The sequence below is a fragment of the Anastrepha ludens genome, chromosome 6 (assembly GCF_028408465.1).
Source record: "Anastrepha ludens isolate Willacy chromosome 6, idAnaLude1.1, whole genome shotgun sequence".
Classification (NCBI taxonomy): Eukaryota; Metazoa; Arthropoda; class Insecta; order Diptera; family Tephritidae; genus Anastrepha; species Anastrepha ludens.
In genome coordinates this window covers 67905167-68128882 of record NC_071502.1, presented here as the reverse complement: position 1 = coordinate 68128882, position 223716 = coordinate 67905167, and the positions used below count along the sequence as shown (strand labels likewise).

The 223716-nt window shown below is 34.7% G+C and overlaps 1 protein-coding gene across 6 annotated transcripts; it reads right to left on the bottom strand.

Moving 5' to 3' along the window:
* Positions 1 to 2454: 2454 nt before the first annotated feature.
* Positions 2455 to 178683, bottom strand: LOC128865776 (uncharacterized). 6 transcript variants are annotated; one of them, XM_054106116.1, is made up of 11 exons: positions 178394 to 178683; positions 173313 to 173614; positions 107534 to 107654; positions 70149 to 70306; positions 27547 to 27619; positions 21410 to 21577; positions 19074 to 19272; positions 16234 to 16583; positions 10259 to 10343; positions 9693 to 10100; positions 2455 to 3439 (listed from the first exon to the last, which is right to left on the bottom strand). In XM_054106116.1, exons 3-11 carry the CDS (start codon positions 107648 to 107650, stop codon positions 3330 to 3332), a joined length of 1668 nt encoding a protein of 555 aa, XP_053962091.1. In that variant the 5' UTR covers positions 107651 to 107654; positions 173313 to 173614; positions 178394 to 178683; the 3' UTR covers positions 2455 to 3329. The 6 variants fall into 6 exon arrangements, with proteins under 6 accessions (XP_053962091.1, XP_053962092.1, XP_053962090.1 ...); XM_054106117.1 differs by having other exon boundaries at positions 173313 to 173609; XM_054106115.1 differs by having other exon boundaries at positions 178438 to 178683.
* Positions 178684 to 223716: the final 45033 nt, after the last annotated feature.

Here is a 223716-nt window from a genome sequence, read left to right as displayed (position 1 = left end):
TCTCAAGAAATTTTCAGGAAGGGAGCGTGTATTACTTTTAACAGTTGAAATTGAAATAAATTAAGAAGTAATTTTTTGTTCTCCATGTAATATTTTAAATTAAAACTTAATCCTGATTCAATTAAAAAACCAAAATAACAAAAATCTCTTTAAAAAAAATTTAAAAATTTTATAAGATTGCCAGTGAGATATTGTAGTTTATGAGTAGCTCTATGGCTCTTTTGATTGCTTTGAGGGTACATCTAAGGCTCTGTTTGGAAGCCTTAAAGTGTTCTGCTTGCACACCAACCCAATTAAAGGGACACGACAAGAAGAGTTGAATTTCTAAGCGCCCACTCTGTGCGCGAAATACAAAACTAATCGTCCCATCGAAAGATTTATAATTTTTGAAAATGACGTCATATATAGATAGTATTTGGCACTTGTGAACTAAACAGCTGCAGTATACAATCAATGGAGCAAATGGACAAGCAAACTCGTTTTTCATTTCATCAAAAACTTATTATTTAAAAACAAAATTGGATTATTAATTTTGCTAATTGACGCAAAATGACAAAATGATGCTATTTTTCTCACTTCCATCTGCACAATTGTACAAGTGGCTTTTGTATAAGAAGAAGTTGGCTAGTTTGTTAGTGAAAAAAATCTGCAAGTATTTTCAGAAATAATTTTGTTAAGGCAGTTACCGAAAAAGTATCTCTTTTGTTGTTCTGCGTTCTCCGGCGTGAAATTTCGCGGCAACATCATTTTCTTTCAAGTGAACAGAGCTGCAGAGCTTTTTATAAAAAATAAACAAGTCAAAATAAAAAATCAAAACGGTAAAATTTAAAATATAAAAAAATGTCATTATTGAAAGAAGTGCCTCTATACAAGGGGAATTTTTGCTTGAGTTTATTGCCTCAACCAACTCTTTCCTCTTATTTAAGTTTCGGATATTTCCATATTCCACTAATAAAGCAAAGAATAGCGGTGATAAAATAAAGAAAATTTTCATATTTCAAACAGATTTACTTTTTCGGCAAATTCTTACAATTTGAACACAATTTTTAATCCGACGAACAGGCGCTTTTCACAAAATTATAAAAGTAAATACAACTTAAGTAGCGGTGAAAAAATGTTGCTAGCAACATGTTGCGAGCTTTGTCACAGCTTGAATAGACTACAACTTTGTCGGTCTTAGATGTTTCACGGCCAATAATTTATAGGGATTTTGACAGCTCATTTCAGGTGAAACGTGAACAGATTTCTATGCCTTACATGGAAGGTAAAAAGCATTGTTTACTTTCCGCTTAAAAATTACAAACATAAAACATATAATTTTTCATTCAAATATAATAAACAAATTTTAATTGCACATTTCTAGTAAAAAGGGATTATTAGTAGTGCAGAAAATCAAGTTTTTAGTTATAAAATAATTGGAAAAAGGAATAATTATAAGCCATATATAGTAGATTTGTGGTAAGCAGCTCGACTTTAAATGAAAAACTGCGCCTAAAATTAACTATTCAAATTTATTTGAATACATTGAACTACATAACATATGTATGTAACGTCTGGCCTTAAATTATTATTTTGTTTAATGGAGAAGATTTTTTATAAATTTTATGTAATATAGAGAAAAAAATAATATTAAAAAAAAGTTCTTGACGCGGTACGTTTGTTAAGTGCTGAAATCAAATAAATGTCTGTTGGAAATGAAAAGATGCTTGAGTCTAGTTATATCGATCAGAATATATAATTACTAAATTTGAATTTGTTTATTTTAATGGGTTTCGTTTTAGTTTATTATTTAATTTAATTTTATGTTATTTTTTTAAATTTAATTTTGGTTTTTTTACTGTAATTTAATTTGATTTTATGTAATTTAATTTAATTGAAATTAATTTTATTTGGTTTTATTTTATTTATTTCACGTTATTTTATTTATTTATTTTATTTTATTTATTTATTAAAAGGAGTAAAAATTATAAATAATTATTCCATTTAAAAATGAGGAAAAAAGAACAGGCACTGGCTCCTTAAGACCTATTTTAATTTTATTTTAAATAATGTTATTTCATTTTATTTTTATTTGTTTATTTTAATTAATTCTATTTTATTTTGTGTTTTATCACATTAGTTTATTTTCAACTTGATTTACCTTATTTTGTTCTATTGTATGTAATAATATTTTATTTCATTTAATTTTATTTCGAGTTATTTCATTTCAGTAATTATTTGCTATTTTATTTTAGTTCTATTTTAGTTTGATTTTTAACGCTTTATTATATTTATCTTAATTTACTTAATTTTTCTATATAATTTAATTTTATTTGGATTTATTAGTTATATTGCATATTACGTCATTTTATTTTTTTTTACTTTTATCTCACTTTATTGCATGCTATATCATTTTAATTCATTGTCTTTATTCTATTATATTTACTTTATGTTATCTGATTTTATATCATATAATTTTTTTCATTTTATTTTATGTTTTTATTATGCTATGTTATTTTATTGGGTTTTATTTCTTTTTTATCTTTTTTTACTTCATTTCTTGTTATTTCATGTTATACTTGCTTTCATTTTTATTTTTAATTCACCTTTATTTTATTACATTTCGAGCTCCTTTATTCTATTTCTTTTAACTTCTCTTTCTTTTATTTATTTTTCAACTTTTTTATTTTTTGTTTTTCGTTTTATAAATATTTTTTTTTAGTTTCATTTTATTTTGTTTTTTCTATGCTTCTTTATATCGCTTTACTTATTTTCATCTTATTTCATTTTACTTATTTTTATCTTATTTCATTTTACCTTATTTTGCTATATTTTATTTTGTTATATTGCATTGATATTTAACCCTTCCAATTGAAATAAAACGCTTAAATAGGGTAACCGTAAATTTCTCTTGCCGAAATTTCCTGAAAAATCATACAAAATATTTAACAAAGTTTCTCTTAAATCAACTTAAGCACTTTTTCATTTCAACCACACACAAATAATATATTGTTTGCAACGAACTTAAGTACATATTTATAGTATACTACTTCGCGTATCGCTGGACCCATATTTTTCAAGCATCTCCTTTATACTGAACGTATGTAAGTATGTGCTTATATACTAAATTTTCTTTAAATTGCGCAAGTACTATACTTACATACTCAATTGCTTATGTAATAATGTGCACTTATAAATAGTTAATAATATTGCATAAAGCATATTCTAATACATAGATAGATAGAGCGTACTTATATAAAATGAAGTATACAGCATAGTCATATAGCTGGATATGTAGCAATGTGCAGTTTTCTCTTTAAATTATTTTTGCTCAGTGTATCCTTTTCCCATCAATCCCATTCACCGATGTACATGGTGCGGGGTGTGGGCACATAACCGCGCGTCGGCAGCGGTAAACGACCGTAGATGTGATTATATGGTGATTCAATCAAATCGGCATCTGAAAAAGAGGGTGAATAGAGTAAATTTTTATATACCAACATAAACTTTCATAGGCATAACATTGCATGTATGTATGTACATATGTATGTATATAACATAACATAACGGTAATTGGGAATGGGTAAGTGTGGCATAGCAGTTTTATTACGCGTTTTTGTTTCAAGGAATGTCTAACTACAAATGTCCAGGTCCCGGTCCAGGTCCGCAAAACAACCGTTTACGTGTATTTATAAATTGTTTATAATTATAATAGATTACCTAAAAAGCAAATAATTTTACACAGGCGCAAAAAGATGTATGTATGTATAAATATTATGCTTGTTTTTCTGCCTTAAATATATTTACAATTGAACACGTACATAAATATTTATTAGCTGACTTTTCGTAGAACAATTGCGAGGAGCAATTAATTGTCTTGAAATATAAATTTCGTATTTTTATTAAACTGAAGGAAAATTTTTTTGAAACTTCCTATATGGTATAAGATAGTTCAATCAAAAGTCCAGATAAATATGTACGTATGTATATTCTTATGCATATATGACTATTATATACACGCAAGCTTTCTCTGGACATTTTTCAGCGTTTGTAGCACCTACTCATAACGTTAATGGTATTCAACAAAAACCTTTTACCTTATCGAGTTAATCTGAAGTTAACTTTAATCTAACGGTACCTAACCGATGAACGGCTTCTACTTATATATTAAACTGCATTATGCAGGCCACAAACAGAAAACAAATCCAAACAATCGGTTGAAATTTAAACAGATTGACGCGAGTGTGGTGCAGTTGGCAAACCGATCGAAAATTGATGCGCGTGTGTGACGCGAAGTTCACAATTTTTCTCATTTCTTTTGAAATTTTGAAGTGTGCACATAAGCGGACAAATGACAACATTAAGCAAATCATTTATTGAGACAGACCCACAGTCTTATCTACTAGTGACTTTCGTAATGTAATATAATTATAATTATATGAAAATATAATTATATGAATATAATAATTATGTACATATAATTATTCATATATTTCTAATAAATATCTAACTAATTTATGGGAGAGCTCAAAGATTTGTCCAAAAGCCGGCCGGTCATTGTGGAAAAATGATTGAATATAAAGACAGAAATATAAAATTAAATTCGTGGCAAAAAAGTCTCCCCTCTTCTTTTCAAGCACAAATAAATACCATACATGATAATCATTTTTTCGAGTTCGATGTTCACTCAGCAGCGCACAGCGTGGAACTAAAATCGTCAAGTTATCCACACGTGTGTGGTAAAATGAGTTTCAACCGATTGTTTCGATTTGTTTTCCATTTGTGGCCTGCATTAGTTGACACTTATACACTCATTGAAACATAAAAATTAAAAAAGCAAAATAACTAACAAAAGGCGATTAACTAATTTTTCCTTAAGAGAAATAGAAAACTTTTCGAAGATTGTTAAGAAAAAACCTGATACAGTGTAAAAAAACGTACTGTATTAGCAATGAAGTTAATAGGAAGTGCTGGGGCAAGTTAATCAATGATTTCAATTTCGAATAAAAAGGAATATTCAGTATCACTCATTTTCTATTACTGAACACGTACGAGACGAATAATTTCATATTTTAATTGCTGAAAGTGTCTTAATTTCAACAAGTATCAATCAAGGGCGGTCGCTGTGGTCGAATGCGTTGGTGCGTGACTGTCATTCGAAAGTGCCCAGACTCGGACCTTCGGGCCTGAAACATTAAATGGTAGAACAAGGTTTTTCTAATAGGTCGCTCCTCGGCAGACAATTAGGAGGTCTAAATGAATTTATGGTCTGAGATTGAAAATCGACATGCACTTGCTTACCGAACGTGAGTTACTTGCTTCTGTGAAAAGGAGTAAAAATCAAGATATAACTCTAAGGACGGGCTGGGCTAAGCTAGAGTGGTAAGTGAGTGGACGGTCACCAGGTTTAAGATTATTATATCAAATGCATCGCTTGAGACTCAGAGACTCAAACCAAGATTCGCTAATGTTGAGTGAGAGTTCTAGTTAGTTTTCAAAAATAAAAAACACCTTTAAATGTCTATTCTAAAATCTTTTTATAAAATTATCTGCCAATCGAAGGCGGCATAAGATATTAAAATTAAGTGGAAGTCTGAAACTATCGCTCACACATTCGTGATTATCAGCGACTTTTAACTATCGGAAAACTTTTTATTTTAGTATAAATGTGAAACTCTGTTTATTGGCACCGCTTTTGTATATTTAATTAACACGACGGCAACCTTGATAATGCCACATTTAATGTGATAATACATAGTTGCGAAGGAAAAGATAAGAGATAATAGAAAGCAAAAATATTTCAGATAGAAATTTAAGTTAAAGTTAAAAAAATGTAATAATATTTTTATATATATATATAATTGGTGCGTACACCCTTTTTGGGTGTTTGGCCGAGCTTCTCCTCCTATTTGTGGTGTGCGTCTTGATGTTGTTCCACAAATGGAGCGATCTACAGTTTCAAGTCGACTCCGAACGGCAAATATCTTTATGAGGAGCTTTTTCATGGCAGAAATACACTCGGAGGTTTGCCATTGCCTGCCAAGGGGCGACCGCTATTAGAAAAATCTTTTTCTTAATTTTGGTGTTTCACCGAGATTCGAACCGACGTACTCTTTGTGAATTCCGAATGGTAGTTACGCACCAACCCATGCCATCAACATCAGTGGAATCCAAAAAGATGCATCGTAGATCTAATTTACGACCAGAATGTGTAAAAAAATCAGTAAGGCAGGGTACATTTCGTATAATTGTAATTCTTAACTTTATAGAAAGATTGTACATACACCTACATTCATATCTAGGTATGATCGGTCATTTGTAGTAAGCGAAACTTTCCAAATAAACAAAAATTCCTTAGAGCTTAAAGAGGGAGAAGGGCCTCACACATTTTTTTGATGTAACATATTTATATTCATATGTGTGATTTCTAAAAGGTTTTCCAGAGAGATTTTATCAAAATCGAAAATCTCATTCGCGTTCAAATAAACTTTTTTGATTGTGTACTCCTCGAGACTGAATTTGAATTGTTGTCAACTGAGTGTTTTTTTCTTTCTATTAAATGTTCAAAATCTACCAAAACCCATAAAACAATACCATAACCCTAAAATAAAAATATTGGTAACAATTCGTAGGCGAATGAAGTCAAACCTATTTGGAAATCTGTGTTTTCTTATTTTCAGTTTTGTATGCGATTCTCGGTTGGTTGGCTGTAGGCTGTCAGGTCGCAGTGCAGTGCAGTGCGGTTGTCAATATTTTCAAGTAGTACAAGTTAGCTGTAATTTTTGCTGTGGTTGTAGTTGATTTTTAACTAGGCATTACTGTTACAGCACCAAATTGTTCAAAATTCTTAGTTGTTGTGGCATTTGTTTAGAACTAAGTCTGCTCTCTTGCTCTTTATTTAATAATCCATCATCAATAATCAAGTATTTGGATTTTTTTGAGGCTTAGACTGCGCGGCTTGCGTGGTTTTAAGTAGCCATAAATGGACTCCATGTCACTAACATCCAAACGACTAGCAGCGCGGCTGGGTCGACCTTGTTGTTGGTGTCGAACTTGTTGTTCTTCTATGGGTTCATACTTTGCAATGGCAGGCATTTGAAGGTGCGTACTAGAGTTGGCACTTGTTATTGTTGTTGTTGGTGTAGCATTTGTCTTATTACCAACATTGCTATTGTTTTTGATGTTGTTATTGTTGGTGTCGGTGTTGTTTTTGCGTTTACTATTATACAAAAAGAAATTTTTGTTATTATTGCTGTTGCTGTTGTTTTTATTGTTTCTTTCTATATCTTTATCTATGTTTCCTACACTAATCTTGCCGTTATTCTTTTCGTTTGTAACGCGTTGAGGTTTCACCACATCCTTTGACATTTTCACCACCTTCTCGCAGTTATTTAAATGTTGTTGATGCTTTTGCTGTTTTTGTTGTTGCTTTTGTTTTTGCATTTGCTTTAGTTCAGCTTGTTGTATTGACTTCTCCTGCTGCTTTTGGCGTTTCTGATTGTGCAGTTTCATTTCAAATGCCGCCGTCGCAGCAGCTACAACGCTGCCACTCAGCTGCTTAATGGGTGTTGAAGTGGCTAGCGGTGTGTCATTAGTCGCCGTTGTTGTTGCTGTTGTTGAGGTTACCTCTGCAGCTTTTGTTGCAACTGTTGTGTCATCACTAACATATAGTTCATTACTGCAATTACTGCCTTTTCTGCGCCGCCAACAAGGCGGCGGTACCTCTGGCTCTTCCATCAATGCAGCTGGCAATGACGATTCACTTGTTGTTATTTTTCTTGGAGCTGCAATATTTATGTTCTTCTGTTTGGACATTTGCATGCCCAGTTTGTATCGCTGAAAGTGGAGGAGTTCACTTTCCTGCATATTTCTCAATCGCGCTTTTTCGTTACCGTCGCTGTTGTTGAATTTTCTGTTATCACTTGATGTGAGCGGCCATCTCATATCCACTGTGTTCAGCGGCGGATGCTCTCCGCGCAAGCGATCGTAAAGATTTGTAGTAGATGGTGACCTGATAACCCGTTTTCGACCGCCATACATATAGAGCGAACCCTCTTCATTTGGTTGCTCGAAGAAACTTTCGATTGAAATTGATTTTTGACGCAGTAGTGCGGGTGAGTGCACGAAACCCTCTCTATTTGCCGCATTTAACCGAACTTCGGACTTAGAATCATCTGCGTTATTCTTTTCGGATGGCGGCTGTGGTGGTGATGGCGAACGCAGTTCTTGCATTCTGTTTGTGTGACGGTCCAAATGTGGCGCGTTCCAGTCCGTGTTGTCGGTGTACAAGCAGCCGCCGTGTGGTCGCGTTTGCATTGCATGTTCGTTATATCTTTTAGTTTTATTGCTTGAGTGATTATTATTTTCGTCTACCCTTGTGGGTGGTGCTTTGCGCGCGCTACATTGCGGCACATTGTCATTGCAATCATTGAAGTCAAAGTCATTGGCGTAATGCGGCGTGCTTTCGCTTTCAAGTGTATAAAGACACTCATTGCTAAGCGTGCCACTAACGCGACAGAGTTCGTCCGCATCGCCATCAGTCTCACCTAAACCTTCGTCGTAAGTGTAAGTCTCGCTTGGCGCTACATAGCGGTTGCGTCGCTGATTTAGCAGCGATACGTCGCTTTCGCTACACCATTTTATCAGATTCGATTCGCCCTGCCCGCCCAATGCGTTGGCTCGTTTAAGGCCAGCACCCTTCACACTTCTATTGCTTCTACCGCGTCTGTCGCTGTTTCTTGCATTCTCGCCTACGGTGCTGGCGTTATGTGTGGAATGCATTAAAGCCGACGGTAAGGGGGGCGGTGGTGGCGGGGGCGGTATATTCGCCAAACTGCCGCTTAATTGTTGATGTAAACGCAATTGCTGTTGGCTGAGACTACGTGGCGGTCGCGCTGGTTGCACAACGCCGAATAGTGGCGCTAGTGTATAGCAGCTGACGCAATTACAGTTACTGCCTACAACACTGCTTGTGTCGCGTCGCGAGCGACTCGTTCGCAAGCGGTGAGGTGAAAGCGTTTCCTGCAATTCACGGCTGATACGACGGAAGCGTGAACGGCTAAGGCGCCCATTGTTAGACGTAACCGGTGACTGAGCGTCTGTATTATATAAGTCAGGGTCGGGGTAGTCTGAGTCGGTGAGGTTATATTTGGAAGAGGTGGGCGGCGCGTAATGGGCGGGCATAATTGTTGGCAGTTGACGTCGCGAGCAATTGCGACTGTGATGCCGATGATTCTGGCGGCTGGAGTTGTGGCTATGGTTGTGATCGTGCTGCTGTTCATGATTGTTGTGGTGATGGTGGTGCTGGTGCATTTGCTGCAAAGTCTGTAATTGGTGATGCTGATGCTGGCGTTGCTGTTGTCGTTGCTGCTCTATATTAAATTGTATGTTACTGTTATGTGGTTTGTTGCTGTGGTTGTTGTTGTTGTTAAGTATGTGTTCGTGTCCGTCCACGCCATGAGCCATGTCCACCGGCCCGCGCAACGGTGCAGCGGCGGACAACAGCTGTGGCAGTGCATTGTGCAGTTGTTGTTGTTTTTGTTGTTGTGCCTGTACTTGTACTTGTGGTTGTGCTTGTGCTTGTAATGTAGTTGATTGTGCTTGATGCATTTGGTTCTTATTGTTGTTATTGTTGCTATGATGACCCATTAGAAAATTCGCAGTCGCCGCGTTCAACTGCTGCTGACAACCATTATTACTAATACTATAAATACCTATGCCGCTCTCGAAGCTACGCGCCTGCCACATGGGATGCTGTGGCAGATGATGTTGGTGATGTGCGGCCGCAGTCGCTGCTGGATGGTGATGATGCACTGCATGTGCTGCAGCGGCGGCCATCAATTGCTGCTGCTGTATGTGATGTGGATGCATGTGGGGTGGTGGCGGGGGAGCCACGTGCATTGCGTGCTGCAAATTTGGCGCCGTCATCGACATGTGTAGCATAGAAGTCTTTTTCTGGCTGAGTGTGTTCATGTTGCTGCCGTTGGTGTTGCCATTACTGTTGCTAACGCTACCGTTAGAAACGCTGCCATTAGTGGCGTGTTCCTTGTGCTCCTTGGAGGATTTTGATGATTTCACAAAGTTCGGCACACGTGCACGCAAACCGCAATAGTAGGGATCATCTGAAATAAGAATCAGATAAGTGGGGGAGTAGTTAAGTAGAAAATTGGTGAGCATATACGATTCGAGGAACCATTCCTGAAATACTTGTAATGGAAAATGAAGATTATTGTTTTCTTTTATTTCAAACATCGATGCAATAATTTTTTGAATCACTTACCATATTTCTTGTTGTCTTTGCCTTTGTCTGATTTGCCCCGTGACAACTTGATTCTGGTATCCACTTCGATATCATCGTAGTCAGGCTAAAAGTGAGAAAATTATTATTAGTGTCTCTACATATATACAATATATAATATATATCTATATATATATAGGGTTTTCCAATAACAGGTGTCATTTTGAATAGGACTGCGCTATCGAGAGATGATCAACGATTTTTTATGGCCCGAATTGGATGGTATTGTCCGTTTATTTTCAACAAGACGGCGCTACGTGCCTTACAAGCAACGAAAGGTGGTCACAATTGGCCACCGAGATCTTGTGATTTAACACCTTGTGACTTTTTTCTTTGAGGCCACGTGAAAGAGAAGGTCTACGCCAACAGTCCAGGGTCCATTCAAGACTTCAAAGATGGAATTCGTGAGGCTATCGAGGACATGGGGCAGCCATTTTGCAATTCGGTTATGGAAAATTTCATGAAAAGGATATTGTCCTGTAAGCGTGGTCGTGGTGGCTATTTGCCTGATGTTATTTTCCACTATTAACGGTACACCTTCCTCTTTATAATGAAAAAAACATCCGATCATTTATATTAAAAAATACCATTTTTCTTTAAATATCAAAAAAACACCTCTTATTGGAAAACCCTTTATATAGGACAGGAATAAAGAATTTTTCGAAAAATAGCCTTATTGTTTATAACATTAAATATACAACCAAAAATGGAAGCTGATTTGAAAAAAATAGAAAGAATTTTTGAGCAAGCCGCGATATTTATTTTATTGTTTTCTTTGCTTAGCAGAAGAGTTGCAATTCGCAACAGACTTATGAGATAATTTATAGACAAACGGGTGTTTGAAAACAGTAATAGTGTAATTGGTGGCCGCCGTAGCCGAATGGGTTGGTGCGTAACTACCATTCGGAATTCAAAGAGAACGTAGGTTCGAATCTCGGTGGAAGATCAAAATAAAGAAAGCGTTTTTTCTGGTCGCCCCTCGGCAGGCAATGGTATGCCTCCCAATGTAGTTCTGCCATGAATAAGCTCCTGAAAAAAAAAATATCTGCCATTCGGAGTCGGCTTGAAACTGTAGGTCCCTCCATTTGTGGAACAACATCAAGACGCACACCACAAATAGGAGCTCGGCGAAACCCCCAAAACGGGTGTACGCGCCAATTATATCATATATATATGTACATATATATATATAATAGTGTAATTACTCCAAGCTTAAACGTAAATTAGAGCTAATTTACACGATGACTTTTCACCTCGGACGGAAAAGAAGTCAAGAAGAAGTGGGTAGGTATGCACGTACGGTCAGCGAAATCTAGGAGTTTTTTACATTTCGTTTTCGAACTTTGGTCTCGCATCCTCAATGACCATATTGGCCATAGTTTTCAACGAATGAATGAGCAAAGAAAATTAAACGAACGTCAAAAACAAGCAAGGAAAGACACAAAAAAGTCCCAAAAGAGAATGTGCAAAAAAACTCAGGTTGAAAAGACATCGTGTAAATTGGCTCTTAACAAACTTAATAGCCAGAAGTCACTCAAAACTAACTAAGGCAAACTCAGTGGTTTTGAGTCATATGGGCCAAGTATTTTACCAAATTGTCGTGAGCAAAGAATGCAGTGAACACAAAAGTTGCCTCACTACCAATTTGCCTTTATGCAAAACAAATAAAATAACTATTTTTGGAACCGATAAGCCCACGAAGTTTAAATTCGAAAGTCATCTGTGTATTTGATCAATGTGCATATACACCTCTTTGCCTATAAAGGAATCCATATAGTTGCCACTTCAGGGCGTATGGAACAGAGCCATAAGTACAACACCGATGACCGTAAAAAGTGAATTCTTGAGACTATTAACATAGCAGTGTCCCGACTTGAAACCTCACAGCTGCATACGAGCTTTAAACTCATACTTAGATGACTGTGCATAATTTATTTTCATCTCATAAGTTAAGTTTCTTCATTCAAGTTAAGTTTACGTCTAGAGTAATTACACTATCTGCCTGGTCCTACCATATACTGCATATGTGGGTTTTAAAGATGGCACTTGAAATAAATGTACGGAAAACATGAATATCACTTACGAATTTTCGAAGGCTTATTGAATTAAAAAAGTTAATCATGTCGTAGTATAATGCCCTAATCAATTTAGCTCTGTTTCTTAAGGTTGGAATAATCATTTATACATTCTTCCCATTCCGTAGGTCGCTCTTAACTACAAAGATCACATCGAGGATACCATGCGAAGTCCATTGAAGAGGCTCGACATAAGCCGGTGCATGAACTGAGTACCTTCTCTGAAATTGGGCTTAGTAACTTTTTGAGAGTCGGAAAAAATTAATAAATGTAGATCATCACTTTGAAGGGGGCGACAACGAATTGCAAGAATAAATAAATATTGTAAAAGCTGTAGTATATCATATAAGCGCGAGTTGTTTCTACTAATTCCGCTGAGATAATAGTTCAAGGGCATAAATTCGCATTAGATGAGCCCAAAAAAGTTCTAAATCACGTTCCTCTAGACCTAGTAAGTACTTCTAAGATTATGGTGGCAATGCAAATATTTGAGAGAAGTGCGCTTTATCACTGGCGAAAGCCACACGCATTTCTATTGGATGACTTTTGGGTGACTTCTTCACTCGAATGAACCTCAATTTCATCTGGGGTTTGTCTACATGGACCAGACAGAGCTTTTACATAGAGAAAATACCCAAGTCAATGAATGTCGCTGCGACGCTCTAGGACTCGTTTAAATAAGCTTACACGAAATTATATTTCTCACATAGTGCCAACGATTGCATATGAAAAAATAATAAACTTGGCAATATCACTTGAACTGTTTATGTAATTTAGTTTCAGAGTTAGAGCGTTTTTCATGAAAGACCTAAAGGACTATATTCAAAAATACTTAGTCCTAAATTTATTATATAATTTAAACTTAAGCATATCAGAATAAGACTTTAACTATAGCCTGAACACGTTTGACAAGAAGTTTCACTGGAGGTCAGAAAAGACGGACTTCCATTTTAAATATTAAATATTATCAAGCACTATAAAAATATAACCGAAAATGTTTGCTAATATCAGCCTACTCTAAAAACATAAAAAATTCTATGCAGTGTCGCATGAAATCCCAGGATAAGGTCTAATATGAAACAAATTCCGTCGTACGCTTTCTTGCGACGTGGCGCTCTTGTGCTGTGGTACTAAACGTGTTAAGAGCGTTTTCAGTGCTCAGAAGTATTTTTATGGCGTAAGCCTGTATGATTTAATATATAGCTCAAGCTAGCTACACAGGTAAGGAGTATATTTCATATTGCACATGAAAATTCGTTGAATTCCTGCAAACCACTGAATCGCTTCAAGCGAAGAAGGGCACCACGAATCGATCAACTGCGAAATAAAATACCTTAAATCCAAACTATATACTCGTACAAATATGATCGCAATCCACTTTGCAACACCAGCCCAATGCCCAACATGTAATGTAAAACTCGTTCTTTATATTCAAATCAAGTATGTGTAAGTATGTATGTATGTATGCAGGTAACTTAATTTATGTGCATAAAAATATACAAATAAATATATTGAGTTGGCAGTATGTCAAAATAACTGCATTTGCCCCTTGATATCGCGTGTAATTAATATGCGAAGAATGTTGTATTTGTTGCGCATGCGCTTGCAACAACCAATCTCACAAGGCTACACAGTCAGTGGATATGCACATATACTCAGTTTTAGTCGGAGTTTTCATTGCAGCTACTGATTATGCGCATTGTTATTGCAATTGCTAGTACTTACAAACTATGCCATCTAGCAACATCAGTTGTAATAGCAAAATAATAAAAAAATAATTTTAATCGTATTTTGAGCCTCGCCCATCGACATACTCCAATTGCGAAATCAGAGGCCAAGAGACAAGTTTGTCACCTCAGATGGTTTGTTATTAAGAGCTTTTTCATGGGAAAAACACACTCGGATGTTTGTCATTACGTGTCGAGCTGAGACCGATATTAGAAAAAACGCATTTTACGATTTTATATTTCATGCCCGGGGCTTCGAACCAGAGCATTACCAAATGGTAGTTACGCACCAACACATTCGGCTTTGGTGTTCCTTGGATATCTAGTTCAGAAATACCTTATGGTGAGGCAATTGACATTAGCTAGAATGGGACAGAATTAATGGCGAATACTAATTTTTGAATTTGAAAGACGTTGTTTGAGTGTCGACTAATTACTAATAGTATCCTAATTTAGAGTCCCATTGATCAAAGCAAGGCCTTCTCCCTCTACACTCCTTCGAGGAAGAAACAGGCTTTAAAATTTGGAAGCAGTGCCCGGTTAGAGTTACAGCAGTTACCAAAAATATTGGTTAGCAGATAGCTCGAATGTGGGAGGAAAGATTGATGAAAGAGCGTTCTGTGAGGAACTCACAATTTTTTTTTAAATTAAGCTTCCGGATAGCGATCATGCAGTGATTCTCAAGTCTACGAAATGGAGTGCCAAAAAGTAGTCCGTGAAGTAGGAAAAATTAAGCATTTTCCCTACCGGTTACACCTAAATATTTCGATATCAAGCCTCAAATCACATTGCGGCATTGAAGAAAATTGCATATCTGGTAAACTGGCTAGTCAGGAAATACGTGAAGTGGTTTTCGTTCTGTAACTACTCTTGGCGGGTGACCCCGTGTAAACTCAGCAAACGCCCAACATGCAAGGTTGCCCGGTCTTTCAGACCATGTACCGAGCGAGCTTCTTAGGTTTATAAAGCCGATGCCCTCGGTAGTGGTAGGTGCCTTAATCGGGCTTCCGTGCTACACTCCTCTGGCGCAAAATCGATGACGAGGAATCATCTCAGCATCTAATATTTATCGGGAGGCTAAGGTTCAAGTAAGTATCTGAGGAACTATCGAGTTCGGATATTAAACGGCTGCAGAATTTTCGAGTTTTTTCATCCGTAATTTCTAATCATTATTGCTGAAATATGTTTGCTATCCCTGTGTCATTACGAACCAATTTTTTCATGGCACCATAAATATGGATGATGGTCACCATCCAAGTGAACTCTTCTCCTACGGGAATAACTATGCAATTTAGACCCCGCTGGACGGGCTGTTAGAGTTCTTATACATTTAAAGATCAAATGGAAATGCTTCTAAAATATGAACAAAACAAAAAAATTGCAAAATGTGAAGTTAATATTTGTATTCCTAGAAAATCACTAAATATGTATAGGGGGTTTCAGTAAGAGCGCTTCAACTTTTGAACTTTTTTGAATAAAACACAAACGGTTTGACTTTTTTAACTCTTTTTTTTATTATCGAGCTTGAACATATACATTTAAGTATGAAATTCGATTTCTTTTGCATGACCACCGCGTGCACGTTTTACGAAGTCCAATCGTTGAACCCAATTTTCGACCACTCTTTTGCATAAATCGGCCGAAATTCCAGCAATTTCGCGTTCAATATTGGCTCTGAGCTCACAAATCGTCGCCGGCTTGTTACTGTAGACCAATGACTTCACATAACCCCAAAACGGGACGGCTTGTTAAATGGACCGTAAAATGGCCGTAATGCTCTTAAAGTAGCAGCAACAGAACGATTATTTTCATAAAAAATTTGCACGATTTGCAATCGTTGCTCAAGTGTGTAGCGTTACATGATGAAATGTATACTAATGAAGTTTACAAATGACAAGCGAAAAATAAAAAATATTGCGTCGTTCGCCGTCCCTATCGGAAAAAAGTTGAAGCGCACCTATTGAACAACCCTATACTAATAGGCCCAATATTTTTAAAGGGAATTTGGCAAAAAAAATGTTGGTAAATTTATTCTTCCACAATATGTCCTGTTTAGTTGAATATTACATCAAAATCTTTATCAGAACAAAAGTCTTACCAGTTTTCTTCACAGAATATTTTCGTAATTTGTTTAAATTATTTTTCCAAAACTCACCTTCGGTATGATGTCATGTGCGTAGATATTATCGCGTGGTGGCAATTTTGGCGGTTTTTCGCTGCGCCTATGTGCCAATTGTTGTGTCTGTAACAGCAACTGCTCACGTGTGGCAGCCACATGACCAGCGGCAGCTGCCCCACCATTGATACCGCCAGCGCCATTCATGCTGTGCAAGGCAGCTGCTGCCTGTTGTTGTTGTTGTTGCTGATGATGGCTCGAATTGCTGCCAGCACCAAAACCAGAGCTGCCCGAGCTACCGCCACTGCCATTGCCGGCCACACTGTAAGGATCCTCATCGGGTATAGGAATTCTAGGGCGATTCTTAATGTCCACCACTGGGCGTTGCACTGTGGTTAAAGAAGGAGGGTGAGTGGGATGAGAGAGATATATGTAAAATGGTATAAGAAAAATAAAATAGAGGAAAAATATAGAATTTTTTCAATGTTATATGCTTTTTTGGAAAACACAAATCATTTATTGCTGCCAATTGTTTGTTTGAGCAATTTTTTTTTTAACTTTTTCTTTCAGCCAATATGCAAATTTTTGCAAAGCTCTTATTGGTTATTGCTGCTATTTTGCTATCATTGTTATTGTTTCATTTCAATTGATTATTCAGCATGCGTTGACATTGGTTCGATGCGTAGATGCCTTTGCACACATACACATCCACACGCATCCGTACACATACCAATATAGTATAGAAATATTTTTGATTTATGAGCCAAACGCTTTGAGACAATAGCGCAGCGGTGCGTGTGGCGTGCATGCGTTCTTTTATTGCCGCCCTTTATCTCGGCCTGAACAGAGGCCAATAGTTGACACTTTGACATTTTAAAGGCGAAATGAAAATATTGTCCGTTGGCATTTGAAATTTACCGCAAAAATTTACTTATGCATTCTTACATGCACACATCTGTACACACAATATATTATATAAGTATGTACATTACATACTTGTACGAGTATATGTATGTGTTTTTAGCTGTGCAAAAGCGAAAGGCCAACAGCAGCCGCTGCATTGGTGCCACAAACGGCACACCAAAGCGCTTGTTAGTGGTAGCAACCTTGAACTGCTTGTCGAACAAATGGGGAGTGAAACGCAAAAAGCATAAACAAGAAACAAAAATAGAAAACAAAAATGAAAAATAGAAAAATCGCATTCAAAGTTGCATTAAAAGGTATGCACATTTGCAACTTTTGCTATGGCGGTGCTGTAAAAATGAGATCTTCGTGCGGATGTATGAGATCTATGCATGCACTTTCAACCTCAGCCAGCTACATACGAGTCGGTATGACTTACTAGTATATATGTAATCAGCTCGCTTCAATGGTGAAGCACCAGCGAAGCCCAACCTAATAAATTACAAATATTTTTTAGCACCTCAAATGAATAGTTAAATGAGCGGCGCAAATGGCTGGTAATAAGTTCACAGTGAATTGCCATCTTAAAACAAATAAAAAATAAAATAAATAAATATGAATGCACTAATACATATCTAACTTCTGGATTGGTACATCTGTCGGTTGTGAGCCGCAAAAGGATAGTAGACAAAATTGGTGTCTCACTTAGATCGATACCGAGCGTTATGCACGAGACGTATTCAGCGATAGATGAAACGAGTTGACACGCAGTTTGTGCCGATAGTGCTGAATGTCTTGCGAAAATGGCATCAAATGTTTTCTTTGGCCCAAAGTATTATCGAAGGCATCATTAGCAGTGGCGAGGCATGCATCTATGAACATGATAATAAAACGAGAAAGCAATCATCGAAATACGATTCAAACTCAAGATTTAGTTGACTTCTTTTATGTTGGGACCATTTCAAATTATATTCTCCGGACCAAAGAGTAAGTAAAAATTCGTATGTGAATGCATTGAAGCGTTTGAGAGACAATGTTCGTCGTAAGGGCCCGAATTGTTGAGAAATAACTCATGGTTTGGAGAATCCGTTATAGTGAAAAACCAAATTATGCAAGCAACTTTGGCTGCCACATCACCGGCTAATTATTATTCACACTTTCGTCCAACAGTCGTTGATCAGAGGGCAACGAAGTAGAATGAACGAAGGCTACGTTGATTTTTTCGCACATCACCAACACATTCTAAGCTTTTCGTAAACAAGCCGTTGCCATAACTCCGGTGACGTCAGCCACTCAGCTGATTCTTTCGCTGAAAGCCGGTTAACGAGCTGATCTTGGCCACACCTACTGAGTTCTTTTCACCAGTTAACAGTTCAGGGTGTACGCGACTCTTTGACCAAAACGAATATTAATACCACTCCGAAAACTATGTATTCCATTAACCTGGTGGTGCTTGACTTTTTTCCCACCCCACGAAGTTATTACGTCTGGGAAAGCGTTTCTGGACAAAAGAGAGGCGATGAACAGTGTTTTGTAAATTGGCGGAAGTGTTGGAATACAAGCATCGGCTGCCAAGGAGATTACTTTGAAGTGAATAAATCTAATCGGCATTTAATGCCATCTAAAAGAGGGTTGATATTGAATTATCAATACCCTCATTTCAGTGCACGCTTGAATTATTTTATTCTGAGTTAGCAAGAAGTTCGTTACTTAGTCTGTAAGATTTAGACTCAGTTATTAATAATTCTTTGATCTACACGTAGTCTGTAAGATTTATTTCATCATAATAAAGTTGATATGAAATTAAATGAATTTAATAATTGAACAATCTCCCCGTTGTTTTCAAAATTTCATATACTTTCTGAACAAAAGTTACATTGTCATCTAGTCATTCTACGTAACCATTTATTTATGTTTTCTTCTGTTTTGAAATTTTTTTAATTTTCTTATTTATTTTTGTTTTCCACTGTACTTACCTGGTGGCAATTTACTTTTGAGCATATCCATTGCGACCACATTCACAATGAGCACCCAAATAGGACATTCTAATATATCATTCTCCGATTTGACAAATGCCAAAACAGATAGGCACTGTGTCTCCAGGCGTCGACGGTCGGGATAAGCACGCCGGAGCTCACGATTTACATTTGATTGAAATTTTTTCATATCGAATAACTAGCGGGGTGAAATAAAGAGAGAATATATATAAGTATGCAATAAAGTAAACAAAAATATATATGAAAATAAATATAACTAATTGTAACATGTATTTTTGCTAGGCTGTAGTCACTATTTGTGATCACTAATTGCTGGAGTAACTGCTCACTAAGAGATAAATATTTTTAGATCACACAAATTTTTTAAAGACATGTTTTTAATAATTTAGTGATACAAAATTATGTATCAAGGATATTAAATATTACTCTTCATTTCTCTTCTCTTTCTCTTACACTTTAAACCTTAAACTTAATAATATTTAGTATTTTTTTCGCAAATATTTATGGTTTCCGAGGTTCAGATGACTGTCATTTTGTACGATAGTTTCTGATAATCATTAATAGTTCAATAATAGTTACTAGCGACTGCTGTCTGAATATCGGCATTTATGCAGAGAAGATCTGTTCGATGCTAAGTTTCAGGTATACTTCTCGATTGCCTTTTCTTGAGGTTTCCTTAACAGTAGGTATTTCAGCATTTCTGTGAACGATTGAGTTTCCTTATATAACAAGGCGCTGCTCTTAGTATACATACATATGTACGGACAAGGAAACTTCACCACAGGTCACTCCGAGGAGGCCTAATCGATTGATGTTTTTTTGTATCAAAAGTTAATCGAAAATTGGTTTTGTAGCTAAAATAATGAATATTCAATACATAGGACATTTTTTTTTCTAACAACGTTCGTCCTTCGACAGTCAATGGCAAATGCCGCACTGCATTTCTGTCGTGAACATTTTTTATAAAAACTTTAGAACTACAGGAGCGTTGAAACTGCGTATAACAACATCAGGACGGGCATCACCAATTGGAGGAACAACTCGGTCAGTTAGCTAAGATTATTTATTTACAATTTCATATAGTTATATTATATATTTTTGGTCAGTAAAAGCCCTATTTTTTTAGTTTAATTGTGCTTTTTTGACCAGGAATTGAATTTTCTAAGTAAGACGCCTGCCTAAAAGCAATCCAAGTAGTGCATTTATAAAGCATGCATCGCTTTTCTCGCTACTTCGTATATTATATCGGAGCTCGATTTCATAGAGCAAATGCTGCTGTAAAGTCTATACCCACATAAACTTTAAAAATCGGGTTTTTGTGGTCATCCTATCATGTTTGTTAAAGCATGACATTCGTGAGTGCTATGACTACTGGGCATATAAACTATCAGAAAAAAATTCAAATCACGTGCTGTAGTGTTCGACTCTCGGCAGGCAATGACTTCCGAGTGAGTACTTTCGTCATCTGACGTCAAGTGACGAGTGTATTTCTGTCATAAAAGACTACCTACCGATTTAAAATTGTTGGAGTCTCTGCTTAAATTTTAGCAGAAATTTATTAAATCAAACACCTTTTAAGATATAATATTTACAAAAAGTGGTTACTGATATTTATGCCAGAAAGCTGGGCACATCTTCCCATTAATGACGGTATAATTTGTATTTACGAAGGCGTAGAGTTACTCATATACAGGTGCCTATAAAGAACTAGCAGATGCCTAGAAAGAAAAGCAACGGTTGTAGGTTTTGTGCTGGGTGGTTAAAGTGGTTATTCAACCAGAATCCTACTAGTACTTCTGCACCATTTTGTTTCCACGTCCTCGCTACCAACTTGTTTCACGTTTATTTTACAGTCTGTCCGTATCCAGTCTGTGCGGTTTAAGAACCTTATTAGGCTGTTCACGAGTAAGCCTGGCAGTTGTTCGAGACTATTGAACAGTGGTTTGCCAAGGGTTGACATTATCTCGTTCCATAAGGCAGGGCTTTCACAGAAATGATCTCATCTATAAGCAGAGGAATGCTGTATTGAGGATCCTAATATTGGGACCAATCATATAAATATCGTGTGTATACCCCAACGAATATCTAAAGAGTCATAAAAAAGGATTGTCTAGGACTTATTCACTATCTTTATAATATCCTTGTGTTTGCGTCACTTTATTTACCTTTTAATGTAGTGAGATTCAGGAAGACTGACAATTTTTATATTAACATTGCTTACATGTACATACATGCAAACAAATTGAAATAAGTCTACGTCTTAGGGACAGAATCGACCTCTGCATGCTGAAAATATAAAATCTCTCAATACTCACTTTGACTATTTTTTCGCTTTCCAAAGCTTGATTTGGCAATTTGAGTATGTCGGCACCAATGGATGTCTCCTCGTTGGAGCTGCTCGCTGTGCTCTTAATGTAGACATTACTTTTGGCATAGCGACGAACGAGTATATTACCGGCGTCATCCATTTTGATTTTAACACCCTGAAAAATTGAACAGATGAAGAGCATAGATGTAAAAGATGTAAGATAACAATAAATTTATTAAAAATAAAAAAAATATTTGATTAGATGTGGGGGAAAATAACAAAAATAGTAAAACAGGCAGAAACTGTGGATATCAGATTTCAAGGATCGATTTGGCCATTTCTTCGACGGGCAAGATCATTTGATCGGTAGCGTTGAGTGTGACCAAAATTGTCGAAGATATCTACTATACTTTCCAATCACTTCGACATTGCCTATCTGTACTAAGTCCCAGTATATTGCGTGTTTGATTATAGCAATGATGAGAAATGGGTCTGAGATAAGACTCGGGCAGTCGAGATCAAGTATTAAATACCCTCCGGGTTCGATTTTGTCACAAGCTGATGAAAATGTTAGAGCAGAAATACTAACTCTTCTTAGACTAATCAGTACAATTACCGAGTATTGCGATCAATCAATGTATTATTGTTTGATGAACGAAGAATACGGGATTTCCCGAAACAAAAAGCGCTTATCATTGGAATACTTATGCGGCATTGAAGTAGTGGCAATATGGCTGCAGGATTCGAGGCTTCGCATAAAGACATTTGTAAGAGCTGTAGAGATGAGCATTAGGTGTAGTTCATTAAACTCTCTTGTGCGAATGCTCCGCACTTTGAGATGACCTCTTCGGGACAGTTTTGGGAAAGCTTTGCTAGACGATTTGATGGGATTCGTTGATGGTTGGTTTACAGTATGTAGGAATATGAGTGAAGAAATCTTTTTTGGGAACTTAGTGTGTTTGTGTGAACACAGTATAGTATCAAAACCTTATATATATATTAAACGCTGGGCAAGCGTTGCTAGCTAAAGGCTTATCATAAAAAGCAACAAGTTTTTGGTGAAGGTAGAAAGCAAAATCAACAGGAGCAGCACAACCTAAGCTTCTGAAAAATTATGTATTTGTGTAATTTTGCATAATAGAGATAAAACGGTCCTTTTGTTAGTTTGCTTATATTGATGCAGAAACGTGAAAATGGGTCTCTGGAAATCTATCTACGTTATTTTATATTTTTATGTAACTAATCGTCGTTTTTTGCATTAAATATAAGCATATCGTTATAAAACACCCAAATTGTTGCCACAATACAAAACATTTCGTAAGCCCCTCATTAACTCTAAATCCATAGAAAACATAAGGCGCAATAGCGGATCTAACGCACGCACAAATCATTCCATCAGCCTCAAGCAATGGCTGCAGAGTTGTTATTATTGTTGTGTTAAAGTTTTATATTTGTATTTGTGTTCACTACCATGTTTGTTTTGGGGCGTTTTGTAAACAATCAGTGTTTTGTAATAACATTACTGAATTTATTTTAGCTCTGAATAAACCTCCTAAAAAGAATTAAAAAAAATTATTCTCGGCTTAAATTTTTTATACCTATTATCAGGTTAAGTGGGACCTTTGTGCTGAATAACAATAGTTCAATAAATATTATAGTCAGCGAAGTGATTTTGTGTAATGGGCATTACTTGTTCCTTAAAGTGAGCATTTGTGCCCGAATTTATGCGGCTTCTTGTATCTAAACTCTGTTTTTCTTTTCATTTTTAATTTTTCTTCATACACGTATTCTTTTCTATTCTTCTTTTTCTACCTTTTACACTCAAGCGTCATGCTACAAATATTTCATATTTATTTGCTAACCACCCTCTGATTAATGTTCTATTGTAGCAGCACAATTGAGCTCATTAATTCTTGCCAACTACTTGACCCAATCATTTTTTATTTTTTATGCCAATTGCTGATTGGATTGCGTTTGTACGAGTATATCTTGACTTGTTTTTTTCTATATTGCAAAAGGTACTTAGCAGAATTTAAAAACAATATTACATTGATCTGAGTTTGCGGACTGTTGCACCGAAATGGAATTCAATATACATAAATGAGCTAAATAAAATATTGTACGTAGTATTATTTGCATTTTCGTTTATATTTTGAAATCAATTTTTATAAACTATGAAATGTGAATTAATGTATCATATTCAGGTGCTATAATAAAGCAAAAAAAAAAAAAAAAACAAAAAAAGTAAACAGAAATGATATTTTTGATGAGTTAAGATAAGAGGTAAGTTAATATATTTAAACCCCTTTTTTGGAAGCTAGGGAACTGAAACTTGGTACAAATGCAAAAGTTCCAATTAGGAGTAGTATTTATTGCAAATAAAAGTAAAATATAAACAATTCTGATAATTACTTATTTTAGTATTAAGAAAAAGAAATAAAAATGTACAATAATTTAACGACAACGGCATGAGCCGTCTGTCGAATTACTTTTCGTGCAAAACAATTATTTGGTATTGTGGCTCTGAGATTGAGGCTATTTTACTTTATTGCAAAAAAATACATTTTCCAATTGCTGTCAAGAATTGAATAAATCTAATTTTATTAATTTTTAATTTTATTATTGGCTGTTTTAAATATTATTATAAAGTTACATTGTACAGTTGAATTCAAATAGGATAAAACCTACTAATTGCAGTGAGAATTGTTATTGGTCAAATGTTCGAGCGCGGGCGATACTAGTATGATATTTAATAACTAGTTAATAACTATTGTAATTCCCTCCACCTTACAAGTAAATAGTAAAGTATTTATCCTTACAAGAACAGCTAGTGTTGGGCTCTTGTTTTCACCTTTATTAAAGCCAAGTGTGAAAAATTATACAGAGTTCAGAATAAACCAGAGGATAATGAAACTGTTATAAGAAATATCTATACAAATTGAGCCATAATTGTTATATTGCAGAAATTTTACTTAACTTAGCCAGAGGATAATAAAACTGTTATAAGAAATATCTATACAAATTGAGTAATAATTGTTATATTGCAGAAATTTTACTTAACTTATAGCACTGTACGATAAAATCAAGCTTAATAGAAATTTCAGAAAACAGTTTTGTTCGTCCAACAGGTGCTCTAACATCTTAAAAATTACATATTTCAAAGATGAAGGTGCAAAATTACTTAATACTTCTATTTTGAAATTTTTCGCAGCTCCTGTCAGCTCGTTTACCGTAAATCGAAAAGTGCGGGTTCATCTAAAGGTTTCATCGAATTAATTTTCTTTCATATCAAATTCAAAAAACAAAAAACCATGTGTAGTAGATGTTTAAGTAGATTCATGAATATTTTTCAGAACTTTGATATATTTCCGCAGATAAACATTTGCAAAATTAAGTATATTTTGCATTTATTTATTGGGAGGTTGAATTAGTTTTAAAGGTGACACACAGATGGCGCTATTTATCACTTTATCGCGTTGGCAATACTGAATATATATTCATGACAAAGCCTCATTCCTTTGTTTATCAGTATCTGTCATTTCGCTGAAGTATAAACAACGCAGTGTTTTCGTGCTCCGAGTATGTCAACTTTCGTGCCGTCGAAACGCAATTTGCGGGAAGCTTTGCTTTTCTGCTTCAATTTGAAAAAAAATACAGCCCAAGCCCGTGAATTGCTGCAGGAGGCCTACCCAGACCGTACTCCGTCGATTTCAACATGTGAGTACTGGTTTCGACGATTCAAAAGTGGTGATTTTCACACCGAAGACAAGGAGCGTCTTGGCCAGCCCAAAAAGTTCGAGGACGCGGAATTGGGGGAATTGGTAAACGAGGACTCGTGCCAAACCCAAGAAGAGCTTGCTGAATCATTGGGCGTTGATAAATCAACCGTTTGCAAGCGTCTAAAAGCGATGGGAATGATCCAAAAGCAAGGACATTGGGTCCCGTACGAGTTGAAGCTGCGCGACGTCGAACGGCGATTTTTTACGTGCGAATTGCTGATCGAGCGACAAAATCGGAAGGGTTTTTTGCATCGGGTGGTGACTGGCGACGAAAAATGGATCCACTACGATAACCCAAAACGCAAAAAATCATGGGGTTTGCCCGGCCACGCATCAACGTCGACGGCCAAGCAGAATATTCACGGCAAGAAAATCATGCTCTGCATTTGGTGGGATCAGGTCGGCGTCGTATATTTTGAGCTGCTCCAACCAGGCGAAACAATCACGGGGGATCGTTACCGACTGCAATTGATGCGTTTAAGCCGGGCATTGAAAGAAAAACGGCCGGAAACGGTAAAAAGGCACGACAAGGTTATTTTGCAACATGACAACGCTCTGCCGCATGTTGCTCAACCTGTCAAAAAATACCTTGGAACGCTTGGCTGGGAAGTGTTACCCCACCCGCCGTATAGTCCAGACATAGCTCCCTCCGATTATCATTTGTTCCGGCATATGAGTCTCGATTTGGCGGACCAGCGGTTCTCCTCGTACGAGGCTACCAAAATATGGGTTGAGTCATGGATAGCCAAGCAGCGGCCAGAATTTTGGAGAAACGGCATCCGGAAATTGCCCGAAAGATGGGTGAAAGTTGTAGCTAGCGATGGCCAATACTTCAAATAAAATATTTTGTACCGTTTTTTCACAATAAAGCCCCAAATCTTCGAAAAAAACCTTTAAAACTAATTCAACCTCCCAATATTTTTTTTCTTTACAGTGGCTTATCCCTTACGTTTTCTTTCAAACTCAAAAGTGCAAAATTTCGCCATTTCAATATTAAGTTGCTCGTTCTATATATGACACATCAAATTTATAGGAAAGCCTGAAGTTTAATCATCTGAAATATTTGCCAGCTTCTATTAAGAGAGCGCATTTGATAATTTTCTGTTGTCAAATATATCCCCCACATGACCGTAAACATCTTTAGTATTGAACAGAAGTGAGTGCCTTCGGTAATCTGATGACAAGCTAATCTGGTTGACGTACGTATAATGATTACTTTAAGGTACCAAATTTCCCATTTCAGTGGGCTATAAAATCGCATATCCAAAAATTCTGTTTAAAATGTGTGGAATTTATTTATTTTTTGTTTTTTAATTTTCATAAAATTTAAAACTCGGATTTATGTGGGATTTATAGGATCATGAACTACATTTTCTTAAAAAAATATTAAAACGAAATGAATAAATTGTCAAAACTTGTCAATACGTTCCAGGGCTACAGTTATTTAACGCAGTGTAGTCATACGAAATTTTATTTAAGGTAGGAAAAAAAATCTGATCACAAATTCAACTTTTTGCAATATGACTATGGTAGCCTCATACAGCGTAAATTAAAATTACAAAGCCAAAACAAACATACAGACTAAAAGTTTGAAAAGGCCTTTTTATGTTTTAACTACATAAGAAAAATTAGCCGAGTTTAAAAAACATTTATCTGCACATCGAAAGCAGGTTTTATTTATATGGTAGAAATAAATATATTTGTAAAAAGTTCATACTTCAAATATGTATGGATAGTCTTTGTTTAATACAGTTGCACCCAAATTGAACTCTCTCAAATAAATACTCGGGTAATCACTGTAACTCTTTTAATGGTTTTATAATTGTACAAGTATAATATAGTTATTTATCGCATACTCAATTTTTTTACTTCACATTTCGTGCGCACTGTATAAGTAGCTTCCCAGAGTTCGTAAGAAGATGCCTTTATGAGATCACAAGAAGGCTGCGAAGATTCGAACAATATTAACTAAAACCAAAATTAGGCAGTCTTTTTAGCCGAAACGTAATACAGGGTTTAATTCAGCCCTTCATATTAAGCAGGTTTGGCAGTAATCAGTTAATGGGGCTAGGTCAAGTTAGGTTAGACTGGTTGATTTTAAAAAAGAATTGGCTGAAGAAAGATTTCCCCAATCCAAATTTTATAGACCTCGAAGAAGTGATTCTGCAGAGCACTGAAGCATAGTGCTCGAAGCGCTGAGTGAACTCTGCTAACTCTGATACAAAGTCTAGTGTATTCGATTCCTATGTTGATAATTCTTTTAATATATTCCATATTTCGTATACAGTTTTAGGCTAGCAAGCGTCAGCTTTTGCTTAGTTACATAAAACAAATTATTACACTAACAATATACATTTACACTCACCTGCCCAATGTGCCTTTTAAACTCCTCGGTCTTTTGATCGCGCATTGGATTATCAAACCCACATAAGCCGATGCTGAAAATAAAAAAGTAACAATATAGAAATTTACAGTAATCAAAAATTAGTTGTTAGAATTAAATTTGTACGAGTTTTTGCATAAAATAAAAAAGAACTATAAAAATGTTAAAAATATTATAGATATCTAAAGATAAGGAAGATATTTCACTTTAAGAAACTCTGTACTAAAATTTTCAACATTGAATAAATCACAAAATTGTTACATTATTTCAGTTTACTTCTTATTATACTGAAATCTTAGAAGAATTGACGACAATGTCCAAAATACAAAATACTAGTCTCTCGTGGCATAGAACCGTCCGAATCAAAAAACGTCCCTAAATTGTGAGCTTCATTTAGATAGCGTTCTTGATGTGAATTTTTGTTCATAAGAGAATAATTTCAGAAATTGGCTGCTAAGTGAACTTTTTTGAAATTACTTATGCATGACAACCGGTATTACCGGCTTTGATGCGAGTATATGTATAAAAATCTAATCTTCCTCCTGCTTTCTTGTTTAATATATTTTTCCTAAAGGAAATATTTTTTTATTATAATTTAAGCAATGGATCTATTAGAATGGCCAACTATGTATTTAAATTCTTGTCATATTTTTGCCTAGCTAAGATTTCATTTTCTTTCCAATATGTACATACATATGTACATATCATGCACGCAGTGCCGTTTTCTCTGTGCCTAACTCGATAAATTACTCATACGCCCTGCTGGCGTGCAATAACCACTTTATTTTCGAACACACGAACTATGAACTGTGTCTCTGCAATGTCGGCTGTCAAATATGTCTATGCTCAATTATCTGACACACACACATGCATGTATGTGTATGTCAGCATATCCCTTCACTATGACTCATTATGCTATGACCAAAAAAATAGATAAACAATTCGAAACACCCCAGAAACCCTGCCACCATTTGTAACTAATTGGCGGACAGAATGCGCATGCGCCAACTAACTATGCGACAACCTGCAAATACTGAAGCAGAATGTAACGCTGAAAAGTGTTACAGTTTTAACACGCCCTCAACAACAAACCAAGCAACGAGTCAATTGCAATTAACGGATTTCATATGTGCAATAAATTAAATAAACGCGCCCACTGTGCTACGAGAAGAACGCTCCAACTTCTTGTGCACCTTTTTATTCCTTTTACTTTATTGTTTTTGTTTTATACATGTATAAGCCGCATTGCACGTGCAAACCTTTGACTTGCAAGGAAGCAAGATAACACATACATACACACACATACTTGTATATCACACATAATGGACATATATGCAGGCATGACAATATTGCACTCGCCCGTAGTTTTGAGTAAGACAAAACAAAATCAAATAAAAAATATTATAACAAAAATTATAAAACTCTGAGTGAGTGTCGCCTCCGTTCGCCATTTTGTGCCGACGCCGCATTAATCATTCACACCACGTAAAGTCGCCCGCAGCAGTCGGTGGCGGTGGCACTCAATCAACGCTTATATGCAAATTTTGTGGCAAGCCGAACTCAGCTTATCTTGAAATGAAATTTGGCATATTTGGTTTTATTTAATTATTTTTGTTTTTGTAACCATTTTGTACCATTTAGTACAGCGCACCGCATTCCAATTGGTTGCTTTGTGCAAAAGCCGCAACATGTTGCAACACATGAAATGGAAGGCTATGTGCAACTTGCCAAGTGGTAAATGCACAAGTGTTGTCGCACCATTTGGCCTGCCTTGGCTTGGCTTGGCGTTGGTGGCAGCTGCAATATAATTTTGCCCGTTTGGCTAAGTCAATTTTGAAAGTCTCTTTGATGGACTATTTTATAGTTTGATTTTAAATTGCAGTTCTTTTTTTGGGTTTTGTCTTGGTTTCATAAATGTTTATTCATTTCTATTGAAAATGAAACTTTTTGATGATTTCTTGAAACAAAATATGCTGTATGAGTCATTGGTGGCCGCCGCAGCTGAATGGGCGTATTGTATGTGATTACACTAGCATACAGCAAAGAGAACCCAAGAATTTTGAGAAAATGTTGCAAGCTCGGCTTGCAAGCCCTATACTTGTATTATTGCTGTACTTGAAATATTTTCTACAATTGTTGGCAATATGCAGTTTTATGTTTCGAATATATTGCCCTAAGTAATTTGTTACTAGGAAAGCCAACTAACGATATTAAGAAATCTATTCCGTGTTGACAACTAATTAAACTTTATATAAGAAAGATCCATGGAAAAATGAGCATTCTTATTCTCATGCGGCTAACTTTTATATATTTATTTGAGGTTTCCTTTCACTTATAGCTTAAATTTTATGTAGGCCTTAGATTTTAGATTTAAGACACGAGTAATGTATTTTTTCGGAAATTCATTTCTTATATAGTATATTTAGACAAATTTTTATATACAGACAATTCTTAAATTTTTGCAAACAAATACAAATGTTTTTATCTGTGTAAATACTATACCTTGAAACTGTTTAATTTATATAAATTAAAACACAGCTGAAAGATGGCAAATTACTTTACCATTAATTTAATAATTAAATTTTATTGATCAGCTAATAGATTTCCCAGGTATCATAAATTCTAATCTACCTTTTTTCTTTAATCCAAATCCGTAATTTAGCTATACTCGAAAGCTATATTACATAACATAAGAAAATATAGCTTTTGAATTCAGAGACTGAGTTTATGTAGGAATTGGAATTGGTCTGGTTCTTGGATAAAAAATCTTTAACCCTATGTAAGCCTGTGCCATATTATATGTTAGTCATATCCATAAATCGATAGAAAATTAAATTTTAGAAAGCTACCTGGAAGCTCAAGTCGTTAGCTATAATAGAAATATATTAAATTCACGGAGGGTTAAGTTCGAAGCCCAGTGTGGACAAGAAACTTCAATTTTATGAGTATTTTTTCTGAATAGCAGCCGCCACTTGGCAGGTGAGTGTAAATGCCTCCGCTTGCATTTTGGCTGGAAAATATTTCTTCCATTTGTAGTAGAAATCAAGCGTCTCAGAAATTGGAGCAGGAGCATGACCAAATAGGTAACAAAGGAGTTTTGCACACACTGATTACGCATGCATTTATGTATATACGTACTTTAGGGTGCTACATTTTTCATAAAAAAATATTGTTTTTACACCGGAATTTTAAAATCTATTATATTTTAAGACTACTGTTAAAATATTTGAGGAAAATATTAAATTATAAGTGAGCTGGACTGAATTGAAAATATCTTTAAAAAACGGGTAAATTTAAAAATATTTTTTCCAAAAAATAAACTCAAACACAATAATATAAGAATTTTGAAAAAAAAATATTAACAGAATTATACAGGGCCCGCCATCTATCGTTACGGATTTGAACTAGGTATTAGTTTTATTCTTCCGCTGAACGAAAATGGTTGTGTATACGCTCAAAGAACCGACCCCCCAATGCGTTTTCGCTTCGCTTCATGGGCTTGGGATCGACTTGAAGAAGATGAAGACTTTTACCGATTTCTTTTTTATAGCATTTTTAATTCCGTAAAGTTATATGGCGGACCCTTTAATAACGACATTTGTGTAAAAAAATATTTGGGTCGTGAATGGGTTAACTCTCCATAAAATGAAATGGGTGAGAAATGTCCTTAGAAGTCAAAGCGGGGGCTGTTCTAGAGAAAGAACTGGCAGTTAAAGAAACTTTCACTCTCTGTGTGCTCTGTTAGCCACCTCTTTAGCTCAGTAGCCTTCTGCAAAGTCTCTTTCTGGATCAACTCAAACTACTTAGAAGTGATTTTATGACAAATGTTTACTTTTCACAAACTCAGCTCTTAACCTCGTTCCGGTAAGCAGCTTTACTTCACTAAAAATTTAGCATCTTACGGGCCATTTAAAATTTTTACTTTTTCTATTTTTGTACAAATTAGTTTCCAATTGCAATTGCCAGTTCTTTTTCAAATCGTTTTATTTTCAGTCAATTGTCCTTCTGCGCGCTATGCTAATTTTGTTAATTAAGCGTTTACGAGTTTGCTTGTTTTCGCTTTTATTTTTATTTTCTCTTCTGCCACAATCTTTATGCCGCTGGCAATGCCACTGATGCGACTACAAACGTGGCTACTGTATGAAAGTACTTAGCTTTGTATCTCTCAGTTAGTGTTGTTGTGATTTCAGCTGCCAATTTGCTATTGCTGGTTGTTGGATCTTTTTTGTGTTTCCATTTGTTGGCTTCTACAATTCTTTAACAACTATTTAACTGTTTATAAAAATGTTATTGTTCACTGCATTTGCATCTACCTTCCTCCATGCCTGAACGCAGCTTGATTTATTGGCTAAACACAATTCTAGCGCGGCCACAGCGCGCGTCATCACTTTAATGGTCTGCTGTTGTTATTATTATTGTTGTTGCTAGTTGTAGACGAAGTTAATAGTAGTAGATTTTAATATTGCAGCCATTATAACATTACCGTTGTATTGTTCTACTCGCTGCGCTGTTGCTGCCAGTGCTGCTGCCTTGCTATTTGGCTGGCAATTACCATTGTTGAACCGGGTGGCAAGTGGCGAATGGCGAGTGGCAAGTGGCAGCCAAAACACTGAAGAAGAGGTGCGCTCGAAACTGTGTCAAAGTTGTTGCTGATTTAACATTTGTTTTTTAAGTTTTATTTGATGCTTTGCATTTTCAATGCTCTTCTTATCGTTCTGTTTTTTATTGGCGTAGTTTTAGATTTGGCTTAAATCACTTTGAAGTCTTTTGCTTAAAAAATAAAGCTTTGTTTCAAATGATTGCTTTCAAGGTCTGGTTTGAGCACCTAAGAATACCGAATAAACGCTGAAGTCTATACACTAAAATATGTACATATATTTGTGTGTAGGTAGCAGTCATTTGGCTCACTAATATGGGCCAGTGGTGCTCACATTCCTGATAGATTTTTAAAATTTTTATTTTATTAATAACATTTTTTTTAATATTTTTGTTTTCATTAACATTTTTGCATTTATTTATTTCTAATGATATTTTTAACATTACAAATAAACGAGGAAAGGAACAGAAATATTCATCATATAATTTGCATAAGGAAAAGGCATCTCTAAGTACCAGCCCAGATCGATTTTTATAGAAGTGGAAAACAACCGACTTGTTTTGGAGTCTACCTGTCATGCTTTGTACTGTAAGAAAGTTGACTTATTTTCTCTCTTTCCGAAGAAAAAACTCAGTAAGAGCATGCAACATTGCCAATTCGAGCCTTATGCAATTTTTACTTGCAAAGTGTTGTTTTTGTTGGGCAACGTGTGCTTTTCGTTGAAAGGTGAGAGACGATTGGTAAAGCGAGCTTTAATTTTTAATTTGAAAAATAAAACGCAAACTTCCAATGTTTTAGACTCTTTATAACGAGTTGAGCTCAAAGAAAAACTTAAAGAAGTAGCAGAAAAATTTTCAACTCACTTAAGCTTAAATAAAATAAATAAGTAATATTCCAAACCTATTCATTTTTCATTTTTACACCTATACTGCCGCTATCCCGATTTGGCCAATTGGCAACACCGATACTTCCATAAGTAAGTACTTTATTAAATGCTTAGCAAACCTAAATTAAAATATTCACACATTTTTACGCTTTATAAAATCGACTCGATGGTCCGATTTTTATGGAAGATAAAAAACAAAGTGGCTGCTTTGATACATTTCATCTATAGTGACAGTCATCACAACATTACCCACTTTTCAAGCTAAAATCTAATTCTTCATTTTCTTTCAATGTAAGCGCCAGTTTCCAGTTGCTCTTCTGCAGTGTTCATTGCCTTTGCTCCTTGCATTTACTCGTATGCATACACATAACTACATTCGTATATCGTTAAATTTCGTTCAACGCAGTATCAGTAATTCATCCAGCCTAGTATCCACTTCCCTCGCGGTAAGAACAGCAGGCCGTGTATAAGTAAAAAACCAATTTTGTCAAGATATAAATTTTAGTGAAACAAATTGTTGTTTTTGGCTGCCTTCAGCAGCGTTTTTTAATTAATACGCTAATAAAATGACGATATAAAAATTCTGAAAATCTGTACGAAAGGTAAAAAAAAGTGTTTAGTGCAATTTTAAGAATGCCTGCTATTGTGCACAAATACATATTTTCGAATCGCATTTTTATTGTATTGTACATTTTCGAAAATTTAGCACAGCTGACCGTTTATGGTCGATCAAGATAATATTTTATGTGAAGTGCTAATTAGTTTGTATAAATAACAACGATTAAAGCACCTTTTTGCTACAAATGTGTTCGTTGGTATTTTACAGTTGGGTAGCTGATACCGTTTTGATAAAGGATTTACAAAAACAAAAATCTGAAAAGCATTGCATGTTAATAAACATTTAAGTTGTGTGCTAAAGAAGAAGAGAAGATGCATCGGACTCGTTGTAGAGAATACTCATTGGATAAGAGAACTGGCATGCAGTTTGAGCAGCAGTGATACAGTGTGAGCATCAAATCACACATTTAATCTTATTCTACTTCTTGATAGGCGCGATAATAGCTTTACCCATTTTAATCGAGTTTAATAAAGCCAGTTGGTCACACGAAGTGAAGCCAAGTCCTTCTGCACCTGATCTTTCCAACGCAGAGCAGGCTCTGACAGCATCAGCTTGCACGACGTTGACTTTGGAGTTTTTGAACGGTTGATGGAGATATTAATACGTTTATCCATATAAGGATTTATTGATGTTCCATTGATTTAATTTTTAGAGCAGAAATTTGAGAGAAAAATTATAATCTAGTCATTAAATGATATCATGTGGCATGACGTTTTAAAAAAGTCGCAAGCTATTATTCCTCGACCAAAACAACTTTTACTTTTAAAACTGCAAAAAATTAAAAAAAGCGACGCACTTGAGTTGAAGCAGCAAATTTGTGGAGGTAATTGCACGAAACCTGCAAAATGCAAAGCTAAGCTATACCAATAGAAGAAGAAGAAGCAGAGGCAGCTGCGAAGAGTGCATGAAATACATAAAAAAGAGGGGGAAAAAACTCAAATGAGAACATCAACGAAGCGTGAACATGGCCCAAAAGTAAAACACCACAAGCAGCTTTTGGTGTTGCTTCGCTGGCGGCTAGCGGCCATTAGTTGGCGGTTAGCGGCTAGCGGTTTGAGGCTTTACGCTCTTAGCTGTTGACTGATGCTTGACGTCTTGCACCAGCCGGTTACAAAAACAAAACTGCATAATACTTGCTAACAGCTACAACAACAGTTGTAGTGCTCACTAGCTATAAGCTTGCTGTAAACGACCCAACCGTGCCTTAGTTCGATAGAGTTACTAAGAAATGGTCACAGATGCGGGTATACATACTCATACAAACGCGCATACTCATATTCATTAGCATAGCAGAATGAACTATGTTGCTTGTCTTACATATGTGTAAATGACTGTGCGGTCTGTGGATCGGCCAGCAGCAGCAAACAGAAAAATGTATTCCTACATGAACTATCTTAGTCGACCGGACGGACCAGTGAATTGTATAAGTAGTTGTACAAAAACGTCATGGATTCGTTGCAAGGTCGTCCGGTGTTAAATGGGCGCGAGCGAGCACGCGTACAAGCCATATACATACATATGAGTACTTCTACCTATAAAAATATACTTAAACGCGACGAGGAGTTGGCACAGCTGATATAGGTAGGTGATTTGATAGGAATGGTAAGCAAGCGCAGTTAGTGGAACGAACGATCGCGAAACAGCAATGAAGCAGCTGACTGCCAGCGTGCAACCTGAGCGTTGCCGTCGTAATAAAATGTGAACTGCTGGACTGGCAGCGGCGAGTGACAAGTTGCGGGGAAATATTTATATACATACTTGGATAAATACGTATTTTATTGTAGGTACGCGAACGCTTTTTGGATATTAATAATGAAAAGCACTGAAACTTGTTCTTGGCGCGCCTAAATGGTTGGTTTGCTATTTTTTTTTTTTTATATATTTTCTTAAAATAAATGTGCAAAATGTGAAGTTTTTTTTTTGGTACAAAACCGAAGTAACATGAAGCTGAATTTTCCTTTTAAAAATTTCATTACTTTTATTTTTTGTAGACTTAAAATAATATTTTTTCTCTTTAGAAAAAATTAAATAGTATTTACAGTAGTAGTTTGCTGTAGATTGTCTTAATAAAAATATTGTTATGCCAAGTAAATGTGAAAGGAAATGCCTTATTTGACCGCAAAATATGTATGTATTTTTTATACAATACACGTACAGAAATAAATATATAAATTGTAACTTGAGTTGCTTTTCACATAGTTCTTGTAAAGTACAGTTAATTGGTTTCTAAAAAAAATTATCAGTGTTCTAAAGTGAAGTTTTCTGAATAGAACGCAAACTCAACGGCTAGTGACTGTGTTTGCTGATTTACTAATACCAAATAAGGCTCAATCGATAACACCAAAATTTTAGGATCGTTTAGCCAAGGCACGTTATGACCAGAGCGGAGTAATGATAGTGGACAGTTGAATGGGAGTCCTAACCTCTTAACGAGTATAACCAGCCGATACTGTTCTGTTAATGTGCTGATTATCAAGCTGACGAAAAACCAATTAAGATGCAATAGCGCTTTCGATTCTTTTCCATCGACTCTAGGCCAAAAATTTATGATTTAAAAAAAAAAACATCATTAGAATCAGTTTAAAGGCAATAGTTTTTTTTTAAGAATAAAATATTGCAGAAAGCTAGGAACGAATTAAAACCTAGAAACGAGATCTATCAGATGCACATTCCGAGCGTAAACGATGTTAGGCCTTCAGAGATAGACCTGGGTGGAAATATAAAGCAAGACAGGGAGAGAAGAAGAGGAACTACTTTGGCAAGTAGGATTAAATTGGCGAAGAAATATTAAATTCTGAATTCCTTAGCTCTAGCTCAGAATGATCAGTAGCATTGTTTTGTGCTATGCGTTGATGTATGAGTTTCTCTTCAAAGAAACCAGAAAAGGTTCGCTTTGTTTCTTCACAAGCACAAATAACATTCCAAACACACACACACACATTTTCACGCGCAATATTTTTCTTATTTCGCCTTCAGCAACAAACATTCTCACTTCCTATTTTCCCATGACCACATCATCATTATTTCACAGCCGATCGATCGATTGCCTCATTTCAAGGCGAATTTCCAACTCAACTCACCACGCACCTCACCTCTTCGCTTTTAAGCAAACTTTATCTAGTACTAATGTTGACTTTGATGTGCCGCAACACTTAGACGCTTAGCGGGGCATTCAGTTGTGGCAAGTTGTCGAATTTGATTTATTTAATTGTAAATGAACGAATGTGGAACATGCAATGTTGCGAATGGCAAATGCTAATTGACGACGGCACACCGGAAATGTGACGCGCTGAAGCAGCAATGCGCAGAATTGATGCGAGTCAGAGAAGCGAGTAAATGAATGACGCGTTCGGAATATAATTTACTTGGAAAGCTGCGAGCAATGGGTGTGCGATGATGTTGATGATGTGATGGCATTGTAATGAAATATTAGTAGATAGAAATGGCAATATTTTTGTAAGAATTGCCTTGAAGTGTTGAAGGTGTGTAGAGCGATGGTTATAATTGCTTCATTTTGAATTGAGATTTCTCTTTGGCAAGAGTTTACGAGCTCGTAACAGTTTAAAATATTTTTAAATTTTCTAATTGGGAGTTTTAAAAATTGTACTTCGATTCATTTGATTTTGTTTATTTTGGAAGTCTCACTGAATTTTAAAATTAAATTTAAAATTTTTTGCTTTAATCAGTTCCATCATTTATACTAAAGTCCTTGAGCTCATATTTATTAGGTGGATTGGCTCCTTACAAAAAATTGTGTTACTGTGCTCTTAAGAGATTGGACCAAGGTAAGTCTTCATGGGGTACAATTGAATATTAATTTTGTAGTCCCAAACTAATCTTTTACGGGTGAAATTGAAGATTGGCTGGTATAGTGAAATTATGTACTGACTAGTTCTCAACTAATCCCTTACGGGTACATCTGGCTATTAATTAGTCGGCCGTAGGTGTATAGGGGTAGGTTTTAGGTCATACCTACTAGCGATACACTGCTTAGTGATATATGCTTTATTTATTTATTTGCTGATATTTGAGGGTATGAGCAAGGGATAGTTTGAGCTACCTTATATATTACTATGTCGGAAAGACTATTTAATAAATTATTAACTTTTGTAAACAAAAATAAGAAGTTAGGTTAGGTTAAGTTAACTTTGGGAGGTAATAGAAATGTTTGTGAAGAAATATCTAAAAGGTGAATAGCGGCATCCGCGATTTGCGCAGCATTCTGTATTCTATCGATCGTGCGAAAGTCGGGTGGATAAATTCCCCAAGACATTGGAGGCTTTCTTAACCCTTTACTCTAATTGAAGTACCGTTTCCGCCTATTATCCCCAACCTCTCCAAGGCATTTCATAGATGCTTTGCAATGTTTGCCATGGTATAGGTGATGCTAACGGTGCTGATATAATTGTAAAACTGAGTCCTTATTTTTCTTCTTATTGATTGGCAGAAGAAGACCAATCCTCATAAAATCCGATTTCTTGCTTTACAAAACCTGTACTAACTTCCTTGTATTGCCTTACATCCAAACGTGTACGTATGTAGTATATTGTATAATAATATTTTCAGCACTAAGATTCTGCTATTAAATTCAATTTAAAACCATTCGAAACAGTTAACTGTTGTATTATGTTGCATGTTAATAGGCAATAAATTCTAGTGGCCTGCTCTTAGTTTGGAAAAAATTTAAGACAGCATAAGTGAGTTATATTTTTGTGCCCAATGTTTTAAAAGGGTGGGCCAAATATTAGCATCATTTAAAAATGAATTGAAATTTAAGCACACAATTTGTTTTAAATCATTATTATACAATATATATCATACTAGAAAGAAACAATTGCTTTATTTATGGAAAATGACTTCATTCATGTGATGGCTTTTGCTGACTTTGAAGTAGCGAAACTTGTCAACCTGGCAGTAGGTACTAAATCGGCTGATAACGCAATTATTAAATTTCGTTAGCAAAACGTCGATGGAAAACGATAGAGTCTATGTTTCTCCTTTCAGCCTACATAAAGTCAATAATCGTAGCTCTGCAGCATCAATTCTTGACTTGACCAAAATGGTATTTCCATAGCACTAACGACCCCATCGCTTCATATTTCTCACAGAACTATTGGCAGATAACCAATCTCGACAATCATGAGTGAGGTCGCAAAGTTCAAAATTCATTTAATAAATTTCATTTAAGGCCGCGCTATTTTTATTTTCATTGTGGAAACTACCTTATAACTACGACAAATTCTCGGAAATAAATCTGCAATATTTTCCAATTCCAATTGCAAAGCATAATAGCGGATAGTTTGATATTGATTGACTTGACACTTAAGGTTTTGAGCGGAGAAAACTCTTAGAGAATTCGAAAATGAGGGAACTCCATTGTCCCAGAGAGTTCAAGATTATTTGGTAAATACTTTCATGGCAATGCTTCAACGCAATTTTTTAATGGTATATATGTACGTATGTGTAAATTCGCGTTAGTGTTCACATAAGATTTTTTTAGGTTAAAGTATGTCGGCATAGATGCAAAAAAAGGGCTTTAACGGAAGGTCTTACTTTTCTTCTTCAATTTGAAAAAAGTGATCCAGAAAATCGCCGAAAGTTGTCGGAACATACTCTTAAAACCATGCGCATTCCGGTTTTGATGCTTCAAAAGTTATAATTTTGATACAGGAGGTAAAGAATGGCTGGCCAAAAAAAATATATACATATTTAAAATGCTTGAAGACGAAAATTAGAGGACATTATTCAATGTATTATTGAGACTTTTGCCAATTTAAGAAGAGTTGGCAGAAATGTTGGTAGTGATCCAACCAGTAAGTTTTTAACCCCTGAAAGTATTGGGATTATTGTGATTTATACAAAGACAAGGGAAATGGGCACTAAAGAGTTGAGATTTAGTATTTTAGAAATGTTTCTTCAACACCAAGGAAAAGTAATTTCTGCGCCGAGTATTACTTGCGGACAAAAAATTAATACGCAAATGGAGGTAATTAAATATAAAGTCTCTAGATCGCTTCTGGTCCCTTCTGATTTTCTTTTGTTTCGGTCAATGCAGAATGCTCTTTCAGGAATAGAAGTTTCTTCATGTGAAGGCTTAAAAAATTGTTTTCAAGGTTTCAACAGATCGAGAGTATTGGCCAGGTTTCCATAAATTACCAGAGATATAGCAAAGGTTAGAGAGTACTTTGAGTAATATGTTTATTTATGCCTTATTGAAATAAAGTAAAATTTGCACCAAAAATACCCCATTTCCGAATTATAATATACCAATATTCGAACCTCCCTGTATATGGCAAATATGAATGTAAACAATGCATAAGTAGCAATAATGTTAAGCTTGACAAGCCTCCGGTAAAAGCGGCGCCCAACTTATCCGCTTCACTTTTTGCTTTGCATTTTATCACATTGCGCATTTTGCGACAGTTTCAGTTAAATCTCAGTTATCTGCATCGACTAGATAAGGCTTTGTCGCCGCCATAGTTATAATGATCAAATTTACAACTACAATTTGACCGCAGGCAGCAGTGAATGGCAACGCGGTAACTGTGTCACAGGCATTGCTGCCAAGTAAAACACAAATCTTTAGCGGTGTACTTGTATGTGTGTATGTGGCGTGCCGTTTTGGGAGCGCTGTTTGATTTATGACTTTGCAGTTCGCAGCCGTGTGACGCCCACGGCAACACCGGACGGACTCCGAACGGACTCTTTGACTGACGTTAGAAAATTGCAAATTGCGTAAATATTGGTTTAGCCAAAGTAAATATGGTAGCACTGCTCAAGCCACCCCCACTACTAATAAACATACATATAATTTACATATAAGTATACAGTCTGTTTTATTTTTATGCGAAAATGTCAATTTCCTTCACCAAACAATAATTTAGGCAGGCGCCAGTGGCATTTAAAACGAGTTGATTGATTGGCAGAATATTAGTTTTGCAATGAGAAATCGTTTATGAAATAGAAAAATTAATAAGCCACAAAAATCGGGCAACATTTAATATATAAAGGCGCATATGATATTTCTAACAACGCTGCAAATATAACAAAAAACCTAAGCGCCGTACTCGCAACGAACATTTCTCATATCACAAATTAATGGCCGTACCATGTGGAATTGCAAAACATTTAATCAAATCAAATGGCAAAAACAATACGAAAAAGTTGCAAACAGCAATAAACGCAACAACAGTTCTGCAAATAATTTTCAGACAAGCTCTCAATTGTCAATTGTTTGCTGCTGAAGCTAAAGAGTAGCGTGTGGCAGCGGTCAACACACCAGCCAACGACAATTGGACAAGACATGACATGTGTGCTGTTTGTAGACGCGACAGTGCTTTTATATTTGTTGTCGCTGTTGTTCTTGTTACTACTGTTGTTTTAAAGCTTGTTGCTTTTGTCAATATTCTTTGTTGTTGTACAGCTGTTGCTAGCACTATTCCTGCTGTCGAAGTTTTTGTTGTTGTTGACAAATGTCGTTGGTGTGAGGTCTGCGCATATATTAAAACAACACTTCCATTTCGCTTCGTTTCGTTTCGTCTTACCTCGTCTAGTTTCTGTTCGTGTATGTGTTTGCTCATTTGGTTTTACTGTTTGACTCGATTTGTCTGGAGGCGTTTAAAGTATTAAAACATACAAAATGGCAGCGCTATGAGCAAACATGCAATTACAAACAAGCAAATTAATGTTGAAGTATATTCAGCACGCGATGGCAGGATATGCAGTAATATTGACAACAAAAAATGGGAGGAAATCATTAATGAATTACGACGTATATTTTGCAAGGTTTTTTTACATGGGTACAGAAGCAGGTGAAACAAACTCGACTAAATTTTTAATTAAAGAGACTAAAACTTTGTTGCTATCCAAAAGTGAAACAAAATTGTGCGAATTATTCTTAAAAGTCACATAAATATTAAAAAATCAGCTGTCAGGACAGAGTGAAGGATAAAATCAAACTGTACTTTTTGGCTTTATAGGTTACATATTTCTGTAGATGAATTGAGAAATAATTAAGTTGGGAACATTTCAAAGACCAAAATTTAGGGTTTTTATGTATTTACCTTTTTATGTTTCATAAAATTCTGTATGAAATTTGAGATAAAGTTTTGAACAAAAAACTATAAAACTAAGAAAACTATGAATTTTAATAAAGTAAGTGGAAATATATTTAAAAGTAGCTAATTTAAAATTTTGGTTTTTTTTCTGTTGCTAAAAACTCCTTTTTGGAATAAAAGTTTGCTCTACTTCTAATAAGAATGGAAAAATGGACGCCATTTTTACTTCTTTTGGCACAAATTTTTAACCCGTTTGCAAAAATATCAAAACTTCATATTTTATGATACTGTCCGTCATGTATCATACTTGCACAAACTATACATAAACATCATTGAAGCCGATTTGTCGAAAGAGAACATAAGTTAAAGATTCAGGATATTTCATTAGCATAGTAGTTAAGATTAGCAAGAAGATTCACCAAGCCACCTGGCTGTCTCCTGATCGAAAAACACGAAACGAGATCGATCATGTTGTGATAGATGGAAGACACGCTTCTAGTGTATTAGATGTACGTACGATCCGAGGGCCCAACATCGACTCGGATCACTACCTTGTTGCAGCCAAACTGCGCACACGCCTCTGTGCAGCAAAAAACGTGCATCTACCTACGCAAAGAATGTTCGACATCGAAAAGCTGCAATCACAACAGACAGCCAGAAGATTCGCCACTCGACTCTCACTCCTGCTCTCAGAGAGTACTGCCCAACAAACCGGCATCCACGAACAATGGAGCAACATTTCTCGTTCTCTACGTACCGCCGCCGAAGAAGAAATCGGATTCCGGCGAGCCCGAAAAAACAATTGGTACGACGAGGAATGTCATGCTGCCGCAGAAAGAAAGGATGCCGCCTATAGAGCCACGCTGCGATCGGGCGCAACGCGAGCCATGTGGGATCGCTACAGAGAGCTGAAAAAGGAAGAGAGACGTATTATCCGAAAGAAGAAACGAGAGGCCGAAATACGTGAGTGCGAAGAGCTTGAGATGCTGGCCAACAGGAACAACGCCCGAAAATTCTACCAGAAAGTTCGGCGGCTTACAGAAGGTTTTAAGACCGGGGCGTTTTCCTGTAAGAACAAAGACGGCGAACTGGTGACTGACGTACAGAGCAATCTTAAATTATGGAGGGAACACTTCTCGAACTTATTAAACAGTGACAGCTGCGCATGTCACCGAGAAAGTGAAGATCCCGATACCCCAATCGTTGACGACGGAATTGTCGTTCCGCTGCCCGATCATGACGAGGTGAGAATAGCGATAACGCGGCTAAAGAACAACAAAGCCGCGGGCGCCGACGGACTGCCGGGTGAGCTATTCAAACATGGCGGCGAGGAGCTGGTAAGGTGCATGCATCAGCTTCTATGCAAAATATGGTCGGATGAAAGCATGCCTGCCGATTGGAATTTAAGTGTGCTCTGCCCAATCCATAAGAAGGGCGATCCTGCAATTTGTGCCAATTACCGCGGGATTAGTCTTCTAAATATCGCCTATAAGGTTCTAGCGAGCGTATTGTGTGAAAGGCTGAAGCCCACCGTCAACCAACTGATTGGACCTTATCAGTGTGGCTTCAGACCTGGAAAGTCTACCATCGACCAAATATTCTCAATACGCCAAATCTTGGAAAAGACCCATGAAAGGAGAATCGACACACACCATCTTTTCGTCGACTTCAAAGCTGCATTCGACAGTACGGAAAGGAGTTACCTGTATGCCGCGATGTCTGAATTTGGTATCCCCGCAAAACTAATACGGCTATGTAAGATGACGTTGCTCAACACCAGCAGCGCCGTCAGAATTGGGAAGGACCTCTCCGAGCCGTTTGATACCAAAAGAGGTTTCAGACAGGGTGACTCGCTGTCGTGTGACTTCTTTAACCTGATGTTGGAGAGCATCGTACGAGCCGCAGAACTTAATCGCTCAGGCACAATATTTTATAAGAGCGTACAATTGTTGGCGTATGCCGATGATATTGACATCATCGGCCTTAACAACCGCGCTGTTAGTTCTGCCTTCTCCAAACTGGATAAAGAGGCAAAGCGAATGGGTCTGGTGGTGAACGAGGACAAAACGAAGTACCTCCTGTCTTCAAACAAACAGTCGGCGCACTCGCGTATCGGCACTCACGTCACTGTAGACAGTTATAATTTCGAGGTTGTAAAAGACTTCGTCTATTTAGGAACCAGCATTAACACCGATAACAATGTCAGCCTTGAAATCCAACGTAGAATCTCTCTTGCCAACAAGTGCTACTTTGGACTAAGTAGGCAACTGAGCAGTAAAGTCCTCTCTCGACGAACAAAACTAACACTCTACAAGACTCTCATCATGCCCGTCCTAACGTATGGCGCAGAAGCTTGGACGATCACAACATCCGATGAAGCGACGGTTGGAGTGTTCGAGAGAAAGATTCTGCGTAAGATTTTTGGACCTTTGCACGTTGGCAACGGCGAATATCGCAGACGATGGAACGATGAGCTGTATGAGCTTTACGACGACATAGACATAGCGCAGCGAATAAAGATTCAGCGGCTTCGTTGGCTGGGTCATGTCGTCCGAATGGATACAAACGCTCCGGCTTTGAAAGTATTCGATGCGGTACCAGCTGGTGGTAGCAGAGGAAGAGGGCGGCCTCCTCTGCGTTGGAAAGATCAGGTGGAGAAGGACTTGGCTTCACTTGGTGTGTCCAACTGGCGCCGGTTAGTACGAGAAAGAAACGACTGGCGCGCTTTGCTAAACTCGGCCAAAATCGCTTAAGCGGTTATAGCGCCAATTAAGAAGAAGTAGTTAATAGCCACGGGCGGAGTCTAAGTGGAAAATAAAATGAATATATCTAATTAGAAACTTGATATCTTCAACTCTCGCTAAAATCTCAACTAAAATAGATTGAACTCCACTAAGGGTTGGCTCAAATACTATTCTTATTTTCGATGGATATGTAGAAATGACTACCACAAGGTCTCTTTTGTGCTATGTAAAATATTCAAGTCCATTCTGTTAGCAGCATCTCACTAAATGAAAACATGTAAATTTAAAGAATTGAATCTATTTTTCTCGACATTGTGGTTGTTTTTGAATTACGACACTGTTGCAGTAAATGAGCGATATATAGAATGAAGTATTTCATTTGGACTTGTAAATAAATAATTGATTGGAAGCTGTTTAAGCTGAGTAAATATACCATATTTTACCCATATAAATTAACCTTTCTAACTTTGTACAAAATTCAACAAATTTTTAGTACATTTTTTTTAACTTTTTAATCCGATTTTTTGGAAAAACTTCGAGTATGCAGTTTAATGCCCATTTAGCATAATAAAGTGTAAGTTTTAAGCAGCTAAAGAATTGAGTTAATTTCTTTTGGAAATTGCTCTTGCATATTTGCTTTACTTTAATGTGGAATGAAGTGCAAAACACTATCAGAAAAACAAATTATTAAAAATCCAAACCACTTAAAACTTAAACTGATTTTACTAAATTTTCATGAGCTTTGTTATTGCGTACCCAAAAATTTTCATAATGTGAAAAATTTAAATAAAAACTTGTTGAAATTTTCTTAATATTGCATAAAGTTTGAAAGTTTGATTTATAGGGATTTGGTTAAAGAATGAACAATGCACACCCTTTTTGGGTGTTTGGCCGAGCTCCTCCTCGTATTTGTGGTGTGCGTCTTGATGTTGTTCCACAAATGGAGGGACCTACAGTTTTAAGCCGACTCCGAACGGCAGACAGTTTTTATAAGTAGCTTTTTCATGGCCTGTTGAGTGACGACCGCAGAAGGTTTTGGTATTAATTTACATTAATTTGAAGCCTGTTTCTTCAAATTAATTGATTTTTTTTTTTTTTGTATTTTTATCTTCACAGTAAATGTTACCTGCAACTAAATACTTTCTGCATTTTTATCTGATTTTATTGTTTCTTAATTTGCATGACAAAAGGACTTAAGCTACGTTTCATACTATTTTGTTTATGTTATTGTGATTTTATAGTTTCGTTTTTGTTGTTCTATGATACAAGTGCCACTAATTAAATTACATGGCCAATGTGTGCACTTCGTATTGTTAGTCGCCAGATGAGCTACGCATTCAGAATGCCATTAGAATGAATAAACGACGATGAATTAAGATTAACATTGATTTGCTTTACGGTGCAAATGATGTTAAGGTTTGGCTGAGAAATGAACTGTAACTTGTTTCCCAGCGTGGTGGGGGAAAACGAATACTCAATAACCTTGATCAAAATTTAGTGTTTCGGCTAAGCCTACTAAAAAACTGAAATTAAAGCAAAAACTAAAAGAAAAATAGGCAACACTGAAAAGCGTCAAAATAAAAGTAAAAAAAAAAACACAAAATTCGATGTGAAGCAAAATTTGCTTTGAAGTCCATACGTACCTGTGCATAATTGTAAAAGGGTGTGGCTCATAGAATTTATGAAGAGTCTAGCTCTTGAGGGGTACATATGAGTATAAATGAAAACAAACAAAATATTAGCCCATAAAGGCTCAGTTATGCGAAAACGTATAGTCTTTCTTCGGTTTTTTTGAGGCTAAAAAGTCAAAGAGCTGCTATTAATATATTTCCAAACATATTAGATTCTAAACTACTTTCATAGTGGGAGCATGGTGAAAAATTCATGGGAAAATTTGCTACTTGTTTTTCAGTTTTGTAATATTTTTGAATTTTTTTGAAAATTTATGGAAATAGCAAATGAATCATGTGTTGAATTGTTTTTTTTTATTTAAAATAATTTCCATGTGCGCACGAGTTCCTGCCATTGTCTTCAACAATGAGCCTACTGCTTTTAGTGGTTTAATAAAGTTGCAATAATTCTGAGAGTAAACTTTTTGTTTAGTGAAAGTGGTCTATCTAAGTGGGCATCTAAAACCAAATTACAAACGGCCCGTCATATATAAGTCTGCGTTCGAAATGACTTCTTGGACCACAACATAATGAGAGAAACGCTGTATATACTCTGTTAAAAAAATATATGGAATTGTTAATTTAAAAAGCGCGCATTACACGTGGGTCTCCATTTTTTTTTTGCTGGAATGTTAGTACAACGGTCCTCTATAGTGTCGCAGACAGATCACCAATTAGCTTGTTTTGGCGTTTAGTTATATCAGTCACTCGCAGGAGTGCTCTGCGATTTACACTATGGATAAAAATATCGAACAAAGAATTTGTTTTAAAAATTGTGTTTTGAACGGGATTTCGTGTGCCGAATCTTTGAAAATGTTGCAGAAAGCCTATGGCGATTCTGCTTTATCAAAAACACGGGTCTATGAGAGGTATAAGGATTTTGCAGAGGGCCGAGAAGTTGTGGAAGATTTGCCCCGATCTGGTCGCCCATCAACGTCTTCAACGGATGAAAATGTCGGCAAAGTTAAGGAAATGGAAGGAGGTAGCTCGTGATCTTAGGTGTCTTACAAATCCGTTCGCAACATTTTACACCATCAATTGGGCATGAGACGTGTGGCTGCTCTACCCGTTTGAAGAGAGTTAATTTTTTTTTTAAACATCAGACGAAGGTGGCTGAAGACATGCTTGAGCAAGTGAATTCGGACCCAACGTTTATCTAGCGCATCTTAACAGGTGATGAGATGGGGGTATATGAGTTTGACATGCAAACCAGTCAACAGGCGGCTGAATGGCGCTATCCACGAATTGAGCCGAAACCCAAAAAACCCTGTCAAAGTCGGTTAAAAGTGAAATTCATGCTACTCGTTTTCTTTGATTTGGTGTTGTGCACTCGAAATTCGTTCAAGATGGTTCTACGGTAAATAAAGAATATTATTTGGAAGTTATGCGACGTGTGAGAGAGAATGTGCGTAGGAAACAGCCCAAAGAAAACTCATGGATCTTGTACCATGACAACGCACCGTCTCACAAGGCTAATATTGTGAACACTTTTTTGACCAAAAACTCGACAAATATCATCGAACAACAACCGTATTCACCAGCTTTAGCCTCCTGAGACTTTTTCCTTTTCCCAAAACTTAAACCACTCCGCGGACGCCGCTTTGAGTCGATAGAGGCCATTAAGGAGAATTCGCTGAAGGAGCTGAAGAAGACTCTTCAAACGCTGTCATATGTGTATTGCTTTGAATGGAGTTTATTTTCAAGTCGATAAAATAAATTTTGATGATTAAGGAATTATTTTGTGTTTTATATAACAATTCCCGGTACTTTTTTCACAGAATGTATAGCGATACAGAGCTCATTCGATATATGTACGCGTGCTCTGAATGAAAAAAATCATATCATAGCAATACATGGTTTGTTTTCTTATATGCCCTTCCATTTGAATTTTCCGTTTACTTGAGTTTATATAATTCTCTACGGTTATATTGAAATATTTTTATTACTTTGTAAGTGGAATATTACCTGTTACTCTTTTAAATAAATAAATAAAAAAAAACACATTTTTTGTTGGTACGTTCATTTCGCATACCCCAAGGACTGTTCCTCTTTGGGTTACCCATTGGAATGGAAGTTGCGGGAAATAATTTTTCCCCTTAATTTTATCACTGGAATTTTTTATTTACTTATTAGATTAAAGTTTTTATTTAAATATATTACTTTTTCAGTGAGTCGGCTGTAAATATGGTCGATTTTTAATGGGTTAAGCAAACCCCGCAAATTTCTATTGAGAATTGCATACTTACAGGCGAGAATAATATGCGCAAATAACTGAGAATTCCATGGTGAAACCCAGCTTACATCAAAGTATTTTAGTAGGAAGTGGATATCTTTGTGACAGGCCTTAAACCACATACATACATACATAAATAATTGGCGCGTACACTTCTGTTAGGTGTTTGGCCGAGCTCCTCCTCCTATTTGTGGTGTGCGTCTTGATGTTGTTCCACAAATGGAGGGACCTACAGTTTCAAGCCGACTCCGAACGGCAGATATTTTTATGAGGAGCTTTTTCATGGCAGAAATACACTCGGAGGTTTTTCATTGCCTGCCGAGGGGCGACCGCTATTAGAAAAATGTTTTTCTCAATTTGATGTTTCACCGAGATTCGAACCTACGTTCTCCCTGTGAATTCCGAATGGTAGTCACGCACCAACCTATTCGGCTACGGTGGCCGCTTAAATTACTCAGGAATAATATCCTAGAAAGCATAGCCTTCTAGTGAGACCGAACCTCTCCCTTGGTAATGGTGGTGTTTCCTCACTGACCTGGAGTTCTCAAAGGCACACATTTCGTAGTTAAATTAGTATGAAAATGTCGTAAAAGTTCACACCAACTAAAAACCAATCAGCTCTATAATTGTCTGTTAAATTTGTGGGAGTTATAATCGCTTTGATCTCACTATGTCGAATCTGAAAATATGTTAGACGGGATGCCGTATTGGTGGCTCTACTGAGTTGACGTAACTTTTGGTATATTTATTGCCAATGTACTTATAAACCCTCAGTAATATTTTTTGAGTTCACATGTGTCTCTTACTTTACATTATCTCTCAAGCATTCAAATAATAATCTCCAACGAACTCGCCTTCATTAACATTTGTGAAGCCACAAAGAGTGATAATTTTGATTTTTCTTAACTTTCAAATGTATACCACTTCTCATGTCATGTCTTCTATGGCATAAATCAGGGAAACAGTTGTCATAATTAAGTAGTAATCATTTTCCTCACCACATAAAAATAGCAAAAGTGCCATCGTGGCCCTCAGACGCGTGTTGCATTTGGTCTGCTTATTATTTCACCTTCTGGGCCCATCTTTCATCTCGCCTCAAAAAAAGGAAAGAAGAGAAATAAACAAAGACCAAAACTATTAGGCCATTACATCGCCTGAAAACCACACAATTTCTAAATTTACTGAATTTATCAAACGTGTGCCAATCAATAATATTTTTTTGCTACCAACTAAACGCAATCTAAGTCGTGATGGCTTTTACTTTCTTTAATTTTTCGATTTTTTAGGAAATTACGAAATTTATTGCCATAGCGAGTGGTTTTATTACACCGATTGGGAGGAGAAAAAATCACAGGTATCTGCGAAAAAGTGAAAAAAACTAGATGTGGTGATGCGCTTTTATGAAAACGAGGTTTATATGTTTATGACTTTTTATTGGAGCCGTAAAGTTTTTTATCGCGATTTTCATTAGTGTAGCTTAATTTGTGAATGTATTTGTGCTAAAGCTTTTTTAATGTTTTTAAATTTATCTTCATCACCTATTATTATAATTTTACACCAGTAGAGATGGGTGATGCGTTGCTTCTGCAGGAGAATAAACTCGTTTTTCTGGTCACAAATTATCTAGTCAATTAATCTAGTGAAAAGTTTATTACAGCTGCTATATAATTAATTTTCAAATAATTTTGGTATCATTTGAATCGCACTCTTACCCATAAGAGCAGGTTTCTTATCGAGAGTCACCGAGTCGCAAAGTTAAATAAATTTGAGAAATGCAGTGCAGTGTCGCCAGAGAAATGTTTTAAACAAATGTTTAGGTGAAAATAAAGCCTTCAAAACAAACAAACAAAAATGTTCTTTGCAAACACCTCTTTGGAAGATTTTATAACATAAATTCTATTTATTTTAAAATTCGTTTAACATATTTTGCCTCGGGGCCCTCCGGAATTTAGTTTTAACTGCTATATTTTTTATATTAAGAAACAAATATTTTCGATTAACAACTCTCCTGTTTTTAAAGTCTAATGTAGAAATACACTTTTTAAAATTTTAATTAAAAAGACATATTCGTTTATGTTATCTTTTATTTTTCCATCTTCCACTCATCTCTTACTCTTCAGCAGCGATCACAATGCCATTGTAAGAATTAGGATGGTTCAAACAAATTTTTTTCTTGATGTCCCTCTGTTGTTCTATGGCCAAAAAATAATGAGAGATCTTTTGTATATACTTTTATTAAATATTTACCCATATGAATTTCCAAGAAAAAATTGTTATTTAATCTTTTTTTTTCATAGGTGTTCAATAAATGATACCCTATTCCTATTAAGAAAAAATCTAAAATATTTACTTTTCATAGGAATCCTGAAAATACGTATACAAATTTTAACCGTTTCAAAATATTTTCTTATTAATTCTTATTAAATTTTGGCAACTTTGGAAAAAATGTGTGCTATTTGTGGTGCAGCAATACTATAGAATAAAATAAATGTTGGCTCAAAATAAGCTTTAAACTGTGGAAAATATGAACAAAAGTATGGTCTAATGGCGGCCGCCGTAGTCGAATGGGTTGGTGCGTGATTACCATTCGGTCGTTGGTTCGAATCTCGGTGAAAGCAAAATTAATAAAAACATTTTTCTAATAGCGGTCGCCCCTCGGCAGGCAATGGCAATCCTCCGAGTGTATTTCTGCCATGAAAAAGCTCCTCATAAAAATATCTGCCGTTCGGAGTCGGCTTGAAACTGTAGGTCCCTCCATTTGTGGAACAACATCAAGACGCACACCACAAATAGGAGGAGGAGCTCGGCCAAACACCTAACAGAAGTGTACGCGCCAATTATTTACTTATTTTTTTTATGGTCTAGTCGAAAGAAAATTTTTTTCGGTGGCATTTGGAGCTCTTCCATTTGTTTTTTCTTTCTGTTCGGGTCTGCAATATACAAGATTTAAAAACCTAAACTTTTTTTTTCGATACGGCAAGAAGTATTGTATAAAATCAACAGTTTTCAATCATGTCATATCAAAATTCAACCACAATTCGAAATAACGTTTGAGAATGAAAGATGATCTGCTACGTGTTTTATTCGTTTTCTTTAAATAACTTTTGTAATTAGCTACTGCCCTTGAATTTGCTAACTGTTTAACGATTTAACCAATTACACAAAAATCAATATTCTTTGTCCATGTAGATTACAGATTACAGGTTGCAGAATTCTTTTTCCAGATTCAAGTTGGCATCAATCATAGTATGTTGCACAGATCACCCAAAATTCAGCATACCTTTTCTAACACTTTGCCATAATTATTTACTTCTATTACGTTTAAGATTTTGCTCTATAACTTCTTTAAGTATTGTTTTTTTAACACCTTTACTCAAAAAAAGTTGCTTAAAATGCTTCTGTTAGACGATTTCAGTGATGGTAGCTCTAAAGCGTTTTTAGTTTATTAACATTGACACTTCTGTAAAATATTTGCGATAAATAAATTTAATATAAAATACTATATGTAAGAAATATGAATATTATGTTAAAATCATGGAATAAAAACCATACACTAATTACCATAAGCGTCGCTGAAACGTAAACAAAATTACACTGCATATCCAATTCATTGGGTTCGTCTCTTAAGTCTTTCGATTTGGATGTCTCTTAATTGGTTGATATATGTAAGTAAATGTATGTCCCTCGAAGCAACGTTAAACTATTTTTAACCCTCTAATTGCGCATTTATGTATGCTGATACTTCTAAGAAACGTACATACACACACTCTATCTGTCATACATACATGCACTTGCAGTCAATTATGCTCATAAATGGTTTATTATTTATACCTATACTCGCACATATATTTCTATTAAATGCAACCTAAGGGCTATCTAGCCCATATTTACTGCTACCACATCCTTTAATAGACAAAACGTGCCACAATGGTCTTCCACTTATACTCTTATTTTTGAATACTATTAAAAATTTTTTGCATAGACTTAACTGAGCGCTGTGCGTTTTTGTCTAAATTCTAAGAAGTGCCACGTTTCTCACTTATCAGATGCTAAATTGTCCTTTTACGTATTTACATATGCAGCTTGGCCGGTGGGCGGTGAGCCGTGAGCAGCATTTGGCTAGAATACTTCGCCTACGCTTTTCCAATTTTGTGATTAGCATTTGTGGGCATGAGCACGCAATTTTTTTCCACTCGCCAATATAAATAAATGTAATGAAAGGTTTCATTGCAGTCAAGGATGTCTGCAGGTTGCTCTTATTCTATTATTTTTACCTTAGATAAACAAAGGATGATCATTAAAAGTGGTTCGTCAACTCTTGAAATTTAATATATTTAGTTTTCATTTGTGAAGAGGGTTCCAATGGGGACACAACCATTTGGTATTCAAATATTAAAGTTATTATGTATGGAATTGATATTTAGGCGTCTTCTCCAATACTTCGTTCTATGAACTTTGCGAATAAATTTTTTTTTCATAGAAAAATTCCCACAATTTCGAAGCATTATTTTGGCGTTAAGCGCTTAACGAGGACTTGCCAAACCTTACTGAACAGAACCATTATCAGATGTCAAACCATAGTTATCAATATCTATTGTTCTTATGCAGCTAATGAATTTTTGTTAGCTCCTATTTACAGATTAGTTAGGACAAAGACTGGGAAGCGGGCGCAGGTATATTTTTATGACCAAACTTTTTATCGCGATGTGCGCCTTTTTCAGCTTGAAATTTTGACAAACTCCGCCTTCGCCAACAAAAACTAAGGTTTCCTTTGAGTACATTTATTATCATATTATTAGTAGCATTTTGAGACTCTCGCTCATTTGGCAAAATATAGTACTGTAGATTGCAGGAAATGAGGTCGCAGATGAGTTGGCATGAGAAGGTTTGTTGTTATTCTTCAAACAGCTTAAAATAGTCCCACACAATTTTGGAAAACGCTGCTGATGTGCAGTTTTTGGTTACTAGCGGTCGGAGGTACGTGGTTTTAATGGGTAAAAGACCTTTTATGCCCCTGCATACTCAGGTTAAAAAAGAAATAAATAATTGGCGCGTATACTTCTGTTAGGTGTTTTGCCGAACTCCTCCTATTTGTGGCGTGCGTTTTATGGTTGTTCCACGAATGGAGGGACCTACAGTTGTACGCCACCTCCGAACAAAATATTGTTTTTTAGGAAACTTTTTTATGACAGAAATACATTCGGAGGTTTGCCATTGCCTGCCGTGGGGCGATTAGAAAACAATTTTCCAATAATTTTGCATTTCATCACGGAGATTCGAATATACGCACTCCCGAATGCTGTTCATACGTCAACCCATTCGGCTACAGAGGCCACTCAGGTTGGCCAATGCATTAATCTGTTTATAATCTAACTAATACTCGTATACGGCAGTACTCCTTCAAAAAGAAATCGTCAGAGAGATCTTATTAAAGCTTTATTAATATTAATTCTTTCTAAATTAAAATTACATGAGCGAGTCCATTAACGACCAACTTAAAATGGGGCTGGCGACGCGAATATATAGACTACCCCTTCCAAATGTCAGCCTCACGTGGTACGTATTGCTTACAACGCACGTCCGATTAGAGACCTTAAAAACTTGCGCAGAGGAAATGGTGTAGCCACCCAGGCAACTAGACTCCTGTCTAGAGGATAAGCTGGCAGTCCCGGCGCCAGAATCGGATGCGATAGGCCAATCACCTACTAATTTTAAAATAACCTGATTACAGAAACCGCAAGCGGCCCTTTGCTTTTTCCTGGAACCATAGGTAATAATATAATAATAATAAAAATGATTACGTCACTGATAGTTCGCTGAATTCTCTTTGAATACATTTAAAGGGAAAGCGTTGATTGCAAAAATAGGAACTTATCGCATGTTTCAGTTGAATAATAGGTATACACAAGTTTTAATAAAAATAAAGTTTTAGCTGGCGTCGCCACCTATTTTTTCGAAAATTAAATTGATTACAAAAATATATTAATTATAAAAAAATAGATATAAATTGTATCAATATGAAGGTAAATAAAGCTTGATTTCAGTAATGTTCATGGCAATACCACATCTAATCTTAGAGAAAAATTCAAATTAATACCAAAATTTAATTAAAGATTAGAATGTGGATGTCAAATAAAATGTGTTCGAAAAAAAAAAGTTTAAATGAATGTAGAAATTTTCGCCTTTCCCTTTCAAAAATTTTACATTAATAAGTGTTGAATGCATTCATTAAAATAAAAATTGCCCCTTACAAAAATAATTTAGTACTCCAAAATGCAAAGTATGTAGTATAATACATATTACAGGTTGAAAAAAAATTGTAAATTTACACACTTTTCGTGATTAAATAAATCTACCGTAAAAATGAAATTTCAGTGTACTTCATATGGCTTGACTTGAAAAAAATGCAATACACAAGAAACTACTATAAATAAAAGTAAATTAAAGTTTGTAATAACGCAGTCTGCCATTGCTACGAAAATTAGTAGCTTCAGCTCATCTTCCGTTCCTCACACTTCTGCTGCCTTTTTGCCTGCTGCCGATTGCTTTACATTGTGGCGGTGCGAGCGCACCTTAAGGCCAAGCCTTGGCGTATAAATAATTTTCAATTAAGAACAACATATATCTGAGCAACAAATTTGTTGTTTTTATTTTTATTCTACCAAAGCACTAATCACAAAATTGCAATCGGAACAATCTGCCGCACAGTTACTTGCAAACAGTAGTGTACAAAAGAGGAATAGCAGCGACAACCACAAATGCCAAGCTTGCCATGTTTAGTTGCCACAAACGACAAGTAGCAGACGAGAGTAGCGAACATGCTTGCGCATGAAGTACAAGCACATGAATATGCTAAATATGTGTGCAAGTTCATGTGTTTGTACTACATAGACGCATGCCACATAAAAGCGCATCACAGTGTCGAAATGTCAATACAGTCAAACAGACGATGTGCCATTATGATTCCAAACAAATGATTTTTGTGCTAAATATTTAGTACATATGTATGTAAGTATATGTGCATATATAAATAAAAAAAAGTACTTCTATGAATTATAACTAACAAGCTTGCTGCTTGACTGACTGACTGACTGCCTTACCCACCTACCCAATTTCCATGCGAAAGGTTTGATGTTCTACGAAGTTTCTTTCGTTGGATTTACGCTTCAATTGTGTCACCAGGATGCGCTCGCATACATAAACACATACATACATACACATGTGTCCATATGCACTCTGGTTTTTGCCTACCACTTACTTGCTAGCTGTCATGCCACTTAGCCATAAAGTGCACGAGTTATTTTGCATATTCCACAGCCAGCTGGAGCGCATCTTCAACTTGCCACTATTTGTTGCATCTTCTTCATCTGTATCTTTTGCATTTTGTCCGCTTCATCTTTTACTTCTTCCTCTTATATGCTGCTTGTCGTTAGCTTTGTTAGCATTACAACTATCAATAGAAAAAAATCGAAAGTCACGCGGACGTTGATGAGGTCAGAGAGGTAGAGTAGAGCAGTGGTTTACTAGTAAGCTGCAGTTAGCTTTAAAACGTTTCCAATGCCTTTGCAGTTATGTATAAGTACATACTTTGATGAAAATGATGATTTGTGTATTTTTTTACGTTTATTATTTTTGTTTTATTTTTTATATGCAAGTATTTCTCCTTTTAATTCAAATTGTCTATTGTTTTTATGCAACGTTTGTTAGGTAGACAGGTAGCCAGTGGCTGTCATTGCTACTTGTGGCACGATTGCTATGTGACAGACGGAAGTCTTTGAAGTTTGTAAAGTCTTTAATTTTTATGTCAGTGGAGTTGTATTTCTTTTTCTTGAACTTTTTTAGGAATGTTCATGTAACAGGTGAACTTTGAGAGTTTCCTTCGGTGATAGACTTTATGTGTGGAAAGAAATATATAGGTAGGTATATAGCATGCATACTAAAAAAGTGGCCGACAAATAAGAGCTAAGTTAAAATAAGATGTGAACGAGAGGCATGCACTTCAACCTTAAGGCTTACTGTAACCTCTACTCCTCCCTTTATCTGAACAAGATCCAGTTCTTGGGCACTGGGCTGAGCTGCCTTTAGATCATTGGGGGCTGATGTTTACTTCAGCTTCTCTACATTCGAGAAAGAAGTGCGATTATGTGTTATGAGACAAATCGTGGAATCAATGAGTCGAATGAGAATTCTCAATTCTTAGAAAGGTTTAAAGTTCGCTTAGTAAGGAAGTTGCTTGACATAGTTCCGCTTAGGTCCTGTAACTTTTGCTTTCCTCTCTGAGTCGTTCTTTGACATTGCAGCGTCAAGTCAGAGTTTCTAAAATTTATTTATTAATTACTAGCAACCCGCCCAGCTTCGCACGGGTATAAAATATATACCCTATGTCACTCACTGAAAAAATGATTAAAATCGATCCAGTAGTTTTGGCTTATTCATTATTGCCCGTGGCCCGCACGCGTTAAATTTGGAGTAAAACAATTCTCCTTTCTTTATAGCATGAAGATTTCCTGCTATCTTTGGGATATCTAAATTCATACCCTACATTTTTGCATATTAACTTTTTGCATTTTTACATATGTATTTATTTTATTTTTACAACAATTACTATATTACAGAATGTCTTTATATACAACGTTCATAGCCTTCTTGTCATTAGACAATACAAACATGTTTTCTCTAGAGGTTACTCTTGAAAGAGCGACATACAGTTGGCCATGTGAAAAACAGTCAACACTCAAATCTAAGCCTGCAACGTTGAAGGTTTGACCCTGAGATTTATTAATGGTCATTGCAAAAGATGTCTTTACCGGAAATTGTAAGCGTTTAAATTGGAATGGTAGATCCGATGGTATCAGAGGGATTCGGGGAATCAATACATCTTCTCCGGTACCACATCCTGTGAGTATTGTGCACTCTATTATGAAAGTTTTCAGTGATTTTACCATCAAACGCGTGCCATTGCAAAGCTTAGGTGGACTTAGGTTTCTTAATAAAATAACAGGACAACTTATTTTCAGCTCCATTTTGTGAGGAGGGAGTCCAGACGGTTTCAAAGAATTTAGAAATTCTGTAGGAAATTGAACAGCTTCTTCCAAATCGAGAACAGTATCGACCGAGTAGTATATTTTCGTCGGCGCATCAATCTTTGAAATAATCAAGTTATTTACTTTATCTACTTGTTCGTTAGTTGGTGACAGAATAGCTCTTTCTTTAAACCAAGATATTGTCTTATAACTTATGTTATCAATGTCTGGATAGACATTGTTGACTAACTCTTGGATGTTGTCTATCAAAACACAAAGGTTTTCTAGGTTAATCCTTCCCTCACTTTATGTTAATTCTCCATGGCCAACTTTTAGTAGCATCTCTGGAAATAGCCTGTTCTCACGTGAATATGACGAAATCCTCATATTAGTTTTAAGCTCTAATTTATTGACATACGACTAAAGGTGGGATCTTTTTAGCGAAGCATTTATTTCGTCAGCACGTGTTCCTCGAGTCACAACTGGTAGGATTTGACGGAAATCTCCTGAGAACAGAATTGTACATCCACCCATAGGTGCATTTTTGTTGCGCAAATCGCGCATTGTCCTATCCAGTGCTTCCACAGACGTCTTGTTTGACATGATAGCTTCGTCCCAGACTATTAATGAGCAGTCACGCATCAATTTTCCTGTATTGCTCTGTCTAGAAACACTACAGACGCTGTTATCATCATCGGTGGCGATTTTCAGCGGGTGCTTCATTGTAGAGTGTGTGGTTCGGCCTCTTTCCAAAAGAGTAGAGGCAATGCCGGATGACGCAACAGCTAACGCAATTTTTCCGGTAGATCTCAATTACTAATTACTGTTGTAATATCTTGAAAAGTATTGTTTTTAATTATATGCTGTAAAGAGCCATATACATAGATCTATATGAAAACAACAATGTATTTAAGGTATTTAATTGGATAAGGATTAATGTTGTACCCATTTGTTGAAATCGCTTCGAAAATAAGCTATTAGTTGTCGTAAAAGTAAATGACAAAAAATGTTATTGTATGGAATTGATAGCAAACTAAACGCGCTCCGAATCAATAAAAACTATTCAAAAACTGTATTTTAATTATGTGCGATTTACTAATATAGAACGTGAAAATAGCGTTTTATTTCGCTGTAAAATTGTATGTACATATAATTACATGGAATTCAGTACATACATAGATACATATGTACATATGTCCGAAATGAAATAATGCGAGCGATTTGTAAATACATACATACATACGTCACCATACGATGTAATTAAACATTAATGAGGTGTGGTGAGATTATCGCTTAACGCCTGTTGCTTCATTCGGTTGACAGCCAACACACACACAAACAGCTTTTTTTGGAAAAAGAGCTGCTTTTGTTTAAACAATTTTGGTTAAATATATTAACAAATAAATCAATTATTTTTTTTGATGCAGAACGAAAGTAAATATTTCAAAGTTAAACTTCAAGAAAGTTTCATTTTAATTGGTTGATTCGTTTATGATTTATGGCCGTGAAAACAAAAAAATTATGTTTTTTTGCCACATTTTGACCGATTGCCACGCCTCCTTTATATATTTCTTCACATTATATAGATATAAACCTTCCTCTTCAATCAATCTATCTTTAAAAAAAAACCGGATCAAAATCCGTTGCGTAGTTTTAAAGATTTAAGCGTATAAGGGGACATAGGGACAGAAAAAGCGACTTTGTTTTATAATATGTAGGATTATAGTACCTACACTGTGCGACAGTAGCATAATTGTTATGCAAGAAAACTTTTATATGCATGTAAAACTATAGTACTTATAAAACTGCAGCACTGTTATGTGAAAGCTATAGTTTAACAACAAATTTTAACTTTTTTCACACCGTGATTTACTAGAATTTATTATTCTAAATGTAGGAGTTCTTAAGTTTTTTTGAAGTTATTGCGAATTTATAATAAACAGTCTTCTATGGTTTTAGGATTGTTGTATGATATATTCTAATATTTTCTTTTGAATCCAATCTTTAGTCTACTATTAGAGAATTTATAAATAATTAAATCTCGAAAATTGGAAATTTCAATAATAGTAACAAAAGTCAACGATTGCTTTAATCTTTTTGCAGCAGTTTTATCAAAGTGGAAACCATTTTTAACAAACTAAATTTTTGCCATTATTATCATTTAGTTCTTTATATGCCGGTCTTTTTCACTTCTGACAAACTCGTAGAAATAAATCCTCTGCTAAAACTCAACCTAATAAAACAAGTTGAAAAAGTTTCCCAAATATAATTACACGATTTAGTGTAATTAAATATAAATGATAGCATTTAACTCCAGCTTAAGTATTCGTAGCAGTGGCTCTTTAAATTTCGTACGTTGAAATCTGATTTTTGTGGAGTGGTCATTCACAAAATTTATCGCAAATGTTTATATGTAGGTATGTACTGTATGTAGTGCCTGAAATTAAAGTAATCACAATTATCGGAGATGATAAGCTATTTATTGTGTGGCATTTCAAGGGAATTACCTACACCGCGCGACTAGTTATAACCATCTCAGATTATCTACTATAATTTACTAATCTTGTGGAGGCTATCGACGTTATATTATTTGTATTAATTATAATTACTAAACTGCTTCATTTGTACAAATAAAAGAAATATAAACCCCTACATAAATTTTGTATTAAATTAGACATATTTGAAAAAAAGATTGAATTTTAAGCAGTAAATCACAAATGAGTGTAAAAGAAAATATATAGGGGAATAAATAAATTATCCATACTAGTAAGGGTCAACAGCCGCTCTCCCTAAATGAGAGAGCAACATCTATAGCTGTAGAGCTACTTATTGGAAAATAGAGTAAGAGTACGTATCAGAAGTTGCTATGACGAATAAGAGAAAACAACTGACAGGCTTATACTTCTTTGAACTGAGTAAGACCAGACAAACATTTTTGAAAGCAGGGTTCTTAAGTGAACTTATTGCAATTATAGAGGATATAGTGATAACACATAAATATTTGGGCAAGTTTCGATTATTTTTTTAAAAGTTCGTTACTTGTTTTAATAAAATTGTAATAAGTTATTGTCTAGCAAAAGTTGTATAAATCTTGTTTTCAAATTTTATGCAAAAATTAGAAAAAGTCTACAAACTTTCCAACCCAGTCTGCCGGGTTTTAATTAGAGTTACTAGAAAGATTTTTGGTATGTTATTTTAATCCTTATTAAATTTTAGTAGGATAAAGGTCAAGCTTGAAGCTGCACTTTTTCCCTGACGGTGTTGGCAATTTTCTTCTCTAATAAATGCATACAATTTTATCGGATATATATAGTTTTCGATAGGCAATGAGCTATACTTTTTAAAGAAGTAATGAACATTAAAAAAACAGATCATGGGCTTGTATGAAGAGGAATGTTATCAAAAAGGACCCAGTTCTAGGCTCATGAGTACTGCCGAAATTGTCAGCAGCCATCTGAGCCTAGCCTAAGTTGAGTTGAATTCTTCAATTTTTAGAGCTATTGCGGATTTTCTTCTTCTTATATAAACTGCAGTAAACCTCCTCCAAAGTCGCAAATGGTGCTAGTTTCTCGTAAAATTTGTCGCGTGCTTTTTTATTTAATTTTTATAAGAAGAATTTTTTTATAAGAAGCTTTTTCTTATAAAGAATATACTTGGAGTTGTGCCGGTGCTAATCATTATTGATGAGAACTATTCACGAGAATGAGACACCAAATATAAAATAAAAAAAAAGGTAGAAGAGGTGGTGTTAAGCCTCGAGTCAGTTCAGTGAGTGTTTGGCGAGAATATTTACATGAAATGTAAATGGTTGCAGTGGATCGTTGATGATCGGAAGTGATTCTAAAACTAACAAACTTCAACTTTCTTTCCAGGTGGGTCCTTAATCGGACTCTTTCTGATGCGGAGAATTTTAAAATAACTCTTCCTTCTTCTTCTTAGTTTTTTCTGCAGTAGCTGTAGTGACTGTAGCGGCCGCCGTAGCCGAATGGGTTAGTGCGTGACTACCATTCGAAATTCACAGAGAGAGAACGTAGGTTCGAATCTCGGTGAAAGCAAAATTAATAAAAACATTTTTCTAATAGCGGTCGCCCCTCGGCAGGCAATGGCAAACCTCCGAGTGTATTTCTGCCATGAAAAAGCTCCTCATAAAAATATCTGCCGTTCGGAGTCGGCTTGAAACTGTAGGTCCCTCCATTTGTGGAACAACATCAACACGCACACCACAAATAGGAGGAGGAGCTCGGCCAAACACCTAACAGAAGTGATAATGTGAAATCGTTGAACTCCTCGAATCTTGCAAAATTAAGATTTAGACTTCTCGGATGTCACTTTATCCATATGTCATAAAAGTTATTGGTGATGGTTTATACTCCCCTGAAGAACTTTTTCATAAACATTCAGCGATTTCTTATCGTTCAAATGTTTCCTCCTTGCTTTTATCCCTACCTTTCCTTGGAAATCTCACTTACTTAATGCATTAGAAATAGCTTGAAGTAATGGAAGTGTCCGACAGTAGCAAACATTTTGTGTAATATTCATCAGTCGCTGGCAAAAAATATCAATTTGACTTAATATCAAAAAATGTAAATTGAATATAATAATAAAAAACGGAAAGGTTAGAGAAGTCTGTATATTAACAGAATAAAAAAATCAAAATACATTGAAAAATAAATAAAAATTAAAAAAATTTGTATTTTGCTTCAAATTTTTCATAAATAATTGAAGTGATGTTGACACAAAGGACTGATGCGTAGTGGGCATATCGGTCATGTCCGATCGACTGTCGCAAACCCTTCTGTCATTAAGCAGAGTGGAGTGCAGACGGCTGGTTGGACTGATGACGGGCCACTTTCTGTGGGCGAAGTACATGGAAAGGTTGGGCATCTCAGACAGTGTACTCTGCCCAGCTTGTGAAGAGGAGGATGAGACGACGGAACACTTCCTGTGTGTCTGCCCCGCCTTTGCTCGAATTAGGTTTGAGGTCTTTCGCACTGATGTGTTAAGAAGCGACCATCTTGGCCCCTTGGCACCACAAGATCTAATCAGATTTCTTCGGAGATCGGGTAGATTTAAAGAAAATTAAAAGGGAATCCAAGTGTAGTACAATGGACTTAATTAATGTCTTGCTAGTTGTCCCGACAAACAAACAAAAAAAAAACAAAAAAAAAAAAAAGTGGGTATGAGAAATCTTGTTCTTAGTACAGATGCTAGATAGACTTGGTATTTAATACAGGTTCAAACTCTAAAAAAATAAATACTGTCCTTTTTTGTGTATGGCGCATTCTACTTAATTATGAAATGATTTTTGCAATAAAAGTTATACATCTAGTGTAAATATACAAGGTGGTGCAAAATTAATCATCCTATAGGAAGATTTATCAATTTTGTGAATGGCGTCGTGCGTCAATCATATTGTGAGCTAGACAAAATTTATTCCAAAGCTAATTTGGATAAGAAATCCATCTTAGGGAGACCCAGAAAATTAAAAAATTTCAAATTCTGTTTTAGTTGATCATGGATTTTCCAAAAATAACACTCTCAGAGTATTCTCCAAATATGAAGAAAACGAGATGTGTACAATTGGATTTTGATTGGCGTAATTGACAAAAAGCCCACATGGGTGATCAAAAATATAAAAATTATGCAGAAACCGTCGAAGAAAGAAAAAATACGAATATCTTTTAAAAAAATGAATACAGAAATGTTTGAATAGCAGATATACAGAACTGTACTCGAATGTTTGCATGTTTCTCCAACAATGGCCATTAATTACACATTACATTAGACAAAATTTCATTAAAATTTTATTAATTATAATTATAATTTTCTTGTACCATAAAGGCAAATGATTTGCATTTGTAAAGGGTCTCTTGTGCGAGCTTCAAAGACCTTTAATGCATCTATGCACATGATGGATAAAATGTAGTGATTTTTTAAGTAGATGTAGTTAATTAATAGAAATATTAAGAAATATGAGAAGCAAAAAAAAAAAAAAAACAACAAAATTACAAAACTTACGGATAGAAAAAGGTGTTTTTTTGTTCAACCTAAAAAACCAACTGTAAAATGAATCCCTTGTTCGAGGCTAACATTTGTCACTGAGCAGCTAGTGTTTAGCGCACGTTTGCACTTTTTGTTGTTGCTGCCCATCTGCGGTTATTCTATTTCCATGCGCGCACTGTTGACGGAGCATCAATCAAGCGAATGATGAATTGCCGGCAATGCAGTCATTGGCTGCCCATTGACCACGTCCAGTATGCACCTAGCGATTGACGATAAGCAACGCTCAAACGTGTGAGTGTGTGTGAGTGTAAAGTGTCGATTAGAGCTTACAACTAATGGTGGCCATTTAAGAGCAAACATTACAGATATGCAAGCAAACACTCCGCACACGCACACACACACTTGACTTGCATATTTAATGGCTCCAGAAAATTCAAATGAAACCATAAATAGGAGATTAAAAAGACATGAAATGATGAAACGAATAAATACAAGTAGCAATAAACATTCAGAATTAAGGGAAACCTCAATCGGCAAATTACAGCTGCCCATTTGCAGTTTGATATTTCATTTCAAACTTTTTTATTTTCGTTCGGTGTACTACTTGTAGGTCAAGGGCGATAAAGCTGTTTAGTGGTTTTTTAATGTTTTACCATCTCCATATTTGTAATTTGTTTTTAGCTTTTTTTTTTTGTTTTTTTAATAATTTTTTAAATAAATTTTACTGAGTGTATTTTGGTGTGGACAGAAGCGGCGATGGATGCTTACTATTTCATTTTTTGTTTTTTAATGAATTGCGAACTGTGCATAGATGGACATCGGTAAAATTTTGGTAAAACTATCTCCCTGAATTCAGCGCCTTTTGTTGTTAAATAGATAAATGGTGATCTTCTTCATTGCATTCAATATTTTATTTCCAATATTCCTGCATGAGATTTCAGAAGTTAAGTTTGCAATAGATAGAAAGTACAGAGTTTGTCTAGTTTAACTTCCTTCTGAGTTTCATTACTTTTGACAGCTGTCAGAGTTCGTTTGCGCCTTTTGGCAGATTATAAGTACAATACCAAATATAACATTTCGGTTTCATAGGAGAACTGTAAAAATATTTGAAATTCATCACATTATGCTTTAGTGGAAAAAATCATCTTCACGCACGAATCTGACTTCCATTTGAGCGGTTGCCTGGGAAAACTAATTTTTCGTAGGGGAAAATACACCAAAAATTGCTGAGAAGTGTTCAGAATCCTCTCATAGTGCTGGCCTGGAACTATTATTTTTGGTGTCATGGAACTATTTCTCCTTCAGAGAAATAATTAAAAATTTGCTTACTGTTAATGGATTGCGATTTTATTTTCAACGATTTCCTATTCTATTGTCGATCTGTGTGGGTATTGGAGCAGCTGGAAAATATCGTCGGTTTTGTCCAAAGAACTATTTTTTTCAATGTTAGCGCTTACGGAAGCAGACCAAATTGCCACATTTGGAGTTCGGAAAAACCACGAATAGTTATAGAGTAACCTATGCAGTCTGAGTATGTGATGGTTTGGTATAATTTTTGGAGCAGATATGTAAATAATATATAACTTATAGTATATAATATATATAGATATAGACATGTATAATTGGCACTTACACCTTTTATTTGGTATTTGGCGGGACCTGCAAGTGGATGTACCTACAGTTTTAAGCTGACACCGAACGCTCATGGTTTTTATGAGAAGCTTTTTCATGTCAGAAATACACTTGGATATTTGCCATTACCTGCCGAGGGGTGGCCGCTATTAGAAAAAACTTGTTCTATCATTTGGTGTTTCATGCCTATTGTTTTGAATCCGTGCACTTCCAATTTGTAGCCAACACTTGCGGCTAGAGCGGTCGCAGCAGTGACAATATTGGACTATTTTAGGACTATTTTGGTATTACAACACGAATTTGCTTGCTCGCCCAAGCGGGCTCTCCTCGGGCAACCATTTGGCCTAACCTAACCTCACTCGAATATGAAAGTGAAGAGCTTTAAATGACAAATCTAACTATTTTTTGGTTTTTTGACAGTGAATTATAGAATTGGTTGGGTGCGAGTTCTCAATTTATCAATTTCAGCGACATAACAAAATGCCAGTTACCATCCAACCATCGGTATTTCGTGCATAAAGTTAGACAATCGCGTAATCAGTAGTTTTGGGGCTACAAGTTGGTCTCTACGGAGCTAGAATTCAGAAACGATTAAGACACTTAAACACAATATATTTTGGCATTGCTGGAAAAGGAGCCAAAACTATCAGAAATATTGGGTTGGTAGAATGGGCAACCACAAGGTTTGCCGACAAAGCCCTTTCAATTATGTTAATGAGAAGCTATATTTTTCGAATAAAGTAAAAACTAGTGAAACGCTATTTATGGCCTTTTAAAAACAAACTTTTAGCTTAAGTTATTTTGATGTCAAGTATGAATTCCTCAACCATATTTTCCATAGATATGTGATACAAGTTTGGTATTTGGATATTCGGTACATACGTATGCATGTATGTAAATATATGTATCTGTAATGTATGCAGTATATCAATATTTACTGGTACGTAAATATAAGCACGCGTGTATGCTTAAATGTTGTACAAGTTATTTGCATTGACGTCAACTTCATATGACTGCCATGACTTGTTTAGTTGGTATTATGAAATCGAATCCGAAAACCAGTCTAGCAAGTACTTAAAATTTACTAACAGATGTTTTTTTGCTTTCAAAAAAGCAGAATAAACTAATTCGAATGTATAACATAAGAGCACAATTGTATACGTGTATAAATACACAATATGCACATAATTAGCATTAAAAATTAATTAATAAATAATATCTATAGCGAAATATGAAAAGTGTCTAGAAGCAAGGCTCCAAATTCAATTTGGCTTATTAGGAAACTCGGGGAAATTAGGGATTATAGCTAGAAGTATACGCCTCTGAAATAATTGTGCGAATCAGAAGATACTGGTTTTGATGAGGCATTAGCATTATGTCATATGAATATAGATATGGGTATGTCTACCTAGGAGAGCGCACAGTGCGGCCGATTCCCGAAAAGCTGGCCAAAACTCAAAAAATTTAGTAATTAATTCAAAATTTCTTACTCGGGGGTTGTCGGGGTCGCTGATTACGAATTTGATCTTAAAATTTTGAAAATCCCCCCCTTCCACCCCTATTGGCCACCCCGTCACGTGAAATAGCGTATATTCTAGAACATAATCAAGATGCATGTTAATTTATATGTTTTCGGGGTCGCTGATTACGAATTTGATCTTAAAATTTTGAAAATCCATCCCCTTCCACCCCTATTGGCCACCCCCTCACGTGAAATAGCGTATATTCAAGAACATAATCAAGATGCATGTAAATTTATATGTTTTCGGGGACGCAAGGTAGCAAGTGGTAGCAGCTGAATTTTGTTTTATTCAGTAACCATTACTTTTTTGAGTAACCTTTAATAGGTTTCAAAGCAGCATATGACGGCGTTGTATTACTATACAGTTTGAAAACTCAAATTTTATAAAAAAAATTGCAAAAAATGTATCTACGTATTGCTGCAGCTAAAAATTTTGTGTCGAGGTATTGATATGTACTAAAGATTTCTCGTATTTTACTAACCTTCCGAAGATGATTCCATTTGGTTTTGTTCAATTTACTCCATTACAAAATCTTTCAAATGTGTACAACTTTCACTATTCATCGACAGTAATACGATGCTCAAACGAAGGCCACGTTGCGACTGAAAATACAGAGGATACTTAGGGTACAGGACGTTGCTATGAACGGTTTTCACTACTCAAGGCATTACTGTAGCCAACTCAAAGACAAAAAAACTCTATCTAGAAACTTTTTTTTTCGACTTCTGGCCAGCTTTTTGGGAATCGGCCGCACTGTGGAGCGCGGTGTTACGCGAAGGTGAGATTCCCTTAGGGGCCTCATCATAATTAATGAATGGTGGCGGGAGACAATTATATCTTATCTGGTAGGCCGCAAACTTTTGGCAAAATAAATTTTTATTTGGGCTAACCAAAAAATCAACAACAAACAAATTGTTGCATTTACTGCATTGAATTTTGGTATTCGAACAATGTTCGTTTGGTCCAGAAATATAAAGCATTGGAAACAATTAAATATAAGCTCTTCCCCTCAATTCCCAAACACATAAGTAAGCAGTCATGATTGGTTTTAGATGAGCGAATATCGCGGGAAAATGATTACAAAGTATGATGACCAAAAGTATCGGAGCTGATCAAAAATTCGTCCACATATGATCACGTTCATTAGAAGTATATATATGTATATATCTGCAAACTTGTGCATACATTTCTATTTCCATAAATTAGCTTACTAGAAATTACCATTCTTCAAATGCTCATATTCAACACCTTTTCCTTCTAGACTTTATATTCTAGTTAGAATCAGTTAGTATGATCATCATCGAAATATTTGTAAAAACTATTACACTCATTGTGCCTTTGCTTGCTTTTAAATTCACCAGTTCTATCTTTTACGATTATTAAATCATAATTAATTCTCTCAAAACTCACACAGTCTCTTTCATTTATTGAAAGCTAATAAAATCTGGTCGAATTAGCATAGTGATCAAGTTTGCTTAGAGTCGAATTATACCGCAGCAGAATTTAATCACTTCGAGCTTATTTTGTTGCAGAAAACATATTAATTTTCTTGGTAGAGGTTAAATAAAGGTGGTTTCTTCCATTTCACAATTCATTTTGACTTTTTTGTTTTTATTAATGGAATATTTCTCAGTTCCTTAGAAATAAGAAATTGTAATCACAATGAAAGGGGTCTTTCAAAAGACGCGCCGAGATGTTGTTTGAAAATAAAGTATGTAAAATTTTAGATTATTTTAGGTTTCACTATTTTTACTCAAAATATGGCTCTTAACAATTATATGTGAAAATTGCCAAACAGTTGATTCACGAATGCCTAATTGAAGTTTGTTCAGAAACACTTTGCGCTACAGCAGCAATATTCTTAACAGATCGTCCAGTTTTTGGTCTGCTAGACTAGTCCTCTTTCTATCCTCTACAGAACCAGTTTCCTGAAAATTTTCACCAACGCTTGAATTTTCGACTCATTCGAACGATTATTTTCACCAAAAACCCGAAATTTTGCGATTTGTTGTTCTTAAAGACCTACCAGTTTCATAAAAATTTTCAATAATTTTAATTTTAATTTAATAATTTTTCTACTTGACAATTGCGAAAGGGTGACATACAAACGCATCGCCTAGGAATTATTTACTACTGATATCTGGGCCTCACTTTTGAAAGACCCTTTATGTGTAAATAACTTCTTTGACAACTGAAGTGAAAACTGGTGAACCCTAGGTATTTACATTTTTTTTAATAGTTTTTTTAATTACATATTCATAAACTCGAGTCGATCGGAGTAAAATTGACGAAGTTATGAGTATTGAACGTCTGTTGCTCCAGACCGAGTTTCTATACGTGCTAGACATTAAAGAGTTTCTTGAAAATCTACTGAACCAACCGTTTTGATATTTTAGACAGTGTTTCTGCACATAATTCACTAAGTGGTTTTTCGATTGTATACTAATTATTAGGCTTACATTAACAAATCAGCCTCTTTATTTTTAGCGTAAATCAGTTTATTTGTTTCAGGTGATTAAAATAAGGATTAAAAGGGGATAAATCTATCCACACAGATACACCTCATGAAGCGTACCTAATGAACCGTATTTCAGATGATCCAGTTGCGAGTTATGATGTGCACGGCAAGACAGCTTTTATTTCGAGACGCCTGCAAAGATTCGCTGTCTCTTGCTGAATTTTTAATATACATAGGTATATGTACTGATTATATTGTTCAAATGTTGCTTTATTATATAGAAATTTGCTCTATAAACTAACACTATCCGCATGGAAGCACAAAAATCCCAAAAGCATACATTTTCAAATAATCTTATTTTCTCAACCAGTGAAAAGCTAACATAAAAATCGGCTATGTTTTTAATTGTTTTTAATTGCGTTTTGTGTTCTGTAGTTTTTTTTTTGTTTCTTGGTTATTTCATTTGTATTTTAATTGAATATATTTTAAATTGAATTCTAATGTTTTTAGAAAAGCAGTCCAAAATGTAATATGTTTGAACACATTCTTTTTTCACGCATTCTAGCTGATGAAAAAAAAAAAAAAAAGATCTGAGCTATATTTTGTGAAGTAAACTATATTCTATGCATGTTTACAATAAATTAATATTTCGTGTTCAGACTGCGAGAAAAAAATATGGACGCGGTTTCTTAGCGACTTCAAATTTATACTTTAATATTCCAAAACTCAATGGGCTTAAAATTTGCACGCTCGAATTTTTTTTTAAATTCTATTTAAAACTTAGATTTGTACAATTTTTGATAGAGAATAAATTATATTTGCATTTAAAAAATTAAATAAGAAGCGAATAAATTATCAAATTATCATAAAATTTAAAAGTATATCTTAAGGGTTGTAAGAATTTCAGAAGTATTTTTGGAGCATATGCCATATTTAGGATTTAATGGAATATTTTAAGCGGTCAAAATAGATTTTTAGGTGGCTCTGGTTATCGGTTAATTGAGAAAACTTAAAACATGCTATTTGCTACCAACGTGTTGAATAATCGATGTATTTTTAAAAACTTTCGTGAATCACGCTTTTTAAAAAAATATACAATGTAGTTCAAAAATATCTTCAAAATAGCTTCTTCCACTTACCGCATTCCATCAAAACCATCATCGGAGCCATTTATGGTGAGCACTGGTGCTCTCGCGTACGCTTTCGCCACACGACGATTGCGTTCGAAGACAATTACTTTGGCCCAAATCTCATCATCGATTTGTGTCCATTTGTCTAGAACTTCTTGTATATGCTCCTGAAAAGGTGAAGAAGAATTTAAAATTAAAAAATTTAATAACAATAGTCAAACTTAACCAACCAACATAAAATAAGGGGCTAACAACCGCTAAGGAGAAAAAAATCATATCTCAACAGTTTGTATAATCTATCGCGTTCAATCATGCAAAAAAGAAACGCACTTTCATTTTCAATTGCCTGCTGTAGTCAAAAACCATAAGAAATACAAAAACAGAAGATAGAAAAATAAACTTCACCAGTCCAGTGCCAACGCGGGCTAGATGTAAAGCAACAAAGCCACTCCTTAGGCTGGAATACTGAACATTGCGTTTACAGCGCTTGGCCGCTCTTCACTGTTGTTGTTGTTTTCGTTTTTGTTGTTGCAGTGAACGGCCTTGTGTGGAAGTTAACTTTTACTCAGGCACACAAAAAAATCTAGTTCGTTTAAATTGTAGCATAACGACTACATTAACAACAAAAAAGTGCCGCTGTCTGCAGTCGTCGTCGCAAACGAGATCAAACGCCATTGCATGCCAAAATGCTCCAACTTGCACTATTTTGCCATTTTATTTTTTATGTTGGCACTTTGCATGTTTTTTTGGTTTGTTTTATGTATTCGCTTGTGCTGTCGTTATTACCAACTGATAATCGTCCACCAGCCCATTCGTTTGGCTTAGCTGAGGCAGCGCCTACAGCTGTTCAATGTTTGCAACACTATTCCTGCTGTTGTTATGATATTTGCTGTTGTTGTTGTCGTCGTCTTGCTGCACAATTCACTTTGCGTATCTGGAAAATTTTCTTTTATTTTATTTTCGCAACGATTGCAGCAGCAGCCGGTAACGGCATTAGTTTCAACAATATTTTAAGTGGAAAAATAAAAAATATATGTAGGATACACTATGCATGTATGTGTGCACACAGGGGTATGTATTTGCAGCAGCAAAATACGAACATTCATTTTAGCTCTTGGTGTTTGCGCTTGCGTCATGCTCAGCTGCACTGATTTCATTTCAGTTCCATTTCTTTTTTCTCTTGTTACCTTTTTCTCTTAGTAGAGTCGATCAGGTTGAACTGTTTTTCTTTTTGTTTCTGTTTCTGTTTTCGTTTTGAATTTTCAATTATTTCTGTTTCGCTAATTCTTTGTTGTTATTAGTTATCGACTACGAAATGCTATATAAGTAATTGGAACTAATTTTCACTATTCGATATGTAAAATTTTCAACTGTTAAGTGACTTATCTTCTAGAGCTTCTCTGCCTAAAACGGATGACTTAAGCACCGAACCTTAATAGTGTCGTTTATCCAATTGCGAATAAATTTGTTTGGGCTATTGTGAGAATGTTCGCGAGGGTTTGTGAGTCTGTATTTCGCTCCAAGGTGGATTTATATGGATGGAGTCGAGAGCTACTCAGATATTACTAATTTCAACAATATTCTTGCTTTGAAAATATATGTAAAATTATAATACGAGTGCTTTTGCATATTTTAACTATTTATTCATCACAATTTAAATTCCATACTACATTTAAGTGCAAAAGATTATAGGGAAATTCGCCTACTTCACCACTATTGACAAATCTACTTCTAGCAGCCTCACCTGCGCTACAAGCGGCAAGTGGATAAAAACTACACCTAGGCTTAGCCTCGTGAATGAGAAGAAACTGTGAAGCCTTCTCCAGTTAGTTAAAAAAATAAAAAATGCACTGCCTCCACAAATAAATAATAAACCTAGAAACCGAATAAAAAGCCAAATAAAAAATGTTAGCGCAGAATGTTTAACAGAGTCTGATTTACGTTGGTGATGACTTGTCTCACATTTGTGCACTTTTTGTTCACCTCGGTCTGCATTTACCATAGTTCCACTTTAGCAAAGCACCAAATGAAGCATATCTGAGCAAGAAGATTTTCTAGGTGCAGCAGGCGCATGCTTTTTGCGAACGCGCCTAGAAACATATTACGCGAGCACATTTTTGGCAGAAATATTTGCCATTAATTTTTCTTGATTTTATTACACTAGCAGTAGCGCGCAAGAGTAATACAATTTTTTTCACATAATGGTTGCTTGGAATAGACTTAGGCAATTGATGCACACATAAACTTATGTAGTACATAAATATAGAAAAATGTTCAGAGTGTTGAGAATAATCCATTTAGCCAGATCAAAAGCCGTAGGAAAAATAATATTAATTGGCGCGTACCCTTTTGTTAGGTGTTTGGCCGAGCTCCTCCTCTTATTTGTGGCTTGCGTCTTGATGTTTTCCACACATGGAGGGACCTACTGTTTTAAGTTGACTCCGAGCAGCAAATGGTTTTTTACGAGGGTCTTTTTCATGACAGATTACACCCGGAGGTTTGCCATTGCTTGCAATTTGCTGTAATTTTGCTGTTTTATGCACAGAGATTCGAATCTACTCACTCACGAATGATTGACTCCTTGGTACAAATTAGAGTTGTAAATTTCCGAATTTTACTGATCTCGAAATTTCCGGGATCTTATTTTGTTACCCCAGAATCCCGAAAATGACCCGAAATCAAGCGAAGTATAATTTTTTTTGTATTTCATTCAGGTATGTGCTGCAAATCTTTTTCGCATGAAATTGTCATGTACTGAATTTCAGCGTGCGAAATCGCCATTTTTTCCCAATTTTGAAATCGTGAAGAACTTATTACGTGAAACTAGTATTGCAGAAAACATTTGAATTCCTAATATTTGGCGCCGCCGTTTTTTAGCACACTTGATTAGGACGGAAGTTTGCTTGGACCTAGCGGGTACCGCTGGAGATATTTACAAAACTCATATTATGTTAGTAGTTCGACTTATTTAGTTAATACTTGTAACTTGTACTTAACTATCTGAAAAGAAATTTATTTGAAAAAACCCACTATGGGACGCTGTGGCCAATGCACTGGCTTTACTCGGAATATCGCTTAACTGTTAGAATTTAGTGGATTTTAAATGAAAGTGGTTTGGGTCAAAATGTTCCGGAGAAGTCACTAATCGCATCGTTCTCGAAATAAGGGTTTTCTTCACCTCACATCAGCGACGTCTAGCGGGGAAAAATATATATTTGTTTTCTTTTCTTTATCTTTGACGCAGTAGAAGCATAGTTCAATACTATTGTGAAACATATCAGAAAATACCCGGCGTTAGTCCATATGGATAATATCCACATACAGCAGCGGGCACTGAAATACGCACATTCAAAAATCCATAAAAATTGTATTTTTGACACCTGAATTTATGTCGATATTTATTTTAGGAATGAATATATATACGTACATATGCTTTGGCTGTTTTGGTATAAAATTGCAAAAAAATATAAATAATTTATTTATTAAGTGAGTTCTGAAGATTTTGAATGTACTCAATTAGAGTATTTTTTGAAACAATATTTTTTTTCTGCTTGGAAGTTGAATTTACTTTGAAAAAAATTTATAACTTGACTAAACCTAACTTTACCACTAATTTCGCGAAATCTGTAGTTTTACGACGTAAATTTAAAATTTTAGTTTGATCACGTTCTGGATTCCTATTAGATTTTGTAAAAATTCAACTGTAATTGGCTGCTGCAGCAGTGTTCGGTTTTCAGTGTCCGCTACTGTATGTTTTTGTTCCAGAAAATTCCATCGCATTTTGTTGCCTGATAATAACTTTAAAGTGTTACACCGGCAGTCATGAACACTTTTGTACTGTTTCTGTCCATACACTTCATACAATATCTACAATATCTAGGTTTATTCCACAGTTAAGGCTTGTAAGCTGTTGCCAAGTTGCTAGCATTGTACAACAACCAATCCGCTTTAATATCATAATTCAGCAGTTAAATAGTATAATTGATCTGAGCTCATAAACATAAGTATCAGTAGCTGTAGCGGGCTCCTGGCTTGTAAGTCTGGCTAATATGTACATACATACATACATATGCAATATAAGTACCGCCATCGTTCTCAGCAATCATCAGCGCCAGCGTAGCACTTGCTCTGCTCGCCTTTACTATTTGATTATCTACATATTCATTTGGCAGTTTGAACGTTTTTATTTTGTTTCTCATACTCTACTACCCTCCTTGCCTCATTGGTGTTGTATCGGTATTTTTTGTGGCATAGCAACATTCGTTGTTAAGTTATGAGGAATGCTAATAAATCAACTGAAAAAACTTGTTAACCTTTTCAAATAATTTTGTATCAACAGAAGTAGAGAAAAAAATATGCTTAATGTGGTTGCTTATAATATTAAACGAATTATTTTTTTTAATAAAAATTTAGATTTTTCAATTTTTTTTTCTTTTCGTTTTGTCTATTAGACATAAAGACATGGATTAAATTTCATTTTATTAGAAAAAATCTTACTGTGCGACGCAACTAAACAAGTGTTGTTGCTCGTGTAAGCACAGGTCGCCACCAACATTCACATCAACACCAAACATTAAAGAAATAATAATCTTGCAATCTGCTACTGCTATTGTTTTTGTTTTTGCTTTGGGTTCAGCTATTTGTTAGCGAAACTTGAAATCGAAAACAAAACCACTTTTGATTTTTATGAACTGAAGATGAGCCATGAGCCAGCAACAGCGTTTCTAGTAAAGTAAAGCCCAACCAAGCGATTTTGAGCTGCAGCTAGCCGCCTTCGAAGAGCCTTCTATGGAAATATGCCGTTTTTCTTGTTATGACCGCTTTTTTCTCGAATGTTTTTTTTGTTTTGTGGTTTTTAACTTCTTATTGTTGTGATTCTGTAAGCTGTTGTTATTCTTATTAGTTTGTTGTGTTCATTGTAAAAGCAGCAGCAGGTTTCTGCGGATTTTCATTTTCGTTTGACGCTGCCTTTTTTACTCATAACATTTGCTTCGCGCTGAAAGCAACAGTAAAACTTGTACTATAAAAATATAAGTGCTTTTTTCGTGCACTGGTATGTGTTTGTACTATATATAGAGGTATGTATGCGCTTCTGTACACACTTCTTATGTAGCTGTTGATTTGGTTGTTGTGAGTCTTTTGCTGCTTCTTGGTTTTCTACTGCCCGCTTTAGGCCTGCTTAAAAATTTCAATTTCGATTTCATTTTTCATTTTTTCTGCTTGAACGCCTGAACCTGCTGACCTTCTTTTCCAGTATTTTTACTTACTTAGTAGTTGAGTTAAATATTTTGTTTCTGTTTTGCAGTTTAAGCGCTTGTTTGTCCTCTTGAGTGTCTTAACCGCACTTCCGTTGCCCTCAACAACAGTAATCATTTGGGTATTATTTTTGGCTTTTGTTTGGTTTTTTTTTCTACTTAGTAACTACATATTAAGTACAAGCTGCGCATAAACAATTTTATATGTAGTATTTGGATGTACTTCGTGGCTTTCAGTTCTTTAATTGTCTGCATGCTGTTAGTGTAGAAATCAATTTGGCGCCTGTTGAGCGGTTCCATCGATGACATTTATTGTCATGTTGCCTTCAACACCGCTGTTGTTTGTTTATTTTATTTTTGCTTTTATGCAAATTCTAGTTTTAAACTAATCCTAACTTTATGCCATTCGCACTGTGGCTCGTCTCATATTGCATTTAATTTTTTGCTTTTTTGCCATTCTTCATTTGTTGCTAATGATGCTGTTTTCTTAAAATTCGCTGTAAGCTGTTGCAATAAGTGTCTAAGTAATTTTCATTTGTAATATATAACTGTTTTATGACTGCATTTTATGTTTTTTAATTTTTTTAAGTATTTGTAGGCGATAGCTTTTGAATTTAAGCTTTTGAAACGGGTAAATAGAGAATACGCAAGTCAGATATGGTAATGTGAATGTCTCCAAAACATCCCTACACTTAGATAAAAAAGAAGGCGAGCAGAAATGTGCTTAGCTTGAACCAACGACGATTTTATAGCTCCTACAACTTCATTAGTGACTCTAGCATGGTGTCTTCGCAGACAATCCCTCGCCAAAGCTCCCACGACATATGGTTTGTTTATTTTCAAGTAGTGCAAGCTTTATGGCTGTTGGAAAAGTTATTGAAAAAACGACCTAGATTTCTGAAATTTTTAAAATTAAATTATTAAGATCCCTACTGAAATGAAATTTGTATGTATCTGTGATCCACCAAAATAATGAGGCAGAATCTGTGCTATATAAGTAGATAGAGCCCGGCGAAGGCTTTCGCAACTCTAGAATTCACCCTCTAACAATACACTGCAACTTTGCTTTGAATTCGCGTACATCTCTTCCAAAAAGCTTTTGCTGTTCAAAAAGTTCACAAAATGTATGTGTGAAAGAAGGGAGAGTGCACTTTTTTTAATCAGCGCTATTTGGCGATCCAATAAGAATCCATTTTCAGTTGAATGAGGTATCGCTAGATAAACGAGTACGTTTGTAGAATAGTGTGGTTCAGAAAGGAGCAACCCCGAGAAAATAGTAAGTATACTTTGTTAAAGCACTGAGTACTTTTTATGCTCGAATCCTTCTCGCACGTATTCAGATGGGTACCGAGAATTCGTACTTGATTTTCGTTCATAATTTTGGTTTTAAAATTGCATGAATCATAATGCAGTGGTTAGGCAGTACTTGTACATCGGAGCTAGAAAAACGATTTGGCCAATTATAGTTTTGTAAAACCATTGATATTGTTATAACTTTAAACCATATATCGAAACATGTTCCCTTCAGGGTTCCCGTTGTTCATTGAAAAGCATTCCAAATGATTAAAAAGATTGCTACACGACTAAAAAAAAAACAAAAAACATCTTGACGAATTCTCGTGATATATCTTATTGAAGCAGCAATTTCAGTCTTTAAGAGTAACCTACCAGAAAAATATAAGATCTTAAGCGCATGTTTTTATATTTAAAAGCATATAGCAAAGCAAAGAGTCCTAAGAATTTTAGAATGCGTAATTATCGAGTACTTTTCTCCGATTTTTTTGTAGCATCCATAATTATTTTTGAGACTTTCAATGAATACATATATAGAGTAAGTGTACATATCGGAACAGCACTACTGAAGGAAAACTATTTATAAAATTTAGTTTAATTAATGGTTGAGTGCCACACTAAGCAATGAAACAAATCACACATACTTCTTAAAGAAATGCCGTCTGTTTACGTGAATTCTTGCCCAGGAAATAAATGATCTATCTTATATTCAAATGAATACAATTACCGGTCAGATCTGCTGATTGAGATCACGTCTTCAAATGCGAAAAATTTGTTCAAGAAGGAGTATGTTTGAAGAAGAAGAATATGTCGCAAACGTCTTCTCTGACCATCTTGATATGAGGGAACAGGAACTGAAATAATTTTTAGACCGAAATGTTACTGAAGTCAAAATATGCGCAGTGACATAAAAAAAGGTGGAGGCTAACCTAAGAAATTTAAGGGGCCATATTATACTGGAAAGATGGTGGTCAATTTTAGGCTAGATGTTTAGAAACCCCTTATGGAAGGGGTATTCTTCTGTTGTACCATGAATCAACCGTCCACAAGGCTCACGTTGGGAGGGTTGCCGCAGCTAAATGTGACTTTGAAGCACTTAACCATCATTCCTATAGTTGAGATTTAGCTGCCTAATAGTATTATTTATTTGCAAAACAGTAAAAAAGCTTCAAATCAAAAATTTACTGCTTATGATGAATTGAAGTCGGCTGTATTTTTAAATTAAAGTCTATGATTAACCATTCCTCATTCCACTACCATTTTGACCTCCCTTTGTAGTTAATATATAATGATGTGGCCCTCTTTAAGGTAGTCTAGAAACTACTTTTAAACTTTATTTCGGAGCTTCCGCTTACAATTGGCATTATAACTTTCAGGACCCTTCAGGGAATAGTGGAACCGGGACGATGTAAGTCCGGGTGAGTCCATCCTTGCATTTATCTGGGAATCTCTTTTAATATTCTGCTTCTCGATTACTACGGTGTCTTTCAGGCTGAACTGATGGCAATAAGAAAAATTGTGACACTGGTGAATGTGATGCCATACCTGAAGATGATATCTACATTTTCACTGATATTCAGTCGGCGATAAAATCCGACATGGTAACATGGATTTCTGGCCATTGCGATATTGAGGGGATCTAATTGCAAGGCCAATTAACTATCAAGACTTGACATCAAGTTGACTGAAGACAACTACATAGGTAAGCTATTCACTTTTGAGAGAATTATAAGAGCAGCAAATGAAAGTAAAGAATCGGCGGACAATTGTGACCGACTCGCAAAGCTAAACGCACAGAATCTCTGCTAAGCCCATTTGGAAGATCTCAGTACTGTAGAAATCAGTGATCTTTTAAAATTTTTGAAAAGTTCACACTGATTTTATAGAGATATGGAGAAGTTCCCCACGGAGCATCACAACGGCCTATGGGCCTGCTTGTGTCCCATAGCAATCTTATATTTATGTGAATATTTGGTGAAGTAGTTTTATAGGTAAATATAATCAAACAATGTTGTTTAGTTGCTAGTATTTCTTCATAGTTTGCTCATTTCCCTGGAAGAAATGTGTGAATATTTTAATCTTTAAATAATAACTATGCTATGCACTGAAATGAGTGTTTTGAAAACTTTCATAATATCTGAGAACCGCATTTTTCCCAAAAAAATAAAATAAAATAAAATAAAATAACTTACATCCGGTGCGTGTTAATAAAATTAGACATTTGCATCGGTCGAGGTGGCTTAAGTCTAATTTTAATATTCTGCACTTTCAAACAATCAAACATGATTCGTTTAAGGGGTAAATAAAATTATGTAAAATAGAAAGTTGCACTAAGTCAAAAAATCTGTAAGCTTTTCACTTCCCTATAGATTACCTTGATTAACTAGATCACAGGGACTTATTAATAAGTATTGAAAATTTATTTGTTATTTAACGATTTGTGGGACATTGCTTGTAATTGAATGTACGCACTGTACAACGCGTTGATACAACAATCGCAGCGTGTGTGCTGGTCGTAGGGATTGTTGATACAAAAAGGCAGCGTGTATACGTTGCTTTAGTATTTTTGTTCCTCGCGTTCGTGCAGGTTGATAGAATTAGTGGAAGTTTGATTGTGTTCGATAGCAGTTGGTTGTTTGGTTGGTGCTATTTATCGTTCACAGCTAAAAGAGACATTTCTATCATTTTATTAATATTTGATTGTGTAATAAATATTTGCATGTACATACACTTAAAATTTGCCTATAATTGTAAATAAAAATATTCATTGGAAAAATCCAAAGATATTTTATGAAAATAAAGTTCATACTACCACATGTTTTCTTTCATATAAAAAAATTCCGAGCAAAGTCAATATCTCAAAAAGCATATTCCCGCATATTTCCAGACACAAATTGAAAAACATTAATTAGCTTACACGCCATTTACATAATATCAGCTTAACTCTCCCTTTTATATTTTTAGCAAGTTTTTATTTTTATTGTCTTTTTAACCCTGACTACATTTTTTGCACGTAATACCTGGTCGCTCATTTTTCTTTATAAATTGAAATAAAATCAAAAGAAACGAACAAAGAAAAAAAGAAAACAAATCAAACATGCAAACAAGTTTTGAACGTTCACGCTTCTACGGAGTGACATTCTTGTAGAATTTTTAGACGTTCAATTTCATTAAATGTTCCCTTCATTTCATCACCTGCTGTTGCCCTCACCTCCATGCAATTCAAATAGGAACTTGTTTGTGAAACTTGTTGTGGTAACGGGCACTTATTTGTACTGTATTAATGATTCCGAAAAAAATCACCTAGTATTTACCGTTATGCATCTATTATACTAAATTTAGCATGTAGATAAAGGTTGCTTAGAGTTTAAGCGCATATGCAATAGGTGATGATAGATGGAATTTTGCATATAGCAGTAAATATTAAGAATTGCAAAGAGGAAAGCAGAACTTGGAGAAGCACGAGAATCGAAAGTAATTTGAAATCTATATCGCAAATTTAGTGTAGTAATTAAAAAAAAATTGTATTTGTACTTATAATCTAAGCTTAAGTGTTAGCCGCTTTGGCTGTGTCTCCCCAATCACGATTTTCTTGAATTGCTTGTTTTTTGTTTGACCAAATTTGAAGACGCGTGACGGTCAGCAATTCCACTGGAAGAATTGAACCATCTTTTTTAAGGGATTGAAGAAGTTCAGTGAGCGTACTGGCGCACGACTTCCACATGGCCTTTGCGAATCTGCAGCTGTCCGTTAAGTGCCATGCCTTATCTGCTTGTTGGTGTAGTTGGTGGGACATTATAATTATCTGTTAGGCGCTTGGCACTTCAATACTTCAGTTAGGTTCAGCTGGTTTTCCAGCTCTTTCACTAACTTTTCTTTTACCTATGTTCGCGAGTCTAATAAAGGTGTATGATTCTAGGCATAACCAACTAACCGTTTTTGGGTTAACAATCAGCAAGAAAACCCAGAATCCGGGCAAGTATCCAGACAAGAACGTGGCATATCAGTGATGAAATAGGGAGAGTTGTAGAATATTGGATCAACTTCTGTTTTGTTCGTAAATGTCACAACGTTTTTTTAAAGTGGTTTGAAGGCTTCCTAATTTGAAATAATATCGTATAAAGTTACACTTGACATTAATATTGTCTTCAAGGGTCTCTAATAAAATTTAATATCTTATATTTTTGTGGAATACTTGACCCCAATATTCCTTACACGTGTGGATCTTTTTGAGCATTATTTTTAACAATCTGAAAAATATGAAGTTTGTTGCGTGGGTTCACTACTAACTAAAGAGCTGACATACATACTCATATAGTTACAAAGATGTTTCAAACATGCTAAAATGTATCGTTATCATAGGAAGCTCAGAAGTTGTATTGGTAAAGTGAGTAAGAAATAGAATAAACAAAAATAAATAAATTAAGTGTTCAGCTTATTTAGTTTCAAAATGCATATTTCATCCACACAATGGCTTTCGAGTTCGCCAGACGCAAATTCGATGGAATATTCCATCTGGTCCATTTTGGAGAGCAAGGTGAGGACTAAAAAATATGCCAGTGTGGATGCGCTGAAAAAAGCGATTATACGAGAATGGACCAAAATACCTCAAGATCTCATTCGTACAGCATGCAACTCAGTTTTTTACCGTTTGAAAGCTATGGTCAAGGCAGAAGGTGGTCATATCGAGCTAAAGTGAATATATGTTAAAATTGTAATCAATTTTGAACAAGTTTGTTTTTGAAATCAATAAAAACTAATTTCACACAAAAAAGTTATGGTGTTTTGAATAGGTAACACTTCATATCGTTCAGTATATAGACTGTGTATAAGACTGGTTCGAGTTTAAATCTTACATTGCTCCATTTCCCAGTGAATTAGTCTTCGTGACGTTTATACTTAGTTTTCTAATTAACTCAGGATAACCCAGGCATTAACCCTTTCATTACTGTTCTATAAGCAGCTAGTTTAAACTGATTTTTGTATTCGCAACAATTTCGCCTTCCCCTCATAAAGTAGGCATCAGGTAAATGGTAAGTTTTCTGACATGTCACTATTACTTAAATTACCATCTCTCAAAAATTTACATTGGGAATGAATCTGCCTGGAGGATAATGAAACTAGAGAGTATATCTTTAGCAACTGTATTGGCTTGGTAAAGATACGACTGCACGACTTTCATCGAGATCAAACAAATCCGAAAGAAATTAAGAATATTCCTGTGGATGGTTTTCTTATTTAAATTAAATGTGAATTGTATTTTTGACAATTTTTGAAGTGAAAATGGCGAGTAAAATTTCAAGGCCATGCAACGTTTTGAGCATTTTCTTTCCGCGAGATAGAAAAAAGATATAACGTAGAGGAAAAGGAGAGAGAGAGCTATACATATATCTTAGATACACTTTAGCCTATTTCCTGAGTTTTCCTTGTGGTTTTCTAATTTCTAGTGAGAAATAACACTGCCTACTTTTTGGCGCTTGTTTATTTGTGCAAACTTGTAGGAAATATATTTCTAGTGCCTATTTTTTGGCGTTATATTTTCTTGGTGCCTACTGTTTGAGGTGTTTTTTTGGGTCTTTTTTTTGGTGCCTACTTTTTTGCGCTTATTTCCGTTTCCTGGCTAGTGCTTGTGCGTACTATAAAGAGCTATCCATTCCGGCGTCGGATTTATTGGTATTGCCTTGCGGTAATTTGTACCGTTGCTGCGGTCTTAGAATCGCGGCGGTTGCGCGGATGATAAACGCTCGGAGTAGTGCGCGTTGTTGTCATGGTTTGTATCCGGCGTTTACCTACCCCGGTCGACCCTTCTCCGTTTTTTGTAAATTTTGTCTATTTGTATTCTCTGCAAATGTTGCGAATTCATTTAGATATATATTCTTTCTCTCTCTCTCTCTCATTTTCTCTCGGGTCTCTCCCTCATTCTTTGTCTGCCTTGAAAGTTTCACTTCTGTTATGTGTACTACGCTACACGCACTTTGTTTTAATTTTCCATGTGACGTATGCTCCCAATGGTAGAGAAAGGGTTAGCGATTGAGTGAAGGGAGAGCTGAGTGTTGAAAGGTATATACCGTTTATTACGACGGAAACGCCTTCCGCTGTCTTCCGCTTTCATCACTTCAGCTTCTTAAGTAGTATAAGTATACAGCAGAGGTGCCATCACCCTAAATAGAATATCTCAATTTAAACACAATCTGTGAATCGAAAGTAATCAATCCGTAATTAAAACTTCTTTTATAACGGTTGAGCAATGACAATAAAAATGCAACAATGAAAACAAAAGTGGCATTCTTAAACCACCATTCTCCACTTCAGCGCCTGCTGCTGCCCAACGCCGGATAGCGCAGGCGCCTACACGAAATTTGAGCGGCCGCTAATGATGAGCAGATGCCATTAATATCTAATCAAATGCAATTAATTACAAATATTTACTACAATCATTTAGCTTTTTGTTTACTTTTGAATATTTGTGCTCAATCGGAATATGTATATATGTATGTAAACATGTATATGCAGCAACATATGTAAGTGTGTGGGCTTAACTTAAAGCACTGTAATTGACACCATTCGCGAGGTGAACGTGCAAGTGTGCACTTGTGTGCAGTTAGTTGTACTTGCTTGCATAAATTAAATGAAGTTTATATGAAATTTCGTTCGTTGCTGCCCCACGAGTCATCACTAGTCGCACAGCAGTCAAACGTTAGTATGCGACGTGTGGCATACCATATGTATGTGAGTGGCACGTGTAAATTTCAAATGTTGTTGCACTCAAATACCAGATTTTCTCACAATTAGCCAATAATTTTTTATTGCTGTTTTTAGTATATTTGCCTCTATTGCTGCATATACTCGTACACAATTATGCCACTCGTGATAGCTAAGTGCGTGCAAATGTTGAAATGTGAAAAGCACAACAGCCGCACAGAAATTTTATATGACGCGTGCAACTCGTACGCGATATTCAGTGAGGTGGGGTAGGGGTAACAGCAATTGTCATTTTTATAATGGCGCAGATATTTTATAGTTCATTGATTTTAAAAATTTGTTATAGCAAATGTTTTGTTTTAGATATCTTAAAATGTATATGTGAAAGTGAAATTGAAAGTTCAAGCAGAAATATTCACGTACTATTTTCCAATTTAATTATTTGAATTTTTAAGAGAAGTGAATAAAAAAGTGTCTAAGTTTAAACGAAATCATACGGTTGGACATACCTGGCGTATCAGTGAAATGTGACAGTCACTGTCTTATAAAGAGAAAAAATGTATTAATCGGGTTAATGCATGTACCAACTGTACGGATGTATAGAAATCAGAGGTTTTTTTATGTGAGGTATGCCTCATAATTTTTAAATCATTCTTTGATAAAACTAAATGCTATGCAGCTGTAAAGTTCGAGGTACTAGTTTTTGAATTAAATGCATATACCTGAAGGTGAGTGATGCCAAGTGCGCTGTCCAAACACTTTATATGCACACATTTTCTTCTTTGAGAACATTCCCTATACCAATTTTATTACAAATAGTATAATCTAGGTTGGTAATGTGAAATTTTATAGTTTTGTTTAATTTGAAGATTAATTTCGCCCTATTTAGGCATCAAGACCTATTTTGCTGAAGATAAGATATAAAATAAATTCTGTCAAGGAATCCACAAATTTAATTGGTGTCGATGAAGAACTTTCATGAACACACATATTTACTTGTCACCCTCTTTTTCCAAATCTTTTTTTTATCGCTTGAAGTTTAATTTTTTATTTATTTATTTATTTTTCAAGTTTTTGAATACAAGTATTCTTACACACCACCACCACTAAAGTAGTTTGGAAAAGATTTGACGTAAATAGTTAAGATTCCATAAACGGAAATTGAACAACTTTAGTTCTCGAATTGCTATAATATCATATAATTTGGTTTTAAATGAGTACCTTTATAGGGAAATTGAGCATGATTAGTGCCCTTTATTTATAATTTCTAAACCCACTTACCTTGAGCTAAGGGCAAGATCTGTACCAAGTTTAGTTCAGATATTAACCATTCGAGTTGATGTGGGTGCGGAGAGACAGTTGGATTAGCGGACGATTGATCTCGTAATTCTGAATACTTTCTTAACGCCAATGAAGTTCTCATATAGGATTAGACGAAAACCTTATAAATTCAATGTTTGTGCCAATCTTTCTATATATATAACTTTTCATTTAATCCCTTCGGTCCCGACTTTTTGCATTGACTGTAAATCCTTTATTCACTTGAAATCGTATTACCTATATTTATTCAAAATCTCTGCACAAAATTGGGAGTCGCCCGTATTTCTCCGAACTTCGAACAGATCTCTCTATCCGCAAACTAGAGTTTGAGGGCCGTGCTAGGGCAATCTTTCCAAATAGGCAGGATTAGATCGAGGGGAAAATCTGCACCGAAGCTTGTGCCTCTGTCTTCACTGACGGTTCCAAGATGGAATCGGGAGTCGGAGCAGGGTTTTCTCTAAATCAGCCAATTTATCTAACTCCTTTAAACTGCCGAACACTGCTAGTGCTTTTCAAGCAGAAGTCTTTGCGATCCTGCAGGCAGATGCAAAATGCTTAGGAAATGCGGGAGCGAGGGAGATATTAACATTTTCTCCGATAGTCAAGCCGCGATCAATGCTCTGACGACGCCATGGTGCAGAACCAAACTAGTAAACTGCTTTAAGGAGAAGATCAAATCTCTTAGGTGTGCAGGTAATATTTCTCTGATCTGGGTTCCAGGACATAGGAACATAGAAGAAAATGAAATGGCTGATGAGCTTGCCAGGAAGGGGACTGAATTGGCCTCAATATACGAAGGACTCAGAAAGTCCTTTGGACTCCTCGTCATTCAATTTCCAAACTCGTAGCTGTGTTTACCAGTCACTGGATGACTGGCACATACGCGGAAAAGCTAGGGTTAGCATATCACCCCCATTGCAGAAGCTGTGGGGCCCCTTCAGAGAAAGAGACTGTTGAGCACTTTCTCTGTAAATGTCCGGGTGTGGCAACTAGACGACTAAAGTCACTGGGTGCTCCTTTCTTCGACAGCCTGGGTCACTGCGCCATCCTAAATCCCATCAATCTTCTCCATTATATCAACAGCTCTGGCTGGTTGTAGATATCTACCTATTCGAGGTCTCATAATGGTATCAAAACGGCGCTTCAGTGCTACTTGAGGAGTGCCAGACTGCACTTCAACTATTTCACCTACATACCTATCTAGGGGTACAGCACACATTATTTCACTAAATGCTGACGTCAAGATTCGCCCTGTTAAATTTTTTCAAAGGAGCAATCTTTCAGTAAAGAATATATAGTATAGCCACATTTGGTAGTACTGATAGATCACACTACAAATAGGAGGGGGAGCTTAGTTTAAAATTATTTTTTTAATTTAATTTTTTTTTTTTTGAGAATTCGTTTATTTTTAGATTGACTTCCATAGTTGACATGGTGTGAGTAGCAGCAGCTTAATTTTTTTTTGGTGAGATAACAACGCACGCTATCCATTATTTTCGGCAGGTATTTATTATCACCATGAGAAGCAGGGAGTAAGTTAATCAAGCTGGAACTCTCAACACGAATAGAATCAGTCGAAACACACATAGATGCCAAGATAATTGTTGTTTATTGCTGATATCAATTGATGTTTCAGTCGGCTTCACAAGAGTAGGAGATTTTGTTTTTGTTGGAATACAAGATATTGGCTTGGCTCTACAACAGTGGGTGGAGGTTTTTATAAGTTCTTGAAACATTTATCGTGGACAAAAATCGGGATTTCATTGTGAGCATTTGCGATTATTTCCTAGAAAGTACTTTGAAAAAAATAGGAACGACATTTTGAATTATAAATATTTATGTTTATTTATCTGACTCAAAATTTCAGTGGCAACCCTCGTTATTCGCTGATTCACTCATTTATTTTATTTATTTATCACTATTTTTTCATCTTTTGTACGCAAATTTCTTGTCGTCACGAGTTTACTGTCTTTCCATAATTTTAAAGAGTTTATTTAGCTGCCACAAAATCAGTAAGAATTACAAAGATGACAGAAGATTTACCGGTATGTATTGCTGCAGCAACTATTACAATTTTTTTTTGGTTTTTCGTTTGGTAGTATTTTCCTATTGTGAGGCTTTGGCAGTTCCAAGTGATTTGACATTTTATGGCATAAAGGGAGTGGCACGAATCCAAAGTGGCCGCGAGTAGGACGATTTACTCGTAATAAAGTTTTGTTTTTTGTTTTTCTTAGTTGAAGTTAGGCATCCAAATTTGGTATGCGAAGCCATTTTTGGTGCTCTATTTGGTGTTTTATTTATTTATTTTTTGTCAACTATGTACTCGTGTATATGTATGTAGTATTTGAGAGTGAAAATATTTGAAGATACAAAATATTATATATTTATAAAATTGCAATATTTCCTCTCTTTCCTGGTTGGTTTTTGGCATAAAATAATCCTCTACTTGAGCAAATTCGCGCTGTAAAACGCGCTAATTTCCCAGAACCGAGCTGTTTCACGTTCGAACAAAACCGTAACTAATACGGCTGTTTAATGGCACAGCACCAATTACGATTTGTGTGCATACACATATACATATAAAAGTAAGCACCAACAAGCTTCACATTAGTTGTAGCAAATGTTGCAACTTTCGCTGGCTGTTGTTTGCAACACTTTTGCTCTCAGAAAAGCGCTAGCGTGACAAGTAGCAGCGGCAGAAAAAGTTTTGCTTTAACAACTGCACTGGACTACATTGCAAAGTACTTAGTTGTAAGAAGAGTTGAGGCTATAACAGAAAAAAGAAAAAAGCGAACAACAACAATAATTGTAGCCATTTACGCCACATTAGTCTCTAATTTCATGCGTTAAATCAGCTGCTGCCGTCACCAAACGACGCGTCCACTTGTTAGCGAACGTTTTCCCTGCTGCTGCTACTGCTTCCGTGTTTTTCATGCCATCTGCGTATATGTGTGTGTATGTGTGTAATTACTTCTGTATCTGAATTGAATTGCACACAGTGTAGCAAATTGTACTCACTACTGTAACTAAGGTAAAACAAATTTTAACTGGTTGCAAAACACCTAAAGCTGATTACTTACTGTAACTTCTGTTCGAAAAGTACCCCGAAATTATAATTTCATTTTGAGTTAAATGTAGAACTCTATTTTTTCAGCACTTTCGACAGCAATCTGTTATTGTAATTGTGATTCCCAGACGAGCCACAAACTCAATAAATCACAACAAGGTCTATCGAAAATCAAGGGTTTATTGTTATTTTGGGGACCTGTAAACAATAAGTATTCCATTTGTGGAACAACATCACGACACACGCCACAAATAGGAGAAGTACTTCGCCAAACACCGGAAGAGGGTGTATGAGCCAATTATGTATATATATATTTATAAACAATAAGTATAATGTGTGCGTACTAAGCATTTGAAGCAATAAAAAAGAGTATCAGCCCAACCCTTTGTCAATTTGAGTAAGGCCGTAGAGTTTCTTACTGTAAGTTGAATTCTTCACTAATCACTAACAAAGGTTTATGTTTAGCAATAACAATAACGCGTTGGAGGGTGAAAAAATAAGTTACGGAAATTAATGCTGTCTAAGTGAGCCTAAAATGGTTCTTTTAAGGTCATTAATCCACTTGTTTATTTAAAAAACCTATTTTTCATAAAATATATGTCAACACGTACTGTGTAAGACGTAAGTAAAGGTATTTTCCATATTTTTGTAAATTTATATGAAATAGTCTTTGCTTTATAAGCCCTTGTTGAACTAGAATAGTAAACATTTGTTTTTGTTTTCATAAGAAAATAGTAATAAAAATATCCAAATAGTTCGTAAGAAAAATCTCAATAACGTGCAATAAAATTAAGTTATCAACATTTTGAGAGAAGAAGTTTAATTAGACAACTTGTGTCTTCATTGACGCAAAAGCTTTTTGCTCATTTGATCTCATAGGATTTGAACTTTCGCTATCATGACAGATGACTTGGGGTCGAAAAATATTATGAGTATTTAAAGCACAATTTTATGCTTAGTATCTAAATAGATGAAAAGTTTAAGAGTTGTTTAAGTTTTATTATTTTCAGTTTTTTAGAAATTCCAATTAAAAACTGCTTTCACACGGTCTGATAACCCTTTAAAGATAGTTTTTTCGTCCTCCTATTAAGAACCAGTATTTAGATAATTCTGCGTAAGATTTTTGGACCTTTGCACGTTGGCAACGGCGAATATCGCAGACGATGGAACGATAAGGTGTATGAGCTTTATGACGACATAGACATAGCGCAGCGAATAAAGATCCAGCGGCTACGTTGGCTGGGTCATGTCGTCCGAATGGATACAAACGCTCCGGCTTTGAAAGTATTCGATGCGGTACCAGCTGGTGGTAGCAGAGGAAGAGGAAGGCCTCCTCTGCGTTGGAAAGATCAGGTGGAGAAGGACTTGGCTTCACTTGGTGTGTCCAATTGGCGCCGGTTAGCTCGAGAAAGAAACGACTGGCGCGCTCGGCCAAAATCGCGTAAGCGGCTATCGCGCCAATTAAGAATTTAGATAATTATTTATTATTAATTATTATTTATTTCCCGTTATAATTAGTAAACAAAAGTAAAGTATCTCACAGACCAATTCAGATATTACCAGAATAATATTTTAATGAATAAGAAATACGTCATTGAACCGTTATTGGGGATACCATATTCAAGAGCATCAGAGAGATATTATAAGAAATGCCGCATTACATTTTAGTTCTATTATTAAGGACATCCTGGGAAAACATCTTTTCTTTGCTTGTTGATCATTTATGAATACTACATAACTCGAAATATATGCCTAGACTTATTGCTGATGAAATTTTTCTCATTTAACTATACTCCATGGAAATTTTTACTGGACCGCTCCGAATATTTATTTGTTTTTTAAATTTGCGTTTCATTTTACACTTATTCTAACGCTCTTCCTATCAGTCATTGTTCAGGTGGCAACGAAATAAAATGAGTAGTGGCTGCGTTAATTTTTTTATATCACTTATCAATGTCAGTTTTTCGTAAACAAACTACTGACATATCCCTTGTTACGTCATCAAATCAGAAATTTATTTTATATACAATATATTTTCTGAAATTGTGTGAACTCTCATTATTGTTGGTAAAATACTTATCACCAACTTCGTGTTCCACGCATAATAATTTTGGTGGAAGAGAAGCAAAATATTTGATTCAAGTTCATTTCGACCAAACATTGATAAAATTGGACGCAACTTGATTCGGTGTTAAGACACGTTTTATAAATGATATTGTTTCTTTCAAATTTTATTTTTACTTTTATTTAATTTGTTCAATTTAAATAATAAATTATAAAAATTAAATTTTTTAATTAATTTAATTTAAATTTCTTAATTAATTTAATTTTTATTTAATGTTAATTAAATTTAAATATTGTGCAATAAATTTTAATTTAATTAAAAATAAATTTTAATTAAATTTAATTAAAATTTAAATTTAAAAAAATAAATACAATTAAAATTTAATTATTTTGATACTAAAAAGTTGTGGGGTAATTTTGTTCCAAAATAGATAATATTCCTTTTACAATTATTGTTTTAAATTCTTTTATTACTGATCTCGAACTTATATTTCAGTATTACATGAATTCTTACCTAAGCTAGTTTTAGTTTGACTAAGTATCATAAATTCGATAAACAAGAGTAGTTTCAGCTTTACTAAGTAAACTTTCAAAGATGCAATCATGATGGTTTTCATTTCATAAGTAATAATAAACTTTATTTATTTATTCAAATATTATTAAAATTATACATTAATCTAATGTATTCACGCTAGCTTTTCGGGCTCTCGGATTTCCTAAGTTTAAATTTCATATTTTTTTACTGCGGCATAGCTTGAAACTAATTATTCATGCATTTAATTGTTATCATAATTACTATAAAGAGTTTGAAGTTTATATAAAGAAATACAAAGAAAAAAAATCAAAAATCCAACAAATGCCAAGCAAATTGGTTTGCCATGATTTCTGTACTAATATCGTTGTTTACGCGCCCTAATCTGAGCATGAATGTGTAAGTGTGAGTGTGGTTGTAATTTTAACAGCATGTTGCATCTCATGAAGCCACTCTGCCGCGTCGTGTCACCTCTAATTCCATATACGAGTACTAAACGTTGCCGCCACTGCATACAGATTATGTCACTCGATTTCAATTTTCAATTCTGCATGCAAGCACGAGCGCTATGCTTTTGTAATGTTATGGTTTTGCTTCTTCTCCATCCACACGTAATAGGACCTTAGCAAACGAATTTTTGCTTCTTTTTCTCAGCGCTTTCCTGCCTCTGCTTTGTGCCGCTTTCCGAGTGCCTTGTGTTTCTGCTTGCCATTGCCGTTAGTCAGCTAGCTTGTACTGTATTTTTCTGACTTCTTCGCTGATTTCCTTTATTGTTATTGCGCTTACTGGTCGCATTTCCACAGCCGATGTGGCACCAACTCTACAACTCGAATTGACAACAGTTGACTTAAAAAGCTTTCTATTTGTGTGGGTGTGTGTCTCTGTGTGTTGCCTAGCTCACTGCTTTGTTTTCTATCTATCGCCATTCGCTATCTATGTTTATTTGTAGTTGTAACTATTACATTCTCTATGGTGTTAGTTGTTTTATTTTTTTAGGTTTTGTGTCTTGTTTTGCTTGCCCTTTTTATTCCCATCGTAAACTGTTGCGCCTGAGAACTGTGTCTCAGTTTGTCTGGAAAATTTGCAGCCCTCCAGCTGTTGTCTTCCCTGTGCGCTGCTATCGTCTAATGCCAGTTGCTTTTGTTGTTGCTACTATTCTGCTTTTATTTTTTATTTAATTTTTTTTGTTTTTTATGTGGAGGAAAGTGGCGCCATTTAATGTCACCCAAGCATTTGGCGATTGAGTAATTTCGCTACGCCGGCTGCTTTGTTTTCGTTTCAGATTCTGCTTTGTTCTTGCTTTTGTTATTGTGCATCACATAAAGCTTTAGCTTGGATTTCAGTTTTCTCGCACATTTTTTATGCTTAGCTTTTGTTCACTTTTCTAAGCTTTTTCCCACTTATTTCACTTAAAAGGTTGCTTTACTGACTTTGTGAATTGCTGTTATTTTTTATTTAGTACTTTAGCTTTGATAATGGGAAAAAAGATTTGAAAAAATCGGCGTAAAAAGTTAGCTTGAATTAGTTGTGTGTGAAAACGTAAATTTGTAGAGCTGAAACCAAAGCACAAAAACAGTGAATGGATTCAAGCAACAAAAAATAGGTTACCAACCCATTGTTGCCTCATACAATAACACCAATAACAGCTATTAAAGAACAATAACATTTCACGTAATATAATACACATATATATACATACATATGTATATGCACATAATATTTATGAGTGCACGCCTACCAGCAACTTCCACTTTTGGCTGGGTTTTGTACCCTCAAGCTCTCTTCAACTCACTCACACCTTCCTACGTGCCTATAGCGAAGAGTTAAGCGACAAACTTTGTTTTAGATCTTGTTTCACTTTAAGTATTTATTCTTTGTTTTTTTTGTAATAAAAGTCACTGCGGCATTTTAAATTTATGTCTTTTGTCGTAAAGTTTGCAAATTTATGACAATTGTCTGTGATTGGTGCTACCGTTGTTACACATAACTGGTGTTGTTGTTGTTCTTGTTCTTCCCCATTCCTACTGCTGCAGTTGCAGTTGTGAGGCAACTATTAAGTTGATTGAATATGACCAAGTTTTTAGTTGCTGTCGCGCAACTTGATATGAAAATGAATGTTGTTTTTGTCAAAGCAACGAAACGAATATGAAATATAAAAATTTACTAAGTGCAATCAACTGCAGCCAACTATAGAAGTATGTACATAGTAAACTGGTGGTTATTTCTATAAACTTTAATAGAGGTTAGGCCACTGTAGCCGGGGAAGAAAAGGCGAACGCTCGGATTTTCTTGAAATAAATTAAAATTCTAAAAAAAGCCCTTGTTGTACATGCCATACACTGTGAATATAAAAGTTGAGTTTTTTTTTCCAAAGCAATATAAATGAAAATGACACTTTTATCAGTCGATGACAAAAGTGACATGTGCCAAATACAATTTTTAACTCTCTAGCACTCTGATAAGTTCTACCGCTGAAACCTGACGGGCTACAACCTTTATTATAATCCTCGCTACGTTCATGAATGATAACCTCCGAAGTGTAATGTTTTCTCTTATGAAGGTTAATTGTTTTTATTTAGATTTAATCAGAATCTGACTTTTTTCCTTTTCAAAAACCAAAAAGTTAAAATGCAGCTGCTTCTAGCATTTGGCTGCATATACGCAGTTCAGATCGAAGCAGCCGAACAAATGCAGATAATTTGAAAGACGGAATAGATGGAGATAAGTCAAGATGGCAATGAAGATACGCTATGCCCGAGAAGTTATGGACACTATGGTAAACTGTCAGATATTACATTCTCAGCTATTAATAAAAAAAAATCTGAGATGGTATTTTTCAAAAACACAAATTCTTACCCAAAAAATTTGAAAAGTTTTATTTTTGAATATTATTTCAAACCAAAAAAAAAAAATATGAAAATGTAAGGAAAGAATGGAAATTATTTCACTTGTTTTCAAAAATTTCTTCAGTTTAATTTATATTCGAACCTTCAACCAAACCAATATTCAGAGAAATTTACGACTATGTCCAAAATACTTGGATCACTTTGCATAGACTCGTTCCTTTGAAACAAAACTTGGTAAGAATATTAAGAGCGTACAAATGATTAATTAATAGCAAAACACATTGAATTTTTCATGAAAACATTGCTTATACAGTACCGACAACTACAATTTGGATAAAAAATTCAGTGTCTTTTAAATCATAAATTTCGCATAACGTTTTATGAATTTCTGTTTTTTTGTTTTCTATTATTGTCTTCCCATTATTCCATAAGTCTCTACTTTAAACTTGAATTGAGTCATTGTAATATAGTTGACGTAAATGAAAGTAAAAGTATAATGAAAATAAAAGTGAATATCAACAGTGTTAATTTACGCGTTGACGTGCACACATACAGAAGCTCAAGTAAACAACGGGTAGCATCAGCAGTTTTCATTCACACAATTAACACAATATAGAGATATATGTAAATATGTATATATATTTTTCAATGTTAATACTTTATAGCAGCATCACGGCTCATATTTTCATTAGCATTTCATCATTTTCAAGTTAGTCATTCACTCATTCCAATTCATTCAGACTCAACTGCTTGTCTGCCTGAGAGGCGCATTGCACAATTCACGCTCTTAATTTTCGCGCTGTCCGTTTCGTTGATTTTGATTGATTTAAAATTGTGGTCTGGTCGTTGAATTTTTCTGCAATTACTGCCTTCTGCTATATGAATTCAAAAGTTTGTGTACAGTTTTAAATCATATATGTATTGTAGTATGTATGAAATTTTCCCTACCGCATCACCTTTGAGCGAAAATTGTGAGTTATGAAAATCATTAAGATGCATTTATGATGTGCTGCATTTTATGTTGCATTGAGTTTGAAGTGGCAGAGTGACGGTTAATTGCAGCTGCAAAACCTTTCATGAAGCGACTTGATTTAGTGCTTTTACGAGCACGTGCTCTAGTGTGTGTGAGGATAGGTGGGTGAAAAGTTGCAAAGGCCAGCAAATTCATTACATTACATAATAAATATGCAAAGGTGCTTATTTGTATGTGTTTGTAAGTATGTATGTATATACGTATGTGTGTAAATATGTATTTGTACGACTTGGTGAACTTTTAGCGCCTTCGTTGAGTTTTGGCCAACCTCAAAGTGCTACCTGGAGTTTCATAACTTCATTTGATGTTGGGTCAAAATGTCAACGAGTAGCGATTTATTTGCGTAAGCGGGAAAACCAGCCATCAAATATATCGCGGCGCCACCAAACCACATAGTGTATTTGTAAAATGAACGAACGGTCCAGTATGTGTGAGTTTTTTATCAACTCATCTCTTGCTTATGCTTAACGGCAAAATATTTTTGCATAAATAAGGAAAGATGGCTAAATTTGCAGACTGTTGATGTTTTTTGGCTTTGGCGGTTTTAATTTGTCAAATGGCAATCTGGCTACAATATTTTTACTATGAGGCTTATAAGGTAAATCAAAATAAAAAAATAACAAATTTTTTTGAAACACTAACGGTATCGGGATGTCGGCAAAAGACTTGCCACAAGTAAACATAAGTGTGGTAGGCTAATATTTATTTCTTTTGATGTAACGAATTCATCATTCACCTAACGGAGAAGGAAAAAAAAATTTTTGGGCGTATTGATTTATTTATAATATATAAAAAAGGAAAAGAAAAAAATGCTATATAAAATGATTAGTACCTTATATTACTCCACTCTTTCTTGGAAAATTTATAATTGACTTTGCATGAACTTCTCTATTTTTAATTTACTCAAATGAAAATCCTTAATTATTTCGAAAACAAGAAATGTATGACTTAGACCATTTTATGGGCAAATATACGAAATATGCCAGTGAATCTCTCTATCACTAGCGTTAAACTCATCCAAGTTCAAAGAGAAAAAGAATAGTGTTTAATGTCATAGGGAAATGTATTTCTTGCCAACAAAGCCTTTTCCTTGAAAGATAAAGTTGATATATTTACTTTGATAATTCTGTCTTAAATGAGTCGCTATCACTACTGTAGCCTATTACCCCTGAAATCCGACTGAGGAATAAATGACTCCAAAAATTGGAGTACAAGTACAAATTAACTTTTCGTAATTGATTTACAATTTTGGTTTTTGTATTTTCACTTAAAACTTTTTCCTGTATTTATATGATGAGGTTTCTGAAAATGTACTTCTTGCGGCAACACTAGTTGGTTGATTGGTTTAAGTGGTGATTCCTCCAGAATCCAACTAACGCTTCCGCACCTTTTTGTTGCCACATCCTCGTTACCAACTTGTTTACCAGTTATTTACAGCATGACTATATCCAGTCTGTGCGGTGCAGGAACCTAATTAGATTGTTGACATCTAAGCCAGACAGCTGTTCCAGACTCTCGAATAGCGGTTTATCCAGCGTTAACATTCTGTCCTTCCAAAGGGCAGGGCATTCGCAGAGGAAATGGAAGATTGTTCCTTTTTTCTCCGGTTGTTTACAACTGTGACAGTATGTGTTGTGAAGGATGCCCATTTTGGCTGCTTGTTCTCCCACAGACCAAAAGCCAGTTATGAGTGCCGTTAGTCTCCAGGCGTCCTGTCGTTTCATGTTTATCGTTGACGATTGCTTAAGGTGAGCCATAACGTTCTGCTAATTTTGCATTTTGTCTGGTCTCCCCATCTACAATCTGCGATTCGGAGGTATTTTGGGGAAATTGCACTCTTGGCGGCACCTAGTGGTGTGAATACCGATTCTGCAAGAACGATATTTATGGCAGATCCTCTTCTTGCCAGTTCGTCCACGTTTTCATTACCTTCGATGCTCCGATGTCCCGTGACCCAGATGAAGGTAACTTTATGGTTTTCGCTAAAGGTTGTGAGGTTATTCCTGCTTTGCTCCACTACTTTAGAGGCTGTTGTAGCTGAAACCAGTGCCTGGATTGCAGCTTGGCTATCCGAAAGAATAGCGATATTGCCCTTAAAAGAGGGATCTGCAATTAGTAGCCTATAAGCTTCCCCAATTGCCAGTACTTCCGCCTGAAAGACACTGCAAGCATTAGGGAGACGCACAGATCTTTCAATTTTAAGTCAATCCATTTTCCTTCTTATTCCATTCTTTTTGATGTTTTTGCTCTGCTGCTCCGATCTGTTCAATGTGCCTTGGTTCATATCAAAAAAATTGTGTTCCAAGCGAATTTGCTAAGCGCAGGGATCAATCGGCCTTTACAGAGTGTACAAAAATTAGTAAAAATACCATCTCTTTCATATTCAACTTTTTTCGCCAGATCCGCTTCTAGGTGATGATACTTCTGTAATTCAAGAAACGGGTTCATTCTGCTCCATAAAATGTCAGAGGCTTTACAATGCTTTGGTTACACTAAGGCAAGGAAGCAACATATCTAAAATGAAATGGTATGCGATGAAGTCTTCACGCGAAGATTATCTTTTAAGTTGATTGTTTAGTATACGGGAAAACTGACAATTCGTACGGAATTGGCGATCGCTGGTATAGATGTAAAGTCACTTATCTAAATAGAGATGGATTTTATCGTTTTTTTATTTTCAAGTAAAAATATGTAACTGCGTAAATGTTAATTAATCTCTTCGCCAAATTTCTCAAAATTTCAAGCTGGTTCCGAAAACATTAATTAATTAATTACTAATAGAACCATTTTTTTGGCTTAAATTTCACATATCAGCTAACTATAATTCGTTAGCTAAAAATTAAAATATACATATTTTCACTCAGCTACTTAACCAGCTAGAGCGTTCCGTTTCAGTCCAAATCTCTTTAGCTGCCTATTCGCTTCGCATCGCTGATATAAACCACTTAAGTCAGATTAATTGTATTGCCTTAGCATTTTATTACATGCAATTAAAGCAAATAGCTAACATAAAAGACAGTAAAAAGTAGAAAAAAAGGCAAAAAAAAGAAAAAAATTGGAAAAAATTAAAAGTCATCATCAAATCGGATTTTTCCGAACAAACTAGACTAAGCAGTTAGCTTGAAGAGAGAATTGCAAAAAAAGAAAGTTGTCGCAAAAACCATAAATACAAAGCAACTACAATAAACTTGATTTTTTTCTATAAACTGTATGAAAAAATAAATAAGTAAATGAATTATAAAACCGAAAGAAAATCAGTTAAGCCACTACTACTAGTTAGGCGGGTTGAGAAACTGAGCACACGCTAACAAGCTCAAAGGCGAAGGAGACAAATTGCGATTGATGAGACGAAAAGCGACATTACATAAATATGGAGAGTGAGCTGGGAGCATAAGTCAGTCTTGAAGGAGTGAAGTAATTGTTATCACACAATGACAACAGTGGCTCTGTGATCAAACGTTTGAGCAAATAAGCGAAGAGTCAACTGAGTGCTTGAGTGATCGGGTGGTTAATACAAGAAATCAGTGCAATAAATCTGCAAATGAGTGGAGGAGTAAAGCAAAAAGTCTCTTCGACGCTCGATGACCAAAGTGAAATTACGTAAGAAATGCTTGCTGGCGTCTCTCACTACAATCTCTACTAGCCTTGCATTGACGGCTCATACTCTTACCAACAATCGCGCTATACACAAACACACACACAATGAACATCCACAACAAAAAATTTTAAATTTCGCTTGAGGCAAAGCACGTTCGCAAACGAAATACTATAATAAGCATAAATACATACCAACGAACTTGCGTGCCCATGTGTTTGTACGCGTATGTCCGTGCTCATAAGTGCACAACAGCAAGCAACAACAGTTATGCTGCACATATTGACTTTGATGATGATGATTGTGGTGATGATACTTTCGTACGTATTAAATACAGTATTTATTGACAGGTGAAATGACGGCATGCGCTGTGAATGCAAACCCAACGGACTTAGATATCATACATGCACACAAATACTGTACACACTAACATTCGTGCAGAAATACTGGCAACACTTGTTTGCTTGCTTCGTATTTTACCACTTCTACCTCTTCTCCTTCTTTTCTTTCCTACTTCTCTTTTGCTGTTTTATACTTAATTTGCCAGTGAATTTGTGTGAAATCTTCGTATGCCCACACTTTCGTATGCTAATAAATGCCAAATTAAGGCGTGATAATATTAGTTTGACGATGCGTAATGAATGCAAGTGAAGAATAGCCAAACATAGCGTACACGAAAAATTTGAATTATAATACTTAATGTTGAAGAAAAAATGTGCAAATATCTTTTAAGTAAATAAATAAATAAATTACTCTTGTTTTTATATTTTCAGCTTTAAACTTTACATTTTTAAGAGTTGTATTCTTCACATGTTATGCCTCACGGAAGTGGAACTTAGCGAGTTGATTATACATTTTTATAAACTTTTCTTCCTTAATGCTCTTTTATTTAATTTTAAAATGTTGCAAATAGCAAATTTACTTTCTCTCGGTGCATAAGTGGTAAATTCAATGCATTTGTGAATAAAATATTAATAGGAATTTTATCGTTAGGTAGAGATTGGCATGGTTGTATGGCTTTGTTGTTGTACCATGATTGGTGTCGAATTTATGGCCTGTCTATGTATATCTCTAATTACCTATAATGTATTTGGTTAGATTTAAAAATATTTATGAACTTTTTGGAAACTTCAAAGTTTCTGTATTGAGACTCTCAAAAATTGTATTAAAAAGCAAGGAAAATTTGTATGATTAGTCTTTACAGCAGAGGAAGTTATGAAATGAAGCAGGGGGAGTACATATTCACAAGAAGAATATTGGGTGTTTGGATGTTTTTCAAAAATAGATAAAACCATTTCCAATGAAATTAAAAAAAAAAAACAATTTTAATCGCTAGCTAAAGAGTTTCGATTTTGCATGCATTTGGTTGCTAAATAATTACAAAACAGAACACAAAATTAGGGTTGCTGTACCCACCGAACAGTCAGGTAACCGCCGAAGTCATACTAACCGTTTGGAATAAGAAGCTAAGTATTTTGGCTGGGTGGATTATTTTTATATTCCCTTCTCTAGTTCATTCACCTAACTTCGTATATTTTTCTGCCATATAAACGAGACGAATGTGAGATAAATTTACTTCTTTTTTATTTACTCGATTTTTGAAAGGTTGAAATCAACGTTTTTCATATTACAACAGTAAACAACGACTGTTTTGGAAGAACAGTACACAGATATTTAATCGTACTGAGAAATCGTTTACAAGAATTTGAATCTCCTAAAAATTATATTCTTAATGAGTACTCTAAGAAATTTTATTTTATCTCGGAATTTGCAATCTCACAATTACAAAGATATTAAGTGTTTGAAAATTATAACGCAAGCTCTAAATTCAATATCATTTTATACACGGATGTACTCCGTGTAATAGAATAATGACCATCGTAATTTAGAAACTATTTGACTCATTCCAACAAACTGTATTTTATGGGCTTATACTCGTAATATATACTCATTATATGCAATATATTCAATAAAATATATAGTCTAAAATAATATAGCTAATCGTGGTTAGCTATAATGGCTTCACATCTTCGAGTCATAGTTTGCACAAGTTGCTCCAAATCAGCCAAATTTGATCTCCAGATTTGTTTTCTTTTGAGTTCTTGCTGAATCATTGTCTAGAAATTTTCAATAGGGTTGGCACCAGGCGATCTACACATCCGCGGCTTCGATGCTTGGGATCGTTGTCTACGTGTAAACATCTTTGCATCTTTGTAAATTTTATTGATCAAAACTACATTCAAATTGGCGGTATACACAAACAAATCCTTTTGCGGAGAAGCAGACCCAAATGTAAACATTACCTGGATGCTTAAGAGTTCGTAGAAATTATCGATTATCAGCAGTGCACCAAGGCGGACGAAGGCCGGAAGGTTCATACTTGAACGTTTCCTGTGCCCATTTTAGCTCTTGATTTGCCTTAGCCCAGCAAATTTTTTTTCAATGCGTGGTAATGAGAGCAGCGTTTTTTTCAATGTACTCCGGAATTTGAGGACTTTTTTACGTACAAATCCTGGATTTGTGCCTTCGGATACATTAACACCACTTTTCAATGTACTCCGGAATTTGAGGTATTCTTTACGTAAACATCCTGGAATCGTGCCTTTGGAGACATTAACACCACTTCTCCATAAAACTGCTTCAGCTTTATGCAACGATAAGTTCGGCTTTGTCACAAACTAATCAAAGACCTTCTGATCCTGCTTTGGATAGGTATATTTTTTGGACCTGGTCTGATGAAGTCGTCAACGTTTTTAACTTCGGTATACCTTTTATACCCATTTACATATGTATAAATGTCAGCGACCTCTTAAAAGATTTTACTGCAGATGCTGTTGACATTTTTGGACCTTTAGACTTTTAGGATTCAAATCGTTTTTCATGCGTAGAACTCATTTTGTAAAAACAAAATGCGACGTAAATTTATCACAAAACTTTCTAAATTTATCACAAAATTAACAAATTGCACAATGCAAAATGCGAAAAGCATACACCTAATGAGCAGCATTTAAATTTTTTTATAACGAGCTCTAATTGTGAATTTTGCCGGTCTGACTGTGAGTGCTGAATGAAGCGTATTTATAATTTAAAACTACTTCTTATGTTTTGCCAACATTTTTTTTATAAAGTTGTGAATCTACTGAATAACAATAAAGAAAACAAATTTTCTTTAATTTTTTGGCTTCTTCTTTGATAACCAGCGTTTATTATGATTACACCGGCACACAAAAAAAAAAAAGTGGGGAGTACTTTTGACTAGACCCATATATCCCTATGTATTTTGACGCGCTGAATCCGAATTCGGTGTCCGTTTTGCCCGTACACCCCCAAAATTTTAAGTAAATAGCGAAAAACCGTGAAACCCCATGAAAAATCGCTGAAAATCGCATTTATAGACGTTTGTCAATTTTAAAAACGTTTCTTATGAGTGTATTATACCTGATTTCAGTGTATTTTGGCGCACTGAATCCGAATCCGGGGTTTGTTTTGCCCGTACACCCCCAAAATTTTAATTAAATAGGCTAAAACCGTGAAAAACCGTGAAAACCGTGAAAAACCGTGAGAAATCGCTGAAAATCGCCTTTTTATACGTTGGTAAATGTTAAAAAGTTTTCTTACGAGTGTATTATACCTGATTTCAGTGTGTTTTGACGCACTGAATCCGAATCCGGTGTTTGTTTTGCCCGTACACCCCCAAAGATTTGATTAAATAGCGAAAAACCGCGAAAACCCGTGAAAAATTGCTGAAAATCGCATTTGTAGACATTGGTAAATGTTCGAAAGTTTTCTTGTGAGTGTATTATACATGATTTTGGTTCATTTTAATCTTCATCCTCACTACATAGGTCGACATATATGGATCCAGAAGCCTCTGTTTTGTCTGAGTGTATCATTCTTTCTGGTTTTACTACTGAAGAAACGTTGGCATATGAAATTGAAGCTTTGGTGGCAGCCGTAAAACCACTGGTCTTCGTCATGCAAAAATAGCAATCTTCTCGAGACGCTGGTGTAGACCACATCATGGGTTTCGAAAATAGTAAATGCTTCCGTTCATTGGATTTTTCCCACTTCCATAGCATTGTGGTGCAACGACCACAAACTTTGTTAGGCATACACCCTTCGCCTTGTTTCGTAATATTTATACCAAAGCATTTGCTGTAAACAGATTTCAACTTTTCAGTTAAAGGTTTGCGATATTTTGCAAGTTCAAATTCGCCACAGATGTAACAGAATGAATCTCGATCTTTGTTACAAGTATGTATCTGATTTCTTGTAGCATTATACTCTAGAGAAGCCAAGTTACCCACTAATGTAGAGCTGCGGTCGCTGGATGACGACGACTGCGGGCCCGCTTTCTCACCCTGACCAGTCGCCGATACTGGGGTATCCCTCCCCTGCATCGTAAAGCACTTGCTTGTACTTGCCATGACGGCACGATAGCCGTTAACCCAGGGCTCCGCCAGATTGCTCTGTTGCCCACCGTCACCTCGTGGAGGTGCCCTGGTCGCAAGTACAAGCAAAAGAATAGATTCATATGCCAAGGTTTCTTCAGTAGTAAAACTATCCATGAACTAGCCTATTTAATCAAAATTTTGGGGGTGTACGGGCAAAACAAACACCGGATTCGGATTCAGTGCGTCAAAACACACTGAAATCAGGTATAATACACTCGTAAGAAAACTTTTTAACATTTACCAACGTATAAAAAGGCGATTTTCAGCGATTTCTCACGGTTTTTCACGGTTTTCACGGTTTTTCACGGTTTTAGCCTATTTAATCAAAATTTTGGGGGTGTACGGGCAAAACAAACCCCGGATTCGGATTCAGTGCGTCAAAATACACTGAAATCAGGTATAATACACTCATAAGAAAAGTTTTTAAAATTGACAAACGTCTATAAATGCGATTTTCAGCGATTTTTCATGGGGTTTCACGGTTTTTCGCTATTTACTTAAAATTTTGGGGGTGTACGGGCAAAACGGACACCGAATTCGGATTCAGCGCGTCAAAATACATAGGGATATATGGGTCTAGTCAAAAGTACTCCCCACTTTTTTTTTTTTGTGTGCCGGTGTTATTGATTATTTTTACAATATTCACAATGATTTTTGCGTTAAATATGTTTCATAGTCTCTCTTTCTAATATAGTTCATTCAATAACAAATAGCCATATAGATTTAAGTTTAAGCATATTCAACGATTTAAAAAAAAAATTATCAAAATTTTATGAAGATTTTTTTATTCAATTTTTTTAATCAGATTCTCTATAAACTCTAGAAGTATGTTGTAGAATAAAATTCAAGCAGTTGAAAATTCGTATGGATTTTTGGTAATTTTTTCCGCTGCGTGGGTCTTTTTTTATTATGCCAAGTTCCGAAAATTGTATGCACACACATGTTCTTTAAATCGGTGGTTGTTACAGTCACTTATTTTTTGTTAATTCAATATACGGTGCTAGCCCAGTTTCAAAGCTGAAATATTTATGCCACATTAGCACAAATGTGGCAACAACAGATTTACAATGGAACAGAAACCAAAAAAGCAACAAAAAGGAATACAGATATAGAACGGAATAAAAAATAAGCAGTAATGCCAGAAATAAAGTACAAAAAATTCTTTGAGTACTTTCAGGTAATTTTGAGAGTTCGCTGTTCTAAGAGCAAACAAATACATTTGAATATTTTTTTAAGTAAATGCATGTCCCAAATACCTAAAATCATTTTCAAATAAGCAAATAAATGTTTATCTATCATGTGGATAGAAACTTACGGCTCTGAGATTATTTTAGGAGATAATGTTATATTTTTTTAATAATAATTCTTTACCACCTTGCGAAAAGCCTCATCCATGCATCCAAACCTTGTAAATGCCTTACATGAAAGTTGTCTTGCTTAACAACAATTAAGCCGAAGTATTGACCAATTGATTTTTGTATTTGTTTTTGGTTTTGTTTCCATTTGTCATATCACCATCAATTCTTAAATTGTGTCTTTGGCTTTTTCATTTTGGGACGTGCCGTTTTGGTAATGAGGTCAATACAGTGGGCGACGACGTCAATGTGACCGCTTTATTTTGTATACAGCCGGCAAAATATTACGTATGTAGACACACGCGATTGCATGCATGTAAGCACACACATATTTTTAAGCTATGTAGACATATATGAAAATACCTACAAATATACAATTTTATACACCTACTATTTGCTTTGAATAATTATGTCTCCGCAGTGGTTTTTCTTGTACATTTTTTAAAAATATATATAGCAATTAAGATTGCTATTTTTAAAGAATTAGCTTTTATTGCAACAGAAAATTATTTTTTAATATTAATATATGATTTTCAAGCTTTTCTATATTAATATGGTTAATACTCGTATCTAGTGTACACGGGGCGTATGAGTAACTCACTTTTATTAGGGAAGCCAATTTTTGGGATTTTATTGATTCCGAGATTTTCGGGATCTTTTTTTGTAATTCTGGGTTCCGGAGACTGTCCCGAAATAAGACGTTTTTAATTTCTTGAAACTTTAATGTTAAAAATGTGTAAGACGTATGTAACGGAAATTACAAAATAATAATAAATTCAACTTAAGTTAAATACATTTACATTAAAATTTATAACTACGGAGTAAGTGTGGAATAATCGGATGCCTCTAGATATCGGCTCGTGATATGCATAATTAGGTTTATTTAAAATGACCGTAAAAATTCTAACCTACCTCACAATTTTGATGAAGGTTTAGCAAATCGTAATTTCCATTTAGAAAATTGTATATAAACTTTACTGAAAAGTAACTCTTTCTATCAGATAAGTTCTGTAAGCCTAATAGTTTATGCCTACCCAAATAATTGGGATAACCATTTGGCCAATACAGTTTCGATAAAGCAAAGTTAGTAAAAATTCTTTGCACTCTTTCTATTTTATTTTTATAAGTTTCGTAGTAAAGTATCAGAACATTGAAGGTAACGAGAAAGTAGATGTACCGGCAAGGGAGGGATCTGCCATGAACAACATTTTTGCAGAATCGATACTCGTACTACTGAGTGAAATCAAGAATACAATTTCCTCAAAATACCTCCGAATCGCGGATTGTAGATGGAGAGACCAGACGAAATGCAAAATTAGCAGGTCGTTATGGCCTACCTACAACCTCAAGCTATCGTCAACATTGCTAAACATGAAACCACGGGACGCCTGTAGACTAACGGCAGTCATAACTATTTTTTGGTCTGTGGGAGAACAAGCTACCAAAATGGGCATCCCTCAAAACACATGGTCATAGTTGTAAACAACCGGAGAAAAAAGAAACAATCTTCCATTCCCTATGTGAATACCCTGCCCTATGGAATGACAGAATGTTAAACTTGGCCAAACCGAACAACTGTATGGCTTAGACGTCAACAGCCTAATAAGGTTCCTAGTCCGTACGGAATGGATATAGTCTTGCTGTTAATAACTGTTAAACAAGTTGGTAACGAGGATGTGCCAACAAAATGGTGCAAAAGATCTAGTTGGACTCTTCAAATAACCAACCAATGGTTCCAAATTAGGCAAGAATAATCTCCAGTGCTTTAAAGTCATTGGATCAGGGACCCAACGAATAAACCCAATTATTGAAAATACTTTAGACACAATATGATCTACATGCCCCAGAAAATGTTGCATATTGAGATGTAATTTATTCACTGCACACTGCGTGTAAAAATTTTCAAGGCCAATTTGAAGATTACTGCATTCAGTCATATTACGGATTTTCAAAAACAACTTCACATCATTCTCAAACTCTAAAAATTTCGCATTAATAAATTGATAAACAATAGTGGACCCCAGTGTGCCCCCTGAGTTATAGCAGACCACGCGTTTACTATTACGGACGATTCTACTGCACACATTTTTACAAAAAGCTTCCTATCAGCTAAAAAAGCCCTCCTATCTACTGAAAAATTTTGAAATACTGAATTTTCTTTTTATTTAGCATAAAAGTTGTTTAAAAGAAAAATGGTTATTTTTGCGTCACCTTGTATAATAGTTGCACTTTTAAAATGCTTGAATATTCGCATTGATTTTTTGATAATTTTCTTCGATGGCCCGATTTTTTTTTATAAAGGGATTTTATTTTTTATATATCCAACGAAAGCGTCTAAGGGCCAAGTAAAGAAGTGGCACAGTGGGAAGATTGGCAATTTGATCGGTAGTTGGCAAAATCGGTCCTTTGACAATTGACATTCGCGTCTAAGTTTAAGTTTAAAATATCAAAAAAATGAAGGATAAAAAAGAACGTAAGTGGTTGTTGTAGAAAAAATAGATATTTCAAGGGTTTTCTCCTCTTCCGAACTGCCTATTAACAAACCGCCAAAGTAACGTAATTGAATTGAGAAAATGTACATGACAAACCAACAAAAAATTATCAAAAATTCACAGGATATTTTATCCACATCGAAGCTCAACGGGGCATAAAACTGCATGCTTCAAATATGTCTACAAAGTTTCATAAAATTTTTAGAATACTTCATGTTTTGTACAAGGATTTAAACTCTAAGTTATATAGTTTTTGGCGTGGTATGGACTACATTTTTATAAAAAAATTAAAGAATAGTAAAACTTATTCACTATGGCGCACTGCTATTATTGCGAACACAGATGTACATATCGTAAGACTTGCTAAATATGCTATGTGTCTCAGTAATTTTTGGGGCTACTTTTTCGCACTCTTAAAACACAATGCTTTTTCAAATATAAGCTCAGCTGGTTTATAAAAAACCAGTCCTGCAAGCGCTTAAAGCTCACAAAAATAAATAAATAATTAGCCCGTACACTTCGGTTATGTGTTTGGCTGAGCTCCTGCTCCTATTTGTGGCGGTTTTCTTGATCTTTTTCCACAAATTAAAGGACCTACTGTTTTAAGTCGATTCTGAACGACAAATGGTTTTTATGAGGAAATACACTAGGAGGTTTGCCATTACCTGCCGAATGGGGCTCGCTATTAGAAAAATCTTTTTCTATCATCCATTCTAACAATTCATTTCGGCTACGGCGGTCGCTTCAACTATTGTTGCAAATAAAGGTTTTATTTGCTCAAAAAAGCGCGATTTTTGTCATGAAAATTTTACTTACAGCTCCTGATGTGAATAAATTTGATTCGACAGTCCAGGCATTTCCGAAATTAAACAAAGGCCGAGATGCTGAATGATCCGAATTGGCATCCGTACCCTGTACAAAAATACATAAGTATGCGCACACATCTATGTGGATACATGACCCATATTGGAAATATTGAAAATTTATGAATACCTGAGGAATAAGAAACCTCATTCCCATGAACATTATTCATGTTATTAGCAATCGGAGTGGGTTCTGATTATTTTCGATAATATATCCCAACTAGATTCAATGTATTATAATAATTGTAATATATTTATTCGCCATAAACGTAGACTAGTTAATAACATTTGGAAAATTTGACAAATTTTCTGGAGCAGTATGGGAAAAATGGTCTGTAGGTTTTACATATATGTTATAAGTATGTATAATAGTCATTGGGGGTCCTGCAGTCTTAAAAAAAATTAATAAATTCGAATGAATCAGCTCAACACATATGAACACATGAATTTGGAATGTTATATCCTTTGGAGGGCTTCGAATCCTTTTCTCTGTTTACATAATATTGTACTTTTTTTCACTTACCTTGTATAGTTTATCCTTTTGATACCATACATCCTCCTCCTCTTCCTGTGGACTAAAAGTCTGATCCAAATTCAGATCATCTCTAGAACGTGAAAGAATTTTGCGGCGAGACACCATGATGCTGCAAAAGAAATGAAGGAAATAAGAGATTATAAATTAAAAAATATTGAAGCAATTTAAAAATAACCTCAATTTCCAAGAGAGAACCCATGAATATAATTTAAGTAAAATTACTGGTGTGCCAAATTTCTTGTATGTACATTTTTTACAATAATAAAAATAATACTTTATGTAAGGTAATGAACAACAAAGGCGCAATTCTTAATGATGCGGCAGTTTTTAAGTATTTTGCAGATGCAAATTTAGAATGAGAATAACATTTTTGGATGGATTAATAAATTAAGAAATGACCAAAGAAAGACGATCACCAGCAGGGCAACATGAAAAAAGAAAAAAAGTTATATTAATATAGGCATTTCGTAAAAGTTGGCATTTGCGTGGTATGTTTTGTTTTGTTTTTGCTGCACACACCAGGAACGACATTAAAAAAGGATTTGCACAAAGACTAAATTAATGAATACCTGTCCTGCTTTGTTTGTTTGTCATTTTTCAATGCACGGTTTTATTTTGTTTTGGGTACACATGAGTACACATTTGCTTGTCCAGTATTCAAAAGTAATAAATATTTATATTTATTTGTTGAAGAGTGTGTGGTGTTGAGTATTTGCCTCTTTGAGTTAGCAGCACAGTGTAAGAGGTGAAAGACCTTTTTAGTCCATGCACCAGGAAGTGCAACATGGTGACACTGTCCAGCTGCATTTTTGTGGAAATCATCAAAGTCAATGCCGCCAGTTATGATGATTGACTGTCGACTAGAGTGTGCCGCAGAAGTCTCAATGACAGTTTGAGTTTGTTTTGCAAAAGGGTTTGTTCTTTGTGTTTTGTGCTTGTTTTAAGTGTTTGGAGGTTCTTTTGTTTTATTATACCTACGGCAGCATAAGTCAGTCGTTGACGTTGGCAAATGAAGATCAAAACCTATGGTCACGCATATATGTAAATATACGTGGGAGCGTGTGTGAACTGTTTGCGTTTGTGCGGTCGATTGAGTGGGTGTTAAGAGAACAGTAGGATGTATAATTGATGTGACCATTTGATCTTCTTATAGTAATAAAGCCAACGGTTTCTCTGCTCCTTAAAGGTATTCGAATAAGAGATAAAGCCTTGGTGTATGCATCGAGATGATGAAGCGGGACAATCTAAATAAAGTGGGTTCTATTTTGTGAGGCACTCAGAATGTCTATTTTGGTCCAAGTCTGTTTTTAAGAATATATCAGCAAAAAAACTTCTGCTCAGAGTGAAATCTTTTGTATAAGAGTTGGTTTACCACCAAACAAATACCACAAATGAAAAATTAGAAACATTCTTGAATGAATGTTATTAATATTTACTTAATTGGCTTCATAAAAAAGAGCTTCGAAGTCTTCAAGGAACGCTAATTTTAATATATGTCTTTATGTATCGTTAGCAAGCAGCTGGCTTCAATGTTATTCAATCTGTACTCCTCGCATTCAGTAAACTCTGAATAGATTTCAAACAATTTTTTTTCTTTGACGCACTTTTAGACTGAAGTTCATTTCATTCGTCTTTGAATTTAATATCGTTATTAAATATATATTGTACATTTCTTCAGTTAGATACTTATTTATCTGAAATTTTTAAAGAAACTATTTGTTTTATATATTGAAGGCATAGTTCTTTTTAGAATACACTGCTATCTTTAAGTTTTAAGATAATGGTTTTTGAGGCCCTAAAGTCTTTTTAAGAAAATCATTATTTAAATAGCGGTCGCCACTCGGCAAATAATCGCAAAACTCCGAGTGTATTTCTGTCATGAAAAAGATTCTCATAAAAAACTATCTGCGGTTCGGAGTGGACTTAAATCTGTAGGTTCCTCCATTTGTGGAACGACATCAAGACGCACGACACAAATAGGAAGAGCTCGGCCAAACACCCAAAAAGGGTGCAAGCGCCAATATTACAATATATGTATATATAGTTTTTTTACCAGGTGACAAACAATTGGCCCATTTTGAAAAGTGAGGTTTACAGTGAGATGCTTAAAGTTAGAAAATTTTAACTAATGTAACATTTTAACTCATATTCTGCACGTCGAAGAAAAAAATAACGATTTAGCCAAATCATCTCAAACTTTAATTTGTTATTCAGCACACCAGTAGCATAACTAGCCAGCATCTCCAAAAACTTTTAATTGCATAATTAAAAGTTTTTTTACATACAAAACTGATGGAAAGTAATCTGATCTTGATATACAATGTTCAATGACGCTTTTTTCAACCAGCAACATTGACTTTCATAATTTCTTTGTTTCTATCTTTGTTCATTTTTTTTCTTATTTTCCAGGTAAATGAATGAGTGAAAATTTCACCCATCACCCAAGTATGATTTTCAGGTATTATAAAATGTGTATAAATATATGTTAGTTTGAGCCAATTTGTGTAGCACGATTTTTTTCGACATCGGATACTACATGAAATTCTGACAAAAAAGTCTGCAAGAGCATAGCTCTAAAGTTAATTTCGCACCAACTCATTCATTCATTTAAAAAAAATCTGTAAATTCGTAAATTTAAGGCCTATCACTATTAACTACTAATTTCACCAAGAGAAAATGACTAGATAAATAAATAAGATAAAGGAATTTTAATTAACTACCAAACTGATAGCTAAGGGCTATGAATGTGTTTAAAATATGGTAATAAATATAAATGAGTTAGATGAGGAGAGTGAAATTCAAACTTAATAGGTCAATAGTACCTAAGGGGCCACTGTAATGGTGAACATTATTTTATTACCAAAATACGTACTATGAACTAGAAAAGCGAGCAAGATTTTTTATATGCTGTTAAAAGTGGCTGCTATTATCACTGCATCGAGGAGGGAAAACATGCATACTTATCGGGGTCTGACAATATTTTACTTCCAGTTTCTAATCTACTGAGACCTATCAACTGATTACGTTTTGCTACCATCCTCTACCTGCTTGCCTCAATTCAAGTGCTTAGTTCCAATTTCATTACGGTTTAAAGCAAAATCACTCCTAGGGAACGATAATGCTCTCGAAGTACGTCCATAGCTTTTAATAATACAAAAAGAGAATCCAATTACAGTTATCTTCTATGTCGCAATGGCCTATGACATGACTTTCAGCTATCTTGAAAGGTTTAGGAGGACGAGAAATAATATGGCAAGCCAAATAGATTGCATATCCAGGCTAGTAGTACCCAACTAAGTTGTCGCACAACTGGAGTCCGTGAAATAATAGCTGCTTATTGGTGGTAGAGGATGGCTGCATACTCATAAGCTTATTTATTCTAACTGGATTTAACAGACAAAAAGAAATACTTAGTCTTAATTTTAATGTTTATACAAAATAGATTTTCTGTTACAGATATCAATTTTCAGCTATTTGAAAGTTATCTAAATATTCTTCGTAAAATCCAGAATTCCAGTGTTGAACTAAATACAAATCTGAGCTGAGTTCTCATTTTTTCCTTGAGCTGCCAGGTCATTCACTGATTCATTTAATACAACAAAAGCGAGCAAGCATTCAATGAAAAAAAGCAGTAAAAATACCTATTCGGTGTGAAACACCTGTGAATGCGGTGAAAGTTGGCCGACAGCCATAAGCGCTATACAATTTTTTAACCAAAATACGAGTATATCGTACCTATAAACCACCCACCTGCGTAAAGCAAGTGCAAGTATGTAGAATTCGTATAAAGAATAATTGTAAAAGACATACAGAAAAGCGTACAGACGATATACAGATGTTAAAAAATTCTTTTTATTACCCAGTACATGGCAGGTACTTTGTAATGAACCACAACACGCCCATTCTGGTGACAAAAAGTAACAAGGCACGGCAAAGCGCAGCGAAACGGCCAACAGCAGAAGGCAATAAATCACGAGACACGCACAAGACGACTGACGACTGATGACCGAGTGTTATGACGAATTCTGTATACCAAAATGTGTGTATGGATGTGTGTATGGCGGTATTCTAAACAATTAATAGGAGAAGCAAAAGACTTAAGAGACGAACCCGTGCACGTAGGTAAAACTTATACGCGAGTCGAAAAGTAATGAAAAATAATTTAAAAAAAATCTACGCGATGATAACAACAGCAAAAATAGCAGGAAGAGATATTTACGTGAAAAGTCGTAAGAAAAAGAACGTATTTGTATGTAAAATCGAAATGGCACAGACGGCGCAGATGGCACTTGCTACTTTCTCATGCTTTGTACGCTAACTGCGTTCACAGGAAATTACAAAAAAAATTACACACATATGCGCACAAACAAACACTGTAGATACGTTTAGTTGTAAAATTATGCACTTGCAATATTTTCTTCAAAGTAATATTTTCACATTAAGAATTCTTAGTGGCGACGACAATAGCGGTCAGAGCAATTTCTTCGGGGAAAAGGTAAGTTTTCGATGAATTTTTGTTTGTTTTTTTTTTCTTTTAATTAATTTCCGATGCGTTACAGCGCTTATTGCGTATCGTTTAGTGCGTTACTTCTTTTCCAACTGACAGTCAATGAGTTGTGTGTGGCTTTTGTTCCATAAATACATTAAAAATTGAGCGACGTTTTGGCCGTTTGCCGAAAAGGTGCGCGCCTAAAAAGCAGAAGGCGGCAAAGTGGAAGAAGAAGAGGATGGAGAAAAAAAGCGGGGTGTCTCACCGCCTAAATGAGTGCTGACGACCAACCTTCAATCAATTTGTCGTACGGAATGCAAAAAACGCTCATATATACGAACGCATATATGAAGCGATACACTATAAGTAAACACACTTTATAAGTACGTGAGTACTCGTCCAATACATTTGCAGACTGCAATGCCCACCCGCGCGTTTTTCTTTGTAAGAAACGCCTCTGTGATGCACTCGCAATAGTGAGCGCAGTGAAAGATAGCACAGCACACCATGGCGACAGCGCAAAAGTACTCGTACACAAGAGAAAAGATGAATTGAGTGAACTTCAAAAGAATTATTTCCAATTGTGAGAAAACAGGTGAGTAGCACTGTGGCGGTCATCGTCGGCGTCGCTTCAATTTGAGCCGCGAAACACCTGTGTTGCAAAGTTTCAAATTTCCGAAGAATATTCATATGCTTAGTACAAACATGCAGTGAGTGTCACAGAAAATCGTACGCCCAGTTTTTTTATATTCTTTAGCTGTAATGTTAAGTTATTACGAATTCATATCCTAACAAAAACAATACAAATAGAAACAACAAAATTAAAAAAAAATATTGATAAAAATTTCAGAAATATCAGACCTTTCAATTTGTTTTTAGACTATGTAAATGGAAAAACTGTTAATTTTTTTTTAATTTTTTTATTAATTTACCATGCTAATATGGTTCATTGATATGTACATATATTTATATAAAATGCCAAATCCAAAAAAAAAATTGGCTTTATACAATTTTTGTGAGTATGTAGTTTTTACAACAACGAATTAACAACTTTAGCAATGTAGGAGTTATATGGCATATCGCTAAGCTTCTTCCCTATGATCTTCATATAAAGTATTATGGTAATTGTGTTTTTATTGAGAAAATACATAAGGCTTTCACCTCAAAATTTTATAACTTCTATATTGACAATATTGACCACTTTGGAATTGCATTCACATATACAAAATAAAATTAAATGATTTATAAAATTATATACCTGTCAAAATTAAAAAAAAAAAACCATCGAAAGAGCTTGCAATTTCCGCAGTATTTTAAGAAGTTTCACACTTTCCTTTTTATGTATTCTAGTACTTCCTTATTATGTAAACTATACTGTACAATAATTAAACAAATTGAACTTAAATAATACATTAAACAAAACATGAGTATTGTTAACTTTGTCTGTAGATCGCTGTACGATTTTCAGTAGCACTCACTGTACATACCAACCTATATTTTAGTGACTGTGACTGCCTACTAACACATCGTTATATTCACTCTGCGCTTTACGGTTGTTGATGGTGTTGCTATTGTTTTTGTTTTTACTACCATGAGTACTGTTTGCTGGCGCAGATTTTGTTGTTTGTGTCAAGAGACAACAGCAAAGTAAAGACATGAATTGCATAATAAATAGCTTTTTTTGAATTCAAGCAGGCGCGCCTTAAAATTGGCGAAATTAGCTGATGTTAAAAAATAAAAATTTCATATCTAACACCACCTGGGACATTTAAAAATTTAATCGGCACTTGGATGAATATTTTAAAATATTAATTGATTTTTCTGTATCAAATTGATACAATTTATAGTTTTAAGTAAATGCAGCTTGAAAAATATTTTCTTACACAGCTTGGTAAAAATATTTATTTATTAACTTAATCTGTCTAATCCACAAGATTAGGTGGCTAGATAAATGTTTGGAAAGACGAATTATATGATACTTAAGTAGTCGGCGGCCGCCGTAGCTGAATGGGTTGATGCCTGATTACCATTCGGAATTCACAGAGAGAACGTTGGTTCGAATCTCGGTAAAACCAAAATTAATAAAAACATTTTTCTAATAGCGGTCGCCCCTCGGCAGGCAATGGCAAACCTACGAGTGTATTTCTGAAATGAAAAAGCTCCTCATAAAAATATCTGCCCTTCGGAGTCGGCTTGAAACTATAGGTCCCTCCATTTGTGGAACAACATCAAGGCGCACACCACAAATAGGAGAAGGAGCTCGGCCAAACACCCAAAAAGGGTGTACGCGCCAATTATATATAGATATATATAGTTGAATGTATACTTGATAAATTATTGACGATCTAAGTTTTATTAAGACTATGAATTTTTTTGAAGCTGAACAGTTTTGAAATTTTAGCCTTTCTTGACCTGACGCCAAAAAAAAATTATTTATTTATTGAGTAAAATGATAGTTATTAATAAAAGTATTTCTTATGAAAAGACTTCCGTATAAAAGACTTCCGAACATGTGCTTTATAGGGAATGAAATTCTCAATATCTTAAAAAACTTGTTAGAAATCAGCGCGACTTTTGAACGATTTCTAGCTTAGACTTTACTATACCAAAATTTAATGGGCAATAATCTTCATATCCGGAAGTTTTCTAGAGATTCTGATTAAAATGTTGAAAATGTATGATTTTCAACTTTTTCATTTTTATGAATTTTATAGAAAGTTTAGAGCTTTGAACTATATATTTATAGAAACACTACGAAAAAAAGTTCAGCTTGAAAGATTTTTTATGTTTTATTTACCTTTTATTTTATATTCTGTCTATTTATATATAGTTATCATTCATAGAAGAACAAATGTTTGAATTTATTTGAAATAGACATTTATTTAAGTATGAAAGATATACGTATTTCCTTTGAAATAAACAAATCAAAATTTTTAGGTAGCCCTTAGATAAGCTGGATCGGTGTTTTTCTTTTCTGTATCAGATCCAACTCAGATTCCAATTCAGGTAAGGACTTACATAATTCTTTGAAAGTAGTATCAAGTGGAAGGCTTGCAATTGACGCAGGTAATAGTAATTGATCTTATAGATAGATATAGATATTCATAAATTATCTTAATCAAAAGATACATAAACTGCACAGACTAGATGCTGCAAGAGAACCGCTGTTCATATCTCTTGGTCAATCCATCACTTCCATTTACCATTATATTTCCAATCCACTCCATAGAGCAGACAGGTAATTCGGTTTGCGAACTCGCGTTGATAAGCACCGACATAAGAGAGTAGATGTGAATCATATAGTAAGGAGGAATAAGTGTTTGTATTCGCTATCTAGGAAGCCCCTACACTTAAACCGAATATATTTGGCGCGTCTCGCTTAGCAAGTTGCATGAATTCACTCAAAGATGGCTTATGAAGCATTCTGCTGAAAAATTAATGTAATGAGTTTGAATTTAAATGTTATTGATTGTGAGTGAATTTATATGCAGAAATCAGTGCCGTCCAAACAAACATGCAAACAATGTTGAAACAAATATAATTGAAAGAAAATAAAGTCGGTTTTTATGAATCTTGAAACTACTTTTGTATTTTTGGTACAGTGAAATCGCTTATCAATTATAATTGTATCAATAATAATTTTATTAAGTATATGAAAAAAAACATTGCTAAAGTATTCAATCATTTTTAATATAAATACATATGCACATACTTATATTTATGATTCCATATGTGAATACGGAAACATTATTTTCGTTGCGTTATATGGGTTAATAGGAATAGAATAACGTTTTCGTGTTATACGATATCATGGTTGGTGAGCTCTATAATTTAAAAAGTTCCATGAAATTAAGGAAATTAAAATGCATATTAGTTAAGCTTACATTTGTATGTGTATGTACTTAGATTTTCCACAAAACTTTATACTTTATTATTTGTTCAGAGCAAAGCACAAAACATGTCACCAGTTCTATCGCAGTTTTTTAAGGAAAGCATTTTGAATAAAGTAAATCAAAACATCAACATCACTAAAGATAAACTGGTTTGAAGTACATCAACAATTCAGTAAATAATAAACAAAATTTCACTGCCTTGGGATCATAAATAAAATAAAATGAGTTTCAAAATTAGTGCCAGTAGTAAAATAAGAAGAAATTAAAGAAAAGAATCCCAAAAGAGGGCGTACTTCAGTCTTTCAATAACAACTTGAAGAAATTTCATTTGGTCGAGCAATTTCAAATAATAAAAACAATACGATTGGGAGTGACACAGGAAGCTAAAACAGTAAAAAGAAAAAAATACGAAACCCCAGAAGTGGATTTTAAGTGTTTTGGGTGTGTGATGACTTTATTTTAGGCAATTCTCAATACAAAATGAAGCTTTATGGAGAGTGTATAACCACGTAGCGTACTTCTGTTTTAAACTTGAGCTGCCGTAAAATATAGCGCAGCCTAAAAAGTTTGATAAAGCTCGATGAGAAAGTTAAAACAAATTTTTATGTTTTACATATCTTTTTTTTAAGTATAATTTTTTAATGAGTTGTTAGCGTTGTTATTTCGATAGTGTAGAATTGCGGAGTTTTCTGAGCGACAAAATAGTTGTAATATATGTATTTTTACAGGCGCTTTTCGGGTTTAACTTTACTCCGTTAAAATAGTTTCTCAGCAACAGAAAAAGGTGTTGGTACTAAGGTGCCAGGTTACGGTTAAGATATGTGCCTGTTGGAATGCTTCCTATAACAATTCGCTCAGTTTCCGCAAGGCCATCAAAATTGTAAGAGGTATGGCCGTGCTATAGTGAAGCGTGGTGCTATTTCTGCAGCTCAATTCAGGATGTTTCAAATCAATATCCTGCTTTAATTTCGTTAATTTTTTGTTGGGACGGTAGCAGCTTACCAAACTTATAACGCCAAACACCAATTTCTTGGTATCAATCATTGCTTTCCCATCTTGTAATTTATTCGTTCATCAAATTTTTTTTAATATTTTTATCTTTATACCAGTATTAATTTGTTCCAATAATGACCCGATTTTATTCCCCTTCATTCATTTATATATGCATTAATTCATTATACAGTTTTTTTTTCAGAACTACTGGCTAAATATTTGGTTTTTCATAGGAATTTCGGAAATTAGTTTGTCTAGAACAAAGGAGTTAAGTGAGAAATTAAATGTTTAAAAATATCTCGTACTGGCTTGACAGCGCAATTTTGCAATCGAATAGTTTTAATTTCAAATTACCAACTGAAATACTTAAAGTTTTCATAGTTTCATTAAATACCTTTTAATCTCTTTACAATAAACTGACACCGTTATTTTTATGAAATGAAGAAATTTTACATAAAATATGCCAACCAATATTTGCATTTCAATTAAGAGCAGGAAAGCACTTTTAGTAACCAAATATGCAATATTTACAAAAGCAAACGAATTCAAAAACCGAAGAATAAAAGTGAAGGCACCACTTCAAAAGAGTTCCTTGAATTCATTTATTCTGACATGCCATGGACAAATGCATCACTTCTTGATGCACACGTCTGCATATATACATGTGTATATGTATATGTACATAAAAGTATGCAGCAGTGCTGAGTGATTTAGCTTATTTATGTAGCCCACTTTGAGGCTCAAGAACAATAAAAACCCAAGAGCCCTCATAAAGAGGTGACTTCAAGTGCCAAAAGCCACAAATTGTTGGATGGATGGCAAAAAATTAAGTTATCAAAAGCATTTATTTGCTTGCACTTCTGCATACATTTGGTAGGAGCTACACAGTGAACAGACAAAGAACACTTCGAAGGTAGACTACAGTAAAATTTGTGTATTTATGACTCAAAGCAGTTGCCATTTTAGTTATGCATTTGCTGTTGCTGATATTTTTTGTTATTTTTACATAGTTACTTTTTTTCATAGGTAGTAAAGTTTGTCATCTTGAAAAAGCGGCAATTTTTATGATTAAATGCATTCGAATTACTTTTTTGTTGTGGTTTTTCCGTGAATCTTCATATGCAAGTGTTAAACTTCTTCTTCCTCACTAATCTATAAAAATGGCCTAAAGGTTTATTTAATTTTGAATTTTTTTTCTCATGAAGAGAAAACTGTCCATGTTGTTTTTTTAGTTTTAACTTGTTAAGGCTGTATCACCACAAAATTTGTGACTCTTCATTTTAGTATATTGCAAGGCTGCTTCATGTACACTCACTCCTTTGTTGATAATTAATGAAATGCCATTTGTCTGTACAAATTTATCAAATTTTATTACAATACACTTTAACACGAAGGAAGCTAAACCAGCCGCTGCAAAGTGGCGTTAAAGTTTAAAGTTTGAAGAAGATGCAACGTAAATTGTGCGTTGAAAGATTAATTACTAAAAGTTCTTTATTAAAACCCTGGAATTTATGAGAGTAAATAATAATAGGTCTATTTATAAGTTCGTGCGGTTTTACAACAGATGGCGTAACTTGATTATTATTCCATCGATCCACATTTCCAAACATTCATTGGAGAGCTACTGTCGTAAGGCACAAACGTCAGTATAAGTTTTTTATTTGAAGCGTAAACAACAATATTTTTACCGCACTTGAAAATGTCGAATTTCGTGCCAAATAATGTGTTTTTGCGGGGAATTCTTCTTCATTATTTTAATATGAAGAAAAAAGCAGCCGAAAGTCATCGTATCTTGGTGGAAGTTTATGGTGAGCATGCTCTATCTGAGCGAACGTGCCAGAAGTGGTTTGCACGCTTTAAAAGTGGTGATTTTGGCTTGGAAGACGAAGAACGCGAGGGTGCGCCGCCAAAGTTCATGGATACCGAATTGGAGGAATTGCTCGATCAAGATCCGGCTCAAACGCAAGAAGAGGTTGCAAAAACTTTGGGAGTTGATCAATCAACCATTTCCAAACGTTTAAAAGCCATGGGAATGATCCGAAAGGTAGGCCATTGGGTGCCGTATGAATTGAAGCCAAGAGACGTTGAACGCCGTTTTATAGCATGCGAACAACTGCTTCAACGGCACAAAAGAAAGGGTTTTTTGCATCGAATTGTGACTGGCGATGAAAAGTGGGTCCATTACGACAATCCAAAACGTCGGGCAACGTATGGATACCCTGGCCATGCTTCAACATCGACGTCGGCGCAGAATATTCATGGCCTGAAGGTTATGCTGTGTATCTGGTGGGACCAACTGGGTGTTGTGTATTATGAGCTACTGAAACCGAATGAAACGATTACGGGGGATGTCTACCGACGACAATTGATGCGTTTGAGCCGAGCACTGCGAGAAAAACGGCCGCAATACGCCGATAGACACGACAAAGTTATTTTGCAACATGACAATGCTCGGCCACATGTTGCACAAGTGGTCAAAACATACCTAGAAACGCTCAAATGGGATGTCCTACCCCACCCGCCGTATAGTCCAGACCTTGCGCCATCCGATTACTATCTCTTCCGATCGATGCAACATGGCCTGGCTGACCAGCACTTCCGTAATTACGATGATGTCAAAAAATGGATCGATTCGTGGATTGCGGCAAAACCGACCGAATTTTTCACAAAGGGAATCCGTGAATTGCCAGAAAGATTGGAAAAAGTAGTAGTAAGCGATGGACAATATTTTGAATATTAAATTTGTAACCATTTTACGTCAATAAAGTTTCAAATTTCGAAAAAAAACCGCACGAACTTATTCATAGTCCTATTATATGTGAGAGATGAGGAAGAAAATCGCCGAAGGAAGAATTGTATATTTTTTTGTATATAATGAGTACATAAAATTTACCTTGTGCAACAAAACAAAAACACACAAGCCATGCTTTGGCTAAAGCCATGCTTTGTAAAGCTAAAGCATGGTAGATGCAAGATTTTAAAAATGTATATCTGAATTTTTTTGGAAGGTGTACAAATTTATAAGTTCCTTATATTTGAGATATAATACAATACTATTTGAAATAAAATAAAAAAATATTTATTTTTTAATGCTAATTGCTTAGCTAATTTATTTATTGCAATTTTTTTGGATTGTTTTGTGAACTTTTTTCGTGCTTTTTCATGTATTTATATTTCCTAAGTGAAACTTTTTTGTGCGATCCCTCTTCAACGCACATAAAATATTTTCTTTATAAGTTTGTACAAATTATCGTTTATAGCTGTTTTTGAAAAAATTGATTGTGCGGTTTTTTTGTGTGATCCTTATAAATGGCACAAAATCAGGTTTGACTGTGTATGCAACTCTACAGAAACATGATTATAATCAATTAAATTGATTTCTTATAAACTAAGAAGCTTTTTCGAAGTTTTTTTTCTGGTATTTGTAAGTGGTAATTAAAACTTTTAATATGCGCAATATGTTTTGTACCTTCAATCATTGAAATTTTGCTCCTATTTTCAACATCAACTTTTCCATGTAATTATACATATTAATTATAAAAAATTAATATTTGTGATTTAGGTTTGATTTATTTATTTATACAAATTAATGGGTTATTGCATCCATACGGACTAATATTACAAATAAAAGTAAAATAGAACTTTCAATGACTAGCTTTGATATAACTCTCATTTGAGAAAGGATCTGTGTAATGAAATATCAAAATGATTATATTTTAACTGCTTATTGAATTCTGAAAACGATCTAGCATATTTGGTTCATTGTAAATTATAAAAGACAAATTATTATTTCACAAATACTTGGAAAATTTTTAAAATTCACCATTCAAGGGAACGCAAGTCCATTAATAAACAACACTATACCTGTAAGAAGGCATGGGGTGAGCAAAGTGAAAATAATGTAAAGCGAAGTGTACAAATTTCGTTTAAGTGCGCGTCACGTGAGAGAGCTCTCAGGGCACTCGAAAAGGCTCCAAATCAAAGAGGCGTATTCAAGGCTTAAGCGAACAAACATAACAAAAATAAGTTTCTGAGTCAGTGATCAGTAAATTCCTTGTCATTACCTTAAAAAGTTAAGTTAAGTTTATATTAAGTATCTAATGAATGTGAAAAGGGACTCAGGGACTCGAGGATTTCATCAATGCTGAATAAAACAAAGATTTCAAAATGGCACGAATATAAAAATTAAGATTAAATATCGAAAATGTTATTATAGAGCATTTTTAAAATTAAGGTGTAACTCACTAACAATAAAGTTTATCAAAGTATGTCTGTAAGCGCAGCATATCAGTTGTATCGACTTTTAAGGCAGCTCCTCCAGACAAAGAGTTGTTCAATCATTTTTTGGGCAAAATTGAGAGTATTTATTATTTATTATCTTAAACAAATTACATATTACAATAATATTCATGCCTAAATGAATATACAAAAACTTTTTTGAAAAAAAAAAAAATTGCCGCGCTACAGCTACTCAAACGTGGGCCCTTTAATTGAGCCTCTTGTAATCAAGTGAAATCAACCAGACAAAAATGTTTCATTAAATTAAATTATTCCGCTTTGCACTTACCTAATTTTTAACAAAAAACAAAAAAAAAAATGAAAATTTGATGTGTAAAAGAAAAAAATTACACTGTTTTTATAAACAAATTGATTAAAACAATATTTTTAGTGATAATTAATATAAAGTTTGAGGTATAGGTAAAAGCCAATATGTCAAAGATTATCTCTGTAAAATTTTAAGTTGTTATATTTATTACTTTTTCAGTTATATTCGACAGCGCGGCAAAAAAACGCATTTCGAGAAAACCACGAATAAAGTTTTCATTCTTACTCATCTTTCGTTCGACGTTCATCACTTCACTGACTTTATAGGGACTTTTTAGACTTTCTATTAAGCTTAAAACATTTAAAATATATTCTTTAGATTGTATTTTTAAAGCTGCCCTCCTTAAGTTTTCTTCTTAATTGGCGCGATAACCGCTTACTCGATTTTGAGTTTAAACCCTTGCGATGACCTTTAAGTCATCGGTGAATAAAAAATATTTTGCATTTATAAAGCATTGTGAAAAATCATTAATAAGCAAAACAAGCAGTAATACCCAGGAATACTTCCTTAAGTAACACCTGACGATGCGACGAATGGATCGAATTTACCATATCTACAACCAATAACTAATATCGGTTATTAAGGTAAGATTTAAGTAAATCAATAAAATGCGTTGGAAAAGTTTGTGTAGTATCCACTTGATTTTATAAGGTAGAACGAAAGAGCGGCTGGATTAGTAAGAGTAGGCAGACAAGCAACGAATCCATGATGAAAAGGGCGAATTATACTTTTGCTTGCAAAATTTAGTTTATCCTTGATAGCTAATTCATCAAGTTTTGATATTTTAGTAAGTTTAAAGATTGACCTATAATTTGAAATGTTCTTTTTGTTCTCGCTTTAATGTATATTGGTAATAACCGAATTTTTGAATTGCTTTTTAAACACACCCATTTATAAGGTGTAAGTTTCATTTGGCGGTCATCAGCTCACATATGTACGTAGGTGTGTAAGTTTTGTCGAAGCAACATATTTCCGTTGAAACGATGTTAACAAAAAACAATACAAAAAATTCAAAATGTGGCATAATTAAATCAAAACATGCACTAAAATTCTACTCATTCTAGAGCAAAGCAACGCCAAAGAAACAAAATACTTCAGCTACGAACTTACACAGTATGGGTAAATGTATATATGTATGTATATATAGAGTAGTGTAATATTTATATGCATAGTGCATTTTAAAATCACCTCAGCGCTTTGCAAGCAAAAGCATGAAAAAATATCAAAATGCATGTGACTGCCTATGTAAGTTTGTAGTGCGAAGGCGAATTGAAACAGAAGGCTACAAACCGCTATCACAGCCAATCAGCATAGCAACTAGTCAAGCAGAGGAGTAGCCGACTGAGCAACTATTTAGAATGCAATGAAACACCTACGCGGCACTGTAGAAACAATTTATACGCTTGCAACTAAGTACGAATATCTGTGTATATGAGTGCATGAAAATGAAACAAAAATGTAATGCATACAATGTCAACAAATTTCATGGCATTCGAGCATACAAATGAGGCAAAATCTTGCCAAGGGTAGTGAGTGAACTATATACTTACAAGTATGTGCATATGTATTCCTTTTTATATAATATTTAACAGTACGTACATGTCTTATTCATGATCTAGAACTGCAGTTGCTGACAAGGCATTTGCATATCTGCATTTAGTTGTCTCGATCAACCGTTGAAATGGTTTAAGTTGGATACAAAATAAAACTTCTGAAAAGGATTCTTCAAGTGCAAGAAACACTTGAATAAGTAAACAAGTATCAGAAAAAAAAGATGCACTTACTTATGATAAGTAGTTTCTGGACAGTCGTCAGTTGAATTTTAAGAGATGCATTGTACGACCTAAGAAACCGTAATATTTTGCGAATATATTTCTATCCAAGACTATAATTTACCTAATAATAACCCCACTGGTTACAGGAATATTTTCGAGGCCAGTGAAAGCGAGCTAAAAGATGTTTGGCACATATAATTTAGTAAATAAAACATATAATTTACAATCGAAATAGTTTACTAAGTTTAGACCCAGAAAAAAGGCATGTTAATAAATAGGGTGCTTTTTTAGTCGCATGAGAACTATTCATATCGATTACAAAGGTTTTAGGGCTGAGAATGGCAAACTGTGTTGACATTTCTGTTAAGGAAAGTTTGGCAAGTCATCATAAATCGTTAGAAACAGAACAACGCTTCCAAATTACAGAAATTTACTTTGAAAGAAAAAATATAATAAATAAATTTGTTCGCGAAGTTCATAGAGCAAAGTGTTGGAGAAGACACCGAAATGTCGATTCGTTGTTGTTCTGAACTTGTGGTCCGTCGACTATATGGAAAATGTTACTTAAGGATCTTGGCCTTCATGCCTATAAAATTCCACTCGTACAAGAATTGAAGTCAAATACCATTCTTTGCGTTGCATTTTTGCTGAATCCAATCAGCATTTAGATTTATTATTCAGATTTATTGGAATAACTAGTCAAAAACGGGACTGATCAAATGAACCATGTAACGTAGCCGAGGCGGACATAAAATTATCTACCAGATTATCATAAAAAAAAATCATTGCAAAAATATTTCTGTTTTGTATTATTATTTTAAGTTCTCAAGTTCTTCACTTCCCTTTATCTACTCTTAACCACAGGCCTGCTGCAGTTTCTGAAGGATGTGTTTTTGAAGCTACAACCTACTGAAATTTAAAGGTCTATTGCATTTAATTTTCTTCGAAATATTTTGAGTAGCGGCATTAAAATTTTATATCACCGTAAGAAAGGATATGATTTCTGAATGTAAACCCATTATTCAACACAAGCCTGAGTTCAAAAAAATCTTGTACTGAGCTATGTTGATGAATAAAATCCTCCTGAATCCTTCTTCTTAATTATCCAGACACAAAAAATCTTCATTGTCATCAGCATTAAATAGCTCTGCATCGCTATTCACTAAAAGCTATTTGAGTTCATTGTCATGAATATTTATACAAAGACAACCTCTTTAAAACTGCCCCAAAAATAGCTCAAACAATGTTAATTTAAGCCCGATGTCAATATATTGTTCGCTTACTAGAAGTATTTTATAATCAAAGTTATTTAAGAAGGATGCAGAAATCACCATGAGTTCTTCCTTCATGCTACGTAAAAGACAGCAGTATATGATTGGAAAAAAGAACGCGTTCCTACCTTTATTTAAGGTAACTATGATAATTAAAAATTATTTTCTTGATTTGACTCTGAAGAAACGATTTAAATTAAAAACAAAATTCAAACGAAAATTTACTCCTTCTTAGAATAAAAGGCATATGAGGTATACAAGGTATAAAATATTCTGCACATTTTTTTCTAGAATGCTCAGTCCCTCATGCTTTTCACATATTTGACTTAAGGTTGTAAGAAACCGAAAACAATTAGTTCAACATTTTAACTGTCAAGAGCGACATGCTCGCTCTCGTTCACCACATTTCTATTAATTGCGATTTTTTGTTCAGTTAAATAAAGGAAGATTTAAGAGTGCGAAGTTTAAGATAACAGATTAAGGCAATATCATTAGGGCTATTCATTGAAGGAGCTCACTTGGCGTCGATATGGGGTACTTGTGGTGTTCAAGAAAGATTTATCTAGTTCTATTCCTTTATACAATTGGGCGTTTGCAAACTTTTGGTGAATTAAGTCAGCCCCTCCAACGGGAATTGTCCAAATCCTCGAAAAATGTGTTCGCCAAAAATCTTTAGCGCGTTTTTTGCAGTGCACTTTTTCTATATCTTCTTTTACATATTCTAAGGGACTCATTATGCGAGATCATGAATTATTATGCGGATAAAGGCGGCCATATGAAGAACGATCGCTTTTTAGATACGACACATGTTCGGTAAACGCTATATTCTATAAATTTGAAGATTAGTCAACTTCAACCACAGTAAGACTATTATACAGTTCCGTCATAAAGCCAATATCGATGTGGTGGATAGGGGACCTGTTCCACACCGATATTATATCATACAAGGGTTAAAATGCAATATCAGGAAAATATAAGCAGGGTATGGTACTTAAAAAAAACGAAAAAGCAAAGAGAATTTCAAATCCTGGTGATTTATAATGAAATCTAAAATAGCAAATAAAAAAATCTCAAAAATTTGAAAGAAAAATATGAAAAGAACATACCGCGCTAGATGCAGATAAGCTAATTAAAAACAGTTTATTCAGCTGGCTAACAAACCGTTAAGTTTACTTTTAAGTGTTCTAGTAAATAAAACATGTATTAAAAACTCTTTTGAAAACTGGAAATTCACAGGGTGGCGTTTATGTTTCTTCTGTCGCGTACTGGCCTGCTTTCACATTTTGCCAATATGATTCATACATTCACACACAAATAATTGAAATGAAGTTAGAAGTGTTTAATTTCTTTTTCATTTAATTAAATTAATTTTTAAAATTTTTTAATATTTTTCCAAACTAGCGACAACTATCCCTTACTTGTACGAAATCAGGCTCCTATTTCATAACACATTATTATTTTTCTTATTTACCTGCCACCATATTACCTTTTCTCATTGTTTTAATAACTGTAGTGAGCGGCAGAGTGTCAATAAGAATAATAAAGTAATAAAAATGCCGAAACGTCATGTCAATAATTTGACACCTGCGGTCACTACACCTAACGGTAACACCGTAACACCATAGCTTGCCTACAACCGAAAGGCAAATAATAAATACCAAATACAAATAACGAATAACAAATAATAAATAATGAATGACAAAAGGCTCGTACTTATGAATCTTCACACTTTGCATATTACCTGTCAGCATTCTCACATTTGTGTACTGAGTGTATATATTTACATTTACATTCACACAGTAGTTGTTGTTGGTTGTTGCGTAAATTTAAACTTTTTATTATTATTTCTTTTGTATAGACATAAATATTGTTTATTATGGCTATTTGCGAAGACGCTTTGTGCTGCTTGTGAAATTCGCACTTTACAAAGTGAAATAAAAAAACAAAAAGAAAACAAATGGAGGGCGGTTGACAGTTGGATATAGCAGTTATTTGGACTTGAGGGCGAATACACGCACCAGTGTTGACATTGTAAGGCCGACCGTTGACAACGATGGGGATTGGTGAAGATGTCAGTGATGTTACCTAACAAAGAGTGGGTAACGTTATTTTGGGTTGAACTGATGTGGCCGTTGTAAGAGTTTGGATTGTAGTCCACCTTTATAGAGTAGAAGGTAAGTTTAATGCCAGAAAAGTAATTTCAGACTCCCTCCTTAGTAAGCATACAATTTTAATTAAGGAAATGAAAAATTCTTTATAAAATCACTTAATTGAAATGGTTTAGAAACCTATAATATAATATAATTTATAATTTCAAAGGTCACCTGTGATTGTGAAAAATTATGTTTGTATGTGTTAATACATTTGAGTAGCAGTATGCACTTTTCTACTCACAAATATTCGTTTAAACTCCAATTTGGGGTAGTACCATCAATAAAAATAACAACGATAATTTTAATCAAATGGTCATATTTTGTTATATGATAACAAAAAGTCTCAAATACATATCAAATTGTGATCGAGAGAAATATATTCCGAAATAGTAAAAGGAATATTGGTAGCAAAGGCAAAGTATTGAAAGAAGAAAATAATTTAAGTAGGATTATAAAATAACTGTTCAACAAATTGAAAAGTATGGTTACTAAACTAATCAAAAGAAAAAAGAACGAATATATATTGTCATCCAGTTGAGATCCACCGAAGCTAGTACTGTATTAATTTTAGCTTATAAAAGATGTCACAAAATTATTCATTCATCTTTGTTTTTGAATAATTTCTTTTCTAAAAAATATTATTTTGAGTGATGGAAATCTTTATTTTGACCTCCACTGTTTGTCCGTACGTACGACGCTACTTGCAAAGGTTATAAATCTTCCACTGAGTTATTACCTTGTCACCTTGTGCAATAATTTTATCGCTATGTAAGCTTTTATAAAATACAAAAAAATTGTAATCATTCAATGAAATCATTTATTAACCAATTTAGAGAACTAATAGTAATAAAAAAAAATTGTTCAACTTTTCGAATAATTTTTAAGCGAAAAATAGTAAGTGCAATATTAAACATTAATAATAAATAGGTCAGAATTCTGTTTTGTCTTTGAAATTAATAGAGTGCCGCCGTAGCCGAATGGGTTGGTGCGTGATTACCATTCGGAATTCACAGAGGGATCGTTGGTTCGAATCTCGGTGAAAGCAAAATTAATAAAAACATTTTTCTAATAGCAGTCGCCCCTCGGCAGGCAATGGCAAACCTCCGAGTGTATTTCTCCTCATAAAAATATCAGCCGTTCGGAGTCGGCTTGAAACTGTAGGTCCCTCCATTTGTGGAACAACGTCAAGACGCACACCACAAATAGGAGGAGGAGCTCGGCCAAACACCTAACAGAAGTGTACGCGCCAATTATTTATTTATTTATTTTTTTTTTTTATTAAATTAGAAGTGGTTTGCAAAAAAGTTAATATTTTTCGTGAACTTGCTTGATAGAAATGTAGTGTTACCAACACTTAAAAAAATTCAGTAATTAACTTTTTATTGTTGATTTTATTTCACTTTAAGAAAGCAACAACAGAAAAAACGATAAGTATTTGCAACTGTTAAAATATATGTTCCTAATGCCTTTCAAAAGTGACACGTAGATGTCAGTAGCCAATAATTCTCAGACGGTCCCTTTTTTATATCATATTTGAGATTTGCCAGTAGAGAGATGCACAATATTACCCAATAGAACATCACGTTAAAATTATTGAAATATGTATATTATGGAAATCGTATAAAAAATGCTTAATTTTTAAAACTATAAAATTTATGTTTGCTAAATTAAAAGTTTTAAATTAACATTTTTAGTTAAAATTTCCGTTTGAAATTAAAAATCAGCTGCAAAACCAAATCAAAATTTTGGCCAAAAAATTGGTCAAATGAAAGTTATAGGTTTAAAATTTTGTCTAAAATTAAGTTTAGAACTTCAATCTATACCACTTTTGTAGGAACAAGAACCATGCCTTAATCTGAAATAAAACATTCCACTCACTTACTGACACTCACTGTACATGTATCTGAAAATGACGCTGATACAAATTAAACCATCGCTTCACACAGGCTTCGTAAACTATTCAGCGTTTAAAGTAAAATCATATAAAGTGGGAATAGTGCGAATTTTGAGAAGAAGTACCGATTTCAGAACGTTTGGTAATATATATTTCGAGTTATGGCGCGCATGAAATTAAAAAATATCAAGTTCAAAAAACCGCTTTAAACCCGGCCTGGAGCAACGGGCGGTCCAATATTCGAAGCTTCAATTTTTCTTCAATCGACTTAATTTTGACATAACATTCTTGAAATATTACGAATTCATTCACAAAATATGATATAACAAAATGCAGAACACTATTAAATCAGTTATTTTGCTTTTGCTGTTCACTGGACGTGTGGCTGTTAGCTGACTTTTGCAGTTTTTTTTTGACTTAGAGAAGCTAATGCTGCTGCAGTAAAATGGGTGCAACATGCGCAACATTTTCAGTAACAAACATTTATTTTGATAATAAAGTGTTCGCACGTTCTATTAAATCGTGTAGCTTGTCATGGTGTTATGATGAAATAACAAATAACTGATGCCACAGCCTCTCAATACCAACCCGTCCTTATTCGAAAACTCCGTGTTTTTTCATTTTAGTTGAGCACTTGAGTGGGCGTTTGAAGGCAGAAATACCAAATTATTGACATACTGAATGCTGAGTGATAAGTAACATAAAAGATTTTTATAGCAATGAAAACAAGTTGCATCAAATATTATGTTATTTAGCACCTAGGGTCGGTAGTTATTAGCACCAATAAAAAGTAAGCGAACATAAACAAATATGTCACTAACAAGTAAAAAGAAACATGGCACTTAAGTCTTGTAACTCTAAAATTTATATCATTTATAATCACCCACATCATTAAAAAGCTATGATTTATGTATGTGTATGTTTAAAATTTCTTGTCATTTTCATAAAAAATTGTGTTACACCATAAAAAGAAAAAATCCATTTTAATGTGGCACTTTAATTGTAAAGTCATAATGTTTCACAAGATGTTTGATTGCTTGAGAGCATTTTTGATTTGAAAGCAACTACTTATGCGCATTTAATTGCAAACATGTATGTGCATAAATCTATGCCAAATAGGTAAGTGATTGAGTAAATATTTTTTCGTACTCGTTTTTCCACTTTTACTTTCTTCTCATTGTTGGGTGCAGTCATTACAAAATCCAATACTCATTTTATAATATGGCCTGGGAAATTATTTGATTAAAAACAGGGATGAGCGTTTATACTTACATATATGAATGTATATGTGTGTAAATGGCAGCAGTGCAGCTCAAACAGTGTGCCGTAGTTTCATAAAAAATTATAATTCATTTACTTCAAATAGTGTTATATTACGGCTTAAAAATTAGTCACCTTTATTTTATTTTTTTTTTTTTTGTTCAAACTCATTTTTTTTTTCTTTACAAATGTCCAAAAAATGATATAAAAAACCCGGCTTTTATAATATTATATTTTATTCCTTAATTTTGGGTATGTTTAAAGTCTCTATAAGAATATATTTAATTTTGTTTATTTCATAAGGTATCAATTTTGGAATGTTTGTGAGGGGAAATTAATAGGAATTGAATGGTAATTTTCTAAGTGTTGGCAGCATGAGTAAATATTCAACAAGAAAAAATAAAACTATAGGTGATTCCTGTTTGTGGTCATAGAACAAATTTAAGTGGTAGCACACAAACAAAATATAAGCATTTGGCTTTCTACCTACTTACATTCTACTTTTTCTATATTGTATTTAAATATATAAATATGTTAAAAGGTCAATATTACAATTACAAAATAACGGGTGGGCCATATAGCGTTTGCTTTTTGAACCACCTATTTTTTTGATTATGGTAACACAAATGACATATCAAATGTGTTCATAATTTACTTAAGGGTTTGACATTTACGAAATGGGACGTTATACGTTTGAACAAAATTGGGAAATATTGAAAACCTATTTCAAAAGTGGTGAGTCTTCTTCTTCTTCCGCGGTTACAGTAAATGGCGAACGTTACCGTGACATGCTCAATGAGTTTTTGTTTTCAAATATTGAAGAGGACGACATGGACGAAATTTGGTTTCAATAGGACGATGCAACTTGTCACACTGCCAAAGTTACACTCGAACTTTTGGCTACCGTTTTTTAAAACCGAATAATCAGCCGAAATTCCGATATCAATTGGCCGCCTCGGAGCTGTGATTTAAGCCCGTTGGACTATTTTTTGTGGGGAGCCGTTAAGGACAAATGCTATGCGAACCATCCAGAGACGATTGAAGCTTTAAAACACGAAATCGAATTTGCCATTCATGAAATTGGAGTCCAAACAATCGAAAATGTGCTAAAAAAATTGGGTTGATCGAATGGTCTACTGTAAAGCCAGTTGTGGCAGTCATTTGAACGATATTATTTTTCGTTCATAAATGACAATCAATTCATAAAAATCATTCATAAAAGTCGATTCAATCCTCAAAATAAAAAAAAAGTTTGAAAAAATATTGATTAGTTTTTTCAAAAAGCAAATTTTACATGGTCCACCCTATACTACCGAAAATATAAAAACATATAATTGATAAAGTATTGATAAAAATTGTATTTGCACAAAGTTGTTGTTTATTGTTTTATACTTAATTCTAAATTGTTTGATTCACAAGATAACATAACTGTAACATTGTCATAATATTGTCAATTGTATAAGGGCTTAAAAATATTTGTAGGTGATTCATACCAACCAAAATTTTAAGCGTTTGAAAATTGATGACTAAATGACAATACGGCAGTTATGAGTACAACACATTATGAGTCCCACAAATAGTGAATCCCCCTTTTTTGATAGTACATCTGGTTATGGAGAAATGAAGAATAAAATTACAAAATATACCAGTTTTCAAACGAAATTTCTTTCTGTACAAAAGTAAGTCTAATAAAATATACTTCACAAAAAAATTTTGGCTTTCATTCATATCGGTAGATAGTCGGCTGACTGTTTGTTAAATATTATAAACATATATAATATATGCATATACATACATACATACACAAACGTATTCACTCCACCTAGATTTTTTGAGAGTTGTTATACAATTGGTAAAATTCAATTTTTTTTAGTTTGTTGATTTGAGAACTACGCAAAATACTAGCTTTGTACTTTCAATACTCAATATGCAAAAACATTTTTGTTATGCGCTCTTAACACTTCCCCTCTTTTTTACAAACTTTTACTGACTGTCTCATTGATTTTAATTTAATATAAAATGGAAGCATGTATTTCCACTTCAGTGAAACATTTATCTCACTCTTTCTTCACGGAACAAACGCCCCTCTCTAACGCCATTTCTCATTATTAACACCCTGTAACTCACAACTCAATGGAACATCCAATAGTAGCAAACGAATTTTTTAGTGTAAAAAGTCACCTTGACTACGAGCAAAAACTTTACATTTTTTGATCAATAATTTATGAGATATCGATCAGTACAGCCATATACCCAGAAAATAATGGATATCTTTTTCCCGAAACTACTAGAATGCTTAGATTCAGCGATGTTATTCCGTAAGCGTATAAAAGAGTGATGTTACCTATAAATAATAACCTTAAATTATAACCTTTGACAGCGCAGTGTCTTGGGTTGAAAAGTCTTGAAACAGTGTAAAAACAGGGTATGCAAGATCATTATATGTACTTAGAATTCTCTTGAAGAATACATAGTAGAGGTTGCTAGTATGTACGTGAAAATATGTGTATGTATTGAGCAACGTATTAAGAGAAGTAAAAATTCTGAGCATTTTCTGATAAAAGCCATATCACATAAAATGTATAATTTTACAGAAATAGAAAGAAACAATTAATGTCGGCAACACAAAAAGATAAATGTAGTGGATATGTCAGTGACAGTTGCATGAAAATTTACATTCCAGGGGGTACTTTGTGCTGAAAAGCTTGAGCTACTAGATAGAAAGTGATGCAGTTGCGAAACCACTTAAGTCAAGTTAGTAGGAAACTGTTAAATAATCTTATCTATGTTATTTTTCCCGAAAGCTGCTGATATAAACAATTGCTAGAATGGCTGCATTAATTATTGTGCCATGTAATTTAATAAAATTATGGAACTTATTTTTTTCTCAATCCCAAATATTACCGGCAAGAAGAATTTATTTTTGATATCTATATTTTATTTAAAGCAGGTTATGATGAATTATATGTAATTTTTTAATAATTTTAGATGAAAAGTGACTGTATGATTTTTTTACTTGTATATGTCAATCAAAATGGAACTTGCAGCAAATCCAAAAATAATTAAATGTTACGAAATTTCAAATTGATTTACATTTTTTTTTTTAAATAATTTTTTTGAACGTATTTATAATTATTTTGTTTTCAGAACCGTTTCACTTACAACAAGAGGTACTAATTGAAGATTGCTTCTTTTAAAACTTGGGGGGGCCAAAACTAAAGTTAGTGCTTCCATGTAAATTCACTCTGCCTAATAAACATATATTTAAGGTTCTTTAAAATTTTGCACTTACCCACCAACCGCTTAAATAGGAAATAATGTCTAAAATATAGCAGTTACCTGTAAAAAAAAGGAAGAAAAATGTTAGGCTATTTCATTAGAAAAAATGTATGAATAAATGAAATACTTGTTTTGCTATTTCTATAAAATTATCTCAACTGGTGATATTGCAGTCTGATTTTTCATTTCTATTTGTTTTTTTCTTTTCGCATTTTCTGTGCCATTTCAGCTAAATTTCAACTCATTTTTCGTACTTTTGCACTACAGTGCTTTTCGCAGCCTACACACGCAAGCACACTCACTCATGCATATACACACTGATGCTCTTACATATATGCCGTTTTTGTGCCAATTACAGCAGCTAATCGCATTGTTGACATTTTGTCAACAATCGCTAAATCACACAACAACAACAGCTGCAACAACCACCATACAGTGACAGTGACAGCGACAGCAATAAACCCAAACCCACATTAAACAGAACAACTAAAAAACAAAAGCAAATAAAACAAGAAACGATAACGGGGTAATCGTAATAATGGTGCGACGATTACAAGACAACAAAGCACGATTTGCTAGCAGCTTATAATGTGGGAGCGTTGTATGTTGTTGCTAAAATTGAACGCTTGCCAAATATTCGCTGGAGCTCGCGTGAATCGCGTATTTGTATTGCATTAATTTTTCAGCGCTTCTTGCTTGAATTTCAAATTTTATCGATTTTTATCTGCCAAAAGCTGATATTTCTAACTACAGAAATCAAAGCTACACACATAGTTGCTAAATACGTGCATGTGTGTATGTACTTATTGCTCTGCCATGACTGCTCAACTGAAATAGAAAGTACTCACAATGTGACGTCTGCAAGTGACGACAACGAAGATGCGCTTATCGAACGCACAGATCATAGTCATCTGTCGTTGTCAATCGGCTTTCGATTGCTTAAGAAATCGTGATGCATGATTTCTATTTCGTTTTGTTTTCAGTTTACTATTGCCTATAAACTTTGTGTCTGCAGTTTTTCGATTTGTGAATGGCTTAAAATAAGTTTTTGTCTCTGTTTGTTCATATTTATAAAAAGTGAGACAGCTTTAAATGCCAGCAAATTTTATTTTAGTAGCTGGATTTACAAAAAAAAATGTGGGGTTATACTGATTTTTCAAAAGACTTAAGCAACGAACTTGAAATCCATAGAATTTATAGCATTCCTTTGTTAGCTTTGTTTGCTGTGAGACTTTCACGCCACCGATTGTGCTAGAAGCTCGCAACTACTTTCGGTATTCTATCTACATGTAGTGCGAAATTTTTTATGAATGAATATTGAACGTAAATTGTTGATAAATAATGTTTATTATTGTACAAGGCGCTGAGCGCGAGCTAAGCACTACATGCCACAGAAGCCACTTTTGGCTTTGTTGATGCATATATTTTTGTTTTTGTAACGCACTTATGTGACTAGTAGACTATGCTAGTTGAATATATAATTAAGTGGCTATTCTTTCGGACTAGCAACATTTCAAAAATAAAAATTTCTGCCAGTTTGCCATCGACCATGAATGAAAGGCCAGCAACATAGTTTTAAATGTGGTGGAATTTTTTTATGTCAATAATTTCTTTTTGAATTTTTCTTTTGCAGACAACACATTTGAAAAGTAGTTTGTCGGCAATGTGATTTTTTCTACGTGCAGCTGTATTATCAGCGGCTATTCAAGCATGTAAATACAAGTATATGTATGTATAATCATGCATACTTATGAGTATAAATGTAGGTTTATATGTATGCTTAAATATAAAAAGAAATGATTACTATTCGTTTATTTTCTGGTTTTGTTGTTTTCGTTTTTTTATACTCACTTATTTTATTGTTATTTTATTATTGCATGGTTATTATTGTTGTTTTAATAAGGTGGTAATATATTCAGTTGCCGATGTATATCAACGCCTGTGCCATTCATTGATGCAGCAGTCATTGTTGTTGTTATTTTTCTGCGTTGCAAATACATGCGCAAGTTAAGCGGCCAATCACCTATACAGAAGCACATGTATGTATGTACTAGTTTGTATATATTTAGGTATAGCTTTCTGTGTGCGATTAGGCCGTTGTGCGCTTTCTAAGGAAGGCACTTTCATAAGAAGTATACACACTGATGGGTCCATACTTCATGTTGGCAGGAGTTTATAGCTATAAAAATGTATATATGCATGTGTGTGTGTGCTGGTATGCGTCATTTCATGCTTAAATTGTTGCTTTTATTACATTTTTTATTGCTGCTACTTACTTTTCTTCTCGCTACAATTTATGATTTGCACGTGTTTTTTTGAAGAATGATATGTATCTGAAACTGCATGTAGTAGTGTGTACGCAGATTATTTCTATCTTTAAGTGTTGAAAATATGTAGTTAAGTAAAGTATTGAATATTAAACATTTATGCTTTAATACTTTAAGCTCATTTTTATTACTATATGTGGCATATTTGTCTATTTAATCGTAGCCGCGTTTACTTTATGGTCTCCTTGAAATTTTGATGCCTCAAAGCAAGTGTACTTGAAGAACACTATATAGGTATGAGGAAACTGTACACAAAAATATTTGTATTAATATTTATAAAAAACAGATTTGTTGAATGTCTTAACAGATGCAATGAATACTCCTCCAATGTTTATCGGGCAGTATGTTTTATAATTTGTCCTATATTGTGGACCTACAGTTATAGTTGTATATCTGAAAAAGCTTGGTACTTCATTTACTTAATCGACTTTCAATAACTCTTGTAAATAACACGGAAATCGAATTTGTTGTTTGAGTCGTTCGTCTTAAGTTGTCAGGACAACGTTTTCACTCCATATTTTGCATTTTAAGCAGAGCTCGAAAATATCTATTAGCATTTTCAAAACTTTTTAAATTAACGAAAATTCTAAAGGAAATATTCGAGAATTTTAAAGGAAATTTTCTGGGAGTAAAGGGTCATCTGATTTGACAGAAAATTAGTTTTATTCTTCCGCTGAACGAAAATGGTTGTGTATACGCTCAAAGAACGCTGGGATATATTGCGACATTACTTTGAAAATCATGGTAATGTTGCAGAATGTGTACGAAAATTACGTACGCCAATGGGAAGAAGAAAAGCACCGAATGAAGCGTATGTGCGTTACTTTGCGTAAAAAGTAAGAGAAACTGGGTTGCTTATTGACAAACCAACGCGTGACCGACCAAAAACCGTGCGTACACCCGAAAATATTGCTGCTGTGGCCGAGAATGTTCGTGAATCACCACGAACATCAGTTTACCGTCGTTCTCAACAATTGGACATTTTGGAGACATCATTGAGACGAATTTTGCGTAAAGACCTTGGTATGGTAGCCGAGGCAGCCATATGAAAGAAGTTGTGTTCCATCATTAACCGGAAGAATTGTACATCAAAATAAAAAAACAGTTTGGAAAAATATTGAGTAGTTTCTTTTTTATAGCATTTTTAATTCCGTAAAGTTATATGGCGGACCCTATATTTTTATTTTAAATTTTTTTGTTTGCCTTATATTTTAAAAAACCAAATTTCATTAGTAAAAAGTGTTTTTTTTATTTCTGCCACTAAAATTTTTAAGTGAAAAAGCTTGAAACCTTTTGAAATATAGAGCAGCATTTGAATTTTCACCTGCCTAGCTCGTTTTGTATTTATTTGAATTTCGATCATTTAGTGAGCTTATTTGGGGCATTTTTGCATTTTTTTAATGCATACCGGCAAATGCTTAACCAAATGCAAGAGCTTAAGTAATGCGTGTTGGCATGTAGCTATGTGTGTATGTCAAATAAGGAAAACGCATAAATGCATAAGCCACGCATGCGCCAATTGTCATATTTGTTGCATTGCTGCATGTAGGCGTTGCACGCTCCAAACTTTTCAAGCGATTTGAACCTCTTGAACGAACGATTTTCCTACAGCTATTATTACCATATTATGATAACTAAGCTAAACAATACGCATAAAAATAATTCAGAAATATATCTAAGCTCCTATAGTCGATAGCGCTGACATATGTCAATTTTTATGGCAGACAAATGCAACTTTATGCTTTTTAGGAGCAGCAGCAAAAATGCAGGCGCCTACTACTTTTCACGAAAAAGCAAATCGCCCACATATGAGTGCTAAAATTCATGTATGTTCATATATGTTTACATGTTGGATGTTTTATCTCAACTTCTGTATGCTTGCATAGTTTTTTTTAACAAAAAAACTGTTAAGCCAGGTATGAGGAAATTCGTTCGAAGTAAAATCCAAATTGCATTCCTCAGCATTCATGGATTCAAAGTTATCTTTTTTGAGCTATGTGCACACTCTATTTAGCTTACGCAAGTAAAATATCTAGTTTGATCCACCGCTTTTCATAGCTTAGATTTTTATATATGCAGATATAAATAATTTTTCTTTGTTTGTGTGCTTGCCTAATGTTTGACATGCTTTGTCACTCAATACAATAACCTCACACTTATTTTTTATCATATCCACGCATTCATACTCGTGGGTGTATAACTACTTGTGTAAGTGAGTACTTAGGAAAATTTACATGCTCAGCTCATGCTCAGGAATTGAACAAATTGTCAGCGAAATTGTACAAAATTATGATGCAAATTGCATGAAAAGATAAATCATGCTTCAAAGCGACAAACAATCCAACGACTGAGTATTTTACAACCCACTCAACCATATGTGTAGCCGTAATGAGAAATGGGAAATATGGAAGAAAGATAACTAGAATGCGAAAATAGTTGCTGATTTGTAGGCAATGCCTGTGATGACACGGTTTATTGGTGTTTTATAAAAGTAGGAAATTAGGGAACTCCTCAGCAAAATAGAGGTGGCAAAATGAAAACTTAATCATTTTTTCTTGCGGCCGCCGTAACCAAATGTGTTTATGCTGATTAACATTGAGTGGATTTCGGGTTCAAAATACTGCTGCAGCAAAAAAGTAAAGAAGTGACTCAGGGAAATGGACTACTCTAGTGTCGCCACAAGAACATGCAACTGTAAGCTACCACTTCCCTAGAGCGGAATTTATGACTGAGTATTTGTTCATATTTGACTCATGAATAAAGTTTTAGGGATCCAATTATATAACTTGCATGGATTACTGAACATAGTCTAAGCTACTAGCAAAAAAATAAGAAAAAAATATCAGTGGGGGTATTTTTAAAATATGACAACAAAACAAATTTTCTTGCAAAAATTTTAAACACACAAAAAACAACATACCTTTCCAGCTCCACTGTCACTATATCTCGATCAACGGTTTCGCAAGAATGCCTCAGAAGAGGAATTTTACAGTACTCACGTATTTTAGACATCGACTATGTCCTTGTTATTGCCAAATGAAGGGGAGATACAGACGAATGTGTTTTTCTAAACACCGACTATTAGAATATTAGATTGTTTGTTTCGAACTATGGGTCTAATTGATCATATACAATATTTTCTATTAATTAATTTGTCGTAAACAGGTAACGAGTTAATCCGTTTTTGTTGTGAAGATTTCACTTTTTGAATTGGTGCATGCACTAAATGCCTCCAACACTCAAGGGTTATCCCTGTTTGCAATGACGGAATGTTACCTTTAGCCCAAATTTACGTGGAATACCAAGTAAAAATGTATGTGAACCGCGCTTCACCATTTGAAGAAGAAAGCCGAGAGCGAGAAAGAAAATTACACACGCCTCACCATACGCACATCGCCAGCGTTTAATGAGAGAAAATGTGACTTGTGCGCAGTGAGAGCAGATATTTGCGTCTTTTGTGCGCTTGTGTTGCATGCCACATGACATCATATAACGTCATACAACATATACGCACATTAACGGAACTTTTTTTTATCTTTTAGAGAGTCACCTCAATTGGTTTTTACAGCCATTTGAGGACAATTTATTTACTTTTTCTATTTCCTATTTAATATTAACATTTTTTCAACTCACATTTGTGGTAATTCAAGAGTATTTTCCAACTGTTTTCACTTCTACACGAAGTTAGTTATGTATAGATAGCATCTGCAGTTCACAAATTCAATGCATTGTGTGGGCGTCAATTTGGGAGTGTATGCGTATGTGTAGAAATAAGGAAAAGTGATGATGTTGCAGAAAAAAATGCAGCTCTTACGATTGAAAAGTTAAATGTAGCATCTCCTATGAATATATTTTGTGAAGTAACAGATTTTAATGGATCATCTGTTCATAAATGGAGGAGTCCAATATTCACTATTCGATAAAGAAAGCCTATGATTGGTTGCTTTTTATTTCTGCTGATAGTATTTATCCTCTCAAAATCTTGTCTTTTCAGCTAATATCATACCCTCGCGGCTCAAAATTAACCACTTGAAGCTTGAGCAGCCTAGTAATCCCTTTGAAAAGAGCTAGACGTCAATTATTATTAAATAAGTATTGTACTAGGCAAACACGTATTTTCATGTCTGCTAGCAATTTAAATTGACCCACCGGCAGTTATTCAAAGCCACAAGGAAATACAGTTTGTTGTTAATTTCGAAGTGGTAACATCATTGGCCCATTGGTAAAGTATCTTCGGCTGCAGACCAATGTTTACCTAATTCTCGCAATAATCTTTTAAAGGAGGTGATCTTAAATTCTGCTTTACAATATTCTGTTGGGTAAATATTATGGAAAAAAGTCAAATAAATTCTAAACAGCCTAAATTTTGCTGGGTCATAATTCTTTTAATTTCAAAATTTTGTAAACAGTAAAGAATTATTATACTATCTTAGTTAAAAAAATCTGTAATATTTATTTTGGGTCGAAATTCTATATTTTTAAATCACTTTAAATATACAAAATTTATGTTATGTGAGCTATGAAAAAAATTGTATTTATTAAAAACTCGAAAAGAAGTAAATACAATTATTAACTCGACAATATTTATACTGATTCTCATCCTAATTTTGGTTCCGATACGCTTACTTCCGAAAATTCTTACTGCCACTGTACAGACCGATGTGAATGGTGCCTTGGCTGAGCTATTGAAAAACTGGCCGACTCTTTTTCGGCTCCTCAAAGTTATTTTTAATAAGTTTCTAACTGTAGGGAAGTTTATAAAGGAGTGTAAAACCACTTTCATTACTCCAATTCTCAAGAGAGGTAAAAAAATTATGTATGAATTATCACTGAGCTTTCAACTATTTTCAAACTCTTCGTTTGTGTTGTCTATGAAAAATTGTATTTTGCCGTTAAATCATAATATCAATCTTAATCAATCTTAATCTTAATTGTATGCCATAGGTCGACAGTTTGGAACCTATTTGTACTGCATTGCTGCCTTCTCTACTGACTATACAGACTTTCGAAAAGTATTTTACACTGTGTCACATAAAATTCTTATTTGTATACGACTTCTTTCCAGTATAGGATTTCATATGTACTTTTTGGATTGGATTCAGCCATATTTCACTAATAGACACTGTGTGGTCACAGAAGATAATGTACCTTCTGATCCCTTTACCGCTACGTCAGGTATCCCCCCAAGGGTGCGTTTCTGGTCCACTGCTATTTGTGTTTTCATAAACTACATAACTGGCTATTTTCTCATGCCGACTTTTTACTGTACGCGGAGGATCTGAATTGTATGCAATAATGACACGCGAGCTCACATGTGGTTTTCTTTCTTCTCATGCCGACTTTTTACTGTACGCGGAGGATCTGAATTGTATGCAATAATGACACGCGAGCTCACATGTGGTTTTCCGCTGCTGAATATAACCCGTATACTATTTTCAGAGATAAACTCCAAGTTAGCCCTATGGCTTTCTGGCATATGTGAAGTGCTGTTGAAGCTATCCTTACCCTGTCTTCTTCATTTAAATTCCAATTCAGTTTTCTATCTAAAATCACGTCTGGGTAGCGAGCACTTTTGCTGAACGACAAAGTGATTTCATCCAATGTTGGGGTTTAACATCCGGTAAATGATTTTTCTTATTAAATAATACCAGTTCAGTCTTGATATTGTTTAGGCCTAGTCCACATGATCTACCTCATTTAATAAGCTCTGGAAATTTTCCTCTTACAGCTAAAGCAAAATCATCCGCATAAGCAACAATAATTTATTCATTGCCAAAACGAGGCGAAGAAGAGTGAAGAAAGTACGCCGCCTTGAAGGGTACCTCTGCTGGCCTGTATTAAAGCAGATCTTACAATCAATTTCCTATAGCAATAATAGAACTGTACCATATAAGCATATGTATTAAGGGGTTATTTTTTTTAATTTTTTTTCTTAAGGTACATATATTTAAGAATACACACAGAAAATTTAATACCATTCCAGTGAATGTTTTCGAAATTACACGCAAATTTGAAAAAAAAATTGTATCCTATGTAAAGTGTTTTTCAAACCTTAAACGCGTTTTTCTCAAAATGGTGTTTTCAAAGTCGGTGACCAACATTAATCGAAAACGGCTAAACCGATTAGTCTAAAATTTTTACACGAGCTTCTTAAATATATTTTTTATTAATCAATCGAAGATTTTTTTTCATCGATAAATATTTTCTTATGAACAATTTAAGGCTGAAATTTTGGTAAAAAATCGATTTTTTTTTTTGAGAAGCCGCCATTTTGTCAATTAAGTTTATTTTGCTTATTGCTTCGATTAATTACTAGATTTAACAGTACTTTAACTAAATCTGTTTGGTTCTTTAATTTCAGAGGATCCAGTTCAGAGACATAGTGGTCACCGCAAAACGTTTGTTTTGAGAGGAGCTCCCGGAGATCAGCTGCAGCTCCTTTCCAAATAAATATTTTTACTAATGTTATGTCTTGAAACACAGTTACATAACATAATATGTGTACAAATCTTTAGATCAATAAATTTAAAAGTTTTCTCAGAAAATTTTTTGGAAAATTCGTTTTCTTTCTGACTGTATATAACCCCTTAAATGAGATGTTAGAATTGTTGGCTGTATTGGTACATATTTCTACCTGTAAATAAAGAATATAAAATGTTGTAATTGTTGGAGATGATAATGTTAGGTAAGCATATGTAATAAGCCTAATAAATTAGGTACAAAAATTAACTTTGATTACAGGTAAAACTTTGTAATCATATGAAACCGAAACCTAGTTGTGCTTTTGTAAACTGCATCCTCTTCTGCATAAATTCAATTTGGACCATATCTGAAATTCACACTAGTTATTTTAATAATATTAATTAAATATTGAACTTTGCAAAGAATACTTTTGGAAATACATTGTTTCTCAATAAATTATTTTATCAGAACTTTAAATAAAGAATATTGTGTCATAGAAATGTTTTAGCCAACCTCATATCAGATAATCAGTAGCAACAGCCACCAACTAAAGGAGCAGCCCATAAATTTCAAATAAAAGACGAAAACATTGCATCGCATTTTAAAATAAATAATTTGTGATTTAGCATTTTATTGTGAAATAAAACTTTTTTTGTTTAAGTTAGAAATATTTTCAGAATATATCACTCTTCTGCCTAGTGCTTGCATGATATGTAGTTGCAAGTAAGGTGGCAAGCAGCAGTATCACCTTTCTCATTGACTGCGATTCATAGCTTTGCGCTCACTAATACAAAAAAGTCACAAATTACAACTACAACTACATCAACAAAATGTATTTGTTATTGCAATGAAATTGTTAACTGCTGCATAAACAGTAAAGTCCAAGTGCTATTAATGGCCAACGGCCTCAGTCAAAGCTTTGGCAATCGATCGAATGCTGTTGCTTTCACACAAAAGTTTCGCTTGGCTTCAATAGTTGTACGCAGTGGTCAGTCTTTTGTATGTATTGTAACAATTTCAAATATATCATATTTTTAATTTCTTCATAAAACTTAGTTGCAGTCAGCGGATGGCAGTATGACGAATTTATTTTTACAGGTTGGTGAACATGGTGCGACCAAGAATATATATACATTAGGGTGGAGAAATTTGTATGGAACGCTGTTTTTCGACAGCTTCGGAGTCTATATAAGCTTAAAAGAAAAAGAGGAGCACATGGCTCTAAAGACTATTTCCAGCTCCTCAAAAGAAGCTTTGTTTAATTAATACGAAGTTAATATAAAGACCCCTTCAGAATTAAAACTGGAGTAAGACAAGGGGATACGCTCTCATCAACAATCTTCAACCTTATGCTATGCTGTGCCATCGATGAAGTAAGTGACGCAAAAAGGACTGGGCATATTTTAAACAGAACCACCCAATTATTCGCATACGCAGATGACATAGCAATTGTCAGCAAAAATATCCACGCCCTAACCAAAACCTTCGCTGATATTGAAATTGCTGCTAATAAAATTGGTCTTAAAATCAACGAAGATAAGACGAAATATATGGTGACAGACAAAATAAACCAACATCAGGCAAACTGAAAATTTGCGATTTTTCTTTTGAAATCGTTGAATCCTTTACCTATTTAGGCTTCAAACTGAGTAGAGACAATTCAATGAGCCTCACCATCGATGAGAGAATTCTAGCAGCGAACAGATCGTATGCGTCGTTAACGAAACTCTTCAAATCAAAACTACTAAACAGACATTGCAAATTGACTCTGTATAAAACCATCATAACACCAGTATTATGCTATGCAGCTGAATCGTGGACGCTAATTGAAGCAGATAAAACAAAACTGCAAGCCTTTGAACGTAAAGTACTCAGAAGAATTTTCGGAGCAATCAAAGATCACGGCGAGTGGCGGATAAGTTGGAACGACGAGCTAGATCAACTGATAAAGGGCGAAAATGTTATACGTTTCGTCCAAGCGCAGCAGTTAAGATGGCTGGGTCACATTACAAGAATGGACGGTACGAGGGCGCAGAAGAAAATCGTAGAAGCCAGAGCGTTCAACACTAGAGCAAGAAGAAGGCCGAGAACAAGATGGACCGACGAACTAGAGGACGACATCAAGAAACTTAGGATAACGAACTGGAAAAAAGTCGCAAGCGTTCGAGACGTATGGAGGTCCCACGTGCAGCAGGCCAAAGCTCACAAAGAGCTGTAGAGCCAAAATATGATGATGAATATGAAGATTAATACTGACCAAGGTATTATGAATACAATTTTTTATTAATTATTATACTTGAACAATATTTGTTACTTTTAATTTATTACTATTATTATTATATACAGTTGATTTAAAAAAAAAATTCCATACAAATTGGCGCGCCCTAATATTATATATAAATACTTGCATGGTTACATATTGATATATGTTTATATTGATATTTATATATATATAAATACCCCTAATTAGTGTACGATGATGAAGCTTACTTTCTTCACCTAGAAGAAATTGGAAAGTAAATGTAAAAGTTTGAAGTATAAATTATTTTATAAAATTTAACAATTGTGTCTTTGCAAGAGAACTTCATTGTTTACAAATTAAAATATGTAGCCACTTCCAAATATACATATGTGTGTTAATTCAGATAGATGTAACCACGCCTCAGTACAAATATACCAAAAATGTGCAAGTAAGGTGCACAAAACATTCAAACGGGCGCCGACTACGTAAATACAAACTGCACCGCCATCAACGGCAATTCAAGTATATTAAAAAGCTGCAACATTTTCGAACTCAACTAAAAAGTGAAAAACGCTGCATCACTATGCCTTCCAATAGTTTACATTAGCTCACATGACAAGCCAGACGACTGCCTAATAGCCGCTCAGCTAGTCAGCTTGCTTCACATTAATGCAACTCATTTTACTTGCTCGCTTGCTGCTGTTCAAAAGCTGGTCCCAATACTTACCATCAACTGCTTTTCGCAGATATGATATTTTGTTATAACCAACTATGTTTTTCTTTTCGTTTTCGCTGTAAATTTTATACATTAGATTACAGGAATATATGTTGTTACTGTTGTAAGTTGCTCGAAATCGAAAAACGCGCGCACAATTGCTTCGCTGGTAGCTCATCTACTACTTACATACTTGCATACTTACACACATGTACATGCATACATGTATGTATGTACCCATACATATGTGGTAATGGCTTGAAAATGTAGCAGCTATGCGGAAACGAGACATGTGTGCATGTGAATATATAATTCACTTACGTATCGTATGCGTGTGCGCTATACTGAGGCGGAGATTGTGGTGCAAAAATGTGAAGCTTTTATCAATCAAGCTGAAAGGCAAGTAAATTAAACAGTTGCAATTTCTGTTCAGTAATTTGCTACCTTGCTCAAACCTGGTGAAAGATTTCAAATATTTCAAAACATAAGTAAAAATCCAAATCTTTAACTTAAAGTAAACGAAAAAAAAAAATTAATTTTGAGACTTATTCAATGTTGAAAATTTTGATATAGTGTTATTTAAGCAATACTTGGTCTTATTAACTATTTTATTATTCTTTTTTTTTTAATTTTTAAACAAAATAATCATTAAAAACAAAAAAATCTGTTCATCTTAATTTTTGGAGAAAAAATTGTTTCTGTCATATTTGAAGAAATGTTTTTCCATTCAAGTCTAATTTGTTCTAAAAATTTAAAATAAAAATTACAAAGATTTTTAATACAACCTTAAAGATTTTACCTGAAGGATTAAAATTTTCGATATTAAATAAATCTTAAATTTATGAATTTTTTTGAAATTCTTTTCAATTAACTTCTTATTATACTGAAATCTACAAATAAACTGGTTTCTTGAAGAATTTATAACAGTGTTCAATGTAGGTGCTCCACCTACAGGATATGGGAACGCTTTTATAAAAAAAATTAATTGACTTTAAGGGGGTAGTATGGTTAATTCGGTGTAAAACAAGCATATTTTTCGAAATTTTTTTTGTCGACACAGTTGATTTATTCAAAATTTTAAAATTACTTCATTATAAAGTCATATTTAAAGAATATTGTGTGAAATTTTCATTGATTTTTATGAAGAAATGAGTTGGTGGCAGCGAATCTTCGCGGACGTCTCATAAAAAAGTTTTATTGCGGTGTCCCTCAGAACTCATTACTGGATCAACTAAAATCAAAAAACCAAATTGATTTCATCAGCTAATAAAGTTTCGCAGGTAACAACGTCGATTTTTTTTTTTTTTTTTTTTTTTTTAAATTTTTTAAAGCGCTTTGAAGTCAAAACACCGATTTTTCATAAAAAAGACTTGAAAACTTTGTTGTTTTAAAATATGACAAAATTAAAAAAAAAAAAAACTCGACGTCATTACCTCGTGAATAAAGTAAAGAAACAAAAAAACCAAATTTGAAAAGAATCGGTGCAGGAGATATGAATCTACAGTGGACACCGACCGTAAAAAAGGCAAGTGTGAGAAAAACGCGTTTAAAGATTTGTGAAGATTTTTACAGCGTGAAATCCGGTTGGAGAGGTAGATACTTAATCCTTTGTGTCTTTGTCAATTTTACTCTAATGCACTTCAAACTTTCACACAATAATCTTAAGATGTTATAGAATAATTTAAAAAAAAAAAAAAAAAAAATGAAAAAAAAAAATACCATACTACCCCCTTAAAACTGAATACCAAACATTTTTTGAGAAATTCTTATTAAAACACTTAAAATGCCAATGAATAGCTAGTTAATTTTTTAATTTTTAGGTACAATTTGCAATTTTTGAATATTTGAATTTGACTATGAACGGTATTTTTAATATATATAAAATCATTTTAATCAAAATTTTGTAGTGTAGGTTCGAAGTTGGTCAAAAATCGAGTTGACTTATGACAATTTTTTTCTCTCTGAAATTGAATAGACTATAAAACTGCAATTTTGATAAAAATTTCAAAATATTGATTTACACGTCCTTTATATTAAACACTATATTTTGTATAATATAAAAATATTGTAAATATGTAAAAGTGAATACCAATAAGTTTAAATAATATATATGAGGGCGCTTAATGTGACCACAAGTGTTAGTATATACTTGTATTGTTTGAAATATTGTCCTGCATTCATATTTATAAACTCCGCAAATATACTCATTATGAGTTGGTAATGCATTTTTTTCTCGAAAATTTTCAAATGAGGGACTGAGAATCTTCGGCAGTCCCTCAACATTATTTATTATTTTACAGAGAGCCTCACTAGACAGTGGTAGAGCCTATTTATAGAGGAACCCAAAAGGGTAAAAGTTTTCCGCCTGCAACTATTTATCCACAAATGAGTTTATAACGTTAAACAGCGGATTCCTATTTGCAACCCTAACAATAAAAAAGCTCTACATCACTTTAAATAGCCTCTCGAGTTAACCAATCGAAGCATTTGTTGCTTGTATGTTTGTAACTCTACATTCATTTCATTTCAAATTTCTGTTTCTAAAAATATTTGTTCCTTCTAGAAATTGCTGTTTAATCAAAGAGAAAATGTCTGACAGATCCTGCCTCTTCTTACTCATGGCTGATCCTACAAAACCCGGGACACTTAAGCATCCTACTTACCTTCATATTTAGAGTGAGTAGTTCTGGCGATTTCACTATGTCATGTAAATGTTGTGTGTGCCCTTTTTTATTTATTCATTTATAACCATTTGTACAGTAGTTAATTACAACATGAAATAAACAAGTGACACAAGCTACCTTCTTTCTAGCTAGGTTCTTCTGCAGGATGCGTACCACATACCTAACATTACCCTTTCTTACAAGTCCGCCTGTGTTCTCGTTACCTGTTATGTTACAATGCTACAACTCTAAATTGAGAGCAACGAAGTCAAGTCCTACAGAGCAGTATGACTGTCTATATAGACATAAAATCTATATGGGGTTTATTGTTCACTTGTGCATGTCGAGGGAAGTGAATTAACTGCTTCGTAGTTCTTTACATGAAGATGTTGATCTTCGAAAAAAATGGCTTTTAGGAGCATTTATGGTAACACATGCATACACAATATATATTACATCAAAATACCTGAGTTTGTTTATTTTTGCAAGACATTCCAAGACTTAGTATAACTCGTGCTAAATAACTTTCCGAAAATGTGATAAAATACTGTAAGCGCACGCATAGAGGTTATCAATTTTATACGCATATGCATGAGTATGCATTTTAGATTGGTTTGTGAAGATACATATGTTTGTCCATAAGTTAATGGGCATGAGTTGCCCGACTGGGTAGTCAGTGGGCTGGTTTACTAAATACTTTCTTTATAATGACGGAATATTTGTAAGTTCAAGCCTAAATGACAAAGCTTTTTGGTAGTCTCTAAAGCAACCGTAATAATAGGCGGAACAGTGGAAATGATTTTTATAAAGATTAGACTATTTTTTTAAGCAGATATTTGATTACATACAGGGTAAACGATATGAAGTGTTACCTATTCAAAACACCATAACTTTTTTGTGTGAAATTAGTTTTTATTGATTTGAAAAACTTTGACAAACTTGTTCAAAAATGATTACAATTTTAACATATATTCACTTTAGCTCGATATGATCACCTTCTGCCTTGACCATAGCCTTCAAACGGTAAAAAAATGAGTTGCATGCTCCACGAATGAGATCTTGAGGTATTTCGGCCCATTCTCGTATAATCGCTTTTTTCAGCGCATCCATAGTGGCATATTTTTTAGTCCTCATCTTACTCTTCAAAATGGACCAGATGGAACAGTCCATCGGGTTGGCGTTTGGCGAATTCGAAAGCCATCGTATGGACGAAATAGAGTGTGTGGAACATGATTTTTTAACCATTCTTGGTTCACACGAGCTCCAACGAACTTTTTTTGCTGGAGTGAAAGATCGTGTGCTTTTTGGAACTTGTAAGCCTTAACCTTGACCTCATTTTTTAATTTGCGTCGAATGTTGCCTTGCGATATTTTCAGTTCTTTGGCCATTTTTCTTCCATTTCGACGTGGATTTCGTTCAAGTCGAGCCTTCCGAACCATTTCTGGCGTTGTTGCGGTTTTTTTTGGTCCACCTCCATAGCGTTTTGCAATGCTACCAGTATCATTGTAACGTTTTATAGTGCGATACACAAACATTTTATTCACTTTGAGGGGACTGAGCTCACGAACAATGGCTGGTTGTGATTTTCCTGCCAAATATAAGGCAATCACACTGTTACGTTTGAATTCCATCACAGAAAAAAAAAATCCACAAAACTGCGACGCAAATGCCTTTGATGGCTTATAAACAATTTATTGAAATGTCATTAGAACAATTTTGACGTTGATGTCATGAGCTGTTTTACAGATACAAGCAGTGTGAAGTTGTTAACACTTCATATGGTTCACCCTGTAGAGAGAAACGCTTATACCTACTAATAATACCCTTGCATAATCGTCTATAGTCCACAGAAAAATATTTGAAAAAGTCCATAAACTATGCGTATGATGCGCAACGGATGCGCAATGCTAATAACAGCAACAAATGGGTGCTGTGCATAACAAATATACAAATGGCCGTCACAACAAACCAAAGACTTAAGCGAGCAACTCGTTTTACAACAATTAATTAACTGCTATTAAAATGCCTGTCCCTGTCCACAAGGCAAATTTTTTCTAAAACATAACGGTGTAGAAAACGGTTCATGTAGGAATGCATAAACAGCAAAAGACTGTAAATTTAAAAAACAAAAACAATAAGATCTGACCAATTATTTACAACGGGTGAACACCTACGGAATAAAAGTTGGCTATTTTCAGTGTAGATATTACGAACAGAAATTATCCAAAATGTCTTTAATGTAAAAAATATGTAAGAACATATACAACATGAAAATTTCAATGCTTTAAAAAAATACTTTTTTAACTAAAAAGTATGTATGACTGTTTACCACACGTCATAAGAGATGGGTACTTTTGTAACAAAATTATAAAAAAAAGTTTAATGTAAAAAATATTTTTGAATGTCTACAACATGAAAGTTAGGTAATTTTAGTGCTTCAAAAATATCACTTAATTGTTTATGTAAAACATATTTCCGAAGGCTAATGCTACAAATATTTATGAGTTCCTACAACATCAAAGTTGTTTTTATTGTAACAAATTAAAAAAAAAAAATCTTTAATATACAAAATATTTATCTAAGTGCACGAAATAAAAGTTGGTCAGTTTTTGTACAATGTCGTTCAGTATCTCTTTAAGCAAGGATCTCATTATGAAAGAGATTCCTTGTCTCAAGATATCAAAAGCTAAAATCGTCGCATTTTTTTATCATTTTTCAATTTGATAGGGTATACCTATTTACGCTATTAAAACAACAAATAGAAAAAATAATGGGCATGATACAATTAAATAACAAATTAAAGTATCCGCTGAAAAAATAGAAAGAAAAAAGTAAAAAGTTGAACAATTTCTTTACTTTCTCACATTAAGTAAAGTATTATCTCTATTTATTTCTATTTCAAGTAAACCAGAGGATTTAGAACAAGGAAAGGCAGTGATAGAAATGTATTTGCTATCCCAGAGGTAGTAGTCAAATTATTTCTTTCCGCAAAATGTTTTGCCAAAAGCTCATTCAGCAATTGAAACAGTTTGCCACCCAAAAGTTTTCTATTTTGCCTGCGCTTCGTCTCCACACATTCTTCTATCTCGTATTATTAGTTCAGTAAGAAGCATCAAAACCCTCAAATCTATAGCAATACATTTTTCAATCCTCTGAAGTAAAGGTTCGGATTGAACAAATAAATAGGTAACATACAACTGTACCTTATAGCTTTGAAAACTCCAAGAACTACTTTGAAATTTCTTTATTTCTTTATTTAAATCAATGGTAACAATCAATATCTGAATATCTTGAAACAACAGCACCCTCAAACAACCAACAAATTTTCATATTTTTTTCTTTAAGGATATTTTAAGTTTCACCCTACCCAACTAAGAATAAAGTAATCAGAAAACAAATTGTTGGAGTCACTGATTATCACAACTTATTAAATGGTGTTAATTCTGGCTGAATCTGTTGAACCTCCCATTGTGTGCTCAAGAACGATATGACAAAAAATTATCAGAAAACAGATTTCAAAATGAGGGTGACACAGTTGAATGTGATGCTAAGGGTAAGGTTGTTAGTCTCTTCAGATTATTATTTATTTACGAAAGCGAAAAAAAGTTTCGAAAAAGAATATTTTGTGAGCTTGTAAACAGAATTCAACTATGCCTACTCTGAGGATATCGACGAAACATTTCTTAGGTTGGTGGTATAAGAGAACTTTGTGAAAGTGCTGAGAAATAAAAGGGAATGTAGTAAAATGATAAACATATTTAATATCACACCATCCCACGAACCCTCTTTTGAACCCCCTTCATACACATATATGTACATATATAAAATTTCTTTTATATAAAAATGATTTATGTTTAAAAAAATAAACTTTTTTACAAGAAAATTTATGAGCTTCCCGTTTCTATGTTTAACATTTAACAGATGTTGTGAATGTAGTCTTTTTCCACCGGTCTTTTGGTTTGTCGAGAGCAGAAATATGTAATACTTAAAATTTTATGGTGCCGTAAAGCAGCCGGTATAAATATTATGTATTCGTATGCATGTCAGAGTATTAAGACATATACGTACCTACGTAAAAATGTGCAAATATAAATGTTTATGTTATTCAAATATGTTACATCTTCGGGTGTAAAACACTTTCACGTTTCAGTTATGCAAATCAACTCCATGAAATTGTATGTAAACAAAGGTTAGCAAAGGCTGCTGTTTGTAAGTCAGCGCAGTAAGATGACCATGGCTTAAGGGAGAAGATAGAAGAGCCAATCATATGTACACATACATGGTTGCTAGCGAAAAACCGCAACGGAAAGCAAAACTCCTGCCAATGGCAATGACCGTGATGGGCAATAAGCTACTTTTTCATATCTAACAACAAAATGTTTTCCCCAAAATTTTCAGACACCATAATTTTGCCAACAAACATGCATTATAGTAAATTACGGCGTAAAGTAGAGGATTACTCGGTGCGTGTATGTGTGGGTAAGTGTGTGCTGTGTGTGAGCTGACGAGCAGACTATTTTTCGATTGCAATCGCAGACAAGAAAAATGGCAGTAAAGTGGCAGCCACTTTGGCGGGCACTCATCGGTGAAACTTCTTCCCAAAGTCAGCTGGAGAAATGTTTGGATATTTTGAACGCATGTACCCATCCTAACGGACAAGGCAAAGTAATGGGTGCAGTTTTTGTTTGTTATAATATTTTCGCTTTTATTTCTTTGAAAAATTTTTAAAATGAAGGCACTTAAAAAAAGCGGTGTAGACAAGCGTTAAGTGTTAATTGCTGGTATAAAGCGCAACATGGCATAGCGTGGCAAACGAGACTAGAAATTTCGCAAATTACGCGCTCGGAAATATTTAATACAATCAATCAGTAGCATACTTGTATATATACAAACAAAGACTTGCCAAAAACATATGCAACAAAAATGGCTGCGCAATAATATTTGGTTTTATGTATTAAATATATTATAAATTATTTTCCCAGTTTATATTTATCATATTTCACACTCATTATGTATACAAATTATATTTATATATGTAGTTGTCTAGAGTGTAGATATGTTTGTAATTGACTAGTCAAAAATTTCTCTTCCTTTTTTCATATTTCTTCATAGCTGCTTGATTTCGACGTTTGCCGCTTACTGCACTCATTTCGAAATGCGGTAAGATAAATTAACATAAAGACCCAACAACAGGTAACTGACACCAATATTGTGCAATAGACCGTAGCAAATTTTTTCTCTTCCACTACTGGGTGTGCGCTTACTATAAAATAAAAGTATTGCTTTCCAAGTTGTGGCATTTTTTCGATGAGTTGCATTATATGCACCAATATATTATATTTCAGTGTTTGATGATAAGCGCAATCTAACTATGAAATATATGCAAAATGAAAACGAAACTGAATTTTATAAATTTAAAATTTTTTAAAATATATTTTAAAATTACCGTTATTAAACCTGTTATTATTATTATTATTCCCACGCCACTGTGCCCCCCGCATACCGTGAGGTGGGGTCCATTTTCACCAAACACGACGGCACATTCGGGACGCAAGACGTGTCGGTACTATTTGTTTTTTGTAATATATTATTTTATTGTTATTTATGTCAAAGTACTTTCGTTTTTTAAAGAACCTAACTAACTTAACTTCGCGTTTAAAAAGAACCTAACTATATTGTATGTTTTTATTATCACTGCTTTTTGAATATTACCGTGTATTTTTTTGTCAATGTTTATTAATTTTAAATTTTCTATAAAAGTTGTATGTATGCAGTAGTCCTGTATTTGAGATTATGAGCAATATGATACTCACTTCGTTTTGTTTCCATATCTGTGTTATTTGTTCTGCTAAATCTGTGTATTTTTCTATTTTTCAATGTATTTGCTGTGTCTATTATGGCTGGCGTGTATTTATAGTATGGCAGAGTTTTTTCTTGAATATTTAGATTTTTAAGTAAGTCTTTGTGAATAATTTTAGCTACTATGTTATGCCGCTCCATGTATTTTGTTGCAGCCGTTTTAGCAAGTCGTTTAGGCACTGTTTTATTGTTGGTTTAAAAATTTTCGCGTTATGTTGCATGTTTTTAAAATAATAGCTTTTTGAATTTTGTGATGTATATCGACTTTAATGTTCAAAATGAGACTAACTTTGTCAATCTTTTGTGAACTATCCCAGTTGCAGACATAATAAAAGGTAAGGTTTTTACTGTATTTTGTTTCCAGATTCTTTTGACTTCTATTGTTAAATCATTGCATTTCTCTAATTTTCCGCTATATTTTCTATTATATTAATGAAAATTTTGGTTTTTGTTCGTTTGTTTATTAGCGTTATATCCGGTCTATTGTGGGTGATTGTTCTGTCTGTTTTTATGGCGATGTCCCAATATAACGTGTATTCCTCATTTTCCAATATACATATTCTCGGGGTTGCATTATAATAGGGTGAAGTATTTGTACTTAAGCTCAGATTGTTCGCTATTTCTTGGTGTAGTATTTTTGCTACATTGTTATGTCTTTCCGTGTATTCACTTCCTTCCAAAAGGCGACATCTATGTTTTCTGTATTTATTTGGCATTTGCGAAATGTGTCATCAATAATCCTTGTATCTTTTAAAATATACTTTTCGTAGTTTTTTGTCAATAGAACTTGATCTTCAATCGAAATTAGAAACCCGTTTGTTTCAGGATACAACTGGCCTTTTTTCAACCATGTATAGCTGCATGTCTTATCTACATTAGCATCGTTCATTATATGAATGTGTCTTCCATGACCATATTGCTTTTTTTTCTTCAGTTGTTACAAGGGGGAATGTTCCTTGTGTGCTATGTAGAATTAATGGTGAATGATTTTTGTCTGCTAGGGCTATTGCTTTGTGCAAACTGTATGTGTGTGTGTGGAAGAATTTAGGTAGTGCTATTGTTTGATTATTGTGTTGTTGTGAATATCTATGATCCCTCTACCTCCTTCTATTCTGGGTAGGGTTATTCTTTGTATGCATGAGTTAAGATGTAATTTTCTATGTCTTGTTAGGTGCTTTCGCTTTTGTATAACTCGTATGCTTCCATGCTTTCTAACGTTTCCTCGTTCAGCATTTCAGTTGGCATTTCTACCCATTTTCCTTTTTCTATGTGTTGTGACTTGCCCTTGTTCATTCCGAATTGCATTTTTAAGTCTGCAGTTATTGTCTCAGTTATATTAAGGAGTCCTCTCAACTGTGTCTGAGTGACGGCAAATAATTTAATGTCATCCATATATAGGAAATGATTTATTTTGTGTTTTGTGACCTTTTCGCTTTTGATGTTGTATCCATAGCTTGTTTCATTTGCGGAATTTGACAAGGGGTTTATTCAACCTATTAAGGGGAGCCTGGTTTATGAGGTCTAAAAATTGCATCTCTTTGCGATTTTTTTTTTTAAGGAAAAAATTAATTTAGCACTGTAAAGTGTTTCCTATCTTTTAATGAACATTTAAAAAGTATAAAAAATTTTTGTACTGGTTAAAATAAGTTGAAAAAAATGTTTAACATAGAAATTAGTAGAGCGCTGCACCGCTGGAATTTCCAACTGGCGTACAAGATACAGCTCGTAATTATTATCTAAAGCAAAAAATTCAAATGGATTTCTAATTACGAGTATCATGATTTTTTATTCTAGATGAACTAAGAAAACTGAGAGAAATTCCAAAATTTCAACTTTTAGGAGGTTTTAAAGAAAAAAATGCCTTTCTATAAAAAAAAAAATTCACTTCAACTTGGTATAAAAATCTTGAAAATTTTTTTTAATCTATTTTGTTAGTTCAAATAGAATAGAATTTAATACTGAAGGGAACAAGCTATGATTCATTTCAAAAGGTTCATTAGTTTCAAGTCAATGAAAAGTCGAAAAAAGAAGATAAAGTTTGTACTATAGCTGTCCGGTCACAGCGTAACTACCTAACGTTCGCCTACCTTTGGCTTTGTATCTACGGAAATATTGGGAATTAGGCTCTGTAACTTTGTGTGAATATTCTGAAATATATTAGGAATCGCTTAAAACGAAAAAAAAAAATTGATTTTTTTGACCTTATAAACCAGGCTTCCCCCTTAAGCTCACGGAGCTCATACCTAAATTCTTCTCTTCAAAAATACGCGAATCTGTCAATGAAACGTGAACACTTCAATTACAGCAGCTGACACAATTTTTTGGTTTAGCACCTGACTGTTAAATTTTGGTTTCTTTTTCTCGATCAAAGTTTGATCTTGTAGATACCGGAGCATTTTTTCGAACTTTTAATGAAAATTACTGATTTTTGATCATTTTATTATAGACTAAAAACCAATATTTGACGAATATCGGAGTCTTTTTAGTTCAAGAATAAAGATTAATAATAGCATAAAAGTCGAAACTAATAAAAAATTCAGTGTAAAAGCGAATATTTTTAGTGATTTTCTTATGATTGTATGGCCTTTCTCTTACACAATCAAAAACAAGCTTTAGAAACCGAAAATTAATAATTTCGTGATTTTCGATGCCTAGCAACAGAATTATAGCAGTAAAACAGAAAACCGGAAAAAACGTTTTTTTTGTTTTTGCGTCATTAGTATTTATTTCAACACAATCAACATATTACCAAATAAAAATATTCCAAAATTGTTTCCATCATTAAAAACATTTTTCTAGGCTAGAATAACTACTATCCGTACTTTGACCAATCAAGTTACCGGTAAAGTATCCAATGCTTGTTTAGTAAATAAAGGGAGAACGAGTAACTCATTAATCCTCCGGAAAAATAAAATATACGGCTCCTCATGTAACACTGTATTGTTTGTATTGTTGGTTATATTACAGTCAAGTAGGCTTTCACTTCGAGTAATGCGGGAACCCGTTTTTGAGGGTCTGTCAAGTTTATATTCAGTCTCCCTGAAGATTAGATGCCTTAAAAAACATTTGTTTAATAATAACTTCGAGCCTTTCTAATCTACTTTAATAAATATTTACTCGCTTGATATATGCACTTCTTTCCACTTCAAGCATATCGAATTCTAAAACACATAGGTACATTAATACATCTAAGTTACTAGCATGATTATTGGCTCTGAATGTTTGCATGTATTTATACACATTGGTGTAGGTTGAGTCATATTGATTACCACAAGAATTGTTTCAGTTCACTGCCACCATGTGCTCAATTTGTCCACAAGAATTCTAAGAATCACTCAATGTTTGGTGGTCTGCGTCCATCAAATGGGAACTGCTGAAAGGCGATGATGTAGCGCGACAAGTATCTAGAACAGCAAGCGGAAAAAGAAGATTTGGAAAAGAGGAGAAAATCAAATTTTACCAGCTCAGTACGAAAGCTCTTACTTGAATCTAGGCATTTGGTGTGTATTTATTTATTTTTTTCAAATGAGAATCGGCTTAAATGACTATTAGTTGGCTTTGGAGTGACAAGCGATAATTTGGTATAATTTGTGAACTTGGCGAACCACAAATCAAAAACAAGTGGAAGGCCTTCAAAGGTGAAAGATGGAGATGAAGAGCAATGCAGACCGGAAAGCAAAAGTGTAATGACTTTTAAAATTAATAGTCTTGCGATGAAAAAAAGTAATAGGTGTGTAAATCATTTATTTGAAGTATTCCATGTCTGGAAGTATCATACATAAAGGAACCTTCTGGAAATGCTAAAGAAAGTTAAAAAGTAGCAGATAATTTAAAGAAACCAGAAAATGTGTGAGTAAGAATTGAGCATGGAGATTAAATATAGAATTGTGAAAAGGTGAGGTAAGAATGGGCAAAGATCAAGGAATCTAGCACTATAGGGGGCCTTAGGCTAGCAGAAACCATTTCGAATACTTTCAGAGCTGGATTGTGGGTACCCTTTCGGATGACACAAGCTAATCAGGGAAGGCATTTCCAGCATTTTATCTATGTCGCCGTGAAGCTTTTGCAGCTTATTGTTTCACTGTTTGCGATATTAGCTGCCGCTAACGTGCAAAGTTAGATCAATTTTCCTAACACACCTTCCAAGGTGCGTCTCATTAGATGTTATCATGGCCCAAGCTACTGCGTCGTACAATAGGACGGGTATGATGAAAGAATTGTAAAGTGTGATTTTTGTTGAACGTAAGAGAATTTTACACTTAACTTCCTACCTGGTCCAAAGTAGCACATTTTGGCAAGAGAGTTTCTCCATTGGATTTCAAGGCTGGTATCAGCTTTGCTTAGAGTAAAACGAAAACATATGCACTAGAGCATTCACGTGAATAGATCTTGACGCATTTCATACGCCAAAAAAAGATAATAAGAAGAAATAAAACTAAGAAAGTGTGAAAAAGATGATACCTGTTTTGTTTCATTCGCTTTAATAAGACATTCTTTGGGATTATTTCTGTAGAAGTTTATGTGCGGAGAGGCGGACCGTATAAAACCTTTTCTGTCACTGTCCGTTGCTATCGGTTCGAACGGCTCGCAATGCTTTTGAAGGACCTTGGAAGTCTATGAATAATATAAGATGAAACATAACGAAACTAAAATCTAGTACGCTTTCGTCCAAGGGCGCGGATGTAATTGTAAGCCTCCTACGACATTACTAAGGCCATAGAGAAATCTCATGGTGATATGATCGTACTGCGTACGGATGATCAGCCTAACCTAAGTAATCATAGATGCTAACGTGAGTGGGCAAATTAAACTATTTACTCTGATAGCCGAGGTGCCAAAAAAGCACTGCGAAACCTTTAATATATTTAGATAGGATCCAGATATTTGTTGTATGGACATGTGGATAATAAATTAATTGTCAATGAAAGGAGTTTACAGCGGTCATTATAGAATTCCCTTGCAAAGCACTATGAACAGGTATAGACAAGAAGAACTTTCGACCTGTTTGACAACATTCCTTCGTAACAAGATACGATCGCGATCGTGCCGTTCACGGTCTGATGCCAACATTAGTTTCTCCGCAAACGGCAAATTTTTATCAAAGTTGTCATTTAGACAAGGAACTTTAAAGCTAACTGCCACTGCTTTAATGAGCGTACGTTGGACCCACTTTCTTTGAACTTCTTTAGATAAATGTTCATGCATGATGTACAATTTTCATATATTACTGTACCATTACTTTGCCCTAACCCTGGTTTTAAAACTGCAGTAAATAATTTTATATAAAACAGTCATTGCCAATTTGGGCATAAGGCATAGAAATCTGGGGAACTGCAAGTATAACTAACATCAAAATTATTCAACGACTACAATCGAAAACACTTAGAACAATAACCAATGCTTCTTGGTACGTCCCAAATACAGATATCCATCGCAGCCTCAATATCGATACAGTAGCATAAATCATCCGCAAACGCAGAACAAATCATATTCTTAGGTTAACGAATCACACGACATACTGACATGCGACAACTCCCATTAACAGAAGCGCAAACTCCAGGTGGGTCAAATGACCGAGACCAACTCAGCTGATAACTAGAAATATTTAAAGTTATGTTCATACTATGCAGTGCAAACTCACCCAAATTCTCAACCGAAATGTACAATAACATTGATAATGATTAATATTATGAAATGCAAGCTGTAAAGAGAATTACTTAGTGTCATAAGACTGGTATAGTTATAAATGAAGCAAAAAAATGTAAACACACGAAAAAACAACATTCTCGCAAAACTATAGCACAAATATAGTAAAACTGAGCTTTTAGGCAGGCAATGGCAAACCTCCGAATGTATTTCTGCTCCTTATAAAAAATATCTGCCGTACGGAGTCGGCTTAAAACCGTAGGTTCCTCGATTTGTGGAACAACATCAAAACGCACGCCAAAAAAGGGTTTACACGCCAATTATATATATATGTATATCCAAATACCCTATTGCGAACTAAGGTTTCACTGCTCTTTTTAAAGTGTTTAATTAATTAACAGTTATTAAATACATTAGTAAATATTATGCAATAAAAAGCTCTGAGTATTTTGTTTTGCACTCTTCAAAACAAACAAAAACAATTCAAACTTACATAATTGCTCTTTCTTAACAGCAAAACTTTCTAGTTTCTCTAAGATAGTGCGAAATTTCCATAACAATTAAAGAAACAAAGTCAGAAACAATAAAGCAAAAAATATAAGCCGAAGCAGCTGGAAAATAGTTAAGCACACAACAACAAATAGAAATATAGTCGAAAATAAACACAGTTGATGACCTTTGCTGTGTATGAGTATATATTTTTGTTGCTGTTGGCACTATAATTTAACAGCTTTTGCATTTATCCTTTTTAATGACGTTTGCCAAATTAAAAAAATTACTGAAGTTTGTAATTTTAACTATAATAATTGCTTTTGTTTTTAGTCTGTTATAATACTGAGCTGCAGTGCTTTTGCTGTATCTTTTATTTTTCACTGTTGTGTGCCTATTTTAACTATTGTAAGAAATTTATTTATGTATTCCATACACGGCTATCCCTGTGCGCCTTCCACTTCTGACCCCTACAAAAGACTTAAGAGCCGTACCTGATTGCAGAGTGCCTGTGTTTAGGGTCTATTTATCACTACCTACCTACCTCAGCAGCAAAGTCGATTCGCAAAAATGTACTCTTACCCATTTTTCGGTTTCATTCGCTTTTTCAACGCTTTGTTTTATTTCGCTGATTGCATTTACTGCTTTTTGTTTTTGTTTTTAGTGTTTGCTTTTTAGCTTTTAAACATTTTTTCGGACATTTCGCATTAATGACGACGGAAATTCCCAACATAAATTGCAAAGACGTTGCCTAATATAGCGTCAGCAGTTAAAAATGCAAATTTTGTGAGTCTAACAAAGCAAGCAGAGAAGAATAGACAAAAAAATTTACTGAAAATATGTAAAATAACAACAACACCAGAAAATACATTAATTTAACAGTCCAATTTAAAGTGACACCAAAATGTCACTAGCTTAACTGAAAAACGTATAACGTATTATACAACAAAAAAACTATAATAACACAAACAAAAAAGAATGTCTACACACTCCTTCTAACCACAATGTCTGTAAAATTTGTGTAAAAAGTGGCAACGAGCAAGTATAAAAATAATGCTGTCATGCAGCCATAAATTCCAAGTCTTGCATTTGATTGACCCAATTCCAGGCGCGCACACGCACTCCACGCCTTCATTTCAGTGTAAAAATACATACATGCGTACCTAAAAGCATACTAGCAAATATATTCTATCAATTTTGTTGTAATTTAAACTGTACAAAGTCAATATATCGGAGAATCGCCACCGTTTCACGCTGTCGACGGATTTCTGATGCTCCGCCATAGCAATTCTGTCTATATAGAAATATTTAAATTTTTTTGTTTTTTCATAAAAGCAGTGTGTAGAAAAATATACAAATACACACTCTATACCATCAGCAAGATGAACGGCACATTAGCTAATCAATAATGCTAAGCACACACCGACTCAACACCACAACGACCACTCGCCTGATTATGGCGCGGCCACTCAGTCAATCAAATATCCAGCTAACCAACCAACCAGCAAACCAAACGTCAGCCAGTCATTAACACGACTCAATTCAAGTTAAGTCAATTCGTTTCAACTTAAAATGAGCCATTCCTTGCCAACGGCGACAAATGACAAAACTCGCGAAGCAGCAGTAAAATAGAATAATAAATACCGGTTGAAGATATACGAGTAAATATATTAGTTATATATAAGTCGTAATAGAAGTAGTATAATGTTTCATAGGAAGAACAATCACGACTTAATATGTATGTACGTAGGTGTGTCCATAGCTGCAGAGAAATGGCAACACAGCCAAGCGGCTGGCAGAGGTGGGCTGCCAATAATTGGCAATGACGCAAAGTGTCAGCAAACAAATTGACTAGAATTTCAGCAACAGAAAGCAATGTATTTCACTTATATTCACCAAATACACAGCTAACAGGAGTAGAGCTCAAAAGAGCGCAACTGAGATTTACATCATCACATTTGTAGTCATGCTGTGTGCTATGTGCTGCCGATTGCTGGCTGCTATTGAATCGAAAAAAGTGTAACAAAAAATTGGCTTCAGTTACACCTGTTATTCGTTTTGCGTTGATACGAAGAATATAAAGGAGCTGCGGAAAGAGGTTAATGTGTGCAATGTGTGGTATACTTGGCTTCCAAAGTGGTTCAGTTAAGAACCATTCTCAGTCGAAAAATACTACAAATATCTGCTGGCAAATTACGGTATTAGGTAATAATATATTTTGAAACCTCGACCTTAATTTTCTTCAACCATTTTTGTTCTTTCGTATTAAGTATCTTTTAAAATAACACAAGCAAATTTTCTGACTGATATAATAATAATTTTGTTTTTGACTGCCACCTGAAACAGGCGTCAGGGAGCGTGCTTTTTTAATGAAAAAAATTAATATTGTGCGCTCATTAAACAGAATTTCTGAAGCTAGAACAGTATTATGAGATTCTTTGTATATATAACAGGCACTCGCGCCTTTTATTGGGTGTTTGGTCGAGCTCCTCTTACAATTTATGGTGTGCAAATGTCGGGACATACAACTTTAAGCCGGCTCCGAACGGCAGATGGATTTCATCGAGGAGCTTTTCATGGCAGAAATGCATGCCGCGGGGCTACCGCTATTAAAAACAACTTTTTCTATTATTTGATGTTCATGCACGGAAATTCGGATCTTTGCATTACCGAATAGTAGTCACGCACCAAGCCATTCGGATACGGCGGAGATTCTTTACCAGCGATTCAAATCATACCCCACACGATTACTGAACTCTGGGCGGCTTTCTCAGCACAAGTAACTTCGAACATTCTTGTCCTCCTGTATCCGCTATCTGAAGCATTGGAGCAATCCTTTTAAAGGGTTTTGTCACAGTCGAAAGAGGGGACTTTTCGTGTTGAGTGCAAGTCGATGAGGTCCAAATTTGGTCATATCGATCATTTTGCGAAATCCGTGAGGTGACATTCACATGGATTGTACTGTACATCAACAGTGTTTTAAATGTTTTCTAAAATACTTTATTTCTCTAAAGACTTTCCAAACATATTTTTTGAGAGATTTCTTGAGGAAAGGGACAAATCGACATATTTAAATGGAAACTAATTCGCTAACTATTCATCAATCCGCATTTGTAAGTATATGGGGCCAAGGACTGTCACTCACTCAGCAACCTGCCCCAAAATTTTTGGAGAAACTTTTATGTAATTATAGTAATATTAATAACCACGCAGATCTATAAGATAGATTCCACGATAATAAGAGAATGCCTATTCACATTTCTGGCCTTGGGCAAAACTAGTGTTGCCAGCCACCATGTGACGTTCCCATTGAAAAGTTTGATATATTTAGTGGAAATAAATGTGTCTTCCACCGAGAAACACCAGAATTAAGGGTCGAGTGATAAGTCATTCGATAAATCGTATATTTTTTAGTTTAAATTGCAGTATTAGCCTTATAAGTTCCCCTAGACGTTCGCCACATACTTGAAGAAACCTTTCGTGGGTACCTTGCAAAACTGTTTTATCACCTCTATAACTTCCTGCAATATCACCCTGTTGGTATGTAAGTTTAATAAGAACATATTCAACAGATCTGAAAAACTAAAATACAAGCCTTTTTATAGCGAAAACCTTTTTGCCTGAAATGTGCTTTAGTTTTCTGGAATTTTAATTATAAGACTAATGACGTTTTTCTAGCAATATATGAGTGCAACCTCTCAAGGTTTTACATGCTATTTCGAAATAAGTTCCTTCTAAGGTTAAATATGATATGATGGCCCAAGCGCATATCTATAAGTCCAGGCTGATTTAAATTCGAAGTTTCTTGAATTTTTGAATGATCATAATAGAGTCAAAATCTTATTAGTTTTATTATTATTTTTATTTTTCTTCTCTGTATATTTTAATTTTTTAAATTCAGCAAAATAATTTCAGTATGAAAGAAATTATACTTTCGCGCATTTATTGACATTCTTTTTAAAGACACTTTTAAATTTTAATTTTTTCCTCAAGTTTTGCATGTACTATGTCATATTACTTTTCATACAGACCAATAGCCTCAGATGCTACTTGCCTTACTACTGTAATGCAAGTATTTATAATTATATTTCATATAAATAAGTAAATAAAAAAATTGTATAATTAAAGTAGTTTCTTTATTGCGCTAAAATTCAAATATTAAAAACAAAACAAATTTCAGAATCTCTTACTAGTGCCGAATTACGCTTCAGGTTTGATTTGTTTAGTCTCTTGAGAAGTGAGTGCAAAAGCAATAACAGTCATTTTTCTTCTAACAGCACACAAATTTCTGACCTTTACGCGCTAACTATAGATTATTGCTTACGTCTTTTGTTCTCTTTAATTAAGCCGCAATTAATTGAAGGACTTGCCATAATTATGTGATAAATCGAATTGAACGTGTTCAAAAAGTTTTCCTAAAGTTCCCTTTACACAACTTACATTTTACTGAACATTTATAGCTCGTACAGCTCTCGCTTACTATTAATAAATGTAAAGTCTTTGGAAGCAAGAAGGTTTGTGCCCTCTTTGTCTCTAATTTTTAATATTATTAATGGGACTACAGATTTCCCCATTAAAAAAAAATAAATGAATAAATAAATGGCGCGTACACTTCTGTTAGGTGTTAGGCCGAGCTCCTCCTCCTATTTGTGGTGTGCGTCTTGATGTTGTTCCACAAATGGAGGGACCTACAGTTTCAAGCCGACTCCAAACGGCAGATATTTTTATGAGGAGCTTTTTCATGGCAGAAATACACTCGGAGGTTTGCCATTGCCTGCAGAGGGGCGACCGCTATTAGAAAAAACTTTTTCTTAACTTTGGTGTTTCACCGAGATTCGAACCGACGATCTCTCTGTGAATTCCGAATGGTAATCACGCACCGACCCATTTGGCTACGGCGACCGCCCCATTATATTAGAGAAAATTAACTTCAATATTCCCCAGTGTAACTTATGGAATCTTTTCCATTTGATTTGGACAATTACAACACTGAATATGCTTTCAACGCCCCTATCGCACGCGCTACTAATGAATTCAGTACTATCTCAAAAAATATGTTATAAAAATTGATTTTACTTGCTCGATAAATGTTTTCAAAAATCTTTTGTACCCAATTTTATAGATTTTATCTTTGCTAATTAGAAATTATGTTGAGTTTTCGTAACTAGTCTCTTAGAAGCTTTATTTGTCCCAAAACTCAATAAATAAATAAAAAGTGGTGCCTTCCGTAAGAGTTGCAGCCTCCACGCCTCCATGATATAATTGTTGTAAACCATAATGGCAAGCAGTGAGATTCGCATACCTAGTCATCTCATCCACCACTACGGTTGTGATCCTCTCTGTTGAAGTTGGCTGGTTGCTGCATGATTACTCTTCAAGCGGCTTCTTGTTTCTTGCGGTTATTGTACCTGTAACGGGGTAAAAACTAAACCACTGGCAGCAGATTATAGTTGTGATTACTATTTTTTACTGATTTTACAACTTTTTTTCGCACTAGCAACGCATTGTCTGCATACTTTCCCCACTGCAGCTGGCTACAGCGTAAGGCCAGGAGCATTTTTTGCTCATTTTGTTCGCATATTTATTTGTATGTTTTACGTCTGCATTTGTGTTGCTATTTTCTCTTCTTTTCATACGCATTCTCTGTCAATTATTGCATAACATGAAACTCATTCACATGCCAGCCAACTTCACCAGCAGTTAAATAGCGCGGTTTTACTTTGCATTTTGTGTTTTTGTGTGTTTGCAATGTGTTTTTTCTGACTTGCTGTTTTGCTATTTTCTGTGTTTTGTGTATTTGAATAATTTACACATTTGCTGCAACTATTGGTAAACAATAATATTTTAAGTAATGCACTCGCATTAGCTGACATTGTAGGAGAGGAGCGACTTTTGATTGGCTCAAAATTATCAAATAGAATTTTCTAAACTGAAAATAAAAACAGCGGCTTTGAGACAGCACCACTGGCTTAAAATTATCAAATAGATTTTTCGAAACTGAAAATAAAAACAGCGGCTTTGCGACTGCACCACTGAACTTGCAAAAAGTATTTCGAGGGAATGATGCTAATTGAAAGTACAAGCATTTGATAATTTTTGCTCATATTTGGAAGCTTAAGCCCACATATGATGAGTTCAGTGGGCGCGATGCGAAAGCGTTGGCTTTTTAAAGGTGGGGCTAATGTCTGTACCTAGTCAAGTTAGCTGATTGGCATTGAAAAATATTAAACTTTTTTAGTCATCACGGTTGACATTCAACTCCGGAAGTATTAAGAATTTTATTAGTATTCTGTTATAATTCCAATTAATGCAAATTAACGACGAATATTAAATCCAAGTGCACAGAAAGTTTCTGACAGGAAAAAAATTAGTGTCACATCTAGTTGGTCAAAGCAGAAAAGCATATGAAAGCAATGAAGATTATGAATGAAGATCCAGGGTTTTCTTACTAGGCCAATCTTTTTGAAATTTAGCACAGAACTGTTCCCATATCTCACTAGGTATAATATAAGTTATTATTTTTTTAATAATTATTAATCTTACGATAAGAAATTTTCCCATATTTTATTCAGATAATCCATTTTTATGCTTTAAAGTTTAAAGTCTAAAAATCGGTAAAAATAATTCGCCCAGGTGTACCTTGAAAAAAATGTATTTTAATAATAATAATTTCAACTTTTTTACCTCAGATAATTCTGTTGCGAGTTATAATGTACACCGCAAACAATTTTTTTTTTCGAGATGCTTTCGGGTATTCACTGTCAATTGCTCAATTTTGAATATTCTACAATGAAAATTTAGGAAATTATTTTCCAAATTTTGCATTATTATATGGAAATAGACTTAATAAACTAAGACTGACGATTAGCATTTCCAATAAAAAATGTCTCAAAAACGAGTAGCTTCTCCACCGAAGGGACCTATCGCGCCCTCCCTTAACCATTTCAGTCTCTGATGCAATAATTGTGTAGGTTGGTTTATATTATTATATATTCTTCTGTATGTAATATATTATAAGACTGGATTCGCTGAAAGCCCAGTGTCATTGTCACTGAGGGAAAATAGGTCACTGAAAAAGTATCAAAGATAAGCACATCAATTACCCTTATAATATGGTCGTAAGACACATGTAGGCTTTTCTGCGGCTTGGCATTTGGGTGCTGCTCACCCTGACAAAAAGAGGCGGAAACTCATAGAGAATTACACTGAGATTTAAGGAATCGTGGTCTTTTCTAAGAACAACCTAAGAATTATTATAGATATTCAGTAAATTACATTCTGAAATAAACCAGGACTCCTTTATTGAAGTGATATCTGCATATTATGTAGAGCAGAAAACGAAACTGTTCTGCACTAATACAAAGCCGCAAAAGTATTACGTGAGCTCATCTAATAGCAGAGCATACGATGGATCCCGAGTGCTTTATTTTTCGAAGCAGGATTAAAGGGCATTCTCTAAATTTTGTAAGACAGTACATAGAAGCTATGGTCACAGTGCCTATTCCCAACTATAATAACATCGCAGGAAAGGGACAAATTGGGCCTTTCATTTGCTATGTATCTTGAAACGATCGTTAAAATTACACCACTAAAAAATTGTTGTCACTCTAGCGGCTATTTTACCATCTATGAAAAGGTGAAAGTAAGTTGCTTCAGCCGGTTTGCTTTCCCAGTTTAACTTGAATAGAATTACTGACTTAAAAATCCCAAAGAAAATAAGCATTCAAATTCTGCTGAATTTAGTTATTAAACGAAAAAAGTTCAGCCAAATTTTAACTGTAATGCTTTGAAATAATGTCTGAGTGTTGTTTGCATACAAAGAAAGCACATTTGAAATTTCAATGCCCCAAAGTCAATATTTCACCTTCCTTTTATTACATTCCGCTGCACTTCCGTCTCTTCGCCAATCACGACACTATCAAATAAATTACAATTACCTTCACCAACAATGAAGCAAAATGCTGTACAGTTAATTGCCGCCCACGCACGAAAAACCGACAATGTAGACAATGCACTGATGAGTGTCTGCAGCAGCAAATGAGGCAATAAAAATTAATCACCATAAGAAAAAAATAAAAAATGCAGAAAACCAGCATCCAGTCTCAACAATGTCTGTATAGTTAAACTACCTCCAGTCAACCAGCGCATTGCCAACAAAACCATCACCAGTGAGCAACATTTAACGCTTCTGCTGCTGCTTCTGCAAAGAGTGGCAGCATCGCTGAGTGTCGCCTCAACATGTGTGCAGCATACATAATTATTAGCGGATTTCGCCTCCGTTACTGTTTTCATGTATGCGTATAGTACCGTAAGACGCAACACTTGCAGCATAGCGCTGAGTGCCGCTAAAAAACTGGAACTGAGGCAGAAAAATAGCAGTAATTGTTCATGCCTTTGGTGCTCTTAATGATGAGCGTTATGCATTGGGTTGAGGTTCAAGATATTATGGGCATATCTATATGCACACTGTGAAGACCCATTATATGGACATGTGAGATTTGATTTTATTTATGTTAAAATTATGATGTGGGGGAATTGTTTACCATATACATGGAGTGAGTGTCATAGTGATAAGGTCACCACATAATTATAAGATTTGACTATATATATTTTTTAGTTAATTTAAAATTAATTTAATTATTAATTTTAATTTTAGTATAAAAAAGTTGCTAAAAAGGCTCCCTGGTTTTCATAAATTTTTCTTACTTTTGATTAATAGTTGTTTCAAGTTCGACAAAGTTTGAAGTTTGGATTGATTTGGTCCTTTCTACAAAAGTGAATTATATTTTTATGAAAAAAACATTAATTATTAAAAAAAACTAAATATAGTCAAAACTTATAAATATGTAGTATCCTTATTTACATATTTTGTTTAATTTGTGATTGTTTTGAATTTTAGTTGAAGCTATTTGATCCATATTTTGAGTTTCTATTTTATTAAAAACTGTATGTTTTTCGCTTTTTGTTTTCTTTTCTTGTTTTCTTTTTTTGTATGTTGTTTTTAATTAATTTCAATAATCTTTTACTGTTTTGAATCGTTTGTTTCAAATTTTGTCCACTAACAGGTCCAAGGCGCACTCCGTTGGATATAAGTTCATCTTTAGACTGAACTACTCTGATTTCACAAACTCTCAAATCACAATGGCTCAATTATGGCTTCCAGATTTTACCTGCAGCCACAGAGCTTAACTTTTTGACCGACAAAAATTTCAAGCTTACCATAAAGGTAAAATAAATGTTTTTGATTATTAGGTTTGGTCCGAAACGCGACTAAAAGAAGATATAAAATTTTAAAGAAACTTTTTAAAGAGGAAAAATAATACACCGTTATTAAACGATACATGGGATAGAAGAAAGATTTATTGATTAAAAGTTTGACAACAATCGCGCACGGCAATACAAATATGTGGATCAACTTTTAGGCCACTGCTGCCTAAATAGTTAAAATTTGCTTCATCAATAAGATGTGTTGATTTAAATGAAAGTCTAGTACTATTATTTTATGCAAATTCATCTAACTTATAACGTAGATGATGGCCACTTCTCTGTGAAAGCTGGATCTTGAAATCGTTCAAATTAATATACTTAAATTTTTATAAAATCGTACATCAGAAATTGTAGAAATAATACAGCAAATTGCCAAGTGACTGAAAAGCAATGGGACACAGTCGAATGCGACTTTCTCAACAACATTTATAGTGTTTTCGAAAGGATGGAGTTTGTGCATCGATTCATCACTACACATGAGACTATGGTCTATCACCGTGATACCAAATCAAAACAAGAGGCTAAAGTGTGGTATGAACTTGGATCTTCGACTCCGAAACAAGTTTGTATCCAGAAATCGTCCAAGAAGGTGTTAACATCAGTTTTTTTAAAATGCTAAAGGAATTTAACTTATTGATTTCTTGCAAACAAGTAAAACAATAAAATCTGAATATTAATGTAACCTTTTAGGCCAACTGAAGGAACATTTTCGCAAAGAGACACCTAGCTTGAAAAAGAAAGGAATTATTTTACATCAGGACAATGCATCGTGTCAAAAGAATATTTTGACAATGGCTAAACTCCATGAAGTAAAGTTCGAATTCTCGGATTATCCACCATATTCACCAGATTTGGCCCCTAGTGACTTCCATCTGTTTCCAGACCTAAAAAAAAAATTATGCGTGGGAAGCGTTTTTCATCAAATGTAAAAGCGTATTTTGCAGCCCTTTCAGATTCTAACTTCAGAGATGGCATTCATAAATAGAAATCTCATTGGAACAAGTTTTTTAATCTTCAGGGAGACTATACTGAATAATAAAGTGTATTTTGAACCATAAAACTGTCTTATCGAAGCGCAAAATTTAGTGAATAACAGTACTGTCGTTTTGTCGTAGAGTACATACTCCCCACTCCCTTCTTAAATTAGGGCCAAATTAATTCACTTGCATAAGCAGTAAAGTTCAAATGAATTATGTTGAATATGAAATCATTTCCTAAATAACAACAATAAATAATTATACCCCTTACACATGTCAGTATATCATTAGTGGCTCATGGCGTTGTAGTAAGATTTAGTGAGAATTCACAAATCCGGCAGTTATTATTCAATTCGTATTGAAATGTTACAGTAACAAAAACAACAAAACCGCAGGGGCAGCAAAAGCAACAGCGAATGCCACAACAGGCCAATGACATGCCATGTGAAGTATGAGAAAACGAAAGACTTCAGCACCAAACTTCATGCATAACTACTATGCATACAATGCGCGAATAGGTATCAGTATATGAACCAATGTATGGTAATATGGGTGTTAAAGCAAGTAACACGTACCATCAAACGTTGCACAGAAATGAGCGCAGTTCAGGCAGTGGAGGAAGTAAACGCTGAGAAGCATACACAAATAGCTGCAGCAAATGTACTTATACGCGTACATAAACATACAATGCGGGGTGGAGTAGCATTTGAATTTTACTTTCTGTATTTGCTTCATTGTAAACAAGTAGAAAATTAGCTACTTAGATAGCAGATAGATGAGGGGCGTGTGTGTTCGTACTCTACGTGGATGCAGCGCACCGCAAAAGCCTACCACGTCTCGAAGTTGAGTTAGTTGAGCAAAAGATGGGCAAAACGAAAACACCATCAGACATGAATTTGTATTATTCACCTGTAGCAGCGCAACCACAAATGGTGACAACGACCTTGAGTCACAGCCTCAACGACATAGCTGCGAGTTGAAACAGCAAAGCTATGGCTTGTATAAATTAATGTTATGTATGCGTGCTTATAATTTTTTACTTATTTAAACCTTTTAAATTTTCCCTCGGAATACGTTCGAAATGAAAAAATAAAAAAGGCGGCAAACAATCAAAACAATATCGCGTCATAATCAAGCCGGAAGTACCGACTGAACAAATAGATTTATTTTTTGTCTAAACAGTTCAAAAAATATATAAATATATTTCTCAAGCACAATGTTTACAAATTGTATGGATTCTATTAATGAATGTACTAAAATTATCTCAAAAGATCACGCAAGTATGTTATTTGGTACTTAAAAAAAGGCGGAAAGTATGTGATACCAAGAATGCGAGCACCGTCAAACAAAAGAATCGCGCATACGCCTTGTTGGCCAAGATACTTGCGCAAGAGAATGGAGAGGTCATTGCGTGTATGCCAGAAAAGCAAAACAAAAAACACAACATTTATTTAGTCCACTTTAAACTTCATATTTTGCATGCACATACATATCTGCCTACTCAGAAGGAGGTGTAGCTACATTGTTCAATATCACCTTTGTCTGTACTTATGTACGTAAGTATGAATTTATATGCAAAACAGGCAGAACCGCAACTATGCAAACACTCGAAAACTACTTAAGTTGAGGACTGTTTGCTTGTCCAAACTTGCATATGCGTGCTTTTTTTATTGTTTCTATTTTTTTCATTAGAAGAATATGGTGAATAGTAATAGTCGTAAGATAAAAGACATTTTAGTTAAATCCAAAGCGGGTTTTTCGTTTTAGTCAAAGATATGATTAAAACAACTTTTAGCTAAAAGAGAGAATCCTGAATACCAGAAATACATATTTGGGAATTGATCAGCTTAAGGTAAGTAGAATGCAAGTATTTGTCTATCAAATTCTAGACATATGCTCCGAAAATGATTTTAAAATCTCTATAAATCTGAAGACATAATTTGACATATGTTGACAATTTATTTGCCTGTTATTTAATTTTAATATTTTTTATGAAAATATTTTTCATTCTCCTATAAAAACCATTCACTTATAAATCGATGTTTCAAACGTTATACAAAGTAAAACGAAAATCAACAAATCTTCGTCAAAGTTTTAAGCTTTTTAATCAAAATATTTGGTAAAATTTCGGGAATGTCAGTTCCACTAAATTTGAGTGTAATAAAATGCTAATTATTCGAAAATCGCGTCGATTTTTCAAATTTTTTTCTGCCAATCGAAAATGTATTTTAAGTACTAATTTGGTATATCAATCAGCCAATACTGATAAAGAACACGTTTTTCCCTTTTCTAATTGAGCAGGTAATGGCAAACCTCCGAGTATATTTCTGCCATGAAAAAGCTCTTCATAAAAATATATGCCGTTCGGAGTCGGCTTGAAACTGTAGGTCCCTCCATTTGTGGAACAACATCAAGACGCACACCACAAATAGGAGGAGGAGCTCGGCCAAACATCCAAAAAGGGTGTACGCGCCAATTATATATATATATACCTACTTGTTTACATTTGCCATAATTTGAACGTAGATACCAATCTTTATTAATTTTGTTATAAGGCTTGCGTATCATATTTTGTGTTGGGTAATGCGGAACTTAAATAAATTATGTCTTAGCAGAAAATTTAAAAGTGAGCAAATGTGGCAGCATTTGACCTTGGCTTTAAAGTGCTATAGAATTTAGATCGTCCGCTTTGTCATAAGATAAATGTGAGTTACTCGTATTATGTGAAGCAAATTTTGGGTGGTACGAAATCGGCAGCCAATTATTTAGTACATCAATTCTATACGGTAATCGCACATTACTTGTCAAAAATTGAGGGGAAAATTCAAACGGATAACTCTTAATAATTTACTTTAAAAAACTCACGAAGCATTTTAAACAATTTTAAATCCTAGTGCTCTAATTGTAAACAACATAGAGAATTCATAAATTTATTTTTTTTCTAACACCTCATGGCAAAAAACATAGAAGTTCGATTTCGATATCGAGTTTACTTTACTTTGCTCTTTGTGAGCACATCGAAAGCCTGGAGTGTGACTTTTGCATAGGTATTACCACAAGCAAACCAACTGGCATGAAATATAGACGAAATGGCTTTTTGGTAAATTTATGGTCTTTATCATTTAAATGGCAAGTACTATAACTGACTTAGTGCTAATACAGGCTTGTTCAAATTAATAAATAAAATAACTAAGAGTAAAATTCTACTTCTTCACTAAATTGATTTCTAGTACCTCATAGCTTTAACCATTTGAGCAAATTATATATTTCCTATTTCATAAATAAAATATAAAAAAATTATTTTAAAAAGTAATTCACACTTTTCTACTATTTTTCATATACATATATCATAGGTATGCATTTATTGTACTACTTTTTGTTTCTTCTTTTGAATTATATTTCATGCTGTTTATTTGGTCTGCGCAGTAATAAGGTTTTATATCGAAATTTTTGTACTTTAGAAATACTTATCATTATTTGCCATAATTTCTAGCGTGTGAAACTTACCTTTTCTGTATATTTTTGCTAAAGGCGCAAAATTTGTTATGTTGCTTCGGTTGATTTGTTTGTATTTCTACTGCTTTGGAATTTATTTTTCCTCACTGTTGTGCTTCTTTTTGTTTTGATTATTTTTTCCTTCTTTATCTCTATTTTTAATTTTTTCTTTAACTTTTATAGTTATTACGCAAAATACTTCATCGGTATGTGCAAATACTGTTCTTGGCACTTCGGAACAGCCTCTCAACGTATACTGGTTACTCATACGCCGGGGTGAGCGGGTTTTAAATTTTGTTTATTATGTTACTAAGCTGCGCAAAAAAAGTAAATATTTAGTAAATGAAAACAATATCTATTTTAAGACACGTGCGCTTGAAATGTATGCTGTAGTGCTTATGTATCATTAAAACTTCTTTTTTTGTGTGTTATTAATATTTATTTTTTCAATAATTTATTTAAAAATTTATAATTTTTTATAATGAAAAAAATTAATAAAAACCTTTACTGCCTTTACAGTTATTATTAAAATTGCAACATTAATCATTAACTTATCAAGTGAACGCATTTGCAGTTTCGACAATATTTTACAAAGGTTCTTTTGATTTTGGACAGTTTTCCGATTTTCTATAACTTCTCGTTTTCAAATCGTCTAAATTTGTGTACAAAATAAGAACCCTCAAAGGTATTCAAACTTCATAATTATATCAAACACCCTAATTGAGTATAGAGCTGGTCCTCATTGAAAGAAAGTGTATGTCGGCAAGGGCCTTTGATAAGTTTTACTTTCTTTTTCGTTTAATGCTCATTATTTTTTATTTTAATAAAACTCATAGCTCATTGCTTAACAAAAACAATATCCAAAACAGTATACAAAAATTAGGAAAATTCTACAATTGGCAAATATACAAATATACAATCGCATGCAGTTATATCGCTTTTAGTACAACAAATTGCAAGTTGGAGTTGCTAAACATTTGATCTTTTCAAATTTTACCCGCTGGCGGTGTTGCAAATTTTATGAACATAAAAAATTGTCGGGATTTGTTATACGGGAAAAATGCGCAACACCGCTAGGGAAAAATAGCAAAAAATCAGCCAGAATTTAGATCTACTTCAAACTTGGACTTTAAATTTTAGTGGGCTATAAAATCACGTTTCCCAATTTTTAATTAAAAATTCTTTTCAAAAATTTGAAACTTTGACAGAAATTATCTGCTGACTTAATCATTAAGTCACTAACTTTATCGGGTTAAGTTTAGACTGAACTCAAACTCATTTTTCTTTTTTAAAGCTAGTGAGTCAAAAACAAGCCCAAATAGTATCTGCTTGCTTAAGATACAAACTTTTCATTTGGCGGTTAATGAAATACGACCATAGCTCGCTATACGACCTCACTATGCCTAAGGATACAACGTTATTTCGAAAAGCGAATAAACATCCTTCTTAAAAATGATCCCAACGACGAAGGGAGCAATAAGGTATTCTGAGAAGTAAACTTACGCTTAGCTGTTACAAAAAATTGGAAGGAGAAAGAAGGGCCAAGCATATAAAGTTGGACGAATATTTTAAGTCCAATCAATCAACAACAACAGGAATTTTTTATTCTTGGAATTTTTATTCTTGGTTGGTGCGTTCTTTTATTTTCATATGAGCATTTTTATAGAAAATAAAAATAATAAAATGCCTGGTAAACTTAACACTTTTATAGTATTTTGTTTTTTTTTTTTAATTGAAAGCGATCTGATTTGATTAACTCGCTTACGACAAAGTTTTCGTGAACATATCTAGGTCGTTAAGTGAGGTATGAGTATATATACCACTTTTGCTTTTTGAAACATAAAAAAAATGAAAAATTTAGTCTTTACAGCAAAATAAATCGGCTCCTTATACTTTTTTATCCTACATTTCGAAATTTGTTGGATACCTTTATTAACATGTAAAATTTTGTTAAAATCTGCACATTCAAAATCTCGTCTTGTATACTTTGCTTATTCATATTTGTTAAGATGTATTTAATGAAATTTGTGTATTTATAGCAATGTACTTCATTAAATTTTTTTCAGTTTTGTCCTTCATATACGCTTTTTTTATACAATTAATCTCGATTTTACTCAACGTCTCTCCAATATGTTCAAAAATGATTTATTTAAAAGTATTATTTTTATTCTTCACAGGCTCGAATAGTGCCTTTGCGCATTCATTTATATCTTAGTTGTCTGTATTTTTAATAGTTACATTTTATGCGGTATATTTTATAATTATTTACATCGTTTTTCCTTGCACGCACTCAAGCCAACAGCTGGTAAACTAAAATTTACTGATACGTTTTTCTTGAATAATTCTATGCATGTTTATGCCTGTGTATGTGTATGGGACTCAAAACTGTTGCTTAGTTTGCGTATTGCAATTTTTTTAAATGTTTGGTTGCTGCATGCAGCCACAATTAATTTCTCTTTTTTTTCCTTGAAAGCAAAACTACAATTTGCGCGTGCTGGTTATTGCTGTAAATTGTTGTAGTTGTTCGCTATTTGTTGTTTGCAGTTACTGATGTTGGTGTTTAAGTTTGTTATTATTATTATTATTATTTATTCTTGTTGGAGTAGTTGTTGTTTTCGTTTACCTGCTCGCATTTACTTGCTTTGTTGTAATTATGTGGTGGTTGTTAAATTTTTTCTTTCCTTGGTTTTTTACTTGCGGTTGCTAAAGCTCTGTTTGTTGTTTTTGTGCCACCAACTGGTTTCTCAACTAAAAGTTTTTATTTTACTTAATTTTATTTTACCTGGCGCTACTTTTGTTGAAATGTTGCACAGAAAAATGTTAACGGAAATTTCGCAAAACCCAAATAGTTTTATTGAATATTTTTTCTTGAAGAATTTTTCATTCGCAAAATGTACATTCAAATTTATAGTACCTATTTACAATATTTATGAGTAATATCATTTTTATTATTTTGTTTAGTTTATTGCAAATTTAACTTGAATTTGAATATTTCCTTAAAAGTTTTGTATAGTTGGCCGTTTAAGCATTCAGAATGCAAATAGATATAGAAGGACTTGCAAGAGCATTCAAATAACCAGACCCGATAACACCATCCGCTGCTTCATTGGCAAGCCAATATTACCAAAATTTAGTTACTAGCATCAGAGAATTGTTTTGAAAATTCAATAATAAGAGACCCCAAAAACCACATACCCTGAATTGAATTAGTTAAGATTTGTTATTTCTGGAGTTAATTTGTTCTTCTAAGAGTAAGAGCCACGATCCCCACGCAATTCACGATTAGACGTGATCGATGCGGTGTCTCACTGGGCCACGAAAATTTAATATATTGAACGCCTTACCGTGACCAGCAATTCAAAATTTCGCTAACAATTAATTTTTACTAATTCTTAATGGTTGGTGTTAATTTAACTTCAGTATGATTTTAATGGATGGCATTGTGAGATCATAAAAAGGATTTAAAGTTCGTATTACGTTAATATTTAATTGTTCTATAAATATTATATATTTAATTGGCATCCTTTATTATCTGTTTGGTCGGTCTCCTCCTTAAATTTATGGTGTGCGCCTTAATGTTGCTCCACAAATCCAGGAACCTACCGGCTTATGCCCCCAAATGGTTTTTTTAAAAGAGCTTTTTTCAAGACAGAGGTTTAAGGAAATTTTTTTCCATTTTTAGTGTTTAATGGCCGGATATTCGAACGCGGACACCGGCCGCCCAACCGAAGGTTTTAAAAAAGGTGTCCACTGAAGGGTTAAGTAGATTATTATTATTTTCCTATTTGTCTGCTTCTGGTGAGCAGTTCTCTATGTACTTTTGAACTCTTTCATCGATCTTAATGGTATTTATACCACGTAAGCTTTATATAAACGCGAATGTCAATTGCTATATAGAATTAGGCTGCAGTTAGAAGTAATGACAACTTCTCTAGGCAAGATTTTTTTTATTAAGCTCTAACTTTAGTAAAAAAATCACAGAGCAGTTATATTTGCTATGCAGGATTAGTTAGGATTATAAATTTATGTATTCATTTTATTTACTTTTGAAAACTTTGCGTTAGCTTGGTTGATCATCACTGATCTCAGATATGTCAAAAATCGTCCCTCTTGTTTTTATTATTTTATTTTATTTTATTTTATTTTATTAATAAAGTTAACTTATTTCCATTTTTTTAATTGAGGATTCTGAATTTATTGATGAGTTTTAGATATTTAATTTCATTTACATATTAAATTTTTTCTTTATTTTATATATTTTGTTCCTTTGTTTTTCTGGTTTTCTCTTTCTTAGCTTATCTTGCCTTTTATTTCCCTGTAATTATTATACATTTAAATATGTAGCTATTTTTTTGTTTGTTTTGTAATTAAACTTTTTCACTGCAATTAAGCTTTTTTCATGTAAGTTGCTTATTGCACGCTATTCATTTCTCAATCATTTCACTTTTCTTCATCTATTATTGTTGTTGCTTTGTTTTCTTTTTATTTTTGTTTTTATTGTTGTTGGCATCAATGACACTGAACACATGCAACTTTCACAGCGCCACTCGCAACAACTGGAATGGTCACTCTAAAGTGTATTGGACAATACCGAATTGTTTAGGAGCAATGAAATTTGCAAAGCGGTGCATAAATTTCAAATTGCTTGAAAGAAAAACCAAAGCTTCTTTCTGGCATTGAATTTTTTCACAATTTTTCGTCATCACAAACTACTATTTTTATTATCAAGTAGTATTTTTTTAAAAACTGATTCAAGATCATTTTAGTTTTCTCCCATTATTTATTAAAATATTACAATTTTTTAGGGAGGTGTCAAAAATTTGCAAATCGTAGCAGCAGCTATTATTTTGCTGTCACTCCACAACTTATAACGCACCTGTTGTTGCAACAGTATCAAAAATTTCATACAAAATTCACTATTTTTCTTCTTCGTTCATTGTCAACACTCAATACCAGCGCTATGACCAATATATTTTTGTCATTTTCTCTACTAATTTTCTAGCGAGTTTCGAAAATTTTCCGTATTTCATATTCAACACACAAACACCGTGGAATAAATATTTCCAATACGTGTAACAAACGAAAAAACCAACCACACTTGTTGCACACAAAATACACTGCAAACATACGTGCGTACTATATAAATATAAACGTGTATGCTGTTGTTGTTATTGCAATGATTTCATATTGCATACGCTCTGCTCTACTGCGGCAATGGTGATGAGAAGCCGAAGTTGAAGAAGTAAACTAACTAAGAAGTAAATAACTAATATAAAATAGTTAAAAACTCGGGACGGTAACGGTAACGGCAGCCGAAAACCTCACTCAGCAAACGCACTCGACGACTTTCGCGACTCAACTGTTAGCCAGGCGCTGCAGCAAGTGGCCACTCACCACCATTCACCAGGCACCAGCAGCCGTCAGCCGCAAGCCTCCGCCAGCCAGTAAAACCAGCAAACCAACGCCGAAAAACGTCAATAACCACAACAACAAAATACAACTAATGAGCAAAATCAAAAGCACAAGCAGCAGTGGTAGAAAAAAACAACAACAACAATATGGCTACTAAGCAATCGTACAACATACATTATTACATACTAAGCAGCATTGCTGTTACCGTTGGCAAATGCTTGCACGCTTGTGTGTGTGTGTTTCTTTAGCTCACATACTAGGCCACGTTCGTTGCTTAAGTCATTCGTTTTCTGGCTATCAGCCATAGAGAGCTTTCGGCTTTTAGCTGGGCGACTTCGCCTCCATTCCAAGTTTTTGGATTGCTAGCATTTTTGCTGTTTCTTTTTATTATTTATTTTTACCTGCTGTAGCCAGCTGAACAGCTGTCTGAGCTGTGCTAAGCTTGTTGTTTCTTCGAGGTGTTTTTCTCTTTACACCATTGGGCAGCGCTGCTCTGAGCTGCACTGATTACATAGTACGTTGCTACGCTTCGTTTCGTTTGTGGATTGTTGCCGAGCGCTGGTAACTAAATATCGTTACTTACTCTCATATCACTCATTTCAATCCTCCCTTCCCGTGCGCAACCACAAATTTCCTGTGTGCTTTAATTTTGTTTATGTTTATTTTCGTATTTAGAAAAGCTTTGAACGCAATTTGTGTAAAAGAGATGATGAAGAGAAAGGAGATGAAGAAGACGAAGAATAAGAAGTACACTGCGAAGGCTAAAGAAGTGGATTGACTTGCTTGGGCGAAAGAGTTTTTGCTCTTAATAAATTTAAGCTGAAGCTCAAAAATCTGTCAGTAACTTAAGAGTATATGCCTGCGTCAAATTCTCTTACCTGTAGTAATTTAGCCAACGCAAAATTTTAAAAATTTGAAATAATTCAAAATCAAACGAGTATTTATCTAAATTATACTAAAACCTGAAATTTTGCATCACAATTACCGTCACACTAATTATATTTTTGACTATCAGCATACTCACTTCTTGCAAAAAAACACTTATCAGCCAACTGGACTGCCTCTCAAACATATACACACATGCATATATGTGTATATATGCGCTAAATATTATAAAATATGCTTTACTATATACACCATTTTTCGGCAGTATTGCAAAAAATATTTCATATCGCACTTAATCTACCTTTAAAACTGTTCATTATGACTATCATTAACACCGAATGCGATATTTTATTTTATTGCTTTTGTTTTTGAATGTTTTGTGGTATACAATTTTATTAAGTCAAGCTAATATTTTTAGTTCAGAACATTCAGCTTCGTCACTCCAACAGTTTTGTTTTTATTTTTAGTACGTTAAGTACAAAAAATAAAAAATCAACTAAAGTGTTGTTACTAAAAACCTTAGTGCTCTTAAGTGCAATTAGCAAATTTTTATCTTACCTGTTTTTTTTCAACTTAATTAAAACACAGTGCAGCAAAATTTGGCATTAAACTTAACGATCTAGTACCTCCTATTTTCGAGGTACATACATATATTCAACACCACTGAATTGCGCCAATGTATTTACTAAAGTATGGGCACAGCAAAAAACTTCAAAACACAAATTATCAAGGGCTGAAAGGGAAAAGATTTTCTGAGTACGTATCAATCCAAACGTACGATTTTCAAGCATTATTTTAGACAGCAGGAAACATTTGAATGTTTTTCAGGTGTCAATGCTGCACCAATGGCTCACATGAGTTTTATTATTTTTATTAATTATTATTTCATTTATCACTGAAACCCCGGCTGGCTCCGTTACATATGGTGCTAGATGCTCCGAAGGACCACAATTCGCATTCAGTTAAGCCTGAACTTACATCCCGTGACTCTTTTTGGAGAGTTTTGAACAGCTTATTCAAGCTTTAGGGCAGCTTCACTATCTGCTACTTTAAGGGGGTATTCTAGTATATAAATTTGAAAAAATCGAATTTTTTTTTCAAAATTCTATAGTTTAAGTATTCAAAAATATCTCCCTAAAAGGATTTTTAAAAATTCGAATTATTTTCGAAGTTACAACTATTTTAGTGGCGCGACAGCTAAACTGCTTGGAGCGGACGGCTGTAACAATAGGCAGGTAACGTAAAACTTTAAACGTGTTTTTCTCGAAACTACTTCTTTTGACACGGCACGATACCTCAAGTTCTAATCAACCGATTTGCCTGAAGTTTATTATGAATATTCTTTAAATATGTCTCTATCGCATGACGCACGAAAAACTGGAAATTACAATTTTTAATATGTGTAAACAATTCGAGAAAGCTTAGGGAAAAGTCGACCTTAATTTTTGAGTAGCCGCCATTTTATGAAAAAAAAAGATTTTCCCCTTTTTTCTGCGTCATACGATAATGATATTCATGACGACGAGGACACTGTCTTTTGTTTTCCCCGTCCACTTCAAGGACGCATAATTCCATGAAATTTTTTTTTCTTTAATTCATTTTGTGTGCTCTTAATACATAAATAAATAAATGATAAAAAAATGGATAGTAAAAATATCAATAGCTTTTTTTTTTACTCACCGTCAAAAAATGCTCGAAGTTCGGGCCTCTAGACTAGAATACCCCCTTAAGTACTGCAAAGACTTTCTATTGAAAGGTGATTCATTTGATGCTCTACCCCCACAATGGGTTTCACGTATCCGTAGTCCCGCACGCCTATGGCGACCACACTTTATTATACGATAAATTTAAAGTACATTCCCAAATTTGTTCCAAAAAGTTTTAAAGAAAATAATTAAAATTTTGGTGGTCATTTGTTGAATTCTCATAATTATTCTTCAATTTTTCAATTTAGACTGGCATAGTTTTTACAGACAATAAATATAATTGGCGTTCACAAAAAAAAAACATCGAAACACACCATCTTTTTGTCGACTTCAAAGCTGCATTCGACAGTACGGAAAGGAGTTACCTTTATGCCGCGATGTCTGAATTTGGTATCCTCGCAAAGCTAATACGGCTATGTAAGATGACGTTGCTCAACACCAGCAGCGCCGTCAGAATTGGAAAGGACCTCTCCGAGCCGTTTGATACTAAACGAGGTTACAGACAGGGTGACTCGCTGTCGTGTGACTTCTTTAACCTGATGTTGGAAAGCATCGTACGAGCCGCAGAACTTAATCGCTCAGGCACAATATTTTATAAGGGCGTACAATTGTTGGCGTATGCCGACGATATTGACGTTATCGGCCTTAACAACCGCGCTGTTAGTTCTGCCTTCTCCAAACTGGATAAAGAGGCAAAGCGAATGGGTCTGGTGGTGAACGAGGACAAAACGAAGTACCTCCTGTCATCAAACAAACAGTCGGCGCACTCGCGTATCGGCACCCACGTCCCTGTTGACAGTTATAATTTTGAGGTTGTAAAAGACTTCGTCTATTTAGGAACCAGCATTAACACCGATAACAATGTCAGCCTTGAAATCCAACGTAGAATCTCTCTTGCCAACAAGTGCTACTTTGGACTAAGTAGGCAATTGAGTAGTAAAGTCCTCTCTCGACGAACAAAACTAACACTCTACAAGACTCTCATCATGCCCGTCCTAACTTATGGCGCAGAAGCTTGAACGATGACAACATCCGATGAAGCGACGCTTGGAGTGTTCGAGAGAAAGATTCTGCGTAAGATTGTTGGACCTGTGCACGTTGGCAGCGGCGAATATTGCAGACGATGGAACGATGAGCTGTATGAGCTTTACGACGACATAGACATAGCGCAGCGAATAAAGATCCAGCGGCTTCGTTGGCTGGGTAATGTCGTCCGAATGGATACAAACGCTCCGGCTTTGAAAGTATTCTATGCGGTACCAGCTGGTGGTAGCAGAGAAAGAGGAAGGCCTCCTCTGCGTTGGAAAAATCAGGTGGAGGAGGACTTGGTGTGTCCAACTGGCGCCGGTTAGCACGAGAAAGAAACGACTGGCGCGCTTTGTTAAACTCGGCCAAAATCGCGTAAGCGGTCACAGCGCCAATTAAGAAGAAGAAGAAGAAGAAATGAATATACACAAATTTTTTTGAAATAAAAAAACAAAATGGCCGCGCTACAGCTGCTCAAACGTGGCTCCTTTAATTTTCGCCGTGGAATGTACAGCCTCTTATAATCAACTGAAATCAACCAGACAAAAATTTTTATTTAAAAGAAGTTATTCCGCTTTCCTAGCTTTTAACAAAAAAAACATGAAAATTTGAAGTGAAAATGAAAAAAAAACACTTTTGTTTTTATAAACAAATTGCTCAAAACAATATTTTTAGTGCTAGTTAATATAAAGTTTGAGGTGCATGCAAAGGACAATATGTCAAAGATTATCCCTGTAAAATTTAAGTTGATATCTTTATTACTTTTTGAGTTATACTCGATAGCGCATTTCGAGAAAACCACTATTAAAGTTTTGGTTCTTTCTTATCTTTCGTTCGACGCTCATCACTTCACTGACTTTATAGGGACTTTTTGAGCTTCTATTATACTTAAAACAAGGAAAACATATTATTTATATTGTAAATGAATTTTTAAAGCAAAAAAAGTGCTGGAGGAGCTGCTCGTTAATCAATAACTCTGACACTTATCGGAATGGCATAATTCGAGTATTTTTCTAATCATAATTCTCTAACCTGATTTTCGTTTCGAGAAACATTAGAGAACTATGTACATTAGAATTTAAATGTAAGATATTGTTTATCTAACGTTAGAGACTTTGTTTGCTGTGTCAAGCCGCAGAACTGCCCCAACACATCAGGAGCCACGGAAGTAGTTTACAATGCATACAATGGATCCAGTTTTCCTGCAAGCAATTTTTGAGGACCAGTTTCGTGGAGAATCTAAATCAAAAACTTCTCAAAGAAACAATGAAAGAAACTATAAATAAAAAATATTGGCCTAAGTTTATACGAAATAAAAAAACAGTTTTAACTACAGCTTTTGTTGAAATATGTATAATAATTTAAATTTTTGGCACGGGAAGTGACAATAGCCATCTCTCCTTGAACGGGACTAAAAATTCATAAACAGTTGCGTTCTCAGAAAATGCAAACAAATAGGATACATTTGTTATCCGTTTTTCATATAAATCCCGAATAGAAGCTAGCTTAAACACCTACAGCTTTGTCGTCAAAGCAGGGAACACTGCTCATTTAAGTAAAAGGAATGCATTTTGTCCCAAAGACTACACAAGTTTTCTCCATGAAATCGTTGCGTGCCTTCATAAAATAGTTAAGAATAAAATGTAATTTTATATTTATTTATTATTAAATTTATTTTTCCTTTATCAATACACCTAAATATATATAAACGCGACAAACTCTATTTAATTGATTTACTTCTCAGCATTTCTTTTAATATCTTCCATGTCAATTCCACCATCTGCGTTTTATAGGTCAAATGAATATTTGGTAGGAGAGGAGGACTACACCAAATCTTTATCTTCAGAAAAGTATGATGCCGCTACATTAACGCATCACGGGGCTGAAACAGGTTAGCTCGATTCGCGGTGCTTCCGTTGCTTCAAGGGTTACCTTACTTGTACGTACATTTAATTAGCGCTACAATCGCGGCATTCTGCTGTCCATTGGATGACCTTAAATGTAGAATTTGAAAATTTTCAATTAATTTTTATTTGACAAAAAAATCATAGTATTTAGGATATGGTAAAAATATATCTTAATAATGCGGCGGCCGCCGTAGCCGAATGGGTTGGTGCGTGATTACCATTCGGAATTCACCGAGAGGTCGTTAGTTCGAATCTCGGTGAAGGCAAAATTAATAAAAACATTTTTCTAATAGCGGTCGCCCCTCGGCAGGCAATGGCAAACCTCCGAGTGTATTTCTGCCATGAAAAAGCTCCTCATAAAAATATCTGCCGTTCGGAGTCGGCTTGAAACTGTAGGTCCCTCCATTTGTGGAACAACATCAAGACGCACACCACAAATAGGAGGAGGAGCTCGGCCAAACACCTAACAGAAGTGTACGCGCCAATTATTTATTTATTTATTTAATGCTTGCTGTTTTGAAAATGCATGTCACTTTATATTAAAAAGGTCATAGAATGACCCTGACGGCACAAAAGGCTTAAAATTTAGTATTTGGAATTAGTATAAAAAATTATAATAAAATAATAAAAATTTTATTTTTTAACACGGCGTTTAAATCAATATATCGTAACAAATAAATATAGCTTTTAGCAATCCATATTTATATTTATTAAGGGAGGGGTAAGGGATAAACGCTAAAAAACACTTTTTTCATGAATTTATTGTAGCGAAACGGTTCAAGCCAGTTTATTAAAAGTTGTTGCATATTATAAAGTAAGATTTCAAGAATATTTGATAAAATTTTCATTTAAAAGTATTGCAAAATGAGCGAATGAGAGCACATTTACTTAGACGTCTTTTCAAAAATACATTTTGCAGTAGTCAGCATATCTCAGCGTAGAATCATCTGAAATCAAAAAAATCGAATAATTTAGTTAAAGTATGAGTTAATCTTCCCCCCAACGTTTATTTTGACGATTTATTTTCATTTTCAGCCATTTGGTAGTCGTTTGAAGTAAAAAGAGATTTTTGACAAAAAAATGGCGCCATTTTGTAGGTGTAAAACCACCTTAATATAAAAAAAATGGCGAAAAAAAACGTTGGGGGGAGGTTTTTTATATGTAAAATATGTGTGCAAAATTTCAAAAGGATTGGTTTAGTAGTTTTCAAATGCCAATGACTACGCACTTTAAAAAAAAAGGTTCGAGAAAACCGCGTTTAAAGTTTTAAGTTATACGTTTGTATCGGACTACGCGCGCAACTGCTGCGTCTCGGCAGATGTTTGAGGCGGCTCGGCTTTATGCTCTATAACTTAAAAAGTTTTGCTCGGATTGACTTAAAATTTTAACACGGTATTTTTGAAATATTTTACTACAATAACATGCAAAAAAAAAAAATCGATTTTTATCCCTTACCCCCCGCCCCCCCTAAGCTTATTTATATACAAGAAACATAAAACTACAAATTTAAGACTTCAGTATTTTATAACAAAATTTTTGTACCAACGTTCAAATGAGTATTTTTAATACAACAGCAATTGCCTATATCAAATTATTTAAAATCTCTACCACATTTAAGACCGATATTAGATATCTTTTGTTCTAAAGCAACTAAATGTAATAAAAAGTTTATGAAAAACTTAGCACATCACTTAATGTCCGTTGCCAGAAATTAAAAGAAGTATAAAGTTTGTCATATTTAAAATTTATTCGCGATTAATTTTTGAGATAATATTACTATTTGTTTTGATAAAAGTAAGACCTTAAAAAAACTGGAAGCATTGCTTCAACAATAGTTGACTCAGTGTTTAGTGTCCAGCGAGGCAAATTAAAAAAAAATAGTAGGAAATCGTATGTAAACGTTATTATGAATCATAACACATATCTGTGCACACATTTTAAATCAACTGCTTCAGGAGTGAACTATGCCCTCATGCAGTTCCAGAAAAACTGCATAAAATAGCAAAGTAAAGAAGTCAGTTGTATTAAAAAAATTCAATTACTACTTAAACTTACATCCGAAATCATATAATAAAATATGTTCAATCATTATTGAAGTTGTGGATGGATTTTTTTACTTCGGTAGCCAAATAACAAAAGATGGTTGCGCAGTGTCTGATGTGGCAGCTCGCGTTTATAAACTACTTACTGCGTTCCACACAGTAAACCGACTGTGGCACTCCCGCATCTGGTCACTCAGAACAAAACTTGGAATTTTCAAAACCAGCGCAAAGTCGGTGCTCCTAATAAATCTGAAACATGACTAATCTATGAGCACATAAGCAGACACTTTCAAGCGTTTATCGATAAATGCCTTAGAATTATATGCCACATATGCTCCAATGCTGAACTTCTTTCGCTCACTGATAGCTGTCCAATCAATCATGAAATTAAAAGACGAAAATTATTTAGATCTTCTTTAGATCTTCTTAAAAATGTCATCTAATAGAACACATTATCAAGTAATACAAAAAAATAACAAAAAAACACTTTCAATATAGAAAAAAACTTAGAAGATGCTACTGAGTGAAGGATACTATTGATCATGAATTTGGGTTTAAATTTACACAAAAAAGCCATACACATTGCTTCATGTATTAATTTTCAAAAAATCTTCTCGTTGATGGCTGGTTTAGTGTATATTTTGCTCTAAAGCTAAAAAGTGAACGAAGCTGAAAAGCTCCAAAAGATGAACAAAATGTAGTACATTTAAATAAATGAATATTCACACATTCAAAATAAATAATTCATGAAATTTACTAGTTCTCGTGTACTCAAGTGAATCGAATTAATTCGGACACACGGCGATCTGTTTTTTACTATGAGCTTCAAAAATTTGTTCGATTAAGAGTAAGCTGAAAATGAGGGTGTCAATCAACATGAACGAGAGACATACCAATAAGAGAGAGCGGTGTTCTACTGTTTGGAAAGGAAGAAGAAGCTGAGCTCTAATAATACTTCTTATGAATGTAAGATGAATTTTATTATTCATTTAGTAAATCGAGAAATACAACGTTTCTTATAGACTACATAGAACTAACAGTTTTTGTAAGAATTATATATAAGTATACATATACATGTTTCGTTACAATTCAAATAATTCATTGAGTGATATTTTGAACTTATATTTAGATAACGCTAAATCAAAAGCCAAAGAACTTGAAATCTGGTTAAACTCATTCAATGTTCTAATCAATGGTGCATTCGAAGCATAAACACTTCTAACCCGCTCTAGGAAGAAAAGATCATTACTCTGAAGATTTTTTCGCGGCATAAGAATATGAACGAGCTCTAAGAGTAGAGGTGAGTCAACTGTTTCATTTATAACATCGAAAACAAAGCATATTGGTTTAAAATGACCACATTTTAATAAATATATTTATATTTTTAGCTCTATTTCAATAAATTTATTACATTTTTTTCGCAATTGTAACTTTCATTTTAAAATGCATAATGCTAATAAAATTAGTTCACATTATCGAACGTACTCTATATTTCTGTTATTTTGTGTTATTTTTATTACTAATTGCGTTATTCTATTATAGTATTTTCGACAGTCTTTTAACTCGTTGCTGTCTTTAGAGGTACCAAGTTTTGTCGCCTGATTTTTAGCCAGTAGGCTAATTCTGTGAGCTTGAAAAAGTTACTTAAAATTAAAATTTTTTAATTAACAGTTATTTGTGATGACTAAAGGAGCAATTAAATGCATTTCATATTTTTTTTAATATGAGATAATTTTATTAAATTTTTTGTTCGTCGTTGCAAACAAATAATATTAGCGAATATTGTTGTTGGCAGTAATGTAATGTTGGCAACAGCAGGAAGCAAACCGACTTTTGTCATTTTAAATAAATGTAGTATGGAGATTAGTACTAACACATGTACTCTTTCGCTTTTTCTTTTTATCTCATTTTAATAATTCTTTTTTATCAACCTCCAATAGTAAACGCTTAAAGCTGACCAACAAGTTTCATATTCAGTGGACACTGCACACTTTGACGACAACGACAACAATCAACATTTGAGCTTTACTTATATGCTCTGTTGTCTACGCGCATGCGTCAATGTCAGCCGCTAGTGTTTATCTGAAAAGAGTGATTTTTTTTTTTGTTATACACTTGCATATATTTATGATTGTACCTGTTTCATGTGTTGATGCGATTTGATTTAATGATCAATCAGCTGCTGTTTTGATGAAGTTTCAATGAAGATGTCATTGAATTATGTACCATCGATTGGAAAAAATCAAGAAAATAAGAGCTGTGTTTATGTAGAAATATACACACATGCATACATATGTGTATGTAAGTATTTATCTGCATATATGAGGGTACCCATAGATGAGTATATATTCCATTATCTACATTTGTATTAGGGGTGCTGATCCCGGAGTACCGGTATCTCGGTGTGTTTCAGGTCCTGCGAGTCTCGAAATCAGCTTTTATTAATAGCGGGATCCCGAAATACGAGGAGTGTTCAAAAAGTATCGCGATTTTTTTTTTTGTTTTTTTCAAAATTTTTTATTTATTCATTAATATCTATTTTGCCCCCTTCAAAGTAATCCCCATGAGATATTATGCCCTTGTGCAAACGTTTTTTCTAATCTTCAAAAAATCTTTTTTATCTCGTTCAGCTCCTCCTTCGATGCCGTCTTTATCTCGTCAATCGTGGCGTAGCATCGTCCTTTCATGGGCCTCTTCAGTTTCGGAAGCAAGAAAAAGTCACAGGGGACCAGATCTGGGAAATACGGTGGCTGTGGCATCATTAGCATGTTGTTTTTGCCCAAAAAATCGCGCACAAGTAACGATGTGTGAGCAAGGGCGTTATCGTGATGAAAAGGCAATTTTTGTTCTTCCACAAATTCCAGATTGCTTTGCGCAAATTGCGCATAACTTGCAGGTAATATTCCTTATTGGCCGTTTCACCCTGTGGCAAGAACTCATGATGCACAACGCCCCTGCAATCGAAGAAAACGGTAAGCAAAACTTTTACATTCTACCGAACTTGGCGCGCTTTTTTCGGTCTTGGTTCGTGCGGCAACTTCCATTGAGATGATTGAGCTTTGGTTTCCACGTCATAACCATAAACCCACGATTCGTCAACAGTTATGACCCTCTGCACCAAATTTGGGTCGTCGCGGACAGAGCCCAACATCTCATTTGCAATGTTCATGCGATGCTGCTTTGGTCGAAATTGAGCAGTTTTAGTACGAATTTTGCGGCGACCCATCTCATGCCCAAATCATTGAAAAAAAAACGAATGGCACGAGCCAATCGATATGTCTAGGTTTTCAGCAACTTCTCTAACGGTGATTCGATGGTTGGCCAATACCATTTTCTTCACTTCATAAATTTTTTCGTCTGTTGTTGAAGTGCTTGGATGTCTTCTGAGAACATTTTGTACCACCGATAAACGTTGCTTTGGTCCAAAGTATCTTCTCCGTATGATACAGCCAACATTCGGAATGCATGCGCACACTTAATTTCGTTTTTCACACAAAATTTGATACAGGTTCTTTGATCCATCTTTTTATACAGGTAAAAATCGAAGACGAGCCTAAACATGTGCAAGCAAAGCAGCTGTTAACAGCAGCAGCAACAATTAACTGAACATACAAAATTACCGAACTCGTCGGCATGAGTGAGAGACATGAGTACCAGCATATTGCCACAAAAAAAAATTGAAATTCGAATATACGTAACTTGCGAAAATTTCAAAATTCGCGATACTTTTTGAACACACCTCGTAGATTAAATATCGGATTGAAATAAGAGCTTGTTTATTGCAAAATTTGGTTACATATTTTTTTTTTTAAATATGACTTTGATATACATACAATTACTTCCGTGAGTTTAATGGAGTAGAATAAATGTGTTTCAGGATATTTGATGAATTGGATTTGAATAAATTAAACAGTATTTTTATACCTTTTATTTACCTTTTTATTTAGAATTTTTTTAGTCTTGTTTAACCGAAATTTGTTATGAATATGAAAATTTGTGTGATTTTTATACAAAAGTGGGGTTTTTAAAGTTGGAATTGGCTTAGATCATTTTCAACTGAAAGTCCTAAAAATGACTTAAAGTAATAAATAGCTATAAGCTTTATTTGAAATAATAACTTAATGATATACAGGGTGGGGAATATAGCGTTTGATTTTTGAACCACCTATTTTTTTGGGAATGGTAACACAAATGACATGTGAAATGTGTTCATAATTTGCTTAAAGGTTTGACATTTACGAAATGGGACGCTATACGCTTGAACAAAATTGGGAAATATTGAAAACCTATTTCAAAAGTGGTGAGTCTTTTTCTTCTTTTCTGATTTTCACATCGATGGCTATGTCGATAAGCAAAATTGTCGGATTTGGGGCTCAAAAATCCACACGTTACTGTAGAGAAGCAAATGCATCCACAACGAGTCACTGTTTGGTGCGGTTTTTGATCTGGCGGCATCATTGGGCCATTTTTCTTCGAAAATGAGCGAGGAGCCGCCGTTACAGTAAATGGCGAGCGTTACCGTGGCATGCTCAACGAGTTGTTTCCAAAAATTGAAGAGGATGACATGGACGACATTTGGTTTCAACAGGACGGTGCAACTTGTCACACTGCCAAAGTTACACTTGAACTTTTGGCTACCGTTTTTGAAAACCGAATACTCAGCCGAAATTCCGATATCATTTGGCCGCCTCGGAGCTGTGATTTAAGCCCGTTGGACTATTTTTTGGCGAGAGCCGTTAAGGACAAATGCTATGCGAACCATCCAGAGACGATTGATGCTTTAAAACACGAAATCGAAGTTGCCATTCATGAAATTGGAGTCCAATGATGAGAACGACACTTCTAACTTATTATTTCTTGACGGAAAATATTTGTACTATATCTGCATTTTCTCATAATTCCTTCAAAATTTCTGTTTTTTTTTACTGTACTGAACGTAGATGGATATAGATTCCGGGTTTCAAAATCGTTTAGTTTCCAGAAATTACCGAAATGAGGCTTTCATTATATTCTATGCGATCTTAACCTTTATTTGGACAAAAGCAATCTTTATTTTCAAAAATGTTGGCAGTCACAAGTTTTGATCGTTTTATCGTATTGGCTTCGCCATCAATTCTTTTATTGTAATTTTTCTAATATTTTGTGCGTAACTACCTTCATTTCTTGCTCGTTGTCTTTTATTATCTTTTCATATCTTCACCATTTCTATATACCATTTATTGGGTTTCTAAATTAACAGTGAAGTCTTTGTATGGTTCATATGAAGAAGATAATTGTCCAACTCTTTTCCATTTCTTGGAAGTATTACGTGGACGTATAATATCACAGCATATCCGAATAATAATTAACATATTGACAAAATGCAGCGCTATCTGTTGACGGAACGGTAAAATATGTAATTTGCCGCCAATAATTACTTCCGAAACTAAATTATCTATATCGTTACATCAACACGGTAGATTTTTCGTTTCTTTTTTTATGTGATTGTCATTTATCGGCTTTTTATGTTGTTCAAAAAAGCGTTTAAGGGGTCACGCACCATTTTCTAGGTATGCTTATACTCGTATAATTTCTTTAATTTTTTTACTACGCCCATTTTCATTATTAACACTAAATGAATTCCACATAATATTGATATTATAATCATTACAATTTTGACGATATCGTAAAAATTAAATTGAACAAATTTAGTATAAAATAATGTGGTGTGAAATAACTGGTAAACTAATTTATTTTTTTAAATTTTGTCTTAGGCCACTTTCATAATTATCATAATTATGAGCACAAATATATTTAGAAGCTTGGATTTTATATATTTTTGTAACTTTTTATTTACTGTATGTTTTTCATATTGTTTATATATATTTGGCGGTTACATTCTTTATTAGATGCATGGCTGAGCTCCTCCTTCAACAAGTGGTATGCATCTTGATGTTTTTCGAGAAATGGATGAGCCTACAGGGCCTTCGAAGTGCTCATGGTAGTTTTATGAGGGCCTTTCTTCATGACAGGAATGAACTCGGAGATGTGCCATTGCCTACGAAAGGGCGATGCATTTTTCTATTATTATTTGGTGTTTCGTTCTCACAAGTATTTGCATTTTTATTTGTGATGACGCATGATTATGTGATCATTGTCTTTTAAATGCAATTTAAAAATTAATTACTTTAACTTTGTTCTATACTAATAAATATAATATATAAAGAGTGGTTAAGTTTTACGGGCCGGTGTTGATTTTGAATAAAATGCAATTTTTTAGGAAATTATTGTCATTTTTCTTTATTATGATAATATTGGTACAGCTCAATTACGTATAGAATAAAATATCGGCCAAATGGCCACCGCGGCCTCAGCGGCCTCGGCGGCACACCTCCAACCGATGGTCCAAATTTTCGATGACGCTGAGGCATAATTGAGGTTCTATGCCGTCAATGTGCCGAATTATCTCATCCTTTAGCTCTTGAATTGTTGCTGGCTTATCGACGTACACCGATTATGGCGGCCAATTGACATCGTCGCGACGTGAGATTATTCGGCCATCAAATTTTTCGCGCAAAAGAGCCATTGTTTCGTTAGCTGTGTGACAAGCGGCGCCGTCCTGTTGAAACCACATATCGTCCATATCCATATCTTCCAATTCGGGCCATAAAAAGTTCGTTATCATCACGATAGCGAACACTGTTCACAGTAACTGCCTGACCGGCCTCATTTTGGAAAAAATACGGCCCAATGATGCCGCAAACCCATAAACCGCACCAAACAGTCACTCTTTGTGGGTGCAATCACTCTTGGATTATCATTCGCCCAAATGCGGCAATTCTACTTATTGACAAATCCATTGAGGTGAAAATGTGCCTCATCACTGAAGATGATTTTCTTCGAAAATTGGTCTTTCACTGTTGCCATTTCCTGCCACCATTCTGACCATTCACTCGATTATGTATCTTTCCATGGTTCAAATTGAATTAGTCTGAAATTGAAAAATGTCAAATAAAATGCAAAAAAAACTTGACGTTTAGGTGTGGTTCACATTCAACATCGGCCCTTGAAATTTAACCACCCTTTATATATGATTTTGAAAATCTGTTTACCATAAATTTTAAATGGTTTCATTTCATGGTATGTTTAAATGATTTCATTTGTTTTACTTAAATTAAATTTTTGTTTATAATTAATTCTTACTTGTATTTAAAAAGTTACGTCCCGAGGTGAGCTCTAAATCCCGGACGAATCCCGTGATCAAAATTTCCCACTAATTGTGACCTTTATAACTTGTATTTGGTACTCTAACAAATGATAGTCTCTCTAGCCGGTACCGTTTTAATTAAAATTTTTGGGCCAAATTTTTAAAGAAAACATTTTTGCTGCACAACATAAATAATTAATTATGTATGTTAAATTTCGAGTTTTATCTTTACTTATGACAAACTCCGTGTATAAATCTTAACATGCAAATTAGCAGAAATTTCTAAAAAGCATCAAAATCACAGCCATTAGCCAATTAGCATACGTGGTTTCCTATATGTTCGATCTCTGCCCCTTTTCTTTAGCATCACATATTGATTTACAATTTTCTGCATAAATTCTTATTTATTTGCCAGACTTCTTATGATATCGTTTTTTTTTAAATATTTTTTTTTTTTTTTTTTTTTTTTTTTTGTTTTGCACTTTGCCTGTGCCGCGCTTCATTAGCTACGTTGTTATCCAAATTTTGCTTAGAAGCACTTAAATCAAAAATTAAAATATATGCCTGAGCATTAAGTAGATTTAAAAGAGTTCAATGCTTCAGTTAAAGCTTTGACGTGTTTTCTTCATTAGTTTTTGATTTTTGGTAATTTCATTTGTGCGGCTAGCGCCAGGTAATGAATTTCTTATATGTTTAAGGTAACTGTTTGCCTACGCCCATCAGCTGGCAATACTAAATACGCTTGTCTTTAATAAGCTATATATTTATGGTTGCACATAGTTCAATGAACAGTGTTTAATTTGAACAAAAAATATGTTACTAAAAAAGGTAAACAAATTTCTAAAAATTATATATGGCAAAGCAATAAGTAGAAGTGTATGCGTTAATTGAAGCAGGCTTGTCTGAATAGACATGAGCTTTAACATATCCCCACAAAAAATAATATAAAGGCGTTATATCGCACGATCTGCGTGGCCAATTTACAGATCCCGAAAGTGAAATAAAATGTTCACCGAACTCCCTCTCAACAAGTCCATTGTTACGCGTGCTGTGTGACATGTGGCACCGTCTTGCTGAAACCACATATCATGCAAGTCAAGCTCTTGCATTTTGGCAAAAACAAGTTGCGCTCACCATTCACACTTACGTTACGATTCGCAGCATCTTTGAAGAAGTACGGTCCAATCATACTTCCAGCCCATAATCCGCACCAAACCGTGACCTTTTCAGGATACATTTATAGCTCTTGCAATTCTTCTGGCTGATCTTCACTCCAAAATCGACAATTCTGCTTATTTACTTACCGGGGATGGATCCAAAACTGAGCTTCGTCGCTGATCTTCGGCCAACTTTCTAAGAGCCCATTCACCAAAAATTCTGCGTTGCGGTAGGTCGTTCGGCTTCAGTTCTTGCACCAACTGTATTTTGAAAGGCTTCACACTTAAATCCCTTCGCAAAATTTTCCACGTTGTTGAGTAACAGGGGCCCAATTGCTGCGAACGGCGACGAATCGATAATTGATGGTCATCATTAACACTGGCCGATACAGCTGCGATATTTTCTTCAGTTCGCACTCTACGTAAGCGTGTTGGTGGTTTGATGTTCAATAATGTAAATTTGGTTCTGAATTTAGTCACAATAGCTCGAATAGCCGCTTCAGTGGATCGATTAAACTGACCATAAAATGGAAGAAGCGCGCGATAAACTTTCTTAACAGAACACACATTTTTATAATAAAATTCAATGATTTGCAAGCGTTGTTCGTTTGTAAGACGATTCATGGTTAAATTATAGACCAAACAAAACACAAAACGTGCGCCAGCTGCTTAAAAAGATAATAGCTAAAAAATCACCCTTTAGATAGATACCAGCACTCGGATTATTGGTATAAGACTGCTTAAATTATAGGGTGATTCGAGGGTAATGTAAATCTTTGACAGCAATTATTTGTGATACGTACATTATTTAATTTTTTTGACACAGTTGGTTCTATAGTACATTCTTTGAAAGAGCTAATCAGGGAGTGAAACGCAGTTGATCAACGCGATGGAACACATTTTCCCCAGAACGGATACTTTAACAGGCAAAACTGCTACGTACTGCGACGTCTGGGGCACTGAAAATCAACTTTTCATTCATGCATCCAAAACGTATTACTTTTTGGTGTGGTTTTTGCAGTGACAGAGTAATCGGGCTGTACTTCTTAAAAAATTATATATGTAGCGCTGTTACAGTGAACGGGGAACAATATGATGATAAGGCAATAATGTTTTTATGATCTGAATTATATGACATGAACTTGAACAACAGCATGGTGCAACTTGCAATCCAAAATGGATTGGTCAATTGGCCATCGAGACCTTCCGACTTAACAATATTTCAGCTCTTTCTCTGAAGCTATGTGTAAAGAATGGTTTATACTAATAAGGTCGAGACGATTCCAGAGCTGAAGCACGAAGTCGTACGCGTTATAAATGATATACAATCCGAACTGTGCCAGAAAGTCATGGAAAATGTTGATATGTATATTCTGTTTTGCTAGAGGAGCTGTAGTGGACATTTAATGGATATTATGTTTTATGCATAAATTCCATAGTCTAAAAATATGATATTATAAAAAGAATCATTTCGACCAGTCTTGCTGTGTTTTATTTATAAAATAAAATCTGCGGTCTTATTGAATCACTCTGTATTTGAAAAGTAAGTAAAACATCCCTCCTTGTCATGTCGGTCTCCTTGCCGCGGGGATGAGGCTTAAGTGGCGAGTTAACCCCATTCTATGGAGATTAACTTACCACGAACTAAGAGGGCAGCTTCATATAGGAATTGGGTATCCACTCATCCGCGGAACGGCGGAATTGGTGGCCACCCAAGTACTATGTGGAGAGTACCGTACCGACAACCTGGCAGGAGGGATAAAATGCATTTCTTTTCTTATGTGGAGGCTAAATAAAGATATTTCTGCACGAGGTAACCCACTTTTGGGAAATCCTCCCGTCGAGCAATCGACGGCTCGGGCATCGGATATGCAGGCCCGAACCCCACATTCCTCTATGACCGGAACTGACACCCAGGGTTCCGGAGGAAGCGCATTACTAGTGGTGAAACATGGCACATTGGCTATGCCAATGGAGAGCCGAGTGAGTGTGAGCGATACACCGCCATCGAAACGATCTGAAGCAACTGAACAAGTTGTGGAGGATGTGGAGATGGCGGACAATCTCTCAGTAGACTCAGACGGATCTCTGGTACCGAGTAAGTCTTTGACAACGGTTAAACCTGGTGTGAATCAGGTAAGTACCGGTAAAAAGACCGAAGTTATTGGAGAGTCGAACGCAGGTGTTGGTCTAACCGCAAGGCAGATCAAACGAAGAAGACAGAAGGCGAGGCAAGCCGAAGCACTAGCTAAGGCAAGGACTCAAGCTCCGTCAACTTCGACACCTGTAACGGAAACGGGAAAGCGTGGCAGAACAGAGGATTCCTCTGTAGCGCTGCGCTCTTCCGGAAACGAAACGGGGTCTGTGCCAACGACCGGGAAGAGGAGGAAGGCAAAGAAGAGGAAAGTTGAAAAACGCAATTCGGAAATGCCTGCATCCTCGACCCCATCCAAGGCAGACAAACCTTTGCCTGACAAGGCAGAGGCTAAGGGACCTCAAATGTCGAATGACACTCTTCCGTCAACGTCTGGCAAATCATTCGCGAGAATGGCAGCAAAGGCAATGACGGTGGAGATACATACCGACAAACAAGATGGTCTACTGTCCAAAGGGCAACAAGACTATCTTGACAGCTATCTGTGGAAAGCTATCGGTGAGTCGAAAGACGCGCCGACTTTCGAGGGGAAAAGCGTGGTGGACGGCATCGTAAAGGTGCACTGTTCCAATGCTTTTTCCCGAGAATGGCTAGAAAAAGCGATAGCAAAAATCCCAGCCTGCGAAAACAGCAAGTTTATTCTTGTTGAGAGTAGCAAAGAAAGGATGGTACGAGCGAGTGTCTGGATTCCGGGTCCTTCCTGTAATTCAGCAGAACTCCTCAAACGCATCCGTGTTCAGAATAAGGATCTTGACACGACTCTCTGGAGAGTATACTCGTGCACCAGGCAGAAATCCGCTACCACTTCGGAGGCGGGTTCCCATCTGGTACTGGGTATCGATCTTGGGTCCCTCAAGGTTCTTAAGTCGAAGTACGGGTGCCGTCCCCACCTACATCTGGGGCGGCTCCAGTTCCGCGTCCAGGATAAGGTGGAGGACAAAGCGTAAATATACTCAGTCTCATGACTGAAGTAATATTTACACAGATAAATCTGCAGCATAGCAAAGCGTCTACGGCTCTCTTGTGCCGTAGGCATGCAAAACTGCAAACAAACCCACACATAATACTTATACAAGAACCATGGGTATGTCACAAGCGTATCTGTGGTCTAAGTGCTATGTCGTGGGGACAAATACTTCATTGTGAAGGGAATGTGAGACCGCGAGCATGTATTATCATGCCGAGGTTGATCGAACACACGATGTTAAAAGAGCTATGCTCCGGAGATATCGTTGCTACAAAAATAAAGTACTTGAAAAGTGGGAACAGTGTCGAAGCTATTATAGTTTCGGCCTACCTACCCTACGACTCTTTACAGCCACCTCCTTCGAGGGAGCTAAGAGAAGTGGTCAAGTACGCAGAATCCAATAATCTGGGGCTAATAGTGGGCTGTGACGCAAATTCACAGAACATTGTGTGGGGAAGCAGCAAATGCAACCCCAGAGGTCTCAAGCTACTGGATTTTATCCTGTCATCCGATTTGGTCATTCAAAACACTGGTAACAAACCAACTTTTGTGACCAGAAGGAGACAAGAGGTGATTGATTTAACACTTACCAATAGGTCAGTTGGAAATCAAATCAACCGATGGCGAGTTTTGGAGGAGGACTCTCTTTCTGATCATCGTCTTATCGAATTCCGACTGGGAATTGACACAATATCAATACCTTCCGGTAGGAATCCTCGAAATGTGGACTGGGACAGGTATGGTGAGCTTGTAACAGAGCGATTACCAAACCTGAAAAAACTCAAATCAGCAGAAATGATTGAAGATGCGACTAAGAAATTAGAAGGTACTTTAATCAATTGCTTTGAGGAACTGTGTCCACTCAGGCAAAGCAGACAGGGGAAAGCGGTTCCTTGGTGGAACCCTGAACTGTCGAAGCTTCGTGTACGGTCCAGGAAACTTCTTAATAAGGCCTTGAAGACCAAAACAGAAGAGGACTGGGCCAATCATCGACTTACACAGAGAGAATATAAGAAAAAAGTACGGCAAGCCAAACTTGAATCCTATAGAAATTTCTGCAGTAACGTCGAAGAAATGAGGGAAACAGCGAGACTTTGTAAGGTCCTTCATTTAGACCGCTCAGTAAGGCTGGATTCCATTCGAAAACCTGATGGTTCATACACCATTTCCAAATCGGAAACGTTTAATACTCTACTCGAAACTCACTTTCCGGGTAGTAGAACTATCTCTGAAGTTGAGAGTGGCATGAACAACAACGGTGGCAACGGTGGAACCTCTAGGTACAGCTGGTATATTGCTAGTCGGATAGTGACAAGGGAATCGATAAGGTTTTCCTTATCTTCCTTTGAGAACTTTAAGTCCCCTGGACCTGACGGAATATATCCAGCAATGCTTAAAAAAGGAGGAGACAGGCTGATTGAGGCCCTGAAAAGGATCTTCACAGCCTGTCTTGCATTTGGTTATATACCATCCCAATGGCGACGCGTAAGAGTAGTATTTATTCCGAAACCAGGAAAAGATGACTATTCCCTAGCAAAAAGTTTCAGACCAATCAGTTTGACATCGTTCATGTTGAAAAGTCTGGAACGAGTGGTGGAGAAACATATTCGAGTGGGGGTATTGCCGAGAAGTCCACTTAGTAGAAATCAACACGCTTACCAGAGTGGAAAATCATGTGAATCAGCCTTACACGATCTTGTTAGCAAGATTGAAGCTGGGCTGGAAGCTGACGAATACACAATGGGCGTGTTCGTGGACATTGAGGGGGCTTTTGATAATGCCACTTTCGACTCGATATGTTCTTCTGCCGAACGACACGGAGTTAATCAAGCCATTATAAAATGGATATACTCCATGCTCTCTGAGAGGCTGTTAACCGCTGGTGGGAGCGATGACGAGCAAATCACAGTCAGGGCCAAGCAAGGATGTCCCCAAGGGGGTGTTCTTTCTCCGCTGCTGTGGTGCTTCGTCGTAGACTCCCCATTAGTGGAGATGCAGGAACTCGGCTTTCACGTCCAAGCATATGCGGACGACGTCTGTGCGCTAACATCGGATAAATCCTTAAGGAGGCTTTGCACGAAAGTGCAGAGGATTCTTGACAAAATCGATGATTGGTGCATGAGACAAGGTCTTTCCGTTAATCCGAACAAAACAACTATAGTCTTGTTTACGAGAAAACGGAAATTGGATGGACTCAGTCTTCCAACACTGAAAGGTGTGACACTTGGTCTTTCCAACGAAGTTAAATATCTAGGAGTAATCTTGGATAAGAAGCTGACTTGGGAGACACACGTTTCACTGAAGGTGAATCGTGCATTGAAGATTTTTCAGCAATGCCGTAGAGCCTTTGGCAAAACTTGGGGTCTGAAACCTGCTGTGGTCCTATGGATATACACGGCACTTATCAGACCAATCATCACTTACGCTTCTGTGGTCTGGTGGCGACGGAGCATGGTTAAGTCCACAATCCGGGAACTATACAGGCTGCAAAGAAGTGTATGTTTATGCATCACGGGTGCCATGAGTACAACCTCTGGAGATGCCCTAAATGCTATGCTTGATTTGCTCCCCCTGGATCTTAAGATACAACAGGAAGCAATAAAAGCTATGTGTAGACTCCATAAATATGGTTTCTGGCACGAAGATGGAGCTTCGGGACACAGAGAAATCTTTAAGTTGCTGTCGGAGCAGTATCCACTGTTTTTGGCACCTAAAGATAACCTGATACCCACAGTTTCATTCGGAAGGAAATTTGATGTCAGATTTCCATTGCGTGAGCAATAGAGCAATCCAGGAGGCATGCAGGGAGGTTTGACGGATATTTTCTTTACCGATGGGTCCAAGACTGAAATAGGGTCTGGAGCCGGATGGTACTTAAACGATAGTAATAAGTATCACTACGCTATGGGGGGAATGGCAACTGTCTTCCAAACAGAAGTTTTTGCCATCCTAAAAGTAGCCGAATGGATAATCGAGAGGAGATGGAGCGGGAAACAGATTGGAGTCTTCAGTGACAGTCAGGCTGCATTGAAGGCCCTGGAGAACGCGAAGCAAACCTCAAAGATTGTTCAAGAATGTAAGAAGAAGCTTAATTCTGTCGCAAAACAGAACAGGCTTGTACTTATATGGGTTCCAGGACACTCCGGTGTTCAAGGAAACGAAATTGCCGACGAATTGGCCAACCGTGGATCAGCGGTGCCTCCACAGGGGCCAGAGCCAATAATCGGAATCAGTCCCGCAGGAATCAAGAACTGGATCAACGATTATGTAGGCAATCTACATAAAGAGCGATGGTCCGGTCTAGAACGCTGCAGAACTGCAAAGTGTTTTGTGACGAGTCCGAACAGAAAACTGTCAAACTTTCTACTAAAACTTAGAAGGAAAGACATTCGGTTGATGGTCGGCATCATTACAGGACACAACCCATGGGGTCAGCATATGGCCACCATTGGAATCATCGAGGACCCGGTATGCCTGTCGTGCTTGGAGGAGGCGGATAGCACTGAGCACTTTCTCTGTGAGTGTCCTGCCTTTGCTAGAGCGCGACTACGAGTATTGGGTTCCGATGTCATGAGAATGAGTATTATTCGTTCTCTAAAACTGGAGGATATTTACAAATTTGTCAAAGAATCTGGAAAATTCTCACAGGACTAACTATCTCTATCTCTGTCTCTATTCTTTCCTATCTCTTTCTATGATACTTTTCTCCCTCCCTCCTTGACTATCTACCCCCTTTCCAGAGCTTTAAATACAATGGGCTTTTTTAGCCTGAGTGTTTTAGGAGCCACCAAATCTCCTGGTGCTCCTTGGCTCGACCTTTTCAAATTCAAATTCAATTCAAGTAAAACATCACAATGTATGCAAATCAAATTACTAAAGCTTTATTTGTTAAAACTACTTAGTGGATTTCAATCAAATTTGGTAAAATTATTTCATTAGTACTCGTATTATTATTATTTCATAAATATCACATCGATTCGATCCCAATTGCTCGATAGGTTGAGGAAGAGTGTTTATGTAAGCATTAATCAACAAAATGTGGAACAGTGAGAGAAATGGTACGCCAATTCTTTGTGGCAGCATTAAGAAAAGTAAGCAATAAAACCAAAATGTATTACAGAAGTTTTAATATTGATAAATAACTTTTTTGGATATTTTCAGTTGTAAGTTTAATAAATAGCATTTTTTGACCCTTAGTAACTCGTCCTGGTAACATATTTATTTAGTTACCCATAAAAAAATATTAACTAAAAATATACTTACACTTACTTACACTGGTTTAAGTGTACCCGTTTCCATTTTGACTCCGAACAATTACAACAAAGGAAATGTGTGTTTTCACCACTTCAAAGCCAAATGAGAGTAATGATCGACAATATTTCATTTCACTTGCTTGCAGAAACCCTTTCAATCGACTATTCGAACTGAAATGGAATGGAACTAATTGTTGCACAGAAACACAGCAAGTGGGAGAGACGTGATTGTAATGCCAGTCGACAGTTTCAATCGACAACTTTTTCGAGAAAAGTTACGGAAACGAGTTACTGGTCTCAATATGGACAGTCAAATTTGGTTCATTGCTTCACTGTTCCAAAATATATACAGTCATACAACAACAAAATTGTATGCCAAGCTACAGTTCCACCTAACGTCAACCAAAAATAGTGTGCACTTGGTGTTGACCTAAGAACTTGCCGCTTCTTCGTTTGCTCTTGCATCACCTACTCTGATAATCTACATATTAGTTTGAGAAAAAATGAATCCATTATTTTTTCGTAAAATTTTTGCGCAAATGGTATAAAGTTGTTTTATGGTCAATCTTGCCAGTCAACTTCGATTATTTCTGTGATTTTATCGACATTATCGATATTTTCTTTAAAAGCAAAAATGCCTCGACGGAATCGATGAGACGAAAATTGCATGTAATTAGCTGTTACAGTATCGACACCTAAACACCATTTAAAATTTCAGCGGCCTGGATCCATTTTCGTTTTTATCAAAGAAAAACTCTAAAATATACCGAATTTTCTGTTTTGTAAAATCCATTGTTAACACCCTCTCACTCACAACTGAATGGAACAAACAAAAAACAAAAAAACAGCAAAGATATTTTTTTAGCGTGAAATGTCACCATGACAACGAGCATAAACTTTAAATTGTTTGATCGATACTTCACGAGATATCGATCACTGCAGCCATCTACTGAGAAAATAATAGATTTATTTTTCCCTACACCATGAAAAGACTTGAAACATTGTTTTCAACGAAATTTTTTATACACATATAATACATATTTTTTAACTTTTAAATTTATTCTGCCATGACATTGTGACTTACAACAATATGAAGTAGGCGTCTCCCCTATTGTTGTATTAAAAATTACTTCAAACAAAACACCATTTATCATATACTAACAATTATATGTATGTATCTTGTTTCCACATAGGAACAGGTGAACATTTTGTACAAGCGCGGCATTGGGGAATGAAATTTGTGAGAATATTTGAAAAAGGGTGTTTAAGCTACAATTATGTATTTATTTATTCCACATAAACAAAAATATAGAGAAACAGGTCTATGGTTCATTTAAATCAAAATATAATTATGTTACCTTGAATATATCATTGGTTTTAATAGTTTTTTTAAATCCATAAAGTGCACTCTAATTATAGTAGATACTTCTTACTTACTTTTTTCCTCTCCATTCTATGCAAGTATTCACCCTCGGATTTTCAGATTCTAATAGTCTTTATCGAATTTGTAACACAAATTTTTCCACAGATATGTATTAATAAACTTAACAAGATTCATTTAAGTTTTGTTTTTTTTTTCGAAAATTTTTTTGGGTCAAGCCTCCTTCCATACTTCGTTTTTTCTTAGTTCGAAGATATTTAAAAATAAAGAAATACTAAACCTAATTTTCGTCTTCAGTTTGAATTTCCAACACAACTATGTTGAAAAAATAAAGGTTTTATCAATAAGGGCGGGTAGATGTTGAAATGGAATAAAATGGCGTTTGCTGTGTGGCACGTAGCGCCGTCCTGCTGGAACCACAATTCGTTTAGGTCCATATGGTTCAATATGGGACATAAGAAATTGGAAGGGACACCACATCTACCGAAAAATGGGCGCAATGCGCGCAACGTTTGCGTTAATGAACACTCATTTTGATAATAAAGTTTTATCTTTTAAACGTGGTATTCAATCGTGTAACTTGACATGATGATTTGGCATAAACAACTGAATAATAAACAAAAGATTTGACAGGGCGCCAAAATCGACCCGCAGCAATTGAAAAACCCTTTATTATAAAAAAGTGAACACTGAAATTGTTTCACTTTGCCGAAGTACACAGAATACTTTCGACGGAATAATTTTCGACAACGGCATCGGAGCAAGTTAGGTAAAATTTTTCCTTTCATTGCACTGGCCTCTTAAATCCAAGATTTCCTTTGTTACGCAAGCATTCTCAAAAACCATTTTGGACCATAATTTTCAGACTGATTTGTTAAATAACTTTATTTTAACAGTGTTTTTGAACAGACGTTTAGACAAAAAAAAAATAATAGTTTTGTGCATTCATTAAACCATATTTTTAAGACCTATTCAGCATTGACTTTAGTTCAGTCGCCCACCAAAAGTAAACCCGTCAACTATAAAATCCGAGAGTACTTGAAGATATAGGGCCTCTCCCCATGGATCTTTGATATGAATTTCATCTGAATAGAATAATTAGACATGGAATAAAACTAGGTGTGATTATAAATAACTCTTTGAAAAAATTGTCGGAACCTTGAAATAGATTCTAGTGTAGAGAACAAAAAATATGCGAGTATTGGTAATTTGAAAATTTACGTCCGAATTTTTGTTTTAAGTTTTCAACCGTTTGCATATTCTTATATTAAATCGGTAAACGAAATTATGTGATCCTTACATTTTAAATAAATGAAGTGTTCAGCAGTGCTATTTAAAAAACACAAGGCACAATCTCTGGGAGCATTTTAATCATTAACTCCTCAAAAAATACGCAAACCAGACGTATATAACGAGTTGAAAGATACCGCAAAAATATTTGAAAATTAAAATTCTAATAAGTCTATTAATACAACAAAGCTGAAAGTTTACCTTAAACGCCAGGAATAAGTGAAAACGGAAAATGTGTACTGTAAATTACATACAAGCCATTGCGTGTTGGCGACGACGAATATCGTAGACGATGAAATGATGAGCTGTAAGAGCTTTACGGAGGCATAGACGTTTATATAAGTATGTATATATACTATATACCTGTATATATATACAGTTCGCGCTCACACCTCTTGTTGTTTTTTCACAAGTGAAAGGACCTACAATTTTATGCCGCCTCTGATAAGCAGATAGCTAGAGGAGCTAACAGAAATACACTCGGAGATTTACTATTGCCCGCCGAAGGACGATCACCATTGGAAAAATGCTTTTCTATTATTTGGTGCTTCATGTCCACACTAGGTTTCGAACCCGGGCTCTATCGAATGCTTGTCAGGGAATATTAGACCAGCTACGGCGGCCGCCATAGATATCCGAATGGATACAAATGATACCAGCTGGTGGTAGCAGAGGAAAAGGAAGACCTCCATTGCGTTGGAACAATTTGGTTTAGAAAGACTTGACATGTCTAACTGGCGTCAGTTAGTACGAGAAAGAGACGACTAGAGCACTTTGTTAAACTCCAAACGAACTTACATATATACATATATTAAAAACATCATCAGTTATTGAGGTTACTGGATTGATTCGATGTTGATTTGAAGCAAAAATTACCAAATTTGTCCAGGAAACATATCTTTCTTACTAAGTCAATTCACGAGAACACAGCACCGTAGCTAGAAATGCAAAATTTAATGAATTGGGTAACAAATTGATCTCTCAACGTGTCTAATCTCAAATTTAGCATTTGAGTCTATTTGCGCTTTCCGAGTATGAAGGAGTTACTTGAAATAAAGAGACTGTGGTCGAGTGAAGAATTTGCCGACTAAATAAGGGCAATCGAGAAATTTATTTATTTGGGAAGTATCAAAAAATTAAAGATGGGATAATTTGTATGAAGCTAAAGGGAGACTTTATTAAAAATAAACCATTTCTTGCTGAATAAAATACGCTTATTTAAAGTTTTAGTGGCTTGCTCTCCCATTTTCATACTAGATTACAACTGTCGCATTTAGTACTAGTTTCACACTATCGAAAAAGTGATACATCCCAGGAGGAGAAATTGTTGCACCCCAGAGCACTGCCATATAAAAACTAGTAGATGCTGATATTTTTCAGAAAAGAGAAACGCAAGGAACTAATCATTGTTCTAAACATACAAAAAGCGCGGATTGGATATAAATATCTTATATATTGTAAAATTCTACATGATAAAGTTCTGATATTTCAAAATTCTGCTTTTCAAAACTCTGAGAATCGCACTTCTAGTTATACTAAGTCAGTATCTATACTATAAAGGTGAATGCCTGTACGTTGCCCACGCATCACTACGAAACGACGACACCAAATGAGGTAAAAATTTTTATACATTCATATTTTCACCCAATGAAGGTTATAGGCATGTTTTTATGATGGGCCCTTTCCACGGCCCCTAGGCCGCGCCAACACTCTCATTCGTCACTAATAATCAAATATTTGCTTAAATTTAATCTAAAAAATCTTAGTTTTTCCTATTCCCCACTATTTACAGCACACTCTAGACTTCATAATCCGCATAAGCTGTTCAACTATGACCCAAATGCAAAGTTCAAAAACGGTTTGAGATAGAAAATTAATAAAAATAATTTTGCTTGATATTTTTCTGATTGGTTGTTTTGATTTTATTCAACGAGACATAGCAACGGATGCCGGGTATTGAAATATTATGGTTATTAACGAAACATTATTTTCTATGGAATTATTGTTTGTAATTCTTTTATATACATATGCTAAATCCCTCAAAACTACTCCTACGCGAGCGGGGCGCGGGTTAAAGCTAGTTATTAATATAATTGACTTATGCAGAGCAGCAGTACAGTTTATAATTCACCACGTACGATAAAAAAATGAATTACATATGTTCGCAAAATCGCACAAGTACTCGAAGCTAATTTTTGTAGTTTATCAGAATTTATTTCACATTTTTTCTGGAATTTTTACTTAGTTAAAAGAATATTGTAGTGCAAAATTTAGGACCTCTCCCTACCCCAATAAACAACAAACAGATTTTTCTACTGGATATATAACTACAAAACTGTACAAAATTAGAATTTGCATTGCAAATAGAATGGGAGGGAGCAGCGAGTGTGCGTACATAAAGTACTGAAAGCCATAAAAAAATCATAAAAATGTTTTATATAGACTAGCTTTTATTTGCTACAATTATTCAAATATGAAAAACACATATTAAACAGTGTAGTAGCCAGCAGATGCTTATATTCTATTAGTTAAATACACTAAAATAAATTAAAAATTATTAAACAAAAAAAAGTTATAGAATAAATGTTTTTTAATACTATCAACAAAGCTCCCTTTTTACTATTAGAACCTCTTCTGAGCTAAATTAATGTTTTTACATATGCACACTCATGTATGTATGAAACTGTGTATTTGCAATTATACCTATATTTACCTTTGTTTGCTTGTATTTGTCTCGTTTACACGCGTTAATGGCATTTGCTGTGTGACGTTTATGTTTTAGCTGCGCGTGCATGAACAAACGACTTAAGCAAGAAACGTGCAAGCCGTGTGAACAGCAGACACCAGTGGCAGCCACGCTGACACACGATCATATTGCAGTCGGCCGAGTTGACGCAATATGAGTGGCACTAATTTTTTTCATTTTTGGATTTTTACTTTTTTCTTCATTTGTTGCCTTTTAACTAAACATTTATTTAATTTCATTTAATGTTAAAATTATTTTTTTATTTATTTTTACTTCAGGCTTTTGTTTATCATTTTCAAAGTGCGCAATGTCTGGCAAATTCTTGTTGATTTGCTGAATTTGAAATGTTAATTTTCTGCTCTTTTGATTTTCATTACAAAGTGCATACATATTCTCAAGCCATTGTTGATGTGCAAATGAGTTTTTGTTTAAGCGCATTTTTTTAATTATTTTTTTTATTTTTTATTTAAATTTTTTTTTTTTTGCATTTTGATATTTGTGTTATGTTGTGCTGTGTTACGGAAATCTCAATTTCGTTTGCATTTCCCTTTTGATTTTCATCCTTACGCAGTCGCGCGAATTTATTCTCAGTCGTCAGCCGTCAGCCAAGTTACTAACTAAATAACAACAATCTAACTGGCTTGCCTACAACACTTGTAAGTAAATGTGTGTGTGCATAAGCGTTAGTTTGTGTGTGATTTTCGTTCTCATTTGCCATGCAATCGTTTTCGTTTTCATTACAAAATTCATTTCCACATCGTTGGCATTGTGAGGCGGCTGCTGTGAATTTGCCATATTTTTTGTAATTTTTATCGATTTTTTTTTCGCTCCCTCTTTTTTTCATTAGTTGGTATTTTTTTTCTAATTATATATGGCAAGCAGCTGCTCCACTGACACAAACCTCATGTTGACTTGTGGTAATAATTGGTGGTGGCGATGGTAGCAGCAGCTTGCCACATGTTGCGTATTAGACAGCCTGACAGTCTGACAATGTGACGGCGTGGCACCAAGCCATCGAGACAGCCAGTCGCTATGTCGGCCTATCAGCCCATCAGCCCACCACCTACCATTGCCAAGTTGAATGGTGGCAGGGCGGCTGTCAAAGCCAGCTGGGTTTGTTTGACTGACTGACTGACTGAGTGGATGCGTGAAAGACTACTGTCTACTGTTTACTGCTGCTGATGCAACTACTACTTGGCGGCGTATATTTCAATATAAAGGTGCAATGTATTCCATAGCTTTGCGTGCGCGACTTAAATTACTTCCATTCTATTTTTGTAACACATCATAAAATTTATTATGAGTATCATATTCGCTTATTTTTGATTTCCGATTCTTGTATTTTCGTTTTTTTTTCATACTTTGTACATGTTTTACCTAACAGTTTGCAAAATATGTTTGCGGATTAACAAAGTCAGGCGGGCATGCATAACAACTAAAATAAGAAGCAATGCATAGAAGATTAATTATACCATTGCGAAGTTGGTAGTTTACTGTGAGGTAGGAGTACTTATGGGAGGAGTTATGCCATTAAACTGCATTCTGAATTTGGTGCACACATTCGAACTGTTTGTGCAATATAAAACACGAGTAAGATTCGCTCAGAGCATCGTCGCATTTGTCACGCATGAAAGTGAAAGTGACCGGCGATGCCTTAACTATTCCTACCAAATGGGGACGAAAGCAAATTGGCCGAGTTTGACAGGCAAAGGGCGAACAGTACGAGCCTCAAAAACAATTTTCTGCTCATCTGAGCATTTGCTACATGAAATCCTTTTGCAGATCTATGGCTTCGAATAAGGATATCAACATCGCTCTTAATTTTTTGGGAATTTTTATTAATCATATGAAGCTTTTATGAGTAAGGACTCGAAATATAAATTTCCGGGGAATATATTTTTAGAACGCTATAGTAGAACGAGCAGTCGGAAATGCGTAGTTTCGAAACAGTTGCATAATGATCGAAACTGTTTTTCTAATAGCGATCGTCTCTCGGCAGACCTCCACGTTTATTTTTGCCATGAAAAAATATTGCAATAAAAAATATTTGCCGTTCGGAGTCGGCTTAAAACTTTACGTCCCTCCATTTGTAGAACTTCATCAAGACGCCCACCACAAATAGAAGAAGGAGTTCGGCAATCATCCAAAACGAGTGTAAGCTCCAATTATGTATATATAGTATTTTCGTTTTTAGAGCCATTGAACTCTCTTCCTTTTTAACAGGCTATTTCTAGAATTTGCCAAATAAATGGTAAAAAATACTCACTTTCAGCAAAAATAATTGGATAAATTCCTTATGTTATTTCTTGATTTTTGAGACAACCTTGGATAAAAATACGAAAACTTAATTTGATTGATTTCCCCATGGGCCCAATCCTGTGATTTTGGATTTACTCAGCCATTTTCACGTTATGTAAAGGAATATTAGTTTTAAAGTGAAGTTCTGTTATCGTTGAAAAAAGGTAGTTTTAGTTTGAATTTTTATAGAATGCACTAGTACTCGGAAATTTAAAGATATATGACAGATTAAATTAAGAGTTTAATTATGTTTTAGACTTATAAAAGAAATCCTATTGCTCAAAATTTTTAAAATGTTCACAACTACCTTAATCATGGGTGTGAAATAGTTAGAATATCTCAACAAAAAAGTCCAAAAAGTAATAAGTCCTGCGTAAATTGGAGTGATTTGGAAGTAACTTTTTAAAATACAATTAATTTTTAAAAATTTGTCTTCAAAAAGATTATCTTAGATGATAAAAGAGCTTAGGCTTAAAAAATCTGCAATTAGGCAGGAAAAGTGGAACATTAAGGGATTAATTTTCAAGGAAATATTATATAAAGAATGGGAAATATTTTCAAACATTACTCCACCAGTACAAATCGGTTAATATTTGCTGAGTTATTCAAGTTTCCCTTAAAAATAGCGTCTCAAAAAATCTCACTATTTTTATTCCATTGATAAAATTAAAAAAAATTAACTGACTTTTAACTTTCAATCGTATTCTTTTAGTATCTGAGGTAATTTTTTGTGCAAAAGTATTTTTTTATTTTTATTTTTATAAATTAATTTTATTAATGACAAACTAGTTTAGTGATGTAACTTTGAAAACGGTTCAACTCACATAAATTTCAAGATTTTTCTTCAATATTTTGGCTGAAACCTTCAAATGTATTTTGTCTATTAACACGTCCACGCCGGAGTCGATTTTCATGTTTTTCGCTATTAGGCGGTGTGCGAATTCATGTTCCGATTCATCTGTCGGCGAGTTGTTATTAAAAATAAATATTTTCAATAAATACACGTTAAATTTTAATTTTTTTTCTTTTTCTAATAGCACAATCGAATGCGTACCACCGGTGGTACGCAGCGCCCCATGAGACAGTCTAGTGCGGGCCACCCAACGACGGTACGTGTTAAACAAAGTAACTCCATTTTTTTCATTTTGAAGTCTGGTTTTAGAGGAATTAAGATATTGTGTAGAGACAGCATTTCCCTACGTTCTCAAAAACAGTTTTACTGCCTGCTTGAACTCCCACGAAGAGATGCTGATATTTTTAAATTCTCAGTTGGTAAATATGCATATTTATCGATGGTAATACAGATACGTACTATAATTGAGTGCCGTAAACAACTCAGCTTTTGATGAGATGAATTTCCTAAGGGTTTTTGTTGTATTAATTTAGCAGCACTCTTGTTGCAGTTAGGGAGTATTATCTTTGCCTTAATAGGAACATAATTCGCGTAGTCTGTTATCAAAAGGTTCCCACTAGAATTATAAGTAGAAAACTGAGAGGAAATACCTACAGCCGTTGAAGCTGTGTTTGTCTCTCCGCCACCGTTGTTATTATATCTAGCCTTCAATTAAGAAGGATATGTTATTTAAAGCAACTCCTCTAGTTATTCGCACAATTTCAGAGCATATAAAGATAATCTAGTTTGGTCTCCGAGATCTTTTCGACTACCATTTTACTGCTCAGACACCCATCATATAATATATGAATGGTCTCTCCTTAAACCACCATTTCACCATGGCCAATAAGTTGCGTTTTTTGGTTTGCATATTCATAAGTGAAAAAATGTACCTTCCTACAGAAAAAAGCTCATAACAATTCATTGGAAAATCATCGTAACAAAATTACCGTAAAAATGTAGTGCACAGGTGCACAGGTACTTGAAATTCCACGCATGCCATGTAAAATTGTGAACCACAGCATTTGCTCGTTCCAAGCTCAGTAATGGTTCATTGATTCATTGCTACATACTATCAGAGGAATATGTATGAGTACGTGCGCCGCGGTCATGGTGTACATACATATGTACGTATGTAGTTAATTCATGCAGTTGTTACTTTACAGATATCTAAAATTTTCCACATAAATATGCAATCGAAGCAGCAGTTAAAAATGCGTTAAGTTGTGGTACTTTGGCATGCTAAAAGATACTAAAATGCGCAAAAATGTTGTTTATGCGAGGAAAGCCCATGTAAGTGAGTGGTGGCGGCGATGGCGCATGAGATTTTTAGCAAAGAGATATTTTAGTGATTTGGTAATCAATGAGCATTGCATGTGATGCGCAGATGAATTTGTGAGTGAGTGAATGTTTAAGTTACTTTTTTCGATTGGACATTTCGTGGAAGTAGTTGTATAACTATTTGTATGTATAACCAATATGTAATGGAATATTTAAAAATGCGAAGTTTAGTGTTTGAAGGTATAAGGCAGTAAGTAAGAGTTATTGAGCAATTTCTGAAGCGTTTTAAATGCATAAAGTTAAATCGTGTATTAATACATGCACGTATATTAGTAAGCAGTCGTTTGAAAATATTACTTTTTTCTTGTCAAGGCACTATTACTAATGAAGTATCTTAGACATTTATCAGCTTACGCCAAATATATCTTTAAAGTATATTAAAAATCACTTAATCACTACCTTTCCGCTCATGAATGCTTTTTAAAACCAAAAACCAAAAAGATGACTAACACCTACAACCAGCAGCAACTCCATTTAAACTCACTCATTTAGCTCCAAGCAATTGTCCACACAGCAAAGTCGTTGTCACCAAATTAATGGCATAAACACCGCCAACGGAGATTCAAGCCATTTATCAGTGCTACAATGGTGCGAAAAAAGTAACAATATAGAGATTATGGTACAATTATTTTACAAAAATAACAATAATAAATTTTATAACTATGTTAAAAATAAAACAATATACAATTAGTGAATGAACAGACAACAGCCAAATGTCGGCTATAAAATACACACACATACAAGCCTGCACACATATATTACATTTCCAAAAAATGTAATATTCATAAATAAAGCTGTGAAAATATGTTTCAGTCGTAGTTGACTTATAAGCATTTTGTTGACTTTATTTACGTTTATGCATTGAAATCCACGTTGTTGTTGGGTTTCTGTTGACCTTGCTAGTATTTGAGGCATGAGTTAGTTAATATGTATGTAGGTGATGCCGAATAAAAAGTTTACAAAAAAGGGCAACTCATTAAGTGGAAATGATATGCTGCTTAGCTATCATCTACGTCTCTGAAATATAAGTAATTTAGTTGAAATTGACCCAAAACTAATTTATGTTTGTTAATTTCTATGAGGCCTCATTTTCTCAAAATTGGCAAAGGTTAGGTGTCAAAAGCTTGAAATGGCCGGAAATATTTCATTAAAAGAGGAAGATTTGAATGTAAATACGTAAAACTGTAAAGAAGTAAGAAACATTAGGCTGTATTAAAACAAAAGATTTAAGCGGCAAACTTGTTTGCTAATGCGTGTCAGTTCAGGTTAGTTTATTCGATATGCTAGTAGCCATACCATTTGCAAATTCCATACAAAGCGCCGCTCAATATATCTCATGGATTGTGTTGTATTAGAGTAAAAGAGCAAACCTTCCGAGTTATTGTGAAGTATAACTTCATTTAGATGATACCTCGGACGGCCCTGCAATCAGTGTTGCCAGAAAACTTTCGCTAAAAACCTCCCAAGTGAATATGAAATCTTCAAAAAAAAAGTGAAACAAAATAAGTAAAAAAAAGTGCGTAGTACACATAACAGAAGTGAAACTTTCAAGGCAGACAAAGAAAGAGGGAGAGATCCGAGAAAGAATGAGAGAGTGAGAGAGAGAGAAAGAATATATATCTCAATAAATTCACAACATTCGCAGAGTACACAAATGTAGGTAAACGCAGGACACGAACCGTGGCAATAGCGCGCACTGGCATTTATCCCCCACACAAACGGAGCGATTCCAGGACCGCAGCAACGGCACAAACTACCGCAAAGCAATACCAATAAATCCGACGCCGGTATGGATAGCACTTTATAGTAGGCACAAGCACTAGCCAGGAAACGGAAATAAGCGCCAAAAAGTAGGCAGCAAACAAACGTCCAAAAATTTAGTTCAAAAAACGCCCCAAACAGTAGGCACCAAGGAAATATAACGCCAAAAAGTAGGCACCAAAAATATATTTCCTACAAGTATGCACCAACAAACAAGCGCCTAACAGTAGGCAGTGTTATTTCTCACTAGAAATTAGCAACCACAAGGAAAAATATCCTAAAGTGTATCTAAGATATATGTGCAGCTCTCCTCTACGTTATATCTTTTTTCTTTCTCGCGGAACGAAAATGCCCAAAACGTTGCATGGCCTTGAAATTTTACTCTCCATTCTCGCTCGTCCATCGACGGCTAAGAAGTTCCACTTCAAAAATTACAAGTTCATGAACTCATAACAATTTTACTTAACAACTTCAGAGTCAATACACAAGTATTTTCACTTGTATTTTTACTTTTCACTTACTAATTATAGAAAATTTTATTTGTTATTTGGTATTAGATTTATCATTTGATTAATTTTATCTACGCAATGCTGAGTTTGAGTACAAATATCGTTAGACAAAATCAAGTCAAAGCAACAGTCACAAAAACCATTATTGATATCTGCCTCTCCTACGTTCGCAAATGCACAATAACTGATGACAAGAACGAAAAATGTGTTGCAATTACAAAAAATACAAATCTCAAAGTGCCGTCAGATATCTTCAAAAATATAATTTTTTATTTTTATTACCTTTATGTTGAAACTTCTCTGATAATTTAGAAAAATATCTACATTTTGAAGATAAATGTTCATTTCTGGCAACACTGGCTGGAATAACCTAAGCTGAATAAGAATTTCACATGTCCGAAATAATTTCTATGACTGGACTATATATGGATGGGGTAGAACCTCTCATCCAAGACCTCCGCGCTTCTGGTGCATTGATAAAGATATGTGTGGCGTGGATTTGTCTCGTTGGCACTGAGCATCCTTCCTATACGCTACTTTTGGTCATTTTGGGCCGATGGTATGCTTCATTTCGATATTTTTCAAATTATAGGTCCGAATTGATTGTTCATAGCATTAATTATTCATTGTTCAAGAAGCAGTTTAAAATGGACTTTTTTTTGTAACCCCACCAATTGCACATCAAACCGACCTTGGTCATTAATTAGGACTTGGCAATCGGTTTAGCTAGCTCACTGCTATTCGAGCACAATCTGTTTCGGTTACTGTTCCCGTATGTGACTCTTGTTTCATCGGATGGCGAACTCCTTTCACCTATTTTAAGACTTCTTTGAGTTTCTGAAAAGAATCGATGGCACTAATTCGATCTAAAAGGTTATTTTGCATCACTTCGATTGGCGCTCATTTGTACATTCAGTTTCTTCTTGAGACCAACCTCAAGCAAATGGTACCATACGATTTTCTCACTAACTTTAGTTGCCGGACAATGAAATAATCCTCCCAACGATTTCTTTGATTTTATCGACATTTTCAACTATTGGCCTACCAAAACGTGCCTTCTCTTCGACCAAAAATTATAAAAAGTATGTTTTTCTTTATAAATTACAGTTTATGTGGATGGCTTACATGAAGATGAAATTCTCCACTCCCATTCCATTTATAAAATTTACTCTAGAAATACTAATAAGGCGAATTCATGGTATTTTTCTTATAATATTACTTAGATAAATTTGAGTTTTTAAACATTTTTTTTTTTTCAATTTATAAATATCTGCAAAACATTTAACTTGAATTAAAAGTGAGGTATTGGCAAGAAATAGAAATATGTTTATTAGAATATTATTATTATCTTTCATTTGATATATCAGTTGCATTGATCGATTAACGAAATCTCTAGATATTAAATATTTTTATTATCTACTTTTTTTCTGATCGGAAGCCGTCATTTGACGATATCTCGCAAGCTACATGACAGAAAAAAAATGTACTTAGATTTTCGGATTAGGTAAACTACGTTTCTACGTAGCATTTGAATGGTCTAGTTCTTAAATTTGTTTGGCTATTAACTAGTGTTATTTCTTAAACAGTGCCATCAATGTACGAGTACTCATATTAAAATAAATTTTAAAATGTTTTCTAGAATGTTTTTTTTCTTATATTTTTAGTGGTCGTGCATTAAAAAGCATGTTGAATTTTCTTCACAACTATATGAAAAATGAAGAGCTGTGCCAAAATCTCGATTAATTTTGCAAAGAAAAAATCTCAGTACCACATTAAGAAAAAGCGTTATGAAAGTGAGCACATTCCCAAGATGAAGGTGAAGATATTTGTATATCACTGAACTCTCTGCGAGCTTTAAGGAACCGTTTGTGCAGCAAAATAATCTTCTATTGGAAATCCTTGGGCTCCTTCTGGATTTAAAAGAACGTTTCATAAAAATTTTTCATCAACCTAAAAAATTTATTAAGATATGTGGTTTGCTAAATTATTTTTGGCATATACAATATATACTTATATAAACATGTACTCGTATACACATGCAGACAAAGAAATGGATTTCTTATAATTCAAGTTTTTCTTTCATCAAATTAATTTAGTTCTTTAGCCTACATTATTTATGATTCCGCCATAAGCAATCATAAAATTTGTTTGTTGTACATAAAAAAATCAATAAATAAAATAAATAAATAAAAACAGTGTGCATTGGGGCGGGTCGATTTAAAAATCGCTCATTGCTCTGTGAAAATCGTATTCTAGGGATCAAAATAAGAAACTTTGCCGAAGGAACCATACCTCTAGGAACTATACCTTCTGATGTCCCCCAATTTGGGTCGAACTTTTGGGTCGAACTTTTGGGTCGAGTCCAAATGTATGATCGACCCCCACTAACTTTGGACGCCCGATTCACTCATGCCAGTGGCACACCCCCTGGAACTCCCCTGGGGGGTTCCCCATACAATCAATTTAAAATATCACCATTTTTGGCCTTTACATGAGAAAATAAACTAAAAAGTTCGACCCAAATTGGGGGACATCAGAATTCGTTTTAGAGGTATGGATCCTTCGGCAAAGTTTCTTATTTTGATCCCTAGAATATGATTTTCACAGAGCAATGGACGATTTTTTTGCCTCCCCACAAATCGACCCGGCCTAGTGTGCATATTAATTTATTTATTTATGCAATAACTTAAGCATTAACTATTCCGTTCAAGAACATTCTGTGCGATAGCAAATATGCTAAAATCGGGATTATACCCGCCTGCCAAAAACACCTGACATATACTAGTACAAGCGGCGGGAACAAGGCAGCAATCGACATTATGGGTCATCCAAGGCGACCTTAATCCAATAGAGGTTATTCGCGGATTAACAACCAAAAACTGTTTTTCAGAAAACCTAGTAATTTCGCATCTGTGCTCCCTGTACACGTGCCATTGGAAAAACTTAAAACAGTTAATTATGAGCGGTACACAAACATTCTTCTACTAGAAATTTTCGGAGAATTGAGGAAATTCAACCACTGAAGATGAATCATCCTTCACCAAGACAATGCGAGCTGTATCGCCTCACACAAGAGAGTTTTTGAACGCTCAACAGATCGAATTAATGGGTTACCCACCTTGCAGCTCTGATTTGGAACCTAATCATTCTTTTTGCTCCCGAACATCAAAAAAAATTGGGAAATGAACGTTGTCAAATGCCTTTCAATAGCTCGTTTTAGAGGTATCCACTTGTGAGTGGCAAAAGTACTTTGGAAATTAGTTCAAACGAATGCAAAAGTGCATATTTTTAAACACAATAAAGCCATTTTCATTTTTATTTTACTGTGCTTTTATTATTGAGAGCAAAATATAAAAGGCGTTCCTCTTATTACACGGTTTATTTTCTTATCGCTAAAATCTATTGTACTAAACAAATGATCAATAATGTAGATTTTTACAGATATTTCCGAGCTAGAATTGGAAATTTTACAAAAATTAATTAAGAGATTTTTGGCATTGAGTTTTTAGCGATAGCGAATGCTAGAATACGGCGCATGAAAGACGCACTGGATAGATTGAAGTTATCTTTTTAATTTTTTCGAGTTCAGGCACTCGCAGTTTCAATTTTTCAACATCGATACAAAAGATAACGCTTTTCAGCAATACTTCTGAATTAAAGCCAAAATAGTTCATTGGTAAGCTTGAAGGCCCTATTAGATTCGTTGTTTATAAAAAACTCTAAAATTAGTAAATGTACAGTACAAAGTGACAAATGAGAAAGAGAAAATGCATAACCAAAAAGACAACCAAACGGCATCAATTCGGGTGCATATAAAAATGAAGAAAAAAAATTTAACAGAAAAATCCAATAATTATGCAGCTAAAGCAAAAGTTATGAGCATCATTGACCTTAAGCTTAAAACAACTTAGCTGACATAAAAACAATGAATTGTAAAAGGAGAAAAAACGAGTTTAGCACTAATACACGCATGTATGTGCACATCAACATCCACTACTCTTCAATTTGACAAGTAATCTATACGTCAACTAATCATAATAATAAGTACTCATAAATATATTAACACCATTCGAATCTGAAGACAACGCCAGAAGCCCCAAAGCATGCGAACACAAAAAGCGTAGCTAAAACGCAAATGGCTAGACTGTGTAACTCTAAAAAATATGTTTGAAATATATGTAGTAAGTATGAATGATTGCTCATTTGTACATGAAAAATATGTACATTTGCGTTTTTAGGTATTTTACTTGTCACAAAAAAAAGCTGGAGAATTTGTTGTATTTTAACCTACTCAAAAAATCAATCACAATTTTCCATACTTATCTATATATGTAAACTATGTATATACATACATTAGAATGCATCACTATCCATACAAAGCAATCGGTACTGTTTTCCATCGAAGTTACAAACTTTATTATATTTTATAACTTCGTCCAAATATTTTGCAAAAATATTAGGATTAACGGAGCTATAGCCGAATGGGTTGGTGCGTGACTACCATTCGTAATTCACAGAGAGAAAGTAGGTTCGAATCTCGGTGAAACACCAAAATTAAAAGAAAAAAACATTTTTCTAATAGCGGTCACCCCTCGGCAGGCAATGGCCAACCTCCGAGTGTATTTCTGCCATGAAAAAGTTCCTCATAAAAATATCCACCGTTCGGTAAGTGATTTTATAAATAAAATTATTTTTTTCAAAAAACTACCTCACATGTTAAAAGAGTTTAAGCTCAAGAAAACAAATTGTGAAGGATATGGGTTTATTTTCCAACAAGCTAAAAGAATGCGAACATACCTTTTAAATAGTACCATACAAATCTAAATCGTTAAGAGCTGGCTAAGTCATTCAAGTTTTCCTTAAACCTACCTGTCAAAAAAATCTCAAAAATAGCATCAAAGATGCTATTTAATTCTATTGATAGAATTTAAATACTTCATAAAATTTAAACATTTTTATGTAAAGTTCTTAGCTTGAACTCTTTCGTTGTCTGATGTTATTTTATGGAAAAAAAATTTAAAAACAAATTTTATTTATTAAAACATGATTTTTGGAGTTACTTGAAAATTCGTCTAGCTCACGTATATTTTAATATTTTTCCAAAGTACCAACTTTATCAAAAAGTTTCCGGAAAATATTCAGAGAATTTTAAATATAAATTCAATCTTCGAAAGTAATATTATCGCGTCCTTATCAACTGTAACGCACTAATGCCAGTGCTTAATCCAACTCTCGAATCATTTCTTGAACTCTACTTCCTTTCGGCTGTTAAAACACATTCCGCATAGAGGTTTTTTGAATCAATCAAACAGAAAAAGATTGCTGGAAGCCAAATCTGATGAATTCAATGGCTGTTGGATGGTACTCGTTTTGTTCTTGGTCAAAAATTCACGGATAATGATGGCATGGTGGGTAAATATATATATATATGTATATATATGAAGTGACCTGATAGCAGTGTTATGTTTCCACAACAATCAAAGTTGCCAATGACAGTCAGCCGTGAAAATATTTAGAAGAGCTTGCCATTTCCGAAAAAGCTACAAAGTGAAAACAACATAGGCACCATAGCGGCCAGTATCGAGGAAGACCAAGAAATGTCAATACAGCGCCGATCCGCTGAATTAGGCATCGACAAAAAGTGAATTCATATGTTGATCCATGAACCGTAGACGAACGCTTACAGGCAATGGCATGAATTCGCTAGTTGGGCGCGGAAAATGTTAGATGGATATTCCATTTTTGCCAAAAAAATCATCTTTTTAGACGATGCTCATTTTTCGGTCAGCAGCTATGACAGCAACCAAAATTATCGTTATTGAACCGAACACAATTCACTAGCATTCGACTTCATATGAATGGAACACAAAACCTTATTTCCTTCGAAATGATAAAGGAGACACCCATACCACTAAGAGGTCTCGGTGAGCAACAACGTTAACCAGATTAATGTAGCCAGAACTCGGCAACATCGATATATACGAGCTGTAGTTCCAAATATATTGCGCGACATGCCACAAAAATTACCCGTTGTGCGATGTTGAGAAGAAAAATTCGACTACTAGGTTATCTTACGGCAAGCGTTCCTTATGGCCACCGCCATTATGCGACTTGACGCTCTCTAATTGTTCTGTTGGACTACATCAAGCTCTTAGTCTGGGCAAACAAACCAACCACATATGAGATAGTATTTTTGCGGAACAATGCCGCATATAGCTGAGGTGGCTATTTGAATTATATACTGTTCTATATGCAATGTCATGAAGATAGCTTTAAAATAAAGATAGGATCAATTTGATTTCCTGCCGTTGTATTTTTTCTTTTTCTATTTTTGCTATCTAATTATCCTGAAGCTACTGTATATGAACGAAAGAGCTTTTCTACAATTTCATATTCTTTATCTATTCTATCAATCAGTTTCGTTCCCTTCAAATCGTTTTTCTCAAATGGAATGCACACAGCTACGGGAAAAGAGCCTTGCATGGATTTCAATCCGTTAAGAGCTCTCCCCACTACCGGAAATTGCGAATTACTTAAAGTTAAGCTCTTGTCCTTACATGTCAGTTCCTAGCCCAGCTCTCGCTGAGCTTATCACCCTTCTACGGGAACAAATATTTAAGATTACCCTGACCCACTCGTTTTTTGTGAAGAAATCATCTTGAAGTTATCATCATCAGCCGTACAGTTTTCTTTAACCTACACATATAAGTTTTATAGCGGAATTTTTACATAAAATTAATAAAATAAATATTTATCTCCCTAAGGGGTATCTTCCATATCGTCAGACTTCGATTCCGAGCTCCGAGCTTCAAGCTCCGATCCGACAAGTCAGTTTTACGTCGTATTCGTAGCCTTCGTTAGAGAAGAGTACCGATAGAGCAGAAAACGTCGACTATAACAATAATAAGAATATTTGGCATTTACATCATTTGTTGGGTGTTTGGCCGCGCTCCTCCTTCTATTTTTAGTTTGCGTCTTGATGTTTTTTCATAAATGGAGGCCCCTACAGTTTTATAGTGCCTGCGAACGGCAGAAGGTTTTTGATGAGAAGTTTTTCATGGTAGAAATACACTCAGAGGTTTACCAATACCTGCCGAAGGGCCACCTTTATTAGAAAATACTTTTACTATCATTTGATGTTTCTTTCTCAGGTTTCGAATATATTCCCAGTAAAAAAGGTTAAAAATACAATAAAAGCTGTGAAATTCCGGTCACTAAACACCCTTCTTAATTTGGAAAATACATTTCAAATGATTGTAAAAAACCAACTAAATCACTAATATTGAGTTTAGGACTATGCTCATGAAGGAGCAATCAGGTCTAAGAGTTAAATCTTCATGTGAAACTGCGCTAAACTTTGTATTGTGACAGTAGAAGTAAGACTTTGATTCCAAAACTCGTATCTTAGCAATTTTGATTAATCTCAAAGGAGAACTCGATTTAAGAGTCTTCGTCCCAAAAAAGACGATTGATGACGAATGTTGGAAAAACTGGAATATAATGGTGTGAAGAACACCGCAGTTCTGTCTCAGATCGGAAGCAAAAAACTGTAATGGTCATATACATAAGGGACTGAAACATTGTAGGGAAAAACTGTGTGCTGACTATATTCTTTTAACATTTAGCGATAGAGGGTGACCTAGTGCGATATGAAATATGAAAAAATATCGTAATTGCTTATATAAATGGTTATGCGGAAATAAACTAAAGTTATTATATTTTAAATACAATTCTATCCACAGCAATTAACATTACACCCGTGAGCTACAGCTTGCAAATCAAAGATGAAATAGTCGGGGAAGTAAAAGTCATTGAGTAACGAGATATAGACTTATAAATCCATCGATAAGAAATTGAAATCTGTGGACCACATTGAATACACAGTTAATAAAATTGGTCTTATGAAAAGATCGTATAAGTAAAAAAAGTAGATATGAAACCCTGGTTTACAGATCTATAGCCGATAAAATTTCCATCGATCCTTTTCATAGCCAGCGATACACATATTGTTATCTACAAAAAATGCAAATCCGATCCTTGCGTTTTATTTCGAATAAGCTTTCTGAATAAGCTTTGGATGTATCATATCCATAAAGAAAAAATCCTAAATTTCAAGCAGTTGTTTGGGAAAGGGGTAAATATTTTGTATATTTCTGCCCTTTACCTCTTTTACTCGTAGAAAGTCTAAGAGGAAAACACTTTCCCTCAGGCATTGTCAAACTTTCGTCCTGCTCTTATTAACTCGCGAATGGTGCAGGGCGAATTTTTTTTCGGTACGATTTAATGTTCAAAAGGTCTTAACACTGCAACAAATAATTACATAAATCCATAACCCCTAACTTTGTGGCATCCGATATTATAAACAATCGACAATGTATCCCAAGTAATTTAATTAATTTATAATTACCACAACCATAACCGCCTCAAATTATTCTCTTTATATGTATGTATGTATGTAAGTATTTGTTTTTCAAAAGCTAGTTGTTCTACATAGTACAAATTGTTTCGAAAAGCACCCCACCGCTTCGAATCGGTGCAACACTTGCAACACCAAATTCAAACAAACTATATCCTCAAGCAAAGCACACAAAGCAATTTGAAAGCGTCCAAGAAAACAATCACTTAAAATAATACGAAAAATGGTTTCACAACCAATGAATAATCAACAATCTGGCATCAGTAGTGGTCAGAGAGCAGTTGTGGTGGTGTTCAGCAATCATTATTACTGCTGCATTAATTCTGCTAATAAATTCATAAATCGACAGCAGATTGGGGCGATTCGATACAGCACATACAATACACACATTCACACACCTACGGAGAGAAAAAGTGAATGACAAGGAAGTATGCTCAAAAGGCTAATATGCCAGCGAACTATTTGATTTGGTCATATCATATGTTTGTATGTGTGTGTGCATGAGTACGAAATGACCTCAATAAGCTCACAATTAATGCAATGTAATAATTTTTCAAACGCTACTAACTTCAAAGTCATATCAATGACTTCTATTTTTACTGTACACAGTCACTGCAGGCGTAACGATATTTTTACCAGCTCTTTTGAACTTTCATTTTAGCCCTTTTGTGTAACTAACCATTCTTTTCAACTTTATTGCAGTGGCTTGCATTGGCTGATAGGCGCGAGCGCGTGCGCATGCTCAAACTGAAGGGTTTCTATTCAATTTAACAAATATTTGGCCTTTGACCAAAATTGGTGCTACTCAGGTAGTAGGTGTATTTTACTTAAGTATATTAGGTTACGAGAAACTACATTCTGAGTTTGGAATATGTAGAAAGAATACATAAAATGAAATAAGCTAAAAAGCAAAAGTTATTTTTCCAATTGCGAATAATTTTGTCCTACGTTAGATTAAGTTAGCTTGACTAATCAACAATGGACTCATATATACTAGAAAAATACCTGGTATTTCCAAGAGAGTAGGCTTCAGATATTCCTCATCGTGCAGTGTTTTGCAAGATTTTGTGGTTTACTGATCTTCTA

Bases quoted from the DNA above. Each gene is read 5' to 3' on its own strand.
- LOC128865776 (XM_054106116.1), bottom strand. From the start codon at position 107,650: ATGGTGTCTCGCCGCAAAATTCTTTCACGTTCTAGAGATGATCTGAAT. The intron at 19,273-21,409 runs GTGAGTATTGAG...TCACCCCGCTAG, and splicing joins AAAGCGAAAAAATAGTCAAA to TTATTCGATATGAAAAAATT. The intron at 10,344-16,233 runs GTGAGTTTTGGA...TCTCACTTTTAG, and splicing joins CACATGACATCATACCGAAG to CCTGACTACGATGATATCGA.